Below are 288,358 nucleotides of genomic sequence, written 5' to 3'. Positions count from 1 at the left end.
GAGTTGTTTCTAACACAGGAAACCATTAGTGAGTGTTTCCATTGTACTAGGCACTGTACCGGTCGTTCTTCATAGCATAGTTTATTCCACAGCTGCCCTGTGAGGAAGGAGCTAGCCTTGTTTTACAGATGAGAAAACTTGGGTTTCAAGATGATAAAGACACATGGCTATTAAATAGGAGGGTCAGAATTTAAAACCCAGGCTTACTCACTACGAAATCCATCCTGTTTCTACTAGTAACCATTGTTTTTTTATTTGCTTCTGTGTTTTTGAAGAGAGAGGGTAGCACACAGGTAAGGTTTGGGCTTCTCTATCTTGTAAGTTGAACCAGCTCTGTAAGAGTTTGTTCAGAGCTTTTGTAGCTTTAAAAATGTTTGAAAACTCCTGTTCTAATAGGTGAAAGAAGGGATTGCATACCCTTCAGACGTGTCTTTTTGACTATCAAGCTTTAGATCATAGGTACAGAGAGCCCAAGAACGTGTTCTCTGTCAAGTGTGTATAGTATAGTTTTTTGAATTGCTGTTTAAGAGGAGATCTGCATTATTCACCTGAACCCTTAAAAGGAGAAAATTGGTATTCTCTTTCAGAAATTGGGAAATGCTGCACAAGGCAGTCCAGAGAGGTACTTTTCAAATGTCCCTGAAGTTTGAAGTAAGATTTTGTGTTCACATTTAAAATTTTTTTGCCATGATGGTGTGAGAATGTTGCAAGTAAGTTTATTGTTGTTGGGAACTCACTGAATTGGAGTTTTCATCTGTGAATTCTGTGGGAAGAACAGATGATTTTAAAGAATAGACCGTATCATTTGAAACCAGAGCACTTTCCCTACATTAAGTTAGAAATGGTGAGTTAAGTGCATTTATCTCTTTTCTCTTATTTGAAGGATTTTTTTTTTTGACGAATGTTGATAATTTTTTCCAGTGGTGATCTGCAAGTGCTTGCAATGTTAACATTTTACAAATGATACTTTTAATCAGGACAGCTGGCCTATAAGAGGCTATGAGGTGGTAGATGCCTTCCTATGTATCATCTTAATCTTAGCTTGTAGAAGGTGGTGGTTGACTGGTAGACCAGTTCTGTTTGCTTTTCTTTGTGTGGAAATGGGTTCACCCTTCTAGTTTTCTTGGGACTATTAGAATGAATTTTTTTTAAAGTCAGTGAGATTTGTGAGGATATATAAAATAGAATTTAGGAAAGCCTTCCTAGGATCTTAATGAATGTCATAAACAGTACACTCAGAAAATTCAAGGCTAGAATTTTCAATCTTCTCCCGATTGTAATAAGACTTCAGCTAGGAATGAGGCTTGGTTCTGGAATACAGTTATGACATAAACCTGGTAAGTGAGAGCACAGGTCTCATTTGAAACCTGGGAGGTAACATTTTTCTTCCTCAGTTATTAACTAAGGAAAGCTCCCCAAATGTTATAAATCTGAGATTCCTTTCTGATGAGGTAGGGGTAATGTCTCCTCACAACTGCATTTGGTTCTAAAAGCTCATATTAGGGCCTGGTGAAGATTTTCTGCAACCAAACTTGTTTAAGGTTTGCTTTGTGAGTGCCACTTAGTTCTTACTAACTGTACCTGAACCTGCCTAATCCTACCTGGATGGACCCTGAATGTGGTATATTCCAATTTATAAAGGTCCTCTGCTTCCCCCAAAATACAGACCCCTTAACATGGGCCATCTAGTAGACCGGCAGTTCTTTATCCTAGTTCAAATCATTTCTGTTTTCTGGGGCTATAGTGTGCAACGAATTAATCTTTTCCTTGTACCTTTCTCTTTGAAAGAGAGGGTGACAGGCCAGTGAGTTATAGAGAGGATAACTATTATATATGTCATTCAGCTTGAGTGGCTGTTTTCCTTAAGAAGGTGGAAGAAGGTTTAGGGAAATTTCCTTTCTTGGTTGCTCCTAAAAAGTTTAAGTTACGATTGTAAAGTAGTGTAAGTTGTAAACATGATACCCTTCAGTATGTTGCCTCATCCTCCCCGTTCACCCAAATCATCGTGAAATGGGAAAGCCAAATTATGCACATGCACCACTGCATGAATTTTCAGACTCCCTGTTTGGGGGAGAGGGGAAGTATGTGTGATTAGGTTCAACCTACCTCACATTGAGGCAGTGAATATTTTAGCTGATTGCCGGAAAGGTTTTTGGAAATCTTCTTGGGATTGCCTTTAGAACCTGTGGCACATTTCAGGTCATAGACAGACTCTCTACTATCAAGAATCTGACAGTTTCATTAATGTGAAGAATTGTAATTTATTGCCATGTGATAATTGCTACAATAGGGTTTTTGTTAATATCCTCAGTCATGGCAAGTGTTTGTTTTTGAGAGTGAAAACAGCAGCTGTTTGTAGCCAACTCCGTAGAATAAGCAGCTTAGTCAAGTTGAATACCATAATTTTGAATAATAAACAGTAACAAGATAGAAATTTTTTTAAATTAATTTATTTATTTTGTGGCTGTGTTGGGTCTTCGTTGCGGTGCGCGGGCTTCTCATTGCAGTGGCTTCTCGTTGCAGAGTACAGGCTCTAGGTGCGCAGGCTCAGTAGTTGTGGTGCACGGGCTTAGTTGCTCCGCAGCATGTGGGATCTTCCTGGACCAGGGCTCGAACCCGTGTCCCCTGCATTGGCAGGCGGATTCTTAACCACTGCGCCACAAGGGAAGTCTTAGAAATGTTTTAAATAATGTCAGCTTACTGGAATTAGTGTGTAGCCCTGCAGTGTAACTGTTAATGAAGGGAACAATATTAATTTGAAGGTATAACTTACAGCATTTAAAAAATTTGAAATTTGCTCATTACTCCATAGTTATCCCATAAGTTTTTTTTATGATTATAAATGTAGGCATTGTCCTTTCTAGTAGTATAGCCCTATTTACCAGCTGATCAGAGTTATTTTATTTTCTCTGTAGCAAAGTGCATTGATCACTACACCAAACAGTGTGTGGAAAATGCAGATTTGCCTGAAGGAGAAAAAAAACCAATTGACCAGAGATTGGAAGGCATTGTGAATAAAATGTTTCAACGATGTCTAGATGATCACAAGTATAAGCAAGCTATCGGCATTGCTCTGGAGACACGAAGACTGGACATCTTTGAGAAGACTATACTTGAGTCGGTAGGTAGATGATGGGATTTTAGAGATTGCTACTGATGAAGAATCAGCAGAGCAAATAATTAAAACTGAAAATTGCATGGATAGTGAAAAGAACATCTAACTTAGATATAATAAGGTGCTCTTTTGCGAAAATTTTTATTTTTATATTTATAAAATATAAGATATATGTATTTTATATTTATATTTATGTTTATAAATGAACCTTGGCTGTGTTTTGTGTTTGTCGAATAGTTGCTTTTATCTTACCACATTTATTCCTTTGAGATCTTGCATGGGGAAGTTGTCTTAATTACCCTGCTCTTTTTAAGAAGACTATATTGGTAAACTACTATTGTAATGCATTTATCATGGTTAAAACTATAAGCTACATTCCCGGTTTGGGGATGTTTTGCAATAATTATGACAGTTGTAAGTCACCAACCAAAGTGGTCAGAGAGGTGCAAGACTGAGTTAAATGGACATTGATCTGCATGCCCACTTTGCCTGCCTCACTACCTATTCTTTTCCACAAGCTAGCTCTTTGCACTCCAGCCATTTTGACCTTGTCTCTTCTGCTAGATGTACCATACCCCATTCCCCTTGCCAAAAGTATTGCCCCTGCCAAAAACATCCTTTTCCTTTTCTTTCTTTACCTGTTGTATTCCTGTTCAAGATTCACGGTTCAGCTCAACTGTCATTTGTTTACAGATCCTTCTGTCAGTCCCTGCCAGCCATACCCTCCTCAACCCTTAGGTCCAGCTAGGTCCACCAGATTATAACCTCCTTAAGGATAGGTACTTTCACCACTGGGTCCCCAAAGCCTAAGGCAGTGTTTAGCAGCAGTGGTAAGATTAGTTTAAATGAGTAAATGAATGAATGACCCAGTGTCATAGAACGGCCCTTATTTTGCTCTGTTTGATTTTTGTGCAGTTGTAGCTTCTCCTTGTCTTCAGGTGAATAGAACTAAAATATTTGTTTTTATTCATTCAACAAATATTTTTTGAGTGTGTATTATGTCTCAGACACTGTTCTAGACATTGGAGATACAGTGGCAAACAAGACCAACAAAGTTCCTGCCCAAATGGAATAATCCACTGGGGGAACAGGCAGTGAAGCTTTATTTCCTATAAGGTAAAGGGGTGATAAATTTTTTTAAAAAGAATAAAGCAGAGTAAGAAATGCGTCTTACTTTACATCCCAGTGCACATATACATATAGATGTAATTTAGGATGAAATAATACCTACTTTTTCTACTTACGATGTAATCCTGATATTTTTAAATTGTATTTCATTTTTTAAAAAATGCTAGTCCCATTAAGTTGATTTCATAATGTATACGCTGATAGGTCACAACTTGCTTTAAAAAAATTTTTTTTTTTAATCATTGAACAAAGCTATCTTTAAATTTTATAGTGCTTTACAGTTTTCAAAAGTTTCACACACATGGTTTCATATAATCCTATAATAACCCTTTTTTATCCCCTACTCCTATATTACCCTTCCCCCTTCCCTGTCCCCACTGATAACTTGTAGTTTGTTCTATCTGTGAGTCTGCTTTTATTTTTTGTTTTATTCACTAGTTTGTTGTATTTTTCAGATTCCACATATAAGTGATATCATGCAGTATTTGTCTTTCTCTGTCTGACTTATTTCACTTAGCATAATGCCCTCCAAGTCCATCCATGTTGCTGCAAATGGCAAAATCTCATTCTTTTTTGTGGCTGAGTAGTATTCCATTGTGTATATACATTTGTGTGTGTGTGACACCCCACATCTTTATCCATTCATCTGTTGATGGACACTTAAGTTGCTTCCATATCTTGGCTATTGTAAATAACACTGCTATTGGGGTGTGTATGTCTTTTCAAATTAGTGAATTTTGCGAATTTTTAATTTCTCCACTCGCTTTTTGAGAAGTACTCCTGTAGCTCTTCAGCATGCTTATTTATGCTGAAGGACTTTTATAGGTTAGTATCTCAAATATTGGGTATGCTTATTTATGTTGAAGGACTTTTTTAGGTTAGTATCTCAAATATTGGGTACGCTTTGAAGAACCACAAGGTAAACATAAATAATCTGGAGGGGCTTCCCTGCTGGCGCAGTGGTTAAGAATCTGCCTGCCGATGCTGGGGACATGGGTTTGAGCCCTCGTCCGGGAAGATCCCACGTGCCGCAGAGCACTAAGCCACAGTAGTTGTGCGCCACAACCACTGAAGCCCGTGCTCCGCAACAAGAGAAGCCACCGCAGTGAGAAGCCCGCGTGCCGCAACGAAGAATAGCCCCCGCTCACCACAACTAGAGAAAGCCCGCGCGCAGTAGTGAAGACCCAATGCAGCCAAAGATAAATAAATAAAATAAACATAAATTTATAAAATGAATAAATACGTAAATAATCTGGAGTCAGAGTTTCCTCGGGAGAGCCCCAGCTAGATGTGACAGCACTCACAGCTTGAGTCACTCAGAGCTGGAGCAGAGTTCTGTCACGTCGTGTTCCTGGCCAGTGAGTACAGGCGGTAAGTCATGAGGGTTCGCAAGACTAGAGGCAGGCACAACTGAAACGCGTAGCCACTTGGTATATGTACAGCTGTGTAGATCTTTTGATAATAACCAACAGCACCACCACAGGTATAGTAAACTACGGTCATGTAGTCATGATCCTGGATGATCACTAAATAGTTAATTGTTTTCAACCTATTGTTGTGTCGTGAAGACAGGGAAATAGGTAATTTTCTCGTAAGATTTCCATCTAAAATGCTTAAAAATTTTAAGCTTTATTGTTTAAGTAGCAAGTAAATCTTTAGCTGCCTAGAATGACTAAAGAATATCGATTAAAATAATTTGATTTCTAAATAAACATGCTTCAGTAACCAGATAATCATGTCTCTTCAAATTACCTCTTTCAGAATGATGTCCCAGGAATGCTGGCTTATAGCCTCAAGCTCTGCATGTCTTTAATGCAGAATAAACAGTTTCGGAATAAAGTACTGAGAGTTCTAGTTAAAATCTACATGAACTTGGAGAAACCTGATTTCATCAATGTTTGTCAGGTAATAACATTGCATTACATTACGCTGTACTGCTGAGCCATGCCTCACTACATTACATTATATGACATCCCATCACTATAATTTCATACATGTATCTCAATTGATCTTTACAACAGCCTTGTGAAGATACTTTATGCGTTTATATTCCATTTTACTGATAAGAAACTGAATCTCTCAAAACTAAAAAGCTGTTTTGTTTTAGTATGTTATTTCTATGTATTCTTTTTTTCATTTTGAAAATAATCCAGGCATTTAAGGAAATTTTTGAAAGGGAGGTTAAGAAAAAAAAAGGTAGAAGCAAAGATAAAAACGGTACCTATGTTATGTCATTCTAGAAAGAATTTCAGCTATCAAAATTATCTTTGGTTTCATTCCCCAAACACTGGCCAAGACCTTTGGGTATATTTTCTTTACCTCTTTTCATGTATGGACTTGCTTGCACACTTTAAAAAAAATTAAGACACTATAGAAAATATATAAAATGAAAAGTGTATCTTTCCCTTTCCATTGGCCTTTTCCCAATTAAAAGATTCATAACTGTTTTTCCTCCACCCACTAGCACGTGTGGAGCTACCTCAGTCCTTTCAACGGTAGATTATGTTTTATTGACAGATTGTTGTATTCTGCTTAGAGCACAGCAGTTTATCATGCATTTGGTTTGTTATTGTTTCATTATAATGTGTTCTCAATATATGTTTCTATCCTCTATGCATATTTAAAATTTAGATGAATGCATCCTTTTTTTCAATGCTTTTTTAAAAAATTGAGTATAGTTGATTTACAGTATTATGTTAGTTTTAGATGTACAGCAAAGTGATTCAGGTTTTTATTTTTTTCCAAATTATTTTCCGTTATAGGTTATTACAAGATACTGAATATAGTTCTCTGTGCTGTACAGTAAATCCTTGTTGCTTACCTATTTTATATATAGTTTTTGATGCTTTTTAAACCACGTGTGAAACAGAAAAAGCTGGAAGAAAAATATCCACCTTTATGTCACCCGAAGTCTGCCTAACATTTTAGTATATTTCCTTTCACTTTTCTCTGTATAGGTTTTTGGGGTTTTGTTTGCTTCTAAATAGTTTTTAATAGTTTTTCAAATAGTTTTTTAAAACTTACATGAAAAACAGTAGTCCTTTGCCTTCTTCCTCTGTGTATTTCAGTTTTATTCCTCAGAAGTAATTTTATTTCTTTTAGCTGTTTTATTCCTTGTCCCTGTAAAATTTTTTAAATTTATTTTACATTTTTTTTTTACATTTTTAAAATACATTTTTGAACAGATAATATTACATTCACATGATTCAAAATTCGTGAAGAATCAAAGGATATACAGCAAAAAGTCTTCTTGACACTTCTTTCCTTTGGCTCCCAATTTCCCTTCCCTGGAAGCAAACAGTATCAATTATATATTTCCTTCAGTTTAACATTTTTTCATGTTTTGACGTTTCACAAATTCTTGTACAAACTCTTCCTTGATTGTGCAGTAGTCATTCAGTGGATATACTTTGCCTTTCTTAACCAGTCTACTGGTTTGGTCATTTATTTTGTTTCCATAATTTCCTATTCTTAATTTATAATAACTTTGGTTAATGTGTTCATTTTGAAATTGAGCTATTTGCTGCTTAAGGGAAAAAGAAAATTTAAATTGAATTCTTAAAAGAAAAATCCTAAATTTATTGGGTGGTTTTTGTTAAAACATGTGGCAAATCCTAAGAGTAGTAAGAGAAATGCTTCAAAATGGTCATTTTAAAATGTGCCTCTTGTCCTGGCCCAGCACAATCTAATGTGTTAAAATGAATGAACGACTCCTACAATTTATGGTAAAGCAGAAAATAAGTTACAGAGCACTGGATAGCGATGTATGGAGAAGATTTAAAGAAGCCAAGATTCATTCACCAGCCGGTTATTGAATATTGCTGATTGCCAGGCACAGTGTTAGGAGCTGTGAATATAAGTTGTATGGATTTTCTTATGGAAGGCAGATTCCATTTTCAGGAAAACTTTGGTGCCAGGATCAGAAATAGAATGCTAGACTAGATAGTTAGTCTGCCCCAGTTTACCTTTACTTACATTTGTTGACTATCATTTTCTAAGTATGTTGTAGACAAATTCTTCAATTATTATGTAATTGTTCTTTATTTGCATTTCAGTGCTTAATTTTCTTAGATGATCCTCAGGCCGTGAGTGATATCTTAGAAAAACTGGTAAAGGAAGACAACCTCCTGATGGCTTATCAGATTTGTTTTGATTTGTATGAAAGCGCTAGCCAGCAGTTTTTGTCATCTGTAATCCAGAATCTTCGAACTGTTGGCACCCCTATTGCTTCTGTGCCTGGATCCACCAATACGGGTACTGTTCCAGGATCAGAGAAAGACAGGTATAAGTATCTTTTTCTCTATCAGAACTAATTCAACAATCTTTATTTCATTTTGGGAATAGATATCTATAGACAACATAATCTAAGAATAAATTTCACCATTAGCTTTCATAGATTAGCCTCTTACTAAAGCTATTGCTCTGTTTTGCACTCTGCTGCATACATTAAGGAAAACCAAAGAAATGGACCCTTATGGAAAGAAATGGAAGTGGTTGTCTGATGGGGAGGGTGCCTGCCAGACAGCATGTGTGCTATTTAATCAAGTAAATTAAAAATCTCAGATAGGGCTTCCCTGGTGGCACAGTGGTTAGGAATCCGCCTCCCAATGCAGGGAACATGGGTACGAGCCCTGGTCTGGGAAGATCCCACATGCCGCGGAGCAGCTGAGCTTGTCTGCCACAACTACTGAGCCTATGCTCTAGAGCCCGCGAGCCACTACTACTGAAGACCATTGTGCCTACAGCCCCTGCTCCGCAACAGGAGAGGCCGCCGCAGTGAGAAGCCCACGCACCGCAGCGAGGAGTGGCCCCCGCTCGCTGCAGCTAGAGGAAGCCCGCACATGGCAACAAAGATGCAACGCAGTCAAAAATAAAATAAATAAATTAAAAAAAAAATCTCAGATGGGGTAGGTTGGGCTAGATTTTAGGCATTTGGGTTAGATATTTGTACAGTTAGAAACATTCTCAGCTTTTTTTTTTTTTTTTTTTTCTAAAACAAGGATGTTTCCTCTCACTAGTCCTTTTTTTTTTTTTAATTTATTTATTTTTATTATTTTTGGTTGTGTTGGGTCTTCATTGCTGTGCCCGGGCTTTCTCTAGTTGCAGCCAGCGGGGGCTTCTCACTGCGGTGCCTCCTCCTGTTGCGGAGCACGGGCTCTAGGTGCACGGGCTCAGTAGTCGTGGCTCACGGGCTCTAGAGCACATGCTCAGTAGTTGTGGCACACGGCCTTAGTTGCTCCGCAGCATGTGGGATCTTCCCGGACCAGGGCTCGAACCCGTGTCCCCTGCATTGGCAGGCGGATTCTTAACCACTGGACCACTAGGGAAGTCCCCATACTCGGCTTTTTTAACACTTTTATTAGAACTAATAAAAATTACTGTAAGTCAGTAATCTTGTAATCTTCATTTATTTAGGTTTTCTTTCATTTCTCTCAACAGTATTTTTGTAGATTTTAGTACAGGAGTTTTGTACGTTTTTCCCTAAATTTATTCCTAAGTGTATTAGGTCTTTTAATGCTGCTGTAAGTGGTACGTTTAAATTTCAATTTCCAATTGTTTGTTGCTAATATATAGAATTGCAATTGATTTTTCTATATTAATGTTGAAGCCCACAACCTTGCTTAAGTCACTTATTAGGTCTAGTAAATTTTTTTTATAGATCCCTTTATAGAGTTTTCTACATAGGAATCATGTCATCTGTGAACAGAGACAATTTTACTTCTTCCTTTATAACTTTCATATCTTTTCCCCCCTTATTTTTTTCTGCATTGGTTAGGAAATCCAAACATTCTTCCTTTGTTCCTAATCGTGGGGTAATAGCATTTAATTTATTTCTTTTTGATTTTAAAATTTTCTTTCTCCTTACCCTCTCCTATTCTTGTGTTGTGTTTATTTGCTTTCATGTTCTTTCTGAGTTGATCTTAATTTCTGAAGTAATTATCCTGTTTCTTCCATTCCCAGTTTTTCCCTAGTTATATTATTTCATTTCTGATATATATATAATTTTCTTTTATATCTTATAAAAGTTTTCTTCATATCTTTGACCTCTTTTCAAATAATTTTTTCTTATAATAGTGAATGGGATTTTACTTTGATTCTTTTCTGTGGTTTATCTTTACTGAAATTAGTTTTCCTAAATATTTACAAAGGAGGATAGTTTTTCTAATTTCCCTGTTCTCTAGAACTTCCTCTTTTATTGTGTTTGTGGAGTTTTAAACAAAATGATGTCTTATGTTCTGAGATCTTCTGGCTCTGTTTCCTTTCTCACTTTTATTTCAGCCTTCTTTTTCCCTCATTTCTGCCACCTTAATTTGGATTCTGTGCCCAGCATTTTCTCCTCAGTGTAGTGCTTTGACCTAGAAGGGGGTGTCGGCTGGTTCGTTTAAGAGTTGTTGAGGCTCCAGCTGCTTTGCTTCAGACTGGTCTTTGTGTCTCGTAGTGGTGTATCTTTACCTGACCATGTTTTGGGAATCTGGGAGATACTTTGTCACCTGGTTTTGTTGTCCATATATTTTGCTAACATAGTTAGTTGCTTTGCGTGTTTTTATGAATGTATTTGGTGGAAATCCAGTAACTGGGTTGCCTCCATCTTATTTTACAATCTTTTTCGTTTCCTAATGGCAGTACTTAAGAAGTAATTAACTGTTTTTTCCTTGCAAAATATTTAATTTGGACATGGTTCAGACCTTCAGTTTGATTAAAAGAAAAAAAAAGCCACCCACACATACTATTCAGAAAAGATTTATCACATTAGTAACTCTTGGTTCTCTTCTTCTTAGTGACTCAATGGAAACAGAAGAAAAGACAGGTAGTGTACTTGTAGGAAAGACACCAGAAGCGGTAAGTGTGCTTTTTGAAGTTGAGGTTGCCATTTAAACACATATTTCCACACTATATTGTAAACTATTTAAAAGTATTTCATATCTGCTTTTATGGAGGTTTATTATTAAGTTTGATACCGAAGTTATTTTATAAAAATGGATTTTCTGTAAAAAGTAAAATTTTAAAGATTCATCCCAGGGAATTCCCTGGTAGTCCAGTGGTTAGGACTCGGCGCTTTCACTGCTGACAGGGCCTGGGTTCAATCCTTGGTCAGGGGACTAAGATCCCACAAGCCACACAGCACGGTCAAAAAAGAAAAAAGATCAATCCCAGAAAGCACTTGACTTAGAAGAAGTCAAATCCTCAGATCCTTATCAAAGAATGAACTCTGTCCAGAATAACTGAATTACCTGTCACAGGGTGAGGAAAAAAAAGTATGGCTTCTAACAAATAAATGGCAACTTATCATAGAGGGGGAGGGGGTAGTTTAGTTGTCTTTATTTTTAGTATTCATGGTGTGTGGAGAGTGGGGCAAGGATTAGAGCAGTGGTCTGTTGGATGTAACTGTTTCCTGTATCAGGATTTTTGGTTTCTGGTTATCAGGTATATAAATTTCAACTCTTGTTCACATGGTTGGAGAGTTGTGTTGATGGCTTGGTAGTTCATGAGATCATATATATGTGTTGGTTAAAGGTGCTTTTTCTCAATTTGGAGGAGGGAGTTTCTCACCTAAACTATAAGTTGGCTGTGTATAAAATAGTTCTCCTTGCATATCACCAGTAATTAGTTACTCTTTTACAGTTTTTTTAATACTAAAATATTTTATATTGGAAGCGAGTTTGGAATGAATTGCGTTCTTCCATCAAGCTGGTATCATATCTCAATGGCATCTAATAAAGAAATAAATTACTTTCTCTCAAATAAATGATACATGAGTTTTCTAGATCTTACTGTTAAAATATGGGTTTTGTTGTGTGTATGACTGTGAATTTCACTGGTTTAGGGCTGTTAAAGTTAGCTTACTGGATTTCAGTAATACAATAATTTTCATTCTTGTTTGTTCGGCAGAGTCCAGAGCCCAAGGACCAGACTTTGAAAATGATTAAAATTCTAAGTGGTGAAATGGCTATTGAGTTACATCTGCAGTTTTTAATACGAAACAATAACACAGATCTCATGATTCTAAAAAACACAAAGGTAGGAAACTCATCTGTAATGGAGGCCTTTTTCTTATATTTATTTCTTTGTTGAATAAGTACTTATATTTATTTCTTACTGAATAATTTGTTGCATTTTATTCCTGATCAAGGAAATAAGTATTTTTAAAAAAATAACAATGGGAGAAATGCTTGATCTTGTTGAAGAAGAAAGGGAATTAATATTGATTGAGCTCCTGTTTTTTGTGTTAGTCTCTCATTGGGAAGTTTAGTGGCTTTTTTTTTTTTAAGTTAGCTTTTATTTGAATGTATACATGTGGCTTTTGGACAAATACCACAATCAGAACATCAATACAGGTTATTTGTGTGTTTGTTTTTTCCCACTGAACTGCAAACTCCTTGAGAATAGGGGTTCTTACCTTGATATTGTAACCTTTGTTGAGATATTGATCCTAACAATTATTAATTTTAATTTTCGAACAGATAATCTATTCATCTGGTTCAAAGAATGTTTTAATATAAAAAGATACATAGTACAAAACATCTTCCTGCCTTGCCTGTGTTATTTACCCAGTATCCTTTCCCAAAGTCATTTATTCATTTTTTATTGCTATATACTATTCCATTACTAAGCAGTTGTTTGATTGAGGCATATGTAATCATGCTTCTCCAGACTTCCAAAATAATTTTTACAGATGGCAAAAAGAATAATGTAATTTGCATTTATGACCCTTTTCTGATGTTTATCTTTATAACGCAGTCTCGTTAAAAATAAACAAACTAACTTTGGTGCTTGCCAGAGTTACAGTGCCAGAAGAGGTGCAGCATTGCTCCTCAGGTTACCCCAGTACTTTGGAGACCTTGAGCAAGACACTGAAGAGAAATGACGAACCATTCGGAAACCAAAAATTAGAAAATCTGCTGCGTAAATTCCTACCTAAAAGCTACTACTGACCTCAAGTTAGGACCACAAATAAAACTTTGTTTGACTGGCTTGTTTTTTATAAGCTAGCTATTTACTGTTTATAAAAGAAATACCCAAGATTCATATGTTAAATACCAGTTCAGTTTATTCATGTTTTCACCACAAAACAGGGCCTCTTACTGTGTGTTCACGTGCAAGCTTGCGTTTGTATGAATACTTTGCTAATAATAAAAATCTGTATTTGTTTTTGTAGGATGCAGTAAGGAACTCTGTGTGTCACACAGCAACTGTTATAGCAAACTCTTTTATGCACTGTGGGACTACCAGTGACCAGTTTCTTAGGTAAATATGCTTGTAGCTTCCCACTTTGGTTGAAAATTGTCTGTGACAGAGACTCTGTTGACATTGTCACATGGATGTGGGGAACTTTCCCTGCCTGACAGTCCTGAATTTTAAATTCTAATTTTCTATTTTATAAATTTTTTTAATTGCATATGCCTGCTTGTTTTGAAGTAAAATTAATTTTCTTTATTAGTTTCCTTGAATATAGGTTTTTGAATGAAATACGTTAAGCTTAGAAATTTGATACAGTTTTGCTTTTGTTCATAGTGGAATTACATGTCATTCATTTTTTAAAAGTCCTCAAAATATTAAGAACAACTTAGGAGGTAAAATGGAATCATCAGTAACTTGAGATCCATAAAGTAAAATGATTTGTAACAGTTCAAGGTGAACATTTTAATGCTTTGACGTTAGTGTTATAAAAAGCTTTATGGAATTCATTTCAGTTGTGTTGCTGAATTTCCTTTTCTTACAGAGATAACTTGGAATGGTTAGCCAGAGCCACTAACTGGGCAAAATTTACAGCCACGGCCAGTTTGGGTGTAATTCATAAGGTAATATATACCAATCACTGTGAGCAGGCATCAGAACAGAAGCAATTTTCCTGGAGTTAAGAAAAAAACTAAAGTTTACTATAATTCATTGACAGGTACATTTTGTTAAATTGGGTCAGTCCTCATACAGGGAAGGATAAAGTAAAGAAGAAATGTGTTTGTTTTTTTTATAAAAAGTGGAAATCTTTTTCCTGTGAAGACTAGCTTAGACATTTCTCAAAATGAATTGAAATAAGTTATTTGCATTGTCTAAGATGAATTTGGGGAACTGTTATAAAACAAGGAGGGGGTGGGAATTGCAGCATTTGTTTCTAACCAGGATGTGACTGGGTCATTTAAAGGCTGTCTTCTTGTGTGAGTGATAAAGTTGCTTAGGAGAGAGCCCCACTTCCCCCTTCACTCTGGAGAAAAAGCAATAATCATAGAAAATGTTACATCTTCTTTTCTCTAACCTTCTTTTACTGACACCTTTGTGGTGGCTCAAATTTACAGGGTCATGAGAAGGAAGCATTACAGTTAATGGCAACATATCTTCCCAAGGACACCTCTCCAGGATCAGCCTATCAAGAAGGTGGAGGTCTCTATGCACTAGGTCTCATTCATGCCAATCATGGTGGTGATATAATTGACTATCTGCTTAACCAGCTTAAGAATGCCAGCAATGATGTAAGTATTAGAATGGAAAAATAAATTCCCATTACTTAAGAGTCCAGGGAAACAGTATATTTGCCAAATTATTTTAGTGAATAGAAATTTTGTAGGATTCTCAAACCAGTACTGTGCTCATTGAATCTTTTCTTTCTTTCTTTCTTTGGTTGCGTGGGTCTTAGTTGTGGCAGGTGGGCTCCTTAGTTGTGGCTCGAGGACTCCTTAGTTATGGCTGGCCAGCTCCTTAGTTGCAGCACATGGGCTCCTTAGTTGCGGCATGCATGTGGGATCTAGTTCCCTGACCAGGGATCGAACCCAGGCCCCCTGCATTGGGAGCATGGAGTCTTAACCACTACACCACCAGGGAAGTCCCTAGAATCTTTTCTTTTGAAGGTAATTTCCTCTCCTTCTCTATAAGCTAAAATTGTGCTTCTCAGTCCTTAAACCTTGTGTGTGAGGAGCAAAATAAAGTACCAGATATTTATATTGATAAAATACGTGTTGTATTCCCACACTTCAGGGTCTTGTTATGTTATATAAATGACCTTAGTGATCGTTTAGCCTAATTGTATTATTTTTCAGGAAACTAAAGCCCAAAGAAATTGCATGTACTCTTTTGGGAATCAGAATTCTTGCTTGTTTGATCTTTGATGATTTTTTAAATGTAACTCTTTTGGAAAAACTTACTAAGCAGCCCTGTTCTTTTTTTAAGGAACCTTGACACATAGGATTTTAGACTTTAACTTTTATGTTAGTCTCTTTTAGAAGGCTATTGGGAGAGTAGCTAAGTGAGCCAGAAAATTCTGTCCTACTTCAGGGAAAAGACTGAGGCCAGTAGGAAGGTCTTTCTCAGCTAATAAACCCCCTATCCACAAATCATATAGTTTATACATATCTCCACCTCATTTCCTCTGTTGGTCTCAGGTAAAAATTTTCTTGTCAGATAAAACTTCTTGGTTATCAGCAATAAAACCCTCTGCTTAAACAAGGAGTTTATTGGAAGTAGCTTATTTAATTAAAGGAAAAGCTGATGAACCAGTTCTCACAAAGGTTAAGTGCAGGGCAATTCTAGGAATCTAGATAACAGGAACTAATGGGATCATCTCTTCAGGGCACGACTGTCAGGATGAATGAACTTGAAACGTTTTGGGTCCTTGGGTCATTCCACCTAAGAAAGATTAAAATTCCAGAAGAGCATCTTGACTGGCCTGTCTTGGGTCACAGGCCCACACTTCCGCTAGGGGAATATGGGAGCTTATTTTAAGTGATGGTTCCACCAAGGCTCGAACCAGTGGGGAGGAGTATTCCCCCAGCAGGAATGGGGTGCTGCCGCCAATAAAAGGATTCTGTACATTCAAAAGCAACAGATCACCACAAGAGTGTTCTTCAAATAAAGACTAACGTTTGGTCTTGACACCATTTTCTCCCACTTTCTTCATAACCATGAAGTTATGAAGAAACTTTTTTCTCCTCTGTCTTCAGTTTCCTTCTATGCTGCCTCTCTCAGTCCACAAGCATCTTCAGGTCTCACCTATCCTAAAAAATTCTTTCCTCACCATTTGCTTCTCCCTTTTAGTTGTTGTCATCTTTCTCCTCCCTTTCTCATGTAAATTTATTAAATGAGAGCTGTACTGTCTCCACTTTCATTTTTTTCATTTCCTTCTCAACTCACTATTATTTTGCATCAGCAAGCAGCATTCTTTTGAAACTGAAATTGGTGAGGTTACCACTGGCCCTCTGTATCCTTTGATCATACTTTCTAGGCCAGCTGCTTTCCATGCTTAATATCACAACGTATTTTGAAATTAGAATGAAAGCTTGGATTTTAAGTGCAGTGTACCAAATAAATGGAGCCCATCCTTTTTCTCTAGATTGTTCGACATGGTGGTAGTCTGGGCCTTGGTTTGGCTGCCATGGGGACTGCACGCCAGGATGTGTATGATTTGCTAAAAACAAACCTTTATCAGGATGATGCTGTGACAGGTAAGTGATTCTTTCCAAAGGTGACAAACTCTAGGATTAATTAATGTAACTGTAATACTTGTTTTCTACCTATATTTTGTGGTCTCTTAGAATTAAATCTAATGGATTTCTCTATTTGTAGAGAATCCTTTTTAGGAAGTATAGGAATAGATTTCTCTATTTGCCTCATTTATCAAACTCATAAAAATATGTTTTGTGATATATAGGCTTTTTAAAATGGTATATCTTGTGTGTATGTCTATATAACTGACTTTTGCAAATAGAAGTTTATTAGAGTGATCCGCTTGTATCCTGGGGCTGTCTATACTGCTTGGTGATAATGTAGAAAAGTATTGCATAATGTCTCCTTTGAAATCACTGTAGGATTTGGTAGTATATCCTATCAAGATTTAAAAGGAAAATAGCTGTAAATATATGGATGTACTTCCACATAAACTATTCCTTATATCTGATGACTTGAAAAAATGCTCTCAGAAGCTAATGGTTGTTTTGATAGTTGATGCTAATAGTTAGCACTTCCAATAGGATATGTTTTATTTACTTTACATACATAACTCTTATTCTTCAATGTTTTGCTTTTCACTCACTAGGGGAAGCAGCTGGCCTGGCCCTAGGTTTGGTTATGTTGGGCTCTAAAAATGCCCAGGCTATTGAGGACATGGTTGGCTATGCACAGGAAACTCAACATGAGAAGATTCTACGTGGTCTTGCAGTTGGCATAGCATTAGTGATGTACGGGAGGATGGAAGAGGCTGATGCTCTCATTGAATCTCTCTGCCGTGATAAGGTGAGATCACATATTATTCATCCTTTTTTTCCCTGCATTTCCTCACCCTCTGGTTATTATATCCAGCATTTACAGAAACACTTAACCTTTACTGGAAATTATCTCTGTTCCTATCAGAACTCTTAGGGACATTTGTTGATAAAACTTCTCAAAAGATATATAAAGCCTAATAGCATTTAGGAAAGAAAAACACTGAGTAAAAGAGGTAAGCAGGGCTAATTCGAGAATTTTAAATTTAATCAAGACTTCAGTGATTTTTCAAATAAGCAGATTTGAAAAAGTTCTTTAGAAATACATAAGTTGATTTCCTTTAGAAATAATGTTTTGGGGATGATTTCATAATCTAATAAGATATAAAGTTTACTTCATTGTTTTTTCATCAGAAAACAGTGCCAATCTCTATACTTATTTATTTGGGTGAGATTTTTTTCCTTTGCCTTTTGTTTTGTTTTTACAATGGTATTGTATATGGTAGGTAGTCAGTGGTAAACAGTACTGTCCTCTGTAATCTGATAAAAACATCCACTGCTATAGTTTATTCATAAAACTACTAATTATTTTGCTCACCTATCAGACTCTGTATCTCTTCCACTCAATGCTCAGTGCCCAAGAATTAAGTGGTAAGGTAAAAGCAAGTTAGAATGTAGAATTAGAAGCAAGCTTCTTTGTTGTTTGACAAATGGAAGCTGAGAATCATAGGGCAGTGAGTGTTGGTATTGGGCTTGAGTTTATACTTCATAAAAAGTGTGAGGCAGTATAGGCATGTTGCACAGAATATTGGGAATTAGAAGCAGTTAACTACTACCATATTAGAGTCTTTTAATTCTCCATTTGTTTAGAGAACTGCCAACCACAAAATGGTGCTCCTTGAGTTCATTTCTTACCTAAAACCAACTCCCCTGATGGATGAAACTAAGCCTGTAGAAGTTACTATCTGAAATAAGTTGATGATTGACATTGAATTATTTCTTAGGATCCAATTCTTCGACGATCTGGAATGTATACTGTGGCCATGGCTTATTGTGGTTCAGGTAACAACAAAGCTATTCGCCGCCTGCTACACGTTGCTGTAAGTACTCTGACCTTTCTTGGATAGACGTGGAAGAGAAGGTTTGCAGACGGCCACTAAATGTGCTGATGACTGCACACCCATACCATATAACTACCACCAGCGGCCCCAGGTTCAGATTCTCATTCATGGAGCACAGTCAACCGTAACCTAGCGCCAGGTTCACTTAGCTTTTCAGAAGGATACAGGAAAGGATAACAGTGTGTCTATTTGAATGAAAGTCCTTGAAGTCATTTAGGGGCAACTTCTGAAACTCTGTTCCAAGGGGCACCCTCATTTATAAGGGACAAGACCGTGTGAATGGATCCAGGAACTTGGACATGCACTAGAACACAGCAGGGAATGACACGGAGTCTTCGGCATCATTGAGCTTACAGTATTGTGGGGAATACAGATGCCAGAACAAATTAATACAAGTGTAATGAGAGTTACAACACAGAAAACTCAAACTGCATATCAGCTGCTCCCTTTAAGGAACATGATATGTCTTCCCGTCTGCAAATAAATTGTAAACCATTCGTCTAGGACTTCAACACACCTCAGGAGAATTGTTCCTGGGTAATTCATATTTATTGTTATGATTGTATGGAATTTTCCTCCCATTACATTTTCTGCCAGGTTATTATCGGTGTAAAACAAAAGCTATTGATTTTTTTAGATTTATTTTGTAAACTGGACACCTTATTAAACTCTTTTATTGTGTTTAAAAAAAAAGACCATGTGAATGTGTGCAGCCACCCCAGGGTAGGGAAATCTAATGAACAACAGGAACGACTTCTTTTTACAGCCTGTGAAGTTAGCTTCCAGGTACCCCTAAGGGACATGCTCTGTGACAAGAGACACGTTGCACAGGAAAGCCAATGCCCATGTTTTCCAACAGGCTTTTTCCACTCAGAGTCACCCAATCCAGGTACAGTTTTTCAGTGATAAATAATGCCTGATAACACAGTGGACGTTCCATATGTCTTAACCCAGTAGGTTCCTACCATCTTGGTGCTGAGAGATGGTAGACCCAAGGTCATCTTCCCATACAGAAAGGGTTTAGAGCTATTATTATTTCTTTCTTCCTAGAGATATTCACATGACACAGTATTTATTAATAATTTATTATTTATCAGTGCAGCATGTGGTATGTTATAGATGGTTGTATTTTGCTTGAGTTTTGGACATATGGTTTTGAAAACAACATTGAAGGAATGGTGAGATTTTCAACGTGGCCCACAAAAGCTATGGTAGAGCTGAAATAGTCTTTAGAAGTAGCCCTGCATCTTAAACTTCACCAAACTATAAAGGCTTTTCTAAGCCTTGAAATGAAATTCTCAGATGAATTTTTCTTAATTGGGGTAAGACATTCTAATAGAGGAATACAGTAGTCCCCCCTTACCCACGGGGTATATGTTCCAAGACCCCCAGGGGATGCCTGAAACCACGGATAGTACATATACTATGTTTTTTCATATACATACATACATACATACCTGTAATAAAGTTTAACTTATAAATTAGGCACAGTAAGAGAATACCTGAATTGCAGGATCACTACGCCTGTGCTTTGCGGCCATTATTAGGTAAAATAAAGGTTATTTGAATATAAGCACTGCAATACCGCATCAGTCTGATAACTGAGAGGGCTACTATGTGACTAGCGTGTGGATAGACTGTACAACTTGGATACACCGAACAAAGGGATGATTTACATCCCAGGCGGGACAGAGTGGGATGGCGTGAGATTCATTACAATACTCAGAATGACATGCAATTTAAAACTTATGAATTATTTATTTCTGGAATTTTCCATTTAATAAATATTCAGACCACAGTTGACTGTGGGTAACTGAAACTGCTGAAAGTGAAACCATGAATTAGGGAGGTGGCTATGGTAATATGCTAATGAGATCTAGTTTACATTTTAATGATGTGGGCCTCTCATATCAATTTATTCTAGTAATGTAATGAATGTAGTACTAGGATGCATGTAGTATAATGTAATTATCCTTGCAATTTTTTCCTAGGTAAGTGATGTTAATGACGATGTCAGGAGGGCGGCAGTAGAATCACTTGGGTTCATTCTCTTCAGGTAATAATTTCTAACTTCTGATTCTATTTACATTCCATTTCTATACGTAGTTAGTAATTAAACAGAAGCTAAATATCTGAGGAAGTATGTCTAGGTTCAGAGTGAGGACCATATAACAATAAAGTTAGTACTGTTCCTCTGAAACAGAGGCCAGTGTGTTTTGAGGGTCTGAGATGCTCTTTGAGAAGCAGTCGTCCGCTTCCCAGGTATATTGGTAATTCAGAAGGGATGCTGTCTGTCACACAGACTTGTATGAGTTCTTGAAGCTCTTTAGTGAGAGTGAAAGGTATTAGGCTTTGTTTAAATGCAAAAGAGTGAAACATTTGGAGGTGCCCTTGGCATTGTAGTATGGTTGTGATTTAGAGGACACACTCTGAAACCAATCTGCCAGGATTGAATCTTGGCCTTGTCATTGACTAGCTGAGTGACTTTGGGCTTGTTACTTAGCGTCTTTGAACTTCGCATTCCTAAGGGTATAGTAACAGTACCTAAGACTATTTTTTGACAGTTAAGTGAATTAATATGTCTAAAGCCCTTCGAACTGTATCTGGCACTAGTAAGTGCTATTCAAGTGTGTATGAGTAGTGGCGGTTGTAATAGTTAGTGGTGGTAGATGCAGTAGTACTTCTTAGAGTAGTTCTCCTCTCCAATCTCATATACACTGTTTCTTTTCGCTAAGGTGCTTTATCTTAAAATGCAACATAGGAACATTACAAGTATTTCTTTCAGCTCGTTTCTGGGCGCTGCTTATTAGAGTTTACTTGTGAAATTACAGTAAAATAAGTTCTGAAGGTGCATGTAAGATGAGTTTCATGTACTTTTAATCTTTGGTATAGATATGTATATATATTTTTTCCAACAAGTATTTACTCAACATCCACTGTGAACTGGTTAGAGGACCTTCTCTAAGATGCAAGATAGGAAGTTAACCATTTACTGCAGGCACTAAATATTTTTTTCCTATTGTGGATAAAAATGTTGAATAAAAGAGCAAAGCACACATCCATATAGCATGTTAATAGGTTTCTCCTTACACCAGTCAGTTTTGTTGAAGGAGGTTGTTCAACAAAATACTAATTTCCTTTACTGTATTATCTCTAACCCTCATTTGTCTAACTTGTTCACCAAGACACTACAGAACTTTCATTAAATCCTAAAGACGTAGTATTTATACAGATCGACTAGTCTGGTACCTCTAAAACAGATTATGTGGTTAATTGGTGATTACTGTTTTTAGTAAATTCATAGAAGTATCACGTGTTCATTGATTCCTTTTCTGAGATCTGATAAAACCTATTTGTGTTAAGCTATTCCACATTTTTTCAAAAGATCTACAGCAGACTCCATAGTTTAAATTTCTTGAGTCCTATCTCTTTTTGAACGTTGGAATATTTAGCCACGTACAGTCCTTTTGTATCTTTGCCATTTTCTGTTTTTGCTCAGATTTGTCAACAGTGGTTCTACAATTATATTCACAAGTTCTGTTTCAGGGAAGTGATTCATTTAGCTTAGAGACTTGAACTCATTTAAGGCACCAGTCTCTTCACCTGTTTTGCATTTTGATCAGTCTTTACAACATTACTTTCTATCTTTCTGGTCTAAAAAGCATTCTCCTGAGACAAAAGATGGAAGCAAAATAGAAGTTGAATAGTCCTGTTTCCTTCCTGTCGTCTTTGGCATATCATTCTAGCCAACCTGTGATGCTAGCCTTTCCTTATTTTTGTTCTAGAGTTTAGACACAGTTGAAAACCAAAAACAAATGGTTTTATTATTGCTATTCAGGGAGGGGTTTTTTTTAATTCTTACTGGAAAACTAGGTAATTTGTATATGGAAAATATATTCTTCTAGATGTACCCTTAGTAACTATTGGCCTGTATAAAGAATCCTACTCACGATGGTCTCTTCCTTTGTTTTATCTATTCATTGTCGGCTACTAACTGTTCCTGTTAGTCACTTTATATTTTATATAAATCAGCCACCTAGGAAGTTGAGCTTTCGTGAAAACTGTTTTTCTTCCATTTTTAACCTGACAGTGCTTTGCTCTCTAATTATCAAAATTCATTTCTGCCCTTGTATTTACTGTAGCTTACACATGTGCTCAATTCCCAGTTTCAGCAGCAGATGTCTTCCATGAGCTGCTTTTAGGCTTTGCTAAGATCTCTACTACCTAGGATACTCAGATCCAGCTAATGAGTTGTTTTTGTGCTCATTATTTCTAAGGGACCATTCAGAGTTCTGTTGCTGCTGTTTTCTTTTTTCTTCATAATATGATTCTTATAAGAAGTAGAAACTGGAAAAGACTTTAGAGGTAACTTTGTCTAAAACTTCATGGATGAAGAAAATTAAATGTAATCAACTTGTCTAAGGAGTTGCAGTTAAAACCAAGTTCTCTAATTTTAGACTGTTGTCAATTCCCTGGAGTGATAATATTTAAAGGTGAAAAAAACCTTAGAAATAAAACAGTATTCCCATTTTTTTTAAAGAGAAGAAAATTGAATTCCAAAATCGTTAACAAAACTTCCTGTTGTCATAGAGCTGAATGGTAGAACAGAAATTCAAAACAGGTCTCAGGATAGACCAATGCTTTCTCTACCATGCCTTTCCTTCAGAGCGCCTTCTTTCTGAGTGGCTGTGATAGAACATTTTTAATCTCAAATTTCCTTATTAAGTTTAATATTTGGAAAGTTTCTGTCCTGTATCCTAAGAATTAGTAAGTGTTTTCTGATGTGTCATTGGTTGCTTTCTTAGTGTGCTCCATTTTATCATTTCTTCCCTTTTAAATGTCACTTTTAAAATAACCACAGACATTTGGCCCCCTTGAATCGTGTTTTAAGGATTTATTTCTTCTTAATTTTTAAAACTGCTTTTAAAGTGTACTTATTGGACACAAATACTGAAAACATATCAGTAAACACGTATTTGTACTTCAGCAACTAAGGTGAAATTGTCTTTGTAGGAAACTAAAAATTTTCATGTATATTATCTCCTTTATTCTTAGGATAGTCCAGGGAGTTGTAGTATTTTCACTGTTTCTTTCTCCTGGTATTTGTGGGTTATATGTTCATAATCTATATGATAAGAATAGAAAATTAAATTGAAAAACATCCTTGCCAAGTTGAAATGAACCTAGTGTATTTTTAACCCAGTAAATAGGTGATTCGTGGGTCCATTGTTATTAGTCTAGTCAGCAGATTTATTATCACAACTCTGTACAGTACTGTGCTTGGCATTGACTGAAAACTCAGTTGGAATTGAACAGCATCTGAATTATTTCATCTTCACATCGGAAAGGAAAATGAAGAAAGAGGCTAATAGAAGTATTAGTTTTTATATACTTGTTAAAATTAAGTTGCTATAATGGTGAACAAGTTGATGATCTGATATAGACCTTTCTTAAAATTAGATAATCTTTGATATCCGCGATCATCTTTGCTGTGACTTAAGCTTACAATATAACACTAAATATTTCTCAATTTATACATTAATTTACTTGCAGATATGGATGGATCTCACAAGATCAGAGGGAGATTCTTGGTGCAGATATTTTTTAGACCACAAAACATGGTTTCTTGAATAGAAATATGTTGCATCATCATAGATCCTTAGCATTTGAAGGAACCCTAGCAGTCAAATAGTTACCACCAAATGCATAAATTACCTTTACAATATCTCCATTCACAATTTTATATCAATTTGATACATATTCTCTATGTGCTGTTTTCTGTTTCTCCTCAGTGTCTGGATGCTGTAACTTCCTTTAGTTTTGTTTTTTTAATTCTTCCTTCTATCTTCTGTCTGCATCTTTGTTTTCCCCTCGCATTCAATTAACAATAAATATGGAATAGAGTGAAGAAAATTGTTTTCAAAATTATTCTTCTAAATAGGTACAATCTATTCCTTTTCTTTGAAGGTAGGACTATAAAAGAGAGGCTCTTTGTTGCCATAGTGGTGGTTAACTTCAAGATTTGCTTTTAAATATAGATTTCCTTAAAATGTTTTAGAATAGAAATATCAGTTATGTATCAAAATGCTAAAAATTTTGTGCTGTATTGTACTTTTTCAGGAATAGTTTATATTGGAGTTGTATTTCTTTTTTCTAGAATCTTCTGGACATACTAGAATGATCTCTCATTAACTAGCTCTCAGCTAACTGTAAGCAAGGAATTTTTCTTCAGGAATTGAAGCTGAACAGCTTAAAGGTCTTATAGTTAATTCTGTGGGTATGCATATGTTTAAGCACATACACAAATTTGAAGTCAGTATAGAGCATGTGGGAAGATATTCCTTCTAATCTAGATTGTCTAGGGATAGAGCTTTGCCAGTGAGATTGCCATCTCTAGTATTTAAATTTTCTGAAACAATTTTATATGCCATCAGATACCTAAGACACAGTTTGGAATACTGTTGGAGTGATATCTGAAAACTTAATCTCTGACTTGGCAAGAATGTAAATCTTAACATATGCCAAACACTTCATATTAGAGACTGGAACCAAAATAGGCAGGAATTTTTTTTTTTTTTTTTAAGGAGCGTAAATTATTTTGCCTCTTATTCGAGATAACCCATCCTTTTTTTTTTTTTTTAACATCTTTATTGCAGTACAATTGCTTTACAGTGTTGTGTTAGTCTCTGCTGTATAACAAAGTGAATCAGCTATACATATACATATATCCCCATATATCCTCCCTCTTTTGTCTCCCTCCCACCCTCCCTATCCCACCCCTCTAGGTGGACACAAAACACCGAGCTGATCTCCCTGTGCTATGTGGCTGCTTCCCACTAGCTATCTATTTTACATTTGGTAGTGTACATATATGTCCATGCCGCTCTCTCACTTCATCCCAGCTTACCCTTCCCCCTTCCTGTGTCCTCAAGTCCATTCTCTATGTCTGCGTCTTTATTCCTGTCCTGCCCCTAGGACAGGAATTTTTTTTTTTTTAGATTCCATATATATGTGTTAGCATATGGTATTTGTTTTTCTCTTTCTGAGTTACTTCACTCTGCGCGACAGTCTCTAGGTCCATCCACCTCACTACAAATAACTCAATTTTGTTTCCTTTTATGGCTGAGTAATATTCCATTGTATATATGTACCACATCTTCTTTATCCATTCATCTGTCGATGGACACTTAGGTTGCTTCCATGTCCTGGCTATTGTAAATAGAGCTGCAATGAACATTGTGGTACATGACTCCTTTTGAATTATGGTTTTCTCAGGGTATATGCCCAGTAGTCAGATTGCTGGGTGGTATGGTAGTTCTACTTTTAGTTTTCTAAGGAACCTCCATACTGTTCTCCATAGTGGCTGTATCAATTTACATTCTCACCAACAGTGCAAGAGGGTTCCCTTTTCTCCACATCCTCTCCAGCATTTATTGTTTGTAGTTTGTTTTGTTTTGTTTTGTTTTTTTGTGGTACGCGGGCCTCTCACTGTTGTGGCTGCTCCTGTTGTGGAGCACAGGCTCCGGACGCACAGGCTCAGTGGCCATGGCTCACGGGCCTAGCCGCTCCGTGGCATATGGGATCTTCCCGGACCGGGGCACGAACCCGTGTCCTCTGCATCGGCAGGCGGACTCTCAACCACTGCGCCACCAGGGAAGCCCTGTAGTTTTTTTGATGATGGCCATTCTGACCGGTGTGAGGTGATACCTCATTGTAGTTTTGATTTGTATTTCTCTAATGATTAGTGATGTTAAGCATCCTTTCACGTGGAGATAATCCACCCTTAACACTGCTGAAGAAAGAGTTGTGGCAAAAATGCCTAAAGTTTTAATGATTTAGGTGTTAAATATGTACGGTATACTCTTTCTGGCAGATAACGTAGAGCCCATAAGGTCTGTAATAGAACCATGTTCTAGGAAAGGATTCTGCCATTTGAATTTTATATACCTGGTTCCCTTATGCTGAGTGAGCTTCTCCATAGCCAGCATATTTCTTGTGATAATTTTGTTAAACTGTGTTGCCTGGAAGGGATCAAGGATGGAGCAATAGGTTGAGGCATAAGAATGGGTCAACCTGAAAAGGAAAGGTTAAGACATGGGCCGTCCTCACTACAGATTCCGTCAGCCTAAATTTATTCACCATTTATGTGAGTAGCATAAAAATAAAATATCACAGGCTTCCCTGGTGGCGCAGTGGTTAAGAATCCGCCTGCCAACGCAGGGGACACGGGTTCGAGCCCTGGTCCAGGAAGATCCCACATGCCGCGGAGCAGCTAAGCCCATGCACCACAACTACTGAGCCTGCGCTCTGGAGCCCACAAGACACAACTACTGAGCCCACGTGCCACAACTACTGAAGCCCACATGCCTAGAGCCCGTGCTCCGCAACAAGAGAAGCCACTGCAGTGAGAAGCCTGCACACCGCGATGAGGAGTAGCCCCCGCTCGCCACAACTAGAGAAAGCCCGCGCGCAGCAACGAAGACCCAACGCCGCCAAAAATAATTTAAAAATTAAAATATCAAAGTAAATAGAATTGGCTACCATTTACAGAGTACCCACATGAACTCATTCTCATAAGAAGCCTATGAAACGTAGATGAGGAAACTGAGAAATCAAGTATTTTTGTAAATTCAATCAGTTAGTAAACGGCATAGATTGGATTTATTCCAGATCTAGTAGGGCAAAGTAAAGTAACAAAAGGATGAATAAAAAATTTTGTACCAGAAGTTCAACCAAGTCTTTGGGGAAGCTTAGGCAGCCGTGATCTCATTTATAAGATCATTAAAATGTAGGTCCCTGGATTAATAAGGTCCCATGCCTTATTGCATGCTCTTTGAGAAACATAATGCACAGGCTCTTTGAGAAACATAATGAGGTTTAGGTACCCAAGACTGGTTTCATTTGCTTTCTCCTCCTCCTCCAGTAGACCCACCTCTGCTGAGTAGATGCCTGGTGTGAGCCATCTAACAAACAGCTCTAGTTCTAAGACCGTGTCACTTTGTGTGATATCCAACTACTCTCCCTACCCCTTCCATCAAGACAGTTTCCTGATCCATGCAAAATTGTGACTACATTTAACTAAGCCAGACTGTGAATGGCAATCTCAGCTCACCTTCAGATGTGATCATTATTTTATGCACTTATTTTTAGTCCTCTGTTCCTGTCACTGTTGTTCTGTGTTATACCTTATGTCTTTAATGCCTTGAAGACAAGGTTAATACTTGTCTTGTTTATTTCATTCTTAGCATAGCTTTGCATCCAATTAGGAACTAAATAAATTCTTATGGTGACATTGTTTTTTTGTAAGCCAGAAGTTTATTGATTTATTTAATTTTATTTCATTTGACTATCTTAACATTTAACTAGTGTACTGGATTGTTTTAATTTACAACTATACAAAAATGATTTTTTTCGTTAGAATAATTTTGCCCAAATAAAGAAAATTGGATAATCTTAATACATAATTCTTAATTTAAAGAGATGGCTTTTGATACATGATATAAAGTTCTTCTTTATGTAATTCTTGGTATATTTATATCTTCTTTATCTTACTCATCATTATATTAGTTACATAAAAACTGTGCCATTACTCTATACATAACTGATTTGCTCTTCAGTTTTGTCACCTTCATTTTCGGTGAGAAGTGTATCTAGTGAAATGATTGATGAAGACTGAATGGTTGAACTTCGGAGACTCATTGGGCTCTGGTACATGGCAGGATTAATGCCATTTTGCATGCTATGTTTCATAAAAAATTTAGAGTTCTCTGCCATTGGATTCTGGAAGTACACATTACTGGAGCATTTTCTGAGAGTTTTTACTGATTTTGTGGCCCGGTAATTGCAGGTGATGTACCGGCCAAATGCATCCCGAAATGTCTTGTTGAAGAGGGTGTAGACCAGAGGATTCACCCCTGAGGAAACATAGCCTATCCACACAAATATCTCCAGGAGCATTTTGAGAGTAGTCTGGTTGCAGGAATCACATAAAGCTAAAGTTACATTTGTAATAAAAAAGGGGCACCACATAAGCAAAAAGAGGAAAAACACAATCCCTAGAACCTTTGAGGCTCTCTGTTCATTGGAAATGGTCTGTACTGACTTTTTTCCTACTGTGGACGTTCTTCGCATAAGTATGTCATCACTTGCATTGGGCAGGGTTTTGTCCTTGTGAGAACCATCCAGCATTGCCACTTTTTCTGGTGATGAGCAAGGTGTTTCATCCCTTTGGAAAACTGTGGACACAGTCAACCACATTAGGCGTTGCGGTGGCTTGTTTTTGACCAAGTGAACTTTCTTCTGTAAAGCATGGATAGTGAGAAAGTAGGTGACAATCATGATCGCCAGAGGTGTAAAGAAGGAAGCCAATGAGCCAAAGAGCATGAAATTGCCAAAACGATCCTTTGTCAGCCCACAAGTGATGTTGTTTGAGTTACCCACATCAGTGTCTATACCTTTAATAGGGACTGGAATGGCAATGCCTAAGGAAGAAGAAACGAGATAAATTGAGTTACTTTATGACCTTTGACTCTTAGATTAGGTCCTTTTAAAGTTTATCTTACTGACTTTACCCTATTAGTGTATTGTAATTCCTGGTACCCACAATGCAGAATCTGTCAAGCAATAAATCAATGGAAGATTTGACAAATAGAACCTAAGTAAGCAAACCTGCTGTTTTTAAAGAGATTGGTTAGTGGTTTTAGTTTTATAATTAAAGCTTCCCTAAAACCATAGTGTATACATGAAATAGTAGAGAATGTCTTCATTTATTCTCCATTTCTCATTATCTGTTTTTGTTCGTTGATCTATCCCAAGTTAAGGAAAAGAATTCAGAATAGAAGTTGCTTTTATCTTAACATCCAGTGTAGCTGAGCTAAAGAGACTTAAGAATACATTCATGCAGTGTCTTAATTCTGAGTAGATACCTATTTTATAATGTTTGAGGTTACACAGTTTCATTTAACAGACAGTTTTATCTTTTGATATTTGTGAATGTCTGTTAACCTTTTCTTTCTGACTTCTTAGGGAAGACTCAGGGTTCATTGTTTAGTTTCAAGTGCTGCTTAAAAATGTGAGAGCGAGTGGATCATGATATTTGCTTGCTTTTTTTAAAATTAATTAATTTATTTTTGGCTGTGTTGGGTCTTTGTTGCTGCGCGCGGGCTTTCTCTAGTTGCAGTGAGCAGGGGCTACTCTTCATCGTGGTGCGCGGGCTTCTCATTGCGGTGGCTTCTCTTGTTGCAGAGCATGCGCTCTAAGCACGTGAGCTTCAGTAGTTGTAACACTTGGGCCCGGTAGTTGTGGCTTGCGGGTTCTAGAGCGCAGGCTCAGTAGTTGTGGCGCACGGGCTTAGTTGCTCCGCATCATGTGGGATCTTCCCCGACCAGGGCTCGAACCCGTGTCCCCTGTATTGACAGGCGGATTCTTAACCACTGCGCCACCAGGGAAGCCATGAAATTTATTTTCAAGATTGAAGGTTCCTCTATAAAAATGAAAGAAATGTACCTCATGCTAATTTTATTATACTTTAAATACCGTGAAGTAGGTATTTAAATATGACCTTGTTTATTAGTGAAGTAGCTTATTAGCAAGACAGCACAAGGGTTAACCCTAATCCTTTCCCTTTGAAACAGCAAATACTTTAAAATAAGTCTGAATTAATTGATCTTTAGACACCTCTAGGAAGTATCATGAAAGAATTCACTTTTATGAATCTAAAAGTACTCCTATCATCTGCATAGCCTTTTTATGGTAGCAAAGAGACCTTGACAAGAATATATTCCTCAAACCCTTTCTAATGGAGGCCACTGCTTTTTCTACTTTTCCTCAGGTATAACACCAGAAAGAGGATTCTGTATACTTTCTTTTCTACACTAGGTGTCAGCAAACTATAGCCCAAGGGCCAAATCTGGCCTGCCTTCTGTTTTTGTAAATAAAACTTTATTGGAACACAGCCACACCCATTTGTTAATGTATTATATATGGCTGCTTTTGTTCTGCTGCAGAGTTGAGTAGTTCTGACAGAACCATATAGCTTCTGTAAGACCAAAATATTTACTGTCTTGCCCTTTATAGAAAAACTTGGCTGGCTCCTCCTCTACCCTGTTACTTCCAGGTAATCATTACACTGTTCTTTCCCCACCCCAAAGCACTTCCCTTTTCAAGTCTATTTAAGCTACTTATACCACTCTATTCTCCATCCAGATCATCTACCAACCTCCAGGATATATGTCTGTCTTCCTTAATGGTTTCAGCCCCTTGCTCTAGCTTTCTATCCACTGTTAACCTTGCTATCATCTTCCATGACTTCATCCCATTTATTACTCTTCTAACACCTAATTTTATATTTGTTGAACTCTTCAACTCCAATGCACTCCTGAAGCCATGCATCCATAAGTCCACTTAAAACTACCCCATAGGGACTTCCCTAGTGGTGCAGTGGTTAAGAATCTGCCTGCCAGTGCGGGGGACACGGGTTCGAGCCCTGGTCCAGGAAGATCCCACATGCTGTGAAGCAGCTAGGCCTGTGCACCACAACTACTGAGCCCGTGCTCTAGAGCCCGTGAGCCACAACTACTGAGCCCGTGTGCCACAACTACTGAAGCTTGTGTGCCTAGATGCTCCGCAACAAGAGAAGCCACTGCATGAGAAGTCTGCACACCACAACGAACAGCAGCCCTCGCTCACCACAGCTAGAGAAAGCCCGCATGCAGCAACAAAGACCCAACACAGCCAAAAATAAATAAATTAAAAACAAAAAAACTGGCCCATATCGAAAATCATGAACTCTGATATTTCCCTTTCTTGTCCTGCTAATCTTCATTACTTCTCTTTGCAATTATCTTGACGTCTAGTGCATCCTTCCTTCTCTTTTTTCACATTCCATTAACTCCCATCAAGGCTCAGGTTACCTTCCCAACCAGCTTGTTGGTCAATGACATTTAAGTTTTCACTAGTATTTTTTATACCTTACCCTCTTATTCTCCTTTCGCCTTACTGTTGTCAGATGTTACCTAGGATAACTGTAAATCCAGAAGAAGAAAGTGAGCTCTTTTTTTTTTTTTTTTTTTAGCACTTTGCAGAATTTAAAAACTGAACTAACCTCGCCTTTTCTTTTACAAAGTCACTAAATTGTCATTGGTTCTACAACACAAAGTGTGATGAAATGAAAATGGCCTTTATCTTGGCCTTTGTGCTAAAAAGCTGTTAAGTCTTTAAGCCAACTGTTTAAAACCTTTAGGTTTCTTTTCTCATCTGTAAAAGGAAAAAGTAGATTTGTGAGATCCTTCTGAGCTGTAAATTTGGGGTCATCTTTTTATTCTTTTCTTCCTGTATACATATCACTTAGTATTAGTCCATCTTCCTGAATGCAAAGATTCTTTTTCTTATTTATCTTTATATTCTTAGTACCTAACATATCATAGGTACTCTATAAATTTGATCAATTTATAAATTCATGTCATCCAGCCTTGATTGAGTTACCAACAGGCTGTTTATTGGCTTGATTATATTTCAATTTCAATGTTTTAATTCTCTTAAGGAGCCATTTCTCCTATTTTCCCTCTACCTTTGCCCTATTCTCTCCCCCTGCCCACCCCCCACCTCCACCCTACCCCAACACACACCGTTTCCCTGTCCTTCTCCCTTATCACACTGAGCTTACCAAAAAGGTATGGGTTGTTTGACATGAACTACTTTAGTTTTCCTTCTCTCCACTCTAAATTTTGGCAGTTGTCACCCATCCATGCCCTTTCCGTAGCTTCTTTTTTAGGGGCCTCTTCTATCAATCAGGCTCTGTCTCCAAAGCTAGCCTTTTCTCTCTACTTGCAGATATCTCCATTCTGAGTAGACTTTTCCTTGACCCTAATTTCTTCCCAAGCCAGACTAGTAACAGTCCTTAGTTTTACCTCCAAACTTTTCAAAAGAGGGTTGGCCTTGGTATCTTTATTCCAGGAATATAAAGGTCATTTTCAAAGTCTTGGATTCTTGTTTTTTTCCCCCAGTGTTCTTTTTTCTGATTAGGGAGAGAAGTCACATCTTTTTCTTGCTTTCCTTTTAGCATTTTCAGGTCTCTCTTGATTTTTTTTCTTCTTTGAATTTTTCCTTACTAGGAGAAAGTGAATCTGCTGGCAAACTGTTAGTGATCATAGTAACCGTTGTGAATCTGTTTGTTTTTCTGATACTAACTTACTTAAAAGATTTGAGTTATCATTTATGCTGCACTTCATGCTAAGTTACTCTAATATAGCAGCTATCTTTGAGTATTAAACATGGGCACAGGGGCATAAAACAGTTTAGAAGAAATATGATTTCTCCCAAAAATTATTTCTGAACATCGTTTGTATCTCTCTTAAAACTTGAAATTAAACATGTTCAAAACACTTAAACAGTAATGCCTTTAGTCTGCGTACATATTGGTTTCCAAGGCGAATATATGAACTCTGATACCTGCATACAAGAAGTTTGGGTTCTTTTTGTTTTTGTTTTTTTTTCCTCTTTTCCTATTTATCTTCTTAGGTGTGATTTAAGTTGCATTTCTTTTTTTTTTTAATTGTTGTTACTTTAATAAAATTTCAAGATTCTGCATGCTACCCAGACCTTAATGACCAGTTGACAAATATGAAAACTGTTTTCAGATTTAGTCTTCCTGCATGTCAAAATCAAGCCTTGAACTTTTCTGCTTTTTCACACTTCTTGCTGATAGTGTGCTTTAGAAGCTATATGATGAATGTAATGTTGTGAGGGGCTTGTGTTGGTGTAACAGTGTCTACCAGGCCTGGTAATCTCCTAGCCAAATGGAACCAAAGGCTATATACACCACCCCACACCCTGACATTCCCCACATACCTATTGAAATTAACCACACCACTGTAATCTTGATGAATGCTGTAGCTCGTGAGTTATATTGATTGGCCTGGATTGGCTTTTTGATGGCTATGTAACGATCCACTGAAATGGCGCAGAGATGCATGATGGATGCAGTAGAAAAAAGAACGTCAAGAAATAACCAGGCAGGGCATAGGACGAGTGGGAGGGGCCACATAGCCTCTGAAAGAAAGAAAAACAAAACAAAAACATATTCTCGTCAAAATGGCAACCTTTAATTAAGTGATACATATTTTTTAACCTTTTCCTGAATTCATCTGAAATTGTATGACTTAAGCTCCAAGGTAATGTTTGACTTCAGATAATGGAGTCCAGTAATATTAAATACATTTCTGTAGATGGTACCCTTTAAATACATTTTCTGTTTTGTATAATAATTACAGCTCTTCTCCTAAATCAGTTTAGCATTTTTAGCATTATTTTGACCTTTGCTCTTTTGTGTATTCCTTTTGTGATCTTTTAAAAATGTATACAGTGTTGCAACTGGAACTTAACCTTACTATTCAGATAAAATTTATTTTTAAGCTGCTATTGTATTTAAAAAAATACATTTATCAAATAGAGGAAGCAATATAATGTGGCAAAAATAATATTAGCATGGCAGTCTTAGTGAGGCCTGGGATTTTGGCTCACTTCTAGCATTAACTAGCAGTATGATCCTTGTTTATAGCAAACTCTAATTTGGTGAAATAATTAAGTGGAATGACTTGAGTTTTCCTTTTGACAGAAATAGTTCTTAAATAAAGTTTGCAAAAGGAATGGCTTCAGGTTATTCCAAAGAAAAGTGGGTTGTTACCCTTCCAATATAGTGCATCCTTCACTCCAAGCAAGGAGATGTAATAAGCAGTACAGACTTTGGTTTAAAAAGAAAATCTCATTATTAAGCATAGTACTTTATTTAATAAATTCTTATTTAAAAAGCATTTATTCTCTACCTCATACAGTCTGAAACACTTTAGAAATATTAACTTTTTAAAAAATTTCAGGTTTGGGTTATGATAGTTTTCCAATAAATTTACTTAGATGAGTATTCATACATATATGAATGTGATACACTATGCATTATACCTATACTCACTACTAAATTTTGCAGTCTTAAAACAACTAAAATTTGTTATAGCGTTTGTCCTAGAGTATTTCAGTTAGAATCCATTTTACAAACACACACAGATTTTAGAACTTGCTATAAAAGCAAATTCCTCCTGTATAGAACAAATGTCATACATATGAGATTGTATAAACCCTTTTTATGGTTTAATTGTATGTCCACTGACATGTAAACTACTTTTCTTTTCCTGGTTTTTGCGAGTATATCTGACTTTGACAGGTATAAAATGATTGAGATAATTGAAGGGGGGAACCAAGATAACTATCTCAGGATTTCAGAGTACCAAGAGACCCTTTAGTTGTAAACTGTTTAAATTCAGGAAGCCTGGGGGGATGGAGAAAGGTTAGTATCCCAGACCAAAAAAGGACCATAATTTAGGGAAAGAGGTTTTAGATAGACTTGAATATGTCTTTTTCAAGACTCAAGTAGGATCTCAGTGAAAAATATTTGGACACTTCACAAGAAAAGGTAGGTAGCAAGGCTGACAAATGCACCTTTTGGTGCCTTCTGTTTCCAGAGTTGGTATGTGGCATTCTTAATAGGAATATTAAAATATTTCTTTTTAAAACAAAATCAGGGGCTTCCCTGGTGGCGCAGTGGTTGAGTCCGCCTGCCGATGCTAGCGGACACGGGTTCGTGCCCCGGTCCGGGAAGATCCCACATGCTGTGGAGTGGCTGGGCCTGTGAGCCATGGCTGCTGAGCCTGCGTGTCTGGAGCCTGTGCTCCGCAACGGGAGAGGCCACGACAGTGAGAGGCCCTGCGTACCGCAAAAAAAAAAAAAAAAAAAAAAAATTCAGTATGAATTTTTTATTGAAAAAGGATAAATGATTCCTTGGTACTTGGTTCCATGTTCAGCAGATTCTTTCAAAAGGATTTAAAGCATTAGGTGAAAGGAGTAATTCAAACTTTTAAGTAAATTACTTTAATCAGACTTTTCCTACTTCACTGAATTGGGGGTGGGGATAAGGGACAGAGATGATAAATTATAGTCATTGAGCTGGAAGAGACCTTAGAGATTGTATCATTGATTTTGCAGATGAGTAAATTCTGGTACAATTAAGTCTTTGAATATGAGAGGGAGCATTTATTTATCAAAATTTAAATGTTAATTGAAAGTGTTCTTTGGGACCTTGCTACTCAAGGTGTGCTCTTCAGATCAGCAAGGATCAGCATCACCTAGGAACTAGTTAGAACTGCAGGCTCTTGGGCCTCATCCCTTAGGTACTGAATCATACTGCAGTTGAAGGAAATACCCAGGTGATCTGTATGCAGATTAGTGTTTGAGAAGCACTGCTTTCTTGAAAAGGTTGTGTATTGAGTTTGCTGGCGTAGGATAGGCACTCTGTTCCTCATAGAAACGAACTTATGGAAGACGGCTCAAAATAAACAAATAAAGTATGGCAGAGAAACTTGTGTTTAGAATGAATCTAATCAATCAGACTTTCTCCCTCTTAGCCGCAGTGTTCAGTTTTCCTGTTAACTAGTGGAAAAGGACCTTGAACAAAGGCAGCAATGTACTCTTTGACCTGAGCTTAAGCAAACTTATGGTCTAGAGTGGAAAGAATCATATATGACAGATAGTTTTGCAGTGGAAGCTACTTGAAGTGAGGCTTCATCTTAAACTATCCTGAAGTTCAGATTTAGAACTGAGTAGGAAGTAGAAAAATACTCAGGCCTAGAGCTACAACCAGAGATGTTAATCATAGTTAAGGATTTTAAAAGGCAGATAATTAATGTCTTATATCTTAGGCTTCCTTTTTTTAAATGCATGCTCTCCATCATCTTTTAAAGTGGGTTGCTAATAAATTTAAACTTGCCTATTTAGCTGTTCTAATTATGGATTATATTTTTTTTAATTAAGGTCTGGAAAATTCTAGTCATAAATCTAGTAGCCCTGACTAGAAAACCACAATAGAATTCTCATATGAAAAGTACATGTCTTTGGAATTGAACTGCCTGACCCACATACTTCTCATTGTGAGCTAAGAGGGAAAGCTCTTTAGTGCTGGTTTTAGTTAAACCTGTGAAACCTTGTTAGCCTCCTTTTCCAACATAATGAATTTATTTTATAAACTCCAATTTTGGAACAGAAAGTGGCTATTAAAATTAATGCAGATCATTAAAATTTTATTACTTGAGTGCTTTCTTAATTGATAACAGTAGAGATGTTGAAACATGATAGAGAAACTTCTTTAAGAAAGAAAGAGACTGAGGTTTAGAATTAAGAGTGATGGATCTTTTTGATTAACCTTTATGATTCCAAGTTTCATGAAATACTAGTGAATAGACTGTTTTTATGAAACTAATATAAAAGTAACAGATGACTGCATTAAATAGAAATCTTTCATACAAAGCTAAAATAATTGCCTAAGTAGAAATCACATAATGCAATAATTTATACAAGTTAAAAACAGTTCTAGACATTCTCAGTTTATAAAAGGACTTTTTCTAGTCCACATATTTTCATTCTAAATAGTATTAATTTGATAGGCTCAAGGTCAGAAAGATTTTTTACTATTCAGAGTAACTGAAAAAGGTTAACTTGGTATGGTGAGATAGGTTAGCTATTCAAAAACTTATATGTTATTTTTATTAGGAGTTTTAATTTGTTTTAAGGATTTATAATTTCATTTATTTGTTATAACGTATTATGTCTAACTTATTTCCACAAGAATGTAATGTATTATTTTAAATGGAACATAAAAAGAAAGAAAGAATCTAAGGGAAATAAGTTATCAGGTACTTAAACTAAGTTAATTACTGCTGGGGCTCTAAATTAGACTTTTTTTTAATAAAAGCTAATACAGAAAGGGGAAGACATTTAAATTATATAGTATTTGTTGTCCCACAAAAAGAGCGCACACAAAATTTCTCTGAAAAACAAATCCCGTTTCCCACCTCGTTGCCCTATCCACTTCATTAAACTCAAAGAGGAATTTACTTCCAATAATGTTTGAATAATGGCATTTCCTTGGGTGCCTAAACTAATTACAAATTGATAATTATAGGATCAAAACAAGTCTTAAATGAGTCTTGGATCATGGACAGTTCGTTATTTACCTAAAAATATTAGTAGCACAAATACCTTGTTTAAAATGAAGACTTGTGTGCTGTAAGTACCGTCATACATAAGGGGTGGTAGAATTGCCGTTCAGTTACCTACGTTCTATTTGTCTCCCAGGGAGGGTTCAGTAACTTCTTAGACCTGTGTCTTATATCTTCCTCAGAAAAGATGTCTGGCAGTCATTTCAAGGATTCATGCAAGTATTGGTTAAGACCCACGTATTCTGTATCATTTAACATGAAATATAAGCTTAAAAAAATATTGGGTTCTGCCTTGTCCCTAGAGAAAATCCTATGGCCCTCCTGTTAGATCGAGTTATTCAAGATATAAATGTTGTCTTTGCCAAATATTATAGTTTTGGTTGATATAATTTCTCATTTCATTTAAGAAAGCAGAGTAACAGAGGTTAAGAGTGTGAATTCTAGAATCAGTTCTCCTAGGTTCAAATTGTATCTCTGCCACTTACTTATTTCTGTGTCCTCTCTTGTAAAATGGGGATGATAATAATAATGATTTTATAGAGTTGCTTTGAGGATTAAATGCAATAATACATGTAAAGTGTTTAGAACAATATCTAGCATAGAGAAAGCACTCAATAAATGTTAGTTCTTATTACTATTATTGTTTGACAGAAACTAGCCAACTAGCCCAATCATTAAAACACTCCCACTTAGAAACAATGAGCCATATCATCAGTATAAAACCTGGTATGTTTGTCTTCCTGCCTGCTGTAGCAAGAGTGCGTGCATCCAATTAAACTTAAAACTGCACTTCAAAAAAAGGGCATGAGAACATGTTTAACTGTTCAACTTTTAATTAAATTTGTCATGAAAGTATGCCTTTTACTAAAGTTGAATTTTAACTATGGCAAAGAAGCATAAGTAACCTATGTGCATTGCCAAACATTGCCATGCCTTTTTGTTTGTTTTTTGTTTTTTTGTTTTGGAAAGTAATTGACATTAATCTCTGAATCTGGCACATAAAAGATTTCCCTTTTGAGGATTTAAAGGCTATTTTTAAAGCCATTCCAAGAGCACTATGTTCGTTGAGGTAAATAGTTCATGAATGTATTGGAGCAGGACAAATCCTAAATGGCTCTAATGTCCAAAAAGGACTTAGTTTTCAAGTACACGTTTTTTTTAATCTCAGAAATTCTTATGTTTCTATATTTATCTTCTGGAAAAGACAGACCTAGATCAGTGCTTAAATTTTTATTACGAAGCTTCTGCTTTGTTTTTGTTATTCTTGTTTTTTCATTACATTTGAGCATATGAGATATCCTGGGGTTAGATGTCCAATATAGTATTTTAAGCATTTCGAGTGATTTAATACTTATGAAAATTTTTCCTTGGTTTTTTAAAATTTCCACTTTCCAAAAAGAAGTACCTTTAATTTCTTTGCTCCCTCATTTAAGAATTAGGTAGAGCAGCATTTCACTGCATAAATGAATAACTGATTTTTTTTTCTTTTACTGCTATACATTTATCTCATCTCTGGTGAAACTCACATTCAAACTAAATCTTCTATTTAAGTATATAAACCCTTTGCATGTTGTACTGATACTTGCCAATTATTAGTGCCTAAAACGTGCTGGGACCTACTTGACAATTTCACAGGATATTGGCAATGGAAGATGTAGCATAACCATTTTACAGACAAGGTGATTGAACTCTGATATGTTGTTAAGTGACTTGCCTAAGCCAATACAAGAGAACCAGGATTCAAAGCCTAGGGTATCTTGCTTCAAACCCCCATCTTTCAGCCATTTTATACACCCTCTTTCAACTGTACCACAGATACTGTTTCAACTTACAGATCATGAGACATGGATTAAAACTTGTTGTAAATAAGCTAGTAATGACCAATGAATGACCAAATGCTATATTTGCTCCCTTTACATTTTTAATCATTTATTTCATGAGAGAAGGCAAAGTTCAGAGACGTTCTTAAACTGTGAATAATCTGTCTTTTTTATATTGGCATATGATGTTCTGTTTTCCTTTGTGTCCTACTCAAGTATTTCTAACCTAGGCAACTTCAAGCCTTATGTTATAAGCTACTAATTTGTGATCATGATTTTTAAGAATTATAGACAAGACAGTAAAAAACTGGAAAGTAAAGGTTAAGTCCAATGCTCCCAAAGAGGAAGAAGTGACAGAAAAGTTGATGTAGCACAATTTGAAAGACCATGTTATGCCTGCCAGTTGTAATAATCTTGGAAAAATAGAAATTCAAATAATATATAATCAAATATTATACAAATTATTGGTTGAATAAAATGTTTCTCAGTGGAAAAGCCACTTTAAATTTTTCAGTGCTCTCCTTTTTTTTTTAAACTACATTTTATTAGAATATAAAGTTTCAGTGTTACTTTCATTGAATTTCCCTGAGATAACTAAAATAACTTATGTCATTCATAGTGTAATTAGTTTGTTTATGTTTACAGAGCCAGGGACACTTTTGTTTGTACTGACTTCAGAAGTTCTGAAGATTATCCCTATAATGAGAGAAAAATACACAAAATCTACTCCTGCATTTTAAGATTACAGAAATTCTTATAAATGCATTAATTTAGAAAGTCTTAGTATTTGTTAACACATGAAAGGCTATCAAAAAATCTTAGTATTTGAAGTCAGGTCCCCATCTATAATATGTGCAGTTCCCAATTTATGAATGCATCCTTTTGAAGCTTTTTAGAGGGCAACATGCATTTTCTCATACATTTTCTCATAGAAATAGAATAATGTTTTCAATAATGAATTAATGCAGTAATATTTTAAATAGTGGTTAAGTTCCCAGGTTAGTTTATTTTTAAAAATCTACTAACCTTTCTATATAGTTTAATTACTGATAGTAGAAGTGTTTCAGTATATGAAAGAGTTTATTTTGTAATTAAAAATTTACATTTGAAAGAAGGAAATGAGGTTAAAAATGTAATAATTATTTCAGACATAGGAAGACATTCTGCATATTTTGTGTTAAAATATGTTGGATTTTCTGCTGACTCTTATAGCTAAGAATATCTTGGGCCCCAAATATTTAAATATAAACTTAGTTTTCAGCTGCTATATACCTACTGTTTTCCTGTGGAATACATGGGATTATCACTGTTGTCTGCTTTCGTGTTTTGTTTGTCAGCTTACTTTAATGCCATGAAACTTTGCCTTTTAGGATTCCTTAACTGTTTAGCTGTTGATTTAAGTATCTACCACAGTATGTTTGATGGACTCATGGATTTTAAAGTTAAAATTCACTTTAATTTCATTTATTCAACATAACGTCAATTAAATTTTGTGGTAGTATGAGACGAGCATTTTAACATTTTTTGTACGCCTAGCAAAGCACAATTTAAAGAGTGATTTGACACATTAAACTATTGTGTGCATGGAGATAAGAGTTTGAATCAATGCCTATACAGTCTTTACCATATATGCATAAATGTTCCTGCATAATCCTCATTTATTTCTTTTAAACTTTATTCAGAATTAAGATTGTTTAGGTTCTCCTTTAGAGTAAGATTTCCTAATTATTTTCCATGGTTATGTATAGCACTAGAATATTCAAAAGGTTGCAAATTTGTAGAAGGGAGGAGTATAGACAGGCAATATTAATGATTAGAGAGTCTTCTAAAGCAGAAGACCTTATTCATTACTGCATGTCCTGCCACAGAATTTAAAGCCTGGATAAGTATTGATTTAGAATGGGAAGTTTTAGCCCGTCACCATCTGATTATATATGGGGGATCAAGTACTTACTTTTAGATATCTTTCTGTACTTACTTATAAAAAAGTAACATTTAAACCTGAATACAATAGTTTGAATGGCAGTTTTTCTTCACCTTCTAATATATATTCTAGTTAATAAATTTTACTTCTATAACCTGAAATATTTTTATCTTCACCATATAAGCAATTCCAAGAAGCCCTATCTGCTACAAATAATAATTTTTCTTAAGCAGTTAATGAATGGAATATCAATTAATGTCAAGCATTAAATAAGTTAAATATTCTCTTAATGCTGATTCTTAAGAGCCCTCATAATTCATCATCAGAATTATTTGTTTTCACCCAGATTCTCTAACTAGAGATGATATGCATGAATAGGAAACTACTTATATCATTTTAATATCGTTATCTTTTTTATCGATATTACAACTAAGATTTTAGTTCTAATTATATTTTAAATTATTGTAATAACTCAGGTTTTGATCCCTTATTTTAGTAACTTAGAGGTCTGATTCCTCTAACATATATCAAGGACACAGATGGTCAGAAATCATAAAAATTAAACAGATGGATCATCTCTTGAGATGCTCTGAGCCAGACCATTCCTTCAGCAACTAAACACAGTTTTTTGTTAACAAGACACATGTGTAAGACTTGTGTTTAAGTCTTAAGTACACAAACTATAAAGAGATATAACAAAACTTTTTAGAACAATTCCAATTTAAATTGGGGTTTAGAGATTTATATTGGAATTTAGTGATTCAGAGACCTTATTATTAATAATTAATCCAGCACATTAACTGTCACAGCAGTGTCCTAGATATTGCTTTATCAAGAAAAAAAAAAAGTACCAGTAATGGGGTAAAGTATAGGTCTGTTCTTCACAATAATTTTTAGGTAATATATGCAGAATATATGAATATTGCTAACTTGGATGACTTTTTAAATGATTTTGTTAGGTGGCTGAGGAGGGAATGGAATTGTTTCCAAGAAATTATTTTTCGCCCTTTAAAAATGATTATCAACTATGGAAAATGATGAAAAATGAAGGACTGTTTACTCACTGTACCTTTAAATAGTCCAAGTCCATATTTAAAGATTAAATGAGTATCCATTTCTCTAATAGTATACCATAGTTCGGTGGTTTGATGGCAGGAACAAAGTGAAATACTTACCAAACATTATTGTCAAGAGGGCAATCGGCATCACAAACAATCCAACCAGCAAATCAGCCACTGCCAGGGACATTAGGAAATAATTGGTAGCATACTGTAACTTTTTCTCCAGTGCAACAGCCAGAATAACGAGGATGTTTCCACCAATTGTGGGTATTATCACCATGAGTATCAGAAGAGCTGCCCAGCGCAGCTTATTTCCCTGTTCCTCAACAATCTGTTTCATTTCGTCTGGTATCGATTCTGTCTGTAATCCAGACCAGTTAGAAGATATTAAATGGTCAAATGAGCTCTGCAAAATGTGCTCAGGAATTGTGCGTTGTTCGAATATTCTATAAGAGAGAGCCATTCGTTGTTTTTCTTTAATTTGTTCTGATTCCAGACAGTGGTCAGCATGGTCAGTAGCTAAGCTAGTCATCTGCGTTGTTAAGCCTTTGTACCCATGCCAAACACTCAAGGCCAAAGTTGACTCCTTCCTTAAAAAAAGAATTTCAAGTTCTATAAAATGAGAGCATACATACATTTGTCCATGTCTGTAGGTAAGGCCCGAGTGTTTAATATTCTGCAGAGGTTCCGGTTTCAGAAGGCTTAGTGAAAGAAACTGATAGCTGTGAAAAAAAGACTATATTTTTGGTTTCTCTCTCTCCCTCTTTTTTTTTCTTGTAGTGATGGAGTCGAGTTTGAATTTGAATGCCAGAGAGTTCCCCCTAGATATAAAATATGTCAATTGCATTATTTTATTTCTTTATTTTCAAAACCCAGTTTAAAAAAACAGTTGAATTTATTAGTAGCCCCACCCTTCTCAATAGGTCTCTTGTGCATTTGTGACAATGCAGCCAATCCTCATAAACGTATGCCTGGTATGCTCCAATTAATGAAACGAAATATATTAATTTTTTCAGTGGTATAATAAAAACCTAGATGTTTCCTGATCCTTGAATGTCTTTTTACCTTTACTTTAGAATATGTACAGAAGATTAGAAACATCAGAGCACCAAATAGTTCTGAATAGAACTTTTCATACACACTGGCCATCTACCTAGAAACACTCCAAGCCCCCCTAACGTATAAATAAATGATTTACCAGCTAGGAATCCTTATTTGTAATTGGATTTTGTCTGAGCAGGCTTATTTTAATACTGATATAAATGCCATTTTTGTAAAACATTTTAGAACTCCTTTAGTTTGAAAGAAGGGGAGAAAATAAGTATTACTAGAATCCTGATAATTGTTTTTACTTATTTCATCTTTCAAAGAAAGCATGTTTCTGCAACAAATATTTTCCAAATTTATCACTTTATGTTTATCGCTTTATGCCAAATTTGAACCAGTTCTTTTTTGCTTTTAAGTAGTAATTTTTTTCTTAACCTTCCCAGTTTCCGAAGGAAGGAGGGGAAGCTGAGAGGAAGATTAAATCATTTATTCATAAAATCTACAAATCCCACATTAAAAATCTCCCCTTTAACATTTGTAAATTTTTCATTTTGGTTTTTTTAACCACTGAATAGAAATAAAAGATTATGGTAGCAGAGTTTGTGAAGAAAGAAAAAAAAGAAAACTCTTTAGATCAACTCTATATTTATTTGTTAAATACTTACCTCTTGCTTGCTCTTTACTCTCCCAAGCATGTCATCTTATCCGCTCAGTAGACCTGCTTGCTGCTGTGACTGGAGTCCTCCTCCCATTGACTTATTCTGAGCCTCCAGCACTGGTGCTTGAAAGCAATGAAACAAATGTGTTGTATAGCTGTAAGCGTGCCAGGGAGGTTATTTCATCTTTGATACATTCATTTTTACAGAGTAGCAGCGTTCATTATAATTCATAAAACCACTAGTTAAGTATGTTGAACCAGTTCATGACCCTTATTCAAGTTATATTCTTAAGAGCTCTCTTTAATATTGGGGGGACTGTAATAAACTCTGTCATTTTAGCTTAACGGTAGTTTTGTTTTAGATTAACCCTAGGCTGTTTTTCCCATTTGAGAAAGAATAAGATACAATCTAGAGATACTAGAGCTTTAATTCTGTGAAGGTTCTGCCCAGTGAACCTCAGAGTGATTTCCAGAGCTCTAATTTCTACCAGTGAAACAAGATTCTTATCCAGCTTTTATGCCTTTGTTGTGAAACACAATTAATTTGCTCTGGTTACAACCTTATATAGAAGAACACAGAAAGGTTTGAATTCTACATGCTTACATAAGTTTTAGAAGAGACTTTTTCATTGCTTGCTTTTAAAAAGATGGCCTCTGGATTTGGGAGTTGGTTCATTGGCAGTTTTTTTTTTTCACAGATACATTGGGGAAAGTATGTGATATATAATGAAAATATATTTCTGCCTTATTTCAGAAAATTAGTGTAAAAGTCTTATCAGCTATTCTATCTGAGTTTTCCTTAAACTGTAAGACTAGCTTAGTACTAGAACTTCAGCATTCTCAAGGTTTCCTTTTGAAAGATCATCATAGGGGACTTCCCTGGCGGTCCAGTGGTTAAGACTCTGCGCATCCATTGCAGGGGGGCGCGTGTTCGATCCCTTGTCAGGGAACTAAGATCCCGCATGCCGTGTGGCAAAAAATAAATAAAAATCATCATAGATTGCTCATATTTTTAAATTATTTAATTACTTCTACATTGGCAACCACATTTATGCCCTGTTTCAAATTTATATTCCTTACCTTGTGTGAAAGTTATTGGAAAATATTTTGTTCATTTCAGTTCTACTGAGCACTTCAGATTTTACTCAATATTTGCTGTTTTATTTTAACTCAAAATTCAATATTTTGGAAGAAATATTTACTAAGAATTTTGGGTGAAAACGAATAAAATAACCCTCAAGAACAATCAGATGGATTTTAATGTGCCAGAATTTCTCTTCAGGACTATGAAAATATCTTAAAATACTGCTTTATTCTGAACCACAATTTGACCCCTATGCTCATGCAGGCAGATAGGTATCTGCAAAACAAGTAATGTCACATTGAAAATAGCGTCATTATATTTAATGAAAAGACTTGTATGAAAGAAACCTTCGTTGGTTTGTGTTTACAGATAAATTTATTAAAATATTCATTGAGTATATTATAAAAATACCAAACATTATTATTTTATAATACTGTGCCAATACTGACCCTTCTCACCCACATTCACTCACTTTCTTCTTTTTTTAAAAAATATTTATTTATTTATTTTATTTTTGGCTGCATAGGGTCTTAGTTGCAGCACGCGGGATCTTGGTTGCAGCACGTGGGATCTTTTCGTTGTGGCGTGCAGGCTCCAGAGCACGCGGGCTCTCTAGTTGTGGCTCTCACGCTCAGTAGTTGAGGCGCATGGGCTTAGTTTCCCCACGGCATGTGGGATCTTAGTTCCCCTGCCAGGGATCGAACCTGCGTCCCCTGCATTGGAAGGTGGATTCTTAACCACTGCATGACCAGGGAAGTCCCTCACTTTTTTTTTTAAACCTTAACTAAAAGTAGTTAAAATTGGTTCTTGGAATGTTTTTATTTTATTTTTGTATTTTTAATTAGTTTAATGGCTAAAGGACATAACTAGCTAGAACAACTACTTATTTGGCAACCTTGAGTTATTAGAAGCATAGCTGATAATCAGAGAGAAAGCAAAATAATAATAATAAAAGCGTAGATGAATCTCTCAGTTGGCAAATAACTAAACCTGTGCTCTAAAACCTCATGCGCATTAGGCAGAAGGCTGTCTATAAGTCCCCACTCCAAATCTTTTTGCTCTAAACACACTCACAAAAACTTCTCTGTCCCATCTTTAATGAAAACAAACATTTGCACATGGTGGTAAATCTAAATCGTACAAAAGAATATCCATTGATAAATTCACTCTTGAGACGGTTTTTTTTTGTTGTTGTTGTTTTAATATTTGAGACAGTTTTAACAAACACGTTTCCCTCCCTTCTCCAGAGTAGAGTAACAAATTAAGAGGTGGACAAGCACTTTGGTAATAGCAAACAGGACCAATTATAAAAACAGGGATTAGGGGCTTCCCCGGTGGCGCAGTGGTTGAGAGTCTGCCTGCCGATGCAGGGGACACGGGTTTGTGCCCCGGTCCGGGAGGATCCCACATGCCGCGGAGTGGCTGGGCCCGTGAGCCATGGCCGCTGAGCCTGCACGTCCGGAGCCTGTGCTCCGCAACGGGAGAGGCCACAACTGTGAGAGGCCCGCATACCGAAAAAAAAACAAAAAAACAAAAAAAAAAACCAGGAATTAAAAAGTGTAGGCGTGTAGGTCTACTCAGAATAGAGACTTGTAGTTCTTATAACTCAGCTGTCCACAACTCTGTGGTATAATAATTGATATCATAGTGTTGACTACCATATATTTAATAAAGGTTAAATCATCTTTATTCAGCTCTGTTTTGGATGACAGGAGTACATGAAATGCATTTTTTAAAATTTTCATCCAAAATGACAAAAAATATAAAAGTATGATTCTAAATGGTAGAATGAGATTTCAAATATCTGAAAACTTTATTTGTGTAGAATATCTCATTTACCAAGAACTCCAGATAAATTAATTCTTACTAAAGTAGCTTAAAGGTCAGACTCAAACTCTAATCTGACCATAACCAAAACACCTAATTGGTGCCTTTTTTTCTAAAATACTTATTTTTATCCCTGATGCCTTTAAATTTATTGAACAGATTCTGTCTTCTACTTAAAGGGACAGTCTAGTATCTCTTATAAGTTTAGGAAGACAACTTAAATATCAGTCAAAGATATTTTTTATCTCTCAGTCATAGTATCTTTCAAACACTAACACACTAAGGAATTTTTGACAATATGTGGATTGTGTCCACTACATATTCATTCATTTGCGAAGTATTCACTGAGTTCCGTTAGCTTGTGGAGATACAGTAATGAACAAGATAAACATTTTCTGCCTTTATATCAATATAATTTGAAATTTTATGAGGGGTGCAAACGCATATGCTGATAATTATAATATAGATATGGTACAGCTAAGACTAACTCACTTCACCAGGGCCCTCGGTGCAGCTCAAATATTTCTTGGCTTTTTTTTTTTTTTTTAATTCTTTTCTTGTTCACTCTCTTTGATGAGATCAGTGAAAGAGCTAAAACTTCGCTCATTCTTCCCTGATGACTGACTTTACCTCTTATTATTATTTTTTAATTAATTTATTTATTTTTGGCTGTGTTGGGTCTTGGTTGCTGCGCACAGGCTTTTTCTGGTTGTGACGAGTGGGGGCTACTCTTCCTTGTGGTGCGCAGGCTTCTCATTACGGTAGCTACTCTTGTTGCGGAGCACGGGCTCTAGGTGCTTGGACTTCAGTAGTTGTGGCACTCAGGCTTCAGTAGTTGTGGCACGTGGGCTTAGTTGCTCCACGGCATGTGGGATCTTCCCAGACCAGGGCTTGAACCCATGTCCCCTGCATTGGCAGGCAGATTCTTAACCACTGCACCACCAGGGAAGTCCCTTACGTCTTATTTTAATGAAAGACTTAGACCCATCTGAAAGCTCTGTCACCTTTCAACTTCTTAAAATGTCTTTCTTTTCATCCATCCTATCGTTTGGGATCATGTTGTCATTCGTCTTTACCATAACTAACTTCTACTTAAATCCTTAGTCCCAACTCTTTATGGTAATTCTTTGCAGTCTTGCTGAATAAAGTATCTTCTTTTTCACACATAGAATCCATGCCTTGAATATTCATTTCCTCAGCTTTAACTTCTTTCTTGCAGACATGCTCAGGTTTACAGTTAATGAAAAATAAAACCTTTCATTATCCCTTAAGTCTCTTTCCTTCATCATTTGACTTCTTTAGAGAATTGCCTATCTTTTTCCTTCTTACTACACACCCAATCTATAACCCTTGTAATCAGATTTTTATCCCCCAACGTTCTATTAAAATAACTCTTAGAAAGTCACTAATTAACACCAATTGTTGATTTTGTGCAGTATTCATCACTATTGACTGAGCATTTCTCTTTAAAACTTGTATCTTTTTTTTTACTTCAAAGACGCCCTATCCTGGGTTCTTTGTCTTTCTTACAGAATCTTTTTTAAGTCTTATTCCACCCTCTTAATATGTAGATTTTCGAAGGTTCCTATCCTGTTAACTTTTCTCCCTCTTCATTTTCTCCTTCCAATTCACTCTTATGGTTTTCCATTGACTTGTTGAAAAAAACTCCTAAAACTCTGTTTCCAGCCCAATGACTGTGATCTTGTGGTCATGACATGAGACAAGCAGCGTACTTAAGGGTTAGGAGACCTCAGACAAACCAATTTCTCTGAGCTTTAATTTCTACATTTGTAAAAAGGAGGTGATGTAACCTGCTCTGCCTACTTCACAGCAGCATTTGACCCAGTTGATCATTTCCCCTTCCCCTTCCTTAAAATAGTTTCTTTGCTTGGCTTCCACTAGACCACACTGTTGGATTTTCTCCTACCTCATTACTACTCCTTTGTAGTCTCCTTTACTTGTTCTCTTTTATCTCAACCTCTTTAATACTGGGGCTCCTCTGGGACTCATTTCTGGATCTCCTCTCCCCTCACACTTGGTGATCTCAGACACACTTAAGGCTTTGAATACTACCTATATACTAAAACTCCCAAATTTGTATCTCTAGCCTAGACCTTTCCTTCAAACTCCAGACTGTTACATTTAATTACCTACTCAGTATTTCCCTTAGATGTCTAAAAACATCTCAAACTCAAAATGTCCAAAATTGAACTTTTGCTCTTTCCCTCCAAATCTGTTCTATCTGTTGGTTTCTTTATCTCAGTTAAAGGCAGTTGCATTCTTCCAGTCTCTTTTTTTTCACGTCTTACCATCAGGAAATCTTGTTTATTCTACTTCAGTATATGTACCAAATTTCAAACTTTTTCCCCCATGTTCATGACTACCACCAAGTCACAGTTATATCTTAACCAGATTCCTGAGATAGCCTCTTAACTCATCTTCTTTCTTCTACCTTTGCCCTCTGGTCTCAGTAGAGCAGCCAAAATTACCATTTTTAAACAAGTCAGATCATATCATTCCTTTGCTTAGAATCCTGATTGCCCTTCACTTCACTCATAGTAAAAACCAAGTTTCCTATAGTCTGGCCCTGTTTTCAACTACTCTTCCCCTCTTCACTACACTCGAACTACTGGCCTCTTTGCCACTCCTCAAACATGCTAGGCGTCATCCCCCCACAGGGCCCTTGCATGAGCTGTTTCCTCTACCTAATATACTCCTTCTCTGGATAGCCACTTGGCTCACTTCCTCACTGCCTTCTTTTCTTTGCTTAAATATCACCTATCATTGAAGCCTGCCTTGACTACTCTAATGAATACTGCAAAATGCCCCCTTCTCTTGGCTCTTCCAATACACCTTACCTTGATTTACTTTTTTGGTTCTCCTTAGAACTTCACCTTTTTACTTACTTTATCACTTATTCTTTATTGTCTTTCTCCTACTAGAATGTAGTCTTTGTCTTTTTTGTTCACTGTTCTCTTTGAGTTTATCCTGCTTGGAGTTTGTTAAGCTTCTAGTCTCTCATCAAAATTTGGGAAGTTTTTGGCCATTATTTCTTCAAGAGTTCTTTCAGCCTTCTCTTTCTCTTCTCCCATTGGGACTCCCATTATGCATATGTTGGTATATTTTGTGTCACCCACAGGTCTCTTAGGCTCTCCTGTTCATTTTGCTTCATTCTTTTTCTGCTCCTCAGATTGGATAATCTCAACTAAGCTAGCTTCAATTCTCAATTAACCTAACTTAATATTATCAGTTAACCTTATTTGATTCTTTTTTCTGCCTGCTTAATTCTGCTGTTGAGCCCCCTCTAGAGAATTTTTCATTTCTTAGTTTGATGATTTGAAGGGCAGGGGGAAACATGCTGATAATGCTGTAACTTTCTGAATGTTACATATTTCTCTAGGTTCAGGAATGCAGTCTGAGATTTTTAAGAGCCATGTTTCTTATTATGGTGAAATAGCAATTTCTTTATATAAACCTTTTCAATCTACTTTCTTCTCACCTATTTGAGATATTTTCACTCCATTTTGGCAGCACCTGAAAGAAATTAATCTGTTTGGAAACATACCAAAAGCTTGTCTAAAACTATAATTATTTTTAGCTTTCTGAAGTCCAATAAGATGTTAAAAAAGAAATATTAAAGATTGCACTAAATTTGTAAGGTTTGGGGCAAGATCTGTGTGGTTTTGTTTTCCTTGTGGTACTTTACATGTAGTAGATAGATAATTCAGTAAATACTAAATTGATGGTAAAAAAAAAAAAAAACTACCATAAAAACTGTAGTAAAGGGGCTTCCCTGGTGGCGCAGTGGTTGAGAGTCCGCCTGCCGATGCAGGGAACATGGGTTCGTGCCCCGGTCCGGGAAGATCCCACACGCCACAGAGTGGCTAGGCCCGCGAGCCATGGCAGCTGAGCCTGTGCATCCGGAGCCTGTGCTCCGCAACGGGAGAGGCCACAACAGTAAGAGGCCCACGAACCGCAAAAAAAAAAAAAAAAAAAAAACTGTAGTAAAAAACTACAAATAGCAGTAGCTTAGGATACAGAGTTTCATGGGACAGAAGTGTTTTTGGGAAATGAAACTGTTTTCTTCTTTTTCAGTTATTTTTGTGATAATATTTTATGTATGTTTTATATTGTGATGAAAACAAACTTCAAAATGTTTAATATCTCCCCTCTTTTAATGGTATTCACTTTTTAAATTTTTATAAACTAGCCAAGAAATAAAGAGAGCAAGAAATGTTGCTAGTGGGCTTCCCTGGTGGCGCAGTGGTTGAGAGTGCGCCTGCCAATGCAGGAGACATGGGTTCGTGCCCTGGTCCGGGAAGATCCCACATGCCGCGGAGCGGCTGGGCCCGTGAGCCATGGCCGCTGAGCCTGCGCGTCCGGAGCCTGTGCTCCGCAACGAGAGAGGCCACAACAGTGAGAGGCCCGTGTACCGCAAAAAAAAAAAAAAAAAAAAAAAAGAAATGCTGCTAGAATTCCCACATGTAGCTCCATTGTTGAGAACAAATGCAGCTAGCAAATTTGTAATTGTCTGAGTAAATATACTTTTAAATTTAACATATCAAAATGTAAATATGAGGAAAAGCTAAGTCATAGGTAACATTTTGTGCTAATCAAAGTGTTGAATTCCTTGCTCTCTATCCCCAGCCAATATAACAAAATCCACTATTTTTCCTGTGACTTGAACATCTCTAGACATTTATTTTTCTAAATATGTTCACAGAGACATAGAAATGAACTTGTATTGCTGACCAGGGATTAGTCATTTAAATACTTAGTTTTAAATGCTGATCCAAAGCCATTAAAACAAACTACAGGAATTATTTTGTGACATTATCTTAAAGAGATAAATGTTTACATAGAAAAGCTAACATTCAAGGAGAGTCAGAATTATCTAAAATAACTGAAAAAAAGCCTTATGAATTGTTATTAAAGAGTTAGTGTATTTTCTATTAATTTGTAGGTTCTTTCTCCTTCCCTTGCCTTGCCCCCCTCTTTCTCAGTTGGATCCCTGTGTGTAATATAATGTGTTTTTTGGTCTTCTATATTTCCTGTAAATTGATAGCTAGATCTAGAGGCTTGGTCACATTCAGGTTCAATTTTTCACTCTTTCTCTTCTCCTTCTCCTTCTCCTCCCCCTCTTCCTTCCTCCCTCTCCTCCTTTTTTATTAAGAAGGGGCTGGCAGTGAACATAAGGTGTAAGGTCTAGTTGTTTCTCTTTTCATGATGTTAGCGTCTTTGATAATGATGCTGTTGTCCATTAATTCATTACCAGTTTCAAAATGGTGATGCTATAAATTTTATCATTTATTAGCTTAGTTTAAAAAATTATATATATATATACCAACATGTATGTATGTATTTGGATAAAGAATGTAAGTTTTGCTTTCAGTGAATGTTTGCATTGCGATCATTACTTAGAAAAATTCTTTTGTCCTTTTAGAGCTGCCTGTTGAAAAATTAAAATAAACCTAGAATATTATGATTTTATTGTACTCTTGAAGAGGTTGAATGTCTAAGCTAATTAAAGAATTTGTCGTTCCTTGTCTTAACAAATTTTCTGAAGAAGGTGTCAGAGTTGGAACTATTATTAGACCGAGAAACATAAAAGAATTTTTTATGTGCTTTTGAGTTTATAGCCCTCACAACCTATCTCCGTCTTTTATGGTAATCAACTAGGTAAAGCTCTCTGCGTTAGGCTCCCAGGCAAAGCTCTGTATTTATGTTCGCAGGCAAAATTTTTTTCTAAACCTCATGAAATTGTTAATGCCCTATTCTAAGTATAATACTTTTTAACAAGTGGGAGATCATAAAATAAATGAAGTTTTAAGATACGTTTAGGATAAGCTCTTTGTGAGTCACTTTTCCCTGGAATGTCCTGTCCTTGCTGCAGCTGAGGGGCAAGGTAGGTAAAGTGTTCTCTGGGCCATTAGCTCCCTAAAAAGTTGGTGAGGAAATCTGGAGGTCAGAACACTGAATATAACCAGCTTTCTAGATTTAATATCCAACTTGTTTTACATTGTTTTGAATGAACTTTTGGGTATGAGTTGCCTTACCTTTCTTAAAAAATAAGAGCCCAAACTACAGCATACTAGTAACCAAATTCCTGGTTCTGACCCAAAGGCAATTTCTGGTTATGCATTTAGATTTTAGTAATTATAGTATAGTATTCTACTCTACCACACCACTGACTCCCCAGCATAAATTTCTGGTTATGCATTTAGATTTTAGTAATTATAGTATAGTATTCTACTCTACCACACCACTAACTCCCCAGCATAAATAAGGTGGAGCAGATATCATTTTACGCATGAAGCAGTTAAGGCTCAGAGAGACTTAGTGATTGCCATTCTATTAATAAATGGCTGCACTAGAATTAGAATCCAGGATTTTCAAATTCCAAGCCCACGTTCTCTCTACCACAGCATGTTGAAAACGAAAGGGAGAGGAAGAAGAGAGAGATCGTTTAAGGAATCACTGTATTATTTCAAGTGAGAGATGATCAGGGTCTAAAACAAGCAGTGCAAAAACAGAAACAAGATTTAAAGGTTTCACTTGATTGGGCAGATTAGATGTGGGGAATGAGCGAATAGAATGAAAATGTGAGTTTTCTTGGTGTACAGATGAATAGTCATGGTGGAAAGAGAAGCAGTTTAGGGGAGGGGTGCCCTTTATTCCTCTTTCTGTACAGAATTCTGTGTATTGACTGAGGTATTTGTGGACTCTTTAGTTAAAGACGTTCAACAGGCACTTCAAAATTCAGGATGCTGCTCAGATTATTTGGAGTCTGTTGGTAGGGAGTACAAGGGAATTAAGCAGAGGGAATACTCTTAATTCCTGTGTCATTATGTTAATCCTGTGGCACTTACCTAATGAAAATATAAATTCATAACTCTACCAAGGGACTACCATGAGGTTTATGTCCTCACCAAATTCCCACTGCGATGGACCAAACCCACGTGCTTAGAACAGTGTTTCTGCCTATATACGTATAGTGCTATATTTTTTCCTCTTCTAGGGAAGATAGATTAGAAAAAACACATATTCTTGAAAGCATTTTGATTTATTAATACAATTTAATATTGAGGTTGTACAAAATATTCAATAAACAGTAGTTAATAGTATGTTTAAAAAAAAGGAATTCATATGTGCACTTTATGGTTAGATAATATGGTATGGTAGTGACTTGTGCATATGACCTTGCACAATTCCTGCTCTCTGGAAGATTGTACAAATAGTAAGTTGGTAAGATGACTGTTAGCTACAAACCAAGAAATTTTATTGAAACAACAAATCAGAACTTAGTTACCTGTTTCAGTGTTTTACTTTTTAAAGTAGGCCTTCCCTAGCCCTTTATGTGGTCTCCCTACTGGGAACTTCAAAGCACATAAAATTAAAAGATACTCAATTAGCCCTTATGAAGTAACTCAGAGGTACTTGTTAACTCTCTCTTTTTTGATTATCTAGCTGAGTTAAAAACTTACATGAGGAGGGGAACAAGAAGGGCCTGATATTTTTCCCAGTGATTAACCCTTAGGACTTGAACCTAATAGGAAATACTTGTTGGTCAAGTCTCTAAATATATATTTAGTTTGGCTCCCTTTGTCTTTTATTAAGTAATAAAAATTATTTTATCTTTAGTACCTAGCACTGTGCCGCTAATTTAAGTACAGAAGACACAGTCTCTATCCTTGACCCTTGAGACATGTGCAGTCTTGAGTGGTTTTATTTATAATTTGTTATAATTTGTTATGTGATAAGATGTTTGAGTTTGTCAGAGGATTTGAGTATCAAAGTATGGACAGAACTGGGCTTCCCTGGTGGCCCAGTGGTTATGAATCCGCCCTGCCAATGCAGGGGACACAGGTTTGAGCTCTGGTCCAGGAAGATCCCACATGCTGCAGAGCAACTAAGCCTGTGCGCCACAACTGCTGAGCCCGCGCACCTAGAGCCCGTGAGCCACAACTACTAAGCCTGCACACCTAGAGCCCGTGCTCCACAGCAAGAGAAACCACTGCGTTGAGAAGCCCGTGCACTGCAATGAAGAGTAGCCCCCGCTCGCCACAACTAGAGAAAGCCCGCACACAGCAGTGAAGACCCAATGCAGCCAATAATTAATTAATTAATTAATTGGGAAAAAATAGTTAAACAACGATGCTGTCAACTATTCTCCAGCAACCTCTTTGGTATGATACCGCCTTTAAAATTTTCTTTTTTTTTTTTTTTTTTTTTTTTGCGGTACATGGGCCTCTCACTGTTGTGGCCTCTCCCGTTGCGGAGCACAGGCTCCGAAAGCGCAGGCTCATTTGCCGTGGCTCACGGGCCCAGCTGCTGTGCGGCATGTGGGATCTTCCCGGACCGGGATACGAACCCCGTGTCCCCTGCATCGGCAGGCGGACTCTCAACCACTGCACCACCAAGGAAGCCCTCATTTTTATTTCATAGGAATATTTCTCATTGATGAAATGTCCTGTAATAATGAACACTGATTTGAAACCTTTGATGATTGATTCATTTTTAAAAGCCATAGAATTGTAAAGTGGAACAGACCTTATGGAACTTTTAGTCCAATTCCTTCTTTTTCCGATGTGAAAAGGGACCCCAGAGTGTATGGTTAATTGAACCTTGTCTAAAATTATCCCAGCTATTTAGAGGCAAAACAGGAACTAGAACATGGGTTTTTTACTTCTTATATAACTTACTGTTATTTACCTAAGTACTCATTAACTGAAAGCATATGTGTATTTGCTCATTTGTTTTTATATTATTCCTGCATGATAGTCAAGAAATATTATCTAGTTACAGAAAAGAAAATTTAAATGAATTGCCTAATGTCATGTACTAAGAAATTAACAAAACTAAGACTAGAACCCAGATCTTCTGTTTCCTAGTACATTGCTTTCTTTATACTGTTCTTCTGTATTGTTGCCACTAGATTGTTTACAGATTTTTTGTACTAGGAACTAGCTTCATCAAACTGAGAAAGAACATTTTCAAGAAAGAGTGATAGCAGAGTTCTACCTTTTTTTCTTTTTTGAGGTATGGTTGATATATAATATATAAGTTTCAGATGTACAGCATAGTGATTCACAATTTTAAAAGATTATGTTCCATATATAGTTACCATAAAATATGGGCTGTATTCCCTGTATTGTACAGTATATCCTTGTAGCTTATTTATTTTATACGTAGTAGTTTGTACTCTTAATCCCCTACCCCTATCTTGCCCCTCCCCCGAAATCCCACCTTTATAGACAGTTTGCATAAACTTGGCTCTACCCCATTTGAAATCTGAATTTACCATTCACTGGAGGTTGAGGCTAGAGGACAATTTCAACAGAATTATAGATTTAAATTGGTCTGTAGGTAATAACTGCTTTCATTCACAACAGGATACTTTTTAAAAAAAACGTTCTATTGAAATGTAATATATTAATAGTCTCTTTTTTAAGTTTTTATTGAAGTGTAATATACATCTAAAAACATCATAATTAGCCTACAGCTTGATGAATTTTCACAACTGAACACACCTGTGTAACCAGCACCTAGTTCAACATCAGTGCCAGCCTTCCCGAAACTCCCCTTACACTCTCTTCTAGTTACTACACCCATCCTGCTGCCGCCTCAGGAGTGACCACTACGACAGGATAGTCCTTCCAAGATGAGATCAGATACTTCATTTGTCAAGGTTGTCCTCTCTTCTGTATTTGCTGCAAATAGGAAGAAGATGAGAAAAGAACAATTTCTCTGTTCTTATCAACACAAAAATAATTGCTGAAAACAAAAAAAAAATCAGAATCTTTTCATACCAAGTCTTATTTAACAATTTAATATTCAATCAGAGTAATACTGGGAGATTTAAATCTTTTGTGCAGCTTTGGAAACATCTTGGAGTCTCTGTAAGTGACTTTTGTCTTCTGAAACAAGACACAGAGTAAGCAGGAGTTACAAGAATGGACGTAGGGCAGCGTTCCCCGTCCCCATTACCCCCACCCCCCACCCCGCCTCGTCTTCCATGGCTGTTCCCCACCCTGGAGAAGACACAAGGGAACGAGTAATGCTGTGATGCAGAGCTGTGGTTGAGGGATCACTGATATGTTCCTCTTTCTTGGCATATATTCTCTGAATGTTGACGATAGCTTTCTAATATCAATAATTAGAATTCTGTTGGAGATTTTTAATTCTGCAACTTCTGTGTTAAATATAACTCTGTTGCTTCCCATAACTTTCAAAAAATTGTTTAAAATTCTTCCATCTTGATTTAAAATATGTTATCTATAACACTGTCTTCACTTTCTCTGTTTCTCATCAGGACCCCTGAACAGTGCCCCAGTGTCGTTTCATTGTTGTCAGAGAGTTACAATCCTCATGTGCGTTATGGAGCTGCAATGGCCCTGGGCATCTGCTGTGCTGGTACAGGAAACAAGGTAAAGGCCAAAGCCAATGCGGTCAGTTCTTTTCTGGCGCCAGACTGTTTTCCCTAGCCGAAAAGTTTATGTAACAGTTGTAAAAATACAAGTGTGGTGTGATCTGTAAGACTTAACTTGCCTCACAAGTTAAGCTTCCCAGAACTTCCTCACTTAACTATGCTGGATTGCTCAAAGCCGTTTAAGAACAAACCACCACATTACATGGATGGCTCTAATGAAAACAATGCTGTTGAATTTTTTATGAAAGCATTGATTTCTTTAAAAAGAAGAAATAGTATTTTTTCTTTGAAAAGCTACTCTGGCCATTTTACATTGTTATTTTACATGTTTAATTTGCATAATAAGTATTGTGGAAATCAAAGTTCTTATTTGAGGCCACCACAGTCAACTCAGTTTGATTTTTTTTGTGTGTTTGTTTTAAGTTTATATTTAACTGCTGTTTGCCTGTTTTCTCCTCAAGAACATAATAGATAACCTGGTATTTGTTAAGCCCACAAAAGTGACAAAATAAAGACTGGGGTTAGGTACATTGATGATTTGAAAACAGTTTGTCGTGAGAGTCATAAAGAAATGCACCAATGCTTTAATAACAAGTATTCTTGATTCACAGCAATAACATAAATCACCACATTTTGCCTTTCATAGAGCACATGAACACACCTTGGCCAGTTCCCCAAAAGGTGCACTTTTCTTTTAATAGCACACAGGCATGTGTGTGTGTGTGTGTGTGTGAGAGAGACAGAGAGAGAGAGAGAGAGAGAACAAGAACATGGTTATATTCCCAGTGTCTTTACATCAGAAAGGAGCTACTTTTTAAAAATCATCTCTTGTCCAAACTAAAGTAAAGCAAAGCATAATTATTAGTTTATTGATTGATTCCAGGAATTAGATTTTAACTTGTGTGACTTTTTCTCTAAAAAAGAGTATTAGTATTGGATACAAATAATTTTTTTCTAGTCATATAAAACATTATTGAAGCTAGGAATTAAAATAGGCATTTTCACTATATGTGGCAAGAATTGTATAAAAATGTATAGACATGCCCTTCCAGTATTCTCATTCTGTCTCCTTACCCTGCTTTATTTTTCTTCATAGCACTTATCACCACCTGACATATTTTTACACCTATTTATTTATTGTCTGTCTTCTCTCCACTGAAATGTAAGGTCCCTGAGAACATGTTGAATGTTCACTGCTAAAACCTAAAGTCAGACAGACCTGGCACATAGTAGAGTTTCAGTAAATATTTGTCAAATGAATGATGAAGGGAAGATCATTTTAAGGATATGATGATGAGCAAGGTGGACATGGTCTCTGTCCTCACAGTTTTTCTTTTTAAATGTTTTCATTTCTTTTGGAAGAGAATTTCTTACATGAGAATGTATCTTCAGTGTTATTAGAAAAGTCATTGTGTCTATAAAATACAGTTTATAGAAATAGGCCTTCATTTTTTTCTAGGACACATCTGTTCTATAAACAAAGGAAAAATATAGATGGATGTTTTACTAAGTATTTTCTCCCTCCGGTGTTTAGTAGACATTTATGTCAGACCTCATAAGTTAAATGTAAATTAGATTTTTGTCTTTCCAGATTATTCTAAACTTAATATGGTATCTAGGAGCAAATGTTCTTTGAGACACAGTATCTGACAAGTTAATTCAATGAATATTCTTCATTACTCATACTAAACAAGTCTGCTTTATTTCTAGATAGTTTGTATGATCTACGTATCAATACCTATCTGTCTGAAGCTTGGCACATTAATTTTGTTTCTTAAAAGCCTGAAACACCTATTTATTCTAAAATGTATCTTTGAGGTCATATCACATACCTCAAAGGCCAAGTTAGTGTCTTTTTTTTTTTTTTCTTCTTTTTTGTGGTATACGGGCCTCTCACTGTTGTGGCCTCTCCCACTGCGGAGCACAGGCTCCGGATGCGCAGGCTCAGTGGCCATGGCTCACGGGCCCAGACGCTCCGCGGCATGTGGGATCTTCCTGGACCGGGGCACGAACCCTCGTCCCCTGCATCAGCAGGCGGATTCTCAACCACTGCACCACCAGGGAAGCCCCAAGTTAGTGTCTTTTAACTTACAAGTTGGAAATTTTCTTATATTTTTATCATGAATACTTCATAAACAATATTGACAATATGAGTAACGTTTGCAAAACTTTCTCTTCTAAACAACAGCACTACATTTTTCAGGGAAGTGAGGAGAAAGAATACATTTATATGGTATTTGTATTATCTATTAATCGCTCTGATTTTTCTTTTTTGAATTTTTGAATTTTATTTTATTTTTTTATACAGCAGGTTCTTATTAGTTATCTATTTTTTACATATTGGTGTATATATGTCAATCCCAATCTCCCAATTCATCACACCACCACCACCACCATCCCTCCGCCACTTTCCCCCCTTAGTGTCCATATGTTTCTTCTCTACATCTGTGTCTCTATTTCTGCCCTACAAACCGGTACATCTGTACCGTTTTTCTAGGTTCCACATATATGTGTTAATATACGGTATTTGTTTTTCTTTCTGACTTACTTCACTCTGTATGACAGTCTCTAGGTCCATCTACGTCTCTACAAATGACCCAATTTCGTTCCTTTTTTTGGCTGAGTAATATTCCATTGTATATATGTACCACATCTTCTTTATCCATTCGTCTGTTGATGGGCATTTAGGTGGCTTCCATGACCTGACTATTGTAAACAGTGCAACAATGAACATTGGGGTGCATGTGTCTTTTTGAATTACAGTTTTCTCTGGGTAAATGCCCAGTAGTGGGATTGCTGGGTCATATGGTAATTCTATTTTTAGTTTTTTAAGGAGCCTCCATACTGTTCTCCATAGTGGCTATATCAGTTTACATTCCCACCAACAGTGCAAGAGGGTTCACTTTTCTCCACACCCTCTCCAGCATTTGTTGTTTCTAGATTTTCTGACGATGCCCATTCTAACTGGTGTGAGGTGATACCTCATTGTAGTTTTGATTTGCATTTCCCTAATAATTAGTGATGTTGAGCAGCTTTTCATGTGCTTCTTGGCCATCTGTATGTCTTCTTTGGAGAAATGTCTATTTAGGTCTTCTGCCCATTTTTTGATTGGGTTGTTTGTGTTTTTAATATTGAGCTGCATGAGCAGTTTATATATTTTGGAGATTAATCCTTTGTCCATTGATTCGTTTGCAAATATTTTCTCCCATTATGAGGGTTGTCTTTTCGTCCTGTTTGTAGTTTCCTTTGCTTTGCAAAAGCTTTTAAGTTTCATTAGGTCCCATTTGTTTATTTTTGTTTTTATTTCCATTACTCTAAGAGGTAGATCAAAATATCTCTTGCTGTGATTTATGTCAAAGAGTGTTCTTCCTATGTTTTCCTCTAAGAGTTTTATAGTGTCTGTCCTTAGATTTAGGTCTCTAATCCATTTTGAGTTTATTTTTGTGTATGGAGTTAGGGAGTGTTCTAATTTCATTCTTTTACATGTAACTGTCCAGTTTCCCCAGCACCACTTACCGAAGAGACTGTCTTTTCTCCATTGTATATCCTTGCCTCCTTTGTCATAGATTAGTTGACCCTAGGTGCGTGGGTTTATCTTTGGGCTTTCTATCCTGTTCCATTGATCTATATTTCTCTTTTTCTACCAGTACCATATTGTCTTGGTTACTGTAGCTCTGTAGTATAGTCTGAAGTTACAGAGTCTGATTCCTCCAGCTCCATTTTTTTCCCTCAAGACTGCTTTAGCTATTCAGGGTCTTTTGTGTCTCCATACAAATGTTTAGACTTTTTTGTTCTAATTCTGTAAAAAATGCCATTGGTAATTTGATAGGGATTGCATTGAATCTGTAGATTGCTTTAGGTAGTATAGTCAGTTTCACAATATTGATTCCTCCAATCCAAGAATATGGTATATCTCTCGATCTGTTTGTATCATCTTTAATTTCTTTCATCGGTGTCTTAATAGTTTTCTGTATACAGGTCTTTTGTCTCCCTAGGTAGGTTTATTCCTAGGTATTTTATTCTTTTTGTTGCAGTGGTAAATGGGAGTGTTTCCTGAATTTGTCTTTCAGATTTTTCATCATTAGTGTATAGGAACGCAAGAGATTTCTGTGCATTAATTTTGTATCCTGCAACTTTACCAAATTCATTGATTGGCTCTAGTAGTTTTCTGGTAGCATCTTTAGGATTCTCTATGTATAGTATCATGTTACCTGCAAACAGTGACAGTTTTACTTCTTCTTTTCCAATTTGGATTCCTTTTGTTTCTCTGTCTTCTCTGACTGCCATGGCTAGGACTTCCAAAACTATGTTGAATAATAGTGGCGAGAGTGGACATTCTTGTCTTGTTCCTGATCTTAGAGGGAATGCTTTCAGTTTTTCACCATTGAGAATGATGTTTGCTGTAGGTTTGTCATATATGGTCTTTATTATGTTGAGGTAGTTTCCCTCTATGCCCACTTTCTTAAGAGTTTTTACCATAAATGGGTGTTGAATTTTGTCATAAGCTTTTTCTGCATCTATTGAGATGATCATATGGTTTTTATTCTTCATTTTGTTAATATGGTGTATCATATTGATTGATTTGTGTATATTGAAGAATCTTTGCATATCCAGGATAAATCCCACTTGATCATGGTGTATGATCCTTTTAATGTGTTGTTGGATTCTGTTTGCTAGTATTTTGTTGAGGAATTTTGCATCTATATTCATCAGTGATATTGGTCTGTAATTTTCTTTTTTTGTCATATCTTTGGTTTTCGTATCAGGGTGATGGTGGCCTCATAGAATGAGTTTGTGAGTGTTCCTTCCTCTGCAATTTTCTGGAAGAGTTTGAGAAGGATGAGCGTTAGCTCTTCTCTACATGTTTGATAGAATTCACCTGTGAAGTGATCTGGTCCTGGACTTTTGTTTGTTGGAAGATTTTTAATCACAGTTTCAATTTCATTACTTGTGATTTGTCTGTTCGTATTTTCTATTTCTTCCTGGTTCAGTCTTGGAAGGTTATACCTTTCTACGAATTTGTCCATTTCTTCCAGGTTGTCCATTTTGTTGGCATAGAGTTGCTTGTTGTAGTCTCTCAGGATGCTTTGTATTTCTGCGGTGTCTGTTGTAACTTCTTTTTCATTTCTAATTTTATTGATTTGAGTCCTCTCCCTCTTTTTCTTGATGAGTCTGGCTAATGGTTTATCAATTTTGTTTATCTTCTCAAAGAACCAGCTTTTAGTTTTATTGATCTTTTCTGTTGTTTTCTTTGTTTCTATTTCATTTATTTCTGATCTGATCTTTATAATTTCTTTCCTTCTGCTAACTTTGGGTTTTGTTTGTTCTTCTTTCTCTAGTTCCTTCAGGTGTAAGGTTAGATTGTTTATTTGAGATTTTTCTTGTTTCTTGAGGTAGGCTTGTATAGCTATAAATTTCCCTCTGAGAACTGCTTTTGCTGCATCCCATAGGTTTTGGATTGTCATATTTGTCTCTAGGTATGTTTTGATTTCCTCTTTGATTTCTTCAGTGATCTCTTGCTTATTTAGTAACGTATTATTTAGCCTCCATGTGTTTGTGTTTTTTACGTTTTTTCCCCTGTAATTGATTTCTAATCTCATAGTGTTGTGGTCAGAAAAGCTGCTTGATATGATTTCAATTTTCTTAAATTTACTGAGGCTTGTTTTGTGACCCAAGATGTGATCTGTCCTGGAGAATGTTCTGTGTGCACTTGAGAAGAAAGTGTAAACTGCTGTTTTGGGATGGAATGTCCTATAAATATCAATTAAATCTATCTGGTCTATTGTGTCATTTAAAGCTTGTGTTTCCTTATTAATTTTCTGTTTGGATGATCTGTCCATTGGTGTAAGTGAGGTGTTAAAGTCCCCCACTATTATTGTGTTACTGTCAATTTCCTCTTTTATAGCTGTTAGCAGTCGCCTTATGTATTGAGGTGCTCCTATGTTGGGTGCATATATATTTATAATTGTTATATCTTCTTCTTGGATTGATCCCTTGATCATTATATAGTGTCCTTCCTTGTCTCTTGTAACACTCTTTATTTTAAAGTCTATTTTGTCTGATATGAGTATTGCTACTCCAGCTTTCTTTTGATTTCCATTTGCATGGAACATCTTTTTCCATCCCCTCACTTTCAGTCTGTATGTGTACCTAGGTCTGAAGTGGGTCTCCTGTAGACAGCATATATATGGGTCTTGTTTTGTATGCATTCAACTAGCCTGTGTCTTTTGGTTGGAGCATTTAATCCATTCACGTTTAAGGTAATTATCGATATGTATGATCCTGTTACCATTTTCTTAATTGTTTGGGGTTTGTTTTTGTAGGTCCTTTTCTTCTCTTGTGTCTCCCACTTAAAGAAGTTCTTTTAGCATTTGTTGTAGAGCTGGTTTGGTGGTGCTGAACTCTTTTAGCTTTTGCTTGTCTTTAAACTATTGATTTCTCCATCGAATCTGAATGAGATCCTTGCTGGGTAGCATAATCTTGGTTGTAGGTTCTTCCCTTTCATCACTTGAAATATATCATGCCACTCCCTTCTGGCCTGTAGAGTTTCTGCTGAGAAATCAGCTGTTAACCTTATGGGAGTTCCCTTGCATGTTATTTGTCATTTTTCCCTTGTTGCTTTCAGTAATTTTTCTGTCTTTAATTTTTGTTGGTTTGATTACTGTGTGTCTCGCCATGTTTCTCCTTGGGTTTATCATGCCCGGGACTCTCTGTGCTTCCTGGGCTTGGGTGGCTATTTCCTTTGCCATGTTAGGGAAGTTTTCGACTATAATCTCTTCAAATATTTTCTCAGGTCCTTTCTCTCTCTCTTCTCCTTCTAGGACCCCTATAATGCTAATGTGGTTGCATTTAATGTTGTCCCAGAGGTCTCTTAGGCTGTCTTCATTTCGTTTCATTCTTTTTTCTTTATTCTGTTCCACAGCAGTGAATTCCACCATTCTGTCTTCCAGGTCACTTATCCATTCTTCTGCCTCAGTTATTCTGCTATTGATTCCTTCTAGTGTATTTTTCATTTCAGTTATTGTATTGTGCATCTCTGTTTGTTTGTTCTTTAATTCTTCTAGGTCTTTGTTAAACATTTCTTGCATCTTCTCGATCTTTGCCTCCGTTGTTTTTCTGAGGTCCTGGATCATCTTTACTATCATTATTCTGAGTTCTTCTTCTGGAAGGTTTCCTATCTCCACTTCATTTAGTTGTTTTTCTGGGGTTTTATCTTGTTCCTTCATCTAGTACATAGCCTTCTGCCTTTTCATCTTGTCTCTCTTTCTGTGAATGTGTTTTTTGTTCCACAGCCTTCAGGACTGTAGTTCTTCTTGCTTCTGCTGTCTGCCCTCTGGTGGATGAGGCTGTCTAAGAGGCTTGTGCAAGTTTCCTGATGGGAGGGACTGGTGGTGGGCAGAGCTTAGTAAAACTTTAATCCTCTTGTCTGCTGATGGAGGGGCTGGGTTCCCTCCCTGTTGGTTTTTTGGCCTGAGGCGACCCAACACTGGATCCTACCTGGCTCTTTGGTGGGGCTAATGGCAGACTCTGGGAGGGCTCACCCAAGGAGTACTTCCCAGAACTTCTGCTGCCAGTGTCCTTGTCCTTATGGTGAGACACAGCCACCCCCTGCCTCTGCAGGAGACCCTCCAACACAAGCAGGTAGGTCTGGTTCAGTCTCCTATGGGGTCACTGCTCCTTCCCCTGAGTCCCAGTGCACACACTACTTTTTGTGTTCCCTCCACGTGTGGAGTCTCTGTTTCCCCCAGTCCTGTTGAAGTCCTGCAGTCAGATCCCGCTAGCCTTCAAAGTCTGATTCTCTAGGAATTCCTCCTCCCATTGCCGGACCCCCAGGTTGGGAAGCCTGACGTGGGGCTCAGAACCTTCACTCCAGTGGGTGGACTTTTGTGGTATAAGTGTTCTCCAGTCTGTGAGTCACCCACCCAGCAGTTATGGAATTTGATTTTACTGTGATTGCCCCCCTCCTACCATCTCACTGTGGTTTCTCCTTTGTCTTTGGATGTGGGGTATCTTTTTTGGTGAGTTCCAGTGTCTTCCTGTCAATGATCGTTCAGTAGTTAGTTGTGATTCCAGTGGTCTCTCAAGAGGAAGTGAGTGCACGTCCTTCTTGCGCACTCCACTATCTTGAACCAGTCTCTTGCTCTGATTTTTCTTAAGTAAATAAATCGACGTAAAAGGAAATCTGAAGTCATTCCCCCCATGCCCCCCCCCAAAAGGATTCAATTTATTCTTCCTTTACTTGGCTTTGGAACAAAGGACATTTGAGAAATGACATACTGTATTAAAATAAGTTTGATAATCATATAAACTAATTGCTTTGTTCCTCCAAATTTATACCTACCTAAGGATCTTGTAAGGGGCACTGAACAAAGGTCCTGCAGGGTGTGTAATAGAAGTTATATGGAGCAAAAGAGTTCTTGGTCAAATACAATGAACAGATGCTGGGCTATGCAAAGGTCTAGTAGTTTCTTTAGTAAGGTTTCTTGAACCTTTTGTTATGATATGTACACTCCTGGAGCCCTTGGTGTGCTAGATACATTTTTGAATCAGAAGAGGGGGTGATATACAGTATGCAGGAGCTCCCAAACTTATTTAATCAAGGAATCCTGTTTTCTAGAACTGGTATTCTGAAGAATATGATATTGGGGATATCCTGGTAAACATTTTGGAAAATCCCACCGTATGTGGGAAGTGTAACCATGGAATCATTTCTAGTCGTATTTGACTTAATTTGTGTTGCCATTCTCCTAGCAGGTAAAATCTTTTTTGTTTTGGGAGTTTTGTTTCTCTTTGTTTTTTGTTTGTTTCAATTTACATTCGATTTATTTAATTTTTTAAATTAGATTTTGTAAAATCATCTTAAGATATTATCTTACCCTAGTATTTGAAGGAAGTTGGATACTTAGAGTCAGACTGGCCTGAGTTTGCTACATTTATGTGATTTTTGGCAATTTACTTTACCTGTCTCACTCTGTTTCTTTGTTTATAAAGATTGTTTTGTATTGCTGTTATTGTTGTTTTAGGATGAAGAGGATTAAATGGATAATATATATAAAATATCTCCCACTGCACCTGGAAAACAATAGGTGTTTATCAAACATTAATCTCATTTTTCTGCTTTTTCTTTTTTATCTCTTTTACCCCAAGACAGGAGCACTTGTGTTGTAAGCTTCCTTTTCACTTACCATCAATTATATTGAAACTTAAAGCATACTCAGTTCTGACTGTTGCATCCAAGTAGTCTTAAATTAACTTGTGATTACGATGTTGGATGAAAATATTGACTTAGAAAGACAGTAACTAATCTGAAAATTTAGCTATATAAACTTTATTAAAAGTTTTTTTTTTAATGCTTTCAGGAAGCAATTAATTTGCTAGAACCAATGACAAATGACCCTGTGAACTATGTGAGGCAAGGAGCTCTCATAGCTTCGGCTCTCATCATGATCCAGCAGACTGAAATCACTTGTCCCAAGGTGAGCAAACAAAAAAAATCTCTAGAAGAGAGCTGGTTCAGGCTTTTCTTTGATAGCTTATCTTCTTTTGAGGACATTTCTACCTCAAATATGGTGTACACTGAACTCACAGAAAGTAAAGAGGTAGGAGAATAGGAAAACTTTAAGTATATAATACTCTTTGATTGCATTTTTTATAAATTTATGGTCACTTTGTTAATTCAGTTATATAGCCATACTTGAAAAATTAGAACTCATGGGTTGACAAAATCATAAAAATCAACTTGAATTTTTGCCTCCTGCTGTCCTTTTAAAATTTATTCAGTAGGATAACTTGTTCCTGTGATACAAGATACAAACTAAGTGGTCTGTGATTTTTTTTGATCCATCCTTCTGAGGTAATAAAAACTTTATATAGTATATACAATCTCAGTTTAGAAATGAGTACATCCAGATTCTCTGTTAGAATGTCATTGCCCTCATTGGACATCACTTGGGCAGGGTTTCAAATGGCTCCAGGAAGGCTTTCTTTCTTCCAGTGACCACTGATCATACTAGGCTCACCACATGCTCACCACATGGTCTCCCTGAAGCCCATCTCTAGGCTTAGAGTTAGTGGGAAAGACATAAAGCCCAGTTTTCCCCGTAGAGAAATCCTTTTCACATATCCTTCTATTGATACAATCAAGTCCTCATACATACCGTGTCAATGACCCCAGAACAGATTTTGAGGCATCTGTTTTAAAATTTCCTCATGATAGTCTCTCAGACCTCATTTCAGACTTTGGTATCTAATGTATCTTGGCACCTCACCCAGAACTTCTCATTTTGTTGAGAAACAGAAATTGCATAAATCTTATTACATATACTAAAAATTACCATGTTTAACATGTTTAATAGATGTATATAGCTTATGAAGAAATTTCAGATCTTTAATTCTTTTTTTTTTTTTTTTTTTTTTTTTCCTTTTTTTTTGCGGTATGCGGGCCTCTCACTGTTGTGGCCTCTCCCGTTGCGGAGCACAGGCTCCGGACGCGCAGGCCCAGCGGCCATGGCTCACGGGCCCAGCCGCTCCGCGGCATATGGGATCCTCCCAGACCGGGGCACGAACCCGTATCCCCTGCATCGGCAGGCGGACTCTCAACCACTGCGCCACCAGGGAGGCCCAGATCTTTAATTCTTAATTTAAAGTTAGGGCATTTAACAACCTTGTTTAATTCTGCTCCTATATAAGAAACAGTGAAAGAAATTGACAACAGAAAAAGCCACTGGTATACTGTCTTCTGCCTCATTAAGCAGATTCACTTTTAGCAAAGTATCAATAGATAGACTAGGGGGGAGGAGAAAAAAAATTTCAGAACTCATTGATTATTCTGTGGAACTTTAATAATTTCCTTTTCTGAACAGTTGCTATCATTTTTGTTGCTGTCTTTTTTTTTTTTTTTTTTTTTTTTTTTAATCTAGTCCTACTCTCTCCTAAAATCACTTTTTGTGTGTGTGTGTGTGTGGTATGCGAGCCTCTCACTGTTGTGGCCTCTCCTGTTGCGGAGCACAGGCTTCGGACGCGCAGGCTCAGCGGCCATGGCTCACAGGCCCAGCCGCTCTGTGGCATGTGGGATCTTCCCGGACCAGGGCACGAACCCATGTCCCCTGCATCGGCAGGTGGACTGTCAACCACTGCGCCACCAGGGAAGCCCTAAAATCACTTTTAAGACTTATAAAAATTGGGTTATTGCAAAAATAGAATCAAACTTCTCATCCTCTTTTAATACTTAATTACTTACTTAATATATTGTATCTTCTAGAATATAAACATCTTTTCAAGCAGACCACATTTCTTTTTGGTTTTTGTTTTTAAATAGAGCAGTTATGAGTAGTTTTTGCATCTTTTATTTCTACTTTTGATCTTCTGTGGAGCTTTATCAGCTGGAGGTTATCCAACTGAGTAATGTCATTAAAGAAGGAAGTTTGGACATGGAATGCACGTCCCCTAACAGTAATATATAGATACTTATTCACTTTGACCTCACATGTTGCTTTCTTGTTCTGTGTATTGTGAACATGACAAATGTTTTGCCATCTTCCCATCCTCTGCTGTAGGATTTCATTGATTTTATAACCATAAGCTCTGCACCAACAATGGCAGAGTACTTTGTAATGGGGTGGGGTTAGGTTAGGGTAGGCTGTATAGTTTCAAAAACCTTTCAGCTATTTATTCTAATAAATATTCCCTGGCGGTCCAGTGGTTGGGACTTTGCACGTCCACTGCAGGGGGCACGGGTTCAATCCCTGCTCCAGGAACTAAGATCCTGCAAGCCACGTGGCGTGGCCAAAATTTAAAAAATTGATATTCTTTTGGGGGGGTGTGATATTGCTGAAAAGAAAAAGCTGTTAACAAGCTTGAAGAGAAAAGTAAGTTCTCAAGGCTACAGAGTCCTAGTCACGAGGTTACAAACCAGTCCATGAAAATGCCTTGAAATTAAAGATCAAGTGTTAATTTCATCAAGACTATAACCCCCTCCTCAAAGGAATACAGAAGGGACATTTCTTAGATATTTTGTGAGATTCTTAATGGAAATTTCCAAAGGAAATGTTTTTTATGCAGTCATGATCTACCTCACATCCTTTTACAGAATGCTGTCTTAACACTAAGCTCTACACATTGTGGTCTTAGTTTAACTAACTCCAGTACATCTTTGCTTTTCTTCTGCCAGTTTCTTGCTCACTCACTCTCACAAACATAGACCCCAGAACACGCATACACCCTTGGGTGATTACAAACCCAATTTAGAAGGCTCTTAGACCAGAGGTTCAGAACCATTTAACTAGAATACTGTTCTTTTATAGGTCCTTGGAGTTACTTTGTCTCCAGAACCCAACTCTTTATGAAGGATCTATCTTCTGTTTTTCTTATTAAATGAACTCCACTGTTAGCAGTTATTTGAACATGTATATAACAAGTATCATATATAGAATCAGATAAAAATATTAAAGTGTAAGAATGGGATCCTGTGCTCCTCCTTGCCTAATATCATCTAGCCTGAGGCCTGTTACAGGGAAGCTTCTCCCACCACTGACATGTACCCTTTTTGGAAGTAGGATCATATTTGGCCAAGTTTGATCAGCTTTTGCAGTTTTAAAATAAATCAGCATGAACTTTTATATTATAAGGTTTTATTTTACAGCATAACACATTTTTAAATAGTAATTTGTACTACCATACTGTTGCCTTAAGTAAGACAGGAATTTGGACCCTAAAAGTGTTGGTGGTAATATAAAGAAAAGGCACAACCAACTACCATGAACAAAATAATACTAATAAGATTGAGGAGGGAGCTGAAAACATCACTTGGGTTATTGATAGTGGGGAAATCATGATAGCATTGCCAGGAATCTTGAAAAAGAATAAAGATAATTTTCACATTAGGCATGTTAAGTTTGAGATTATAGCAAGTCAGTTGGAGATAAGATGAGAGCATAGGAAAAAAATCAGAACTAAAGAAAGAGATAGGAGCTAGCCCAGATAAATTATATAAGTTCATGGCCCTTTATCTGCAATGCCAATTTACAGAAAGGTCTGAAAACTAAGAGTTTTGTCTGTCTTTAAGGACTCGTTTGGCTGTAAAATCTGAGCCAGTATGAACTCATTTATAGCCTTTATCCCATTTAGTAAATACTCATTTTTGCTGCTTCAGAAACATTAATTTGGTTGATTACGGGATATTACCCCCACGCTCCACTGAGGATATTGCATAATTTATGGTGTGTGCACCTTGTCACCTTTCTAAATTCTGAATTCCAAAATTCATCGGGCCTCAGTGAGTTCGTGGAAGGAATTATATACCTAGTTGAAGTCATAAGAGCTAATGTAATGTCATAGAAAGAGAAAAGGGAAAAAAAAAAACTCTAAAACTGATCCCTGATGTACAGCTTCATTTCTATATCCAGGAAAACAGGAAAAAAAAAAAAACAAAAAAAAAAACAGGAAGAGACATACCTAGGTGATAAGTAACCACAGAAAAGACGTTTACAGAACTTTATGCCCTTCTCCCATCCTTTATTTTTCTCTCTGACATAGAATTATGGGTTTTGTTTTTTTCCAACAGTATGAGGTGTATAGAGTTAAAAACATGATGAGTGTTTTAAATGCAGGATTTGGAGAAGGTAGATTTTAGATAATCAGGCACAGCAGAAGGCATGGGTCACAGCATTGTCTGAAATTTAATTGTCTTTTCTGTGAGATTATCATAATATAAAATGGGAAATTAATATGATTTTCTCGTACAAATTCTGATTTGTTTTATGTGGGGGCCATACTATTCATAGCGATGAAATTGAGTCAGAAAATCATGATCCTTAGCCATGACTGCAATAAATTGTTTGTGATCACAAGTGAGCCAGTCTTTTTACCTATCTTGGTTCCATTTTTCACATCTGTAAATTAGGCAGAGTAGACCAGATGGGCTCAAAGTCGCCTTCCAAATGTAAGATACTATACTAACCTACTAATATAATTCTTTATGAAGAATCGTTATAATGAAAATTAAGTTACTGCTGCATAAGTAATAAAATGAGAGGAAAAATTTTTAAGTGATGAACAAAAACTAGCTTTTATAAAGTACTAGTCTACTTAATATTGATTGGATAAACCCATTATGTATTTGCATTGATTTTTTTTTATTCCATCTTTCAGTTTCACCAAATGTCCTGTTGTTTGGGGTGTGGTTTTATATTTAAGTTCTTCCTTATAATGTACATACAGTGCTTTGTCCAGCGTTTCTTTTTGTAAGTTCATGAACTATTTTGTAAACTGTTAGCACATAAAATTTCCATCCTATATAAGGTAATGTAAGTGTTCATCTAAAATAAGTTAAGAATCAAAGGAATTTGACTTGTTGAACCAGAGTAAAAGCATCAAACCTTAGGATTTTTAAAACTAGAAGGGAATTTTGTGATGATCTCATCGTGCAGGGTTTTATAGCTAGAGAAAGTAAGATGTAAAGAAGTGAGTGGCTTGCTAATGGTCATATGCTGGGTAGTGGCAGAGTTAGTTCATTGTTTTCCCTATCACATTCTGTTGTTGCCTATGAATAAATAAGTGAGAACCATTTTAAGGAATATCATTTTGATAACAGTATTTAGGTTGCAGAGAGGATAGTCATGGAGGACTGGTAGGACTCTGCTCTGATATGGTAAGACAGCCATGCTTACTGAATCATAAAATGCCTTTTACACATTACTTTACATATGTATTACTTCATATAGTCCTTACAACAGCCGTGTAGGTGTTGTAATCCCTGTAGAGACAAAGAAACTGAGACTCAGAAAAGCCAAGTAACTTACCCAAACAGCCTATTAGAGCAGAGGTATTTATAAGCCAGTGTTGTCTGACCCTATGTTACTCTGCACTGTATCACAGTGTGGCCTCCTGGACCAAGATAAATGAAAAGGGCAAGAGATTCTGAAAGAATATGTAATGCAGATAAAATCATTATATTGGGAAACTCAAATTCAATATTTTCTGCCTTTGGCAGATTTGGGGAGCTCTGTGATCGTGTGCTTCTTGAACAAGCCGACTTCTTTCTGGGTGCTTACCACTTGAAAAGCACTTGGTGGGAAAATAGAGAAGTGTAAGACATGGAGGAAGCATAAAATATTTCCCTTATTGTCACCCCAAAATCAGATATTTTGATGAGAACATACATTTTATAAATATTTTCTAATTATAAAAGTAATATATGTTAATTTTAGAAAATACAGAAAATAATGAAGAAGCAAACAAAAATTACCAGTAATCCCTCCCTGAATGAGTCAGCATGTATTCCATTTTGGTGTGTTCTTTTTTTTTTTTTTAAGATTTTTTTTTTCCCTTTTTGTTTTTAATTAATTTTATTTTTGGCTGCATTGGGTCTTCGTTGCTGCACGCGGGCTTTCTCTAGTTGCGGCGAGTGGGGGCTACTCTTTGTTGGTGTGCACAGGCTTCTCACTGCAGTGGCTTCTCTTGTTGCAGAGCACGGGCTGTAGGTGCCTGGGCTTCAGTAGTTGTCACACCAGCCTCAGTAGTTGTGGCTCGCAGGCTCTAGAGCACAGGCTCAGTAGTTGAGATGCACAGGCTTAGTTGCTCCACGGCATGCGGGATCTTCTTGGACCAGGGATCCAACCCGTGTCCCCGGCATTGGCAGGCGGATTCTTAAACACTGCACCACCAGGGAAGTCCCTTGATGTATTCTTTTGGTAAGAGTAATTATTGTGATGTGTCCTCTGAAAATTAATGTGTAAGCATAATGAAAATCTTTATTGTATATGTGAATATAAATCCAAAATATACCTCACACAGCTGCAGTGAAAGGTAGTTTGTTGTAAGGTAGAATTGAAGGACTGTGCCCATTAGGAAACCTGTAGGTTGATGGTGAGCAGAAGAGGTGTAATTCAGAGTTCACTGGAAGCCTTAGTGTTCACTTGAACTGTTTAAGCTTGCTGACTAAGAGTGGTGCAAGATGAAATCACACTCAGCATTCCCTTGAGTCTGAATCATCCACTGTGGAATGAGGATTGAAAACAGAGCTGGTGCTCCCATACCAGAAAAGTCATGACATCCATGATTTCAACCATGGGACTGTTCTGCCTTCAAATCCGGTCCGGATCCCTCTCTTTTTGAATGTTGTGAATCAGAACTCAGGTTTCATTGCCATTTGAGCAATCATTTTCCCCACTCGAAAATGACACAGCAAGTGAATAGAACTAGACTATAATTGTTTTTCTTTTTCCTTCAGGTGAATCAGTTCAGACAGCTGTATTCAAAAGTCATCAATGATAAACATGATGATGTCATGGCCAAGTTTGGCGCTATTCTGGCCCAGGGCATACTGGATGCAGGTAAATGTTTATAAATCTTCCAGATTAATTTGTCTGTTTAAACTAAATCTAATGAAATATCTGTTCTACCTATATGACAAAGTAGAAATTGAGTCTGGGACAACTTACTCCTGGAGAAAATTTGGAGCCTGCAGTTCATAATAACTTAGTAGAGTTAAGACTGCAGACTATTACGGTTTGAATCCCAGTCCCTTTACAGTACTAGCTATATTTCCCCTCTTTATGTCTGTTTTCTTGTTTCGTAAGGTCTACCTCATAGTGTTGGGAGGATTAAAAGTATATGTAAAGCAACTAAAACAGTCCCAGTCACTTAGTAAAGTGCTCAGTGAGTGTCGGCTGATTTCTTTTCCTTTAATTTTCTTAGTATATATCAGTTTTAAACAAGTTGACATTGGAAATTCTTTGAGGAAAATATTAGGTTTTAGACAAATTCTAGTAGCTAAATCATCCTAAAATAAGATACATGGAGGGCTTCCCTGGTGGCGCAGTGGTTAAGAGTCCGCCTGCTGATGCAGGGGACACGGGTTCGTGCCCCAGTCCGGGAAGATCCCACATGCCGCAGAGCAGCTGGGCCCGTGAGCCATGGCCACTGAGCCTGCGCGTCCGGAGCCTGTGCTCCGCAACGGGAGAGTCCGCAACAGTGAGAGGCCCATGTACCGCAAAAAAAAAAAAAAAAAAAAAAAAAAAAAAAAGATACATGGAATATTTCCCTAGTAAATGCATAGCACACTGTACCAACTGGCTCCTGAATTCACATTCTTCACCACTACACTATGGTTTATTTAGAAAGAGATGGGCTACCCTTTCAAGATAGAATGGTGTGCTTTAGTACCTTGGACTTGGGGTTCATTCAACCTATTCTTTAACTGTTATTACTGGTGATATCTCACTCAGTAGGGTAGAAGGGAGTAAGCATAACTATTTCATTCAAGTGTGAGATTCTTTTTCTAACTGTACCCTAGGCATGTAGAATATAATCTTTTTCATTAATCTTTGCTAATTTGGAAGGTAAAACGATAGTATCTCAAGGTTTTCATAGTAATTCTATTACTAGATGAGCTTTTCTAAAACTTATTGGTTATCTTAATTTCTTCTAATAAAAACTGTTAGCCATATTTATTGCAACCATTCTTTTATTGGTCAACTAGAAATGTGTTTATATTTCTAGTGAAGGAAATCAGAGAAAGAAGCTGAAGTTTTTAATATCGTAAGTTTTTTTGTTAACCTTGTCAGGTTTTGTACTTAGAGTATTTTTTAGTGATATTAAGATTTTCAGCGTCCTTATTTTTTAATTTTAGGTAATCTCCCTTATATATAAGGCTTTTTAAAAAATCTGTCTCCTTTCTAATTTGATTATATTATCTTTTTCTTAATTAGATTTGCTAGAGATTTCTCTTTTTGTTTATATGCTGTTGTTAGTCTTTTTTTCCCCTAAATTCTTTATTTTTGCTTGACTCTTATTTGCTTTTTCTTTCTTTTTTAGAATGTTGGTGCTGTTTTCTAAAATTTTTTCTTTTTTTTTTTTTGTGGTACGTGGGCCTCTCATTGTTGTGGCCTCTCCCGTTGCGGAGCACAGGCTGCGGACGCGCAGGCTCAGCGGCCATGGCTCACGGGCCCAGCCGCTCCGCGGCATGTGGGATCTTCCCGGACTGGGGCACGAACCCGCGTTCTCTGCATCGGCAGGCGGACTCTCAACCACTGCGCCACCAGGGAAGCCCCTAAATTTTTTTTTAATTAATTAGTTTATTTATTTTGGCTGATCTGGGTCTTAGTTGCAGCACGCAGGATCTTCATTGCAGCATGTGGGATCTTTAGTTCTGGCATGTGAACTCTTAGTTCTGGCATGCATGTGGGATCTAGTTCCCTGACCAGGGATTGAACCCGGGCCCCCTGCATTGGGAGCAGAGTCTTAGCCACTGGACCACCAGGGAAGTCCTTGTTTTCTAAATTTTTGAGGCAAATACCCTTCTCTTTTAATCCATTTGTCTAGTAAAGTTTGTTTTGTTTTAATTTTCCAAGAAGTTGAGAGTTTTCTGCTTAAATTTTTAGTGTTTATCGTACAATTTATATTTTTCTCTTTTTAACTTAAAGATAGGTCGTTGCAGCTGTATATAAATAAGGACAGTATTCTATAGATACTTTAGATGAAGTAAACCATTTCAGTTCTTGATGGTATTGATTCTCTCCCATGTATAAGTGATACAGACATTGACATGCCATAGTTTCTCCCTTCTCATTCTTTGCCACCTTCCAAAATTTTTATATTATGTTTACATTGTCATAACTCGTAACATTTACATACTCTTGTGAAATCATAATTCTCACAGTTTAGTCTTAGTTTCATATTTAAAGGGATTCAGTGCTCACCACCATTTCTTTTATTGCTGCTTCTTTTTCCAAGGTATCTATACTAAGACTTGACACTTAACTGACTGGATTTTGTCAGTCTCTAGTTTACATTCGGGTTCACTCTCTATGGGTTTTGATAGATGCGTAATGATATGTATCCACCTTTACAGTATCATACAGAATACTTTCACTGCCTTAAAAATCCTCTGTGCTCTACCTTTTCATCCCTCCCTCCCTCCCCACTCCCGCACCCCCAATCCTCGGGCAACCACTGATCTTTCTGCTGTCTCTATAGCTTTAGTTTTTCCTTTTCCAGAATGTTATATAGTTGGAATCATACAGTATGTAACCTTTTCAGATTGGCTACTTTAGGTAACTGGTTTTTCAATAGGATTTAGAAGTAACATTTTACTACCCCATAATATTTTATGTTTTCTTTTAGCTGCTAGTTTTTGAAGTTTGTGGTTTTAGGCTTCAACCCTTTACTCATTCGTTCAGTACTACTAAATTAGAGCCATTTGTTAAGAAATTGGGGAGAGAATAATTCTTTGTTTTAGCTTTATTCTGCCATCTTTACTAGAAGTCCTCTCTCTGTTTTCCCCTCCTTCCTCTTTGAGCCCTTCTCTCCTTCCATCTTTTTTTTTGTGAGTGTCTGTTTGATCTGTGATGAATCAATCAAGTTTTGGTGCTTCTTTCCATTTCTCTTTTTAGTGTTAAGTACATAAAAGTTGTGTACTGCCATATTTTCTATTAGGAGTATAAGATTATTTTCTTACCCTTTTTCACTTTGCTAATATCCTTTCTTCCTGGACAACATTTCTGCAGCTGCATTAGAAAAAATTTTAGTCCTGTAATTTATCTCTCAGAAGTTAATGGTAGTAGAAAAAATCTGGAGAGGGCAACTTCAAAGGAATGAGTGAAGTTTATGAGAATTCACTCAATGATTTGGTTTCTTCAAGGAGAAAAGCTGAAGATTAAGAAAGTTGATGGTGAAGTTTGTAAAACTGTGTAAACACTATCAATAGAATAAACTTGCCCTTGTTTCATATTAAATCTCAAACTATTAGAACTAAAGGCTAGTTTAGTTTCTAAGTCTGAGGAAGATAGGTTTCATTGAAATAAAAGAAAATTCAGCTTCAAAACTTAGATCAAATATCACATTCTCTAGGAAGCCCTTCCCCCCTCTTTTTCTAGTGTATTCAGCCTCCACCATGTAGGTGGGCCTAGTACCCAGTTATACCTATCATAATACTTTTATGCCTTATTTTAATTATCTAATTATCTGTCTTCACTAGATTGGAGGCTCCTTGGAATCTTTTTCAGTATTTCAAAATTCTTAATATATAGGAAGTATTCTGTGAATGTAGGGTTTAGAATAGGGAAGAATATAAGCAGACAGTAAAAGTATAACTCATTCCTATTGGAAAAACACAATTAAAGTATACCTGATTTATCTCTAGGTAAAATCTTAAATGAAATATCTGTAGAGGGAGTATTAGGAAAATCTAGGTTATTTGGTTGAACAGTAGAACCCTGATTCTTATAAAAAATGCTTTTTGGCTTAGTAAAGTTAGTACTCACTTCCTAACTCCAAGCAAAACATGAAGGCAGGACATCCCTGGTGGTGCAGTGGTTAAGAATCGGCCCACCAATGCAGGGGACATGGGTTCAAGCCCTGGTCCGGGAAAATCCCACATGCCACGGAGCAACTAAGCCCGTGAGCCACACTGCTGAGCCCACGTGTGACAACTACTGAAGCCCGTGCACCTAGAGCCCGTGCTCTGCAACAAGAGAAGCCACCGCAATGAGAAGCCCGCACACCACAACAAAGAGTAGCCCCTGCTCACCGCAACTAGAGAAAGCCCTTGCATAGCAACAAAGACCCAATACAGCCATAAGTAAATACATAAAATACATGAAGGTGTCTGTGTGATACTGAGATGAAGAGAAGTGAAACGTGAGCAATGGAGATCCAGAATTGGAATTCACATTAGGATGGTGACTAGGCACAAACAAGCCTTATTTTTATGGGCTATATTATATAAGCTAAAAGATTCGTGTCTCAAAGTTCTGGGGTCCAACACTAACACTGTTACTATAGGCCAGAGGCTGCAACACAACAGCCTGTGGGCCATACCTGCCTTAAACACGTTTTTGCCTGCCTAGCAAAATTTGCAAAATTTTGTCCGAAATCCAGATTCAAGTGTACTTTTAAAAACAAAATTACATAGTGACCCTGGATCTAACACCCCTAGTAACATGTCCTCTTTAAATATGACATGAACTTTTTTTTTTTTTTTGCGATACACGGGCTTCTCACCGTTGTGGCCTCTCCCGTTGCGGAGCACAGGCTCCGGACGCGCAGGCTGAGCAGCCATGGCTCACGGGCCCAGCTGCTCCACGGCATGTGGGATCTTCCCGGACCGGGGCACGAACCCGTGTCCCCTGCATTGGCAGGCGGACTCTCAACCACTGCGCCACCAGGAAAGCCCGACATGAACTTTTCAGTTTGCTTCAATCCACACTGCTTTCAGTCCAACTTTTCTCATTTGTTTACCTGACCAGTTCCTAAAGACATTCAAGTTTGCAACACCTAAAGCCTCCTAGAATCTCAGCCTTATGAGGTCCCAGTAGAGATCTTAGCTAACTAATACTTGGATCTTAGTTCTTGTTCACTAGCTTTCAAACTGTGTTTCTCTGCACTCCCTCAAGGGAAAGTCTAGGGGACGTGGAAAGAGGTAGATTAACAGGTCAGATTCAAGCCCAAAATCTCTTCTGATTTAACAGAATTAGCTCTGATTTCATTGTTTTACATATTGTGCTTCCTCAAAAAAATTTTTCAGTTGAATCAAGAATTGGATATTTTGTTAGTGGTAGTGCTCTAATTCAAATGCTCAAGTTCAAACTCTCATTTTGCCAATGGGAAAAAAAACTTCTAGAGGTAAAGTGATTTGCCCAAGATCACAAGGCTAGTTAATCTTGGAGCTGCCTGCATTCAGACACGACTAAAGCAGAAAGAATAAAAATAAGCAAACAGTATCTACCTCTTGTCTCTTTGCCATTGTTTACAAATACGATGTGTACTAAAATTTTACTTTTTGTTTGCATATTAAAAGCCAATGTACAATATAGATTAATATTTAATTAAGCATACAAGTTCTGATATCCTTCAGGCTTAGTTTTTGAAAAATGCCTACCTATATAGAAAGAAGTTCTAAATTACGCTTAGTCCAGTATTTCCAATTTTGGAGACCCTAGATAGCTCATTGGCTAACTAATTCCAGTGACTTCATATTAGATTTTAGAACTATACTCTCAAAATAATCACCAAGTTTTTCCCTAGTGTAGTACTTAGAAATCTTTATTATTGCTCAACTAGATTCATGTTTATGATTTCTCTCCTTTTCTACAGGTGGACATAATGTCACAATCTCCTTGCAGTCCAGAACTGGGCACACCCATATGCCTTCTGTGGTTGGCGTCCTTGTCTTTACCCAGTTCTGGTTCTGGTTTCCTCTTTCACACTTCCTGTCATTGGCTTATACCCCTACCTGTGTCATTGGCCTTAACAAGGACTTAAAGGTATGTTTGTGAGACCTCAGTTTTACATTGTATCTTCACCATATTCTATTTGCCACCCACTCACAAGGATTTTCATAAAATTTTAAAGAGTAGTTAGCACCTTATTAATAAAGTATTTTCCCTTCAGACTGAGTCATCACCTTATTGAGAGGAGTGTGTTGGTGGAAGTTTTGAAAATCAAGTCTTTTTACTAACTGCGTAACCTTGGGTAAATCAATTGAGAGGGATTGGTAAGAGGGGGGCAAAATATAAAAATATGAAAAGGCTTTATAATCACTGATGAATTTTATTTAATATTGAAGGTCTGTGAGAGCTGTTGTAGGATTTCATGCAGATAAATGACATGATGAGATTTGCATTTTAGAAACATTCTGATATCAGTGGAAATTTGTTACAATGCTATTGCAGTAATCTGGGCAAGGAAGACCTAAACTAAATCTTACTAAGGAAGGAAGGTTTGAGACAGGGATATGTTTCAGTGTTATGTGATGCTAGAGCATTTGATAGAAGAAAGGATTGTTGCTAAAGGGAAAACAAGATAGGAGGATGTCCCTTTGGTAGTGGCAGAAAGCAAGACCAGCAGTGAGGAGCCAGGGACACTGACAGAAAGAAACTAGTCACTTAAGTCAAAGACTTAAGGTGATACATTCCCTGTCATCACACTATCCTTTTTTTTTTTTTTTTTTTTTTTTTAAACGAGGTTTTTGCTTATTTCTTTTTTCTCAGTCCTATGGCCTGATGACTCACTTTCTTGGTCTTGCATCCTCTCAGAGGCTTTTTGATCTTTAAATAACTCTTACATTAGGTCATCGCCATTGTTAAAACATTCTGTTAAGTTTTCAGAGTGGAAAAATTTTAGGCGAAAAAATGGCTGGTAAAGATTGAGTATTACATTGAATTGATTTTTTTCAGTATAGCTGTATAGCCAATTAATTATCCTCTAAGTGTTTCAGTATTAAACTACTCACATTTGTAAATATTGAGCAGTTTTATCTCTCAGAGCAAAAATCTTTTGTTTTCCCAATCCCTAACATTTAACATTGTGGTTAAACATACTGTATAATCTTTAGGGACTTCTTCCTCTGGCACACAATTTTATGATCTCTGTTTCCATTCCTTACAGTGAAAATGGGATGGAAAAGACAAGATTGCTTGTCCTAGTAAATGTGATGCTTATTACCATTCTCTTGGGTAAATAGAGAAAAATTCATACTAGAGAACTTTAAACCTAGTCAATAAGTAATGCAAAGCCAACTTTTCCATTAGGCTCATGCTAGACTCTTGTAAGGTGTGATTATATGGTGTAGAAACTGTATATGGACGTGTATAGGTTGTTACTGTGGTACAAGGAAGGGACATGAAAGTTAGGAATGCAGGTTAGATAATCAGATGACACTTTACAAAGAAGGTAACAGTTGATCTGACGCTCATACCGTGAGTGGGACTTAACGCTCTGAAGCAGGGTGTGTGGTCAGTAAAAATGAAAGGCGGTTCAAAGGCACAGAGCTTCAAGAAAGTATAGGGAACCACAGTAGTTCTGTAAAGCACCTCAAAACTAATTCAGTGAAAGAAGAGAGATGCCTTTAAGGGAGGAGTGGTAACATAATTGAATAACTGTGTAATTTAGCCAGGATTGAAACTTCTGGCACCCCTTGGCATCTGTATGCTTGTTAAGAGCATAGAATACTTAAATCTTGGTTTTGGTTATTTTAATAGAGGGGGGGAATTCTCTTATTTCTTCAGATGCCAAAAGTTCAGTATAAATCAAACTGTAAACCATCAACATTTGCATATCCTGCCCCTCTGGAAGTACCAAAAGAAAAAGAAAAGGAAAAGGTAGGTTTTTTGCTACTTTGAGCACCATTTGTACCTATATAGGAGCTGCTTAGTGTTTTACTTGGGTTTGTTTTAAATATTGTTATGTTTTAAAGTAGGTATTTTTAAAGTAATACTTCTCATAGTAAAATCCAACGTTACACAGGAATATAAAGTGAAAGCCCTTTTCTCTCCTGGTCGTCCAAGTCCCGTGTTGCAGGAATCACAACTTGTGAATCCCTCCAAATGTTTTTTCTGCACATAGATATACTTTTTATACCACAAATCGAATTATTCTCTGTGTGCTGTTCTGTATCTTATTGTTTTCACTTTAACAATTTTTTTAAAAAAACTTTCAATGTGTATTGATCTCTTTTTTTCCAAAGCTGCAGAGCAATCCCTTTATGTATATATATCATTGTCTTACCAGTTCTTTATCTGATAGACATTTAAGGTTATTTCTGATTTGTCACTGTTACAAATGGGACTGGAATAGAGTTTTTATACATGTATATTTGTGCACTTGTACAAGTATATCTATAGGTTAGGATCTCAGATATGGAATTGCTTGATCAAAAGTAATGCACATGAGGGGCTTCCCTGGTGGCGCAGTGGTTGAGAATCCGCCTGCCGATGCAGGGGACACGGGTTCGTGCCCCGGTCCGGGAAGATCCCACATGCCGCGGAGCGGCTGGGCCCGTGAGCCATGGCCGCTGAGCCTGCGCGTCCGGAGCCTGTGCTCCACAACGGGAGAGGCCACGACAGTGAGAGGCCCGCATACCACTAAAAAAGAAAAGTAATGCACATTATTTATTTTTATAAGTGTCAACTAAATTTCTTTTCAAAATGGATATAACCAATTTATACTCCTCCCCACAAGCATGAAGACACTCATTGATACGTGTTAAGTTAAAGTATGGTGAAATTGAGAGCTGTGCTTGCCCCTGTAGTTTTCTCAGTAAAATTACCCTTTACGACACTTGAGGTTTAGGAAAATGATTTTTTCCCTCAAGAGAACGTTCCATATTAGCCAGTTGACTAGTTGCTGTAAATGTTATAGTTAAGTAGGGATAATTATATAACTGACCAAATTGTGGGTGGTAGGTGATGATATCCTTTGACAACAGTATCTTGTTCATCAGCTGTGTTTCAGGGCCCCCTCCCTTTTGAGTCTAAAACAAAGGCAGCTTTACACCATTACTGCCCAGCCTTTCGAAGTACCTGTTTCACCTTTGATTTCAGTGAGACCCATCAAGGAGGATAATTCCAGGTTAACGACTCACCCACTGTGGATTACCATTGTAGGGCATCTAGTCCAGTGAGAGATCTTTACGACCAGATTTGGAGAAAATTTTTGTTTTCCAGTGCTTTCCCTATGAAGTAAAAAAGGATGTGGCACCCAAATCTCTATCTTAGAAACTTATCATAGCAAATTCACATCCAAGGTATACTACAGATCAAAAAAAATTAGAGTTATATTGGACACAGGCCTCTAGGAACTAAAGATTTACCTGATGACTGTAACAGTAAGTTATCTTTATATTCCCAGATTATTTTGTTCTTTATGATACTTACTACAAGGAAACAGAATAGTACTGTAGAACTGAATTCTCATTGGGCTTGTACATTTGTGTGTAAGTAAGGGATTACAATGATTTACCCTGTTCACTCCTCTAGGTTTCCACTGCTGTGTTATCTATAACTGCCAAGGCTAAAAAGAAGGAAAAAGAAAAGGAAAAAAAGGAGGAGGAGAAAATGGAAGTGGTAGGTATAACTTGGTGGTCATATGGGTTGATGTAGCTTTCTCTGCCATGGTCCAGATTCTTCCTTAGTTGAACATTGTTATACCTTGCTCTTGGCTTCCTTTAAATAATTATCCTGTTCCAAGCATGAAGACTCAAAATTTTAATTGGAAGAGACTTTAGAAATTATACCCATTCATGGGAAGAATAGAAGGGTACAAATCAAAAATGAGTTCTTGGAGGAAATGACAACCAAAATGAGTTTTGAAGGGCAGAGTAGGATTTTCATCAGACAGTGAGATGATGGTGGTAGAGAGAAAAGCCCTTTCAGGCAAAGGGAACATCATTTATTTTTGAATATCTTTGATGATAGAAAAACCTTCTCACTCTTTACAACTAAGTTAAATATCATTCTCACCCCCAAGCAGAGTTACCATCTCTCTTGTCTGAGTCTGGTATCACTTTACTTCTACTTCCGTTATGTCTAATCCTAACTACCTTTTACACCTAATAGTTGCTCAGTAAATTTATTAAACATTATTCAGTGATGTAGAACAGAAGTGAACCTTTATGGGGCTATTTTTTCCCCCCTAGGATGAGGCAGAGAAAAAGGAAGAAAAAGAGAAGAAAAAAGAACCTGAGCCAAACTTCCAGTTATTGGATAACCCAGCCCGAGTTATGCCTGCCCAACTTAAGGTCCTAAGCATGCCAGAGACCTGCAGATACCAGCCTTTCAAACCAGTAAGTCACCAATGCCCCTTAACTATATACCAGTAGGATGTTAATCTGTAGGGCAATGGAATCTTTATAGAGAAGGATAAATCTCCAAAGTATTGGGAAAAACTCTGTAGTACTAATAAATCTCTTAGCAAAGGAGAACATTCCTTTGCATTCCATATAGATTTGGGGAGACTTTTCTTTGTGTGACCCTACAAACATCCTTCATCTACCAAAGGCTTACATCATGGACGTTTCTAATACAGCATAGTGATTTGGACTACAGACTCTGGAGCCAGACATCCTGAGTTTGAATCCTGATTCTACCACTTTCAACCTATGAGACCTTAGGCCAAGTACTAATCCTCTCTTCCTCGGTTTTCACTACTCTAAAATAAGAATTATCATCCTTAACTCATAGGAATGTGATTGAACAAGGTAATACAGTTAATACGTAAGCACTTAGAGTGTTCTATTTTACAATTAGAAAAGGATCTTCATGCCATTTAATTTATTCTAGGGCAGAATGTTGCATGTTAGAAACAAATGCTGATCAGAAATTTGAGCAGTGATAATGTCTTTATTTTCTAGGTTCTTGTATCTCGAAAACTAGAGAACCATTAGTAGACATATTTAATACATTCAAATCCTGGACCTGTCTAAAATGTCATAGACAAGATTTCTAGATCCTTATAGAAAAGTAAACCCATTCTCATCATCTTGAAGGTGGTCCCTGATGGTGGTGACAACTCTTACCCACAATTGTGAGTCAAGCTCTTACCTGACTAGATTATCAGCTAGAGGAGACAAGGGCAAAGGATGGAAGATATTTAGTGGAAGAACTAGAATTGGGCGGAACTGAGTTTATATTGCAGATCTGCCGTTTCTTAGCTGTGTAACTGAGACAAGTCAGTTGATTGCTTCGTGTTTCAGTTTCTTCATCTAATAGTTGGGATGGTGATACTACCTACCACCTAGGAATATTGTAAAGATTAAATAGGTTGTTATATGTGAAACACTTAAAACAACATGTGGAACATGGTAAATCCTGTCAGTGAATATTACTTGGTGGTGGTGACAAGTCATCAGCCATCTGTGGGCAGCAGGCAATCAGGCCAGGAAAGACGGAATAGCTTGCAGGTCTTTTCCCATCTCCTATTAATTTTGCATTACTAAGACCTAATACTGCTTGGTCTGCAGTGTCGAATGAATGAATTAATAGAACCACTAATGGACACATTAAATGTAGTCGCTATCTAATCTGCAACCCAGCTCGCTAAAGTGACATGTTTCCAGAGAATATATTCTAACAGCATCCTTTCAAAACTGCTCGTGCCAGAACAGGTATATTAGTACACAACTAGTGAATACTTTAAGCACACAAAGCACCTAGTGATTTTGACAATTATGAAGAACTAAAGAGAGCAAAGTATATGTTCAGTGTCATGAGGCCATATGAGGAGGCTGATTTTCCTCAGCTGGAACTTAAATGATTGTTAAGCCTTTGCTCAAAATAAATACAAGGAAGCTGTAACAGTTGTTCATTTACAAGCGAAAAGATTTCTTCTGTCTGTGCCTGGCTGACTGTTGAAGGTGTGCCCCAATCACACACATAGCCCCTCAGCAAAGACTCGGAGACTTACTGTTCCAGGTGTTTAAGGAAATCCCTGGCTAGTCATTAGCTGTCCAATCAGGTAACTGAGAGGAGACTTCAGTGGTCACATACAACAGAAAATACTTTATAGAAAAGTCACAAAACAGACAACAGCAGCAAACCCTGGGGAGAGGTGAGAATCTGATTTCCAGAGTTGCCACATTATATTATTTAAATGTCCAGTTTTCAACAGAAAATTACAAGACATACAAAGCAATAAAACATGACTCATACACAGGAAAAAAGCAGTTAATAAAACTGTCTCTGAGGAAGCCTAGATGTACATAATAGACAGACTAAATCAACTAAAATACGTTCAAAGAACTAAAGGAACTATGTCTAAAGAACTAAAGGAAAGTATAAGAATGTTGTCTTAACAAATCATGAATATCAGTAAAGAGATAGAAATTGTAAAAAATAATCAAATAGACATTCTGGATTTGAAAAATACAATAACTGAAATGAAAAATTTGCTAGAGGAGCTCAACAGCTGATTCAGGAAGACTTGAGCAAACTTGAAAATAGGTCATTTGAGGAACAAAAAAAGGGTGAAGAAAAAAAGAACAGACCTGTTAAAAGCCAAGCATACCAACATACACAGAAATGGGATAATGGGAGTCCCAAAAAGAGAAAAGTATAGAAGAATATTTGAAGAAATAATGACTGAAAACTTCCATAATTTTATGAATAACATTGATCTACATATCCAGGATGCTCAGTGAATCCAAGTAAGATAAAGAGATCCACACCTAGACACATCATAATCACACTGTTGAAAGACAAAGAAGGATTCTTTTCTTCTTTTTCTTCTTTTTTTTAACTGAGGTAACATTGGTTTATAACAAATGTAAGTTTTGTGTATACAACATTATAATTCACCTTCTGTATACACAGCAGTATGCTCACCACCGAAACTCTAGTTTCCATCCATCACCATACAATTGACCCCCCTTTCTCCATTTCACCCCCCAGAAGTTACTGTTTTCTCTATGTTTTTTTTTTTTTGCTTTGTTTTGTTTTGCTTGTTCATTACTTTTTTTGTTTTAGTCCATATATGAGTGAAATCATGGTATTTGTCTTTTTCCATCTAACTTATTTCACTTAGCATAATACCCTCAAGGTGTATCCATGTTATTGCAGATGGCAAGATTTCATCCTTTTTTTATGGCTGAGTCGTAAGTATTTCATTGTGTGTGTGTGTGTGTGTGTATGTGTATCACATCTTTTTTATCCATCCTCCTATCAGTGGGCACTTAGGTTGTGTCCATATCTTGGCTGTTATAAATAATGCTGCTATGAACATAGGGGTACATATATCTTTTCAAATTAGTGTTTTCAGACTCCCAGAAATAGAATAGCTGGATCATTCTTTGAGGAATCTGCATACTGTTTTCCACAATGGCTACATCAATTTACATTTCGACCAACAGTGTACCAGGGTTTCCTTTTCTCCACATACTCTCCAACCCTTGTTATTTTTTGCCTTTTTGATAATAGCCATTCTATTGGGTATGAGGTGATATCTCATGGTTTTGGTTGATTTGCATTTACTTAATAATTAGCAGTGTTGAACATCTTTTCATGTGCCTGTTGGCCACCTGTATCTTCTTTGGAAAAATATCTATTCAACTCCTTTGCCTTTTTTTAAATTTAGTCATTTGTTTTTTTTGTTGGTCAGTTGTGAAAGTTCTTTATATATTTTGGATATGAACCTCTTGTATGATGGATATATGATTTGCAAATATCTTCTCCCATTTGGTAGGTTTTCTTTTCATTGATGGTTTCCTTTGCTGTGGAGAAACCTTTGGTTTGAAGTAGTCCCATTTGTTCATTGTTGCTTTTGTTTCCCTTGTCTGAGGAAACATATCCAGACAGATACTGCTAAAACCAATGTCAGAAAGCATACTGCCTATGTTTTCTTCTAGGAGTCTTATGGTTTCAGGTCTTACATTCAAGTCTTTAATAAATTTTGAGTTAATTTTTGTGTATGCTATAAAAGAGTGGTCTGGTTTCATTCTTTTGCATTTGGCTGTCCAGTTAATTTTTGTGTATGTTGTAAGAGAGTGGTCTGGTTTCATTCTTTTGCATTTGGCTGTCCAGTTTTCACAACACGGTTTATTGAAGAGACTTTACTTTCTCTACTGTATGCTCTTGGCTCCTTTGTCGTAAATTAGTTGTCTGTATTTGTGGGTTTATTTCTGAATGTTCAGTTCTGTTCCATTGATCTGTGTGTCTGTTGTGTCTATTTTTCTGCCGATAATATGCTGCTTTGATTACTACAGCTTTGTAGTATAATTTGAAATCAGGGAGTGTGACACCTCCAGCTTGGTTCTTTTTTCTCAGGATTTCTTTGGCTATTCCAGGTCTTCTGTATTTATGTTTTAAAATTTAGGATTTTTTTGGTTCTATTTCCGTAAAAACAAATGTCATTGGGATTGTGATAGGGATTGCATTGAATCTATAGATTGCTTTAGGTATATGGACATTTTAATATTGTTAATTTTTCTAATTTATGAGCATGAAATGTCTTTCCATTTCTTTGTATTTTCAGTTTCGTTCAACAATGGCTTATTCAGTTATCAGTATATAGGTCTTTCTCCTCCTTGATTAAACTTACTACTAGGTATTTTATTCTTTTTGTTGCAATTGTAAACAGGATTGTTTTCTTAGTTTCTCTTTCTGCTAGTTCATTGTTATTGTATAGAAACGCAACAGATTTGACAGAGAATCTTGAGAGCAGCAAGAGAAACACAACTCCTCCTCATGTACCCAGAGCCACAATAAGACCAACAGCTGATTTGTCATTAGAAACTATGGAGGCCAGAAGTCAGAATGTTGATATAGTCAAAGTGCTCAAAGAAAAGTCTCAACCAAGAATGCCATATCCAACAAAACTATCCTTCAAAAATGAAGGCAAAATTAAGACATTCACAGATGAAAACTAAGAGAATTTGTTGCTAGCCAGCCTGCCATACAAGAAGTACTAAAGTGAACCTTTCAGGATGAAGTGAAGACATAGTAACTTGAATCCACATGAAAACATACAGAGCACTGGTAAACATAATTATATAGGTAAATATAAAAGATAGTATAAGTGTATTTTTGTTTGTAACTCTTTTTTTCCTGTTTTTTCTCCATTAATTTTTTTAATTGAGGTATAGTTGATTTACAATATTATGTAAGTTTCAGGTTACAACATAGTGATTCACAATTTTTCAAGGTTATACTCCATTTCTAGTTATTATAAAATATTGGCTATGTTCTCTGTGCTGTACAATATATCCTTGTAGTTTATTTTATACATAGTAGTTTGTACCTCTTAATCCCCTGCCCCATCTCGTCCCTCCCCCTTCCCTCTCCCCACTGTAATCACTAGTTTGTTCTCCATATCTGTGAGTCTCTTTCTTTTTTGTTATATTCACTAGTTTGTTTTATATTTTAGGTTCCACATATAAGTGATATCATACAGTATTTGACTTATTTCACTGAGCATAATACCCTCCAAGTCCATCTGTGTTGTTGCAAATGGCACAATTTCATTCTTTTTTATGGCTGAGGAGTAGTCCATTTATTCTTTTTTATTCATTCACCTGTTTATGGACACTTACATTGCTTCCATATCTTGGCTATTGTAAACAGTGTTGCTATGAATATTGCAGTGCATATATCTTTTCAAATTAATGTTCATTTTCTTCAAATACTACCCAGGAGTAGAATTGCTAGATCATCTGGTAGTTCTAGTTTTAGTTTTTTGAGGAACCTCCATACTGTTGTCCATAGTGGCTGAACCAATTTACATTCCCACCAACAGTGCACAAGGGTTCCCTTTTCTCCACATCCTTGCCAATATTTGTTATTTGTGGTCTTCAGTAATTCTTAAGATTATGAAGGGATCCAGAAAAATTCTTTATCAGATGAGTTGGAGTTCAGAAAATGTGGTCACAGAACTCTACACCAGAGGGACCCCACCCTGTGGCCGGAGTCTGCTCTCACCCTGTCCCCAGGGTGTCCAGCTCACCACCCACTCCTTGGTCTTTTTTCCTCTTATCTGATTTAAAAGACAGCTGTACAGTGCAATCATAAATTGGTGTTGATGTGTACACACTGTATAAAAATGTAATTTGCATTGAAGTATGTCTTAGTCTGTTCTGGCTGCTATAGCAAATTGCCACCTACTGTTTAAGACTGGATGGCTTAAACAACAAATCTTTCTTTCTCACAGTTCTGAGACTAGATGTCCAAGAACAGGGTGCCAGCATGAGCAAGTTCTTGGTAAAGGCCATCATCCCAGCTTATAGACAGCCCTCTTCTCATTGTATCCTCACATAGAAGAGAAAGAGAAAGCAAACTCTCTTCATGTTTCTTCTTACAAGGGCATGAATTTCATTCCTAAGGGCTTTGCCTTCATGACCTAATTGCATCCTAAAGACCCACCTTCTCATACCATTACACTTTGTGGGGGTGGGGTAGGATTTCATCATATGAATTGGGGGAGGGGACACAACATATAGGTATGTTTGGCACATACGTGAGCCATACAGAACCATGTCTGGCACACAGTACGTGTATACTAAAGTTGGATATTGTTATGATTATTCTTATTATATATGGCAAATAAATTTCTATCTGTTTAATAAAAAAAGGGGGAAAGGGACTTCCCTGGGGGCGCAGTGGTTGAGAGTCTGCCTGCCGATGCAGGGGACACGGGTTCGTGCCCCGGTCTGGAAAGATCCTACATGCCGCGGAGCGGCTAGGCCCGTGAACCATGGCCGCTGAGCCTGTGCTCCTCAGCGGGAGAGGCCACAACAGTGAGAGGCCCGCATACCGCAAAAAAAAAAAAAAAAAAAAAAAAGCCAAAAAAAAGGGGAAAGACTCAAATTACTAAAATCAGGAAACAAAGAAGGGACATTACTTACTATCAGCCTTACACATTACTACCAACCTTACAAAAATAAAAGGATTATGAGAGTATACTGTGAATAACTATATGTCAACAAATTAGGTAATTTAGATGAAATTGACAAAGTCCTAGAAAGACAAACTACTACAACTGACTCAAGAAGAAATAGTAAATCTGAATAGATATATAACAAGTAAAGAGATTGAATTAATAATCAGAAAGCAATAAAGAAAAGCCCAGGGCCAGATGGCTTCACTGGTTAAGTCCATCAAATGTTTAAAGAAAAAATAGCATCAATCCTTTACAAACTGCTCTAAAAAAATACAAGAGGAGGAAACACTGCCAAACTTATTCTTTGTGGCCAGTATTACTCTGTAGTAAAACCAGGCAAAGACATTACAAGGAAAAAAACTACAGAGCCAATAATTAATGTTCACAAATTGGAAGATTTAGTATTACTCAAGATGGCAGTACTCCCCAATTTGATCTATAGATTCAACACAGTCCTTATCAAAATCCCAGCTGACTTTTTTTGCAGAAATATACAAACTGATCCTAAAATTCATATGGAAATACAGGGGACCCAGAATAGCCAAAACAGTCTTGAGAAAGAAGAGCAAAGTTGGAAGAATCGCACTTCCCAATTTCAAAACTTACTACAAAGCTACAGTAATCAAAACTGGTATTGGCATAAGGATAGACATCCAGATAAATGAATTTAAATTGAGAGTCCAAAAATTTATGGTCAATTTGACTTTTTTTATAATTGAAGTATAGTTGATTTACAATGTTGTATTAGTTTCAGGTATACATACAGCAAAGTGATTCAGTTATACATTTATGTATATATCTACTCTTTTTCAGATTCTTTTCCATTATAGGTTATTATAAGGTATTGGATATAGTTCCCATGTGCTATACAGTAGGTCCTTGTTGTTTATCTCTTTTATATATAGTAGTGTGTATCTGTTAATCCCAGACTCCTAATTTATCCCCCCCCCCACCCTTTCCCCTTTGGTAACCGTAAGTTTGCTTTCTACAGTATTATCTGAATAAATTTGTAGCGTTTTTTAGATTCCACAGATAAGTGATATGATATTATATTTGTCTTTGTCTCTCTGACTTTCTTCACTGAGTATATGATAATCTCTTGGTCCATCCCTGTTGCTGCAAATGGCATTATTTCATTCTTTTTTATGGCTGAGTAATATTCCTCTGTGTGTGTGTGTGTGTGTGTGTGTGTGTGTACATATATATACCACATCTTTATCCATTCATCTGTCAGTGGGCATTTAGGTTGCTTCCATGTCCTGGCTATTGTAAGTAGAGCTGCTGTGAGCATTGGGGTACATATATTTTTCTGAATTAGTTTTTGTCTTTTCCAGATACATGCCCAGGAGTGGGGTTACTGGATTATATAGTAACTCTGTTTTTAGTTTTTTAAGGAGCCTCCATAGTGTTCTCCATAGTGGCTGCACCAATTTATATTCCCACCAACAGTGTAGGAAGAAGGTTCCCTTTTCTCCACACTCTCTCCAGCATGTATTATTTGTAGTTTTTTTGATGATGGCCATTCTCACCTGTGTGAGGTGATAGCTCATTATGGTTTTGATTTACATTTCTCTAATAATTAGTGATGCTGAGCATCTTTTCATGTGCCTGTTGGCCATCTGTATGTCTTCTTTGGAGAAATGTCTATTTACGTTCTCTGCCCGTTTTTTGAGTGGATTGTTTGCTTTTTTGATATTGAGCTGTATAAGCTGTTTATATATTTTAGAAATTAATGCCTTGTCAGTCACATTGTTTGCAAATATTTTCTCCTATTTTGTATGCTGTCTTTTTGTTTTATAGTTTCCTTTGCTGTGCAAAAGCTTTTAAGTTTAATTAGGTCCCATTTGTGTATTTTTGCTTTTGTTTCCATTACTCTAGGAGATGGATCTAAAAAAAAATTTGTTGCGATTTCTGTCAAAGAGTGTTCTGCCTGTGTTTTCCTCTAGAAGTTTTATAGTATCTGGTCTTACATTTAGGTTTTTTTTGTTTTTGTTTTTGTTTTTTTTTTTAAACACCCAGTACTAGGATGAGAGATAAACCTGAATGGTGAGGGCCATGTAACTTCCTATTATTTTTTTATAATTTTTTAAAATTTATTTATTTTATTTTATGGGTGTGTTTGGTCTTCATTTCTGTGAGAGGGCTTTCTCTAGTTGTGGCAAGAGGGGGCCACTCTTCATCGCGGTGCGCGGGCCTCTCAATATCGCGGCCTCTCTTGTAGTGGAGCTCAGGCTCCAGACGCGCAGGCTCAGTAATTGTGGCTCACGGGCCTAGTTGCTCTGCGGCATGTGGGATCTTCCCAGACAAGGGCTCGAACCTGTGTCCCCTGCATTGGCAGGCAAATTCTCAACCACTGCGCCACCAGGGAAGCCCTACATTTAGGTCTTTAATCCATTTTATGGTCGATTGATTTTCTTCAATGGGGAAAGAATAATATTTTTAAGACATGGTGCTTAAGACAACTGGCTATCCATATGCAAAAGAATTAAATTGGATCCCTACCTTACAGCATATATAAAAATTAATTGAAAATGGATCAAAGACTTAAATGTACGAGCTAACACTATATAAACCCTATCTGTAAATCTTTATGATCTTGGATTAGGCAGTGTTTTCTCATATGTGACATCTAAAGCAGAAGCAACCCCCAAAAAAGATAAATTGGACTTAATCAAGTTAAAAACTTTTGTGTTACAAAAGACACTATCAAGAAAGTGGAAAAAAAACCCAGAGAATAGAAAATATTTTCAAATCACATACCTGATGAGAGACTTATATCCAAATACATTTTTTTAAACTCTTAAAACTCAATGATTTAAAAAAATATATTTTTTAACTGGGCAAAGGATTTGAATAGACATTTCTCCAAAGAAGATTTACAAATGGCCAAAAGCACATGAAAAGATGCTCAACATCATTCATCATTAGGGAAATGGAAATCAGAACCACAAGGAGATACTTCATAATACCCTAGGATGGCTATAATCAAAAAGATAATAGGGGCTTCCCTGGTGGCGCAGTGGTTGAGAGTCCGCCTGCCGGTGCGGGGGACACGGGTTCGTGCCCCGGTCCAGGAGGATCCCACATGCCGTGGAGCGGCTGGGCCTGTGAGCCATGGCCGCTGAGCCTGGGCGTCTGGAGCCTGTGCTCCGCTACAGGGAGGGGCCACAGCAGTGAGAGGCCCGCATACCGCAAAAAAAAAAAGAAAAAGAAAAAGACAATAGGTTTGTAGGTTAAAGTTAGCAAGGATATGGAGAAATTGGAAGCCGCATATAGTACTGGTAGGAATGTAAAGTGTTGCAGCCTCTATGGAAACCAGTTTGGCAGTTCCTCGAAAAGTTAAATGTAGACTTATATGACCCAGCAATTCCACTCCTTAGTATGTGCCCAAGAGAATGAAAACTATGTCCACACAAACACTTGTACACTAATGTTTATATCAGCTTTATATATAATAGCCAGAAGGTAGAAACAACTCAAATGTCCATCAAGTGGTGGATGGATAAACAAAATGTGATATGCACAATGCAGTATTATTCAGCTGAAAGAAATGACATACTGACATATACTCCACCGTGTTTGAAACTTAAAAACCTTATCCTAAGTGAAAAAAGCCAGACGCAGAAGTCCACATAATGTATGGTTCTGTTTATTTGAGATGTCCAGAATAGACAAATCCATACAGACAGAAGTTGCTTTAGCGGTTGTAGGAGCTGGGAGTGGGGGATGGAGAATGACGGCTAGCAGGTGCAGAGTTTCTTTTACGTTGATGAATGTGTTCTTGAATTAGATAGTGGAGGTGGCTGCACAACTTTGTATCCTAAAAAAAAAAATCACTGAATTGTATACTTTAAAAGAGATCATTTATGTTATGTGAATTATATCTCAATTTTTTTAAAAAGGAAGAAAAGACTGCCTCTGTGTGTGTGCAGTGAAGAAAGGGGTGCCCCCTGACTCATTCCCTCCAGAACCCTCAATGGCAGGGTCATCAGATCCTTCCTCAGACATTGCATTTGAAAGAGGCAACTTCAGGGTTTTTTTTTTTTTAATATTTATTTATTTTGTTTTTTGGCTATGTTGTGTCTTAGTTGTGGCACACGGGATCTTCTTTGTGGCATGCGGGATTTTTCGTTGTGGTGCGCGGGCTGTTCTCTAGTTGTGGTGTGCGGACTCCAGAGCACGCAGGCTCTTCATTGTGGTGTGCGGGCTTCTCTCTAGTTGCGGCGCGTGGGCTCTGTAGTTGTGGCATGTGGGCTCCAGAGTGCATGGGCTCTGTAGTTTGTGGCACGTGGGCTCAGTAGGTGCGGTGCATGGGCTTAGTTGCCCCACAGCACGTGGGATCTTAGTTCCCCAACCAGGGATCAAACCCGCGTCCCCTGCGTTGGAAGGCAGATTCTTAACCACTGGACCACCAGGGAAATCCCAGCAGCTTTAGTTTTGAAAATGGATGGCATTCCTACTCTGTTTCCTGTCCATCTTAAAAGATGTCTTATAGAGAGTGTGGAACATTTGGCAGCCGGAAGTGTCCCATTACCTCTGTCTTCCGTTGTCACTAGCCTTGTCAGAAAACAGAATGTCATATATCTTATTCTCTGCTTAGAGAGTGTGAACTTTCTCTCTAACATATAAGGCATTAATAAATCTAAACCATGTAGCTATAAAAAGCTCTTCCCATATGTTGATTATATTGCAGGATTTGGGCTGGAGCATTCCAGTTAAGCATGAAATAGTACCACTGTAATCTGCAGCCATATATTTCCAAATTGCAGGAAGTCCTTTGGTGAACATGGATATTTTCTGCTGAGTAAAAGATTGATCTCCATTTGGTCCTTTAGAAGGTTCAAATAGACTTTTAGACCATGGAGTATTAGGATAGTGGCCATGTTACTCTGTTCTTGGATGAATATTGGTATTAAAGGAAGAGTCCATTCATAAAATGGCTTTTCTTCAAGGAAAGCCAGCTTTTTAAGTGAAAGGGTTATAGATTAATGTGTATGAATGTGTATGTATTGAGAGAAGGGAAATAGTTCAGAAATTCATGAAGGCACACCCGTTGTACAGCGTGGCAGAGCAGAGTTCTGATGAGTAAAAATTAGATTAGGTTGGACTGCAGAGATGCTTATACATACATGAATCATTTGCCTAACGTGCTTGGGCTTCTTTTCCTTCCCAGTAATGTGCTTTGGTAGAAATATGTTTTTGCCAGATGTTCCCTTCACTGTTGACTGATTTAATTACAGAGAGCAGCTTTCCATTTCCTTTGACACAGGCAAGCAAATAGAATAAGATTAGCACACCAGAGATGGGCAGACAGTTTTGAGTTTTGAATTTACCTTTCGCTAATATGTTTGGGAGAGGGCTTAATAGAATTGCTTCTACACTCTACTTCCCTTTTGTTTCCAGTCTAGTTTTTCACTGTCTCGCATCACAAGGATTTGTAGATTATAGTGAAAAACACTCAGATATTTGTGATACTTATATTGCTCTATCATTCTGAAATTGCTGGAGAAAAATTGGCTTTTCATTCGTAGATTGTCTCTTGTGTCCAAAATGATGGTTTTCTCACAAATGATAAAGTATCTGTTAGACTAGTGTGCGCCTCAAACTTTAACATGCATATAAATCACCTGAGGATCTTGTTAAAATACAAATTCAGAGATCTAAAGCGGGGCCAAGTTTTCTGCATTTCTAACAAGCTCTGAGATAATGAGGATGCTACTGGTCCAGGACCACACACTGAGTAGCAAGGCATTAGAATACCGTCTTTGGATAGTAAACATTCTCCCTGCAGTCCAGCTGAGGCTAGTGCAGTACTGAGAAATACTTCTTAAATTGGGATGCATCATCCAAACAGCAACACCACATGTTCTACCATCCAGAGCCACTGGGTTAAATTTACAGGTACTCGTATAGATTACAGTTATCTTTATCCTTTCTTATGCACATTGGCAATGATGTCCTCATTCAGTCCTCAGACTAACCTGAAGGAATAGATCAGGAAGATTTTATTAGCCCCTTCTTACGTTTGAACAGTTTAGTTAAGTCACTAGTGTAGCATCACATAGGCACAAATGCCTAGGTTTCCTGACTCATCTAGGAAAGTGTAGTTCCATCCCAGTTCTTTATTTCCAAATCATTCTAGTAGCCTTGAGGTACCATTTAACAAATATGCACTCAAGATTCTGGAGCGGGCTTCCCTGGTGGCGCAGTGGTTGAGAGTCCACCTGCCAATGCAGGGGACATGGGTTCGTGCCCTGGTCCGGGAAGATCCCACATGCCGCGGAGCGGCTAGGCCCGTGAGCCATGGCCGCTGAGCCTGCGCATCCGGAGCCTGTGCTCCGCAACGGGAGAGACCACAACAGTGAGAGGCCCGCGTACCGAAAAAACAAAAAAAGATTCTGGAGCATTCTGGAAATATGAGTGGAGCTTGTGCTTCTTCATTCCTTGCTCTGTTTAATAGCTGTCCATTGGAGGCATCATCATTCTGAAGGATACCAGTGAAGACATTGAAGAGCTGGTGGAACCTGTGGCAGCCCATGGCCCGAAAATTGAGGAAGAGGAACAAGAGCCAGAACCCCCAGAACCATTTGAGTATATTGATGACTAAGGACCAGAGGTGTGTGTGGAACAAAATTGTATATCAAGGGAAATCTCTTAGTCGGTTCTTCACAAATGTTTTATACAGAGACATGGTCTCACTTTTTCCCTTTTGTACTTAACCCCTGTTTACCTAAACGGTATTAAAATTTACCCTTCTTTGACCTCTTCGTGAATACGGAATATACCAATTCCTTTTTCCTTCTTTGACTCTCTACCCTCTAGTGTTCTACCAGTGCTATTCAAAGTGGCTGGACTGCAAACTGATTTCATAGGTCCATGACGAAGTAGGGAGCTTGCTCCAGAATGTAACTCAATGCTCCTCTCATCAAAAAAGCCTTGCTACCCACTAACCCCAAAAAGTCAGCTGAGAACTGACTGTCAGCTCAGTGACGGAGGTGATTTCCATTTTGATGTAAGCTCCTTGTTGTGGATCAGTTATAGTTTGTGGACGGGCACTGGTCCGTAGATCACACTTTGAGTAGCACAGGTCTAAATTCCTCACTGATTCTTCTCTCTCTCCCTTTCCTTTGGCAATACTTTTGGCACTAAAAGCCTTACCATTCATTATTCGAGAAGCTATTGAACATCTAATATGTATAAGACATAGTGCTTATAGGTACTTTGGGGTCAGTTAGACTGTAACACAAAGCTTTGTCCAGTTGAAAAAGATTATTATTATGCCAGTGTCCTAACAATGTTGAAGGGGGTTTTTAGATGCAAAAGATTGCAATTTCACGAAATTGTCATTCTGTTTCCTCCAGTTTTTTTTGAATGGTCATCACGTATCTGAAGATGCATATAAACTGTATAATCAAGGTTCTCTAATTCCACCCTACTACAAGTACGTTGTCAAACAAATATGAATTTATTCTACTTTTTAAACAAAGTAAGATCAGTATCATTTATTACATTAGGACAAAAGAAAAATACATTTGAAATGTCAAGTTGCAAATCTAGCGCTGTGTTACACACTAAGTAGCAATTAATGAAAGCTTTTATAGAAACCTCAGATAAATGTTAAGGCAGAAACCCTGCTATTAGTAGAAAAATATATTCAAGCCTCCAAGAGACAGTTTGGAGATTTATAACTTCCCTTCCTGCTTTTGAAAATTGTCTTTCAGCTCTTGATGGTTTCCTAAGCTTTACCCAACCAGCACATGACAATATTAATACCCTGAGCTCTCAGTCTGTGTGCAGAACTGAACTCACAGTAGCCCTCTTCAGCCTTTCACAATACCTTACTGAAAACCCCCTGATTAAGTCTTTCAAGACAGTTAACTACAAAATGGCTTAGAAGTTTTCAGTTGGAAATCGGATTCTTGTTAGGTTTTTTTTTTCGTATTTATTTATTTATCTATTTACTTTTGTATTTATTTATTTAGTGTGCGCCGGGTCTTAGTTGCAGCACGTGGAATTTTAGTTGCGGCACGCGGATTTTAATTGCAGCATGCAGGATCTTTTAGTTGCAGCATGCGGACTTCTTAGTTGCAGCATGCGGACTCTTAGTTGCGGTATGCATGCAGGATCTAGTCCCCGACCAGGGATCGAACCCTGGCCCCCTGCATTGGGAGCGTGGAGTCTTACCCACTGGATGACCAGGGAAGTTCCCCTTGTTAGTTTTTAAAAGGGTAAGATATCCAGTCAAATGAGAATTTGGAAACTATAGTCTGTCTTAGCACAAACTGTCATATTAGGACTGCATCAGCAGGGTTAGGGGCTAGTTTGTTTTTTGTTTGTTTGTTTGTTGTTTTGGTTTTTTATCTTGGGTGTTTTTTTGTTTTTTGTTTTTTTGCCGCACTGTGCAACATGTGGGATTCTAGTTCTCCAACCAGGGATTGAACCCATTACCCCTGCAGTGGAAGCGTGGAGTCTTAACCACTGGACCACCATGGAAGTCTATAGGCTAGTTTTAGACTTCAACATCTAGTAGTTTGTTTTGGGTTTTTTTAATGTTTTTTAAATAAAGAATAACCCTAGCTTCTCCCTCTCCCGCCTTCCCCAGGATTTTATTGCTCACCTGAAGAAGATTGTCCAGGCTCATATTGGAAACGCCTGTGAGGAAGTTCATGCTGAGACCTGCTATTCACTGCATGTATCATTGCCTCTGTGCTGACCTTGTGTCCAAGTCTTTGGTTGAAGAGATGGTATATGACTATCTAGTGTTCTCTTTCACACAACTTGGTTTTCAAATAAATATATTAAGATCTTCAGATGGACAAGGACTTCTTGTTTGTTTTTCAGCCTGGATTTTAAATAAATGGATCTAGTACTCTTTCCTCCCACCATGAAACGCCTAAACCCAAAGAGCTAAATCTTTGATTGCTGGGATGAGTATGCATGACTTTAATATTGGTGAAAGAGTTAAACTATTTTATAGATTATTTGAAAAATAATGGAAAAAATAAGAGAGAAAACCACCCTTGTTTATTACTCCAAGAATTCTCTGCATTTTTATTAATGGGATTCAGGGTGTAGGGTGGCATCACTTACTGAGGAAGTCCCTTTAATGATCCAAGGGAAATGTAGTCTGTTTAGGCAGCTCAGAAGCTTTTTTTTTTTTAAATAAGCTTTGCTTATTGTTTCCTGCTTTTGATCCTGTTAAGGACAATAGATATAAATTATTTCTATTTAGCCACAAGATCTAATAATGTACCCTTTTTTTCTCCTTTTCTGACTTCTTTTTTCATGGTTTTTTTTTATTGAGGTATAATTTAAAGGTAGTAAAAAATGCAGACATTTGGTTATGTAGGGTCTTTTGTGCCTTGGCCTTCAATTATTAAAGTAAAAGTAGGTAGTTTCCAACATTTATACACGAATAGTTCTTTATTCCAACCTTGATTCTTTCACTTCTTAATTTAAGATATAGCCTTCTGAGTCTGGAAAAAAATTTTTAAAACCTATTTTTAGAGGAAACAAACTCCTGGGTAGATCAGCTCTATCCATTCATCTACCACAGCTTTGTTGTTAGGTCCAGGTCTAAAGGTTACTGATCCCAAAGGATGGCTCCACTCATTGGTTAATTTCATTGTATCCCCTCCTTTGTAAATTCCTTGTTTCCTCAATATCAGATGATTCTCTAAAAGAGATTATCTCATTTCCTAGCCTCTCATTAGCTATGTCCTTCCTGTTCAACCTCTTAACATTGCTTGCATTTCAGACACAGTTATCTCTAACATTTCCCTTAATATATGAAATGTTTAAAAAACAGAAGTCTGTCAATGATGTCACTGTCCAAAATTGAGTAGTCTGGGAGAAGTGGTACATTCATGGGTCTCTGGCCAAAGTTAATAAATTCTTTCTAAAATAGTGCATTGAACTTCAGGGAGCAGTCAACACTAGTTCCTGGTAAGAAGTGCAATTTAGAATTTGTATCTTGGTCTTAAATCTTAAGGTTATAGCTTTTAAAAATGCAAGCTATTAAAGTAAAATGGCCACTTGGGTCAGATTATGATGAGATTGTATCTCTTTTCCTGACTTTTTTTTCCTAGAAGGTTTCCTATGGTACCCCTAACACCGAGATAACTAAGGTGCAAAGAAATCTAAAGTGATATATGAAATAAAGTCACGCATGAAAACAGGACAGGAGCTAGAATTGACACATTCAGTAGAAGAAACAGAAGGGAAAATGGCAGCAATTACTGCCAGTGTTGTCATTGGGGCACACTGTTTCAGAGTTGAAGGCAAGAGGGCTGCACATCCAGCCACTCCCTGGGCATCCCTATTTGGGCTGCCTCACAGGCACTTAAAACCATATAAGCAAAGCACGTCCAGCCTCTTCTGCTCCCCCTTGAGGCTAATTACAACCCCTTGATGTGGTGATCCAACCAGAGATCCAGAAAGCCTTCACCCTGGACTCAGTTTAGCCTCTCAAGCATCTCTCCAGTTCATCCACCCATCTTCCCCACTGTTCACTACCCCTAGTTTAAGTACTCGACTGTCTGCCTCCAGACTTGGCCCACTCTAGTCCATTCTCCAAACTGATCTTTCTAAATTGCAAACCATATTAGTCTCCTGCTTAAAATCTCTCAGTGGTTCTTTGTTGAATAATGTGCAAATCCTTTTCTATGTGTACAAAGTTATGCAAGGCATTAGCTGCTACTCACCTCTCCAGCCTCCCATCTCTTCACTCTTCTCCCACCTCACACTCAGAACCACTTTCACTTCCTTCAAAGATCCATTGAAGGGATTTGCTGTGGAAAGCCGAAGTGTTGTCTCATTTATGATGAAGATAATAAGGGGGCTGGGGAGAGGACTGAGACAAAGCCACAGAAGCTTCTTTGCCCAAGCTCAACTTCTCATCATCTCATGCCAGCTAGAGATAACTGGCTTCTGCACGTACTATTCCTTCTGCCTGAAATACCCTTCTCTCCCTCAAGGTCTGGTGAATCTACTAGTTACTTCTTTTTTTTTTCTTTTTTTTATTGGAGTATAATTGCTTTACAATGTTGTGTTAGTTTCTGCTGTACAGTGAAGTGAATTAGCTATATGTATACATTCTACTAGTTAGTTCTTTAGATCTCAATTTAAAGAGACTTCTTCTAAGAAACCCTCCCCAATTTCCCCCACCAGAGCTGGACTAGGTCCTCTTTGCTTCCCCAGTGCCCAGTATTGCCCCCGTTGTCCTTATCACACCATATTATCATTCATTGCCCAGTTGACTTGCCTATCTTCCCCCACTTTTGTCTTGCTCACCATTATAACCCTAGTGCACAGTGTATGATCCTATATTCTTGGACTCTGTACTGTTGAGAATGGTGAGAGCCACAACTGAGCACTAATAGAACAACTGGGACAGAATCCATGAGGACATATGAGGAGATTAATTCAGATGTCTTCTCATTTATCTCCTGCAGTGATTAAACAATCCTTCTCAGGACTGTTTTTCAATTGGTTTTGCTCTTGGAGAACCTTGGCTTTGTGTATGTATATGTGCAAGATGGTGTGTCTGAAATCTCTAGCTGGCATGAGATGATGAGAAGAAGTTGAGCTTGGGCAAAGAAGCTTCTGTGGCTTTGTCTCAGTCCTCTCCCCAGCCTCCTTAGTATCTTCATCGTAAATGAGACAACACTTAGGCTTTGCACTGCAGATCCCTTAGAAGTTGCTTAGCTTGATTGTTTCTAGAGCTCAAGTTCCTTTTCTACCCTCTCATTTTTTACAATTAAGAACTGGAAGGGAGGGCCCTTCTAAACCGAACTGCATAATGGGAAGGTCATAGACTCTGGCTTCAGACTTTGGTTCAGATCCTGATCTTGTCCCTTAGTGGTTTCCTCATTTGTACAGGGGAAATAATGTTTACCTCAAGGTTGGGGGATTAAATGATAATGGCTAATTATTACATGCTTACTACATGCTAGATACTAAGAATCACACGTATTGACTTATTCCTCACGACAACCCTGTGAGCTAGATGCTGTTATCTTGAGATAATCTATCTAGGTTAAAGAACCTAGCACTAACGTATTCACTAAATTTTAGTTGAATCAGAACGGTATGGTCTAACCCCTCATTTTACACATGAAGGCACTTATAAGAGTGAAGTGACTGGTTGACATTAAGCACCATTTTTACAGTTGTGTTTCCAGTTCATCTTTCCACAGAGCTGGTCTCTAGCCTATTCGTTTTCTGGGCATGTTTGATCCAAAGGGCAACAGACCTCCAAATAGCCATTTTTCTGGCTATTCTACTTCCATCCTCTGCTCCAGGTTTGTGTCTTCTTCCTCCATACTCTTAAGCCAGTACACCTTTTCAGAAAGGGATTGTCAATAAAAGCATTATTTCCAAACACCCGTTGCCTCTACAACACAGCCCATTGCTGATGGGCATTTCCCATCTGTTTGCTGGGATCTGGGCAGTTCCTTTGGTGCATGCACTCAGTGATTGCCAAATCAGTGAGTTATTTATTTATAATAAAATTGCATCCGGCAGACAATTACCTTCAGAGATCTTGGGCATTACACAGATCTGGGACTTGGCAAATAGTTGGACAGAGATAAAGAGTTTCCCTTCAAGTTGTATTCCCACGACCTGGTGTGAGCAGCCTCTGACTCGTGCCATGATCTCTTCTCAGAAGCCCTGATTCATGTTCTAAAGATTTAAGAGGTTTATAAGCATACAAGGCTTTCTGCTTATGCTGGGTATGAGCTAGCCTCTCCAAAATAAGGAGTAAGCATACCCCTTCCTTTGTTCCTGGATTAGAAGCCTGGTGGGGGTATTCAATCAATCTTTCCTCTGAGCAACTCCCAGGCGTGTATGATACATGGTTGGCAGGTGATTCGTTGTTCTCCAGTGATTTCCTGTGTGCATGGGATTTTTATCCCCCAGCCAGTTTATAAATAAGCTCCTTAAGAGCAAGCCCCAACATATCCCCCGAAGTCCCTGTCACAGTGTTTGAGACATAATACCTATTGGCTCCAGGTTAAATAATTGGGGAGTCTGGTGATACACTTGATCCTGGTTTATTTTTCTCCATGGCACCTAGAACCACCTTGCATATCATATGTTCCTTTATTGTCTGTATCCCCCGCTTAGTGTGTAAACTCCCTGAGGACAAGGAGTTTGGTTTTGATGATTGATATATTCCTAGTGCCTAGAGCAGTTCCTGGCTCATCCTAGGCTCCCAGTAAGTATTAGATAGACAGACAGATGGTCAGACAGATGGCTGGACCGATGATAGTGCCAAGCATGTATTTAGCTTCTGTGTGCTGGGCACTCCGTTCGGCACTTTATTCACATTACCATTTTCAATCCTCACAGTTCTATTGTGAGCTAGATATTCCTATCCCGTTTTACACAAAATGGGACTTAGGATGAGGGTACAGAGTAAGTTATGAAACTGGAATTCAAACCCAGGTCTGACTACAAAACCTGATTCTTTTGCTTCTGCTTATTTTAGCCACCATGGCAGTGACTTGACAGACCTGGAGTCCAACTCAGAAATCAGCCAGTTTAGCTGGCACTCAGGTGATCCTGAGACCACACTGAGAAACAGTGTCCTACACAAAGCTGCCTCTAGACTTGGGTCCCCTTGGCGTTTAGATGGGGTATGGATACGGGGGTAGTGAGGACCCCAGAACCCCTCCAACAGCACAGCCATCAGCAAAAGCCCTCCGTATAAGACAGATGTCTCCAGCAGCAATGCAGGATATACCTGGAGGCAGAATTATTCCCCAAAGGAAAGGTCCCCAGAAACCAGATCAGTGGACCAAGTGGCAGGAAGTGAGAATGCTGTCCTGCTGGGGCCCCTTGGGCAGGTCTCACTTGTAGTACATGTGATACACGGCACCAGGCCTGCTGGCTTCCCTAACTCCAGGCTCGCCTACACTCACCATGGCTATTGCTGCTCACCAGCAAGAAGGACTTTGGGTTTGTCTAACTCTGGTAACAGCCCATTTAATGAGATGCTTCGCTCTCTCCCCCAGAGCCCTGCGGTGGGCATACTGAGGAGCAGGGGTGGCCACGATGCACTGCTTCCCCTGGGAAGTGCCCCACCGGAGCCCCCAGCCTGAGACCTTCTGCGGCTTGCAGTGACCAGGGAGATGCAAGCACATCGACTTGCCCAAGCAGACAGTGCCTGTGAGCGGATGCCAAACAGTCCTTGCCCTGGAAACTCCAGGCCCCAAGCCAGCCCCACAGAGGCCTGGACACAGGTGTCTCAGCCTTTCTTCTCGTCAGGGTTCTCAGGGGGGCTGTGTTCACGTAGTCCAGTAACACCTCAGCCGGCAGCGGGCTCAAGCAGGGCTGGCAGGGCTAAATTCCCCATCAGCAGGCAAAAGTGCATGCTGGAGCCAGCAGGGTAGAAGCCCAGGAAGAAATAATTTCATTTTTCTTAAAATAATTTGATCAACATATATTTGCAATTAAAATAGTCTTTATGGGGAATATGAACACGTTGTTAGACCTCCTTACACTTATTTTGTGGCTTAGAAATGTTTTTATTTTTAATGGGGGCAACGGGGCAGGGGGGAGGCACCATAATCTTTTCAGTGCTTAGAGTCTTTAAAGGTCCTAATCTATCCTGAACAGGGACATGTTATCTGTGCTTAGTCCCTCAACATTCTCAAGCCACTGACTGGTTCAAGACAAAGTCACGCTCTGGCAGTGAAGCTGATACTAATAAGGAATATGGAAAAGCATCACATCTGAGGGGAAAGCCAGTGTGACTAAACCAAACTGTGGAAATTAAATCCATAGATGACTGGCCTTAGCTCACATTCCTGTACCACGTTAGAGAAGGTCTAGGGAGCTCATTCACTCATGTATTCACCCATTCTCCAGTGAGCCTCTGTAACGTTTGCAAACCAGCCACCATGTGCATTCCTTCTGGGAACTGATGTCTGTGCCTTCATTTTTCCCTGAGGGAACTGCTGACCTCCTAGCTCAGCCCAGCTGCCAGTCAGCACACCCCACCCGCAGGCCTCGGTGACGGGTTCAGGGAAGAGCACACAGCCCATCAGGCCAGTTCTGGGACCTGTGTTCCAACTACTGGGAACCACTCTCTCTTCTACTTTTGACACGCCCTAAAGCTGAGCCTTGCTCCGCAAAGAGCCTGAACATGATGTGAACCCAGAGGAACCCGAGCTCAGAGGCGGATCCAAACAGCATCACACAAGCTCTGAATCCAGCTGTGTCTCTACCTCCAGACTATGAAGTTCCATGAGTGACAAGTTCTCTTTTTTTAAGCAAAACACAAGGCACTTAGAGTTGAATTTCTGGCATTTGATACCAAAAGACTACTTCAAGAAGAACCATTAAAGAGGGGTGCTACGGGCTAAACTGTGTCCTCTCAAAGTTCATATAGTGAAGTCCTAACCTCCAGTACCTTAAAATATGACTGTATATGGAGATAGGGCCTGTCAAGAGGTAGTTAGTGTCCTTACTAGTGTCCTTACAAGACAGACAACACACAGACCAAGGGGCAACCACGTAAGGACAGAGCAAGAGGGAGGCCATCTGCAAGCTGCAGAGAGAGGCCTCAGAAGAAACCAAACCTGCCAGCACTTCATCTTGGGTTTCCAGCCTCCAGAACTGTCATAAAGTGAAATTCTGCTGTTTAAGCCACCCAGTGTCTAGTATTTTGTATGGCAGCCCCAGCAAATTAACACAGAGGGTGTACTAGGGGACAGATGAGGTGATTGAATTGGTGGCGGGGGTGGGGGGAGTCAGAGGAAACCACTGCAGTCTTCCACCAGGGAGATGAGGCTTGAGCGAAGCAGGAGGCAGAAGCAATAAAGAGAAGAACATGGATCTGAGAGAAATTTTAGGCCAAATTGAACAACTTGGTCACTGACGATGACGAAGTGAGGGTAGGGATATCAAGCTTTTTGCTGGAGCCTGATGGTGTCATGTCCTCCAGCAGAGGGAGCGAAGTCAGAGACACCAAGTGGTGACCGTAAACTATACCTGTGTCTGTCCTCACTGTGTCCCTTACCTCTCCCCACACAGGGTTATTAGCTCCTGGTCTGGGCTTGGTGGATTCACGTTCATCTCCCCTCCACCCTCACAGCCTGAAGCTGCAGTTCTCAGGAGTGAGGCATAACTGCCCCTGGAAGGGAGGCATTTCCCACATCGGGGGGTGGAGGCATTTTTAGTTCCCACAACGACTGGGGAACCCAACGGGTGTTCCTGGTGGGAGCCCACCATGCTGGACGTCTTGCCATGCATGGCTCGGTCTGGTCCAGAACTTTACTAAGAGCTGCTCATCCTTTTGAACTACCCAGTCGCCACCATCACACCCCTGCGCCAGTCTGCATGGCAGCAACTGCCTGAGGCCACATGCGTCAGACTGCTTTCTGTCTTCCCATGTAGTCGGCCCAAGTGCTTACATATGGAAAAATACATTATATTTTAATAAATTGCATTATCACGATTATTTTAAAATCAGGTAGGTGAGGAGGTTATATTAGCTGGGAATTTCATTTTAGGATAGGAAAGAGGATATTACAAAGCATGTGATGGAAGGGGGAGCCTGAGAAGGTGGAGACTCAACACCCAGGGCGGCGGCGCAGCCTCCATGGAGAGCGACCCTGAGGCCTCCCCGCCTGCTCTTCCCAGCGGGCCAGGCCTCTGCGCAGCCTCTACCCTATAAGGCCATGTGAGGGCTGAGCAGGCAGAGGAAATAAATGGGCTCCCCTAGCAGGGTCCTGCAGCTCTCACAGCTTCCTGGAGGGGAGGTGGCTCCCAGAGCCCCACACCGCCCCCCGAGAGGGCTTGGGCTGCCCCGTGCCCCCTGCCCCCGAGAGCCCCAATTAGAGGATCCGGACTGAGCCAGACTTTCAAGGGCAAGTAAAGAACGTTACCTGTCTACAGCCCCTGTTACTTCCTCCAGACAGGTACACACACATTTCCATAGGACAGATGGTTCTAGAAAATGGGAGGCAGGCATACCAGGGTCCTGAGGGCTCTTGGGGCCAGGACGATAGAAAACTGTCCCTTGTCTTGGCTCCTTCCCCACACCTGTGTTCTAGGCTCGGCACTGCTGGGGGGAATGGCAAAAGGCCTGCCTGCACGATTGTGTGGCCACAGCTGGCCTGGCCCGAGACCTGGCTTTGCAAAGACCTGGAAAGCTTAGATGCAAGGGCTTTGGGGTTCAAAGCAAGGCCTGGACACTGGGGAGCAGGGCCACCATGGTGCACCACCATCAAGGGTGCTCCCTAGAGGCAGCGGTGGGTTAGCCAGCACCCCGGGGCTAGCACCCAGCCCCCTTGGAAGGCGGAGCACTGAGACCTTGGGTTCTCCTCTGCTCCTCACCCACTCGTACCCCAAAGGATTCATCCACATACTTCTTCCAAACAAATCCAGTGCGCAGCCTACGAGAAAATCTGGAGAAAGAAATTTCCTTCATACGTTCCTTCATACAAACGGCACCCGTCACCCTCCCAGCCTCGCCTTGATGGTTGGGCTTCACCACTCACAGCCCAGCTGGGAAACCTTCAAACAGAGCGTCTCCTGCTCTGCCCCCACCGGCCAGCAGGCCCAGAGCAAAGGTGCTGCTACGTCTAAGTGGCTCTGGCTTCCCAGCCCGGGAGCTCGAAGGGGTGGATGGAGACTCACCTCGCAGCAGGAGGTCCCCCTCCCATGGACTTCTCTCACTCTCCAGAGTTTTCTCATGTGATCCCTATGGTCACATAGGGCCTATGGCCCTATATGGCCTATGGTCACTGCACTCCCAAAGGTCTGTGACTCTGAGATCGGACCCTGCTGCTAAGAGCTGGCCAGCTGGCCAAGCCTCAGATGGTTGCGGAGTTTGATGATACTGCCCCTCCCGTTCCTTCCTGGATGTGCTCAGCTCCTGCAGGCTGACCTCCACCCCTGCGGTTGACCTCCATCAGGACTATCCCGGGATCTCAGCTGGGCCATATTTGCCTGAACCCCAGGGATGGACAGAGTTCATATCATTTTTCCTGGACAGCTTCTCAGCCAGTCCTCCAAGCAAATACTCGGGGCGGGGGTTGCCTTAGCCCCATTTACCAGAAACTTCTGAGCCTGGACAAGACGCTGCCACACTGTAGCTGCTCCAACATCTCTGCCTACTTCAGCACCTCCCCCAAGGATCTTGGCAGGCCCTGCTGGGACCCATACAGAGGAGGACGAGGCCACTCCCCTGTCCCAGCAGGAGGGAGGAGGAGGTCACCGAGCTGGACGCTGGGGCAGTGTCTGTGTCCCCTCTCCCCTCCTCCATGCTAGGGAGCTCCGCCTCACGCCCACGGGCAGGGAGGCTGGGAGGCAGCCAGCCCTGCCCAGGGAGCCTGTGGGAGTCCAGACTCTTCCTTGTGGGTAATCAACTCGAACATGCTCAGCACAGAAGCAGCCTTCATCTTATACACACAAAGCCATTTTAAAGAGTCAAGGACAGGGTGCAGCCAGGCCTCAGGAGCGAGGGGAACCAGACCCTTGGGCCCCAGTCTCCAGGGAGAGAGCTCCCACAGGACTTCGCGCGTTCTCCCTGCCTCTCCGCCCAGGCCGCCGCTCGCTGCTCCCGGGCCCAGGTCGCAGGCCCGGCCACGGGGAGAGCTGGCTTCCAGTCCCCGCCCCACACAGAGCCCGTGGCAGAGCCCAGAGGAGAGAGACAGAAGCCGAGAACTGAAGGCACTGCTGGGGTCCTCCTTCCCGCTCTGCCTGAGGGAGGCGGGCCGCGCCTGACTTCCCTGTGACGGGAGCCAGGAAAAGTCGCTTTTGGCTGAAGCTGTTTCAAGACAGGTTTCTGTCACTGGACGTGAAGGAGTCCTCTGCGTCTCTGGCGCGACTTTGTAAGGAGTTGAGGCCGAGAGGAAAAGGGACAGGGCCAGAGAGCTTGTAATGAGGGAAGGCGGGGTTGGCCTGGGCTGCTGTGCCCCGGGCCGCTCCAGTGTCTTTGCCCCGACTTCCTTCCCAGGGTCAGGGCTGGGGGCCGGTCGTGGGAGGAAAACAGTGATGGCCGGGCCGCCCGGGTGGGGGCTGTCTCCGCTCCAGAGCGCCTGTGATTTCTGGGAACCGCTCTGCACTCTGACCGCCGGGCTGGCACAGCCAGAGTCCAGGTTCCTGGAAATGCCCGCGGGAGAAGGCGCGGGTGCGCCTGGGGCCCGGCAGGAGCCGAACTTCCGCCGGGGCGGAGCCCAGGTCAGGTCCGACGGCTGCTGTCTTAAGCTCTACCCAGGCCCCGCGCTGACCCCATCCTTCCCAGGCCCGAGGGCACTGCAGTGACGCCCCCCACCCAAGATTAGGGTCACTGGGTGAAAACGCCATGGGCGCCTTGCTTGCTTCCTCTCGGGGCGGAGCGGCTGCGTTGGTGACCGCGGCTCCACCTGGTCCCCGCGCGCCAGCCAGGCGGACGCGCGGGCGGGCGGCGTCTGTGCGGCTTCCAGGGCGGGGCGGGCGGCGGGCGCAGATCCAGCCTCGCAGAGCCCAGCTCCCCGCGCCGCGCCGGGGCCCGGGGGATGCTCGCTCCCGCTCCCGCCCAGAGCCCGCGCAACCCGAGACCTTCAAGTCCAAGGGCTCCCACACTTGGAGTGCCCATCAGTCCCAATCGACTAGATTGCTGGGCCCCACCCAGAGTTTCTGATTCGGCAGGTCTGGGTGGGGCCTGAGAATGTGCATTTCTAACAAGCTCCCAGATGCTGCTGCGGCAGCTGATCTGGGGACCACACATGGGAAAGCCAGTGGGCCATCCTCCCAAATTCTCTCCTCATCTGCCGTAGTTTCACTTTTGGCTTCAGATGTCTATTAGCAGTAAAAGGCTTCATCCAGGGGCAGCAAGGAGTTCTACGTCTTACCCTTGACCTCAGGTTCAACTGAGCTCATGGGACATTCATTATAGGTGGGGAGAAGGGTGAAAAGGGAGATTCAGCGTTACTATGTGCATCTTCTATCATCAGTAATTATTCTTTTCATTGTCACGATTAACCAACTATTTATTTAGTAGCCCAGCTGTCCCTGTCTCCCACACACCCTCTCAAGTCCATATGTAGGTCTCACCGTGAAAGCAGTGGTCATAATGTAAAGTTGGTTTGGGGCAAGTGGATCGGTGCTTAGGCTGAGACAACAATGAGGCCAGGAAGTGCTTAATGACAGGGTTGGCGATACAGCTAAAGAGGTTCCTTGTGAGCCATGCCTTGCTGGTCCTCAAGATGTGTCAACCTGCGAGAAAACCACCAAATTCGATATCTGTAGCATCTACTCTTCAGTTCAAACCAACATACTGCCCTCTATGCTTGCCCTTTGGGAAGGCCATTTTAAGGTCTGGATCTTTTTGCCAACCTCATCCAGGCCACAGAACTACTGGGCGCTGTGATGTGACTTACATCCCTGGAAATAAACTTAAATTGTCTAACAAGAAACCAATTTTTTTTTTTTTTTTTTTTTGCGGTATGCGGGCCTCTCACTGTTGTGGCCTCTCCCGTTGCGGAGCACAGGCTCCGGATGCGCAGGCCCAGCGGCCATGGCTCACGGGCCCAGCCGCTCCGCGGCATATGGGATCCTCCCACACCGGGGCACGAACCCGTATCCCCTGCATCGGCAGGCGGACTCTCAACCACTGCGCCACCAGGGAGGCCCAAGAAACCAATTTTTAAGCCATTTTCAGTTGATATAACATATAGAAATTACGTCTGTAATAGTCAGACTTCTTTTGGTTGCAAGTGACAGAAACTCAATTTGAACCAGTTTAAATGAAAACGATGGTTGATTGGAAGAATGCTGGGGTTGGGGGGGAGCAGTGCTTATGCAATGGATGGAGTGAGGGCTGCTCCAGGGAACTCAAGAGTCTGGAACCAAGGATCTGATGCCCCCAACATGCTCTGTTTGCATCGCTCTAGGTAACAGCTTCATTTTCTCAGGCCTTCCCATGTGATGAAGAACACGGCAGTAGTCTGCTCTGGAGTCTCATTTTACAATGAACTGACCACACTTCAACAGAAAAATCCCAGGGAAAGACTTTCATTGGATCAGCTTGGATCACATGCCTATCCTGGACCAGTCACTTGTCAGAAGGATGGGGCAATATTGGTCCAGATTGGGCTGTAATGCCCATCCCTGTGGTCAGGGGTGGGGGTGTGGGGTGCATTTCTAGAAGGGAAGGGATGCTGGTCAAATCCTGCTCATCAGGCAAATGCACTTGTAAGTGACCAATCCTGATCGTGAGGCAAATGCACTTGTAAGAAAAAGTAAAGCAGGAGTGGTTTTTTTGTTTGTTTTTTTCTTTGGCAGTGTTGCGCAGCATGTGGGATCTTAGTTCCCTGACCAGGGATTGAAACCCATATCCCCTGCAGTGGAAGGGCAGAGTCCTAACCACTGGACCACCAGGGAATTCCCTGGAGTGGTTTTTATTGTAGTGAAGAGCCTAGGGATCAAAGGCACATGGTCTTGTGTTCAGTTCTGGTTCTACCACTCCCTAGCTATGTGAATTTGGAGGAATTTCTTAACCTCTTTGTGTTATTCATCTTGTCAAAGACAAAACCTGGACAAGGAGGTTGATTTTATTCAGGCTATTGCAATAGGTAGAGCACACCAGGTCAGACATCACAGTGTCTCCACAGGGTGGTTTTACCTTGGACTCGTAGAGGGAGGGCTAGACAGGTTACAAGTAGGATGATTTACAGTTGGGATGATTTTGCCATCAGGGGAAATCTCAGTCAATTAGCTGAACAGGACATGCTTATCTCTGTATCTAACTAGTTTGGGGGGGGGCACGAACAGTTCTTATCTCAGCTAATCAACCACGAGACAAAGAATAGGAATTTGGAAGGTCTGTGTCTGGCCTGGTGAGCAGGTTCAAGCAAAAGGGGAAAGGTCTATGTTTGGCCTTGTCACAGGTAAACAAGGGCATCATCCATAAATCTTATACGAGTCAAGAAGAAGAGTGGGGCCTCCCTGGTGGCACAGTGGTTGAGAGTCCACCTGCCGATGCAGGGGACACGGGTTCGTGCCCCGGTCTGGGAAGATCCCACATGCCGCGGAGCGGCTGGGCCCGTGAGCCATGGCTGCTGAGCCTGCGCGTCTGGAGCCTGGGCTCCGCAACAGGAGAGGCCACAACAGTGAGAGGCCCGCATGCCACAAAAAAAAAAAAAAAAAAAAGAAGAAGAATGCATGATGAGCCTTATCTAAGTCACAAGAGGAAGGGTAGTTCTTTTTGGTAAGCCCCTTCCCAGAACACAGAAGGGTGGGGGGATTTCTTAACCATCACTGTTTCCCAGGAGCAGGGGGCTCAGGTAAGGTACAACACTGTTAATCTGTAAACCCCCGAAAATATTACCCATCTCATAGATGTGGTGTGAGGATTACATACAAGTGGGCACTCATAGGGTTGCCATATTTAGCAAATAAAAATACAGGAAATATAATGTCCTATATGCACAATAAAATAAGGCAATATTTGGGATATACTTATACTGAAAACTTATCTGAAATTAAAACTTAATTGGTTGTCCTGTATTTTGTCTGGCAATCCCTGGCACACAGTGAGTTGACAATAGATGTGCACTTTTATCATTATGAACGGCGAGGTTTATTTTCAATTCATATTACCTGGACAGGGTGTCTCTTCCTGCTAAATACAACCTTTCTTTGAAAACACTCTCAGATCTCAAAAGAGCACTGGCAGGCCTGGGGCCTGGGGAGATGGCCACAGACCATCTTAGGGTTTCTTCAAAGGCAAGCATATCTACCTTCTCCATGCACTCTTCCCTGTCTCTGGCCTTGGTGGTCTCCACCTTCTTGGAAGCATGGAGATCTGGTCCTCAATGCCGGGTGGGGAGAGATTTTCTCCATCTCTAGCCAACTCCCCAGCCTCCAGCCCAGAGTTGGACGACTCGCAGGTGCTCTTTCAGTGCTGGTGAACTTCAGTTCAAAAGCACCACGCGCAAGGAGAGGGATGATTTGTGCTCCTGTTTTACTTTTAAAAACCCACATTTCACGTGGGGAAAAAAAAGTTTCTCTAAAATCCCTGGAAACTGCTACAGTGGAGTGTAACCCTGGTGCCTGGAGCTTTAAGGCAGATCTTGGGCTACATTGTTGGTTCTAAACTGACCCTGGGTCGCTCCTGTAAAATGGGAATAACGACGCCTATCTTTTTCCGCGCACACCACACTGTAATCTCTTGATGGTTTTGTTTCCAGCCTGGTCGGGCTCATCCCCAGAGCCAGGCACAACGCCAGGCGCAATATTTGTGGAAATGAACCAATGGGAAGTTGTGGAGAGGAGGACGGGTGACGCCACCCAGCATCGTGCAACCCGCAGCGGAGTCTAAACTGCGAGCCGCGACTTCACTTCCGCCGCCTGGAAGCCCCGGGGCTTAGCCCCCTAGGCTCCGCCGTTTGTCCCAGGATGCTCCGCGCAGGTCGCGTCCGGTGATTGGCTACGCTGCTCCACGTGGTGCCAGGCAGGCGGCGGCGGTTGCCGGGGCGACGGCTGGACAAGGGGCAGCCGGGCAGGGTAGGCGCGTGTGCCCGCGTCAGAGCAGCAGGTAAGCTCGTCCCCCGACGCGGCCGGGCCACCCCCGAGCCCGCCGTCCCCGGGCGGGGAGGAGTGGTGATGGGCCAGAGGGCCGAGGCTCTGCTGAGCCCTCTCCCCAGAGGAAAACCCCGACGCGCCAACTCAGCAGCCGCTGCCGGATGACCCCACTTTTCGACTGCTGTCCTGGACTTTGTGGGCCCGAGGCGGCTGCCTGGATATCCCGAGGACAGGCCCAGCTGCTTCCCACAAGTAGTCCCTGATCTTTGCTTCAGTGAGCCAAGCTTGAAGGGGGCTCCATGTCGTCCAGCTGGGGAGTGGCGGCACGAGTGGGTGGCCTGGGGCTTTTAGATCCATCCCTTCCGTTATCTCCATCAGCTAACTGCTCTCCCCAGGCACCCAGGTTGAGTCCAGACTTCATCCAATCTAAGAAAAACGAGGATGCTTCCTATTCAAATTCGTCTTCCAGACAAATCCCATAGTCTTCCCCTTATTCAACCAGCTCGTAGGCCCTAAATCCCTATTATATAGAAATCAGAAGCTGCCACTGCAATCCTCAAGAGTGATTGAAGAAGTTTTCTCTAGTTTTTGCATAAAGTAAAGCCGTGGTTCTCAAACTTGAACGTGCATAATAGTCATCGGGAGAGATTGTGTAAAACAATTTCTGGGCATTGTGTTCAGTAAGTTCAGAGTGATGCTAGGAATTTTCATTTTCGCAAGCATCCCAGGTGATTCTGATTGAGTGGTCCAAACTTTGGGGTAATACTGTGTAGTGGTTAATATCAGTCTGGATTTAAAGTCCCACTTTGTTACTTACTAGTTGAGTTATTGGGAGCACCTTAACCTCCCTGAGCCTCAGCTGCCTCATCTGTAAAAGGAGAATACAAATCATATTCATCGTTCAGGTTTATTGTGAAAATTAAATGCAAAGCGTTTTGCATGGCATACAATAAGCCCTCAATAAGTGAACTTATTATGATATAAAAGTGTACAGAAAATTCTGTAATTTTTAAGAATGTCAGAGTAATAGAATACCCAATGATGGCTCACATTCACTGACAGATGATCATAGCAGAATCTTATTCAAAAGATGGTCATGAAGAATTTCTCTGACGAAGTGATGTTTATAAGCACAGGGCTTAGCCAGGTGAAGAAAGAGAGGGGATGAGTGTTGCAGGCAGACAGAACAATGTGTGCAAAGGCCCTGAGGTAGAAAGGAGCTTGAGTTCTCAAGACAACAAAGTTTTCTTGTTCCAGGGCCTTCAAAATGCTTTTCCCTCTGCTTGGGCTTCATTTATTTATCACGTGTCTTGGGTGCCTACCAGGCACTCTGCTAGGTTCTAGAGATACAATTTAAATACAGCTGCCTGCCTTTTTAAATAGGGTAATAAGTATAACAGACGTAAATGTAGGATATAGAGGTACCCCAGAGGAGAGAGAATTGCCTTCATGGGGAAGGAAGGAGAGGGGTTCCTGGAAGACTTCGTGAAGGAGGTCAAGCCCTGACTATGATGTGTCAAATTTGCCCACGAGGTGAAGAAGAGTACATCCAAGGGCGTAGAATCATGAAAGAGCATTTTGTAAGGAGGAATGGCCGGGAGTTCAGTATTACTGGGGCCTCATATGGGGAAGTAAGAATGGAGCCGGGATGGGAACAGGGACTGGGGGTGGTGGTTGGTCCAGAGGAAGGCTGGAGAGGTGGGTGGTCCTCAGACAGTAGCTGTCTTTCTCCTCACACCATGTGTAACTGGCAGGCAGGGGGTCCTGCTTGCTCCTCATTGCTACTTCCCCGTCACCCCCTACCCCCCCACCTTTGAAGTCCATGCCATGGGCTTTACCACGGTTGTTTCCCTTGAAGACTGCAGCGCCTGGCTTGCCGTCTACGTCTCCACCTGCTCTGCTTCATTTTGAGGGGTTTCTGAATTCTGGCTGCACACGTTTCTTCGTCCTCCTTACTTATAGGCATCTTTTTCCTCCATCCTCCTCATTTGCCCACTTCTGTGGTCATGAGCTTTTTATTACTGCACCACCTTCAAAATCTTGATTTGAACTATTCATCCCGCTCTCTGAGCACCACCTTCTATCTTTCAAGCTCACTTTGATGTGCCTCTGAAGTAGGTCTTTGACCCATTACTTTTTCACTGCCTTACAACCCCCTTATGCACCTTCCCTCCCCCCATATATATATATATATATATATATATATATATTTTTTTTTTTTTTTTTTTTTTTTTTTTTGCGGTACGCGGACCTCTCACTGCTGCGGCCTCTCCCGTTGCAGAGCACAGTTTCCGGACGCGCAGGCCCAGCGGCCATGGCTCACAGGCCTAGCCGCTCCGTGGCACGTGGGACCTTCCCGGACCGGGGCACGAACCCGTGTCCCCTGCTTCGGCAGGCGGACTCTCAACCACTGCGCCACCAGGGAAGCCCTCCCCCCCATCTTTAACGTGGCTTAACTTCAATGCTCCATCGCTGTTATGTTTGTTTTCTCTTTCCCCTCTCCTGCAAAAGCCTCACCCTGTTAACCTAACTCAGACAGCTGAAAGTGGCTGGAGAAAAGTGCAAAATGGTGCAGACTGGTTCTGTTTGGGATTCAAGTCCATGTATCTTTTTTTGTTTTTTTACTATTATTTATCTATCTATTTGGCTGTGTCGGGTCTTAGTTGTGGCACACAGGATCTTTGTTGCGGCATGGGTGGTGGTGGGGGTCCTTCTTTGTGGCGCGCAGGCTCCAGACTGCGCGGGCTCAGTAGTTGCAGAGGGTGGGCTTAGTTGTCCCACAGCAAGTCCCCAACCTTTTTGGCACCAGGGACCGGGTCCGTGGAAGACAGTTTTTCCATGGACGGGGTGGGGGATGGTTCAGGCGGTAATGCACGCAATGGGGAGCCGTGGGAAACAGCAGATGAAGCTTCGCTCACTCGCCTGCCGCTCACCTGCTGCTGTGCAGCCCGATTCCTAACAGGACACGGACTGGTACCGGTCTGAGGCCTGGGGGCTGCGGACCCCTGCCCCACAGCATGTGGGATCTTATTTCCCCGACCAGGAATCAAACCCATGTCCCCTGCATTGGAAGGCGGATTCTTAACTACTGGACCACCAAGGAAGTCCCTCGAGACCATGTATCTTAAGCAGACTCTCAATACTGGAAATCCTGCCGGGTTTCCATAGTTGATTTGGTTCCCACCTTCCCTTCTCTTCAAACTACCAACTTGCTTCTTGCTCTCAGCTGATGACCTTGTTTCTTGTTTTGCTTCTCATCACTAAATCTGTCCATTTCTTTGGTCACTACCCATATCCTCTGCCATCCCTCTGTCAGGAGATGTCCTGTCCCCATCCCTGTGTGAGGCCCAGCCCTCACTGGACACTGGCCGCATCAAGGACATTGCTTCCTTAACCATCTCCTCTCTCTCCTGCCTCACCCACTTTTCCTTCTCTAACTGGGTCACTCCTATCAACGTACAAACACGCTGCTTACAACATCTTCCTTCTTAAAAAAAACCTCCCATCTCTTTCCAGCCGCCATGCCACCTCTCCTGCCCTTTTTGTCTCTCCTTCCTTACTTCCCTTTCTCTCTTTAACCCTTTCCAGTCAGGCACATGTCCTCACTGCTCTTATCAAGGTCACAGCCAAGCTCCATTTTGCCAAATCCAGGGATTAGTTCTCCTGTCCTGATGTCCCTTGACCACGCGCAGGCGCAGTCGACGTGGGAAGCACCTTCACTGGGCTTCCAGAGTGTCCCAGTGTCCTGGTCGTGTCTCCCAGCAAGTCTCTGTTCTTGCTTAGTCTGCCCTCTCGCTGACGCCGCAGTACCGAGGGCCCCAGGGCTCAGCCTGGGCCTGTCCTCCTCTCCAGCTGCACTTTCTGCCCGGGGCGGGGGTGCTCATCCGCCGAACGGCTATCTTTGCGCGGACGACTTCCGAACGTCCTCCCCGGCTCCCGCTGCTGCCTGCGCTCCGTCAGCCTTCTCAGCGCCCCCACGTGAATGTCGGCTCCGCATCTCAGATTTAGGGCCGGAACAGAGCTCTTGATTTAGCTCTCAGACCGTCCCTCCCCAGTTTCCCCAGATCAGTGAGTGGCTGACCCTTCACCCAACTGCTCAGGCCCCAGGTGTCGTCCTTCACCTGTCGCCTCACATGCCACACCCAGTCCAGCAGCAGCCGGCCACCTCTGCCTTTACGCCTTTACACCTGGAACCAGAGCACCTCACACGGTTCCTGTCGCTCGTCCGAACTCCCCTCACCGCCCGTTTCCTCTCATGGGGCCCTGCAGTCTCTTCTTGGCCCGGCAGACATGGCGCTCCCTACAAGACGTGAGCCAGGTTGGGTCAGCCCCCTCCCGGCCTCCCGTTGTGCCCGGCTAACGGCCCGGCTAGTCCCCTACACGAGTCCTACTGGACTGGGCCCTGGCACCTCGTTGCCTCCACAGCGTGCCTGCTCTTCTGCCCTAGCGGCACCCCTACCCCAGCACCCGCAGCCTTAGCACTTGCAAATCTGTCTGCACAGGTCTGGGAAGTGCCTGCTCTCTCACATCGCTGCTCACCACTCCTGTTCCCAGGGAGGCCTCCTCCGACCACCCTTTCCTCTTTTTTTCTTTTTCTATTTTTGCTGCATTGGGTCTTCGTTGCTGCATGTGTTGCTGCGCGCGGGCTTTCTCTAGTTGCGGCGAGCAGGGGCTACTCCTCGTTGCGGTGCGCGGGCTTCTCATTGCAGTGCCTTCTCTTGTTGCGGAGCACGGGCTCTAGGCACGCGGTCTTCATTAGTTGCAGCGTGTGGGCTTCAGTAGTTGTGGCACGCGGGCTCAGTAGTTGTGGTTTGCTGGCTCTAGAGCGCAGGCTCGGCAGTTGTGGCGCACGGGCTTAGTTGCTCCGTGGCATGTGGGATCTTCCCTGACCAGGGATCGAACCCACCTCCCCGGCATTGTTAGATTCTTTACCACTGGACCACCAGGGAAGTCCCCCGACCACCCTTTCTAAAATGTCCCCAGACCCCCTCCTCCGCTGTCTGTCTCCTTCCTTGCCGTATTTTCTTCATATCTGAAATTCTTTCCATTGGCTCAGTAAGTAATTTTGAGCACCCACAGTGTGCCAGGCACTGGTCCAGGCACTGGGGATGCCAAGTGAACGTGTGTCTTCCTCATGGAATCTGTACCCCGGGGTGGGAGCGACAGTGAGCAGATATGTTAATGGAAGGATGTTCCTGTCAGGGGGTGCTTAGTGCTGCTGAGAAACGTAAAGCAGCAGAAGGGGTAGGAAGTGACCGGGGGCTGGCTCCTTAGGGAGGGTGGTCAGGGCAAGGCTCTGAGGGGGTGACTTTGAAGCAGAGACCTGAGTGGGAAGTGGATGCCTGGAGGAGGGGCCACGAGGCAGAGGGGGCAGTGAAAGCAGAGCCCTCAGGGAGGGCAGGCATGTGCAGGGCGGGTCCAGCGGGTGTGCACTGGAACTGCCCGGTGGCCCACGTGGCTCAAGCCTATGGAGCAAAAGGAAGAGTGTTGGAGGCCAAGTGGTGTAGACTTTGAGATGAGAGTTGGGCCGAAGGAGCCTGGCCTTCATCTAGAGGTGGAACCACGGGAGGGTCGAAAACAGGAGGGGAAAGATCACTTGTTGTAGCTTAGACATTGGAGTGAGGTGGAGAGGGAGGTGATGGGAGGTGGTGTGGAGGGACCTTGGGAGAGACGAAGGCACGAGACAGTGACGGGGAGACAGAGAGAATGAAAAGGGGGAGATTTCTAAATTTTGTCTTCTGGACTTGTGTTCAAATATTTCAAACTAAATGCACTGTTATGGGCAGAAAAATGTAAGGCTACAGAATCATGCATTCTTTTTTTTAAATATTTATTTATTTATTTGGTTGCACTGGCTCTTAGTTGCGGCTCAAGGGCTCCTTAGTTGTGGCACGTGAACTTAGTCTCTTAGTTGCAACATGCACGTGGGATCTAGTCCCCTGATCAGGGATTGAACCTGGGCCCCCTGCATTGGGAGCGTGGAGTCTTAACCACTGGACCCCCAGGGAAGTGCCAAATCATGCATTCTTAGAACTAGAAGAGATCTGATAAATTCTCCATTTTATTTTACAGATAGAAACAGGTTCCAGTGATTTGCCCCAGAACAGGTGCCAGTGAATGGCAGAGTTAGCATTAGAGCCCAGGCTTTGTAATTCCTCTGAGGTTATGGGCAAGCAGCCCGGGGGAGGAGACTGGGAGTGGGGTCCAGGGAATGGCTGCTTTGGGTACACCTTGGGGAGGGGTGGCAGGAAGAGAAGAAAGAATTACTTTAAAAAAGTTCATGACGTTTTATTTATTTAAGTGTTTTGAAAATATAAAAGATGTTGGGCATTCTTGCACTTAATTTTTAAAAAACTGACCTAATAAATTCTCTGGTGTATGAACCTTGTGTTAACACTTGTGTAAATGCACACCACCTCCTCTTCCGATAGCGTAAGGCTGAATGATTACGGACTTCGGGTGACATTAAAGATTTCTTTTAAGCAGTACCTGATATCTTTTTGTGACTGTTTAATTTTTTTTTTGCATTTTTTAGAAACTTTTTATTTTGTATTTTTTTATTGGAGTATAGTTGATTTACAGTGTTGTGTTAGTTTCAGGCGTACAGCAAAGTGAATCAGTTATAGATATGCATGTATCCACTCTTTTTTAAGATTCTTTTCCCATATAAGTCATTACAGAGTATTGAGTAGAGTTCCCTGTGCTATTCAGTAGATCCTTATTAGTTATCTATTTTATATATAGTAGTGTGTATATGTCAATCCCAGTCTTCCAATTTATCCCTCCCCCCACTTTCCCTCCTGGTAACCATAAGTTTGTTTTCTACATCTGTGACTCTATTTCTGGGTTTAATGTTTTTTACTTGGAAGCAGAACGAGGGATTAGTGACTCTGTGTTTTTTCCATCAGACTAATTCTAGTGTGTATCCTTTCTTAAAGTAAATGAATTGACTTTATCATTACACTCTATTTTGTTCTAAATACACTTTATGCTCTTGACTGTTTGAATTACACATACCACATGATAGCATGTTAGAAAACTCTAAATAAGAAAAATAATCTTCCTCACTCTCACCAGCAATCCTTGACTGTCTCATTTATACCACCCTCCAGTCCTTGATCACATTCATTTTAAGTAGTTGTCATAGAAGAGAGAGAATTACTTTTGACTTTAACCACTGTATTTCCTAGTGCTACTGTAATAAATTACCATAAATTTAGTGGCTTAAAACAACACAGATTTATTGTCTTACAGTTCTGGAGGTCAGAAGGCTGAAATGGGTCTCACTGGACTAAACTCAAGGTGTTGGCAGGGCTTGTTCTTCTCTGGATGCTCCAGAGGAGAATCAGTTTATTACCTTTCCCAGGTTCTAGAAGCCGCCTGCATTCCTTGGCTCCCGGCCCTTCCTCCATCTTCAAGGCCAGCAACGGCGGGTTGAGTCTTTCTCCCACTGCATCACTCTGACGCTAACCTTCTTGCTTCCCTCTTTCCCTGATGAGGACCCCTGTGATTATGTTGGGTCCACCAGATAATCCAGGCTACTCTCCCTATTTTAAGGTCAGCTAATCAGCAACCGTAATTCCATCTGTAGCCTTAATCCACCCCTTCTATGCAACCTAATATTTTCATAGGTTCTGGGGATTAGGACACGGGAGCCATTATTCTGCCCACTACAGCTATATTTTTGTTATTTTACAGGTAGTTGGAATGATAGCCTTTGTCTTATGTTTTTGCCTTGTAGAGATTTTTGCTGTGAGAATTAACAGTAACGGTTCAATATGGGGGATCTTCTGGCTCATGAATCAGAATTACTTGGACTAGTGAAAGAGGTATGTTTTACAAAACACAGGTCACAGAAAAAGGTCTTGAAAACTTGTAAAGCTTGTATTTTACAATGCAGGAAATTCTGTAATGCCTTGTAATGTTTCTATCATTACATTACAGTTATCTGTTTTCCTTTTTATAATTTTCCATGTATTTATATTTTGTTTTCATAACTAAACTGAAATTGTAAAGCTGCTTTTTAGAATTCCTTTAAAGAAAGTTATAAAGGCAACACATGCTCATGGTAACAGATTCAAACAGTATAGAGGTATAAACAGTGAATTTCCCTCCTGCAGTGACCACTGTTAATGGCTTAGTCTATTACCTTTCCAGAATTTTTTCTATGAGTGTTCAAAATATATTCACACGCCTATAGTTTGTTTTACAAGATGTGATGATACCACACACACTGTTTTCCTCTATCAACAGTAGTGCATCATGAACCTCTTCCCGTGATCTGCCTCATACCTCTGAATGCTGTAGAGTATTTCACTGAGAGGCTGCATCATCATCTATTTAACTTGTTGCCTATTAATGGACATTTAGGTGTCCTACACTGAAAGCTTTCGAAGGATAAGACCCACGCCTTATGCTTTTTGGTATTCTCTACTGCCTTTAGCAGGGGCTGGCATAGAGTTGGTGCCAAAGAAATGGTTGCTGCTGTTTTACTGTGTGGTTAAACTGTCCATCAGGCGTTGAGAGACATGGCCGTGGAGCAAGGATACGGCATCCACCCTGGGAATGCAACTTTGGAATTTGGTGTGATCATGAATAAATTTTCAAAGCTGTCACAGCAGAGGATTGTGGATAGGGCCTGGAGAAATAGCCACAGTTAGAGGAGGTGGAAACAGAAAGTTACGACGGACACAAACAGCAAAGAAGGGCAGAGAAGTGTGGAGAGCAGCAGTGGAAGTAGTGCATGTCACTAACACAAGGCAGAGGGGCGCTTCAGGACGGGGTGGGGCGGGGATCATTAGTGCTGGAAGGTGGCTGATGACATTGCCCATCTTTTTTTTTTTTTTTGCGGTACGCGGGCCTCTCACCGTTGTGGCCTCTCCCGTTGCGGAGCACAGGCTCCGGACGCGCAGGCTCAGCGGCCATGGCTCACGGGCCCAGCCGCTCCGCGGCATGTGGGATCCTCCCAGACCGGGGCACGAACCCGTGTCCCCTGCATCGGCAGGCGGACTCCCAACCACTGCGCCACCAGGGAAGCCCGACATGGCCCATCTTTTAATGACTTACCTTTTGTTCTTAGGGGCAGGCATTACCTCTAATCCCTCTGTTTCAAGTAACAAATTCCCAGAGACCTACTAGACCCAAAGCCATCAGGTCCTTTGATCACTTTTGCCTTTTTCAGGCTGCTGCACATATCATCTTATTTTCTATTAATAATTATAATAAGGGAATTCCCTGGTGGCCCAGTGGTTAAGACTCTGCACTTTCACTGCCGAGGGCATGGGTTCGATCCCTGGTCGGGGAACTAAGATCCTGCAAGCCGTGCGACGGGGCCAAAATTAAAAAATAAAAAAATAAATGATAATGCAGCTCACATTTTCCTTCTAAAAACAAATTTATTTTCTGTAAATAAATGTTTTCTATGATACTGTCTTTCTAGTTTTTTAGTGTGTATATCAATAAGTAAATTCTAAGCTGAATCCCAAATTACTTCTCCCAAAGATGACAGTTCATTAACCCCATTATAAATTTTGTGGTAATATTGAGCTGGTACAATTACATCAAAGATGGTTACTTTGTTGATGTTAAAACAGAGAAATATATATACATTTATGTGCTCTTTTAAATAGTATTTAGATTTTGCCGAATTTGAAGACACCTTGAAAACATTTTCAAAAGAATGCAAAATAAAAGGAAAACCGTTATCTAAATCAGCATGTGGCTCTTTAAGGGACTCCAAATCATCGATAATCCAGGTAACATTTTACTTTTTTTGATTTCTGTAGATAAACAAGATGCTCCAAATTTGTAAGAAATGCTGCCATTAGAGAATGTTGGAATATTTCTGGGACCTGGGCACAGTGACTGTTAGACTGTGCAGATGTTTATGGATAAATAAGTAATGTCATTTTCAAATCCCTGTATCCTAGGAAATGGGTGGCGACATAAGATCTTTCACATACATTTCTTGGCAAGAAGGAAAAGAAGAAACCATGCAATGCTTAGAAACTAAGACAAATGTGGTCCCCATTCTGAGGAGTTTTAGGTTATTAATTCCAGGTACTGGAGACACAGCAGTGAACAAAACAAAACAAAATCTCTGCCCTCATGGTGCTTGCCTTCTAGTTTGGGGAGGTCGGAGCGGGCAGGGAGCGAGGGCCATATGCAAGGCAGCATCCTTTCAAAGGAAGGCCTGGGCAGCTGTGAGCCTGTCGCAGGGGGCTGCAAAGGGCAGATATTACATGGTCCTCAACTCTCAGGGTTAGACAGGATCTTAAAAGTCCTCATTTCAACCATTATTTGATGCTCCATCCCATTTGTAACATTCTAGGTAAGTGATTGATTCACCATGAATACATCCAGTGACAAGAGAACATACCGTTTCCTGAGGCAGCGTATTTCAGCTTTTCATGATTTTATTATTTTAATAAATTTATTTGTTTCAATAGACATACTTCTAAGAAAAATATGAGACTCTGTTTGAGAGTCCCACTGAGTAGCTGGAGGTCAGGCCACAGCCCGACTCCCCAGTGGCCTGGCACGGGGTACCATTGAGCGGGGGCACCGTCGCAATGGCCCCCGACCCAGTGCCCCTCCAGTCCTCACGCACCTGGATTCTGAGCTGCCACCACTTCAGACACAGGCTCTTCTGTCATTGATGCATCGGGCAGCCTGATGACACCTCCCAACCCTGGAGCAAACTTTTCAGAACATGAAACAAGAATCTAGTCATTATTAGACATGGAAACAGAGGCTGTACTTAACTTGAAAGACCTTGAAACTTTCTGATTGTGAGAAGCCTGTCTTTTCTGCTCATTCAGTAAACAGCTGTGTCCTGCCATTGCACATTTCCCAAACAAAAATCCCTGGAGCAGTGACTTAGGGACATTTGTTAAGTTGGCACTCAACAAAGGGAGAGTTTCCCTAAGCACAGTTCTGTAAGAATGTGTGTGTGTGTGTGTGTGTGTTTATAGGTGATTATTGGTGGTGTGTAAATTTTCTAATCTTCATAATGCTGGCTGTGATCATGGTTTATATTTGAGAAGTTAATATTTTGTGACCCTATGAGTTGTAACACTGGATTGCTTTATGTGTAGATATTATTTTAAATGCAGGGACTATTTCCAGGTACAGAATATGATTCATAAATTGGGAGTATTATGGCACAGTAAAGGTTTGTAGTCCCAGGTCTACAAATGTAGAGTTTAGAATAAAGTGTAGATGGGCCATTTGACACATAGACTTCCTTTGCCAAGCCATGTTAAGAAAGTACCTTGACTCCAAGCTTTAAAATACCCACGAGAGTCTGTGGTCACCTCATTCACACAGTCACTGGACCTCTTGCAGGACAGTCCTCCCCAGAGTGGCTCGCAGGGTTCGCTCAGAGCTCAGCAGAGGTGAGCCTGGGGCGGGGCCGGGCCCCAGCAGCACACCCTTGGGAGGCTCCCCTCCACCTTTGCATCGGTCAGTGACAAGAAAAGGGGATCCTCTGGCCAGGTTCCCCCAGTTTCTTCCAGAGGTGGCGGTGCTTAGCTGCTTCTGCTTTACTTTGGTACCCGCCCTGCCTGCAATTGCTGACCAGGTGTCCTTCACTGTTTCCAGGGCTGAGAGACAGAAAGAGGCCAGTTTTGAAGAGGTAGAATTTCATTGTAGGGCTTATTTTGAAAAATTCTGAGTTTCTTTCAAATGTATGCCAATCCCTTCCAGACTAAGGTAATATTCAGAGACAGTTGTTCTCGGTCACGTGACGTAGAGAACATTTTTGTAAGATTCACAGTGGAAGATTCCTTATCAGTGAATGTCTTTGACTTAAGGATGACCAAACAATGTAACATTGTTCTCTGTACATTTCCATTTTATAATGTTAAAAAGTTTGATTATAAACAAATAGAATATGTAACCTTAAAAAAAAGACAGTTTTACAGAAAAAATGTAAAACCATTAAAAAAAGTATAAAACAACAATGACCAAATAATGGTGGTAAATAATGGTGGTGATGGGTTGGGAAACTGGTGATTCTATAGAAAATGCACTCCAAGAAAAGCTTTTGCAGTTGAGCACAAAATGTAGGTCTGAGGATCTTGGGCATTTGATACAAAAAGGAAAATAATATGAGTCACAGGAAGTTCTTTTGATTCTGCCTTATACCTAAATCTGCAAAATTATGCAGCAGGTATTTGTGATGGATCAGTTATCATTTTTCCTGTGAGACAGGTGACATGGGAACTGCCACCACCTTTCTCCAGAATTCTCTGTTTCAGCTATTGCATGGCGAGTCAGGAAGCTGCCTCTGCCCCACATAGTCAGACTGGCACAGCTCCGAGGTCGGGTTGGTGCCGGGCCTGTGCACCCTCCTCCATCTCCAGCCCAGGCTTCCTTGTTCCTGGAAGGGGAGGGCCCGGGCAGTCACTACCTGCGTGTGTTGGGCTCTGTGGTTGCTTCCCACACTGCCCTCTCTGCCAGACATGTTTCTAGCAACAGAGGGCACGTGACAACACCCACCTCCCAGGCCTGGGATCGACTGTTCCGTGTGGCTGAGCTCCCAGGCGCTCAGGGACTTGGCAGTTGTGGTGTCAGCAACTTTCCATAGGTATGAGGTTGTTCCACTGAGGTCTGGCTGGGCTCTAGGTCTGGCCTGTTCTCATCAGTTGCATGCAGTGGGTCAGCAAGTCCAAAGGGCGACCTCAATGTATTCATTTGCCTATGAGTCTCTGGGCTCAATCTTTGGCCTATGCCTGATTCCTTCCATTTCAGAGACCTTAAATGTTGTATCTGTTCTTTAGAATGCTCAGATGTGATGTTGCAGAGCAGTGGAAAACCAGGGTAGGTCTGTAGGAATCTCAGCCTAGGCAGTCTGAAGCCCTCTGGATCTCTATTTCCTATCCCTTACCTCTGAAAAGGAGACTTAATTTTGCTCACACTGAAACGATGGAGTATATCGGTATCCAAGGTAGTGGGAGGGTGTGAGGATTCGGGGTGTTGAGAGAAGGGGCATCCCTATGACCAGGCTTCACTCTGATGTCTTTTCCACAGAAGGACCTCCTTGCTGCGTTTGACAGTGGAGACCAGAAGGTGTTCTTCGATTTGTGGGAGGGGCACATTCCCTGTTCCATCCGGGCTGGCGACTCCCTCGCCCAGAAATTGGAATTCTACCTACACATCCATTTTGCCATCTATCTTCTGAAACACTCCACGGGGAGACCTGTAGGTTCACCTTATGGCGTGGGTTGGTCCAAATGGTGTGTTAAAGGAGAATGTTAGCTGTTATGTTTTGCAAATGAGGATTAATTTAGTTTTGTGGCCATTTTATCATATTGCTTCTAAGGAGTAGGTGTCTTACATCCTGATGAATGATTTTCTATCTCATTCCCAGCAGTTTATTTTCTAATTTGCATGGAAAGTTAATCACTTCTGTAATGAAAGCTACATCATTTTCCTGAATACCTCAAGACATGTATGTCTAAGAGAATACATGTTTAGACCACGTTTTTGACCATATATTAGAAGATAAATTTAAGCTTAAACAGTGGAAAAATGGTATGTCCGTCTGTGAAAGTTCATTTGAGTGATAAGTTGAATTTAGCTTCTGCAGTCTTTTCCTGCAGGTGTGGGACTGTAGCTGTGAAGGGGAGAGGGGAGCAGCCGCAAACTGCTCTGCGGGTGAACCTTGGGACACAAAGGGAATGACAGAAGGGGAGCAGGCCAGGCTGACATCGGACCACGCACATTTGTTTCGTGGCTTCTCCACGCCTTGGCTACTGCCCCCAGGACCTGTGTTAACTTATTAAATGTCAGGGGGCCACAGGAAGGCCCAGTGGTAGGGGGAGCAGCTTTACAGCACATTGTGGGAGCCATTCTTGGAAGGCTGTTCCTTAAGATAGGACTCCTGTGGGTGCCGTTGTGGGAGACTTTTCATTTTCTTTGTATTTATTTTTATTTTCTAATTTTTCCATTTTTCTGTAAGATAAAAAGATCAATAAATTTTTTAAGTCCGGTGGGCTTCACGGTGTAGGTGAAGTGAGATGCACTGATGAGAATTGGCCTGTGTATGAGGCCTTGAGGGACGTAACAGGCGAGGCCAGGGTGGACCTTCTCGTTGAGGCCCAGGAGGAAATGGAAACCCTTGGCGGGGGTGGGGGGGGGACTTGCCTGGGATTACACCTGGAAGCAATGAAGCAGGCAAGATCACCTCTTAGTTAGCCTAATAAAGGAAAGGAATAATGATATGGAAAACTTCCGTTTCTAAAAACTATTCACCTTTAAGTGCTCTCTTCGGCAGCACATATACTAAAAAAAAAAAAATTGGAACGACACAGAGAAGATTAGCATGGCCCCTGCGCAAGGATGACATGCAAATTCGTGAAGCGTTCCATGTTAAAAACAGTAACTGTTCACCCTTAAAAACCTCTCGTAAGGAAATCACAGGAATGCAGACAAATAGTTATTTCTGATATCTGAACTATGAAAACAATGTACATATCTAATAATGGGGGAATTGGTTAAATAAATTATGATAGACCCACAAGATGAGGTTTTGTCCTCCCATTAAGAATGATGTTTATGAAGAATTTTAAGGATATGAGAAAATGGTAACTATAGATTGAGAAGGCAGCATTTGAACTGTGTGTATCATATATCTAGTTCTCTGATATTCCTGACAGTTTCACGAAGGGGCGAAATAGGGGTGATGTTAGGATGACTGGTGACAGCACGCAGGCTGGGCCAGACGGGGAGGATGCCAGCGACGTGGCTGGAACTGAAGGAGCCTCGGAGAGAGGACAGGTGAACAGGTGAGCCGGCGTCAAGCAGGAGATCTCAAACGAGCATCCTCCCTTCCTCGCAGGACAAAGAGGAAATGGATGAAAGGATTTCTTACTTCAAAACCTACCTGGAGACCAAAGGGGCAGTGCTGAGCCAGACCACGGAGTTTCTCCCTTTCTATGCCCTGCCTTTTGTTCCCAATCCCATGGTACACCCCTCATTTAAAGAGCTTTTCCAGGTAAGTGACCACCTCCGAATCTTATCTCAGATCCTGGGCAGCATGGCAGTTTCACCTTGTATACACTGGTGGTTTCTGAATGATGCTGTAAAAAGGCTAAAATTTGCTTGTGTTATGTTGTATTTTAAAAGAATGTACAGGTAATTTGCTTTAACAAACTTTTCTTGTGCTATAAAATGTGCTTTTTTGTGGTTGCACCAAGACTTGTTAACCCAGACTGACAAAATATTTTAAAATATACTAACCTCTTAAATCATTCTGTGTATACTTCTGCAGTATTGAAACAATAACTTATTCAATTACAATGAAAATTAGTAGCCTGAAAAAAAACTAGGCTACTTTACACAATCACTGGCCATGTATATTTTGATATGTGTTAAAATTCTCACTTGCTCGGTATATATTTGGTTACTTGATTGTGTACTATATTACCATCAGACTATTTGCCTATAGATCTTTTAATTGTTATACTTCAACTTGTTGACATTTTAGAATAATATTTATGAATAAGATTTACCTATTAAGGTAATTTTTGTTGACTTACTAAAATTAATATGTCCCACTGAGAGGTTTATTGAAAAGTATTTAGAGACAAATATTTTGATATAACTAGATACTTTTTCTAAAGCTCTCACACTGTTTCCAAGAATTTGTATGGTGCTTACTCCCCTGCCATTGAACAATGGATGCGGCTCTTCCAAGCTCAGTACATTTCAGTTCCTGCTATAATTCAGTAAAACAGATTTCATTACTCCTGAATAGCAGCTGCTAAACTGAAGGTCAGGTAGTTGACTGAGCTCATCAAAGCCCGATTGTTGTATAGTAGCACAGTTGAATTCTGTGCTTGTTCTTTTGGTCAGTCCAAATTTAGTTTTACCGTCTTCTCCTAGAAGGTTGAAAATATAAAACGGTTAGAAAGTTGTGAAACTTCTCACAGTCAAGGCTTCTGTTTATGAGAATTATGACATGGCAGTGTGGCTACAGCTTAGATCACGGTGAGGAGGAGCTGGCAGCGTCAGGGAAGGGTCCCTCCAAGGCCTCAGCAGGTCTGATGTTCCAAGGCAGAGGTCAGGTTCTTCTTCAGAGTTCAGGAGTTTAGAGACCATCAGTGTTCATGGAGAGTCATTTTATTCCATTTTTTTTCCTTTTTCCACTCTCTATTATTATTATTATTATTTTTTTTTGCGGTACGTGGGCCTCTCACTGTTGTGGCCTCTCCCGTTGCAGAGCACGGGCTCCGGACGCACAGGCTCAGCAGCCATGGCTCACGGGCCCAGCCGCTCCGCGGCATGTGGGATCTTCCCGGACCGGGGCACAAACCTGTGTCCCCTGCACCGGCAGGCGGACTCTCAACCACTGCGCCACCAGGGAAGCCCTACTCTCTAAATATATTCTTGGAGTGGTCATCACAGATACTTCAGTGTACATAATAAAATCTAAAGTTAATGTCTTTATTCTCTTCCTGACCATTACAAGGACCTTAGAATGCATTAACCTCATTTATCTCCTTCCCAACTTACGTGCTATTATCATCAAATATTTTAGTTATATACTTTAACCCCACAAGTTTGAGATTTTTATTATTTTATGCAGTCAGTATGTGTATAGATTTACCTTTAGGTTTACCAGTATGTTTGCTTACTACTCCATCTTGTGCTGAGGACCTTCCATCTGGGATCATTTTCTCCTCTACCTTAAGTACATTCCTTTAAAATCTCCTTTAGTTGAGGATCCCTTCTTTCACTTCTTGTCTGTCTGAAAACATCTTTATTGCTTTCTCAGATAGGGTTAAAATAGTAGGTTTACAGTTCTTTTCTTTTTTTTTTTTTTTCGGCCACGCGGCATGTGGGACCTTAATTCCCTGACCAGGGATCGAACATGTGCCCCTTGCAGTGGGAGTGCGGAGTCTTAACCACTGGACTGCCAGGAAGTCCCAACAGTTATTTTCTTTTGGGACATTGAAGGTATTTTTATTTCGTCTCCTGGCTCCCACTGTTGCAATTTTGAAGTTGACTGTCAGTCTAATTGCTGTTCCTTTCTACGTGGTCTGTCTTTTTTCTCTGGCCTTTAAGATTGTATAATTTCACTGTAGTGTGTCTAGGGATACCCAAATATTTTATTTTGTTCTGTTTTTTAAGATGTCTTCGTTTACATTGGCCAATCTAGCAGTCCTTTCCTGAGATTCTTTTCTATATGGTTGAGCACAGAGAGCCTTGAGCTGGAGCACACTATTAGTTTCCTGCAGCTACTATAACAAAGGACCACAGACCGGGTGGTTTAAAACAGAAATTTATTGTCTCACAGTTTAGGAGGCCAGAAGTCTGAAATCAGGGTATTGGCAGGGGCATGCTCTCTAAGAAGTTTCTAGGGGAAGATCCTTCCTTGCCTTTTCCAGCTTCCGGTAGCCTCAGGTGTCTATTGCCTTGTGGTTGCATAATTCCAGATCTCTGCTCTGTCTTTACGTGGCCATCTTCTCTCTGTGTCTGTGTCTAAATTCCCTTCTTCTTATAAGGACAGCAGTCATATTGGATTAAGAGTTTACACTAATAGCTAATTCCATCTGCAATGTCCCCGTTCCCCTGGCCTCACATTCTGAGGAGATTAGGGCTTCAACATGTCTTTTTAGGGGACACAGTTCAACCCACAACAGACACAGTAGAAATGAAGTCATCATGCTGTGTCGGGAAATTACAAAATCTTTAAAAAATATCAGACTTTTCTGCTTTTCTGGCAGTATTTTTTCTGCCAGACAACAAAGGGGTTGTTCTGCCAGACAAAGGGTCAGACAACGCACTGGATAGACTTGATGGGGTGGGGTGGGAGGCGTGGATGAGGATTAGAGCTGGGGGGAGAAATGGGGAAGGATGGGCAGATCTGGGGGAGGTGGGACAGGATCTCAGAGGTAAGTGGACATGAATTTTTAGTGACAGAGCTTCTTTTTAGTGGAACTTCTTGGTTTAGGTGGTGGATATTTTTGTCTGAAGACTCAGAAAAATTGTCCTGAGAGAGGTCATTGCTTGTGACACTTATTCTTTTACTACGTGAGTCATTGTTTTTTCCTTCTCAGTGAGCATTATTTGAGATAAATAATTTATTTTTAAGGAACAAATCAAACTAGATGTATGTCATAATGCTGGACATGATGGAGTATTTGAGGCAGATAACAGCTTCTTTCTGTTTCTCTTGTCTGGATGAGGTTTATGGAAATGAGTCTCCTTCTGGAGACTCTCAGTAAGACTCTTAGAGATAATTGTGTATTCCTGCCAGTGCCACGTCGGTCTAAACCGTACTGCATTCTTTTTGCTATTCAACATAATAAGGTTACTTATCATGCTTGTGTTTAAATCACATGAAAAATTCAAATCACGTACAGGGTTATTTTTTGTCTGTATATGAAAGTACTCTCTTCTTTCCTCCTGCTGTGGGCTCTCGAATCTTCTATAAGTGAATTGGTGAAATGTCCTAAAACGTGTTTTTTACAGCATCACACCACTGGCAAGACATCTTGCTTCTGATTTCAGTAACTGTGGCGGAGTTATTTAACCCTAAAAGCCACAACTTGACAATGTTTGTTGGCATTTAATGACCTAGTGCTTTTCTTTTTTTTCCTTGTTTTTTTTTTTCCTTTCCTTCAGGATCCTTGGACTCCAGAATTAAAGTTGAAGTTGGAAAAGTTTCTGGCTTTAATTTTTAAAGCCAGTAGCACGCCGAAGCTTTTAACATTATATGTATCCTTTTGAAGCGTACGGAGGCCACCTATGGTGTTAGAGCAGCTCACTGGCCCAGATGTCCTCAAATAGGGATAGTTGTGGTGGTGCTGCCTTCATACTTAAGAGCGAATTAAGCGTCAATGGGAGCGCGTGCCAACCAGTCCGCGGCCTGTTAGGAACCGGGCTGCACAGCGGGAGGTGAGCGGTGGGCGAGTGAGCGAAGCTTTATCGCCGCTCCCCGTCGCTCGCATCACCACCCGAACCATCGCCCTCACCATCCGTGGAAAAATTGTCTTCCACGAAACTGTCCCTGCTGCCAAAACGGTTGGGGACCGCTGCTGTAAAGGATTGAATTCTATGGCGTTGGGTCTCTGAGACGTGGCGAGGGTCCTATTTTCATGTCATGTGCCGAGAAGCTGTCTGAGTGGGAAAAAAAAAAAATGTCTGTATTCCTGAAAAATAACTCTTTGGAAGAATTGTCCTTCGCAGAAGATCAGCTGGTCACTTTTAAGGCCTTGAGGCCATGGCGTATGGACAAGTCATATATAACTTGTCACTCAAATTAGGACTTTTTTTTTTTTTTTTTTTGCGGTATGTGGGCCTCTCACTGTTGTGGCCTCTCCCATTGCGGAGCACAGGCTCCAGACGCACAGGCTCAGCGGCCATGGCTCACAGGCCCAGCCGCTCCGCGGCATGTGGGATCCTCCCGGACAGGGGCATGAACCCGTGTCCCCTGCATCGGCAGGCGGACTCTCAACCACTGCGCCACCAGGGAAGCCCTCAAATTAGGACTTTTAAAAAACAATTTTATTGGGACTTCTTTGGTGGTCCAGTGGTTAAGACTCCGTACTCCCAATGCAGGGGACCCGGGTTCGATCACTGGTCAGGGAACTAGATCCCACATGCCGCAACTAAAAATCCCTAGTGCCACAACTAAGACCCGGCACAGCCAAATAAATAAATAAATATGTAAAAAATAAATAAATAAAAACAACTTTGCTGAGGTATAATTTACACACTACGAAATTTACCCATGGTAAGTGCATTATTTAATGATTTTTAGCAAATGGATAGAGTTGTGCAGCCATCACCACAATCCAATTTAAATAGGGACACTTTTGAGAGTAAAAAGGGAACACTGACCAGACAGAGGACCAGGCAGCAGGTGTAAATGGAGCTTGTCCAGGGAAGAATGTCACGTATCGCCCCGCCCGTGGGAGGCTGATTTCCCAAAGCTCGTGGGTCTCTAAGGACGTTCATCTCCTTTTATTCTGAACAAGAATGTATCAAAAGTTATCTCATAACAAAAATATAGCATTTTGAATTGTAAAGTTGGTGTCTGTTTTGTTTAATTTAATAAAACATTTAGGCCACTGTGCTGCATAATACCTTCTGCTTCCGTTCTAACTCCAAAGCACTGGACTCTCTTTTCCTAATTGAACTCTTTGAATTGAAATCCCTGGGGTTTCATGGCATGTTTCTCCTGCTTCAGCCTCCTGAGCCTCCAGTGGCTCCCTGTGGCCTGTACTCAAGTCCTCAGCCTCGCCTTGAGACCGCCCACCATCGGGCTGAGTACAGCTCTCCTCTCTGCTTTTATATCCTTTAAGGTTTTGTTCCAATACTACCCTCTGCCCACATACCATTATGTTTGCATACCCAATTCTTTTCCCTCTTAGAGTTCCATATAAAAGGACGGTTTTCCGTGAAATTAGGACTTTTCCAACTTGGTTTATGATTACTTTAATACACTTTAAAAAAGCGTTTCTCCTTAAAAAGGTAATGGGAATTATGTAAAGATTCTAAAAGAAATTTTGTACATAGTAAATCATATTAGTTACATTGATAATAGCACCCATTTCATTGGAATAATATGAGGATTGAGTTAATACATGAAAATCTTGCTTAAAACAGCCCAACACATGGAAGCGCTTGTCTTACTGACCGTTAGCTGTTAGTATTATAGTTTGCAAATAGTTGTTACCTTTTATCCTGTTCAACATGCTTTGAAGCAAATACACTGAAGTCTAGCAGGTAACTGTAAATATTATTCCTTTGTTTTCCTTGTTATGTGGAAATATTTGGAGTTCAGTTCAACGCATATATTAGGTTGAATATTGTGCTAGGAATTAGGGACACAAAGAAAAGGCCAAGACATAGTTGTCTCGGGCAAGTTGGAGTTTTGAACAGTAAAATGGGAGTCTGTGAGGCAGACAGAATGAGGGACAGGAGTTCCAGGTAGAGGGAACAGCTCGTGCAAAAGCCCTGAGCCTGTATGTTTGGGAAACTATGAAGCATTCAGTATTGCTGGAGCAGAAGGGTTGAGAGAGAGAGTCAGAGATTAGGCAGGCCCAGGGCACGAAGGTTCATATGAGGTCCCGTGAGTAATGAGGAGCCTTTGAACCATTTTAAGAAGAAGAATAACATGGTTATGTTTACATTTCTAAACAAACAAACAAACAAAACACTCTTTTTATTCCTGATTATAAAATTGATCATATTCCTTATAGAAAATTTGGAAAGCCCAGAAATGCATTTGCGTACATACATACACCCCAAAGTATGTAATGTTTACAATAAATGAGGATAGACAGCTATATGTATGTGTATTTTAAAATATTTTTTATCAAGTGAAGAGAGAATTTCCTCATATCATTAAATATTCTTCAAAAATAGGTTGTCTCCTCAAAGTTTAAACATAGAGATTACCTACGTCCCAGCAGTCCCACTCCTAGCTGTGTACTCAAGAGAAATGAGAACATATGTCTACACAGCAACTTGTACATGAATGTTCACAGCAGCATTATTTGAAATAGCTAAGAAGTGCCAACAACCCAGATGTCCATCGACTGATGAATGGATAAACCAAATGTGGTCTGTCCATATAACGGAATATTATGTGGCAATAAAAGTGAGTGAATTACTGATCTGTGCTACAACATGGATGAATCTTGAAAGCATGATGCCAAATGAAAGAAGCCAGACCCAAAAGGCTGCATATTGTATGATTCCATTTGTATGAAGGGGCCAGAGGGGGCAAATCTACAGAGAGAGTAGACAGTGGTTGCCTAGGGCTGGGGAGGGTGGTGACTGCTGACGGGCACAGGGTTTCCTTTTTGGGGGATGAAAATGTTCCACAGCCGATTGTAGTGATGGTTGCACAACTCAGTGAATGTACTGAAAACCACTGAAATGTACACTTTGAATGGGTGAATTATATAATACGTGAATTACATCTCAATAAAGCTGTTACCAGAAAAATTAAGAAAACCCAGGGACTTCCCTGGTGGCACAGTGGTTAAGAATCCGTCTGCCAGAATGACATAAATCACAGCAAGATCCTTTTGGACCCACCTCCTAGAGAAATGGAAATAAAAACAAAGATAAACAAATGGGACCTAATAAAACTTAAAACCTTTTGCACAGCAAAGGAAACCATGAACAAGACAAAAAGACAACCCTCAGAATGGGAGAAAATATTTGCAAATGAAGCAACTGACAAAGGATTAATCTCCAAAATTTGTAAGCAGCTCATGCAGCTCAATAACAAAACAACAAACAACCCAATCCAAAAATGGGCAGAAGACCTAAAGAGACATTTCTCCACAGAAGATATACAGACTGCCAACAAACACATGAAAGGATGCTCAACATCTTTACTCATTAGAGAAATGCAAATCAAAACTACAATGAGATATCATCTCACACCAGTCAGAATGGCCATCATCAAAAAATATAGAAACAATAAATGCTGGAGAGGGTGTGGAAAAAAGGGAACCCTCTTGCACTGCTGGTGGGAATGTGAATTGGTACAGCCACTATGGAGAACGGTATGGAGGTTCCTTAAAAAACTACAAATAGAATTACCATATGACCCAGCAATCCCACTACTGGGCATATACCCTGAGAAAACCATAATTCAAAAAGAGACATGTACCAAAATGTTCATAGCAGCCCTATTTACAATAGCCTGGAGATGGAAACAACCTAGGTGTCCATCATCGGATGAATGGATAAAGAAGATGTGGCACATATATACAATGGAATATTACTCAGCCATAAAAAGAAATGAAATTGAGCTATTTGTAATGAGGTGGATGGACCTAGAGTCTGTCATAAGAGTGAAGTAAGTCAGAAAGAGAAAGACAAATACTGTATGCTGACACATATATATGGAATTTAAGAAAAAAAAATGTCATGAAGAACATAGGGGTAAGACAGGAATACAGACACAGACCTACTAGAGAATGGACTTGAGGATATGGGGAGGGAGAAGGGTAAGCTGTGACAAAGTGAAAGAGCGGCATGGACATATATACACTACCAAACGTAAGGTAGATAGCTAGTGGGAAGCAGCCGCATAGCACAGGGAGATCAGCTCGGTGCTTTGTGACCGCCTGCAGCGGTGGGATAGGGAGGGTGGGAGGGAGACGCAAAAGGGAGGGGATATGGGAACATATGTATATGTATAACTGATTAAATTTGTTATAAAGCAAAAATTAAAAAAATAAATTAAAAAAAAAAAAGAATCTGTCTGCCAATGCAGGGGACACGGGTTCGAGCCCTGGTCTGGGAAGATCCCACATGCCGCAGAGCAACTAATCCCGTGCACCACAACTACTGAGCCTGCGCTCTAGAGCCCACGAGCCACAACTATTGAAACCCACATGCCACAGCTACTGAAGCCCGCACACCTAGAGCCCAAGCTCCGCAACAAGAGAAGCCACCACAATGAGAAGCCCGTGCAGCGCAACCAAGAGCAGCCTCCGCTCGCTGCAACTACAGAAAGCCCGCGTGCAGCGACGAAGACCCAACACAGCCATAAATAAATAAATAAATAAATAAATATTTAAATTAAGAAAACCCAAATAAAACAGGTAAATACCTTGCCATCAGACATGCAGCCAGATGTGTGGAAGCTGAGATTTAAACCCAGGAGGCAGTCTGGTGCCAGAGTCTGTGGTTGTAGTTACCGTGCCATGCTCTTCATCCCATTCTCAATTTCCTTAGGCTAATGCTTTAGCACTGAAGTTACAGCGTTAAAGGGTATGAATTCAGATTTGCACTTTTAGTCAAATATTTTGGTAACTGTGGGGAAGGTTTTTAAAGGGGGAAGGAGGCCAGTTAGGGGCTGTTGGACTCACAGAGTGGTTCTTGAGGTGCATAGAGGAGGATTTATCTGTGAGTCATGAGTCACCCAAGAATCGAGAAGTTGGTAACTGTCTTAGTTATTTATAGTAATGTTAAGAAGCGCCCTTCCCTGTCCTGAGATTTCTTTTTTACCACACTGGGGCTCTTTCTCAGATTGGCCAACACAATGTGAGATACCCTGAGTTCTGCCTCCTGAATTCCTGTTTTCCTAAACTTCTTTCATCCCAGAAGGAGAATGGACAAAGCAACAAAGGTAAATCATCTAGATAAAAAATTTTAAATCACAACTTTGCCAACTCGAGTTTTAAGTAATGAAATGGAGAGAATCCCGCGGACTTGGCAAACGAAGTCTTTAAAAATCTAAATATTTATGAAGTGCTTTGTAGTCCTTTTTATCTGCATTCCTCGAGACCCACTTTTCAGGGTGGCTGGTATGGTTAGCTTTGTCTTGTATGTCAGATAACTAAGTCATGGAGAAACAATGAGAATCCAAGCAAGTGCCAGAGGGACATAAGTGCAGCAGCACAGTTAGAAGACGCAGTACAGCATGGGTTGGGAAAGAGTTACTTCAGTACCTTTCACTTTTACCTTAAACTACTTTAACAGGGTCTTATCTCTGCAGCAATATGGAGTTCTCGTTCTTACAAATCATTTCCATTTTTTGCATTCAAAGTAGGAATTCCAGTCTTACACCTTTAGCATAACATGATGGTTTTCCAAGATTAGTAATTTTTACCAGACCTGTCCATTTTCCAGAAAGGTGAGAAAAATTTTAGTTAACATGAAATTGGTGGCCACAGTTGGGGTTCTTTGCCGGAGTTTTGTCTTTGATACAACATTATGAAAACTGCTTAAATTATTCTGTTGGAAAGGGTTATATGATGTGCTTCATGCCTTTGATAAGTATTGAGGGCATAATCCTCAATTCCCAGCAGGTGGAGTTTTACTACGTGAAATAACACATTTGCCCTGTTCACAGCAGTCACCTTAGAGAGGATTGCAAAATTTCCTGCCACTGTTTGTCTCTTTCCTTTTAGAGAGTTAAAGTTTTCTAAAGAAAAGAAGCATTAGTAACTTATTTAGCTCTTGGTGTCCCAGGGAACCGAGTGATGAGCAGGCCTGCAGGTTTGATTCCCACGCGTGCTTCAGTGGCTTCAGGTGGGAAGCGCTTGGGTGTTGCTTCTCGCCCTCGGTGGCCTCGCGGGCCTCCACCCCAGCGGTTCTAATTGTGCCGCTGGTTCTGCACCTGGGCCTCCCCTCCTGGAACTCAGAGGGACCTGCGTGGAGGAGCGGCAGGTCGCAGGATTCATGCCCTTGGTCCAGGCCTGAACACAGAGGAGCAGTGGGGACCGCTCCGAGGGTCACAGGCTGCAGCCTCGAGCTCCCGGAGGTGGCGTTGCCCCCAGCATGGTTACACGGAGGACACGTACCCGAGGTCTCTCTCTGCGGCTGCCCAGTCCTGGTCCCTACTGGGTTAGTGCAACTCCGGGCCTTGGCCTGGGCGGGTCCAGGCCGGTTGTCTCCCGTTTAGCACAGCTGGAGCCCCTCAGTTGGGACAGGCGCTGCAACCCCCAGAAATGCTTCTTTGCCTCACTACTTCTCTTCCTCTTGCTGCCCAGCAAGCTGCCTCAGACTCAGTGGCATAAAACAACCATGTCCATTTATTATTCTTATTGCTATCATCTTATGTGATCTGGGAGTTGTGGGCTCAGTCAGTTTTCCCTCGGGGTGTCTCCCGGGTGTAGACGAGGCCGGGTAGAGCCGTCTCCAAGGCTTCCACATGCACAGGTCTGGTGGCTGATGCTGGCTGTTGGCTGAACTCTCAGCAGAGGCCCTGGACTAGAACGCCCACGTGGACTCTTCATGTGGCCTGAGCCCTCAGGGCCTGGTGGCCGGGTTCCCACCAAGGGTGAATGTCCCCAGAGGGGGCTGGATGGAAGCTGTGTCACCTTTTCTAACCCAGTCTCTGAAGTAACTCAGTGTTGTTTCTGGTGGTGTGTTCTATTCATTAGAAGCAAATTCCTAAAGCCAGCCCACATTCAAAGGAAGGAGACTTACATTCCACCTCTTGATGGGAAGGAACTGTCAAAGACCCTGCAGTCATATTTTAAAACCACCACCCAACCTGCGTCCTTTGGGTCCCAGAGAACTGCCTTAGTTCTTTTTTTTTCTTTTTTTAATTAATTTAATTAATTTATTTTTGGCTGCATTGGAACTTCGTTGCTGCGCGTGGGCTTTCTCTAGTTGTGGCGAGCGGGGGCTACTCTTCACTGTGGTGCGCGGGCTTCTCATTGCGGTGGATTCTCTTGTTGCGGAGCACGGGATCTAGTCTCGCGGGCTTTGTTGCTCCGTGGCATGTGGGATCTTCCCGGACCAGGGCTCGAACCCTTGTCCCCTGCATTGGCAGGTGGATTCTTAACCACTGCACCACCAGGGAAGCCCAGTTCTTGGCTGAGTCTGTTTAGTCCTTGTTCAGAGTCGGTCTTTGGACTCCTAGGCATTGGGGACAGGAAGGTGGTGAGAAACTTCTCCTGGATTCCCGAGTTTCTGCCACCTCCTGTCACCCAGCATTCCCTGCAGTTTGGGGGGATAGCTTCTTGCCGGCAACCAGTTATGTCTCTGATAAGTGGCCCAATTTTGCAGACGAAATAAACATGGGTGGGGGAGTGCAAGTAGAAGAGACTGTATTTTTCTACAGACCTTTCATTTGGTATTTCAGCAAGGAGAACAGGTTTTTCGAGCCTTCTTTAAGTCTGATTTTAATTGAGTTTTCTGAGGAGAGCTAAGCAGGATGTCTGTGGAATTGAGTCTGGCAGGCACAATGTGTGTCTGTGGCAGAATAACCCCCAAATGCAGTATTGCCATGGAGATGAGAGATTAGCACCACAGGGTACTTGTACCAGGGACTCTGGCCCAGGCCCAGTGTCACCATAGCTAGTTGTCACCACTGTGTCTTCTGTGCCTTGTGGTCATTGCTAAGGCTGCAGTGACCACAAGGCACAGACAAGCCCCCAATTCAATTCTAGTCCCAGGTGTTGTTTTTTATTTTTATTTCTTTTTTTAAAAAATTATCTATTTTTGGCTGCGTTGGGCCTTTGTTGCCGTGCGCAGGCTTTCTCTAGTTGCGGCGAGCGGGGGCTCCTCTTCGTTGCAGTGCGCGGCTTCTCATTGCGGTGGCTTCTCCTGTTGCGGAGCACAGGCTGTAGGCGCGCGGGCTTCAATAGTTGTGGCTCACGGGCTCTAGAGCGCAGGCTCAGCAGTTGTAGCGCATGGGCTTAGTTGCTCCCTGGCATGTGGGATCTTCCCGGACCAGGGCTCGAACCCATGTCCCCTGCACTAGCAGGAGGATTCTTAACCACTGCGCCACCAGGGAAGCCCAGGTGTTGTTTTTTAAATGGAATGGTTGGATAATATCATTATGTGTCTTGATAGGAAGGTTTCATGGGCAGAGTGAGATTTCCAGAAGCTTTTGAAGAAGGTGAGAAAAGTGCTTGGAGTGGAAAAGTCTCTCAGAAGGAATTATATTAAAAATGGCATTAAGAATAAAAACTTAGGTTGGCAATATAGCATATTGGATTATTATTTTCACCTAGCCATCTTAAAAGGATACAGAAATAGTATCTTTTAGCATTTCTGGCATTATGCATTTGGCCCCTTCAGACAATGGGCAACTGATCATTTTCCTAGAGTTCAGAGCTATTATTTTTGAAATAGATGATCTATATTCCCAGTTATAAGCCTTAACTTTCTTCTTCCAGTATTTGTGGGTTAGCAGAATATCAAAGAGCCGATTTATATCTAAATACAAAGAAAAAATTGTTTGATATTATAAAAATAGAGTGATTGGTTTTAGTTTTTTACATTAGGTTAGAAAAAAAACCCATATTTTAAAACGTATCATCTTGAGCAGCCAAGATGTCTCTAAAACCAAATCTCATCTTTTTATTTTAATTAATTAATTAATTTTTGGCTGCGTTGGGTCTTTGTTGCTGCACTCAGGCTTTCTCTAGTTGCGGCGAGCGGGGACTACTCTTCATTGCGGTGCGCAGGCTTCTCACTGCGGTGGCTTCTCTTGTTGTGGAGCAATGGGCTCTGGCGCATGGGCTTCAGCAGTTGTAGCTCCCAGGCTCTAGAGTGCAGGCTCAGTAGTTGTGGTGCATGGGCTTAGCTGCTCCGCGGCATGTGGGATCTTCCGGACCAGGGCTTGAACCCGTGTCCCCTGCATTGGCAGGTGGATTCTTAACCACTGCTCCACCAGGGAAGCCCCTCATCTACTCTTAAAAAAAAAAAAATGCATCTAAATGAAGTAGAAATGTCAACAAGGGAAAGCTTGACTGCTTTATTGTAGGATCACTTTTGTTATTAATTCATTTCATGCTCGAATTATAGGAAATATAGAAAATTATATAATACAGGAAATTATAGGAAATATAAGGTCACTCTTTGTGACCTTAACTGGCATTCTTTTGGTTGTATATATCTTTTGTTTAAAGCTTGGGATGCAATTCTTTGGACTTTTGCACAAATTATGTCAGTGGCTTTGAAATATAAAGAGTCTCAATAAATTTTGCTGGCATGATTACGACAGTTTCATTCAAATAATATGGACCAAGACATCTCCATTAAAAGTTGAGATCTTGCATGGCAAGGCATCTTAGCTTAGTTGTCTTTGTCTCATAAAACTTTTTTTGTTACTGAGTCCAAGCTCGCTTTGCTCGCCACATGACAGGCCAATGAATCGGAGACAAGGTCTTGAGGCAAGGCAGACCGGTGTCTCTGAAAAACCATCTTATCTGGGTCTGGATGCCAGTTTCATTTATAGAATCAGAGAGGGAGAGGTGGTGAGGAAGTAAAGTAAAAGGGCCATCAGTCTTGCAAAGCATCTTCTGGAATGATCAGACTCGGTGAGGGGATGTGTTAGTTTCTTCTTTCTTGCAGCCATCCACAGGCGGGCAGGGTTCCCTGAGGCAGGCCATTATGTATGTTTATAATAACAAAAGCAATGAAAAGCAAAGGTTAAAGTCTAAGAAACCGATCGGAACATGGAGTCTGATTTAGCTCTTCCCTGTCACAATTTGACAGGGAAAAAAAGAGTCAAAGTTCTCTTTAACGCTCAAAAATAAAGTTGATATTTTGAGCTGTAACCCAAATAGCTTACAGTAATGGTCAGGTCCTGTTTGTAGCCAGTTAAGGTGTCTGCAAGGTGATATCTCTGGATAGCAGACTCTTTTTGCTAAATGGTGTATTTGAAAGGGTTATGAATGTTTCAGCCCAGTTGCCTACTTCTCTCTTTCCCATAGGCTGCTGGCAGTTAAGGCTCTTTTGCCTCAGGTTACCATACTTTGAAACTGTCATAAATTCCAATTCTGGGTTCCCAAGGCAAAAGTTCCACAAATAGTCCCTCATACAATGAGTTTATGAGGGGAAGTTTATGTTTTTTGCTACAGTCCCCTTTCGAGAGGGACTACTTTGATGACATTAACACAGATAATTTGACCCAGCTAATGGGATTTGGTATTTCATTCATCTGCCGCTTGGTACACGTTGAGAAAAATGTCACAGATACTCTTTAATATTTATTCCCATAAAATGGGACTATGAATAATCTAAAATTTTCATCCTTGGAAGTTCTTGTTTATGTAATTTTGAGTCTGGGATGTATGAAAAAGCTTAAATGATACTTAGTGTAGGAGGAAGGTAGTGACTCCTTCCCAGTATTATATCAGGAGAAGGTTGATAAATGATTTCTAGGAATGTTCTCCAGAGGTTCAAGTACTGGATGTAGATTTGTGTCAGATGACTTTTTAAAGTTATCTTTCAATACTGAGATTTGATGGGTATTAAATAATAATAATAATAATTCATTATGTGATATTTTGGATTTTAGTAGTTAAAATATTTTACTTCTGCACATCAACTATTGTGACACATAAAAGTTTTTGAAATACAGTTTGAATGTGGGTGATCCTCATAGCTGTTTAGGACACAAATTAGGAGGAAAACATAATTTAGGACAGTGTTTCTCAAACTTGTGGTCTGTGTCAGAGCCGGGAGTTTGTTGACAGCATAGATACTCAGCCCCTACCCAATATCCACAAAATCAGAGTCTCTGAAGGTAAAGCTTGATCATCTTTATTTTTGGATGATTCTGATATATTTCAAAGTTTGCACACCACTGCTTTAGGACGTAACCTTTCTGCCACTTTTTCAAGTTATCTACTTGCATAGAAATATATTTAGAAAATCTTCGACCCCTTTCCATGAAAGGCAGTAATAATAATAGCTGCCATGTATGGGCAGCTGCTATGGGCCAGCAGTGTGCTTGGCACTTTGAGTATATGTGTTCTTTAATCCTCACAATAACCCTTCAAGATCATTATCATTTTCCCCATTTTATAGGTTAAGAAATGAGAAGCAGAGACATTAAGTGTCTTGCCCCAGGTTACCCAGCAAGAAATTGGTAGGGTAGAGATTTGAACCCAGGTCTTTAACTGAATTATAGTTGATTTACAATATTATATTAGTTTCAGGTATACAACATAAGTGATTCAATATTTTTATAGATTATACTCCATTAAAGTTATTGTAAAATAATGGCTATATTTGGTCTTTATAATTTTAAAGGCTCTCTCTGTATACATGAAATGTGTTCTAAAATGAAGACTTTAAGTATTATACAGTGCCTGGATCGGGGCAATAGTGAGTTAACGTGGGTTTGGGGGCAGCAACATGTCCTTCCATCCAAAACATAGCCTTCCAGGAAAGGGAAAAAAGTAGGATAGGGCCAATGAGTACTGACACCAAAGAAGATTTGCATAGTCAAGCTGTGCCCAGGGTGGCTTGGCCATCAAGTGCTGCCATGGGGTACGGGGACAGGGTGGGGGGGATTCCAAGAAGACAACCCTAGAACCTTCCAAGGCTGCCGCTCTAAGACTTATGCTTCATCGAACTGGCAGAATGAACACCTGGAATCTTACCAAATTCTAGATTTGAGTTTTCTCAGCACCTGTCAAGCAGCCCTAACCTTTACTTAAAATGAAGGACTTTCTTGTGGTTATGAGTTATCCCCCAGACAACCTCACGGGGCACAAACAGAAAAAAACTCAGTTTTGGTTCAACCATTTTGTGAGCTGATTCTAGAAAGAAACATTGAGTTTGTTTCTTGTACACAGAGAGAGGAACTAAAAGAAGTTGCATGGGGTTCAGACAAGGAAATAGATTTTGTTAGGAAAGCCAGTGATGACTCAGTTGAACTACCAGGGATAAGAAATGAAAAACATCAGTGGTTACAAAGCACTTTGTAATTAAAAGTGGCACGAGACAGAAGTGTAAAACACAACTACGAGTGGCAAGCTCATTGTTATAGTAAGATATTCTGACAGTAGGCATGGTATTCCCTTGAGAAGAATATAATTATTTTTTATTGTGTAGGAGTCTTTTAAATTGTTGCTCTTTTGTTTTGTTTTAATATAAATATATATTGTCTTCCTAGAAACGTTGCAGCAGTTCCACCAGCAGCTGGTAGAAGCTGAGCGTAGGTCAATGACGTACTTGAAACGGTACAGTAAGCTCCAGGCGGACTACCACAATCTCATCGGAGTCACAGCAGAGCTGGTGGATTCTCTGGAGGCCACAGTCAGTGGCAAGATGGTAAGGAAGGTCCCCCATTGTTCACGTGTCTTTTCTGAGATAAAGATGTGTCATGACACACCTGTTGACAAAAAAGAAGGCATGTACATAGAAAATTCAGGGACTTCCTTGGCCGTCCGGTGATTAAGACACCGCTCTTCCACTGCAGGGGGCACGGGTTCGATCCCTGGTCGGGGAACTAAGATCCCGCATGCCGCACAGCGAGGCCAAAAAATAGAAAAAAGAAAGAAAGGAAGAAAATTCAAACAGTACAGAAATAAATAAAAAGAAAGTGTGTGTTTTCCTTTTGCCTTCTCTCCTCTTAAAACGTAACTGCCATCATTCCTGGTGTGCTTCCTACAGCCAGGGTCGACGTGACGCCAGGTGTGGCATGCGGGCCACAGATGGGCACGTGAGCTCTTACAACTGGAGTGTGCAAGCAGAGGCCTGCAGACCACCAGGCAGGGGTTGGAAGGGCCTCCACTATCAAAACAGGGAGAGATGGGGTTGGGGGGAACACTGGAATCTTAACTAGCTTGTTCCTCATGTAAAAGAAATACGTGCTCTTGGTAAAAGATTGAAACAATTCAGAGGAGTATATAGTTAGGAGCAAAAGGCCCCTTCCACACACAATTCCTAAGTCTCATTTTCTTACTGACATTCAAGATTAACACTTTCTTGTGTATTATTTCAGAACACTTCTATGCGTGTGCATGTGTGTGCACGTGTGTGCGTGTGCATACGGTATGCACATACTTGGGATCTTGTGACCCATTACTCTTCTCAAACTTGCTATTTCACTTTCAATATATCTTCGAGATCTTTCCACATGACCACACACCTACTTCATTCTTTTTGATGCTTGTACATTATTATTCCACTGCAAGGGTGAACCGTAATTCATCAGATCTCTGATGAGGAACATTTAGATTTTTTTGTTTGCTATAACAAAAACTGTTATAATGAACATCCTTGTATATACTGTATACCTTTGAATATAGGTAAGATAAGAGCCTAAGAATGGAATTGCTAGGTCAAAGGTCATGGGCATTAAAATTTTGAGAGATGTTTTGCCAAATTATTTCTACAAAGATTTCAACAATGTGTACCCACCCCCCACCCCCAGTAGCGTATCAGAGCATCTATTTCTCCACACACTTGCCAACACTGGACATGATTATACGTTGAAATTTTTGCCAGTTTGGTAAGTAAAACTTGGTATTCTGAATGTTTCAATTTACATTTCTTTAATTATGTATGAGGCTGAATATATTTTCATATGTTTTTTGGCCATTTATATATTTGTCTTTTAGTCAACTGTTTATTCATGTCCTTTTCTCACTCACTTGTTTTAAGCAAGAGAGTGACAGAACCAGATTTCCTTGTTAAAGGGATCAGTTCCGGTATCAGCCAAAAGAGGAAACAGTTTCAGGAGCAAGAGGTTGATCCAAAGTCTCAAAAATCACAGAAAACTCTAGAAGTCCAGACTGAAAAGTGTCCAATGTTTCTGACACTTAGAAGGTCATTGGTGGTGGCCTTTGCCATGAGTTTCCTTGGGGTAATTCAGATGGGGCTCGACTGTGGTGTGTTGAAAGGTACAGGGAAGGGGAGGCGGCAGATGTTGGCAGTTCTTTCAAGGACCTTGGCTGTGAAGGAAGAACACTGAGAGGGTGGTTGATAGATGAGGGCCTAGGGAGGAGAAAGGGGAAGGTATTTTTAAAATATTAAATATATTTGGACATGTTTCTAGGTTGTAGGGAAGGAACGGGTTTACAAGGAAAGGTTAAATATACGGGATGAAAAAGGAATGATTAAATTTTGATACTGTGGGAATTCATAGGAAATGGGCTCAGGATAATGTAGGAGGTGCAGCCTTGACATGGGGCCCTTCTTTGTCTGAGTCGCTTATAGCTGAGTGTCGAGGGATGACCAGAGACATCTGGCATAGAGGGGCAGTCCTTCTGGTGCCGAAGCAGACCAGATGTTTCAGGGGGACAGACAGGAGGACCATAGGGAGACAAAAGGGTCTAGCCCAGCATTCTGGCTCTTTCCAACTCACCAACCAGTTGAGTTGTCTTCCTCTTGTGGGGACGAATGAGTGAGGGGTAGGAAGAGAGCCAGTTACATTACCATATGGAAGTTCAGCACATGGAATCATGAGGCTGGGGAAAAGGAGCTTCCCTCTCACAATCAGGCACAGGAAAAAGTCCGGAAGGGGGTAAAATTGTTAAGAGTAGTAACCTCCAGGGATTGGCTTGTGGGGTGGGGCTGGGGAGAGGTTGTGTTACCTTTTAAATGAGCACATGTTACCCCTATAGAAAGAAAAGGCATAAGATGAAAAGAAAACGTTTCAGAGATGACCACCTTAGATGCTGGATGTCCATCCTGAATCATGGTAGCTAATGAGAGAGGGATGAGAGATGCTGAAGGAAGAGGCCATGACGCAGTGGCATTGATGCAGCAGTAGCCCAGCCTCCTGTTGCCTAGCGCTGGGGGGTGTATACAGTGTCGCCGTCACTCGTTCAGTAAGCGTTTACTGAGCCATCTGTCCTGTGCTAGGCTCTCCCTAGATCCCATTTACCCCCCTCCCCGTGACGCAGAGCCGACAGGTCAGGAAAGCAGGCGGCAGAGCCGTTGGTTTTCTCGAGTCCACTGCTTGAGCCCAGATCTTCAGATTTTCAGTCCGGCTTTCTTTCCACCACATTATGGCCACCCAGTGACTTTGTTGCTTGAATTAACAAAAAATGGTTGAAAATCGGTTTATTTTATGGGAAATCCCTGGCGGTCCAGTGGTTAGGACTCTGCCGTTTCACTGCTGAGGGCACGGGTTCAATCCCTGGTCAGGGAACTGAGATCCCACAAGCCGCCCTGTGCAGCCAAAAGAAAAAAGAAAAGTCAGTTTATTCTACATGACAGCAGGAGTACGTTAAGTGGAGTCCTGTAACTTAAAGTATGCTATCCCGTGACCACACCAGTAGTGTGTTAGTTTTTGCGTCAGGCTCAGTGCTTCAACTCCCTGGGGCTGCGATGTTAAAGCAAAAGCTCACCTTTGTGCCCTCGGAGAGGCTGTTGAGAGTCAGCTCCGACACTGGCTAGGGCGCCTCTCACGGCTCCGGGGATGTCTCACCCCTTTCACCCGCCGTCCATCCTCTGTCCTCCGGCAGATCACCCCCGAGTACCTGCAGAGCGTCTGCGTCCGCCTCTTCAGCAACCAGATGCGGCAGAGCCTGGCGCGCAGCGTGGACTTCACGAGGCCCGGCACGGTGAGGCTCTGCGCCCCGGTCTGCCCCCAGGTGTCAAAATCCCGTAACTTTAAAAAATGGGAGAACAGGAGAAAATAACACATTCGGAGTCTGCATCTCAGCGGGCTTCGGAGGTCTGTGCGTTCCCAGAAGGAAGAGTGGCTTTGGGCCGCTGGGAGGCGGCCCCCTGGGGGCGGGGGGCGGGGAAGGCGCGTTTGTCTCTTCCAGGCGGAGCTGCTTGTTGGGTCCCAGGGCCGCTAATGGCAGTAAGGCAGTAGGAAACGAAGGAAACCTCGTCCTGTTTGAAAAATCACTGCCGTGTTGGGGTTGTGCGGTGTCAGACGGGCTTTCCTTTTATCTTTTTAAACTTTATACTTAGAATCATTGCAAACGTACAGAAAAGCTGCAAAAACTGCCCGAAGGACACTTGTATACCCTTTACCCATATTCACCACCTGCTAGCGTTTTGCTCATTTGTTTGTTTACTTTCTCTCCACACACACCCATACACACACAATATGTTTTCTGAACCATCTGAGGATAAATTACATATGTTTATGGCCCTTTGCTCCTAAAACTGGAGTGCAGGGTGCATTTCTTAACAGCAGTGTTCTCTTATATAACCATGTGATTGTCAACTTCAGTAAAGTTAATATCGAGGCAGTATTTTTACCTGACTAACCTACAGTGCACGTCCCAGTTTGGCCAGCGGAGCCATTAACGACCTCTACAGCAGCCCTTCCCCGTGCCCGGAGTGTGGGCTCAGGTGTTACGTTGATTTGTCGTGTCTCTTTAGCCTCCTTTCAGCTTCAACACTCCCCCCCCCACCCCACCCCTGTCTTTCTTTCTTTGAATTTCATGACATCGACATTTTAAAAGAAGACAGTCCTTCCCCTTCTTTAAAAATAGAACATTTCTCCTTTTGTGGTTGATGTTTCCTTGTGGTCAGATTCAGGCCAAGACATTGCGTTACAGGCCAAGACATTACGTAGGTGATGTGTCCTTCCTAGGAGAGCTCACCTGGAGGCATGTGGAGCTGAGTCACGTTCTTAACCAGGGGCACGAGTATAGCTGTGTCTCCGTGAACCCATGTCCCGGGAGCGCACACCAACCTGCCTCCTGGTCCGGAGGCTGTGTGTGTGGAGCCGGGCAATTAGGAAGGAAGCACCGGGTGATCCTGAGGCAACCCCGAGGGTCAGAGCCCCAGCTTTTAATTAAGTGTTTGCACATTAATACTAGAGTCTTCATAAACAAGGCCTTTTTCAGCATTAAAATAATCTACCTGATTCTCAAGTAGATTTGAAGCAGCTTATTATGAGAAAACACAAATATGAGAAATGAAAAAATAGAAAATAAAAATAAAGAAAGAAATTTTGGTTAGAATTCATAGAAACTGAAAGTAGATTGGTGGTCGCCAGGGAGTGGGGGAGACGAGGGGATGTTGGTCAAAGGGTACAGACATCTGGCTTTAAAATGAATAGGTCTGGGGATGTAATGTGCAGCCTGATGACTACAGTTAACAATACTGTATTGTGTACTTGAAGGTTTCTAAGAGAGTAGATCTTAAATGTTCTTACAACAGCAAAAGGTAATTATGTGAGGTGACAGCTGTGTTAACTGACCTTATTGTGGTAATCATTTCAAAATATATACATTTATTAGATTATCACACTGTATGCCTGAAACTCACACAATGTTGTATGTCAGTTATATCTCAGTAATGCTGGGGGAAAAAAAGAAATTGTGCTTAAAGGAAAATGAGGGTAGGAAGAATAAAAGTAAGCCAGGGCTTAGGCTAGTATAAAAAAATGCATGTCCTAAGTTACTGTACCCCTGGGAGCGAGACCCAGATTTGGCTGTGGGCTTCCTAGTAGCCTGTGCAAAAAACAGTTACATGACTTATTTCTAAAGGAAGAGAGGGTGATATTCACTGCATCTAAAACGGCATTTGTGCTACACGTGTAGCCCGTGAAGCACAGCAGTAAAATGAACGCCTACGAGCCCATCACACATGCCCACAATAGACCATTTCAATGCCACCAACGTCCCCTATGTGCCCTTTAGACCGTGAACTTTTTCCAAGTAGGTATATTACTCTTACAATTTAAAAACAAGTCTAAGTACATTTTTTTTTGAGGACTGGAAGGTCAAAAAACTGCTGCACAGGGTTTTTCTGGTGCTAAGACCTGAGGAGAGTTCCTCTCTTGCATCTTGGTAGAAAGGACACGGTAACGTGGTGAAGAGCCAGCGTCCTTGACTGTGTCCTCGGGGTGCACGTGGAAGTGCACCGCCAGGCTATCGCTGTGTCGGCTGTGCCACACATGGACAGGAGCTGCGGAGTCCATGCTTTAGTATGTGGGTGCAGTGATGTCAGCATACAGGAATCTTAGCGAATCGACCATTTTTAAAATGTCAGTAAAGCACACACAGACATCTGAGTTTCGAAAAAGTAACTCCCTCATGGGCCCTCTAGGATGAGGGGCTTCAAGCCACATCCTTGTGGCCTGGCTGAGTTGACCCTCTGTGTCCAGTGTATGGTTAGCTATAAGTCATCAACCTAAGGTAACATTAAGGATAGAGTGTGTTCACCAAAAATGATGGCTTTCTAGCAGTAATTAGCATAGCATGATCTGTGTCTAATAAGACCACTTCTTCCCCCCCCTTCCATTTATGTGTTAATTCAGTAAATACTTAGTGTTCTTCAGGTTTGTTTATAAAATCCCACCCTGTCTTGCATATACAAGAATCCTGTCTGTTGGCAGAGTGCTGCATCCAGCATATTTAAAACTGATGCTGGGACTTCCCTGGCAGTCCAGTGGTTAAGACTCCACGCTTCCACTGCAGGGGGCACGGGTTCAGTCCCTGGTCAGGGAACTAAGATCCCACGGGCCACGTGAACAAAACTGATGTCATGTTTAAAAGGAGTGGTATAAAAGGGAATGGGGGAACAACGTATCTGATATTTCATCCCATTAGAAGTTACCTTCATTTGTCCAGAGACTGGTGCTACCATCCTTTCCTGTTATGGTGGCACTAAGGTATGGAGTGTAAGCCTCCGAAACCACGGGAGAGAGGGTGTGCTCTGTTTGCCTTATCTCGTAACCGTTTTTTTTTTCCCCACTTGAGTTATTGACTTAGTAACAGGCCATAAAAACTGCAAACAATTTTTTATTGTTCCTAATGTATTTTTCTTAGAATGTGATAAAAAGTGGGTGAGGGGTCATTATGGAAGTGTAAAAGAATATTGTAGTTGACTAGGCATGCCTAATGTCAATGTATGATATCAGATTTATAACGCATGAAGAGGAAATTAGGATACAATTTAGATCGGATGTCTGGTGACTGAGCCAATAGGATCTAGGAGTTGGACGAAGATTGCTTTTTTATTCGTTTAAGGGAATATAGTCTACCCTAAGTCCAAACAGGATGCCATCAATTTCAAGATAAGTAGGTAGGCACAGACCAGCCTTCCTTCTAGCCTGGTCCTTGATCAGCTTCTCCCCGGGCTTGAGCATTTCAATTCACTGTACTTGACAAGAGCCTGGCGGAGGCCCATCAGAAAATGGCTGGTACTACGACGTTTAGTGCCTTTGATACTGGTTTTTAAGTCTGGCTGTTAAGAGTCTGGCCGTCTGCAACCTCATTCACTGTTGAGAGTTCAGAAGGGCTCAGTAAATAAGACCCTTCTTCCCCCTGGGTTCCGAACCAATCGAAAACTACAACCATAGCTTGAAGGAAAAAGGAGCTGAAGATATTGCCACTGATTCTGACAAAGCTTATATTGGAGAATGTGGATTTTTTTTTTTTTTGGTAGGCAGGTGGGTAAGCTACTTTTGAGCCCTGGAATTAAAGAACCGTTCTCCCCCCGTCATGGACAGCTATGGCCCAGCCCCTGCCCTGCACCCCCTCCACCCATACCACTGGGGCTGTGCTCTCTGTGCAGCCTCACTGCCCAGAGGAGGGGGGTGTAGGGCGGTGCAAATCCAGTAAGTCACCCCCTCTGGGGGGTATGTGTGAAGACTGTGTATGTGTGGAGGCCGAGGACCCCACTGAGGAGATAAGAAGTGTGTTTCCACCCTACCTCCTTCCCGCCCAGGTAACTGTGTCCGGAAGTCTGATGCATTATCAGAGCTGGCCGTCAAATCCATGTGCTCCCAGGGTTGATAATGATGGATTAAATCTTGAGAAGAGAGCTCTCCTGGGTGGCCTCTTGCAGCTTGACTGCTTGTCACCACCCTAACCCCAGGTTTGTCGTGCCGTGGTCCTTACCAAATCAGGCTCCAAACCCTGGGGCCCATTATTTGCTGGGATTTGAGATGAATCTGATTTTATATTATCAGGAATCTAGTGATAAGTAGTAAAAGGAAAAACTTCTTCCTCAGAGCACAAGAGGGAGAGTTTTTTTTGTGTTCTAAGGTTATACAAGGGATACAAGAATATGTGTTAGCTGGAAAATACACAACAATTTAGCAGTAAATGGAGCAAAGCAGAAACCCCTCCCCTCCCTCACACTCACCCCATCCTGCCTTCCTCCACAGATAAGTGTTGACTATGTTTCATATGCATCTTCTAGACCTTTAAAAATTGTATATAATTGAGATTTTATTACACATCATTCTGCAGCTGTCTCCTTTCACTTAACTACATTTTTGAAAGTCTTTCATGTCCCTTTCGCATACTTGTATTTCCCTTATCTTTCAGAATTTTAATTTGAGAATATGGTACATTTAACCATTCCTCTGGCAGACATTGTCGGGTTTTTGCTCTTTCTAATGATGCAGCATCCATCTTGGTGTGCTGCAAATAGCATTTAAAAGTGCTTTGGCATGCCTTTCTCTTCTTAGCCCCCTGTTTGCAGTGAGCAAGCATGAATGCAGAGACACTCTCAAGGTGGAAATCTGAGCACAGCCCCCGGTTGGGTCCCAAGTCCCACCGTGTGACGCCTCTAGGTCTGTGATTCATCGGATGGGAAAGTTTCCATTTAAACCCATCCTTATTGGAAAAATGGCTCTTTGGGGAATTAACCCTCCCTTTCTTCCACGACTCCAGGTAGGCCGCACTGGAAATACAAGTTACAGTACTTCCCGGTGTGATAGCATTAAATATATTAAGGGTCCAGGACATGTGAATCTTAGGAGGCATCTACTTCCAAAATCAACCATCTTTGTTAGCAGTGAAAACCTGCAGGGGTGGGGCGGGGGGCGGTGGTGGCGGTGACCCTTTTGGGAGGTGGCCTCGTGCAGTTGTTCAGAAGCCTTGCTGTGGCACTATTCTGCTAAGGAGGGTACTTCCCGAAGCTTCCCGCTGCGTGGACTGTGGCTCTGCAAATGAAGTCCAGCATCTTCAGCCTTGGCGTTCTCCCTTAGGTGGCTTGCTTAAGTCTTGGCAGGACGCCTGCCCTTTCCCCCTGTTGCCACTGCATTTCGAGGCAGCCTTTCTGGGCCCAGTGCTCTGTGTATCGAGGAGGAGGAGTTGCACACCTGGTTCCCCTCTCGCTACCACACCTCACACGCCCGTGCCTGTCACGTACCTGAACGGACCCTGGTGATGTGAGGATTGAATACCTTCGGTCTCATCAGTCGGTAGGACCGTGATTGGCAGAGGGTAACCATGCCATTAGCCCAGACCTTTTCCCCGACCTCCAAACCCAGACTTACCGGCCTTCTCCCCGTGAATGTCTGACAGGCACGTCACACTTTCCGTGTCCCAACCCAGGCTCATCTTTTCCTCCACACAGGTGATTTCCCTCCTGTGTTTCTGTCTCAGCAAATGGCACTCCAGGGAACCCCGGGAGTCACCCTTTCCTCTGCCCTGTGCTCAGGTGGCCGTGGGGATCTGGGCGGGCTTCCTCCCTCCTGCCCTGCCTCTGTTGCTTTGTGTCCGTTCAGGCTCTCCCTCTTTCTGTCCTGGCTTAGAGCAACATTTCCTGCCTGGTCTCAGTCTCAAAACTCGTAGATTTCTGATGGCTCATTCACACGGGAGCTGGAGTGACCTTTCTGGTTGTGTCTTATTTATTTACTTATGCCCTCAGGCTTCAGGAAGGATTTAGGTACATACAGGAACCCCATCTCGTTACTTCTGGTCCAATGTGCTCAGCATGGAGTCCCCAGCCCTCCACGATCTCATGCACATCTGTCTCTCCCGGCCTGACTTGGGTCTCAGAAACCCCAAGAAGCCCCAGCCCCTGGCACCTCCCCAGGTGTGCCGTTGCTGCGCACCTTGCCCGGCCCCAGGCTCTCAGACGCCTTCAGGCTGCGGGGTGGTGAGGCAAGGCCAAGGGCTCAGACACCGGGCACTCCCACGCCGCACGCACGCAGAAACAGCGCCGCTTCCAGGTCGCATTTGCACAGTTTTCCATTCCAGTGCTCCCCTTCTGCGGTCACAACCCTGCGTTTTCGAGTTGTGTCCGTACCCCTTCCTGTTACAGAGTTGGCCATAGCAGCCTCCCTTGTCCATGTGGCGCGGATGCCCCTCTGGGTCCCCGGCTCCTGTTGCCTCTCTGTCACGTGGCCAACACACATTTCCTCAGGTTTCCCTCGGTGGTGACTTAACCTCTCCTGGTGACCATTCCCCGTGAGGTCGCCTGACAAGGGTCCTGCCTTTGTCCTGCACCGCACAGGCGGCACCTGGGTTCAGCGTTAGTCCCACGTGGGCGGGGCCAGGGAAGAAAGGCTGGCAGCGGGCCAGCCTGGTCCGAGGAGGTTTCTGGCTCCAGACGGGGCCTTCCTGTCGCCCTGGGGCTCGCAGCTGCTGCTGGTGTCGTCGAGGCTCCTTCTTTCTGACCCTCCCTGGGCTGCGCACGCCCGCTGCCGTCCTATGGAGCAGCAGTTCCCGAAGTGTGTGCCTCGAAGCCAGTCCCACGGGATGTCCCCGTCCCCAAGCAAACTGTTGATGTCACAAGTTTGAGACACGCTGGGTACTGAGATTCACAACCGTCAGCCGTACACCAAACTCCCCGGAGAAGTCCCACAGTGACAGGCCCCCGCCAACCCAGTCCACCTCCAGTCGCTGGTGACCCAGGGACACTCTCGCCACGTCACACCTCCTCCCGGTTTCTCTAAGCACGCTTCCTGACGTCATGCGTCATTAGCAAAGCCCCTCATCCCGCTGTTGTCACCAAGAGTGGTCCCAGGCTCGTGTGGCCCCAGTAACGCCCTCGCCCACACCATGACCCCGAGGGCCGGGCTCCGCTTCCTTGCCTGCAGCTGGGAGGGGGTGGGGCCGTAGTTCTGCGCGTTCACTCTCGGCTTAGGTAGCAGTTCAGTTCTCCCACGTCCAAGCTTTGCAGAGAGCCCTGCCCTGAGCCCGGCACGGCACAGGCGCTCAGCGACTGACTGACAGGTGCATACGTTCCTCGTTCCGCTGGCCTCTACCTGTGCCCGGAAAGGGCTGCCGCACGTTCACACTGTGCTTGCCCAATGGAAAGCGCCACCCATCTGTGCCCACATCCGCCGTGGCCGGGGCGCCGGCCTCCTCCTGGTGCCCCAGGCCTTGGGGGCCTTACTCTGAGTGCCCAGCGTAGAATCCCGGAGCTCACACAGCACCCACTGGGGCTGCGGTCAGGGCCTCCTTAGCGAGGGGATGCTCCCTGGGCTTGTGGTCCATACGCAAAATCCAGAGTTACCTTGAGAGGGAAATTATTCCAACTGATGATGATTCTGGGGCCTCTCCCAGCTTTCTCTTCCTGGGGCTTTTCTTCCTTAGCCAGACTGTCGTAGCTGTGTCCACCCCGCCTACACGCAGAGCAGCGCCCGCAGCTGGTGGCAGTGACCTTTAGAAATCCAATCCAAAGTAAAGGTTAGTCAACAGATCAGAGCAGCCCCCTCAGTGTTCGAGTATTCTTATTAACGCCTCCACCTTAGAAGGAAGTGGTAGCCGTCGCCCTCTGTGAGTTCTCCATTCCGTGGGCAAGTTTATACTTGGGTGTCAATGTTAAGGTCAACTTCTACTTCATAACTTACGCCCAGTACCTCTCAGCTCTAGCATCCCCGTCAGCACTGGGAGCTCAGCGTGGACAGGCAGAAAAGAGGGGAAGCCATGCTGACTTCCATGCGCTCTTGTTGGCATCTGCACCCACTGGTATAGCACTGCCACCATCTTGCAGGTGAGGCACGGAGAGTTATTTGATCATTGATTCTGCCCATTGGATTGCAAGCTCTCTGAGAAGAGGGCTTTTGCCTTGCTCACCGATATCAGCGGTGCCTAGCAGAGGCCTGTTAGATGGTGGGCAGTCAGCACTTACTGAATGAAATACCACAACTTCCTCCCTTGTTAGGAGCAGGCTGGGCCATTCTCCCCTCGGCTCATTGCCAGCTTTAAAAGAAAAAATTTTTTTACTTGATTGAATAGTAAAGTCTCAATACTGTTTAACATACTGGCTCTTCTCATGAAAGGGTCAGTTATTACTGCTTTTCAATTAATTTCTTCACAGGGCAAATAGAATGATACAGAATTTAGAAAAAGAAAAAAATCAGTGTTTTAAAAGATAGAGAACATTTTCTTAATTATGAAAAATGGGGGGGGCTTCCCTGGTGGCGCAGTGGTTGAGAGTCCACCTGCCGATGCAGGGGACACGGGTTCGTGCCCCGGTCCGGGAAGATCCCACATGCCACGGAGTGGCTGGGCCCGTGAGCCATGGCCGCTGAGCCTGCGTGTCCAGAGCCTGTGCTCCGCAACGGGAGAGGCCACAACAGTGAGAGGCCTGCGTACCGGAAAAAAAAAAAAGAAAAAAAAATGAAAAAAGGGGGGGTGTATGTAAATGAATTTTATTTGTGGAAATATGAAGTAGCCAATATCACTAATTTTAAAATATTTTTCTGTGGTGTATATATTATGCTAGTGTTTTACTATGGCTGTGTCCTTCGTTGACCACATTACTGGCTCCTTGATCCCCTTAGTGTGTTAGACAAGTCATGTAGATGACATTTCAAACAATGTTCTGAGTTCCTTGCTGTTTAAGCCAATAACAGGAATAACAGGTAATTAATTTTTAAAAAGTCAAGGATTTAAAAAAAAAAAGAAAGAAAAGGGAATTCCCTGGCAGTCCAGTAGTTAGGACGCCGAGCTCTGACTGCCGAGGGCCTGGGTTCAGTCCCTCGTCGGGGAACTAAGATCCCACAAGCTGCACGGTGTGGCCAAAAAAGAAAAGGAAAAGTCAAAGGTTAAAAGTTACAAGAACATACATGGGTTTAAAAGCAGGGTTTTCGGTCTTCAAGGTGAGAATATGGGGATCTGTAAATACTGCAAAGGGAAGCAGTCGAGAACGGGGCCGATTTATTACATTTAGTTATTAAATCAGTCAAGGATTCCAGAGTGCCCACTTTTGGAAGTCAGTCTTCATTCATGCATTCAACAAATAAATGTTGATTGAGTGCCTCTGTGGTCCAGGTACTGTGCCAGGTGCTGGGGACATGCAGGTGCTATATCTGCAGCCCTTGTGAAACTCCGTGTCTGCTAAAGGAGAAGGGCACAGAAATGGCTGCAAAATGATCACAGTTCCATATGATCAGCGTGGATAATGTTCCGTTCGACGGTTGTGGTGACATAGAGGGAACGGAGTACTACTGCCTGCCCCTTCGGGAAGGGCTCCACAGACGGCTGAGACTTCCTCTCTTCGCCTCTACTTACTTTTTTCCCCTAGAGTTCTTTTAGACAAATTCCAAACATTCCATCATTTTACCTATAAATAATTCAATATACATCTCTAACAGATAAGGGCTTCAAAAAACGAAAAACGTAACCACAGTGCCATATATAATTAATACTAATTCCTTAGTATCATGTAATACCAGTGCAGTCCATTTTCACATTTCCCGTGTTTTCTCAAAATGTCTTTTACAGTTGGTTTGAGTCCATCCAAACAAGTGCCATTCACAGCATTTGGTGGTTTCTCTATTTTAGTACATGCTTAATACCACATTGCTGTAGTAGCAAAAGCAAAACAAAAAAACAATAAATGGGACGTGCCCATAAAGTAGGCAATGATTTGGCCTATAGGCAGGATTAAAAGGGGGTAGGGTGGGAGGGGAATTGTGAATTTTTTCCATAAACACCTCTAGAGCGACTTGTTGCCAAGTGCATGTTATTTTTATACTCAAAGGTAAAATCTTAATAAAGAAGAAAACCAGGATAATAAACTGATTTTCATTGCTTTTGTTCTTTATGATGTCTTTGACTAGGCAGCTTTAAGTTCCTCTGGGAGCTTGGTCAGGGCGAACCCACCCGTTTTCTTATAGACTGCTGCTTGGAGTGGAGTAGCAACAAGCCAAAGGTGGTGGCTTGGGAAATGCGTCAGTAGGGTGTTACTAAACTTGGACTTGGGCTAATTTTTAAATCATATACGATTATGATTGGAGAATCCTGGTGGATGAAAAACTGTGCAAATCTGTTGGTTCTGTGCCGTTACAGTGATTTGGGATTAATGCATTGCTGTCAATGTTTAACACGATCTATTTCCTTCTCTCCCCTTTCCCCTCAGGCTTCAACCATGTTAAGAGCCTCCTTGGCACCCGTGTAAGTAATTGCTCTTAGGAATTGTTATTAAGGAGAATAGCTATGGATAAAACTGAAATTCAAAACAGTTGTAATAAATGCTCTTAACCACCTAGCTTAGACGAATTCCTTTGATTAAGCTGGAGCTACATGTGGGTGTTAAAGGAAATACCAGTAATCATAAGTAATACTTATAAAATACTTATAAAAGTATCTTTTAAAGTCAATTCTATTTACGTTGGCGAGGTAGCATCCAATGGAAAAAATTGTTGAATTGTTCCTATAATATTCTATAGAAATCAGTTTAATCCACTGTCATAGGGCAGTCAACAGAACGTTGCAGTGTCTAAATTTTATGTTCTCTCCTGAGTCACATTGTGACCAGGGCCACAGGATAGCTCTGTGTGTGCTGGAGCATTCTTATCCGTCAGTTAGGCTGTCCCCCATGGGGGTATCTGATGCACGGGGGCTTCACCAGGCATGTGTGTTGCACTAGCTGGGAAGTTGAGAACCTTTGGCATGGACACGAGGACTAGGGTGGGTTCTGGTGACCCTCTGAGCCAGCCTTGGGTGGTGGTGGGGATTGGAGGGGTGGGTGCTATGATATTACCAAGACACCTGCGGTCGATACAACATTCCTCCTTCCCTCGGTCCTGCCCGAGTCTGACATTAACCCTGCACTCTGTTCACTTCAGATGGTGGCTGTAGAATGCAGACTGCCAGGGTTAAAACCCCCCTCTGCCACCGGCTCTGTGACCTTGGACCACTTTTATAACCTGTCTGTACCTCAGTTTCCTCATGGACTGTGGGAGAGTGGCTGGACCACAGAAATGGGGGATAGCTGAGCAACTTAGTAATATTGCCATTATTGGCAAGTAGATATGGCCCAAATATATATGACCGTTTTTCCTCCTTTGAGTAGAAGTTCCCCAGCTATAGAACATTATCAAACTTGGCTTTACAAATGGAACTTTTTTTGTCTAGAAAAAGAGCCTGTTTGCATTTTAAATTAAAACTTTTTTTCACTTTGAAATAATTTCAGAGTTGCAAAAATAGAACAAAGAATTCCCATATACCCTTCACTCAGATTCCCCAGTGTTAATATTTTACACAAGCCCAGTGCAGTTATCAAAATCAGAAAATTAATGCTGAAAAAGTACTGTCCTCTAGTCTGCAGGGCTTATTCATATTTTATCAGTTGTTCCATCATGTCCTTTCTCTGGTCTGAGGTTCAACCCAGGATCGCACGTTAGTCTTGTCATGTCTTAGTTTCCTTTAATTTGAAATCATTCTTCAGTCTTTGTTTTTCGAGGCCCTTGACACTTTTGAAGAATACTGACCAGTTATTTATAAATGGAATTTTTTAAAGTATTTGTATTAATTTTTAAACTCACAATAGTATCTGCCTCTGGAAAAAAATCAAAATAATCAATGTGCCATGTACGGAGGTTTACCATTTGCTATATATTTTTTTTAATCTTTTTTTTTTTTTTTTTTTGCCGTACGCAGGCCTCTCACCATTGTGGCCTCTCCCGTTGCGGAGCACAGGCTCCGGATGCGCAGGCTCAGCGGTCATGGCTCACGGGCCCAGCCGCTCCACGGCATGCGGGATCCTCCCAGACCGGGGCACGAACCCGTGTCCCCTGCATCAGCAGGCGGACTCTCAACCACTGCGCCACCAGGGAAGCCCCATTTGCTATATTAAATAGAAGATGCTGACGCTCCTCCCCAGGAGTGTTAACTGAGACACCATTCGATGCCCTCTTTTCTGGCTTTTTTCTTCCAGGCCCTATAAGAGGATCTCATTTTTTCTTTTAAAAACTAACCTTAAGGGAATACCCTGGTGGTCCAGTGGTTAGGACTGTGCGCTTTCACTGCTGAGTGCACGGGTTCGATCCATGGTCTTGGGGAACTAAGATCCTGCAAGCTGCGTGGCGTAGCCAAAAAAAAAAAAAAAAAAAACAAAAACTAGCATGTAATTTTTTCCTATAATGTAAGTAATACATGCTCATTATAGAAAATGTGAGTCTATAGAAACATGAAGAAGAAAATTTAAAGAACCCCAAATCCTACCTCCCAGAGGTATTAGCTCAGTTTTTACTCCACCCTTAAAAACAAATGAAACCCTACAGCTTTAGTCTTTTCACTCAATTCTTCATGAATTCTCATTTAATATTAATAGTCTCTGCACAGTATTAGAAGAATCATATTTTGTTTTGTTCTTAGTTTTTTTATTTTGAAATAATTATAGATTCATAGGAAGCTGAGTCCCTCAGTGTCTCAGATAAGGTGGTGACATCTTATCTGACTGTAGTACAACAGCAAAACGAGGAAATTAACATGGAGACAGTGCAGACCTCACTCAGTTTTCAATTTTTCTATACACTCCAATCTTCTATTCAACAAAACAAAATGTGAAGATACTTGTTTTAGTGACAAGGTATCTGAGGTGGTCCCTTTTGTTTCTGGCCAGCCAGATGCAGGTGTTGGGTCATCTGCACCGTGTAGATCTCTGAACAGCGATCTCTCTTAGTTGAAACCTGCCTTTGCCTGAGGTCTGACTCGGAGTCCTCTTGAGGAGGGTTTGCAAATTGCCCTACTTACCACCTGCCTCACTGGCACGTCCCCACTGCCGCTTCCTGGCCACACCCTCCTACCTCCTGGAGGGTCAGCTGTGCACCTCCTCTTCACAGTTGTTTTCTGACCCCTGTTCTGTCCTTCACTTCCCCCCAAGCCAGTCCCTCAGGCTTGAGAGGGACAGTGGCTTCAGGTTTTTAGGAAGGACCCTAGGGGCCTGCTGAAACTAATAGGCTTTGGACTTGGCTCAGGATTCTAAATAGAACTCAGGATTCTATGATGCCTCCAAGATGATTTCATCCCCATGGTGTGGAGCCCTGGGCTATTGTGAATATGATGGTTTCTAGTCCCATTAGGCAGAGACTCCTTGTTTTAGGAAAAGTGTTTTATAGACCCCAGTACATGCAACAGAAGAGACGGAGCTGAGCCCGTTGAAGCTGGGGTGGGGGGCCTGGAATCCAGCCCTCTTGGTGGAGGCCTGGAGTTAACGCCAGGAGCACAGAGAGCAAGTGGGCCACTGCCCATACAGTGTGTCAGAGCAGCTCTAGATGAGACTGTCATGATACTCAGGAGGCGTAATGAACATGCCCTTTTGCACTGTTCTTTCTCTTTGAACTTGTGTTGCTGAGTAGGAAATTGAAGGATGTCCCATTACTGCCCTCCTTGGATTATGAGAAACTGAAGAAGGATTTGATTTTGGGGAGTGACCGCTTGAAAGCCTTCTTGTTGCAGGCTCTGCGCTGGGTAAGTACCTTTTTCTTGAAGTTAAAATAAAAAGGGGGGCTTCCCTGGTGGCGCAATGGTTGAGAGTCCACCTGCCGATGCAGGGGACATGGGTTCGTGCCCCTGTCCGGGAAGATCCCACATGCTGCGGAGCGGCTGGGCCCGTGAGCCATGGCCGCGGAGCCTGTGCTCCGCAATGGGAGAGGCCACAACAGTGGGAGGCCCAGGTACCGAAAAAAAAAAAAAAGGCCATGCTGGTTTTCTTGGCTGGCTGCCTTGCCTGTATCTTTTAACCCATCTTCTCAAAATCTTTCTTCATGCTTCCTGCTGACACCAAGAGCGAAAATGAAAAGCAGCTTCCGAAGATCGCTGTGGTTTCTTTTTAAAAACCCCTATGTTGACGTCACAGCTGCCATTGCCCTCACTCGATGATTTGGTACATGATGATTTGGTACATGTAGTTTCAAGGCCCCGGAGATGTCCTGGCAGCTGGCCCTTCCCCGGTCCTGAGCCAGACTCACAGCTGGTGGCGTCGGTGTGTTAGAGCACGAGTCCCGCTCACACTGACCCCCGCAGAGACCTCTGGATTTAGGTATTCCTGCGCAGCCACACGAGCAGACATCAAGGGTGAAAACATATTAACAAGTCTTTAAGGAAAATAGAGTGTCATCTAAGTAGTTGCTTTTCTGGGAATTCCCTGGTGGTCCAGTGGTTAGGACCCCACGCTTCCCCAGCAGGGGGCACAGGTTCGATCCCTGGTCAGGGAACTAAGATCCCGCAAGCCACGCGGCGCAGCCAAAAAAAAAGAAAAAAGAAAAAAAAGCCTTCGTTTAAATAAATAAATGGTTGCTTTTCTCGCCAATTTTCAGATTGATCACAGTTAAGGCAGTGGTTCTCAAGCTTTCTAGTCCCAGACCTCTTGACACTGTCAAAAATTACTGAGGAACCCAAAGAGCTTTTGTTTATGTGAATTTTATCTACCAAAGTTGACAGTATTAGAAGTTAAAGCTGAGAAAACGTAAAACATATATTTATTAATTCATTTGAGATGAACAATAATAAACCGAGGACATAACAGAAATAACATATTTTGTGTGAAAAATAACTATTTTCCAAACTAAAAAAAAATTAGTGAGAAGACTGACATTGTTTTACACTTTTATAAATTTCTTTAATGTCTGGCTTAATGGAGGGCAGCTGGATCCTCATCTCTGCTTCTACATTCAGTTTGTCACAGTATCTATCACGCTTCATATGACCTCTGAGAGGTTGATCATTAAAAAGACAAAACATGCCTTAGTAGTATTATGAAAATAGTTGTGACCTTCTAGACTACCCTGAAGGGACTCTCCTGAAGGGAACTCTCCCTGAAGGGAACCCCTTCTAGATTCCCGGGGTTCCCCAGACTACATTTTGAGAACTGCTGGCCTAAGCCAACACTGGTTCACTCTTTTTTTTTTTTTAATTTTTATTGGAGTACAGTTTATTTATTTATTTACTTATATAAATTTATTTACTTATTTATTTATTTTTGGCTACATTGGGTCTTCGTTGCTGCTCTTGGGCTTTCTCTAGTTGTGGCAAGCAGGGGCTACCCTTCACTGTGGTGCGTGGGCTTCTCATTGCGGTGGCTTCTCTTGCTGCAGAGCACGGGCTGTAGGTGCGTGGGCTTCAGTAGTTGTGGCATGCAGCTCTAGCGCGCAGGCTCAGTAGTTGTGGCACACAGGCTCAGTAGTTGTGGCGCACGGGCTTAGTTGCTCTGCGGCATGTGGGATCTTCCCGGACCAGGGCTCGAACTCGTGTCCCCTGCATCAGCAGGTGGATTCTTAACCCCTGGGCCACCAGGAAAGTCCCTGGTTCACTCTTTAACTGAACAATCTATTCTAATTCACCTCGCAATAGCGTCAAACCCCTTCATGGATCCCCAAATTTCAGGTTATCTTGACATCCAAATGCCTCTGAGTGATTTCCCCATCTCTCTGGATAACAAAAACTCTCCTCACTTGCACTCTGATGGTTGGCAGTGCTTCCTGGAATATGGTCTGGAGGAGCACTCTGAGGACGCATCCAGGATCAGCAGGAAGATTCCTGTGGCCAGTGTGTCTGCTCTGGTTTTGTTGACTAGAGTGGGTGGGGTGACATGAGTAACTGCTAGTGGCTGTCCCTGCCCGGAGTTTTGCCGCTGCTCCAGTTACCAGCCTCCCTTTGGCTCTTCAATTATCCGCCAGGCACTTGCTATCGGTCCATGCTATTGAGCCTCTTGGTGAGACAGGATATTGCTTGCTGAATGAATGTCATAGAACAAGCAGGAAAAATAAAAAGATCCTTGTAATTCTGTCTGAGACCCCTCCAGCCCCTCACCCCTGCACCCCAGCCCAGCAGTAGCCTCCGAACTCACCAGAAGGGCGGCAGCCCCTGTGACCGTGTAAAGCCCACGGGTGAGAAGGCGGGAAGAGCAGCAGACTGTCCGGAACCCAAAGGTGGAGGTCCTGAGAGGCCGGGGTCCCGGAGACGTGGGACCCACTGCGGCCAAGGAGGGAGGCCCTGGGGGGAGGGAGGACCATATGCAAGGAGGGCGGTGCCAGGGGTGCCACACACGCGCACGCACACGCACATGCACACACAGTATCCGCAGTGCTGCTGTACCAGCCCCTGTGGGATGGGTCTGCTCTGTGCGCCTGGTGCTCATTCATGCCCCCCCCCGTCGGGCACCATGCAAAGGCACCCTGTGTGTTCACACCGCCCTCAGCTGGACCACACGTCCCAGCCCCCACTGTGCTCACATCCCCCCGTGCTGCCCAATAGTCTGCTCGTCCTTCGGGTACCAACTCTTGAGCCACTTACGGCAAAAAAAAAAAAAAAAAAAAAAAAAGCCCTCTCCAGGCATTGGTGCACTGTCTCTTATCTGCTCCCTTACAATCCAGTCTGACACAATCCTTCACTGCTCTGGAGGCTACACGTGTAAGTTGACTCCTGCATCGCCCATTCGGAAGTACGCTGTAATTTTTTGTTAACTGACTTGTTGGCTGGTTGGCCAGCCGGCTGGGTATTACTCATCCTGTTTGGTGAAATGCATAGTTACTGGTGCTGCCAGCTGTGGGAACAGTTTCCTCCACGTCGACACCTGGGTCCTGTTGCTCTTGTTTTTCTTCATTCTAGCGCTTGACCACATCGCACCCTGGAGAGCAGAGGGAGACGGTTCTGCAGGCCTACATCAGCAACGACCTCTTGGACTGTCACAGCCGTAGCCAGGTGGGTGAGAGAGGGGCCAGCGTCCAGCCAGGCCCTGCATTTCTGGGAAGGATCTTAGAAGGAGGAGGCTTTCATTTCTATGCATATCTTCAGCGTAGTGACTGTATGTCAGCCTGGGGCTTCTGTTAGCTTCCGAAATCTGCTGTCCACCCTGGACACTGTCCCACTTCTCACTTCTAATGCAGAGTCCGAAACAAGTTAGTACTGCTTGATTCAACTCTGGAGCTCCTTTCTGCCATTTTTCCTTTTCTCAAATTCCCCGCTCTTTCCCTCACCCCACTGCTTACCGTGAGTCCTGAAAACTCAGCATGACTTACAATGGGCAAGGCAGGTAAGCAGATTCAAACTGTTTTCATCTGGGCCCGACTTAAAAAGTGTCTTCAACACTCTTTGTATATAGCTTTGGACCAGATAGGTCTAATGGTGCAGTGGGAAAAGTATGGGGTTTAGAGGGAGATAAACTGGTTTCAAATCTCTGCCCCACCGACTATTGGCCAGACACCCTTAAGCAAATTTCTCAGTCTCAGGGAGCTTTCCACCACCAAGAAGGGGCCATCACCTGCCTCGTGAGGTTGTTGGGAAGGCTGCGTGTGGTCACGTGTGGGAAGAACTTAACCCAGGGCCCAGCTCGGAGGAGTCCTCCTCCCCCCTCCTCATCCCTCTTCCCTGTTCTCAGCACCTGGTATCCTACCGAAGGAGGAACGACAGCTTGAACATGCCCTATGCAGAGGAGATACTGCATCTCATTATTTCAGTTTCATCGTTATCCAAAATGCTCTAAAAACTTCATCTCCCTCCTGTTAGGCTTCACAGTGTGCGCCCTGAGTGCAGTATCAATACCTCTTAGGATCGCTGATGAAACAGCCCTGGAGAAAGCTTGTTGCGTGTAATCTGTTGTGTGCACAGGTGACAACATTTAAGGGTTTTGAGTTTCTTCTTTGTACACAATCGTATTGTTCCCATGAAACAGTTAAGTATGAAAAATAATCCCTCAAATTCTTATTTTCTTTTCCTTTTTTTTTTCTGTTGGTATTTGTAATGGCACAGAAACCAGCCTATAAGACACAAAGCAGCTGAATAATATACTGTCATGACTTACGAACTCAAATTCAAAGAGTGAATCCAATACTGATTCTGTCTGAACTGCGATATTTCATTGAATCTAAGATGTAATTTCTCCCCGCATTTTAGCATCTCCGAAACTGGGGTGTATCTAATAGCCGATGGCCTGTTACAGTTTAACTTGCAGTGCTTTTTTCTTTCTTGGATATATATAAAAAAATAATATGTCCTCCTATGAAAGGTGTCTTAGGTTTTGTGATATATGATATTTGTCAAAATGCCGAAATCTTTATAGTCACTGAAGATGTCATGTCTTCCTCAGGTCATTATTTTTAATTGCTATGGCTTATTTATTTTTTTAAATAAGGAATGAGCTGGAGTTATCTTAAGATGTCAGAGAATCTGCAGAGCAGGAGAACTCCTTGGGAAATATGGGTGCCGTGTCACCATGACACCAAAATAAATTGGGATATATATATATATATATATATATATATATATAATCTCCCACGTTTTGTTTATCCATTGATCAACAGACACTTGAGTTACCTCTGCCGTTTCGCTGTTGTAAATAATGCTGCATTGAACAGGAGTGTGCACACTCTCACTTTTGTCTCAATCAGTTCCTTGCTTTTCTTCGTAGTGTCCACATTTGCATATGTACCCTGAATAATATAGTGTTTGATTTGGGGTTTGCTGAGTAGCAAGCACAGACCTTGCTCTGCAAGGAAAGGGCACTGTTCCCATGTTAGATGAAGGCACCTAGGGGAAGATGACATGAATAAAATTGCTGGATTATAATCAGGCGTAGCTTCCCTGGGCTCTTAATGGTCCCCTCTGGGGACATTGGTAATCAAAGTCAGGAGAGAGTCCCAGGAAGCACAGGGCCTCTGGCAGGGCTGAAAGGTAGGCCAGGTACTGGTTATCCAGCAGCATTATGTATGGCCAAGGGGAATGGTGAGCCGCTCTGTAATTTTGGTTTTTAAGCTTGCCTCGTCTACTTCTAGTTCTCAGGAGCTGATCACATGAGGACACTTCTGTGGGGATGAAAAGACTTTGATCCACACAGCAGGGTGTGAATGGGGGAGCTGGAGCTTCATCAGAACAAGGGCAGGGGTATCCAAGTGTGGATGAGTCTGGGCTCACCTTACCCAGGTAGTTTGCACTCTATTTGAAAATATGTTACATGGTGCACTACTTTGGATCCCTGGCCATATTTACTAAAACCGCATAGTCTGTGTCCTAGCAAAACCACTCCTAAGTATAACCCCAACAGAAATGTGTCCATATGTTCAACTAAAAGATGTGTAAGAATGCTCATAGCAGCACTATTTATAAGAATCAAAACTCTAGCTATAACCCAAATGTCCCATCAAGAGTAGAATGGATAAATCACCTGGGATATATTTGTAAAATGGGATATATTGAGCAATAAGAAGGAGTACACAGCATACAACATGGATGAATCTCACAAACATAAAACTGAATGAAAACGTCAGATATAAAAGAATGCATACTGCATGACTTTATTTATTTAAAAAATTTAAAAACAGACAGAACTAACCTACGCTATAAGAAGCCAGGAGAGATATTGCCCTTGATTTGGAAAGGGACCCCAGAAGGGTGTCTGGGGCTTTGGTAATGTTCTGTTTCTTGATTTGACTACCAGTTACCCGTGTGTCATCAAGCCGCACACTCATGATCTGGGCAATATTCTGTATGGATGTTATATTTCAATAAAAATTTTACCTAAATGAAGACGGTACAGTGGCAGTAGGCATCTTGGGGATGACAGCCTTTGGTATGTCACTCTCTTGAGTCAGTTATTCAGCCTGTACTGGTGGCCCTCCACATCTGGGGCATAGCTGCCTTCCAGAAATCTCTTTTCACCAAACGTATGTTGATTCCTTGTAGCCCTTTCCTGAATTGGATCTCTGTTTCCAATATCCCGTATTGTTTTCTTGGTGAAGCACAGCCTTTAGTTAATAGCTTCTAGAAAAAGGATGGATGGGGAGTATATTTTTCAAGACTGTGTATGTCTGAAAATATCGTTATTCTTTGTATAGAACTCTGGGTTGTAAATAATTATCCTTCAGAATTTTGAAGATATTGCTTCGTTGTCTTTTAGGTTCCAGTGTTGCTGTTGAAAAGTCCCAAGCCATTCTAATTCCTGACCCTTTGTATGTGACCTGTTTTCTTCTCTCTAGAAACGTGTTGAATCTTTTCTTTTTCACCAGTGTTAATGAACTTCCCATTGATGCCTTTCATGATGTGTATTTGATTCACTGTTTTGAGCACTTTGTGAGTCCTTTCAATCTGACAACTTTAGTTCTGGGAACTTTTCTTGAGTCGTTTTGTTGATGATTTCCTCTCTTGTTTTCTCTGCTCATGCTTTCTGAATGTTGGGCCTCTTGAACTGGTTCTCTAATTCTTTTTTTTCTCATATTTTCCATGTTTTTCTTTTTGTTTCACTTTCTGGGAGATTTCCACATCTTTATTTTCCAACCCTGCTGTAGAGTTTTTCATTTCCCTTTTTTGTGTTTTTTTGTTTTTTGGTAGCATTCTGTTGTTGCATGGATACAGTTATATCTCTGAGGATATTAATGACAAATTTTTGTCTATTTTTAGTTTTCTTCTCCCTGCAGTCTCATTTCCTCGAAGTTGCTTCTCTCCCCTGCCCCATTTGTTTTGGCCTTATTTTCCATGTTAGAAACTTTCCTTGAGTTCCTGGTAGACCTTGGTTATCTCCTAATGTTTAGAGTGGAGGGACTGAAAAGCTGACTGGCGGTTCTGAAGGTGAGGATCAGGCCTGTAGGCCTAGAGCTCCACTGAGGGTGACCCTGGTGGGCCATCTATTGGGAACCTCTGATTTCAGGAACTTTAGTTCTTTCCCTGTTTTCAGGGCTGGTCATTCTCCTCCAGGAAGTGTCTTCTAATCTGCCTAAAAGGTAACAGTCTGGTTGGCAGTGTTCCGAGAGCCAGGTAGGGGAAGAGGACGGGGGTGGCTCTCTGTCGAGCATTTATCCTGCTTTTAGGCACCACCCCTGCTCCATTTTGGTGTGGCAGCCCTGCTCACCTGTGCCTGCTGTCCTCCGTCCAGAGACCTTTTGTGTTGCCCTCAAAAGAGAGCGCCCCCAGATGTGTGATGGGAGGTGCATGGGAGGACAGCTGTGCAGGAGCAGCGCGGGTGGGACCTAGCTGCTGCTTCCACAGCTTTCATTCCTTCTTCTTGATTCCCCCCCCCCCAGTTCTTGAGACTTTTGAGGATTACGTGACATAAGCTGGGTGATTCCTCATTGCCCGCTTGGCGTTCCTGGGTCTGCTAAGTTTGTTACCATCCTGCATTCCTGATTCCAATATAGTGTTGTTATGGTTTCTTGTGCTGTCCTCTCTGTCCTTGAGGATTTGTCTCCTTAAAAAATCCATTTACTATAGTTTTATGGTGGTTTTGGAGGGAGCGAAGTTAGACGAGTGTTGGATCAATCGTTCTACCTGGAAAAACATCAGCAACAGTCATAGCAAATAGTATTGCTTACTTGGTGTCAGTCACCATTCTAAGTGCTTTGAATCATTAATTCTTCTAAATTTGGAAGTCTGAAAAACTTATATTTTTTTGCCAACTCTCGGAAAAAAAATCAGTTGGAAATCAAGACTGAATCACGTCTAATAAGTTCACTCAGAGGAAGAGAACAGCAGACCTGCAGAGGAGACCTATGCTTCTCTCTCACTTTTCTTTCACTTCATTACTTTTCCTCTTTAATATATATATCTTTTTCTTTTCTTTTCCTCCCACAGAGGAGTGTACTGCAGCTGCTACACTCAAAGAGCGAGGTGGTACGGCAGTACATGGCCAGGCTCATCAACGCTTTTGCATCCCTGGCAGAAGGTGAGACGGCAGCTCTCCTTGCCGACTGAGGGAAAAAAATGAAAAGCTGAGAATTATGTTTTATTTGGTGGACAAAACTGAAGACTTAAGCCCGGATGCAGCATCTTACATAGCTCGGAGGGACTGCTCCGGAGAGGCAAGGGGGGAGCAGGGGTATATAGGAGTTTTTGCAAAGATGAGGTAGACAGAGCATCAAAAGATCACTGTTAAAGAAAACCAGACATCTCAAGTTAAGGAATTCAGCACTTTTCTGTGTACGGGAAGGTGCAAGAGTCTGGGCTCACTGAAATCATTCCTTTGACAGGCACCTCAGTGATCTAGGGCCATATCCTGTGCTTTCCCATCCTGAACCTCTTCAGGGTGCACCGCTGGGGGTGGCTGCAGAGGCTGAGGGCTTGGCAGTGGGCAGCCCGTTGGTCTCCATCCTGAGTTCCCTCAGGGCTCACCGTCCAGAGTGGCTGTAGTGGCTTGATGTCTGCAACATCCTTTGCTTACTGATACGGCAGGCAACATTTTTTTTTTCATTGATACCTTCAAAGAGAAGAGCTAGGTCTTGTGGATGTGTTTTTCCCTGTGAAAACACATTCTTCCCCAAGTTTCTTAGCAATGACGTGATTCCTCAGTTTATTACTGTTTAATGCATCTAAGGTCTTTTGAAAAACTTAGTTGTTGTCATATTGCTGTAATTTATGTCAGAGCAAATTTTGATGGTTTTGGAGTTTATTTTGTTAGCCTTTGGTTTTATTTTGTAAGCTTTCTCGTATTGTAATGTAGTACTTTTTAGATTGCTCTCAAGATAGCAGGTAATGCATTTTTTATCATTTTCTACTTAAGGCCAAATAAGGTTGGTGAAATAAAGTGATCCCAATAAGCACTATACCATGTCTTTCAAAACACTAATCCTTTTAAATCAAGAGGATTTGAAAATTCCCAAAATAACATGCCACCATAATTTAATTCAAAATGGTTTTACAAAATGCCATTACCTCCCATAAATTCTAATTTGTTTGAGCTCTTTTTTTTTTTTTTTCGGTACGCGGGCCTCTCCCGTTGCGGAGCACAGGCTCTGGACGCACAGGCTCAGCGGCCATGGCTCACGGGCCCAGCCGCTCCGCAGCATGTGGGATCTTCCCAGACCGGGGCACGAACCCGTGTCCCCTGCATCAGCAGGCAGACTCTCAACCACTGTGCCACCAGGGAAGCCCCTGTTTGAGCTCTTTTTAACATGAATAATGGGAGTTTTAAATTGTGACTGTATGACACTCCAAAAGTTTTTTCATTCATTTGTTTGTTCTTCCAGCCATTTAACAAACATTTTATGATAAGCCAGAGTATGTGCCAGGGACCATTCATATAATACAGTTGAACTTTATGTCTGAAATTAATGTCATCTGTATCAAGATACAAGTTCACAACAGGCTAGTGATAGGGTTCCAGGTATGGTTCCTAACTTCTTCTCCAGGCCATGGGTGTGTCCAGAAAGCACTACTGGGCTGCCTCTATTGTTAAGACTAAGGGGTTCATAACACACAGATTCATCACCCCATTTTTCCTTGTGATCTGACTTTTGGGTTCAAGATGTTGGGTAGGGACTTCCCTGGCGGTCCAGTGGTTGGGACTTTGCCTTCCAGTGCAGGGAGTGTGGGTTCGATCCCTGGTCGGGGAGCTAAGATCCCACATGCCTCACAGCCAAAAAACCAAAACACAGAACAGAAGCAGTATAGTAACAAATTCAATAAAGACTTTAAAAACAAAAAATGGCCCACATCAAAAAAAATCTTTAAAAAAAGAAAAAAAGATTTGGGGTAAATAAAAGACAGTGCTCCGCACAAGAACACAGTGGTGAATCATGTTTAGATGACAGGAAAAGTGGTTTTCCATTCATTAGATAGTTGATTGAGTAAAACCAACTTGCAGTTGAAATATGCTTTAATAAGTTTTCTAGAACATAAAATTACCCAAACTCTACGTGTGTTATATGCAAAGTTTTCATAGAAAGTGGTTTTGGAGCATGAACTTAACACAAGATAAATTCTCTCCCTTGATCATCTCTGGTTATATTATTAGGTCGCCGCTACCTTGCCCAGAGCACAAAGGTGCTGCGGATGCTGGAAGAAAGGCTGAAGGAGGAAGACAAGGACGTCATCACCCGGGAGAACGTTCTCGGGGCCTTGCAGAAGTTCAGCCTCAGGTGCTGACCGTGCAGTAGGTCATGGTGGTGCCTGTGAAATCAACTTGGGGGTTTCTTAGCCACTGTTTTGTGCTTATTTGGTCCCAGTGACAATCCAAGATGCAGGTGATATTTTTCAGGGAATGCTTAGAAGAGGTTGGGTGACTTTCTGAAGAGGAGCTGGAAAGCGTATCTTGGATCCACTAAACCGTCCTGCTCCTACACTTTAAAGCACTGTTACATTCTCCAATGACCATTATCTCGTGCTGACCAGGTGCTAGATGCTAGATTGTGTCTCAAGCCATGTGCAAGGTTTGGAGATGAGCACACGAATGCACCCCGATAGAGCCTCCACCTGCAAGTGCTCAGAATTCACTGTGGGAGAGGCACGTGTAAATGCACAGTCACAGTCGGTGGGGTAGATTGCTCTGTGGAAGTCAGGGGTGGAGCCTCCTGGTTCCTGGTCCACCCATCTCAGCCACCTGCCCTGTAGTCTCAGCCTGGACCTGGTCATGACTTGGGAGTGCTCCACATTAGAGATTTAAATCTCAGACACCTCTTCTTGAAGCAGATCTGATGTCCTCCCAGAGGCTTTTTTTTCTAAATTGGCAGCATTATTAAGGTGTATTTTACATGCCACAAAATTTACCCATTTTAAGTGTACAATTCAATGATTTTTGGTATATATACCGAGTTGTACAACCATCACCACAGTCTAATTTTAGAACATTTCCATCACCACAGAAAGAAACTTCATGCCTATTTGCAGTCACTTTTCATTCTTATCCCTCGCCCCAGGTAACCACCACTCTGTTTTCTGTAGATTTACCTGTACTGCTGTGGTCTTTTGTGACTGGCTTCTTTCACTTGGCATAATGTTTTTGAGGTTCATACAAGTCGCATGTGTCAGTACTTTGTTCCTTTGTGTTGCCGAATAACATTGCATTACGTGGACAGACCACATTTTGTGTATTCATTCATCAGTTGATGATATCTTGGTTGTTTTTACTTTTTGGCTATTACACATAATGCTGCTATGAACATTTGCATACAAGTCTTTGTGTAGATGCCTGTTTTCTTTTCTCCTGGGTAGGTATCTAGGAGTGGAATTGCTGGGTCATATGCTAATTCTTCCAGAATCCATATTCCCTGATGACCACCTGACTTTCTCATTGACTACTAAGAATTTTAGTACCTTGAGTCCCTAACTTTTTCTGTCAGTCCCTAACTTTTTCTTCCCACCAGATGTGGTTAACATCTGACTGACTCTCACTAATAACCTAAAACCTGAAAAAGAACATATTCTAAGTGTGTATATATTTTGTGGGGGGAAAGCTGTAGGTATGTAGTTCCTACTATTTGCCATGTCTCTGCTGATGAAAATTTCTTGTTCTACCTATATGAATTGAAAGAACTATAAATAATCTCCAGAGTTATTGCTTCCTCAGATCATAGGAACATGTTTCTGTTTGTTTATAAAGATGATTTAGCTTGATGTTGACTGTATTTGAAAAATTTTTAGAAATTTAATAACTGTAGTTATTATAGTGCTTAGTCCTGTCAGTTCTTAAGGTTGACATGATAACATCCACTGTAACACATTATGATGAGGCATTGGATTTTGTAAGATTTTACACCTGGACCTTGGGTAGAAAATAATTCCATATAAACTGTATTACCCAGGTTACTAAACTACCCTTACTCTATAGAGATCTGAATCAAAGTAGTATATGAGCTGGTCTTCTTTTTTGTGTTTCTTTACTTTTACATAGCTCAGAGTGCCTGAACTACATTATATAGACTAGACTTCAGGTAAAAATCTGTTTGTCAGTGAACCATTTCTATGACTCTGTTTCCTGGGTTAAGTAGACCAAAAGCTATCAATAAATATTTATTCAGTATTTGAAGTAATACGCTGCTAATTCTAAATATTGAAAAGGAAACTTTCAGAGTAGGAAGTCTCCTTACTGCCTTATTTTTCTTTAAACCTTTAATAATATACCTGAAAGGTAAAGAATTTATTGTTGTAGTTTCCGTTGTACAGGTCTAACAGTAAGATATTCGCCAGGGTCCGTAACTTCTGTAAAGTTTCTTTTCTGATAGGCATTCACACTACTATGTACTGTCGCATGAAAGGCTTCTTGCTAACTCCCTGCAGGCTGTTTCATCCTAGGCGCCCACTGCAGACAGCGATGATTCAAGATGGCCTCATCTTCTGGCTGATTGACGTCTTGGAGGAGCCTGACTGCCTGTCAGACTACACGCTCGAGTACTCGGTGGCCCTGCTCATGAACCTCTGCCTCCGGAGCACAGGTCTCACTTGCCGTCCCCCTGCCCCCAGGCTCTGGAGTACCCACGAGCCTGATGTGGTCTGCCTTTCGTTTCCCTTCCAGAAAACTCAAAACAGAAAAAGAGTGTGAAGCATGTCCAGCTAGGTATAAAGCTATTGAATCCCTAAAGCCAAAATACCACTCTGGCCTTGGAAAGAATAATTTATATATATATATGTATGTATGTATGTATATATATATATATATATATATATATGCGCAGTAGCCACATTAAGAGGAGATGGAATTCCATTACGTTTTTCTTCATTTTCATTGCATTATTCAGAGGTAGGAAGTGAAGAACTATGATCTGTTTTATCTGAAGACAGAGAAGTATGTGCCAAGCATTCTACAGGATTAAGTTGGTGACAGAGCAGGGACATTAAACCAGGCTTCCTGCTCTTAATCACAGTCGCCTTCCCCACTCCACCTCGTACAGACAGCGATTCCCATGTGACATCTCGGGTCATTTATGTCTTGATCAATAAAGGGAGTGATTTTAGCTTTCCTGCAGGTTCCATCCCACTTAAGTGATCTGTTCCCTGGGATGGAAGAAGCTTCGTTGGAGAGGTGCCACGTCCAGCCCATGGCTGACCTCTGTCTGAGAAGGTGTTGGGAGAAGGTTACCTGGATAAATAGCTCAGGCGTATTGGTTAGAAGCTCCTTCACCCTCAGACGCCTTGGAATCTGAACCACCTAACTGTGTGTTGTTGACTGACTGACTTCTATCTTCTCTTTTAAAAAAATAACATATGCAAATTTCCTAGCTTTAAAACATTTATCAGATTATAATCGGCTTTTCTTAAATATCATCAGTTTATTTGCAGTGATTGTCATGATGATGTTTGGAATTCCTGAAATAGCTGGAGGATTTTTTAAATTTTTTTATTTTTTTATTTTTGCTGTGTTGGGTCTTCGTTTCTGTGCAAGGGCTTTCTCTAGTTGTGGCAAGCGGGGGCCACTCTTCATCGCCGTGCGCGGGCCTCTCACTATCACGGCCTCTCTTGTTGCGGAGCACAGGCTCCAGACGTGCTGGCTCAGTAGATGTGGCTCACGGGCCCAGTTGCTCCGCGGCACATGGGATCTTCCCAGACCAGGGCTCGAACCTGTGTCCCCTGCATTGGCAGGCAGATTCCTAACCACTGCACCACCAGGGAAGCCCCAGCTGGAGGATTTTTAAGTGATGGCGTGTGCACTTGGGAGGAGAGCATGGCCCTTTGACTCATCATGCTTTCAGTGTAGTGAACAGCTCTGACCTCCTGAATAATAAGAACCGCCGCCACTTACTGAGCACTGGGAGTGTGCTGCCCTATACTGAGCTGCCGGGACTTCCCTGGCAGTCCAGTGTTTAAGACTCCGCGCTTCCAACGTAGGGGGCGCAGGTTCGATCCCTGGTCGGGGAACTAAGGTCCCACATGCCATGGCGCTCGGCCAAAAAAAATACAAAAAACAAAAAACTGATGCTCTCTTTCTGTCTCATGCTCCTGTCTCCTTTTCTCATATTGCTTTGGGAAACTTTAGTGTTCACATGCTACTTAATTCTACATAGCCCTTTGAGGTGGACATTATAATCCCCAAGGGACCCCAGAGGACGAAATTGGGCCCCAAGTCGGTGAAGTGACTCACCCAAGGTCACACAGCTCACAGGCAGAGGAGCCAAGGTTCATATTCAAGTCTGCCTGACCTGAAACTGTGCCTCTGAGTTTAGACATGTCCTGTTTTTGTTTTTTTGGGGGTTTTTTTGTTTTTTTGTTTTTGTGGTACGCGGGCCTCTCACTGTTGTGGCCTCTCCCATTGCGGAGCACAGGCTCTGGACGCGCAGGCTCAGCGGCCATGGCTCACGGGCCCAGCCGCTCCGTGGCATGTGGGATCTTCCCGGACCGGGGCACAAACCCGTGTCCCCTGCATCTGCAGGCGGACTCTCAACCACTGCGCCACCAGGGAAGCCCTAGACATGTCCTGTTTTGTTTCTCTCTTTTTCTCCTAAAGGGAAGAACATGTGTGCCAAGGTGGCAGGCCTCGTGCTGAAAGTTCTTTCGGATCTGCTCGGCCATGAAAACCGCGAGGTATCCATTCAGCGCCGTAAGCCCCGGGCTTGGGGGAGGGTGGCCCGGGGTACTTACTGCACTTGCCCTCTTCCAAGTATTTGTATAAGCTACGTCAGAGCTTTTATCATTTTTAAATTCTGGAACCCAGAGCAGGAGGCTGTTCCCTGGCTTCCCGTTTGTGAGCACAACTGCCGTTCGCTGGCCTGTGCTGCTCCCTCCTGGGGGTTATTTTTTCCTCCTGGTCATCTCCCCCTGCTTCACTCCTCCTACCATGTTGACACTCCTCTGCTGGGTTTAATATATGTCCATGGACATGTATGTAACCTGAAAGTATATTTAATATTATGGGTGTGTTCAATTTGTGTAAATAACATTGCCCTCTAAATCTCATCCTTTTCTTCCATTTTCACTGTGTCTTTAGGACCTTTCTCTGGTGCTTTCTGTACGCCTAGGTCCTTAACTCTCGCTTGTTGGCAGCCCCTTGTTGGCAGCCCCTTGTTGGCAGCCCTCCCGTTTCACTTATCCAGTCCCCCAGGGGTGCCCCGTTTGCTTGCCTTCACCCCTCTGTGCCACAGCCGTCCTCGGCGGACGTGGCCGCACTTCCCCCTCGAGGGCCCAAGCCGGAGCTTCCCTGGGGCCTAGGCACCCATCACTGCTGGCTCACCCCATGTGTCAGTTGGGTCAGAGTCCTGCAGAACTGTCCGCAGGATGGCCGTCCTGGCTTCTGCTCTCATCCATGCGGTGTTCTAGCCAATGGGAGGCAAGCCCTTTTTACATAAAATAGAGGCCGTCCCTTAAGTGGAATCTGTGTAGTGTGAATTCCAAGTGGCAGGCAGGACGGAGCAGAGGAAGATGATATAGAGGCCAGACCTTGAAGGGCCCTGTGTCCTGTAGTAAGGAGTCAGGACTTTCCAGGTCGTTTCTACGGAAGGTTCCCGAGGTCGGGGGAGGGATGATTTGGCCCATGCTGTAGAATCTTGGCAATGATATGTTGGTTGGGTTAAAGGGTGAACATAGAAGGCAGAGAGACCCTTTTGGAGATCTCATGTAGCCTAGGTCATGGACGATGATGTCTGAACAAGGACTGTAGCTGCACCTATGGAAAAGAAGGGTTCCCACTAAAGATGGCTTGGAGACCCAACACTGGAGGGTAAGAAGAGAGAGGAATCAGTGACACCTCCAAAGGTTCTAACCTGAGTCATCAGGATGACATTAATTCAGCAATGACATGTAACGGGAGTAAACTTTGGGAGAGAATGATGCCCTTGGTTTTGAACTCTTCGTTTTAGCTGTTGCCCTGGGGCGTGCCAGTGGAGGTGTCTGTCACTTGGAGACCTGCCTCCTGGAGTCAGGGAGCTGTGAAGGTGGCAGGGCTCGCCTTCCTCGCTAGCCAGGCTGTTCTCAAGGCTAGTGTGTGACGTTTGGGTTGTATGGTATTTGAGAACCTGAAAATGACTGTTTTTTCTCCCCTTAAAGATACAGCCATATGTGAATGGAGCGCTGTACAGCATCCTTTCTATTCCATCCATTCGTGAAGAAGCAAGAGCAATGGTAAGAAAACGTGCTGTGGGATTGGTCAGCTTCTGTCAGTGCCACGTTCAGAGGCTATTAGAACAAGGGGTTCCTGACGGGACCCCAGGGAAGGGCTTCAGATAGCTTCTGAACTCCCTGAAACTGTATCCCAAATACATATTTGCAGTTTTCTGGGGAGAGAGTTTGTCGTTTTTATCAGATTCTCAAGGGATCCCAGCCGACAGGATTAAGAACCACAGCGTCAGAAGTTCCTAGAAGGTTTATTTTTTGGAAAGTTGTAGACATTTTTAAAAATTTAAGTGACTCATTTTACTTGGGGGCTTTGGGAATGCTTATGGATTTCATAGTAGGAGAAACTTAGCAAGAAAATGATGAAATGGAGAAAATCATCACCCAAATTCACCTCCAGGCTTCCTGGAGGAATTGTGGCAGTGAGACCTGGGGCAATCAAAACACTCCTCTAACCTGCAGGCATTCTGATAGCAATCAGGTGGAACAGATAAAACTGATAAAACTCTCTGGTTGGAAAAGAGTTAACTGAATATTTAATGTGTTTACTTTAGTGTTTATATTGGAAGCATAAAACAAACCTCAGGTGATTAGCATCTTCTTTTGAGATGACAAACGTTTCTAGATCTAATCAAAACCACTGGAGTTTTGTCCTTTTTCCTTATGACATGTGAAACCGTGTGTGCGTATTAAATGCTTAGAATGAAGGGATTAAATATATTTCCATCGTCAGAACGCAGGCTAAATTCAGTTTGAGACCAGTGAGGCATGTTCTTCCACTTGGCTTTGCTTACTTAGAAGAATTACTAAATCTTCTAATGGGTCATCTACAGTTACATCGGCGGTTATGCCAGAGACAAAAACTTATTTAAGATCCATTCTGTGTGGTCACGGTAAACAATGAAACTTAATTGCCTACTGCTTTTAAAGAAAAAAAGAAATCTGCTTTTTCAATATAGAACAGGGGAAGATAAACTTGATTAAATTCTGCATTATGGTCATTCAGGTCAAAGGGAGGAATTGTCAACCAAGGCAGAGAACAAGGAAAAAAACATGTAGGTTGAAGAAAAAGAAAGAACAGAGGTGACATGGAGTCCAAAGCATGTGGAGAAGGCGGACTTAAGGGCAGGAAAGGGACAGGCACCAAGTGGGGAAAAGAGACTCACTGTTGTCGGACACGAGAGGGGTGGCCCTTAGAGATCATCCAGGCCAGAGAGAAAAGAGATGGAAGAATGGGACAGCCTCAGAGCCCTGTGCAGCAATATCCAGAGGTCTCACACGTCTGTCATTGGAGCCCCAGAAGGAGAGGGGAGAGAGGTAATGGGCAGAAAAAGGGTTGAATAAATAATAATGAAAAACATAAACATAATATAATAAGGCATCTAGGAAATCCCCAAATGTTTGGAAATTAAACAGTACAATTGAATTAGTTTTCTATTGCTGCATAAAAAATTACCCCAAAGTTTAATAGTTTAAAAAAAAGTACCGCCTCACAGTTTCTATAGGACAGACGCTGGGGAGCAGATTAGCTGCGTGGTGCTGGCCAAGAGTCTCTCCTTTGATTTTAGTGAAGACTTCAGCCGGGGAGCCGAGGGCACAAGGATCTGCTTCCAAGCTCGCTCTCGTGCTGGCTGTTGTCTGGGGACCTCGTTTCCTGGCCAGGGGACTGCTGCATAGGGCTTCTCTCCACATGGCAGCTGGCTTCTCCCTGAGGGATCCTAGAGAGTCAGAGAGTGAGCAAGACAGCAGCCACAGTCTCCTTTATGACCCAATCCGAGAAGTGGCCACAGGACCGGCTCGGGTGCAGTGTGGGAGGGACGGCCCGGGAACATGCAGTCCAGGAGGGGGGTTCGTCTTGGAGCCTGGCTGCCACTCACTTCTAAGTTGCCTCTGGATCAAAGAAGTCGCAAGGGAAATTAGGGCTATTAATCTTTTGACGTATATCACAAATGTTTCCCCAATTTTTCATTGGTCTTTTACTTATGGGGTTTTGGTTATATGACAGCTTTAATTATAGTTAAATCCATTAATATCTTCTTTTATAGTTTCTGACATGTTTCTAGACAGCCTCTGAATTGTTGACTTTGAAAAGAAAACGTAGACCACTTAGATAGAGGTGTAAGTAGCATACGCTTCCCTCTGGCATTTTAACAGGGATCAAAGTCATAAGCAAATGGAGGAAGCTTTTGGACACTTCACCTAAGTAGTTACCTATTTATTTGTAAGAGGGGCCTCTAAAGGAGGATATGGCTTCAACAGAGTTTTTCTAAAACCCTGAGATTTCCTCTCATTTCACTCTTACCCTTGAAGAGGTTTTTAGATTGATAGAGGGTATTACATCCTTTTCCTTTATCATATAACAGTAATAAAGGAAACCAGACAGTGAGGAGAACATCATCCATATTCTCACCACCCTAACATCTGCTCACACGCAAAGCCAGGGAAGAACTGATGTTCAGACTGTGCCGGGTGTGTGTCAGCGCAGTCCTTTTGGAAAGAAGTCCAGCAGTGTATGTGAAAAATTATGAAAACCTACATATTTTGGATTCATTCCTTTTCCTCTGGTTATTGATGCAGAGGAGAAGAGCTCTGTGCATGACGAGGCTCATTTCAATATTTTTATAATAATGAAAAACCAGAACATAAATGTCTGGTAACAGAGGAATTGCTGATGAAATTGTGGTTCTTTTGCTCACAGTATTAGTAGCTATTGAAGATGGTAATTAAGAAAAGCAGTATGAGACAGTATGGGAACTTTATTGTGTAATGAGGGATAAAAGCAGGATATGACATTATAATAACTCTGTGTTTGCAACTGTGTAAAACATTTGTGTGCTTGTGGAAAATGAGAAAGAATACATAAAACTTAGATTAGTACCAAATGCCACTATGGTGGTCTTAAAGTAATACAAAAAAAAAAAAAAAAGGAGAAAAAGATACATGCGTGCCCTGAGGCCCGTTTGAACTTTAAGAGAACACCAAGGTCTGGGGCCGGAGAGCAGATGCGATCAAGAGGGCCACCCTAATGCTACCCCAAGGCCTCCTGCACCCAGGGCTGGAGTAATTGTTGGCCAGGAGCTCTTCCCTGGGATCGAAACCCCAGCCAAACATTGCGCCCTGGGCTAGAGCAGACCAGATGCTCTGTCAAGGCTCTCAAGAGTCTCTGGGAGAACCAGGGAACTGGGCTCAGAAGCCACAAAGCAGGGAGAAATGCCCACACACTCCCCGGGGCTGCTCCAGGGATATCCCCCCGTGCCTTGCACCAATGCCCCGGGCCCAGGCTCACGCTGCAGTGCCAGAAACTCTGCTCTGCTGTCCCTGAAGGGCGGGATGCCGCCTGCCCAACTGTCACAAGGACGTGTGTTCCCCGTGTGCCTGATTCTTCACACTGCCCACTTCTGAATCAGTCTCACATGGGTGCAGTTGATTGGCAGGACCTGGGTCATCTGCCTGCACCCTGGCTGCAGGGAGCCTGGGAATGCTAATATTCTGGCTGCGGCCTTGGGAAATGAACACATTGTAGAGAAGCTCTTTTAAAAGTGTTCATCAGGGCTTCCCTGGTGGCGCAGTGGTTGAGAGTCCGCTTGCCGATGCAGGGGACACGGGTTCGTGCCCTGGTCCGGGAAGATCCCATATGCCGCGGAGCGGCTAGGCCCGTGAGCCATGGCCACTGAGCCTACGCGTCTGGAGCCTGCGCTCTGCAGCGGGAGAGGCCACAACAGTGAGAGGCCATCAGCTACAAATATAACAGTTGTCCATTACAGTTGGTAAGCCTGTTTGCTGTATTCCATGGCATCCATTATGTGTGGGCCTTTCAAAATTAGTGTGGAGGGCTTCCCTGGTGGCGCAGTGGTTAAGAATCCGCCTGCCAATTCAGGGGGACACGGGTTCGAGCCCTGGTGCAGGAAGATCCCACGTGCCGCGGAGCAACTGGGGCCGTGTGCCACAACTACTGAGCCTGCGCTCTAGAGCCCGTGCTCTGTAACAAGAGAAGCCGCCGCAGTGAGAAACCCGTGCACCACAACGAAGAGTAGCCCCCGCTTGGCGCAACTAAAGAAAGACTGCATGCAGTAACAAAGACCCAACACAGCCAGAAATAAATAAATTTATTGAAAAAAAAATTAGTGTGGAAATCTTACTAAGAGGATAAATCGATATGGCATTTTTAGAAAGCAATTTGACAATATGTATAAGAGTCCTCAAAAATATTAGTATTCTTTGCCCAGTAATTCCACTTCTGAAGCTCCATACAAAAACGTGAACAAAGATTCATGTATCAGAATATTCATCACAGCATTACTGATCATAGTGGAAAACAGGAAACAACCTAAAGGTTCTCCAAGGTTCTGTCTTAACCCTCTTCTCTTCTCACTCTGGGGCCACCAGGAACCTTGTTTGCTCCCTTGCTTCAGCTACCAGCTCTCTCTTCTGAGCCAGAAACCCCTACCAGACACAGCAAGCACAGTTTCAACCGTTTATTAAACATCTCCTATGTGCCAGTCTTCAGATTAGATGCTTTTTTTTTTTTTTTTTTTTTAGGTATAATTATGAACAGTGAAATGCACAAGCCTTACATATACAGTTCAATGCATTTTGACAAATATACATATTTACATAACCAACACCCAATTATATCCTTTAAAAATCTCGTGTTAACTTGAGTTGCCATCCTTATTTTATAGTTGAGGAAAAAGGCTGGGAAGAGTTAAATAATTTGACCAAGGTCACACAGCTAGTTTATGGGGAAATGATAATTACAGTCCAGATTTAACCTTTCTAGAAGGTAATGCTCTGCTTTAGATCATGGGAACTCACCATGTTCAACACTGCACTTGGCACTTCTTCTTTGATTCGGTTAGAGCTGTTGATTCCAAACTGGCCTACCTAAACAGGAGCTTACTGGCTCAGGTAACTGAAAAGTCCAGGCATAAGCTTCAGGCACAAGCTTCAGGCACAGCTTGATCAGGATTCACACGTCACTTGATCCGTTTCTCTACCAGCACCTCTGTATTCTGCTCCCTCTGCTTTGGGTTCAATATCAGATACACTTTCCCCTTGTGGGGGTAAGAAGGCCTCATCAGCTCCAACCATACATTCAAGTCCCACAGAAAAGAGGAAGGAGGGGAAATAGACATTTATGGTCAAATCAGTATCTTACCTCTACATGTCCCTGGAATTCTGTTAGTCAGAATTGACAATTCTGATGTCAGTGTTTTGTAGTAAATAATACACACTGTAATGACTTTGTAATTATTTTGATAGAAAAAGAATGATGGCTGTTTAAAAAGAGGTTCTATTTCTTCTTTTACTTCTCTGAACATGTGGTTTTACTTTTCAAAGACCATTTTTGGCCCTAAAATCCAGAAGGCAGTGTATAACTACAGGGAAAACATGGGAGAGAAACCACCTCCCCAAACGACATACTGCCAAAGCTAAAAGGAAGACTTACACAGTAAAATTTTACAATAGCTTTTTAAAAAATAAATGTGTTATAATTAGGTCAGATAGCCAACCAAGAATAAAATAATTTCCTTGTGAATTGTAAAAACAACAAAAAGAATGTTTAGAACTGAGCAGAGGATTTTTATTGTGCATATCCCTTCCTCCTGAAAAAAAAAAGTTTTTTTGTTTTTTGGGGTTTTTTTGTTGTTGTTTAAATTTATTTATTTACTTTTGGCTGCATTGGGTCTTCGTTGGGTTGCGCGGGCTTCTCATTGCAGTGGCTTCTCTTGTTGTGGAGCACGGGCTCTAGGCTTGAGGGCTTTAGTAGTTGTGGCTCTCGGGCTCTAGAGCACAGGCTCAGTTGTAGCACACGGGCTTAGTTACTCCCCGGCATGTAGGATCTTCCCGGACCAGGGCTTGAGCCCGTGTCCCCCGCATTGGCAGGCAGATTCTTAACCACTGCGCCACCTGGGAAGCCCTGGGTTTTTTTTGATTAGGTGAAACTACTCCATTGAAAAGTAGTTTCCCCCCAAAACTGAAATGTTAACTCTTACTCTCGCCAATCCTTCTAGGGAATGGAAGACATCCTTTGCTGCTTCATCAAAGAAGGCAATGCTGAAATGATCCGCCAGATTGAATTTATCATCAAGCAGCTTAATTCAGGTCTGTTTAATGCAAGAATCTGTTATGTATCTTTTGAATCTTTCACATATGCTAGAAAGACACATGGGCTTTCTTAGAGGGGCTTGTCATGTCTTAGAGTTCATTCAAGAGGCCTTAAGGGAGGTGAGACCCAAGTGAACCCACAAATGGAAGTTCAGCCAGGTAACCAAGGCCACTTTGTCCCATGATCAATAGTCTCTCATCACACTTTTGGCTTATAGTCAACAAAGAGAGTTCAAAAGCAGTTGCAGAAACCCTTTTCTAACTGGAAGTTCTCTTTATGTGGACCTCCCCCTCCTAATTATTTCCCCCAGACCACTAGGGCGGCTGTCCCCGGGTCCGAGGGTCAGATAATGAAAACAGATGCCAATCTTTCTGGCACCACCATGGAAAAGGCCCTCGTCCTCCCACATTCATTCACTCCAGAAGAATTCATGTTGCCAACCAGCAACGTGGGAGGATATGATCCCCTTTCTTCCATTACTGTGACCACCCACATCCCATAATAAGCAGGAAAGGAAGGTAAAGGAAGCCTTGGATGGGACCAGGTGGTGGGGACGCTCTTAGCTCTTTCTGTGGGCCCCTGATGCCTTGATCCTGACTTGTACACAAGCCAGAGGCACCTGGCACTGCCAGCATCCAGGGTCAAGTTTGTCACTTACGTCTCTCTGCATGCCCTTGTCCACATCACTGAAAGTCCAAGTGCACAGATTCTGTTCCTCACACGAACGCAGGTAAAAAATGAATCTCCTGATCTCTAATTCCAAGGCAGCAGCTTGACCAAGGCCAAGCAAAAGGGAAATGCCTGAAGCCCTTCACTGGAGGAAGCCCACAGGTGGCTCTCCCAGCTCCTGGTTCACAGCTGGGGCTGCACAGGGCAGTCACCTGGGGAGATTTGAAAACCCCCAAGGTAGCACCCCATGCCAATTAAATCAGAATCTCTGGAGGAGCCCCAGGTACGAATAGTGTTTAAACCAGTGTGCAGCCCTACCTCGGGGGAACACAGAAATGGAGAGGCAGAAGGCGGGGGTTAGAGGGCTCCCCATCAACAGGAGGTGGCCAGGAGAGCAGCCGGTGAGGTTAAGCCTTGGCTGCCTTCAGGCTGGGGGCCCATTTCCACTTGAATGTCCTCCCCTTTGGTTTTTATGGAGCAAGTATAATTCATCCCAGATTCAGGTGGGGAAGGAACAGATTTGTATTTTCTGCAGCAACTGCATTTCTGACTTTGCACTTCCATTCTGCTAGGCGGGCATATTGAAAAAAATAATAAAAGGAAATAAAACCTAACCTTAGTCCTGGCCGAGGTTACTCCCTAACCGTCTCTATGTAGACCACAGTTTGGGAAGGCAGGGGAATGCTGGGAAAAGTTGTCGCCTATCTGCTCTGAGGTCACTAGCTATGCCGAGACCTCCCTCCCAGGCCAGGAGTCCTCTGCAGCGTCAGGGTCAGGTTTGGGTTGGGAACCTTCTTCAAGGCTGACTCTGTTTCAGTCAGTCTGTCAAGACACACTCACCTCTATTTCCTTGTCAGTCTTCCCTCCTCCCAGGCAGCCAGAAAGCAGTGTGCCTTGTCTCTCTGGCCAAGAAAACATCTCTTCCTCTTACATAAAGCTGGCCCTTGGACCAGCACACTAACGAATGTGAGGACGAGGAGTCAGTCTACGTTTCTGTAAGGGATGTGCTTTAGCAAGAAGTTGTCCTGCACAGAGCCAAAGCCTTACAACCTTGTGTATTCAGGACAGACTTGGGCTCCACCTGCTCAGCTCCGGAAGTTCCAGTTTAAATGGAGTGCCTACAGTAGTTGTTTTTCATTTCAAGCACAGAAGCTGTTCTGTATCCATAGGACGGTGGCAGGACTCCAGAGACGATTACCCAGGAGTTGGCTCCTTGGAAGCAAAATTAGAAAGTCATTGAATATTTAGGTGGAGGACCAGATACATACACATAAATACCTTAGGATACCTGTCAACAGCCATCAAGTCAAAATGAATCTACACGCATCATGCTTAAACCTAGAGGAGGGAGAGCTGGAGAGTTTCCATCCAGTCCAGTCTTCATCCTCAAGGGGAAATTGATAGCCGAGTGTGCGTTATGAGTCATTTACTAGTTCAAGATAGGTGAATCTTAAACTAGTAAATCTAGTTTTAGATTTTACAATCTTTTTTTTAGAGTATCGACTTTCTTGTTTTATTTTAGTGAACATGAAAACATGTACATGGGTTTTCATAATTCAAGTCCATCTCAATCCTCTAGCACCCTTTTTCTAGTGGAGTTTTAAGGTCCTCAAGTACAAAAATTCCCATGTATTTTAGAACTCTAACCCCGCAGGAGGGGAAGGACTGCTCTGGCGAAGCCTAAGGGGAACTCCCGGCCTGGTGATGTGACAAGTGGAAGTGAATGGCCAGCAGCAGCAGGGAGTTTTGTCCGTGACTCCAGCGCTCAGCAACGGGGACCGGCAGCTACCAGCCGGTCACCAAAGAGAGGACAGGGCGACCTGACTGGTCACTGGGCAGAGCAAGGTGGAGCCGGCTTCCCTGGAGGGCCCTCAGGAAAGAAGGGATGCTGGTAACTCAAGCGCCCTGTTGTTGGGCCCACAGCCCAGGGAGCAGTGTGGGAAGCAGGGCTCGTGTCCCCGTCCTCCCTGAGAGGAAGAGCTGAGGCTTGTAAGGGACTTGAGTTCACAGGACTGCACATTGTTCCTAAAGTAGGTTGAGTCTGAGCCCCAGGCTCAGGCTCAGGGGCAGTGTGGCTAGACTAGCCTGTGGCCTCATGAAATATCTGAGATTCAAAAAAAAAAAAAAAAAAAAAAAGGCCTTTCCATATTTGAAGAAGAAAGTTGGTAAATATAGCAGCCTCCCCACTGTGAAAGCCACATAGCGAAGGTGGGAAGGAGCAGGGGCTGGGAGGGCATAGAAGTTGGGTAATCAAGCTCCCACCCAGATGCAGGTGACACAACAGCCTCCAGTATGCAAAGTAGCTTCCGGGACAACGGCACAGCCCACGGTAGGCATGCGAGCCCTGTGAATGTCCTGCTGGCTTCGGTCCAGCCGGGTCAGTGGAGTCCTTCCCTTCAGCATGGGGGCTGCGTCGAGGACAACGGGAGTCCTGGCGTTTCTCCGGATTCCCTTCTAGGAAATGGTTTTGGGGTTTGGTTAAGTCTAGGTGCACCTACCGCCTTCCTAAGTGTGCTGGACAGTCTCTTCAGCGCCTTTGTTTCCTTCTGGCCTCCTATTTCCTGTTGGATTTCCTTTCCTCTTCTCTCCGGCTTTCTTTACTTCCATGCCGTCTGTTCAAGAAATGAGTGGTAATAAGGAAGGTGCTGAGTAGGTCAGCTGCTCTGGCCCCGGGGACTCACAGGCTTCGTTTACCTGTCTCTGCAGCGGCTAAAGGATTTTGTTGACCAAGGCTCCCAACTGTGGTTGCAGTATTCATTGATTTTTTTCTTTGTAGAAGAGCTACTGGACGGTGTTCTTGAATCTGATGATGACGAAGATGAAGATGATGAAGTAAGTTGGAGGCTCTTGACACCACATTGAAAACTCGGGCCAACTATTCTGAGTCTCTTCCTTGCCTTGGAAAGTTAGTCCAGAAACGGAGCTTTCAGTCCCTGCTACGTTACTTCTCACAATTCTGTGGGTCGGCTAGAGCTCAGCTGGGTGGTTTCCTGCTGGTCTCTCTTGGGGTGTCAGTGACTCTTCTCCACGTCTGAGCTGGCATCGCGTCCGCCACAGCCCCTCTCCACGTGGCCTCTAATCACTCAGCGGTCCATCCCGGACTGCCTTATTGGTTGGGGGCCGGGCTCCAAGGGGAAAGAAGTGAAAGCTTCCTCAGCACATCACTTACGCTGTGTTCTGCTCGGGGCATGTGCCAAGACCAGCCCAGACCGGGGGCAGGGGGCGGGGGGCAGTTAGACTCCACCCACACGCGGCTGCAGGGTGGGAGGACTTGCGGGTGGCATGTCTGGAGACTGTCGGCCGCACCTCGGTGGGCTTGGTGCAGCCAGCATGGAGAGGCCACACTCGGCGGCGCTTGGGTTGATGGGAGGCTGAAAGATGACAGGTCTTCAGCTGAGTCTTTTGCTCTGAAGGGGTGCGAGCCTCCCCTGTCTTCCTCGTGGGTGTGAACGTTGGGCCTGGAGGCTTCCTGGGAGAATCTCCAGGGTGGGAGTCCGGGGCGTGGTTCAGAGCTGGCAGAACCTACCACTTTACCCTGTCATTTGCATTCCTGTGGTGTGGGTTGCCTCAGCTGTGAAAAATCTGCTTACCTGGTTTTTAAGAGCGTGAAGGTTCAGAAGGAGGGCGTCTGAGTGAGTCCTGTGAGGTAGGTGGTGTAGAGAATGGTGACTCATGGGCTGTAAACGGATTTTCACATGACAAGCTATTTCATTATTTTTCCTTCAGACCTAAAAAACCCATACATGGCTGTCCTCTCTTGTTCTCTGTGGTCATAAGTGATTTACATTCCCTCTATTTTGTGGGGAGCATTTATTCCTGAAGTGAACGCTGGAAGATCAGTTGTTCTTTGGAGTTGTGGTCTGTCCATGTAAAAGGTGTGTAGAAGCCAGGTTTTTGTTCATTGATGGCATCAGTTAGGGGAGACAGTTCATTTAAGAGCCCTCCACCAACGAGGACGGCTCCACCAATGAGGACAGATCTGTGAGTGATGGTCCCTCTGCAGACGGCCTCCCGCCTGCCATTTTCCTAATGGGCTGTAGGTGGCGCCAGCGGGTACCCCTGCTCCCTGCAGCTCTGGACTTCCAGAACTGGCCAGCACCTTCTCCAGGCCCCTTCCTCTACAAAGGTGGATCCAGAGAAGGGAGGAGGCCAGCCTAAGGTCACACAGAGCTGATGGCAGTAAAATCTGGTTTAGAACAGGGATCAGCAGACTTTTTCTATAAAGAGGAAGCTAGTAAATATTTTAGGCTTTGCCGGCCACACCGTCAGTTTCATCCACCCAGATCCACCCGTTGTAACACAAGGTAGCCATGGACAATACATGAATGGTTGAACGTGGCTGTGTTGCCATAAACCTTTTTTTCTTTTTAATGTGTCCTGAAGTTTGAATTTCATATGATTTTTATGTGTCATTAAAATTTTTTTTCAAACATTTAAAAATGTGAAAATCCTTCTTAGATTACTGGCCTAACGGCCACAGGCCATTGTTTGCCAGCCCTGGAAAGAACCCAGCTCCCTGACTCACTGGCCTTCTCAGGACTGTGAAAAGACACCGCCTGTGTGTCTCGCCCTTCAGCACTGTTTTATATTATACTTTGAGTTAATATCTTAATTATTTAATTCCAATAACTTTTTGTCCAAAAAAAGCTCCCCTCATGATCTGTTTTTCCCCCCTATCCGTTATCACTGTGGGGTGGTTTTATTTTATTGCGATTAACCCCTTTGTTTTTGTGCTGCAAGGGAAAATTCATCTGGTTCAGCTGTTAATGATGGGAATTCAACTTCTGGAAATTTCCCTGTGGAAGTTATAGTCGACTCTAACTACAGTTATAGTCTATGGTAAATGAAGGAATATAGACATCTTTTAATTTTCTGGACTTTTTGCTACTCTATGCAGATTTTTATTTTAAGAAGCTAGTGTTTGAAAATATTTGTTGTGATAACTAGAATTTTCAGAAGATTCTTGAAAGGGTTTAGCTGGAAAATTATAAGGAAAGGACCTGTCATTTGGAGCCAAAACTTGACTCTCTGTGATGAGCTCAGGTCGGCAGGTTCTGGGCTCTCCCTCTGTCATGGTCCTGACGCGTACTGTGGAGGACTAGCCAGGACGACCTGGGAAGGAGCCAGCAGGTCTCTACTTTACTCAGCTTTCCCCAAGGCCAGGTGTTACCTTTTGAACTGGGGGCGGGAGTGGGGGGAGGTATGGGTGTGGGGAGAAAGTGAAAGATGCTTAGACTACAGGAAAATCTCCAAAAATCAGTTGTGCAAGTCACACTGTTGTTGGAATGTGGCTGTCACTTCCCAAGGTGACAACTTTGAAGGAGACAGCAAAATTATTTAAACCCAAAACGCAGATAACGAAGCCACTGTTTGCAGTTAGCTGCTTAGTGCCACTAAAGGTAAAATGGCTCTAGGAGGGGCCAGAGGCCAGGGTAAATTATGGCTGCCTTGCCTTACACTGAGCTGAAATCTGTGCCCTTGCAACTTCGGCCACTGGTCCTGCTCCGCTGGAGACTCTCAAGGATCCCCAGATGCAAAATCTGATTTTTCCCTCTAATTTGTAAAAATGTAATGACTTGTCCTGATGTATTAACACTTATTTAGTTATGCCTGAATATATATACATACACATACCAACATAAAAAGTTAACTAGAGTTAGTTTTTTTCTGACTTGTAGGCTGTCTAAGATATAACGTCAGATGGAAAAAGGAAATTGCAAAGTAACATGAGCAGTATGACTCAATTTCAAAAAACAAACTTATAAACACACATCCTGATGAATTATATACCTGCTTATATATACATAGCAGAAAGGTGTGGAAAGTTACACCCTCTTAGTTGACACCGGAAATTCCCTGGGTGAAGTCTGGGGATGAGGAAGTGTGGCTGAGAGGTGAAGAAAGGCCTGGATCTGCAGGGCCCAGAGCTGCAGACTCACCACGTGAGGCGAGAAGTAAGAAGGGCACGCTGGATTTAGTGGACGGAGGTTGGCTGCTGAGCATTTTTGAAGACTAATGAGGCAAAAGCCAAACTGAGTAGTTGAGGAGCAGGTGGGAAGTAAGAGAATGGAGCTAATAAGTACATACAGCTCTTCCCACAGATTTGGCTATGAGCAGGGGAAGAGAGTTGGATGGTGGCTAAATGGGGCATTTTTGTTTTGTTTTCATTTGGGAGATACCTAAGCATGTTAAAATGCTGTTTGGGAAGGATCCAGTTGGGCGGGAAAGGTTGAACATTCAAAGCAGGAGGAGAGAGAGAGGATGGCATCTCAGAAGGACAGGTGTTTTCATTATTTTCTAAATTGCTTCTTATACTCTTCTTGGACCATCTAAAGCTCCAGAGGAAAAAAAAACTATCACTAGATAAGCTTGGACAGTACCTAGGAGAGAATGGACAAATGACAACAACAATTTAAGGGTTCCAACGCATCTCACCTAGTGCTTTGAAGAAATGTGTTATTATCTAATACAGTTTATTTTTATATTAAACGTAGATAATATGTTCCCAAAGGGTCAATGGTGAATCACAAGGAGTCCTGATTCCAGTATTCTCACCACCAATAGCTCACGTTTTCTTACAGTTTGAGGCGAGTTCCTTGTGTCTAGCTCATAAGTGCCTTTGTAAGTGGAAATGAAAGGCCTTTCTGTGCTATTCCAGAAGATTGATTTTAAGACAAATATTCTCCCCTCTTAACAAAATAGGTTTAAAGGCTGGGTTAGATCAGCGATGGACATTTACTCACTGGTGGCCATAAAAGTGACAATCATGTGCTCGGCAGTTCCTTTCTCCATAGACTTCTGAAATCTAAGAGCCATTCACTTGCTTATTCAACAAATATTTGAGGACCTTAAAATAACATTATTCTAGGAAATAATGGGGAAGGGATCCAAAAGAAATTTAAGAGTATCTATGGTTTAAAATGACTCTAAGAGTTTAAAATCTAGATAGGTGAGGTAATAAAGACCCTGATAAGAGCTTGTGTAGCATCACCACGTGCCAGGCACTGTTCTAGGCACCTTACATGTACTATTTATCCATTTATTCCTCACAAGAACCCGGTGATAGTGCTGTTATTGTTCCATTTCACAGACAGGGAAACAGAGAAAATATGTCACTTGCCGAGTTCACGCAGCTGATAATTAAGTGATGCAGCCAGGAACCAAACCCAGGTGGTCTGACTTGTCCACACTGTTAACCACTACATGATTTTTTTGTCTCTTGTGAGACATATATAAACACATATACAAACAGTTAGCAAATAATAGAAAATAAACATGCGCTCATAGGTCCGTGAATGTGATAGAAACAAGAAGTGCTGCAGAAATTCCGAGTACTCAGAGAAAACTGGAAAGTGGCTGTTTTGACAGCACTTTGCCTCACCGAGGGTGAAAGGTGAGTGGATTGGATTGCTGAAAGAAGGATGTGGTCAGGAAAGCAGGAAAGGCATCTTCTAGAGGAGGCAGCATGAGCTTTGTCCTTTGCTTCTCCCCGACCCACAGTGATGCCCCCACGAAACCCATATTAACAACCTAGCATGCGTATGTGCTTTCATACTTTTCTTATAAGGTACACAAACATATGTACCATAGTCCTGGATGTTTTTGTCAGTATTTGTTTTACAAAATAACACACAGATGCAAACACACACATCCTCAGTGTTGCCTTTTACCCCTCTTAATATCTTCTGGAAATCCCTCTGAATCAACCAGCATAGCAGTTGGGATTCCTTTTAATGCTGTGCATGTGCAGTTTTCCCAATTTTTGCTACTTCAGACAATGCTGCAGTAAACATCTTTGCAAATACATCCTTATTTAGTGGTGCTTTTACTAACATGGGCTTTTGTTGCTGGGTTGAAGTGTATGTGTGTTTTAATGTTAATACATTTTTCTAGACTGCTTTTTAGAAAGGCTGTAACAATTCAGATTTCACTAGCAGAGCAGGAGAGGAGCCTTTCCCTCCATCTCCACCAGCGATAGGTGTCATTACTCTTTTGATTTTTGCCAATCTAATGGTGGTAAAGTGGATCTCATTGTTATTTTAATTTTGCATCTCCATTGAGTAGTGAGTTTGAGTGTCTTTATTTGATTGGATATTTGGATTTGCTATGCTGTAATTTCACATTCCTATCCTTTCTCTATTTTTAAAATTGCATTTGTCTTTCCATGTCGGTTCATATGAATTCTCTGTATATTATAGATATTGATCCTTTTTCACCTTAATTGCAACTATTTTAAAGATGCATCTTTTATTTACTGACATATTTTTATAACTTCTTTTGTCATAATTTTTTTTTTATTATTTTTTTTTTTTTTGCGGTACGCGGGCCTCTCACTGTTGTGACCTCTCCCGTTGCGGAGCACAGGCTCCGGATGCGCAGGCTCAGCGGCCATGGCTCACGGGCCCAGCCGCTCCTCGGCATGTGGGATCCTCCCGGACCGGGGCACGAACCCGTGTCCCCTGCATCGGCAGGTGGGCTCTCAACCACTGTGCCACCAGGGAAGCCCTGTCATAAATCTTTTTAAAAAATTTTAAAAACAAATATCTTGGCTTTTCTTTTGTACCCTTTGGGTTTTCTATCCTGATTAAGGTTTCCCTTAACGCTAAATTTTACATGTAGTCTCACCTAGATTTTCTTCTAAGATTTCATTTTTTCATTTAAAATTTGATTATTAAATATTTTATACATGTAAAAGAAAAAATATATGTTTATGTAGGTTTGAAATAACTGTCCTCAAATTTTTGGTTGTAGAACACTTTTATACTCTTAAAATTATTGAATATTGCGAAGAGCTTTTGTTTATGTGTATTTTGCCTGTTAATGTTTGCTAAATTAGAATATAAAACTGATAAAATGTACTTATTAATTTTAAAATGACAATAATAGGGAATTCCCTGGTGGTCCAGTGGTTAGGACTTGGCACTTTCACTGCCAGGGCCAGGGCCCGGGTTCAATCCGTGGTCAGGGAACTAAGATCCCACAAGCCTCGAGGTGCAGCCAGAAAAATAAAAATAAAATAAAATGACAGTAATAAACCCATTACATGTCAATGTAAATAAAATATTTTTTTAAAGAATTATTTTCCAAAACAAAACAAAACAAAAAGCTATTAAGAAGAGTAGCATTGTATTTTATTTTTACAAATCTCTTTAATATCTGGATTAGAAAAGAGTTGGGTTCTCAAGTCCGCCTCTGGGTTCTATCTGTTGCAATATGTTGTTTTGATTGAAGGATATAAAGAAAATCTAGCCTCATACATTTATGTAGTTGAAATTGTTGGAGTATTTTAATAGCCTTTTGGGATAGAAATATTTTTCTTTGATACTACTTCAAAACTGGACAAGTGATAGCTTATTAAAGGTTAGTTGCAATGTGGAATCAGAAACTATATCAATAAACCTTTTTTATTCTGTTAATTAAAATCTATTCATCTATTTTTCATTTTGTTTATCTTATTTCCTGATTGCTCAGTGCTAGTGTATAGAAATACAATTGACTTTAGTATTCTGATCTTGTATCCTATAACCTTACTGAACTCATTTATTAGCTCTAACAGTTTTTGTTTCTTTGTTTTGTTTTGTGATGGATTCCTTTGGATTTTCTGTATACACCACCATGTCATCTGCGAATAGAGATATTTTCACTTCTTCCTTTCCAATCTAGATGTCTTTTATATCCTTTTCTTGTTTAATTGCCCTGGCTAGAAGTTCCAGTACAGTGTTGAATAGAATTGGTGAGAGTGGACCCTTTGTCTTTTCCTGATCTTAGGGGGAATGTTTGTCTTTCCAGTATGTCCAGTACCTTGTTATGATGTTAGCTGTCCAGTAGGATGTTAGCTGAGGGTTCTTTGTAGATGCTCATTATCAGTTTGAGAAAGTTCCCTTCTTTTCCAGCTTTGTTAAGTGTTGAATTTTGTCAAATGCCTTTTCTACATCAATTAAGATGATCATGTGTGTGTGTGGGGGGGGGGGGTGTCTTTCATTCTATTAATATGGTGTATTACACTGACTGCTTTTCATATGGTAAACCACCCTTGAACTTCTGAGATAAATCCTGCTTCTTCATGATTTGTAATCCCTTTCATATGTTGCTGGATTTGGTTTGCTAGTATCTCTTTGAGGTTTTATGTATCTATATTCATAATAGATAGCAGTCTGTCGTTTGACTTCTCTTGTGATATCCTTGTCTAGTTTTGATATCAGGGTAATACTGACCTCATAATATGAGTTGGGAAGTGTCCCCGCCTCTTCCATCTTTGGAAGAGTTTGTGAAGGGTTGTTGTTAATTCTTCTTTAAACATTTGGTAGAACTTACCAGTGCTGCCTTCTGGACCTGGGCTTTTCTTTGTGGGAAGTTTTGTTTTGTTTTTGTTTTTGTTTTTACTAACTTGATCTCTTTACTTATTATATGTCTGTCTATTCATATTTTTTATTTCTTCTTGAGCCAGTTTTTGTAATTTGTGTCCTTCTAGGAATTTGTCCATTTCATCTAAGACATCAAATTGTTGGTGTACAGTTATTCATAGTATTTTCTTACGGTTTCATTTCTGTAAGGGCAGTAGTATTCCACCTTTCATTCCTGATTTTACTAATCTGAGTCTTATCTCTTCTTCTTAGTCAGTGCTATGGACTGAACTGTGTTCCCTCTAATTCATATGTTGAAGCCCTAACCCTCGGTGTGGCTGTATTTGGAGACAGGGCCTACAAGGAGGTAATTAAGGTTAAATGAAATCATGAGTGTGGGACCCTGATCTGATAGAATTAGTATACTTATAAGAAGGGACACTACAGAGTACTCTGTCTCTCTCGCCACCATGTGAGGACACAGAGAAGGTGGCTGTCTGCAAGCCAAGAGAAGAACCCTCATCAGGAAGTGAATCAGCCTGCACCTTGATCTTGGACTTCTCAGCCTCCAGAACTATGAGAAATAAATTTCTTTTGGTTAAGCCACTCAGTCTGTGGTATTTTATGATGGCGGCCCAAGCTGACTAACACAATCAGTCCAGCTAAAGTTTTGTCAGTTTTGTTGATCTCTACAAGAACCAACTTTTGTTTTTGTTGATTTTTCTCTATTGTTTCTCTATTCTCTATTTCATTTATCTCTACTCTAATTTCATTATTTCCTTCCTTCTGCTCTTCTTTTTCTGGTTTCTTAAGGTATAAAGTTAGCTTATTGATTTGAGATCTTTCTTCTTTTTTAATGTAGGCATTAAATACATTAAATATATACAGCTATAAATTTCCCTCTGAGTACTGCTTTTACTACACCTCATAAGTTTTGGAAGGTTGTGTCTTCATTTTCATCCATCTCAAAGTATTTTTTACTTTTTCTTGTGATTTCTTCACCCACTGATTATTTAAGAGTGTGTTTTCAACAAAGCCTATGAGTTGACCCCAAGTAAACTAGTGGGTTAAATAAAGACAAATTCTATGAGAGGGTTTTCCAGGAAATTGCCAGACAGGTCAAAACATGACCGTTTTCTGAGAATGAGGCCTTTAGGGTGCCTACAGCCTGTCTGCTCACTCCAGTGACTGCTTGGATGCTGGTTTTCACTTTGATTGCAGAGCTGGTGGTTTTCAGGCGCCTAGGGAGAGAGTGAGAGGAGCAGGGCAAGTTTAAATGCCACAACATTTGCTGTTCTTACTGAGAGCCAGGTTTTTTCTTGAATAAACACTCCTCAGATTGTTGCAGCCTTTGGTTAATTTTCAAAGTCCTGAAGAAATTGATTTTGACAATTTTTGCCAGTGTTCTTGCTTTTATGGAGAATGGATTTTCAAAAGTGCTTACTTCACAATTCCTGCTGGCATCCTGCCTGTTTTGCACTTTCAATTGCTCTTTCACCCTTTCAATTGCTCTTTCACCCACATGTGATTTTGTATTTTCATGCATTGATAGCTGGGGAAATAATGGTTTTGCACTTTTGCAGTTCTTCCAGCCGTATTTTATTATAAAACATCCTTCCAAATTGCGTTTGTTAATATCACCACTGATCTCATCAGAAAAGTCTTTAGGTGTTGGGAAGCTATCAAGCTCACAGTAGTAGGTACAAGTTCTTTGAAATTCTTGTTTTCTCTTGAGAGTTCAAATTTTATTATTGATAACAAATACTATCAGTTGTTTTCCTTGAAGTGACAGGCTCACCTCATCAATTTTTGAGAAAATGTCTGCCAAATACCCAAGTCTGCATAACATAGTTCTTATGTCATTCTTTTGAGTAAAAGTGATGCTTCTCGAAAAAAAAGTGCCTAATTCAGCTTGCAAATCAAATAACCCCACAGATGCTTTCTTCAAGATAACTATCATGTACATCCTCTCGCACAGAATGCTAAAAAGACAGGCCACGAGAATCAAGATTTAATAACATTAATTCCTGCTGCTTCACTGAGGACTTCTTAAATGAAACTCTATCATCTTTCATCTATCTATCTACCTACCTATCTACCTATCCTTTTTCTATTATTCATCTATAAGTCTATCTATCTATCTAGCTATCTGTGGTGGCAATGGAGAATACAGTGACTACTACTAGAGCTTCTTAGCAATGCCCTGATTGATGCTATGGAACTAGTGGTTTTACCCTCCTTTGCTTTTGCACCATATGTTCAGGTATCAGGTTAAACCATGAAAGTCAATAAAGGTATTCCATGCGGTATTTCAGCTAGTGTCACTTGTGTTTTGCTGCCAAGTATTTACATAAAAGGTCTTTAATGACTAGTTACTGTTGATACTGGATGAATACAAGCCAAACAGCAGGTCCAGGCGTACCTCTGCAGATGAGATATTAACTCAGCATTCATGTTTGCAGCTTAATCTTTAATTCGGCAAGCTACTGTTTCATTGAGAAGGAGCATGCTGTAATTTCTTTTGCTAACTTTCCGTCCAGCCGGCATTCAGTAGTATTGGCTCTACAAGGCTGTTGTGTATTTTTCTTGGACCAACACAATATAATAACGTACACTTTAAGGTCTTCAGTGTCTTTGTTTTTTAAATAATTGGGCTTGGGTGTGGGGATAATTTTAGATTTACAGAAAAAGAAAAAGAATACACAGTTCCTGTATGCCCATAACGCAGCTTCAGTGGCTTTTTAATTTCTAGTCTGAAAAGTTATAACAAACAAATTTTCAGTTTTTGACTTTTAAAGAACTCAGTCACATCTATGTTTAAAATATTTAAATTCTTTTTCTTTGGACTCTGAATGATTGGTCTCAAAATTATACCTTAACTGGCTTTATAATACTATTCAAATGTTTATATAAGGTAAATTATTGACATCTATAAAACTGAGGGAAAGATAACTTCCATCATAATTTTGTTTTTTATTTGCAGTTTCACCCAGCTTTCCTGGAATAGATTCCTCCCTTCCATGAGTCAGCGACCTTTCTGATAAGTTGGTTTCATTTTTTTCAGCATTTTTTCATATAAATGGTGCAGCTGTGGGTTGAGAAATTGAGTCCTCTGATCATTCTTTTGTATGTGTGTGTGTGTGTGTTTACGTCTTTATTGAAGCATAATTGCTTTCCAATGGTGTGTTAGTTTTTGCTTTATAACAAATGATCATTATTTTTTTTTTTTTTTTTTTTTTTTTTGCGGTACGCGGGCCTCTCACTGCTGTGGCCTCTCCCGTTGCGGAGCACAGGCTCCGGACACTCAGGCTCAGCGGCCATGGCTCACGGGCCTAGCCGCTCCGCGGCATGCGGGATCCTCCCGGACCGGGGCACGAACCCGTGTCTCCTGCATCTGCAGGCGGACTCTCAACCACTGCACCACCAGGGAAGCCCTGATCATTCTTTTTTAAGCCCATGATCCATCCTTAAAGTATAAGAAAAAGACTTTATAAAAAAATTTTTTTTATCTTAAAATAAATGATTCTTAAATTTTAACAGTTCTAGAAATTTTGTTTGTTTCTTTGTTTTTTGTTTTTTGTGGTACACGGGCCTCTCACTGTTGTGGCCTCTCCCGTTGCGGAGCACAGGCTCCGGACGCACAGCCTCCGCGGCATGTGGGATCTTCCCGGACTGGGGCACAAATCCATGTCCACTGTACTGGCAGGCGGACTCTCAACCGCTGCGCCACCAGGGAAGCCCTAGAGAGAAATTTTTAAATTAGAAAAGCTTTTCTATAATTTTTCATTATAAAAATAACTGTTGCAACATAAAACAATAAGTGTACTGCTAGTCTGTTACTGCATAGGAGCAAGGAAAACGTCATGATTTCAAAATAAAGATTTATTGGTTGATAATGAAGTTATATCAGTTATAGTAAATGTAACCAAAGATTGCTAATAAAAGCACAGTAGAAGTACTGAGAACAAACTTAGTTATGAAAATGCACATATCTATACCCCAAACCTTAGAAATTTCTAGAAAACATAAGAATAAATAAAACATACATTTATTAACTATCAGAGTGATATCATCATGTGTCATGTAGCCTCCAGAAAACTTCACTGTATCATGAGAGAATGAGTGAAAAAGGCAAATATTATTACTATTAAAATAATTGTGTATTGTTTTACATTTTATAAATGATAATAAATATATAAGTATATTTTATGTGATATATAATAATATTATATTATGAACATAGTATAGACTTTATAAACCTCCTGAAAGGACCTTGAGGCCTCTGAAGCTTCCCCAGACCACACTTTGAGAACCACTGGTTTACAGTTTAGTTTTGTACAATCTTTATGAGTTTGGTTATTAAAATTTACTCTGGCTTCATAAAATAGATCAGGAGGATTTTTATCTTGTCCTGGGGGCTGTAATTAGTTTTGTTTTTTTTTATTTTGTCTTACCATTTCTTTTGCACCCCCCCAATCCCACCTGACCCGTGGTGTACATACATATTCTCATGAGGAAGTGAAGCCGGTCAGTCTGGTACAGGAAGTGGGGGGGGGGATGGGTCCGAGGTTAACCGCCCCCCAGGCTGCTGCCGTAAACTCAGACCCAGTGACCATCTCGTGTGGTTGATGTGACGTGGGAAGGCTAGGCTTTTTCTTTTCGTTTTCTTTTTAAATCATATTTCCTAAAGCATCGAAGTAGAAAGCAGAAAACTAGGTCTTATTCCTTAAAAAAAAATTTTTTATATCACTAATTTTTCAAGTGATACTCTCTTTAGATGCATTTTACCAATACAAGGCCCTGGGTAGAAACATCAAAGAAAGGCCAGGCTCAGGCAGTAGAGCTGAATCAGTGGCTTTTATAAAATCCCAGTATGTTCTGACGTCACTAAGGAATCACATCAAAGCACTTGGCACAGTTCCTGGGACACCGTAAGCCCTTGGTGAATGTCGGTTCCCATGGTGATGATGGTCATGGTTATGATCCTCAGTATCACCACTGTTGTCAACTTCAGGCCCACCACACCTGGCTGTAGAGAACATATTATGTACTGGTGTTTCTGCACCTGGTGTCCCATTGTACTCTGGCTCAGCTGGAAGCATGGGTGCCATAGAGGAGCCTTAGATAAGGATATGGCCTCAGGTGTTTTAAAATATAGTGTATTAATAGAAAATGTGAGCTTCAGTTAGGCTAACAGATCAGAAAAAATAGTTACACCCAGTTCTCAAGAGGTTGGGGCACATCACATCCTGGGGGGTACATGTCAGGGGAGAGGAGGCACCGAGGTCAGGAGGCTGAGGGAGAGAAAGGAAGTGTGGCCAAGAGCCTTTGTTGTGGTTTCCAAGGAAGGAATGAATGGTCGGGGCAAAGTAAGATTCGCTGGTTTGAATAATTTCACGGGGCTTTGTGGTCTAGGGGCTGTCCTGAGTTGCCTGGTACCGGGCCAGACAGGTGATTAGGGCAGGTGGATAATGGCCCAGAGTATGAGGGCCCAATACAGGAGGTGACTGGGGCGTGGACTCTGGATTGGTTAGTTTGCATTTGAAAGGTGTGCTCCCAAGTGAGTTGTTTAATATCTCCAGGAACTGGCTACTTCTAGGAGAGGCAGTCCTTCCATGGGCAGCAAGACCCCAGATGTCAAAGCATCAGAATAGAGAAAATAAAAGGCATGATTAATACACTAGGCTTCCACAGCCTGGCCCCACCAGACTTTCTAGCCTCATCTCCCTCTTCTCCCTGACACTGACTCTTGAAGTAAGCAGGAGCTCCAGGGACCCTGCGTGGTCTCAAACCTTCCCTGCTGTTTTCCCCACTGTTGCTGCTGCCTGGGTTCCAGGGCTGGGACAATTACTGCCATCATCATATTTGGTAATCTGGTCATAAGAGTCACATTGATCCCTTAAATATTCACCCCAACTGGTAAAGACGAAACTCTTTCAAAAGGAACTTTTATTTATTTAAAAACTAGAGGAAGAGGGACTTCCCTGGTGGCGCAGTGGTTAAGAATCCGCCTGCCAATGCAGGAGACATGGGTTCGAGCCCTGGTCCGGGAAGGTCCCACATGCCGTGGAGCAACTAAACCCATGCGCCACCACTACTGAGCCTGCGCTCTAGAGCCCGTGAGCCACAACTACTGAACCTGCACACCTAGAGCCCGTGCTCTGCAACAAGAGAAGCCACCGCAGTGAGAAGCCCGCACACCGCAATGAGAAGCCCGCACACCGCAACGAAGGGTAGCCCCCGCTCGCTGCAACTAGAGAAAGCCCGTGTGCAGCAAAGAAGACCCAGTGCAGCCAAAAATTAAATAAATTAATTAAGTTTAGAAAAAAAAAAAAAACTAGAGAAAGAAAGCGAGTAAAAGAGGTGTTACAGCTGTTAGATTCAAATCAGCTTCAGAGAAGGTGGGCATCCAAGCTGAGGAATGACATGAGTCAAGAGCATAGGCTGGACACCAGCCAAGGATGGTTCACTTTGGCCTCAGCTTGGAGTATGCAAAGGAGAAGGGTGGGAGACCAAGCTGGAAAGATGGTTTGGAGCCAGGCTACAGAAAATGGAATATCTGTGAAGCTCTGAATATTTATCTGTGAGCCTGGGAGGGATGTGAACAGAGCTGTGCTATAGGATGGTTGATCTGGCGTCAGTGTTCAAATTAACAAGAGATCAAGAAAGCTTAGAATTACTGAAGAGCCAGTATCTTCTGAATGCTTACTGTGTGCAGGCCAAGAGCTTTGCGAGCTTTCTTCTATTTATTCCTTGTACCCCCTCTGTCAAATAGGTACTATTATTAGCCCTATTTCTTGGATGAGAAAGCCAGAGTTTAGAGAGGTTCAGAAACTTGCGCAAGGTTACACGGGCAGTAATTGATGGAACTAAGATTTAAACCCAGGCTGGTGTGAGAGTCTCTGTGCCCGCCCTCCCTCTGCTGCATGCTTCAGTGGGGATGATGCTGAACTTGGCCGCCAGCTGGGAGATATTCTGCAGGGGGTGCTCCTGGAGGTGGAAGTGGCAGGAGTTAGTCACTAACAGGGCATGTCATTAGGAACTGAAGGCCGGGAACCTTGACCCCAGATAGCAGGGAGGGTGGTGATGCCTTTAACAAAAATGGGCAACACAGGCTTGGCGGTGGGGGAAGCCTATCGTGTATTAGGGGAAACTTGATTTTATGTGGGAGGCACATACCATTATCTGGCTAGAACAGAAAGTGGGTGGGGCCTAGATCCAGTCAGTTTCCGACCGGGCTTCCTTCAAGCGACCATGCATTCCACAGACAGAGAGGTGTTGAGTGCTTGGGCCATGACCTCCTTTCTCTTTGGCCACCTTTATACACAACCTGTGAGATGGTTGATCCACCTGAAACTGCTTCAGAGTACACGTCCAAAGAACCAACTCCTCTCTGTGAAGCACCTCTGATGGGTCACCTCCTGTGGTCTGCTTCCTTGGTATGGTGCGGATATGAGTTTAATTCCCTGTTACCTAATTAGCAAAGAAACATCTGTTTATGTCTGTGTTACTTGCAGCGCCTTTCCATTATTTAATCAAGTCAATAAAGAAACCAGTGTTTCCCAATTACGATTTTTGCTTTTTCTGGTTCTAAACTCGCTTATTTCTATAACACAGCTCCTATGCTCTCATACCTTGGCGGGGACGAACCACCCAACAGGCTGACTCATGGCTACTGCCCTCGTTTCCACTCTGGTTTCTATGGAAATAGACATCAGATGGCTCAAAACAAGGTGAGGGCTCGGAGACACCTCCAGATTCTGAGGCATTTACAGACCCTATTTGTCCAACATCTGTTTCCATGGAAACAGATGCAGAAAAGGTCAACCAGTACTCTGCAATAAACTTTTTTTTCTCTTATCTAATTTTTTACAAATACCACAGCAGTGCAGCGCTTTTTCCCATTATCATAGATTTTTGGAATAATAGCACCTTTTATGTAGTGAGACATGTATATTTCTAATTTTGACCTATTTGATAAATCCTTATACTTAAGTGCATTCTGCATTATTTTAAAATTTTTATTAAATAAACTTGTTTCTACTTACCTAATCAAATCACTATCACTTGGCATTCAGAGATGAAACACTTAGTGTCTTAGGCCTGGGAATGTGAGTGGAGAAAAAATAGTGCATGCCCTGCCATCCCTTCCAACTTAAAAATTCAAGACATTGGTGCTCCAGGTAGTAACTAAGGCCCTTGCTTGTATCACTGTCATTTGGCTGTAAGGGCTCAGGGTCTGTTTGACTCAAATTGAGCCAGTTTGTGTCTAAATTCTGTGTGCCACATGAGATATATAAAATATTGAATATGTCTGTTATATAAAATATAGAAATAGAAGCAATTTTCTGTTAGTAGTGAGCGAAATGAGCAATGCACCGTATTCAATTTTGCAGAATGACAAGAACAACGAAATGGAGGATACTCATTAAGCTGTTGTTAGGCGTGGTGTAGTCAACTTAAACCAAGATCTGCTGCTAAGAGCAGACAGATGTAAGTCAGATCTTTAAAGGGAAAAGCAGAGCAAGCTCACTTGAAAGAGAGAAAACCAGAAGCAAAGTGAAAGTTAACGTTGCTATGTGGTATGTGGGAGGAACACAACAGGGAATGCAACTCATAGTCATGCAACTCATGTTGCTGCAAACTGTGTGCTCCTTTTGGGCATTTATTTTGATATTACCTTTCACGACGGATTCATCTTTTTTTGTTGTTGTTTTTTTGTGTGTGGTACGCGGGCCTCTCACTGCTGTGGCCTCTCCCGTTGCGGAGCACAGGCTCCGGACGCGCAGGCTCAGCGGCCATGGCTCACGGGCCCAGCCGCTCCGCGGTACGTGGGATCCTCCCAGACCGGAGCACGAACCCGTGTCCCCTGCATCGGCAGGCGGACTCCCACCACTGCGCCACCAGGGAAGCCTGGATTCATCGTTTTTTAGATGCTATTTGTTCGCACTGCCTTTTATTCTCCACTAGTGAACTGTAAGTGCCACTAGGGCGGGGACAGTGTCAGCTTTGCTCTCCAGAGCACCCCCAGCACCTAGCACGGCACGTGGCACACACTGGTTGTTGGGTGGGGATACTGGTTGGGTAGATGCTCACAGGAGCTCTGATGGTTTCTCTCTGCAGAGAATTCCCCCAGAAAAGTGGATGCAGGCAGATTCACCCGATCCCAATGCACACACCTGTGTAACCACCATCCGACTCATTAGCGTCTGCATCTCAGAAGCCCCACCTTGAGTTCTCGCTCTGTTGTTGACATTTATGTAAATGGAATCCTACAGCATGATGCACTCTGAGTTTGGCTTGTTTGCTCAATGTTTTATTTGTGACAGTACCAGTGCCTTTGCTAACTGATAAAACCACCCCAAATCTTAGTGGCTTAAAAGAAGCAACAGTCTTTTCCTCCCGATTCTGTGGGTTGACTGGGCAGGGCCTGCCCTCCTCCTCCAGTGAATTTGCTGGGCATCTTCACAACATAGTCGTTGCCAGGCTCTCAGAAGGCGAAGGCCAAAGCCACTAGGCCTCTTGTGAAGGAGTGTGCTTGCTGTCACGGGAGGAGTTGCTGTCTGTGTAACAGTCCACCATAGTGAGATTCATCTCAGAATAAACCATTTTAGGACTTCCCTGGTGGCGCAGTGGTTAAGAATCCGCCTGCCAGTGCAGGAGACACGAGCCCTGCAATGTTCAAGTCCTGGTCCGGGAAGATCCCACATGCCACGGAGCAACTAAGCCCGTGCGCCACAACTACTGAGCCTGCACTCTAGAGCGCGCAAGCCACAACGACTGAAGCCCGCGGGCCTAGAGCCCGTGCTCCACAACAAGAGAAGCCACCGCAGTGAGAAGCCCGCACACCGCAACGAAGAGTAGCCCCCGCTCGCGGCAACGAAGACCCGACGCAGCCAAAAATGAATAAATAAATTTAAAAAAAAACATTTTAAGATAGCTTTCATATACAAAAAAAAACTTTGTTTACACACACAAGAATTGACAATAAACTAAGAAAGAAGTTCTTTCCAATTAAAGTTAGAGTTTTAGCGATCTAAATTGACATTTGTTACCGTCTAAACCTTACCAAGTGGGAAAAGACAACTGCCTTTTTCATTCTGAATCTTCTACTATACTCGCCTTACCAGGGTTTACCTTCAGCTCTTAATTTCAGAAACCTTGTGTCTGTTTTTTTTTTAACCAACCAGACAAGTAGTGTTGTACGCGGTAATCGGAATATCTGTGCCAAGTCTGAGCAGAGGGCCTGATGTGTATCGTCTGTGTTCAGTCGGTGGTAGCTTGTTGTGTTCTCCTGCTTCCCCCAAGTTGATCAGGCTTTGGGAATCTTACAAAAAAACTGACTTAGTGAGAATTCATCTAGTTAACAGGTATTTATCAAGCACCTGTTTTATGCCAGGGACTAGTCTATGTCCTTACTGATCTTTCTGTCTACTTGTGCTACCAGTTACTGAGAGAGGAATATAGAAATCTCCGATTTTAATTGTAGACTTGCCTGTTTTTCCTTTCAGTTCTGTCAGTTTTGCTTCATCTATTTTGGAGTTCTTTTGTTTGAATCATATATATTTGTAATTGTTGTAATATATCATCCCAGTGTTGACCCCTTTAATCATTATGAAACGTCCTCTTTGTCTCTAGTAATGTGCCCAGCATGTTTTGTCTGTCTGGTTTGTTTGTTTGTTTTAAATATTTATTTATTTATTTTATTTTGGCTGCACCAGGTTTTAGTTGTGGGATGTGGACTTCTTAGTTGCAACATGCATGCAGGATCTAGTTCCCCAACCAGAGATCGAACCCGGGCCCCCTGCATTGGGTGCACGTAGTCTTTCCCACTGGACTGCCAGGGAAGTCCCCTGTCTGTCTGATATTAATACAGCCATTCCAGCTCTCTTGTGCTTACTGATCACATGGTATATCTTTTTCCATTCCTTTACTTTCAACCTGTGTCTTGGAATTTCAAGTGCTTCTCTTGTAGGCAGGATATAGCTAGGTTCTGCTTTTTTATCCAGTCTGACAATCTCTGCCTTTGATTGGAGTGTTTATTTAGGGCATTCTTTTTTTTTTTTTTTTGTGGTACACGGGCCTCTCACTGCTGTGGCCTCTCCCGCTGCGGAGCACAGGCTCCGGACGCACAGCCTCCGCGGCCATGGCTCACGGGCCCAGCTGCTCCGCAGCATGCGGGATCTTCCCAGTCTGGGGCACGAACCCGTGTCCCCTGCATCGGCAGGCGGACTCTCAACCACTGTGTCACCAGGGAAGCCCGAGCATCTTTTTATGTGCTTGCTAGATGCATTAGTTTCCTAGGGCTGCTGTAACAAAGTACTACAAACTGGCTGGCTTAAAACAACAGAAGTGTATTGTCTCACAGTTCTGGAAGCTAGGAGTCCAAACTTAGGGTGTCAGCAGGGCCACACTCTCTCCAGGTTCTGGGGGAGAATCGGTTCCATGCCTTCTTCTTAGCTCCAAGTGTTGCTGGAGATCCTCTGTGTTCCTTGGCTTGCAGGTGCATTTCTCACCTGTGTGTCTTCACATCATCTTCTTGTAAGGACACCAGTCACATTGGATTAAGGGCCCACCCTACTCCGGTATGACCTCATCTTAACTAATTACATCTGCAACAACCCTATTTCCAATTAAGGTCACATTCTGAGGTATTGGGGGTAGGATTTCAACATCTCTTTTGGGGATACACAGTTCAACCCTAGCCATTTGCATGTCTTCTTTGGTGAAATATCTATTCAAATAGTTTTACCATCTTTAAAATTGGGTTGTTTGTCTTTTTATTATTGAGTTGTGAGAGTTCTTTATATATTCTGGATACAAGTCCTTTTTCTGATATGTGACTTGCAAATATATTTTCCCAGTGTGTGGCTTGTCTTTTCATTTTCTTAATGGCGTTTTTTGAAGTACAAGAATTTTTTGTTTTTTCTTTCATGGTTTGTGCTTCTGTTGTTGTACCTAAGAACTCTTTGCCCAACCCACCGTTTGTCAACCTTGGACGCTGTTGACATTTGGGGCCAGAACATTCTTTGTTGTGGGGACTGTTCCACGTGTTGTGGGCTGTTTAACAGCGTTTCCGACCTCTACCCATGGGTGCCAGGATTATTCACCCCACTCCAAAGTTGTGACAACCAAAAATGTTTGCCGACATTGCTAAATGTCCCCTAGGAGGCAAAAGCACCTCCACTTGAAAACCATTGGCCTAAACCAATATTGCAAAGATCTTCTGGGACTTCCCTGGAGGTCCAGTGATTAAGACTCCACACTTCCAATGCAGGGGACATGGGTTCAATTCCTGGTTGGGGAACTAAGGTCCCACATGCCATGGTGTGGCCAAAAAAAGCCCAGATTTTCTCCTATGTTTCCCTAAGAGTTTTATAACTTTAGCTCTTACATTTAGATCTAGGACCATTTGTAGTTATCTTTTGTTTATGGTGTAAGGTAAAGATCTAAATTTATCTTTCTGCATGTGAATATCCAGTTGCCCCAATACAATTTGTTGAAAAGACTGTGTTTTGACCCATTGAACGACTGTCAAATTGAACCTCTGTAAAAAAATTGACCGTAAATGTAAGCATTTATTTCTGGATTCTCGTTTCTGTTCACTTGTGCTAGTACCACAGGATCTTAATTATTGTAGCTCTGTAATAGGTTTTGAAAATGAGCCCTCCAACTTTGTTCTTTTTCAAAATTGTTTTGTTTGATATTTATTCACATTTAATGTAATTATTGGTATGGTTGGGTTTAATTCTGCTATTTGCTGTTTTCTATTTATGTGATCTCTTCCTGGTTTTCCTGCCTTCCTTTGTATTAAACAAATACATGTATTACCCTATTTTGTATTAAACAGATATTGTTTAGTATACCATTTTATTTACTGTTAGTTTTTTTTTTTTTTAATTATGTTAACCCCTATGTTCTTTTTTTTTTTTTTTTTTTTTTTTATTTTTGGCTGTGTTGGGTCTTCGTTTGTGCGCGAGGGCTTTCTCTAGTTGTGGCAAGTGGGGGCCACTCTTCATCGCGGTGCGCAGGCCTCTCACTATCGTGGCCTCTCTTGTTGCGGAGCACAGGCTCCAGACGCGCAGGCTCAGTAGCTGCGGCTCACGGGGCTAATTGCTCCGCGGCATGTGGGCTCTTCCCAGACCAGGGCTCGAACCCGTGTCCTCTGCATTGGCAGGCAGATTCTCAACCACTGCGCCACCAGGGAAGCCCCTTACTGTTAGTTTTTTAGCTGTTATTTCCCTTTTTCTTCTTGAGTGGGTTCTAGGGATTACAATATGCGTCTTTACAGTCTTCTTCGAGTTAATACTGATTTGTCTCTTGTAAATAGAAGCTGCACCAGTACGGCTCCGTTTCTGTTTCTCTTCTGTGCTCTGGTTGCCATATGTACTACATCTATATTTATTACCAACCCAGTATTGTAAATCTTTGCTTTAAATAGTCATAAATCTTTTAAAGCAATTCGGGGAAAGTGTGTGTCTATGTATCCACCCACGTATTTATCATTTTCAGTGCCCTCATGCCTTCCTGTGAGGTCACCACCTGACACCATTTCCCTCTTGTTTGAAGCACTGCCTTTAGCATTTCTAGTAATTCAGGTCTGTTAACAACAAATTCTCTCAGTTTTTAAAATCTGGAATTGTCTTTAAGTATTTATTTATTTATTTGGCTGCACTGGGTCTTAGTTGCAGCACGCAGGATCTTCGTTTCAGCGTGCAGACTCTTAGTTGCGGCATGCAGGATCTAGTCCCCTGACCAGGGATGGAACCCCGGGCCCCCTGAATTGGGAGTGTGGAGTCTTAACCACTGGACCACCAGGAATTGTCCTTATTTCACCTTCATTTTTGAAGGACAGTTACACTGGGTATAGACCTCTTGATCAACAGGTTTTTCTCTCTCACTTTGAATATGTCATTGTCTCCTGGCTCCCATTGTTTCTGATGAGAAGCCTGCTATTAATTTTATCTTTTATCATTCTTTCCCTGGATGTGGTGAGTTGTTGTGCCCTTGCTGCTACTTAAGATTTTTATGTTCAATTTTGGCTCTCGGCAATTTGATTATGATGTGTTTGGGTGTAGTTTTCTTTGTATGTATCCTTTTTAGGACTCACTGATCTTCTTGAGTCTATAAGTTACAATTTCCCACCAAATTTGGGAAGTGTTCAGCCATTATTTATTCAAGTATATATTCTGCCCCTTTCTTCTCTCCTCTCCTCCTAGAAATCCAATTACACATATATTAGAATCCTTGATCTTATCTGACAGATCTCTGAGGCTTTCTTCATTTTCTTCAGTGTTTTTTCTCTCTGTTCTTTAAGCCAGATGCTTTGTGTTGATCCATCTTCCAATTGACTGATACTTCTGCCAGTTTATATATATCTGCTATTGAGCCCATCCACTGAATTTTTCATTTCAGTTATTAATCCTTTTCAGCTCTAGAATTCCCATCTGGTTCCTTTTTATAGTGTCCATTTCCCTGTCAAGATTTCCTGTTTTTCACTCATTTTTAGTATATTTTTCTTTAACTCTTAAGCACGTTTTCCTTTAATTCTTTAAACATTTTCATAATAGCTGTTTTGAAGTCTGTGTCTACTAAATCCAACATCTGGGCCCACTCTAAGTGAGTTCTTGGCTTCTTGATATTTCCTGAGTGCAGGTCACATTCTTTTGTTTCTTGGGCCACGTCTAAGTAATGCCTTTGTTTGAAAACTAGGCGTTGCAGATAATATGTTGCAATGATTCTGGATTATGTTTTGTTCTCCTGAGTGTTGTTTAGTAAGTTGTTAACTTGCCTGGTCTCTAACTGTGAAATCTCTCCCCTCTGTGGGACACAGCCAGTGGTGTCTCTGCTTATTACTTCCCCTGCATAGTTTAACAGTCAGTCAGAGATTTGGGCAAAGGTTATGTTGACACACCTCAAGTGACCATCTTCTGCCACTTGAATTATGTGTAGGTTGAGGAATGTGTTTAAAAGCACAGAAAATTTGCAAGTTTCCCCAAGCTTTTAAATTTCTCTGAGCTCCCTGGGGTTTTCTGCGTGTATCTGTAGTTTAGCAGTCGGTTGGGGATGCTTGGAGATTTTATTACTTCAGTCCTTCTATGGCTCCCTTGCTTCCGGGTATCCCCCTTCAACTAGCTGCTCTGCTACTTGCCCTCTACCAAGTCCACACCTTCAGCTGATAAAGCTGTGGGTTTTCACTGCCTGAAATAGATAGGAACTCCCCCAGCCAGTGCACCATTCTTGCCCCAAGTGCAGTAGCACTTCCCCAGTGAGCAGTTGTGGCCTGCAGCTGGTCATTTTCCAGTGTCCTGAAATGATTGTTTTTAATAAATTTGTCACATTTTGTGCTTGATCTGTGTAAAGGGGAATTGCCTGACCTACTCATATTCCATTACCGGAAGCCATCAGGGCGTGGCAGTAAGCGAAACAGATACTCTATCGGGAGAAAAGCAGACCTTAAACAAATAAGAAAATAGAAATGTAATATGTCAAATGGTGGTAGGTGCCTTAAAGAACAATAAAAGTAGGAAGGGCTTGAGGGAGAAGCCCCGTGGTGGACACTGGGAATAGCAAATGTCAAGGCCCTGAGGTAGAAGCCTATTTGGGGAGCCACAAGTAATGGGGAGGGAATAGGATACGGGGTCAGAGGAGGTAGCTAAGGTCAGATCACCTGGAGCCTTGAGAAAGACATTAGCTCTTATTCTGAGAGAGGAGGGAAGCTGTTGGAAGGTATTAAGTGAAAAGTGACATTATCACTCGTCTTGCCTTAAGGGATCACTCAGAATGCCCGTTGACCTCATCACAATGAGAACTACAACTGCCAAGTGAATTCAGAAAGTCATTGACAGGGCTTGGCATCCCTGTACTTGAACTGAGCTTTGAGGCACTGGGACCAGGGAGCCTGTGGACCTCGTGAACTTCTAGGCTGAAGAGACATCTGGGCTTAGCCGAACATCATTCATCTTAGAATCAGGGACCCTTGTTGGGGTCCTGACTCTGCCATGTACAAGACTCAGTTTCTCTAAATAAGCCAACTATCCAGTGTCTAACACATGTGATATACAGTCAATAATTGGCTCTAACTCAAATATGGACGTTAACAAAAACTGAGGTTCCTAACTTGCCTGCTTGTCCAGGGACCCATGCTCTTTCAACAGCTCAGTGACCTGTGGTTGTTCCTTCTCCCTTGTACTTTGTCATCATCCTCCAGACACAGTGGTTCATCGTTCTGAAAGTCACTTTCATCCACCCCGTCATTTCCTTTCCTGTTCCACATCCTGGCTTAAGCCTCAGTCTCTTCCCTTCCCAGCCTGTCCTGCATGTGGCCACCAGACCATCTTTCTAGAGCCGGGCTTGGATCAATCATGCAGGGACATGATCTCTTCACTTTTAAATTGGGGGACATTTTAAACTTTCCAGAAAGTCCAGAACATAACATGACAGCAGTGGAGCTATCCTTTCATCCCTCTCCTCTCCCACCTTCCCCAGAATTAGCCACCATCCTGAAGCTGGTGTATAACATTCCATGAGCATTCTGTGCTTCTATAATATCTTTATGTTTCCATTAACAATATACAATATTGTTTTATGGTTTTTAAATGTACATAAATGGCGTAATACTCTGTGAATCATTTACCAGCTTGCTTTTTCCATTCAACGTTACATGTTAGAGATTTACTGACAGCAATACGTGCTGCCTTAGTTCACCCTCTTAACTGCTGTGCGAAGGTCTCACCTTTATTAGATGCTGCAAATTGCTCTTCAAGGTGGCTGAATCCATTTACGCTTTCACTTGATTCCGTCTTAAAAACATTCCCATGGGGGCTTCCCTGGTGGCGCAGTGGTTGAGATTTCGCCTGCCAATGCAGGGGACACAGGTTCGTGCCCCGGTCCGGGAGGATCCCACATGCCGCGGAGCGGCTGGGCCCATGAGCCATGGCCGCTGAGCCTGCGCGTCCGGAGCCTGTGCTCCGCAACAGGAGAGGCCACAGCAGTGAGAGGCCCGCGTACCGCAAAAAAAAAAAAAAAAAAAAAAAAAAAAATTCCCATGCCCCCTATCACCTAATAAAATTAAGTTGCTAATGGTGGTATTCAAAGGCCCACTCTATTGAGACCCCAGTCTACTTTTATATTTTCTTTCACATTACTTGCTTTGTTTCTTCATCTATAAAGATAAAGATAATTACTACCGAATTGTTGTGAGATCAGTGAGTTCATCTGTGGCACATAATGGACACACAAAAAAATGATAGTTTCCGTTCCTTCCTTTGTATCTATATAGTACACACCTGCTCCTTCTGGAGCTGTGTGGAAAGAGTCTAATCCAGAAAAGTTGGGGGGTGAGCAGGGGGGCCTGTTAAAGCCAAGACTAGGATGCTCTCTTCATCTCCTGATATCTTATTGTTGCAGCTCACTGGGGTCTTGGATCACATTCTTGTCTCCTCTCATGGGTGCATTTGATCATGTGTACTGTCCGTGTCTTCATTCCAAGTCCAAGGTGACAGGGGCCAAGCACAGAAGCCTCTCTGTACCCCGGAACAGACCCTGAAAATGACAAATACATGCTGAATGTTAGAACAGCGAGTGTTTGAATCTAAATACAGAGAAAGTGGTTCAGTAATCAGACTGCCTGGGTCTGAGTCCTGCCCCATCTCTTAACAGCCATGTGGCCTGGGGCAAGTTGGTTAACCACTCCAGGCCTCAGTGTTCTCATCTGTAAAGTGCAACTATAAATACCCATTTCTTCAGGTGGTTGTGAGGATCAAATGAAATCATCCCCATAAAGTGCTAGCACAGACGCAGTGCATGTCAGCCAGTTTTGACGTTACTGTTTCATCATGATCTACAGGCAGACTAGACTGATGCAAATGAAGGTCTGCTAGAGTGGAGGTTCCTCGTGTGGTACCCAGCCAGAGCTGGAGCCAAGGTTGGTGGGTGGCCAGGATGGAGCTGGGGGTGGAGAGCGGGGGAAGGGGGCCATTGGACGCCCTCAGTGGGTAAAAGGAGGAGAGGGAGGCTGTTCCCAGCACAAACTTCCGGTAACAGCCTGCTTGTGAGGTTTTTCCTAAAAAAACAAATTCAGATTCCTAATCAATCCCCGCGAACGCATTTTCCCCACCGCAGGGAGCTTGAGAAACACTGACAAATCCTTACTTTTCAAATCTCCTTCATCTAGATTCTTTGAGGATTTTGAAGTTCATCTAAACATTATTTCAGAACTTATGTGGTTTATTGAATAATAATTTTTCCTTATGACATTCTTGCTGATGTGTAAGCGTGTACCCTCATTGTGTCAGGGGCATTTCCAGGTCTGTGGTGGTTTCTGGCTTGTCAGCTAGCCGCCCCCCTCACTCCCCACCCAGCCTTGGGGTCTTTTGTTTCCCCGGAGTGCCGCGCTGCCCACCCCTCCCATCTCTTGAGCACACTCAGTGACTCTTTTTTTTTTTTTTTTTTTAGTTTCTGCTTTATAACAAAGTGAATCAGTTATACATAGACATCTGTTCCCATATCCCTTCCCTCTTGTGTCTCCCTCCCTCCCACCCTCCCTATCCCACCCCTCCAGGCGGTCACAAAGCACCGAGCTGATCTCCCTGTGCTATGCGGCTGCTTCCCACTAGCTATCTACCTTACGTTTGGTGGTGTATATATGTCCATGCATCTCTTTCGCTTTGTCACAGCTTACCCTTCCCCCTCCCCATATCCTCAAGTCCATTCTCAAGTAGGTCTGTGTCTTTATTCCTGTTTTACCTGTAGGTTCTTCATAACATTTTTTTTCTTAAATTCCATATATATGTGTTAGCATATGGTATTTGTCTTTCTCTTTCTGACTTACTTCACTCTGTATGACAGACTCTAGGTCTATCCACCTCATTACAAATAGCTCAATTTTGTTTCTTTTTATGGCTGAGTAATATTCCATTGTATATCAGAAGGAACCACAGCGCGGGTTACCCGAGTCGTCCTGTCTGCATCCCGCTCAGTGTCTGGACGCTGCTATGATGTCGGCTTCCTCCCTCTGTGCCACCAAAGCTTTCTACTGTCTTTCAGTTCCAGTCCTGTTCAGCCTCCAAGTCTCCTCTGATTCTGTGTGTTCCATATTTTAATACGCTCAGCTTCTCTCAGGGCAACACTGCCGTCGTCTCCATGTGTCTTGCTATTTTCACCTAGACTTCAGGTGAAGTTTAAGCAAGCACACTGAGCAGCGAAAACAATGGCTTAGAGGAATCAGGGAAGTGAAGGGTGTTGGAGTTTGTCTGGTTTCTATTCGGGGGTTAGTTAATGAACTGAGCTGGTTGTTAAACCAGCTGTCATTACCCCCAGGAATGTCATTTTGTGGGTAGGGAAGTTGCCATCTAGAGCAACGCAGCATCGCGACAAGTCCTCCAGGATTCAGAACCTGCTTCCATCCGCAGTCCTGGCACACACTCAAAGAAAGCTGCAAAAATGGAAAAGGTCCATTCCGCTAGGGGAAATATGTTGATTACACTACCTGCCTGGTCACCTTGGTCCACCCTTTCTCTCCCATGTGGAGTGTTTTTTCCTTATTTTTACAAAGAGTGAGATTTCCAATTCAGTGTTCTGAGAAGGTGTCTCAAATTTAAACTGCTGGTAGAAGTCTTATAATTATTTCAAGTGGAAAACACACTCGATACTTTCACTTGTCATATGTAAAACCACTTGAATACATTCTGCTCTCTGCATTATATCTGTAAGGATCTGAGTTTTCAAATGCATTTAGTGGTCAACCTTAGTTTTGTTTTCAGGCCAATTGCTTAGAATCTGGTTTGTCTGGAGTATTATGTATCGAAAGCCTCCAGTTAAGAATCTGGGAGTGTCATAAGATCACGAGCCGCTATGGGGAAGCTTCGTATTAGAACATCTAAATTCATCTCAGCTCAAGTGCCTTTTTTAGGAGGCATTCTGAATTTCTTGAAGTAATCAGTTATCCCTGGGCTCTCCCTTCAGTAATCTGATGCATTCTGCCGAAGTACATAAAGACCAGTAATTTTAGTAAAATTCCTCCCAGCAATGGCATTTAAAACCCACCCTAATGAGACATGTACTCTTGAAGCATTTCCTTATCCATCACCTGCTTACTTCACAGAGTAGATTGCACAGTATGTTTCATTTGGAAATTCCCAGGCAGCTCGGAAAAGCTGGCAGTGAAGCTGGCGCTGGTTTTACACGCTGTGTTCTGCACCTGGGCGCTACCGCATTCAGCTGCTCACACACACTTAAGTGAGGCAAGTGACATTCTTCCCACTTAAATTGGGGGAAACTAGTGGAAGTAGTCTCCTCTCTCCCAGAGAGAAGGCTGAAGCTGTAAAATTATCACTGAATGTCTCCTAGGTTTGCCCATTTCAAAACGTTCTGACACATCCTCAGTCGTTTCCACCCCCTTGGCCCCAACTGAAGAAGTGGACCCAGTGCCCTGCTATCAGCAGGCATCGGTTTTACAGCCTCTCTCCTTTCGTTTCCCACCACACCTAGTGGTTTCCTCTGCCTTCCCGAAGCTCCCTCTGCGTCTAGTTTCCCAAGTGTTGCTGGAAACAGATTGAATAGTATTGAATTAAGCTCTTGCTTCTCTTTGCTAAGTTGCACTCACCAGCTCATCGAGTACAGCTCATTTTCCTTCTGCTCTTTACATTTCAGGGGTCCTAACGATGCCTCCGTTTCCTTTTTGCTGATATCAGTGTTTCTTAGAAAAACTATGACAGTGACTTGTTTGTGTCTATACAGTATATGGCTTTTCAAAATCAGAGAACTTAAGAAATTTCCTTAATCAGTAAGGCATGATTTTAAAAGGGACAGGATTTTAAATGATCTCATTTGCCAGATGGAGAAACTCAGGCATTGACAAGAATCACATCTAATCAGAGAATCACGTCTAATCAGAGCCTCACTACAAACTTTCTTAACCAGGAGCTATCAGTTTAATAATGATTTTCACATCCATTTTCTTACATTTATGCATCTTACGTCAACGTAATATTCTTGAAAGCACCAAGAGCATTTGCCTGCGTGTTGTCAGTAGAGAAACTGTGGCAGCGGAAGCAAATTCCCCAGGTGGCAAGCAGATCGGCTGAGATGCCTTGCTTCTTCCTCTGGCCCTACACTTGCCTATGACACTGTGGCTTAAGTTAACTTTTATTACAGGGTCGTATATATTAGGGACCAAATGTAGAAACTGGCCTGTGTTTTATGAAGGTTATCAATTACCAATGAATTTAGCTATGAAGTTTTTTTTTTTTTACATCTTTATTGGAGTATAGTTGCTTTACAATGGTTTCTGCTTTATAACGTAATGAATCAGTTATACATATACATATGTTTCCATATCCCCTCCCTCTTGCGTCTCCCTCCCACCCTCCCTATCCCACCCCTCCAGGCGGTCACAAAGCACCGAGCTGATCTCCCTGTGGAATTTAGCTATGAAGTATTTTTAATAAAAAACAGCTTCAACTTGCTTTAAATTTTTAAAAACTTGAATAATATTTCAGTGAATCTCTTACTAACTTGTTTTTGAACAAGTTAATAAATCAAGCTTTAACTTATGATGGAGAATACGTTCGCTGGTTTGTATATTTGCAAGTGAATGTCTTACATATGTACTCGTTGTCCAGAGTAAAGAAGTATTTTTGTGAGCGTTGACTAAGGTTAGCCACTGACCTTTTATTTTTCATTGAAATGGAATGTGGGCATTTGTTTTGTTTCTTAAGGTTTCATATCTCATCCTGGCAGGGAAGTGGTGTATGACCAATACCTCTGTGAAACTGTGATCCATATGCCCATTTCCAGCTGGTGCCTCCAAAGCTTGGTTCCCTAGGAAAGAGATGAAACACTACCCCACTGCCCAGAGCGCTTGGCTACTCACTCTGACCACACAGCCCAATGCTTTTGTCCACAAAAAGCAGTCATTTTCCTAAATTAATCATATAATGTACACACTATTTGATCACTAAGATGCTGATATTGTAGTAAGCTAAACTCTAAGCCAAGGCAGCAGCATAAATCTTACCTGGCTGTCCCAGACCTGACCTCAGGTAGGGCCTCATATAGCATTACCTTTAAGGAACCCCGAGTGAAATTTCAGGATGGCGTGCTCACACGTGCTCGACAGAGCTGCCAACTCAGGTGAAGCAGCAGGAGAAGAAGGCAGCAGCCCTTGCATGGAGAATGAGTCAGGACTAGAGGCTGGACGACCATGAACCTGGTGTTCCAGGTAGGACAAGAGCGGATTCTCCGTCGGTGATTAGATGGGACAGGAAGAGAGAGGACAAGACAGGGGAGTCCAGAACGGTGCCGCGGCCCTCCTCTCCCCTCTCTCTGCCCCGTTGAGCTCAACCTCCACCAGGCACTGAGGAACCTCGGGCCTCAGAGGACCCGGTCAGTCCAGCCTGTGCCTCCTCAGAGACTGGCTTCTCTGAGGGTCCCCAGGTGGCTGAGTCAGAAAGATCTGGGCAGAAGAGGGCTGGCCCAAGGTTAAAGTCCAGACTCCTGCCTCCAGGCCAGGCTCTCACTGTGGACCTGTCACTTCTGTCCAGCTCAGTTTCCACATCAGACAAAGTAGGTGTAATCAAAGGAACCCACGCGGAGTCACCGTGAGAATTAAGGTGAAGTGCTGTGGAAATGTAAGGTGGATTCCTCCATGGTTCTGTGGTCACAGAGCATCAATTAAGTGCTCAAATGTAAGCTGGAGGGAGCAGTGTCTCCACAGCAGCCCCTGCCGCGGATAAGACAGCACGGAGGGTTAGGAAAACCTGTGGGTTGGACTGGAACATGCCTCTCAGTCTGCTGGTTCTGGTCTGCTTCAGGGGCCACCTAGAATAAGTCGAATCCCCTTTTCCTAAGAAAGCCCATCCTGGGGTGACAGTGTCTAGTGGTGGCAGATGGCACTGACTGGGTGGTGAAGAAAGCCCGGGAGACAGGACTGCGCCCTGGAACAGCCCTACCCAGAGGCAGTCCTCACGGGAATTTGGGCCTTCGCATCCCTTGGAAACCGACGCAGATAAACCAAATTCACAAAAGACTGGGGCATCCAAAATGGCTGGAAGTTTGTTTGAAAACAAGGACAGGCACTTAACGTTTGCTTTCTCTTCCTGTTGGCAAGTTTAGAGGAAGCAAATCACATGTGGTTGAGTGGGTGAGGAATCAGGAGAAGGATTGGTTAGATAATCTCAGGGACTCTTGTCACCCAGGCGTGCAGGCCTGGGGCACCCCCTCCGCCCTGAGACTGGACGGGCATGGGATGGGCATCTCCTCCAGGGCCCCTCCTTCCTGCCATCTCACTTCACAGCAGGCCAGCTCCCTTCACACGGACACATTCTTTCCTTAGTTTCTACCTCAGTCAGGTGACGGTCTGGTCTGTTTTGTATTGATCTTTATAATTTAACCTGCAAAGGACAGTGTAATCTCTGAAGTCCTAGCAGGGAGTGGGAAAGAGTACCGCAGCTTCCCCGGTACCATGTACGTCGTTCAGCTGGCATTTGATTAGACACAGACTCGAGACAGCTCATATATGCTATTATTTTGTTTTTAACTCCTCTCTTTTTGTGTATTTGAAAACTTTTTATTTTGAGATAATTATAGATTGACATAACAATAGAGAAAAACCTTGTGTACCCTTTACCCAATTCCATCCACTGGTAGCATCTTGCAAAGCTACAGCATAACAACAACCAGGGTATTAACACTGATGCATTCAAGAGCCAGAAGATTTCCATTACCACGGGGTCCCTTTACAGCCACAACTCCCATTTCCTCCTTAAAATCTGGCAACCACTAATCTGTTCTCCATTTCCATAGTTTTAGCATTTCAAGAACGTTGTATAAGTGGAATGATATAGTATGTAACCACTGAGGATTGGCTTTTTTCACACAGCGTATTTCACTGGAGATTCATCCAGGCCCCCGTGTGTCAATAGTTCATGGTGTGGGGCTTCCCTGGTGGTGCAGTAGTTAAGAATCCACCTGCCAGTGCAGGGGACATGGGTTCGAGCCCTGGTCCAGGAAGATCCCACATGCCGCGGGGCAACTAAGCCCATGCGCCACAACTACTGAGCCTGCGCTCAGAGCCCGCGAGCCACAACTGCTGAGCCCGAGCACCTAGAGCCTGTGTTCCGCAACAAGAGAAGCCACCGCAACGAGAAGCCCACGCACCGCAGGGAAGAGTAGCCCCCACTCGCCGCAACTAAAGAAAGCCTGCGCACAGCAACAAAGACCCAACGCAGCTAAAAATAAATTAATTAAATAAATTAATTAAAAAAAATAGTTCATGGTGTGGTTAGACCACAGTTTGTTTAACATTCTCCTGTGGAAGGACATCTGTTGTTCCCAGTTTTTGGTTATTACAAATAAAGCTGCCATGAACATTCATGTACAGATTTTTGTGTGACAATGTTTCCATTTCTCTGGGATAAATGCCTAAGAGCATAATTGTTGGGTCATATGTAGTTCCACGTTTAGCTTTTTAAGAAACTGCCAAGCTGTTTTCCAGAGTGGCTGTACCAGTTCTGTGTTCCCACTAGCAACGTATGTGTGATCTACTTTCTCTGCATCCTCACCAGCATTTGATGTTATTACTGTTTTTAACTTAGCCATTCTGATAGGTGTGGAGTGACTCACTGTGGTTTTAATTTGCATTTTCCTAATGCTAGTGATGTTGAACATTTTAATGTGCTTATTTGTCATCCACATGTCCTCTTTAGTGAAATGTCTCTTCATATTTTTGCCCATTTTCTAACTGGATTGTTTGGGGGTTTTACTGTTGAGTTTTGAGTATTCTTTCTATATTTTATATATTTAGATACTAGTCCTTTGTCAGATATGTGGTTTCCAAATGTTTTCTGCCAGTCTATAGCTTTTCTTTTTGTCCTCTTAACAGGGTCTTTCACAGAGCAAAAGTTTTTAAATTTTCAATAAAAATCCAATTTGTCAAGTTTTCCTTTTTATGGATTGTACTCTTGGTATCAAGTATAAGAACGCTTTGCCTTGCCATGGGTCCTGAAGATTTTCTCCTATTTTTTTCTAACAATTTGATAGCTTTACATTTAAGCCCATGGTCCATTCTGAGTTAATTTTTATATAAGATGTGAGAATTAAAGTAAGGTTCTTTTTTCTTCCCATGCATGTCCAGTTGCTCCGGCACCACTTGTTTTTTTTGTTTGTTTGTTTGAATAACAATGGCTGGCATTTATTGGTCATTTACAGTGTATCTGGCACTTTTCTAATGTACAGTTTTCAGAAGCGTCCTGTGAGTTAGATCCTGTTATTACCATGATTTTACATATAAGGAAACTGAAAGGTAGATGGAATAAACTGTACAAAGTCCAATGGCAGATGATCATCAGAGCCCATGTTTCTAGCCTATGTGCTCTACTATTTCCCATATAGAATATTTTACCTTCTCTAGTATTAAGATATTTTATGATAATTTTAGATTTTAAAAGTTTCCCCAGTGATAATTTACTTTTTCACACCAAGAGATCTGTTCCAGGGCTTCCCTGTTGGCGCAGTGGTTGAGAGTCCGCCTGCCGATGGGAGGGGCACGGGTTTGTGCCCCGGTCCGGGAGGGTCCCGCATGCCGTGGAGCGGCTGGGCCCGTGAGCCATGGCCGCTGGGCCTGCGTGTCCGGAACCTGTGCTCTGCAACGGGAGAGGCCACAGCGGTGAGAGGCCCGCGTACAGCAAAAAAAAAAAAAAAAAAAAAAAAAGAGATCTGTTCCAGTTTGCAGCAATCTAGTCAATAATTCAAAATTTTCATTATTGAATCTTGGGGCAGCACCACTTGTTGAAAAGACTGTCCTTCCTCTGTTGAAATGCTGTCTGCACCTTTGTCAAAAATCAGTTGGGCGTATTTGTGTAGGTCTGTTTTGAGGTTCTCTGTTCTGTCCAGTTGATCTATATCTCTCTCCCTCTGCCAATACCACACAGTCTTGATTCTGGTTGCTATATAATGTCAACTGGGGAAAAAGTGCACAACCTAAAAGTTGAGAGTTATGTTTTATTCAGGGGCTTTACTGAAGACTGTAGCCTGGGAGACAGCCTCTCAGACAGCTCTGAGGGACTGTTCCAAAGAGGTAAGGGAGGCACTGGATATAATAGGAGCTTTTGCTGGGGAGGAGAATGTAGTCGAACATCAAAAGATTACTACTAATCACAAAAAAACAAAAAAACGGACATCTCAAGTTAATGATTTTAGTGCTTTTCAGTGTATGGGAAGATGCAAGAGCCTGGGCTCATTGAAATTACCGTTTTGATATTCATCTTAACTATCTAGGGCCAGCACCCTGGTTTTTTCCATCCTGAATTCCCCTCAGCGTGCGCCAGCAGGGGTGGCTGCAGTGGCTGATGACTTTATGGCCACAGCATCCTTTGTTTGCTGAAATGGCAGATGACATTCTTTGCCTACAATAATAAGTCTTGAAATCAGGTGGACTGATTCCTCCCACTTTATTCTTCTTTTTCAAAATTGTCTTAGCTATTCTAGTTCCTTTGCCCCTTCCATATAAATTTTAGAGTAGTCTTGTACCCATCTACAGAAAAATCTTGCTGGGATTTTTATAGAAATTACATTAAACTTGTATATCAACTTGGGGAGAATTGACATTTTAACTATGTAGGATTTCTAATTCATGAACAAGTTAATGTCCTTCCGTTTATTTAGACCTCCTTTGATTTCTTTCTTTAGTGCTTTGTAGTTCTCAGCATACAAGTCCTATACATGTTTTGTTAGATTTACACCTAAGTATTTCTTATTTTATTTTTCTTGTGTGTGTATAAGCAATTGTAAATTATATTGTATTTTTAATCAGAGTCTTAATTTAAGACTAGTATGTAGAATTTGATTTTTGTATGTTTATCTTATATCCTGTGACCTTGCTGAACTCACTTATTAGTTCTTCGAGTTTTGGGAGGTCAATTCCTTGGGATTTTCTACATAGACAATCATGTCATCTGCAAGTAAAGACAATTCTATTTCTTCCTCTCTGATCTGTACGCTTCCTATTACCTTTTTTGCCTTCTTGCTCTGTCTAGAACTTATAACACTAAGAATGGTGAGAGTAGAAATCTTTCCCTTGTTCCCAGTCTTAGGGGGAAGGCATCCGGTCTTTCACCATTAAGTATAATGTTAAATACAGGTTTTCTATAGATGTTCTTTATCAAGTACCCCCCATTCCTATTCTTCTGAGTTTTTGGTCATGAATGGATATTGAATTTTGCCATGCTTTTTCTTCATCCATTAATATGATCATGTGATTTTTTTTTCTTCGTAAGCCTGTTAATCTTGTGGATTACAATGACTAAATTTTAAATACTGAACCAGACTTGCATCACTAGAACAAACCCCACTTGGTCATTGTATATAATTTTTTTAGCATATTGATCTGTTGGTCTATTCTATCTGCCTATATTTTGTTAAGGATTTTTTTTTTCATTTTCCTTTAACTTGGTTGTTAAGGATTTTTGCATCTTTATTTATGATGGATATTTGTATTCTTTTTATAAAAGTACTATCATTGTCTGGTTTCGGTACCAGGGTAATACCAGCTTCATAAAATGAATTAGGAATTATTTCTTCCTCTTCCGTTTTTGGAGAACATTGTGTAGAATTGGTGTTAACTTTTTTAAACGTTTGGTAGAATTCTCCAGTGAAACCCTGTGGGCCTGGAGACTTATTTGGGGGAATTGTTAAATTAGGAATTCAATTTTCTTAATAATTATAGGATTATTCAAGTCATCTGAGAGGCTTTGTGTTTTGTTTTGTTTTTTTTCTGCGATACGCGGGCCTCTCACTGTTGTGGCCTCTCCCGTTGCGGAGCACAGGCTCCGGACGCGCAGGCTCAGCGGCCATGGCTCATGGGCCCAGCCGCTCTGCGGCATGTGGGATCTTCCCAGACCGGGGCACGAACCCGCGTCCCCTGCATCGGCAGGCGGACTCTCAACCACTGCGCCACCAGGGAAGCCCCAGCTTTGTGTTTTTTATCTAAGTTGTCAAATTTATGTACAGTTGCTCATAGTAATCCCTCTTATCCTTTTTTTTTCATTTTTTAAAAACCTTTTATTTATATAAGTGTGAACTCTACCTGTGTGGATTTCTACCTGATAATCCATTAATAATCCACATTTATTTTCATGCTCACATTGTCCCCATTTGGCCAGTGGAAGCCCCACCAAGTTAGCTCTCATGCATTATATAATTTAATTGTGCATTATTTGTTACAAAAAAATTGAACTAATATATCTTTTCAAACAGTGAAAAAGAACAAAAAGTGACAAGGGCCTAAGAGAAGACAGTGGCAAGTAGAAAAGAAATTTAGAAGTATATAGGTGGCAAAAGTGTGATGATTAACTTGGTATGGGCCTATTATCCTTTTGATGTCTGCAGGTCTGTAGTGATATCTCCTGTTTCATTCCTGACGTCGGTAATTTGTGTCTTCTTTTTCTTTGTCAGTCTTGCTACAGGTTTGACAATTTCATTAATCTTTTCAAAGAATCAGCTTTTAGTTTTACCAGTTTTCTCTGTTGTTTTTCTGTTTTCCTTTTCATCGATATCTGCTCTTCTCTTTATTATTGCCTTCCTTTTGTTTGCTTTAGGTTTACTTTTCTATGTTCTTGAGACTTCCTGTTTTTTTAATTTGTTTCAAGAATGTTTGTGATTGCTCATTGAAGCCTTTTTATGATGGTCGCTTTAAAATTTTTTCAGACAATTCTAGCATCTCTGTGTCTTGATGTTGGCATCTCTTGATTGTCTCTTAATTCAGTTTGAGAGCACGCTGGTTCCTGGTATGATGAATGATTTTTTATTTAAACCCAGATATTTTGGATACTATGTTATGAAACTTTTGTCTCATTTTAAACCTTCTCTTTTACCTGGCTGCTTCTGACACTGCTGTGGCAGAGGAGCTGGGGCTCCTCCTCATTACTGTTCCGTGTGGGTGGAAGTCCAGGGTCTGCAGTTGGCCTCTGTTGACACCCCGGGGAGTGGGAGAGGAGACTCCTTGTTACTGCAGGACAGGGGTGGGAGTTCTCCATCCCTGCTAGGCCGCCACTAACACCTCCCTGACTGGAAGAGGTGGTAGGAATGCCTTGTTACTGCCCCCCACATGGCCTCCCCGACACCACAGGAACGTGGTGAAACGTGGCAGTGGTGAACGTCTTGAGTCTCCACCAGGCCTCCTCTGACAGCGTCCCTGGTTGGGGGGCAGGGACATCTCATTACTGCAGAGTCAGGGTGGACGTCCAGCTTCTCCACCTGGTCTCTACTCTCCCCTCCGGGTAGGGGGGCTTCATTACCGCCCAGCAAGGACAAAACTCCCCCTCCCTACGTGTCCCTCTGTGATATCACCCCGGTGGGGGTTACTGGGGTGCCTCGTCACAGCCTGGTAGGGGAAGAAGTCTCAGCGCCCTGATGCCCTTGCTGGTGTGGTTGTGGGTGGGATGACAGTGTTTGCTTCGGTGTTTGGTTAGTGTCTAAAAGTTCCATCATGCTGGGCTCCCCGTTTCCTGGTTCTTTGGCTAGACGGAGTAGGCTTTGGGGGACTTTTTTTGTCTTCACCATGCTCGTTTCTGGGACGCTGGCTTCTTCAGCGCCAAGTCGGGAATCTCTAAGGCAAAAAGTAAACCCAGGGGACTCACCACCTTTTATTCCTTGTGTTTCAGGATACCCAGCCAGTGTGCCCCCTCCTCTCCGCCTCTCAGGGTCTCATATTTATTTTGTACGTAATGTCCAGTGTTTTGGGTTGTACTTGGTGGGAAGAACAGGGAAAAATATGTCCACTCCATCTTCCCAGAAGCAAAACAGTTTTTCTCTTTTTGCTGAGTCCTCTTATTGACTGTAAACTGCGTAAGACGAGCAAGCCTATAACATACAGTTTTGTATCCTCTGTAAGGCCTGTGCACATGGAGGTGCTTAGTAGTATTTGTAGACTGGCTGATTTGGCTGTTCACGTGGCACCTTGACCTCACAGAGGAAAACATTTTGAGGACTGTAACTAGGAGAGACCATTCAACAGCACCTTGTTGAACCCCTTCCCACCTGTGGCCGTGGAAGTGTTCATTAGCCGCCCAGCTTCCTAAAGAGGTGGGTTGGCATTTTCCCTTTCATCTTCGCGGAGGTTGTGAGCAGAGGGCACACGGCCCTGGAGAACCTTTGAAATGCAAACCCATGAGCCACTGCTGTTGGGCTAAGGTCTTCCCATTTCATGAGGTGCCCACTTGGGGAGCCGCCCTCTGGGAACTTGCAGCGAGGGAGGGGTCCAGAGCGCTCACCCCGTGTCTCCTTTGAAACAGGAGGACCATGACACTATGGAAGCCGAGCTGGACAAAGATGAACTGATCCAGCCCCAGCTTGGAGAGCTCTCAGGCGAGAAGCTTCTGACCACGGAGTACTTGGGAGTAAGTACCGTGTGAAGGGTGTGGGGACCCCGAAATAGAAAGGAGAGATGGACCATTGATGGACTTAGCATTTGCAGTAACACATAAGGATTTGGTTTGGTCTGTTATGATACTGTGTTTATAAGATATGCGTCATCCAGCTTGCTTCCAGGGGCCCTGAAGTGCACAGCGGCCCTAGTTACTATCCTAAACAGGCCCGCTGGTGGACAGAAGGCAGTTAGAGTATAACTAAAAGGCACACCCCAGAGCCTTCGTGACATCTGAGGGTAAGCCCGTCCTTAGTAGTAATCATCTACCCGTCCAGCGTCTTGGTTTTCTTGTGCCTTATCCGTGAGAAGGGAAGACTGCTGCAGGTTTGTCAGCACACAGGTGATGGCCGAAGCCATCCGAGCAGGTGAGGTCGCCCACTGAGGGAGGTGGAGGGTGGAGAGGGAGGGAGGGCGGGGCTGAGGGCAGGGGGTGAACCAGCATGTCAGGCGCAGGAGAAGGAAGACGGGCCCCTGAGAAGGACAGAAAGTGAACAGTCAGAGAGGCTTGAGGAGAACCAGGAGAAAGCAGTGCCACGGAAACCAGGAGGGAGGGGTGTTTCCGGATGGGCTGAGCGGTCAGTCAAAGCACCAAGAGGCCTGTGGAGTCACACGTCTGTGAGGGGCCACAATCTGAACTCCCCGACGACCCCGATGCTCTGGGAACGCCTTGCTACCACCCACCAGCTCGATAGGGAAGAGTGTGAGTCAGGGGAGCTGCCCACCGGCTGGGAGAGGATGGCGGCGTCGAGGGCCCAGGTGCCTCGTGGAACCTTGATCAGAGAACACATGGGTGAGCAGGTGGGATGCCGCAGGGTAAGGTGTCTGAAGGGAGCAGCAACTGCACAGGATGAGGCCAGTTCAGACCGAAGCCCCGTGACAGATGGCTGAGCACATAGGAGTGAAGGCCATTGGTATTAAAAGGAGCTCCTGGAATTTTGAAGCTGGTGGTTGACCGGGTCGGTTACATGGACCCTGAAATCTCCTCAGATTGGGCAGGTCGGTGTTGGAGCTGGGAGCCAGATGCTCAACAATCGAAGCAAGGACAGTGACATGGGAAGGAAACAGGTGGCGGGTACAGGTGGCGTGAGCCTTTCCAGGGGCAGAAAGCACCTGTCCATTCCCATTGCTGCCCTGTCCAGGCCCTCATCACCTCACCCTGGGCACTGGTCTCCCTGGTCACCTGGGCCTGGTCTTCCTCTTTGTTCAAGGAGTTTCCAGGGGCCCCAGGCTGGAGTCAGTATATGCTGGCAGAACTTGAAGTTGGAGGACAGCCAAGGGCCCAGTCATGGGGACACTGTCGGCGAGGGTTTTGGAGTTTGCTCTGCATGAGCTGGGAAGTTGTTGGAGGGCGCACAGCAGGGGAGGACTCAGTTTGACTTACGTTTTACTATATTAACTTCTATTGTCACTCTGGCTGCTTTGTGGAGAATAGACCGTATGGGGCAAGAGTTAAAGAAGGGAGGTGACTTAGGAGGCTGGGTGACCACCGGCCCCCAGTCATGGACAAGTGCCTATAGCCCGCCACTGTCCCTAGAAACAACTCAGGGATCAAAGGAACCTAACTGACTGCGGAGACTCCATTACGTTAAGTCAAGTGGGGAGGTAGGTGCTTGAGAAGGGACGGAAGTGAGGCCATCCGGGTTCCGAACTGCTGATGGAAGTCTTGAGCCCTGACTAGGCCTTTGCTTCCCTTTGGAAGAACACTGGCTTTGTCAGGGAAGGACTGAGCTCCATTTGACAGGACATGCATTTTTTTTTCAATTTATTTATTTTTTATTTTATTTACTTTTGTCTGTGTTGGGTCTTCGTTGCTGCACGCCAGCTTTCTCTAGTTGTGGCGAGCGGGGGTGACTCTTCCTTGTGGTGCGCGGGCTTCTCACCGCGGTGGCTTCTCTTGTTGCGGAGCACGGGCTCTAGGCGTGTGGGCTTCAGTAATTGTGGCATGCGGGCTCAGTAGTTGTGGCTCATGGGCTCTAGAGCGCAGGCTCAGTAGTTGTGGCACACAGGCTTAGTTGCTCCGCGGCGTGTGGGATCTTCCTGGACCAGGGCTCGAACCCATGTCCCCTGCACTGGCAGGCGGATTCTTAACCACTGTGCCACCAGCGAAGCCCTGGATGTGCATTTTTAAAAGGAAGATTCTCATGCTTCGTGGGCAGGTGGTGAGGAAAACAGAAGGCAAGTTGGTGGGGCTTCTCTGGAGGATGGTGGCGAAGCTGTCGAGAACTCAGCCCTGAGATGCTGGGACTTCCCCACAGACACCACTGCACAAGCACGTGAGGGTCAGCAAGGATGTTCAGACAGAAACCCCAGTACAGCCCCTCCGCTAAATAGCTTTTAGCACCTCTGCGCAGTGAAATACCGTGGGTGAGATCTTATGTTGATACGGTGAAGATTTTTAACAGCAACAACGAAAACAAGACACCGAACGTGCTGAAACTACCCGTTTAATCTTGCGGTTTGGTGAGGCACAAAGGGACAGAGCTTTCAAATCAACCAATAATCCAGCTTCATGGCATCCAGAAATGGTGTCATTTTACCCTAGCCTGCAGTTCTAAATCCCCTTAATGCATAGGTGCTGTTCTTTTACCAGAAGGAAGTATTTAGAAACGTTCTACACATGCTTGTTTATCTCATTGGCGTCAGTTACTTTTCGGTGGCGATGTGAGTGGTAAGAATGAAGTACAGAAAGCATTCGTTATAGGGACGTGAAGACCAAGGTTATTCGTTTCCTAGGGCTGCAGTAACAAATTACCATAAACTGGATGGCTTAAAACCACAGAAATGTGTTCTCTCACCACTCTGGAGGCCAGAAATCCACAATCAAGTTATCAGCACAGCCACACTCCCTCCGAAGGCTCTAGGGGAGAATCTTTCTTGGTCTTGCACCTTCTGGCGGCTCCAGACCCTCCTTGGCTTGTGGCTGTGGAACTCCAGACTCCGCCTCCTTCTCCTCTTCTCTTTGTGTTCTCTTATCTCTTATGACACCCTTCACTGGATTTAGGATAATCTAGGATGATCTCTTCATGTCAAGATCCCTAATGTAACTACAGCTGCAAAGACTGTTTATCCAAATCAGGCCATGTTCACAGGTTCCCGGGGTTAGTACATGGACAGATCTCTTGGGGGCCACCATTCGACCCACTAGACCAGGTCACCATAGGATCTCATGTGGAAACCCTTTAAAGTTTTATTAGAGAGCTTACTGTTGAGCAGTAAGCGCTGAGGTTATAGGCGTACCGCCCATTTTGCTGTCTTTGTTTGTTAGACTCCTCAGCTGCCCTCAGTCACCCAGTCTTGATTTGAAATTGACAGCCGGCCAGCGCTGTGAGCTCACCTCACCTGCCCACCTTTGGCTCTGGTGGTTCACATGGGGGTTGTGCACTCACACCTGCTAACTGCTTGTGTCAAACGAGGGAACCTGCCAGAGATAGAAGGTGTTGCATTTCACTAGGGAATGTGCACCCCAGATATCACAATTCACGCCTCCCATTCTGGTGTACTAGGTAGATTGTAGATTTTTCAAGATCAGTGGAAAGCTGTTGACTTTTAGAAACTTGTATTCAAAAATTTTTCATTGAACCTGTGCCATTTGCCTAACACACAACAGAATGCTGGCAACGTTTCTCAAGCTGTTATCTTCCAGACGTTTACAGGTGACACAGAGCAGATAAAACTGTGCTGTTGATGAGGGATGGAGGGTCAGGGGGTTGACGGGTATCGTCCTGTGACGTCAGAGCTGGCCGTCGAAGGTGGATTAAAGTAGAGTCTAGGCCCCAGCCCAGACCTCCTTACCATCATCCCGGGAGCGGTAATTGTACACACCAGTGACTTACAAACTATAATACTAGTTAGGGCGTGAGGGGGGAGGTGCAGTGAGGGAAGCCTGCCAGGGTGTCGAGGGGATGGAAGGGAGCCCTTCCCAGGATGCCTGGACCCATGGCTCCCCGCTTGCTGGGCATTGATGGCCACCCCGCGCCCTGCAAGGCCACACTAGCTGCCTGTCCTCACTCCCCCAGGTTCAAGCAGGTAGCGCCTGCGCACTGCAGAGCCCGGGCCATGAAGAAGCTGACGACCACAGGGAACTCAGGGAAGGCTTGAGCAGAACAAGCCACTTTTCCTGGGCTTGCTTGAGAGTGGTGGTGGTCACATCAAATGTATCCGTTCGGGCTTCCCTGGTGGCGCAGTGGTTGAGAGTCCACCTGCCGATGCAGGGGACACGGGTTCGTGCCCCCGTCCGGGAAGATCCCACATGCCGTGGAGCGGCTGGGCCCGTGAGCCATGGCCGCTGAGCCTGCGCATCCGGAGCCTGTTCTCCTCAACGGGAGAGGCCACAACAGTGAGAGGCCCGTGTACGCAAAAAAAAAAAAAAAAAAAAAAAAAAAAAAAAAATGTATCCGTTCACTCATAATTCTGGTGAAAAACAGCACCCTTTTGTGTTTCTTCTTCAGGCCGTGGTCAGCAGCAGGTCAAGATTGATGACTTGCCAGCTTCTCCTTGCTTGGTTATTTCTAAAGTATTTAGAATCATCCATATCATGCCAAATAATCACTTAGTTCTTCCTAAAAAGAGTGCCCTGATTTAAATACCTTCAGTACCCTGGGTAAAGGAGTGTAGATATTTATCATAGGATCTCAGTTTTTTTGTTTTTATTTTGAAGTTTAAACTTATTGTTCAGTTACCTTTAACAGTCATAGGCGTGCCTTAAATTAGTTGGGCTCACGTCCTGGGCCAGGCCCTGTGCTGATTGCCTCACACATCTGATTCCATTTATTTAATCCTTCCAACAAAGGATGGGGTAAATTCTGCTCGTATTGCGTGTCATAGATGAGGAAGCTAAGGCTGGGAGCGTTGAGGAGCATTCTCAGGTGTTACCTGAGCCTGCTTGCTGTTTACCACTAAGCTCTGCTGCCTTCTGGGAGAACTGTTGATTTTCCAGTGAATTCTGTTCCATATTTGAAAGTTTAGAGTCTCCAACTGTGTGAAATATTCAGAATTACTCTATGGTCCAATTTTTAAGCATAGACTCAGTTTGGAGGGGGAATGCCTGGTGTCAATGCTAGTCACTCCCTTTCCACACTTTCTTTTCTGCCAAGTTGGTTTGGAGATCTCTTAAAGGGCTGGTTAAAGCAGGGGTCCTGACCCAATCTTCAGACAGTCTGTGTGTGGGGACCTGGCCCCAGGAATCTGCATCTTTATTACAACCCTCAGTGGTTCTAAAGCCAGCATCTGGGCCATGGAAACATTGCCACGTGGGCAGACCTCAAGGTTAACGGGGCCTCAGCAGGGGAAATGAGTGCAGCGGCCAGGGGGCAGGACCAGCCCGCCGGAGACAGGGAAGAAGCTTGGGCGCCTGCGGCTGGCCCTGTTTTACTCACAGTGAAAACCAAAACCGGAGAAGGAAGGGCCTCAGTTTCCAGTTTTTCCTTTTTTTCTTCAAATTTGTCTCCACTTTGGGGTTTTTTTCTAATCACTTTTCAACCAATTATTCCTGCTCTGCCTGACTCTGATGATTGAAAAGTCACTTGGAACTAACTAAAAAGTCCATATTCCTATGTGTGAAAACACAACCAAACAAGCAGGGGAAGAATCCCCAACCCCCAAAGATTCTAAATCCTTTTCTTTTTCAGTTTGTTTCTGGGGTTCTTTTTTCTGATTGCAAAAGAAATACATGCTTATTACTGAAAAGTCAAAAGTAAGTACAGCATAAACAACCACCATAATAATTCTGTCCACCCAGAGATAACCACTGTTCCCTCTATTTTCCTTTCATTTATCTCTGCATCTCATCTTTCCTTTGTCAGTTGGTATTGAGCTCATCTGCAAGTAGCAGGGAATCCAGCCTTATCAGACCCCAGGCTCATCTCTTGCCTTCTTTCACCCAGCCCGTCAGAAGGGAAGATCCAGGTTTTGTGGGCCCTCCAGTTTACAGGGTTTTGCAGGCCTTCTTTAAAACAACGGAATACAAGGTTTAGGTATGAAAGTGAATAATTAGAATGAGACTAAGAAAAATAAATCACAGTCAAAGTCAAATTTTAAGAACTGACAGATCGATAACCAATAAGGACCTACTGTATAACACAGGGAACTATACTCAATATCTTGTAATAACCTATAATGGAAAAGAATCTAAAAGAGAATAGATATATGTATAACTGAATCACTTTGCTGTATACCTGAAACTAACACAACATGGTAAATCAACTATAGTTCAATTTTTTTTTTTTTAAGTAGGTAAAGGGAAAAAAGAAAGAACTGACAGGTATCACAAACAGAAAAATAATGTTTTATTAACTAGCTGCTTGCCACGTGCTTCATAGTTTTCTTTCCGGATATTTTTTGTTTTATAGTCTTTGATTGCCTCTACATATGTTGCAATGAGTTTGTAATATTTTCTACAGAGAAAGAAAAGAAAATTAGTCCTTCCTGTAATGTATTTGATCAGCTTTGTTTCTTTTTTTTTTTTTTGCGGCACGCGGGCCTCTCACTGCTGTGGCCTCTCCCATTGCAGAGCACAGGCTCCGGACGCGCAGGCTCAGCGGCCATGGCTCACAGGCCTAGCCACTCCGCGGCATGTGGGATCTTTCCAGACCGGGGCACGAACCCGTGTCCCCTGCATCAGCAGGCGAACTCTCAACCACTGTGCCACCAGGGAAGCCCCAGCTTTGTTTCTTATTATTGATAGAGTTGAAAATTTTCTTTTGGCCTCACATTTAGTTTTATGGTAATGCTGTGTAAATTTTTAGGATTGTTGTTAAATTTGAGAAAACCATCCTCAAACTTCTTTCATAAAGAAACTGGAAGATTTGGGGGCATTTCAAGTTTTCCTGTGCACTGACTCTTCATAAATTCTCTGATGATGTGTGGAATTCCTAGAAGCCACTTCCACACCAGGACAGCTAGCGATGGTTTGGCTATGCACAGAAGTGACTGGGAATCATATTTCCCACTAAACTCAAATTAAAGGTCACCCGGATTCAACGTCCTTTTGGCTAAGTTCTAAATTGCCTTTGGCCATTCCAACACCATGAGGGGGAGTATGGCAAGGGAAGTGAGAGTAGAAAGAAACAGCAGTTTTAAGTGACTGCAATTGAAACATGCTACTTCTGCAAATTTTACAAAAACCATATGAGCACATTGCCAGGGCTCTTTCTGGGTCTGTGAAGCTTTGGTTTCATTAGCTCCACGGGAGCTCTGCCTGGTGCATTGACCCTTCGTTCACATGCTTGTTGCCTCTTGGTCATAAGACGATGGATGCAGCTCCTGGCACAAATCATGATAAAGTCAGGAGGAAGTCAAGAGTGCAGTCCAGCCAAATCCACCCTCTCTACAGTGCTTTTCCCAAAGCTACTTCTGGCGTCCCCCACTTACTTTTTTTTTTTTTTTTTTTGGAGTATAATTGCTTTACAATGGTGTGTTAGTTTCTGCTTTATAACAAAGTGAATCAGCTATACATATACGTATATCACCATATCTCCTCCCTCTTGTGTCTTCCTCCCACCCTCCTCCCCACTTACTTCTTACTGGTCAGAACTGGGCCACATGGCCCCTAGCTGCAAGGGAGTCTGGAAAGGTGTTTTTAAGTAGACGCATTTCTGGGTCCACAAAATCAGAGGGCTGTTGGTCAAGAAAGAGAGAATGAGTATTAGGTGGCCAGCTAGCAGTGTCTCCTTCAGCTTCCAGGTTGTTTTCCATGTCTATAGATGGACATATTGTGGGCCTGTATTTTCTTACAAAAATTCATACTGCTCTATAGCATGTCATAATTGCTTTAAGTGATTCACCAATACTCAAAAACTAGTAAATGGGAAATTTTTAACCTAAATTGACATGTTGACCATCTTTTACTACAGAATAAATTACGTTCAGCTAAATCACATGCTGCATTTTTTTCTAATTGTGGTTAAACATGCTGTATTTTTTTAGTAGCAGAACCTTTTTTCAAGCAGCATCTCCATCCGTAACACAGATGGAAGCTGAGTTCCTTTGATGAGTAGTGTGGTTGTCAGGAACCCTTTCTCTTCTCTCCCAACAACACCTGAAGCATTTCTGTGGAAAGAGCACGTTGTTGGTAGTTACACTTTAAGACCTTTTCAGCCCAAAAAGGCTCCTTTGCAAACTGAGGTGCCCAGAGAGGGCCCTGGAGCCCTTGTGGGCCCCTCTGCGGCTCCCCACCTGCACAGTGGCTTGTGAGGTGAACAGGAAACAAGCCCTCTGGAAAGAGCTGCTCTGAGACACCGAGCGCCTAACACAGTCGTCCTGGGCCCTCACACCAACCCTGCTCACCAGAGACCTTTCCTCAGGCCTTCTGACGACACACCGGATGGTTCTGCCCACAGGCCTGACCCAGTTTCCTCATCCACTGGAGAGGACAAATACCACCCACCTTAGATTGTTTCTTAGGCCTGTGAAGTTTTAGGGAGATGGTGTGGCCGACGGGGTTTTCCAAAGGCTGAAACACTCTCAGATATGTGCCGTGTTCTCTCTCCTCTAGGAAGGAGCTGGGAGGGGTGAGCTGGGCGGGACAGTGAAACAGGGAGGAGGCAGGGGGCGTGGGGGGCTGGCAGCCCACACACTCGCTGTCTCCCTCTCCAGCGCCTAAGACTGAGCCTTCCTATCCTAGCCCTCTGTGGAAGGACCCGGGTGTCTGACTGGCATAATGGAGGGGGAAAGAGAAGCCCTGGGTGGTCCTAAGGTACTGTTGAATATTGGCCTGAAGGAACCTGCTCTGGTGATGGGGGCGGACATGTGAATTTGACCCTAGGTACTAGACGGGGACAGCGGGACAGAAGAGAAGTCGGAGGGGAAGCAGACAGCAGGAGTGAGTGATGGCAGTTAAAATAGCCTTCTTTTGCAAATTTCACAAGAGATATTAAGAGAAATGAAACTGCATATTAGTTCTTATTTGGGAGGCTTAATTATGTTCCATTTCCTCCAAGAGGGTAGGGGCCCCCCCGCCCCTCTCTCCTGCCTTTCTCCCCTTCACACCCCCTTCCCTCTCCCCCCACCCACTGACCAACCCCTCCAGCTGGTAGCTGTCCCCCACAGCACAGGTGAGGCCTAGCGATGCTCTCCCAGAGGAATTGGGCCTTTTTTTTCTTCTTCCTACCTCAAATACTAGATAAGCCCAAATAACTTTAAAGTAAAATCAGGAAATCAAAGACGTAATTCCAATTAAAAATTTTTCTTTAACTTTTTATTTGGAAATAATTACAGATTCATGGGAAGTGGAAAAAGTAGTACAGAGAGGTCCCGTGCATCCTTTACCTGGCATCCTCAGTGGTGGCTGTAGCATGTATTGAACCAGGAGATTGATGTTGGTACAGTCCACAGACTTCATTCAGATTTCACCAATTTTACAGTGATTTCTTTTTTAAACAGTTTTTCTTAATTATTAACATAATATAACCATATTACAGAAAACTCAGAAAATAGAGAGGAAAAAAATTTTTCTTGGTTCACTGTCCTATGTAGCCACTATAATCATTTTAGTGTTCATTTCCTTCCAGTCTTTTTGTGTACTTTTAGCATAATGGAAAGCATCATTTATGTACAATATTATAACCTGACTTAACAATGTTTTAAATGAACATTTTTCTTCATAACCTAGTCTTTATCATTGTACATGGCCATGTAATATTTCAAATGAATATGCCATATTTTACTTAATTATTCCCCTATTACTAGACAGTTAGATTGTTCCAGGTTTACTGTGTAATGATTTTGTTACATACAGCTTTATTTAACATCTTCCATATTTTGGATTCTCTCTCTAGGGTTTAACACCCAAGGATATGAACATTTTAATGACTCTTGATATAAAATGCCAAATTACTTTCCAAAAGAGCTGTCTCAAATTTCCATGCCACTGACATTTTAAACTATTGTCAGAAGTGGATGGGGTCATTTCTTTAACTGTCACTCACTTAATAATTGGAGAATGATACATTTTTTGTAAAATTGTAGTTTCTAGTTACTTATAAAGTTGATCATTTTTTCTTCTCTTTACTGGTGATACTTTTTATTTTGTGACTTGGCTGTTTGAATTCTTTGCCCAGTCATCTACTTAGTGTTTTACTTACTGATTTGTAAGAACTCTTTATCTAATGAAAATCTTAAGCTTTCATCTGTTATACATGCTGCAAATATTTCTTCCCAGTTCATTGTTTACCTGTTAATTTGGTTTATCATTAAATTACTGTGTATGTGGAAATGTTAATTTTTTATGAAACCAAATCTGTCTGTCTTTTTTCCCTTCTTACTTTCAAAAGTCAGTCCTCTCCAGGGATGTGATAAGTTACTATATGCAATTCTTTTCTTCTCCTTTTTCCATGGTTTGATTTTGTTTTTTTAATTTACACTGCTAAATGGTATAATATGAAAACCTAAGCAGATTTTCCCCAAAATTTTCTGTTTAGCTGAATGATCCATGTCATGATCCTTCCTCACTTATTTGCAAATCCTCTTATTACTATAGATTATTAAATGTAGTGAGTTAGCATGTCTAGGTCAGCTCTCAACTAGATGATTTCTCCAGCCCTGTTTCCTCTTTGCTTCCACCAGATCATGACCAACACGGGGAAGGCGAGGCGGAAGGGGGCGGCCGGCATGCAGTGGGGCGGCCCCGAGCCCCTGCGCCGGCCCATCACTCCCGGCGGCCACAGGACCGGGTACCCAGCGTAAGTCCGGGTACTAAAGGAGGCGGGGATTTACTTTCTTAAGCTTTGTTTTGATTAACTGCAGTGTAAGATGTACGTATTTTAAAAATTCAAAATAAAATTTCATATCAAAAGCATTTATCTCCTTATTATTTATCTTTTGGGGATTTTTTGAAAGGAAAGAGGTTGAGTCTCCCTCTTCCCCCCATGTCTCTCAGGGTCTCCAAGCCACTTAACAGCCTTTATCCAGGAGAAGGCTGGTGTTGGCCAATGTGATTCTGAAGGAAAGGACCAAAAGGAGTGGCGGGTCTACCCAGGAAGGACTCCTGTTCTTCTCTGCAGCCTCTCACCGTAGCACCAGGCCCTTTGCTGGGATGGAGTGTCACAGTTTAAGATGCCGTCAGCTTATTTCTAGATGACTCTGTAAAGCACCGATATGAATTTTTGGCTGCCAAGCCTTATTCCTTCTTCATAGCCTTGCTCCTACCCTGTTTATATAAACAAAACTAGTCTGGTTATCCAGAGCCTCTGGTCTCCCTGGGGACCTGAGGACCTGACCCCTAGGGGCTCTGGGGGAGCCCCAGGCCAGGCAGTCCAGCTTGGTCTGGACGAAGCCTCTTCCGTGGTCTGGGTGGCCTCTTCTCCTGTCCGGAGAGAACGCTGGAGAGAAACAGGTGCAAATAAGGGGATTATAGAGAGCAGGCGAAAAACCTACATTTATTCATACAACAAATAGTGGCCATAAGATATTTCAAATGAATATGACGTATTTTACTTAGTTATCCCCTACAGCGGGGCGGTTTGCTTATTTCCAGGTTTGCTCTATAGTAATCTGTAATGAACAACTCGGCACCGGGGATACAGCAACAAACAAAACACAGAAATGCCTGCCCTTGTAGATCTCTGTGCATGGATGCTGAGGACTCTGGAGCCCCAGCACCTGCTCTGGTGGAGTTTGGTTGCCCATCCAGGACCTGACCTGTAAATATTTCAGGGCCCATGCTGTGGATGGTGCTCTGAGATGTTTGATTTGATTTCAAAACTAGTTATCATGTGCTTCATATTTCAAGGTTTTTATTTTTAATTATTAATGTATAAGCTAATATCATGCCTTTTTCTCTTAAACCTACAACCAGTATTTTTTAACCTACAGAAAAGTTGGAAGAATTATTACAATGAAGAGCTTCCAGCTGTTAGCGTTCTGACACATATGTGCTGTCTCTCTCTCTCTCTCTCTCTCTCTCTCTCTCTCTCTCTCTCTGGGCATAATATATAATTTACACAAATACATATTTTTTTGCTGAACTGTTTGAAAGGAGGTAGCATAGTTTCAGCGCACATCTCCTAAGAATAAGAACATCCTTTTACCTAACCACATTATCACACCTGAGAAAGTTAACGTTAATTTAATAATATAGCATATAAATATTCCCTAATCGTCCCCAAAATGTCATTTATATCTGAGGGGTTTCGTGTTCATGTTTTGGATCCAGAACATAGCCAACTGTCAACTACTAGTAAATCCAGTTTATAAATGTAATATCTTTTTGAATGGAAGTAGTAAGAGGAATTAATAAAATTCATCTTGCTTAAGATGGGAAAGAGGACACTGAATCATCTTTTAAAAAAATTATTTTAAAATTATTTTTTAAAGTTATTAAAACCCCGGCTTCACAGAGAGGCAACAATAAGATAAGCATATTTAATCAGGAATATGGGCAAAGGGAATCTAATAAATACAAGATATAACCAATGGGCACAGTTAATTCTTAGGGGAAATGTTCTACCTCAAGGAGAGAAAAAGAGGACATTTTTCCATGCCTGGGGAGCACATGTGGCTGTCCCCTGACTTGTGGAAGTGGTCCCTGCTAGGAATGAGGGAACCTCATTTTCCTGAAATGATGGACCTTCCCACTCTTAACGAAGCAATCGCCCCATCACCAGCTCTGTCCGTCAGGCCAATTTAACAAACATTTATAACACATCTGTCTGCCAGTTGCTAGGGGTGCAAAAATAAGCGATGTGCTTCCTGCCCTCAGGAGCACACAGAGCAAGCCACCTAGTAGGGGAGAAAGACAGCGGCGGTTACGCGGTAAGTAGGTGATGACAGAGTGTAGGGGTTCCCCGCAGGCTGGCAGCACAAAGTTAACACTCAGCATCTCAGGTCAACTTCTTTAAAAAGGTTACATGACGCTCCATGCACACCCAACGCCCTCTGATAACCCAGTGATGCCGGATGTGTAGATAAATCAAGAATCTCAGTGATCTCGGGGACACTCTGACAATATGCATTACACACATTCCAGACACTAGTACTTTCGGAGTCAGTAATCCCACTCCAAGGATTTATACTGAGAAGTAATCAGATATTGACAGATACACACACACACACACACACACACACACACAAACACAAGAGTATTTATTGAAGCATTACTTATATAATGAGAAATAATCTAAATGCCCAAAGTAGGAAGTGGGTTAAATTATTAGCCACATAAAATAGTATTGAAAGTAACATTTCAGAAGAATATTTAATTCATAGAAAGAGCCTCCCAAGACGTTGCTAAGTGAAAAAGCAAACTATAAAATAGTGTGGATCTAGCCTGCTGGCCACATACAGTGATCCCAAGTTGTTTTTTAAAGTATATATTTGCATTTTAAAAAGAGTGAAAGATGTCAAATGTTAATAGGGGTTGTGTCTAGCAGGATATTCTGTATTTTCTATATATTTTCCTAATTTTTCATGATAAACACTGGTTTTAAAATCAAGAAAAGAAAGGTTGAAAATAACGAATACAGTCGCCCCTGTGTAATGCAGGACCCTCCATCACCCAGCATCCCTCCCACCTCCCCTCGGCCAGACCTCACCCTCTGTGGCCCCTAGATCCCCTCTCCCCCGGCACTGCCCAAACGTTGCAACCTCATTTAGCACCTCTTTTGCTCCATCTTCCACCTCCCTCGCTGCTTTCTTTCCCGAGGCCTTTCACCAGGCTCCATGTCTCCAGGCCTCCCTCGCCCTCTCGCCCTCTGGTTCCTTCCCTGCCCATCCTCCTCTCCCTTCACAGCCCACGTGGTCTGGCGGTGACGTCTGCAAATTAGTTTTTCCACCGCCCCAGGTGACCTCCCAGTTTCCAAGCCCGGAGGACACTCTGGCAGTTGCCCCACTGACCACCCCGGGGAGTTCTCCCACCTCCATCCCACGGCCGCTGTGGGCTGGTCCCCCGACTCTCAACCCTCTTCCTCCTAAAATACTGTGCCCTGCAGGTCCCTATTAAAGATCCCATCCCATCCTCCTGGTTCTCTGGTTTCCCTTACATGCTGCTGACACCCAAGTCTCTCCCTCCAGCCCAGACTTGCCCCCCACCCCCGTGCTAGATGTGTCCTCACACCACCCCCAGTTCAGCCTTTTCCGGATGAACACCACAGTCTTCTGAGCCCCCTGCTTCAGGGAGCGGCATTAATACCCCCAGACAAGCGAACAGGATCCCACCCCGGGTGCCCAGCCCTCCCCTCCCACCTGCTCTCCTGGCTCCGGCCCCTCCTCTCTGCCTTCCTGAGCAATTTCTTCCTCCCCGGGCTGGGCGCAGCGTCCAGGCCATGCTGCCTGCCACGGTGCACGCTCCACGACCACAGACACAGTGCTCCTTCTGCTACATCGTTGTGGAATCTCACTGCTGTGACTCCTGTTTCCCTTAGGGACCAAATCTAATCAAACCCTGGCCAACCAGGTCCTTCTTAATTGACACCCCCCAACCTCAGCCCTCGAAGCCCCACGTTCCCCAGGACACTGTGTGCATTTTGAGTGCACTAAATCTCTCTGTAACAAAGCAGCGCACATATATGCTTTTTCCTGCCCTGCCCGTTCATGGTGCTTGCTACCTCTGCCGGGAAATGTTCCGTCTTCGGGCCCCTGACAAACCCAAGCTCAGAGTTCAAGACCGGCTGAGTCTGTCTGTCTGCCTTTCTCTTACACACACATGCACACCACACACACACACACACACACACACACACAGAGGTTTTTCTGCCCCGCATGGCAGTTAGGTGTCTGCTTGTCTTTGCTGCTGGAACTGACATTCAAGAACAGCCGTTTCATGGGGTACAACCCTAGACAGAGGGGGGACAAGCCTGCCGTGCTGTGTCCCCACTAAGCCCTTGCTGGAGCAGGTGGCTGGTATCTCCTCGTTGAAGGGGAGTGAGTTCTGTGCTGCTGTGCGCACACTGCAGAACCTTCCTGGGGATCTGCTGTGAAGGCTGACGGGAGATGCCACCCCACATCCTACTTACCTCTCTGTGATGTGCTTGCCCAGGCCCCCTGTCTCTTGCAGGCGCCCACTGCATGTCTGCTGGGCCAATGAGTCTCCATCGACCCAGGTGCCAGCGGTAGGCGCTGCACACACCATTGATAGTGTTCCAGAGAGCAAGCTCTTCCCCAGTCCTGTTCCGGCCTAACTCTTGTTGTCACGGCTGACATGTGTCACGTCTTTTCTGATGGAATTCATCCCTTGGCTAATCTGCTTCATCCTTGGAAGAAAGCCCAGAAGATTGATACTTTAAATTGTTTGGTTGAAATGTCATGCTCCCGTGTCACCCAAAGCCAAAAGGTCTAACTCTGTGTTAGAAAAATAATAGCCATGTTTCACTGTAAATTTATAAGAGCTAACAAGAGTGAGGTAAGGGCACTTCCTATTTCTTAAAGAGATTCAATATCTGCTAATATCAGTTTAACAAAAGACTTCCAGGTACTTCCACTTCCTGTATTTTTTTGTGATGCTACACAGTAGTCAGCAGTCAAATATCTCCTATCTGTATTTATTGCTGTTTTCTTTTTTTCCTCCAGGCTGGAAGACCATCCCATCTCTCCCCAGATGGCCACACATGCCAGAAACAGCTGCCTCCCATCTCTGCCAAATGCCCACCTTCCAGTCTGCAAGGGGGTCATGCCTGGTGCTCCTGAGCCTTGCACTTCCTCTTCATGTAAGCATACTGGCAGCATGTGGGGGGCAGCTTTGGGCCTGGGGGCAGCTCTGGGCCTGGGGGCAACACTGGGACTGGGGGCAGCACTGGGCCTGGGGGCAGCACTGGGACTGGGGGCAGCTCTGGGCCTGAGTGCAGCTCTGGGCCTGGGGGCAGCTCTGGGCCTGGGGGCAGCACTGGGCCTGGGGGCAGCACTGGGACTGGGGGCAGCTCTGGGACTGGTGATGCCTGGACTCTTATGAAGCAGCTGCAGTTACAGACCCAGAAAGGCCTTGGCCTCCCACCTGGTCCTGAGAAGCCCCCTGAGCTCAGCCAGTGCCCCGTGTCGTAGAGGCCCACAGGCTTGCGACCACACAGCCAGACATGACCGTGGGCTTTTCCTTTAGACCCCCTTCTCTCAGAGCGCTGTGTCCAGTGCTCACATGTGCAAGCTTCTGAGCAAGATTTCTGACTGGGGAAGCTGTGTTTAATGTGAGATTTTTAAGTAGGAATCTCAGAACGATGTAGATCTTTGACCAAAACTTTGGTGCCCCAAACTCTTGTGCTGAGGTGGTCAGCCACGTGTTAGAAAGGCTGAATTGAGTCAGAAATGTGTGGCTAGGAGCAAAAACTACTGTGGGATCCAAACACATTTTGAAGTATCCAGTTGAGTTCATCAGAGACTGATGGGGGATAAATGTAGTTTTTAGATGCCAGAAAAAATATATGTGCTTTGAATTCGAAATGTACAAAGTTTTTTTTTTAATTTTCAAGAGGAAATTAAAAAGATATGAACAGATCAGATAAGACTGTAATATCCATTCAAATAGAAAAACAACAGAGGAGCAGGTCAGATTCCAGTGTGAGAAACATCTGCGAGCTTTTATCATCTGCTCACAGTTGGATTCAACTGCTCCTGATCCCCGATTCAGAGCAATAGATCTGTCGCAGCGCCAGAAGAAAGCCAGGTTATTTGGTTACCCCAGGAGAGGAGATCTCTTGATTATAAGTGGTTTTAGAGGTTTTGCCAGCTTTGATCATCTGTTATTTTACATGTGTTTTGTTAGAGCTGCAGACATTGCAGGCGTTAATATGCCTTCTCTAAAAGACGATTAGCTCAATAATTTATCCAGAGATCTCTGCTGCCGGGGTGGAAGTTTTAGGTGGTCTAACAATTTTTGCCAGTTTGACCTAATGCCACTGAGTTTTAAATGATTTCAAGTTCTATAGGCCTGGACTTCCAAAAAGTTGCATTTAGGCTAAACTTATTCAGCAGTAACATCCTTGTTTGACCCAAATGACCACCAGGGTGACCCTCTGTCTTGCACCGATTATAAGTGTGGTCCTGTCTTTTGGAACGATTTGTCATGGTATTATTACCTGTAGGGTGGAGGCACTTGAGGTTGTCAGGGACAGAGGTGGCTGAGTGGCAGCTGGCGATGTAGACGTTCTTGTTCGTTTCAAGCACAATTGCCTTTGGCCCTGGCAGGGTCTGGTTCCTTGCAGGAAAACAATGGGCACCCATCCCTGTGATCATCAGCCGTTCCCAGTGCCTCTCCCTGCGGAGGCAGCAACTGCTCATCAGCCCCTCCAGACGGGCCCAGTCACGCTGTCGGGTGCACCCATGAGCCTGCTGTGAACACCGAGGCCGTATTTTTCGGGTCCCATCCTCCACCTGCTCCTGTTCGCTCAGGTCTGGCTGGGAGCCCATCTACTGCCCTCCTGCCTCGGTGGACTCCGCTACACTGACCCCTAGTCCACCCTCACTCCCCCTGCAGACACCAGGCATATTAATCTCTCCACCCACCCCCAGGCCGTGTCTCCACCTCAGGCCAGCACCCGTAGTTCTCCTTTACAATCCTTTTCCTTGACAAAAGTTCTCCTCTTGGAGAAGCCAAGCGTCCGGGTCATCGGCTTTCCCGGGGTCATTTACTGAGCGTGGATTCCGTCTCCGGTGTAGATTCTGTGCTTCCTTCCTTTTGCCCAGCTGCAGCCACCCTGGCCCTCGCCTCACCCGTGGACCAGTGCCAGCTCCCCATCCTGTCTCGCCACCGCCACCTCTTCCTCTTCTCAGCCTCCACGTGAGGTTGCGTGCAAACAGGCTTCAGCCAAGGTGCTTGGAATGCTGCGTTTAGACTGGTTCTGAGGCTGCATCTGGGACTGAGTGCCACGGTTGAGGGAAGGAAAGGACAGCGGTGGGCAGTGGGGCCATCCTGACCCTCACCGTCTCTGGTTTCACTCCTTCCCTGACAAAAGCCGATCTGACTTCCTCTTGACCCTACCGTCCATGCAGTCCTGCTCCTCCAGCCCTTTCTTGCCCGTCTCTTCTCCTGCTCACCTTGTCCCCCCCCATCCCAGTCTGGCCTCGCCTGGCCACTCCCCACAGGTCCCCTCACACATGACTTACTACTGAGACTGGCTACACTCATGCCGGGAATTAACACCTCGAGGCCCGTGGGAACCCAGCACCACGGCCCACACGTCAGGTTTGTTCAGGACACCCCTTCACCCCTGTGCATTCAGTCAACACTGAAGGCAGGACTCAGGACGAGGAACCTGCGGGACCCTCAAACGGCTTGATCAGTTGAATGCGGGCCCAGAAAGGACATTATTTTTAAGCAAAGGACTCAGCCCCACGGAGCCAAAAGGAAATAGTTTCCAAGAAAAATAAGCCAAGAATGTGACTTAGAGTGTTGCATGATATTGGCCTGAGGCAAGTTATTCTCATTTCCCCGTCAACCAAAACTGGGGTATCAAACTCCCATGCCTTGTCAGTGGACCGTGGAGGGACAATGCCAGCCCCGTCTGAAATGGATTAACAGGTAGGAAAGCAGTGGTTGTCCCAGGAGGCCTCACGCGCTGCTCTCCTCCCAGATCCCAGCTCTTTCAGTGGAGCTGGTTTTCTTGCGGGTGGGGGGGGTTGCCGCAGGGGGTGCTCTGAAAGTCTGCAGTGTGGCCTAAGCAGAGCGAATAGGCAAGGACGGAGGGGTGGCTACTGCTTGGTGACTGAACCGAGAAGACCTCAGAGGGTCTTCGGAGAGCCCAGCTTGGCGCCTCCTCCCTCCTGCCAGAGGGCTTTGCCAGCTGTCTCCCCCCCGACCAGCAGCCGGGGAAAGCTCCTGATCCTGGAGGGCTGCCTACCCCCGGGCACCATCTTGTAACACCATTAACTCTCATGGGATTTTCTGTGTGTAGCTCAGCACTCGTGTGCTTCCACTCAACTATTGTTTCATACACCCAAATCTGGTCCCCTGGGCTTTATTAAACAGTTAAGTCTCCTACATAGGAATGAGTTCTGTTCTGAGATGACGTTCTTAAGTCCAATTTGTTCATAAATCCAACGAAGCTAGCCTAGGTACCCAGCTAACTAATAGGATACTAATAACTAATATAACTAATATAATCAGCTATACAGTACTGTACTGTAATAGGTTTATAATACGTTTCGCACAAATAATACATAAAAAACAAACAAAAAATAAAGAAAACATCTTTAATCTTACAGTACGGTATCTTGAAAAGTACAGCAGTCCAGTACAACAGCTGGCATCCAGGGGCTGGCATCGAGTGAACAGGCAAGAAGAGTTACTGACTGGAGGAGGGAGAGGAGGTGGGAGACGGTAGAGCTGAAGGGTCATCAGCAATAGGAGACGGAGGGCAAGCTGCACTTTCACTCACCCCTGACGTTGATGGCACAGGTTCTGGTTCCTTGCTGGATTCACTTCTGTCTACTCTCTTGAGAAAACGATCCAGTGACGTCTGGGTCATAGCTCTTTTTTCTAGTCATCGATGACCCGGTAGCACCGGATCGCGTTCTGAACGGCTGCTGCAACCACTTGTAGAGGATGCACACACATGGCAGTGTATGCCAGAGACGTGAACTAACTTACGTGACTGGACATGCGAATGCACGTTCACATCTTTGAACGTTCACAACTTGAAGGTTCCTATGTAGGGGACTCACTGTAAGCCCATTGAGTAGAGAGCACAGACAAGCAGACCAGTTGTCCATTGAAGAGCAGATCAGAGAAGGCTGAAATTCTAGTTCTAGTCCCAGTTCTGGGTGGAGACTGTCCAATGTGGACTGTAGATAAAGCCACCCATTGGGTTCCATACCAGAAACAGAGTCCTTGTCTGGGTCAAAAGAGAGTTATCTGGAAGTCAAAGCTGTGCCCCCTTGCTATGGATTTGAGGAAACCTGCAGGGAAGATTTTTTTTTTTAATTGAAGTATAGTTGATTTACAATGTTGTATTAATTTCTGCTCTACAGCAAAGTGATTTAGTTACACATATATGTACATTCTTTTTTATATTCTTTTCCATTATGGTTTATCACAGAATATTGAATATCGTTCCCTGTGCTATACAATAGGACCTTGTTTACCCATTCTATATATACTAGTTTGCACCTGCTAACCCCAAACTCCCAATCCATCCCTCCCCCACTCCCTTCCCCCTTGGCAACCACAAATCTGTTCTCTATGTCTGGGAGTCTGTTTCTGTTTCTTAGATAAGTTCATTTGTGTCATATTTTAGATTCCACATATAAGTATGTGTTTTTGTACCATATAAGTATGGTATTTGTCTTTCTCTTTCTGACTTACTTCACCTAGTATGATCACCTCTAGGTCCATCCATGCTGCTGCAAATGGCATTATCTCATTCTTTTTTTTTTTTTTTTTTGCAGTACGTGGGCCTCTCACTGTTGTGGCCTCTCCCGCTGCAGAGCACAGGCTCTGGACACTCAGGCTCAGCGGCCATGGCTCACGGGCCCAGCCGCTCCGTGGCATGTGGGATCTTCCCAGACTGGGGCACGAACCCGTGTCCCCTGCATTGGCAGGTGGACTCTCAACCACTGCGCCACCAGGGAAGCCCTCTCATTCTTTTTTAAGGCTGAGTTGTATTCCATGGTATATATGTACCACATCTTCTTTATCCATTCATCTGTCAGTGGACATTTAGGTTGTTTCCGTGTCTTGGCTATTGTAAATAATGCTGCTATGAACATAGGGGTGCGTGTTTCTTTTTGAATTATAGTTTTGTCTGGATATATGCCCAGGAGTGGAATTGCTAGATCATATGGCAACTCTATTTTTAGTTTTTTTGAGGAAACTCCATTCGTTTTCCATAGTGGCTGCACCAACTTACATTCCCACCAACAGTGTAGGAGGGTTGCCTTTTCTCCACACCCTCTCCAGCATTTGTTAGAGACTTTTTAATGATGGCCATTCTGACCTGTTTGAAGTGGTATATCATTGTAGTTTTAATTTGCATTTGTCTAATAATTAGCGATGTTTAGCATCTTTTCATGTGCCTGTTGGCCATCTGTACGTCTTCTTTGGAGACATGTCTGTTTAGGTAGGGAAGATTCTTTATATTTAAGATAAAGCAGAGGCCACATTGCAAAGGTGCTAGAGAGACTTTTTTTTTTTTTTTTAATGAAAGAGCTGAAAGGAGCGTGGATTAAGGAAGCAGTGAATCCAGACTCTGTCACAGTGTTGCTCTGATGGTGACACGGACCCCCTTGGCTATAGAACAAGAAGAGGAGAAGCAGGGCTGGAGAAAGAGGGGTCCCCGTCATTTGAAATACAGAACAGGCCTGTCCCCAGACCCTTGGGAGGCATCCGCGGCAGTGTCATCTGGGACTTCTCCTATCACTCCCTGTGATCTTGGGGTGACCTAGGTGGCCTTGTCCTTGCTAGGTGGTATTATGGAGGCTTCTGCCCCTGGGGGAAGACAGGGATTCAGGCCTGAAGGATCCTGGGGCAGCACAGGGCAAAGAGAGCCCCACCTCGGGGGTTGCCAGATTTGGCAAATAAAAATACAGGACACCCAGGTGAACTTGAATTTCAAATAAACACGAAGAGTTTTTTCAGTGTGCCTCTGGGCCGCTGTGCATCAGAGCCAAGCAGGGGCCCAGGAGACAATTCTGGCTTTTGTTGGCTTTTCCCTGAGAGGCAGTGGGAGTGTGGAAGGCGACAGGGCCACTTGTCTGTCCTTCTCCGCTTCGTGTGCCCCAGCCAGAGCATGCCTGTTGCACCCTCAGGTTATAAGTACATCAAGTGGCCATCTGGAAAGGCCTCAAGCTGCACAAGTAAACAAGTCCCCATCCATAGGCGCCGGGGAGCCGTGAGGGACTGGCCCGGGGTGTGTGCTTTTCTCGACTTCAGGGCCCAGCCCAGTAAAGAGCATCCTCAAAGAGCTTCCAGAGCAGAATCAACTGAGCTCTCTCTCCTCCTCCACAGCCGCTATCGACGCCAAGTCGGGAGAGTGGTTGCCAGCAGGACGTCAGGGAGAGCCTCACCTGCCCCCAGCGGGAGGCCCGAGCCAGCCTAGGGAGGTGCCCTATGCCCTGGACAGTGGCGAGACCACCAGGTAGGGATGGCGAGGTATCCTGGGAAGGCTCCTCTGAGGCCCAGCCTCTGACGATGGAAGCAAAGGAGCGTTTCGCTGGGTCCTGAAGCGCGGTTCTGAGATCCTCAGGGGAGCGTGGTCACCATGCTTGATAACCTCAGAGCCCAAGGGGGAGGGACCTGCCGCCGGAGAATTATCAGTTGTCAGACTGGAAGGAGAGAAAAACTTACAAACATGCCCAAGAGACTAGTTTTAAGAACTGATAGGTAAACATGTTTGGGAGGGTTTGTGATTAGAATTAATTTGAGGTCCGTGTCCTATCTTAGCAGCTGGCTTTGGAGGGGAGAAAGATGAAGAACGAGACCAGTCAGATGGTTTGGCTCCGATGTCAGCTTCCTGAAACCGAAACTGGGCCTCCAAGGAGAAAATAAAAGTTATTTTCGCTCCCTCTGTACCAAACGAGCACAAACTGGCACTTGATGGGTTACCAGGGATTCTTTAGAATCTAGAAAGGACTGTTTTTCTTAATCTCTCACAGCCCCCTTTTTCAGGTCGGAGGAAGCCTGCTCAGGGGGAGGGGCCCGGCTCTGGATGCAGACCCAGCCTGTCTCCCGACTGCCGCCCACCACTTCCTCCTGGTCACAGGGCGCCCTGCTGGCTGAGCATGTCACCATAGACAAGCCAAGCTCCTGCACTAAAACCCTGGGCTAGAGTCATGGTGAACATGACTACGCCTTGCAGTCTCGGAAGTAAAGGGATCCTGCCACGGTGACTGGCCAGGCCTCCCGCGCCCCACCTTCCTGTAGAACAGGGAAGGACTTCCCTTACAGCGTCCGCAGGGTCACCCTAACCTCAGCTGTGGTCACGGCTGACTGGCCCGACAGCAGCGGGGCCTCGGGGAGCTGGGTGAGGCAGTGGGAGGGCCCGCATTCCAGGCCCCCGAGGCCTGAAGCCACCCCCTGCCTGCAGAAGTGGCCAGGGAGTCAGAGATGACCTGCAGAAGCCCTAGCAGAGCCAGCACCCACTGGTGGACCCAGCAGAGCGGCACCCACTGGGGCAGGCAGCGACCCTGCACCTTTCTTTCCTGCTGTGTGGGGATGAGCCGGAAGGACTTTGGGACCTGCACTGGGGAGGGGGGCGGTCCTGGATGTCTCTACTGGGCCGAGGGCGTAAAAGATGGTGAGCCCGAGGCTCACTGTGTGGTCTCGTGCTCCGTGACTGTCTCCCGCTCTCCTCAAAGACAGGGGCCACGAGCAGGGTGTTTGTCCCTGTGTTCCCACACCTGGCCCAGGGCAGGTGCTCAAAATAGGCGATGGATGGATCCTCAGGAGAAAGGGAGAGAGAGTGGCTCTCTGTCTGGCTTGACAACTCTCTCTCTCTCTCTCTCTCTCCTCTCTCTCTCTCTCTCTCTCTCTCTCTCTCTCTCTCTCTCTCTCTCTCGGTCTGTAGGGGGGAGGGCAGCCCCTGGCCCCAGAAGATGAGTCCGCTGGGTGGGCCCTCGCTTGCGGCAGAAGGAAGGCCCTGGAGCTCTGGGCGTGGGTCATTTGTAGACGGAATGATAGCCCTCAGTTGCCTAGCCCCAACTTTGAGGTGGTGTAAAGATGATTGCAGCCCCGTGGCTTCCAGCAACTGGTCTTGCTATGCAATTGCCTTCCAGAAAAAGCCAGGAGTAAAAATGTTCGGACTCCACCATCCCACACCTCCCCACAGCCAAGTTCTCCTTTTCTTTTTTCTATCCGCTTAGCTTTGAGTAGCTTTTAACCAGGCTATGAAAATGCATTTTTTTTTAAAAAGCATTTAATCCCAAGAAGAGCCAAGGCCCTCTCCCAGGAAATCTGTCGGTTCAGACCTGGAGGGGCTGACCCGCACCTTGGAACGTGCAGCGTTGCTTTCCAGCCGTCACCTCCGGGAAGGTGAGGGGCCTTGCTGCCCAGACTGTCACGTGGCCTTGCCGACCCATCGGCTGCCGGCCATCTGCGGATTATGACTCAGCAGCATTCCAAACACAAGTAAAGATTAAATATCTCCAGAAGCCTTTTCTTGCTACTCCGTTCCAACACAATGTTCCTATTGATAAGAGAGATAATATAAACAGGCCAGCCTTCTTTAATAAGTAATCGCCTACCTTGCAGGCCACCTACCAATTTACCAATATATTGAAGTTTACCTCCTACTAGGACCCAGCACCATGTGTTCCTGTAGCAGATCACGTTTTTCTAAATCATAGGTGACTGCCATCCATGTGCTTTTTCTGCTCTGCCCTCATCCGGTCCCATCTCCTGCCAGACCGTCACCCTTTCCTGGCTCTGGCTCCTAGCTGCCCAGACTGCTGAGCTCAACATTCTGGGGCGTTAGGGAGCTAGGGGCCACTCAGAGGCCAAGCTGACCCTTACCGACAGACAGCCATCCCCGCCTCCTACAGAGTCCTTTCCAGGGGGTCCTGATGCCATCATCCCTGCAGAGTTCAGTGACAGTGGCCAGCGCCCTCAGTCCACACCGCCGCTTCCTGCAGCCCCCCAGGTTGTTTGGGGAACCTCATGGGGTGGGGGGCACCTGCCAAGCCAAAGGGCGGCCCCCTGGTGTCTGCCAAAGGCCACTTTCTCCAATGCCAACGGGAGGAGCCAGCCGAGGGAGCCTCTGTCTGAGGGTGCTCTTTCCCCAGCAGCAATGCTGCCCTGGCCAAACAAAGGTCATGTCCCACGGCAGAGAGGAGGCTGCCTTTTAAGGTGTATTAGTCAGGATCCTCCAGAGAAATAGAACCAACAGGAAGTGTGTCTATACAGAGATTTCTTTTAAGGAATCGGCTCCCATAGTAGCAGAGGCCTGGCAAGTCCAAAATCTAAAAGTGATCAGATGAGACCCACCCACATTCTGGAGGGCAGTCTGCTTTACCCAAAGGCCACCTATGAGGAGTTCCCTGGCGGTCCAGTGGTTAGGACTCCGCATTCTCACTGCCAAGGGCCCGGGTTCAATCCGTGGTCGGGAAACTAAGATCCCACAAGCCGCACAGCACGGCAAAAAAAAAAAAAAGTCCACCTATTGAAATGTTCATCTCATCCAAAGAACACTTGCACAGAAATATCCAGAACAATATTTAATCAAATACCTGGGTGCCATGGCCCAGCAATGTTGACCCATAAAATTAACCTGCATGTTAGGATATTCATACATATTGCCAAATTGCTCTCCAAAAAGGATGGGACCCTTTCCTGGTTGCCCTGGGTTGGGAGGTTAGAGATTCCCAGCCCTGCTGCCCAGACTTTTTTCTCCCTTCACTTCTTGCCAACTCACCTCGGCTTCCTCTGACCCTGCAACTTGACCTTGCTGCTCACTGGCTCTAAGGCCCCACGGGGTGAAGCAGGCCAGCCGTCCTGGGCCTGCACGTCTAGCTCCTCCAAATCTGGCCACCCTGTTCCATGACCGTGTGATGGGACATCCCCAGGTAACCCAGGGCTGACCCTCTGCCGTTACCGTTGCCGGGAATAGCCCCAGTGCTCACCTGAGTAGTTTTCACTACTGTCTCTCAATTATTCCTTTTGAAAGTGTAATGGGGCTACATTTAAAAATGGTCAAGATTTTTATGTTATGTATATTTTACTGCAATAACAATGATAAAATATATCAAAATTAGGGAGTTCCCTGGTGGTCTGGTGGTTAGGATTCCGGGCTTTCACTGCCGTGGCCTGGGTTCAATCCCTGGTCAGGGAACTGAGATCCCACAAGCCACAAGGCCAAAAAAAGAAAAAATATATATCTATATATCAAAATTAGAACAGCAAAATGGAGAAAAAATCATCTGAACTAAATAATATTAAAGGAAAACCACCTCACTAGCCCGTATAAGAAGCTTCTTTGTATGTGGAAGAAGTGTCAGCAATGCATGCCTGTTTTCACACAATTGCAGTCAGACTTACATGCTACTCTGTATTGCTCTGTTTTCAGCCTTATTCCATTCTCTCTCATATGCCTGAGCAGCCCCCATCTTTATTATTTTTAATGATTGTGTGCTCTTTCATCTGATCTATATACCGGAATTTATGACGCCTTTGCCCTAACATTTTGCTTTTCTTTCATTCACTGGTAATGCACATGGTGCTCAGAAACTGTGCTGGACACTGAGGCTCAAAGGTCAACTAGACCAAATTGCTGCTCTTAGGGAGTTCACCTGTAGGGACAATATTAGGAGTGACATAAAAATAAATTTTGCTTTCTGAAGAAAAAAATTAAAGTTAAAAAAAAAAAGTAATAGGGCTAAATCTCCTCTATCCTTTTCAACCTGGTATGAAAGATTTCTTGTCTAAAGTATGGGCGGTTTTTATGCCAGCCTCTTTTTTTTTGCTTTATTGGAATATAGTTGATTTACAATGTTGTATTAGTTCCTGCTGTACAGCAAAGTGAATCAGTTATACGTATACATATATCCGCTCCTTTTTAGATTCTTTTCCCATATAGGCCATTACAGAGTATTGAGTAGAGTCCCCTGTGCTCTACAGTAGGCCCTTATTAGTTATCTATTTTATATATAATAGTGTATGCCAGTCTTTTTCTAAATTTGAATTTGGAGACTTTTCAGATATTTAAGTTTTATTTTTCTGATTATTAAAGTATTAGATTCTCAATGTAAAAAAAAAAGGAGGCATATAGAAATAATCCAAAAATTATGCAGTTTCCTCCCGAGTCTCACTCCCCAGAGTCGTAACCCCCATTTAGGGGGCACTTTACCACAACTGGGCCCGGAGCACAGCCACCCTATCTTCAGAGCTGTCCTATAGAAAACATTTTACAGGTGAGGAAACTGAGGCTCCCAAAGTGTCAGCAGACTTGCTCACTCTCGTCACCAGCTAGAGAGCAGCACAGTGGGACTGAGAACCCAGGCCCTTCAACTGAGCGCACCCTCTGGGCCCCCCACCCTCCTTCCCGGCCACTGGATCCTGCACTTCCCACAGTCCTCAGTTTCAACCCCCAGCACACACCACACACACACGCACATGCACACGCGCACACACACACACACTCCCCACTGCCCACTGGGAAGCCCAGCAGCCGGTCAGCCTCTCCCTGTCCCAGGGGATGCAGTGCGGGGACCCCCTCACTCGCCAAGCTCACAGTACCTGCCGTGCACCTGCTGTGTGCAGCCCGCAGACGGAGACACCCACTTATTGAAGGGAAGCTGGACTAGGAGCACCTGCCGCCTCTGCCGGGAGCGGAGCTGGCGCTGACATCAGCTCATTCAATGGTGACAACAACCCCGGATGACAGCCCGGGACTCCAGTCTTCAGAGTTATTGTCCAGAAAATGGGCGCATAGATAGCAAAGGCCCCAGAAGTCAAGGTGGGAAGAAGAGTTGAGCATGTATATAGCTCAATGACAGCCAGAGAGCAAAGGGCTAGGCCGGGAAATCACATCACCAACCCCAGCTGCGGTGGCTGCAGGTGCTGGAGGAAAGCTGGCCCCTGTCTCTGTGAAGCTGGTCCATTGGGATGGGGTCCTGAGGGTGTCTGGAGGATGGCTGGCTATAAGATCCCACTGGGTTCAGATCTTGGCCTCACTAACTGCTTGTTATGTGTGTGACCTTGGGAGAGTTTAAGAACTTAGAGCCTCAGTTTTAACATCTGAAAAATGGGGTAGTAATGCCTGCCTCACAGGATTGTTTGGGGGCTGAAAGTTACCTTCTCGCTGAGGCCTTTTCAGGCTACCCCATCTAAAATCACTTTCCAATTGCTATGATAAATTAGCACACATTTAGTTACCTGAACAAACACAAATTTATTATTTTACAGTTCCCTAGGTTAGAAGTCCTACACGGGTCTCAGTGGGCTGGAATCAAGGTATCCACTGGACAGGTTACACTCCGGAGGTCTAGGGAAGAATGTCTTTTCTGGCTTCTAGAGGCCTCATGCCCTCCTTGGCTCGTGGCCCCTTCCACCATCCTTCAAGCCAGCAGCGTTGCGTCTCTGTGCCTTTTTTCCGTGGCCATACCTGTTCCTCTGACTCTCTTCTGCCTCTCTCCCACTCTTAAGGACCCTTGTGATTACCTTGGGCCCACTCCAGTAATCCAGGATAATCTCACATCTGCAGCCTTAATTCCCTTTTGTCATGTAAGGTTCCAGGGAGTAGGACATGGACCTAACTGGGGACCATTACTCTGCCAGCCACAGCTTTCCTGGCCATTCGATCTCACAATTTAATACTCTCCCAAGTTCCCTATTCCCCTTCCTTGCTTCGTCTCCTCCTTAGCATTGATCCTTCTTTCATCGTCTCCCTCCTGCCCTAAAACGTGAGCTCCATGGGGCAATGATTTATGCCTCTGGGTGCCCTGCTCTCCCTCACCCCCGCCCCATGCCCAGGGCAATGCCACGCCTGGCATCTATTAGTGCCTGGAAAGGGGAGTCCTTCCTTTCTCCTGTGACTTCAGATTGCACATTTTGTTCCAGGGAGTTCACACCCGGCTTCACCTACAAGCCCCGGGCCCCCTGCAGCCCAGAGATCCTGGACCTGAACCCACCCAAGGCCAAGGCATCAGCTCCAGCCCCTCATTTCTCCTCGTGTGGCCCACAGCAGGCCAGCCGCCCCGGCTCCACGGCGTGCGCCACGAGGAGCCTGCAAAGTAAGTCAGCCTGCAGGGAACGGCGCTGGCCTTCCGCATCTGACTGGTGCCCCTTCCGTGCCCACCGGACCAAGGCCCACTTCCCCTCCCCGCAGGACCAGGGCCCTAGCCAGACGCTTCCTCTGCCCCAGGGACCGGTTCTTCACTCATCTTTCTGTTTATGAAATTGCCCTTGGTCTCAGCGGCTCATACACAAACGGGCGGAATGACACCCTCCAGGCAATGCCACTCGGAGACAAGATCCCCCTGCGTGGGGCTTGCAGGTCAACCCCAAAATCCGAACCGGCCTTCTGGTGGGAAGCAGCCAGCAGCAGCTCAGGGCGGCCTCGAAATCAGACAGAAGCAGGTGCTTCCTCGCAGGCTGGGCGGAGGGGCCGCCCGAGGGACTGGGGCGGGGTGGAGGGTGGGTCCAAGGTCCCCCCTCTGTCCCTGGGGCCCCCCTCTCGCCCTTTTGCTAGCGGTAAAGACCGCTTCTCCGTCCCCTGCCCGTCGGCTAGTTGACCACAGCGCTCCACTCCCCAGCTGAGCCCGTAACTTTCTAAAGGGCTTTACTAAAAATAAGGGAAAACAAAAGAGAAACCGAACAAAAGAACGTCAAGCGGCCCCAAATCAGCCTCTCTCAGGATGTATGCAGGCCTACGGGGCCCCTTCCGTTCCTGCCGCGGCCCTGGGCGCGTTGGCCAGCCAGGGAGCCGTTGGGCTGGGAGTGTGTAAATGGGCCGAGGCCGGGAAGCCCGCGGGGCCCTCCCCCTCCTTTCAGCGCCCCTCTGCTGGGAAACACACGCGCAGGGCCCCAGCCCGGCCTCCCCACCGCGGTGCTTCCGTACACAGGTCCGGAGGAAAAGCCGGCGAGTACCGGGGGGGGGTCGGGTGGGGCGCGGCCAGGAGAGGGGCAGGCAGGCCGCCCATCCCTGCCCGGCCTCCGGGCTGCAGCAGGCCGGGCGCCCCTGCTCTCGTCACCACGGTGGCAGCACCGGGCCGCGGACGGGCTGGGAAGCAGCAGATACGCGTCCCTCGGCCTCAACAGACGAGTCCCCGCACCGGGCAGCCTGCTTCCTGTAAGGAATGAGCGTGGCCGCCCGACTCAGGCCCTGGCCGCAGAGCAGGTGACCCGGGAGGGAAGGTTCCCGGCGCTCTGTTTGCGCAGAGCCTGTTGAAAGGAGGGCTTGTGTGGGACAGAGGGGGCTCTGTGCTGAGACCGGCCTGGTGCTGGCAGCTTGCCTGGATTTTCTTCTCTAGGCATCCAGTCTTCCAGGAAGTGAGGATGCGTTCTTCCCCGGTGTCACCATCCCGTTGCCCAGTGACCAGCCAACTTCCTGCCCTCGGCCAGCCAGCAGCTGCAGGTGACAGATGTGAAGAGACAGTTGTCACTGAGCCGCCAGGTGGCTTCAGGGGCTGAGGAGGACAGCCCTCCAGGCATCCAGGACCAGGCCCACCGCAGCCCATGCCCCAGGGTCCTGCCACCGCCCTTCCTGCCCGCCCTCCCCCTGGCACCCAGCTGGGGGGCAGCAGAGCCAAGTCCATGAGCCCGTCCATCTCGTCCATCCCGGGAGCTTCTGCGGAGGAGCCGGAGCCAGACAGCTCGGCCAGAGACGGGACCCTGGCCTCGGCGGAAACTGGCCCCCCTCACCCAGACCAAGTATGAGGAAACAGAAGGGACTGAGAATGACAGAAGCTCGTTCTCAAGCCCGCTGCCTGAGCAGCAGACTTAGTATTTTCTTCCTCTTTTAAAATCTGGTAAGGATGTGGTGTGTTCCCGTCTCTGGCTGGGAGTATGGCTATTCCAAAGCAGCCCTGTGCTTCTGCACGTGTGTTTTAAGGACCCAGAGCGTTGACCAGTTTAAAGCCATTTCCCTCCATTAAAACCATAAGCACAAATAGTACCGCTGGCGGTGTGACTGTCCCCCGCTGGTGGAGGCCTGTGCCCGCTCCTTGCCGGGGGTGCCCTCAGGGCCCACGTCTGAGGACAGAGGAAGAAGCTTCACTTCACTGCAGAGCCAGTCATGTTACTCAAGCTAGTCGCAGGGTCTGACCTCTCCTAAAGCAGAAATATTGAAATACAATTATCAGTATTTACATGGTACGTGTGTGTGTGTGCGTGTGAATAAAATCACATGCTGCCCCCCAGGCAGTCCGTCTGCCCTGGCCATGCCCATTAGTGGAGACATCACTGGGGCCCCACTGGACGTAAATAAAGGATAAGCGCTGCGTTTTTCAACGGCCTTCTGACTCCTCAGGAGAGCGGGCAGAGAGGTGAACAGGAGAATGTTGGAGCGGGCAAGAGGCCAGGTTACCCCTGCGATGACTGTAAACACATCATGGGCCAGGACCCCGGGTTAATCTCGCGAGGTCTTGGCAGTGGTGCCAGGCTGGGCACATTAGAACTCGGTGGTCGTGTCACTGGCCCATCTTGATTCTCTGGAAATGCGTGAGCCCCTCTCTGTACCTGGGGAAGAAGGCTGTGTGGAACACTGCCCTGCCTTCTTGGGAATGTCAGCCTCCAGGCCCTCTGAACTCCTGGCTTGACCTCTGGAGGAATAAAGAGAAAACACAAACACTTCTCTCAGTGTTGTCGATACGGACAAACAGAAGCAGAGACTGGGTCCCTGAAATGGAAGCGCTCCGCGGCGAAACGTTGAAAAGGCAGAGAGTGTTTGCAGATGAACAGCACAGGAGCACCATGGAAAAATCTCTCCCATTCTCTCTAGCACCGTCCACTCCCTTCAGATTCCTCAGATGCCACCAACTGGCACAGCCGTGCCCTGCCTTGGCGGGGGAGAAGCCCTGTCTCCAGAATCCAGAAGGAGTGGGCGGCTCATCTGTTACCACCCATAGCCTCCCTGATGCAAGGGGGACTTCTCTTTCTCCCTCAAGCCTGCGGATGAGCTCAAGTGTGATTTGTAAATGTCTGGCCATTGGGGTAAAAAAACAATGTGGGCAAACTACACTGAGGTCACCAGCAGTGGTCTGGGCGGTTCCCTGGGGACTAAACATGGCCTCGGCCTCTGGGAGAGCCCTCTTGCAGACACACACTTCCACACCCCAAGGCTGATGGCACAAAAGAGACTTTGTAAAATACCAGTGATTTATGTGTAAATATTCTAGCTCTCTGCTGGCCTAATGGGAGGTGGGTATGAACACTGTCTACAGGGTGCAGGGGGGAAATCAAATATACAAAACCGAAACCAGAACGTTTTCACGGGTCATCTGGAAACCGAATCATGCAGCTCTGAGGATTTGCCCATGAAACCTACTCAGGGAAGACGTGGAGAGGAGTCCATGGAACTATGGAGAAATGGGCCTTCAGGAAGAGTCCTTCGGCCCCTGAAAGCTGACCCCAGCTCTCTGGTTACTGGCCCCTTAATTTCTCCCGAGTAGGACTTGATCTCATTTGCTTCATTCACAACAAGTGTAAAAGTCTGGCAACAGCTTAAATTATGACCCTTGGTGGGAATATAATAGGCAGGTAGAGGTTTGAGATCTAGTCAGATACTAGGGCTCACGCGGTAAGCTGGAAAGGATTTGGCCCAAATCAAAGGAGCAAAAAAAAAAAAAAAAAAGCACAAATAAATAAGATTAACACATAAAATCCATGACAAAGTATCAAACTTTTAATAAAAACAGAATCTGGGACTTCCCTGTTGGAAAGGGACAGGGGTTCGAGCCCTGGTCCAGGAAGATCCCACATGCCGTGGAGCAACTAAGCCCGTGCGCCACAACTGCTGAGCCTGCGCTCTAGAGCCCACAAGCCACAACTACTGAGCCCACGTGCCATAACTACTGAAGCCTGCATGCCTAGAGCCCACGTACCGCAACGAAGAGAAGCCCCTGCTCACCGCAACTAGAGAGAGCCCGCGCACAGCACCGAAGATCCAACACAGCCAAAAATAAATAAATAAATAAATTTATTTAAAAGAACAAAACAAAAACATGATCTGACCACATGCTTCTGTGGCCCTACCTTGCTTGCAGAACCTTAATCCCAGCCCCAATTCCGATAAAGCTTTATTTTAAAAAATAGGCAGCCAGCCCACGAGGCATAGTTTGCTGAATTGCATTAAAATATCATGTATCTTGAATCTGGGGGCACCCCTTACATTTTGTGTGCGAGGTGAATGCTTCACTGGCCTCGCTCGGGATCTGGGGGGATCCTCCTGGGGCCTCCCAGGGTGCTCACAGTACAGCCTTGTGGCTGAGGGGTTGGGCCTGCCTGCCTGACCATCTTCAGCTCTCCAGACACTGTGGGGAGTTGTCCTAAGGAGTGATGCAGTTCACTTTTGCACATAACAAACTACCCCCAAAACGTAATGGCATAAAGCAACAATTTATTAGCTTCACAATTGTGTGGATCAGCAATGGAGGCTGGGCCCAGATGGGCAGCTCTCTCGGGCTTGGATGGACCCAGCTGATCAGAGGGCAGTCAAGGGCCTCACTCATGTCTGGCAGTTGGCTGCGGGCTGGGTCCTGGGTTTATCCTCCAGCAAGTTAGCTCAGGCTAGTTCACATGGTGGTCTCAGGGCAACAATTGCAGTGAGAGAGATCGAGCCCACTGTTCAGGTTTCTACTTGCATCACGTTTGCCGCTCTCCCATTGGCCAACACAGGTTACATGGCCAAGGCCAAGTCTGTGCAAGAGGGACCGACAAGGACCCAGAAACAAACCCGACAGGTCTGCGACAACCTACCATAGAGAGGGTGTTCAGAACTTACCTCACGCCTCAGAACCAAATCTTTCAGGATGGTTTTTCCACCGTGGCGTAAACTTCCCATTTTAATTCAGTTCAACAAACGTATCCTGTGGGGCTGCTCTGCACTGGGTTGTGGAGTGTTGTGATTTTGTTAAATGAACGTTGCTTAGGTGGAGCCCCGGTGAAGGGAAAGTGCAGCAGAGAAGCTTAGTACTCACAGTCCCGGGGGAGGTACACGGCTCTCCTGGGGTCGGGGGGGTGGGACACACAGGGAGGTCCTGGGAGGTGGGGGAGACTATATATCACTAGCCCTTGGGGAAGTCCTATCGGGAACTTACTCTTACCTCTGAGCTGCAGGCTGTTCCTGGGCCACGCACGAGCGACAGGGCTGGGGTCAGTTCAAAGCCTCTGCGGCCTCACTTAGCCACACAGCAGATGCTGCAGCAACATCACAGAGTAGTTTGGCTAAACTCGCAGCAGGAGACAAGGTTCCACTGGCCTGTGAGTTGCTATCCATCTTCTAGGAAGAAGTCCTGGCCTTTGCAGACGGCCACAGTTCAGGGCAGGGCACCAGCACCAGACTGAAGTGATGGACAGATTTCTAGGAGGAGCTTATAGAATTTGGAGAAAGTCAGGCCTAGAGAGACCTACACAGAGTCGTCTCTTTAAGGTGTCAGTTGAAGCCTGGGAATGGATGGGATCTCAGAGGACGGCACTGGAGAAATAAGAAACCTAGGGCAGAGCCAGGGGTGAGAGAAAGAAGAGGGGCTGGTGCAGGAGACAGTCTCCAGGGAGGAGCCAAGCTGGGAGCACATGCTCCAGACCCCGGGGAGGAAAGCAGTGCATGGAGGGTGCTCACCATGGTTACAGCTGGAGGAGGGTTGGGCTGCCTGAGGACACCTTCCAGAGAGCGGTGCTGAGCCAGAGGTCAGCCTGGCCCCGGGAAAAGCTGAGGCGACGAGTTGGATGCTAGAGGCTTTGAGGTCAGTGGGGTCTCCTGGGGAAGGACGAGGGGCCAAAGTGATGGCATGAGCTCTAAGAGGGGCAGCTGGAGCAAAGGCCATGGAGCAGTGATCTTGAGGAGTGCTGGGTCCAGGCCCTGGGCCCGGTCCACCTGGGCAGGAGGCAGTGGTGTCCTGCAGTCAGCTTGTGCCCGCTCGCTAAATGTCCAGGATTTCTATGAGCTGGTGCTGAACATAGCCATTTTCAAAGCTTAAATTTTATAAACTTAAAATTAAATAATTTCTATTAAAAACAAAGGTAGGGCTTCCCTGGTGGCGCAGTGGTTGAGAGGCCGCCTGCCGATGCAGGGGACACGGGTTCGTGCCCTGGTCCAGGGGGGTCCCACATGCCGCGGAGCGGCTGGGCCCGTGAGCCATGGCCGCTGAGCCTGTGCGTCTGGAGCCTGTGCTCCGCAACAGGAGAGGCCACAACAGTGAGAGACCCGCATAACGCAAAACAAAAAACAAAAAACAAAAAACAAAGGTAATAAATACTCAAAACTCATCCCTTCCTAGTTTTACTGTTTATATTGTCTACATCCTGGAGGATACATACACCTGTTGTATTTGTCGGAGGGAGATACACTATAATGCTGCCTACTATGCACCCCTTCACCAGTCTTGTGTTCAGTGACCTCACTTTGGTAGCTTGAAATTGGCTGTGATGGGGACACTTACACCACAGAAAGTGACAAACGCTACAAACCAGGGCTCCCCGGCCCCCCAGCAGCAGAGCCGGTTGTTAAGGTGTGTGCAAGGTGCAGCCTGGGGCGGAAGGTTGGGTGGGTCAGGGGCAAGTTGGAAGGATCAGGGCAGTGTGTGCCCCCTAGAATGGCAAAGCCCGAAGGGTGGCACGTGTGGGGACAGGTGGTGGCTACATCACTTCACTTCCAGGCCTTCGCCCTGCAGGAGCTAACATGGAGCCTTGCTCCTGGGTCACGTGATAACTGAGGGTGACATCTGGTCACCGTAGGTGCCCTTGAATACCTTCCCTCTTGACACACTGCTGCTGATTGCACTTGCGTTATCTCTGTGCCACCTGGAAACACAGCCGCCATGTGTGCTTAATGGTACGGTACTGCTGCTGCCTGCCAGTCACGGTGGCGGGCCGCCCTCCCAGAGAGTCAGGAGGGCTCCCCAGATACACTCCAAGGGCTTTGTGTTCTGATTCTGAAACACCCAGGTGGGAGCACTGACAGGGCCGAGGGGGAGATAAGTGTGGATGCCCTCCTCATGTCAGTGGGTTCCCAGGCAGCACTCAGGCCAGGCTTGAACCCAGGCAACAGCATCTTCAAGGGAGAAGCCAGGCTGAGGGTCCCAGTGACTTACAAGTGCAGAGGGGCAGGGTCTGGGCGTACTGGGGACCTGGCTGCACCGGCAGAAGGCAGGCATAGAGCCTAGATAAACTGCCTGAGCCAGAAGCAAAAAGAATGCAGGCAGAAGTGGCTGGGACGTGAACTGGGGGACACTAGTGCCAGGCCAAAGGCCAGTCTTCCAGGGCCCCCCTGGGAAGCAGCGTGACTGGAGGGCTTGGGGCCTCCTGGGCGCCCCGTGGCCCCGGGGCTTGAGGGTCGATTTATGTTTTGGTGTGGGGTTCCCAGCTGGACCATCTTCAGGGGGACCCAGTTTCTGAGCCCAAAGCCCCACAGATGAGGCCCCAGTTGCCCAGGGCAGAGGGCCCCAGAGACAGGGGGAGCGTTGAGCGTGGGCTCCAGGGCAGGGATACAGTGACCAGGACTTTCCATCCACAAAGGGCATGGAGTAGGGGGCAAGTGGAAAAACACAAAAATCAGGCAAAAGAGAAGGATTTCTGAGCTTTTGGGGGCCCCCAGGGAGGGACACCTGGAAATAGGGAGGTGGGAACCTGGCTATCACTGCACCACCTTGGAACCCCAAGGAGACCGACTCCCCCATCACCAGAAAGGGGGCCAAGCCAGGCCTGGCCAGACCCTCCTCTGAGCCACCAGGGAGCCTGCACCCAGGCAACTGCACCCTTGCTGTCCTGGTGACTGCAGAGTAGGGAAGAATGGAGGGAGTGACATTTCCATTACAATGACTTCAAGGAGGATCAAGTACTAAGAAAGGTGCAGGGGGGCAGCTGGCAAGGGGGAGCCTTGACCAGAGGCTGCAGAGGCACCACCAAAGCTGAGGTGTAGGGTGGCATCTCCCAACAGCGACATAGCTTTAAGGCGTCGTGACTCTCTGCCGCACCATCCGTGGGGCCGTCCCACCTGTGTCTGGTGTTCCTTGGTGATCAGAAACCCGGGTGCTGCCATGGGATGGATGCCTGAGCAGACCTTCCTCCAAGTGGGGGCCTCTCCTCATCCCGCCCTCACCCCATGGTCCAAATGGAGATCCCATTCTCTGCCTTGACCCTGGCCCCCCTGAAGTCATGCAAGGGGGGAGGTGGACTTGAGCCACGCCAGTCAGACCTGGGGGCCCCTTTCCCTCTGGATGGCGAAGCTGAGATGCCGGCCGCGTCCTCTCCCGCAGGAGGAGAGAAGGAGGCGCCACTGAGGAGGAAACAGAGGTGAGATCCCTGGACAGAGTCCTGCTTGCAGCCGTCACCAGCAACACCCTGATCCTTCCTGCTCATCTGGGCCAATTAATCACCGATAAATCCCTGCCTTTTTGATTGTTTGTTTAATGATTCTTCGTGTTGGGTGTCACTTACCAGCAAGCCTACGATTTGAAACAGTGACCTACCCGCTTAGACTCGGGGTGCTGGCGGGTTCTGCCGGCCACATCGCTCCCAACCTTCCTTCAAAACCCACCTTCTCTTAGCAGCTGGGGAAAAGCGTCGCTAACTCCGCTTCTGATTATTTTCATAGGCAGCTGCCCTCCCCCCCACCCACGTGCTCCCCGCTCTGGCCCACAGGAGGTGCGGCCCGACGCTGTGGCTCCTCCCCTTCCGCCTCAGGTCCCTTCAAGGAAACGTCGTTTGGCTGCGTCCCTTGTGATTCTTCAGCAACAAACACGCCCCTCACGAAGTTCCAAACCGCTCACCCTTCGTTCTTGAGAGAACAATTTTCCACCTGCGCTGTTTTTTCCAAATGGTGAGGGTCCCCTCTGTGATGTGTGTAAATGCAGGACTAGGAGGGGACAAGAGAGGTGACCATGAGGCCGGGTGCGGGGAATCAGCAAAGGGAGTAAAAGCGGGACCAAGGGGCTTCCCTGGTGGCGCAGTGGTTGAGAGTCCGCCTGCCGATGCAGGGGACACGGGCACATGAGTTCGTGCCCCGGTCCGGGAAGATCCCACATGCCGCGGAGTGGCTGGGCCCGTGAGCCATGGCCGCTGAGCCTGCGCGTCCGGAGCCTGTGCTCCGCAGCAGGAGAGGCCACAACAGTGAGAGGCTCGCGTACCGCAAAAAAAAAAAAAAAAAGCGGGACCAAGGGTGATGCTGCAGTGCCAAGCTCGCGGTCTGCTGGGGACTAGACTCCATAGCCTCGGTCGTAAGGGTCAGGGTTCCTACAAGGATCCGGAGGCCACCATAAGGCAGGAGCAGCAGCAGGCCAAACAAACTGGACCAAAAAGTCAAGGTCATAGTTGTGGTTAAATACATCTTCTCAGAAACTCAGTCTGGCTCAGGGACAAAACACACCGCCATCTTTTTCCTGCACGGTGGTGTGGCTAACAAAAAAAGTTTTCTGCCAGAAGGTAAGGTACCATGACTACTGCCTAGGGTGGGTCAGGCAGGCACTGAAATACCTTCACTGCTGTTTCTGGCCCCCTGGAACGGCTCTGGCCTTTTCCCCCTCTCTCTGTGCCCTGGAGCAGACCTCCCAGCGCTGGGCTCCAGGCTCAGACCCCCCGCCCTCACTCACGCCTCGTTGGTCAGCTTCTGCTGTTACAGCATCAGATCCTGGCTGGGTTTTCTTTTCTCCTTTGTTGGTTCTCCAACATCTATAATCAGTGGCTCCCCCGTACCTGCAGTGACCCTCCCACGTTAAGGAAAGATCTTGGGTCCCACTCTCCAGAATCATGGGGCCTCCGGCTCTGAAAATGCTTTTATCCACTCCTGCCCCTCACCCCACCCCTCACAGACCCGCTTCCTCCCAGCGCTTCTCAGGTCTCATCTTTCTGGGGCTCCTGCGAATCTTCCAGCCCCTGCTCCAGCCAGATGACAGTTCACGAAGATGGGAGGGCACCAGGGACTTCACCCAGCGACAAGAGGGTCTAAGCAGAAAGGAGCGGAGGGAACCTCCCCTCTGTCCCGGCGCCTCTGGCTCCATAAACTCTGAGAATCGAGATGGTATCCTGGGTCTAAGGTGAGCCTCAATCCAAGACCAAACCGATCCAGAACTGTGGTCCACGCACGACTGGGCCAAAATGGCTTGAACCACAAACCCCAGAGAGAGGAAGCTTCCAGTCAAAGAAGAAAGGATCCCGCCAGGGTCTCCCCTCCCCGTTTTGATGGGGAGAGCAGGATGGGGTGGGGAATGGGAAAAGAGCTGCCACTCAGAAGTGGGGGGTGGGAGGACCCCTGAAGACAAGGCGTCCCTTGGCCCCCTGGCTTCTCTGGAAGTGGATCAGCTCAGTCTTCCACAGCCAAAGGCTTTGCTCTCCTGCAGGGAGCCCGAGGCTGTTGAGAGGGATATCCGTCCATGGGGAATAGGGTGGGAAGGGGCGTTAAGCCCAGCCCTCCCAGTCCTGCTGGAAGCTTCCTTGGTCAAGCAGGACTGGGTGTGAGGTTTCACCTTCCCAAAGCAGCCTTAGCTGAAAGGGAGTGGGAAAAGTCAGCACGAAGGCAAGCCTCGCGGTTTCATTCCTTCCATGTCCGAAGCCCGAGGGGAAGGCCACACAGGCGGGCAGCTGCCTGCAGCCCAGACACCTTTGGCACACAATGTCACTGTGTCTCTGCCAACCTTGGACAGGATCACATCGTCCCCTTATCCCTGGCTGAGGGATGCTCTCCCACAGTGCCCGGAGCAGGCTGGGGTCTCCACTGGGGCAGGAGTCCAGGCCCCTGAAATGTGTATCACACCGCGTCTGTGTTATCACTTTCTAGGCAGAGTCCAGCTTCCTGAGACCCTGCCCTGTGCTGGGGGGAGGGAAGCGGGACCAGCAGCCAGGCGATGGAGGGGCTGAGCGGATCGCCGGCCCAGGCTGGGGTCAAGGGGCCCACACCATGAAGAAGGATGGCCCTGCGGGCTCCCAGGGAGCGGTTAGCCGCCAGGAGACACAGGGTTGGGCTGCTCCTTCCTCCCTCTCCCTGGCCGACAGCCCACGTGTGCCTGCCCTCCCCCACACACCCCCATTCCTCCTTGGGCCTCTGCTGGGACACCAGCTCCCAGGAGGCCTTTCTCACCCCTCCCCCTCCCCCCCACCCCCCCCGGGGGGTTTTGCCGGGAACTCTGGGAGGGCAGGGAGGGCCTCTCCCCAGTGTCCTGTGGGGTAAGCACAGCACACCTAAAGGTGCAGGAGTCACCGGCGCAGGGCCAGTGGCCTGGAGTCAGCATCCCGAGAGCACCGGGGCGCTGGCTCTCGATCCAGGGCTCCCCCGCTGAAGAGCCCTGACCTTGGAGCTACTCCTGGCTGGGCCTCAACTCTCCTGCCCGCAAACCACAAACCCCCTCAGGAAGCCCGTGTCTAGTACTGCCGCTGCTGCTTTTTAACGGTTTTATTGATGTGTCATTGACATAAAATCAACTGTAAATTGTCTAGTGTACAATGTGATCAATTCGGATGTGTGTAAACACCCATGAAACCATGCCACAAGCAGCAGCGTGAAGAGACCCGTCACCCCCAAAGGCTTCCTCCCGCCTCTTGGAACCTCTCCCGTCTCCTCCCCCCACCTCTAGGCGACTGATTTTTCTGTCATTAAAGGCAGGTTTGTATTTTCCCAACTTTTACATATACACTAGAATCATACAACAGGTATTCTTTCTGGTCTGGCTTCTTTCACTCAACATAATTTTGAGATCTAGCCCTGTTGTGGTGTGTATCAGGAATTTAGTCCTTTTTATTACTGAGAGGTAGCCCATTTTATAATACCACCATTGGTTTATTTAGCTACTAAAAATAAAGATGCCGTGAGCATTCATGTACAAGTGTTGGTAGGGACTGAGGATTGTTTCTCTTTGATAAATACTTAGGAGTGGAATGGCTGGGTCATCTGATAAGTATATGTTTAACTTATTAAGGAACCATCGAACTGTTTTCTGAAGGTGTTGCAACAATTGACATTCCCACCCCCAGTGGACGAGAGTTCCAGGGGCACCGCATCCTCAGTAACACTCGATGTGCTCAGACTTGGTAATTCAGACCTTCTAATACATTGTAAAAAGATCCCCCCTGCCCCGTCTAGTTAATTAACAGCCATCACCTCACAGAGTTATTTATTTATTTATTTATTTATTTGGTGAGAACATTTAAGTTCCACTCTCAGCAAATCACAAGTATACAATACAGTGTTATCAACTCTAGTCACCATGTTTCACCTCATATCCTTAGACCTTATTTATCGATTTTTTTTTTTTTTTTGCTGCACTGCACAGCTTGCAGGATTTTAGTCCCCTGACCAGGGATCGAACCCAGGCCCACAGCAGTGGAAGGGCGGAGTTCTAACCACTGGACCGCCACGGAATTCCCCTTATCCATCTTATAGCTGAAAGTTTGTACCCTTTTATCAACCTCTGCCTATTTCCCCCACCCCCAGCCCCTGGCAACCAATTTTCTGTTTTTATGTGTTTGACTTTTTTCTTAGATTCCACATATAAGTGATAACATGCAGTATTTATCTTTCTGTCTGGCTTTTTCACTTAGCATAATGCACTCAAGGTCCATCCATGTTGTCAAAAATGGCAAGATTTAGGCTTCCCTGGTGGGGCAGTGGTTGAGAGTCTGCCTGCCGATGCAGGGGACATGGGTTCGTGCCCCGGTCCAGGAAGATCCCACATGCCGCGGAGCGGCTGGGCCCGTGAGCCATGGCCACTGAGCCCGTGCGTCCAGAGCCTGTGCTCCGCAGCAGGAGAGGCCACAACAGTGAGAGGTCCGCGTACTGCAAAAAAAATTTAAAAATAATAAAAATGGCAAGATTTCCTTCATGGTTGAATAATATTCACGTGTGTGTGTGTGTGTGGTGTGTGTGTGTGTGTGTGTATATCTCACATCTTCTTTATCCATTCATCCATTGACAGCCACTTAGGTTGTTTCCATATCTTGGCTGTTGTGAATAATGTTGCAGTAAACATGGGCGTGCAAATATCTCTCTGAAACGCTTTTTTCATTCCCTTTGGATATATACCTAGAAGTGGGGTTGATGGATCATATGGTAGCTCCTTTTTTAATTGTTTGGAGGAAACTCCATATTATTTTCCATAGTAGCTACACCAATTTACATTCCCACCAAAAGCACCCAAGGGTTCCCTTTTCTCCACATTCTCACCAACACTTTTTATCTTTTCCTCTTTCCTATAAGAGCCATCCTAACAGGTATGAGGTGATATCTCATTGTGGTTTTGACTTGCATTTCCCTGATGATTAGCAATGTTGAGTACATTTTCATGTACCTGTTGACAATTTGGATGTCTTCTTTGAGAAAATGGCCATTTTAAAATCAGATTGTTTGTTTTTTGTTGAGTTGTTTGAGTTCATTATATATTTTGGATATTAACCCCTTATCAGATATATGATTTGCAAATATTTTCTCCTATTCCACAGGTTGCCATTTCATTTTGTTGATGGTTCCTTTTCTGTGCAGAAACTTTTTAGTTTCATGTAGTCCCACTTGTTTATTTTTGCTTTTGTTGCCTTTCCTTTGGTATCAAATCCAAAAAAATCCCAAAAGTTGCCAATACTCATGTCAAGGAGATTACCCACTATGTCTTTTTCTAGGAGTTTTATGGTTTCAGGTCATAATCCATACAAGTCTTTAATCCATTTTGAGTTGATTTGGGGTGTGGAATAAGAGAGGGGTCCAGTTTCACTCTTTTGCATGTTGCTAACCAGTTTTCCCAACAGCATTTATTGAAGAGACCATACTTCCCCATTGTATATTCTTGGCCTTGGCTCTTTTGTTGTAAGTTAATTGACTACATATACATGAATTTACTTCTGGGTTCATTATTTGGTTCCATTGATCTTTGTGTCTGTTTTTGTGCCAATACCATACTGTTTTGATTACTATAGCTTTGTATTATAATTTGAAACCACAAGTGTAATTCCTCCAACTTCGTTTATCTTTCTCAAGATTGCTTTGGTTATTTGATGCCTTTTGTGGTTTCATACAAGTTGTAGGGTTGTTTTTTCTATTTCTGTGAAAAATACCTTTGGAATTTTGATAGTAGAGTCCTGGGGGTATAGCCAGTTAAGAACTGTTTGTTTGTTTGGTATAGTCTGGCTTTCAGGGCTGGGTGTTTGGGGGAATCTTCCCTCGGGTGGCAGTTTTAGAATTTGGCACACTAGACTGGGGTCCAAACCCTCCATCCCTGAGAGAGAAGCTGGGAATTGTGAGTCCCCTCCTGGTACATGTCACTCTACCAGGGGTGGAGTATATGGCAAGAGTGTGTCTCAGCCTTTCCTATCCTTTCAAGGTAGGTTTTTTCCCCCATTTTCTCGATGTGTAGTTGTCACTCAGCTAGTTTCTGGGTTTCTTTCAGAAAGAACTGCTCCATGTGTCGACACAGATTTGGTGTGTTCCTGGGAGGAGGTGGGCTCAGGCACCTCCTATGTCACCACCTTGGACCACAACTCCCTATGTCTATTGACCCTGCCAACCTTCACAAGTTTTGACTAAGTCACCATAGAAAATTCTCAGACAAGTCACTTATCCCTGTCTCCCAGGCGCTGGACCTCTCCCCAGTGACCTTAGCCCTGCTGGGTGAGGAAGGGCCAGAGCTGGGCCACCTGAGCTTCTGGGCAAAGACCAGAGTCTTTGCTTGTGGGTGGGTGACAAAAGCCACCAACAAAAAATTATTGGCATCTGTAACCAAATCAGGGGAGGCAGGGTGGCACTAGTTCTCAGGCTCTATTTTATCTTCCTAATACTACAGTAACCGATTACCACAGATTTAGCAGCTCAAAATTTATTCTCTCACACGTCTGTAGGTCAGAAGCCCAGGGTGGCTCAGCTAGTTTCTCTGCTCAGAATTTTACAAGGTCAAAATCAAGGAGTTGGTGGGCTCTTATTGGGAGGCTCTGGGAAGAATATGCTTCTAAGCTCATTCACACTGTGGGCAGAATCCAGTTCCTTTTGGCTGCAGGACCGAGGTTCCCGAATCCTTGCTGGCTGTTAACTGGGGGCCACCTGCAGCTCCCAGGGGCCTCTCTTGTCTCTAGGCTCCAAGTGGGTCCCTATATTTCACAACCAGTAAAGGCACGTCAAATGCCTCTCACACCTGGAGTCTCTCTGGTGCTCCCTTCTGCTTCCAGCCAGAGAAGGTTCTCTGCTTTCAAGGCCTCTCATGATTAGATTGGGCCCACCTGGATAATCCAGGCTAAACACCCTATTTCCAGGTCTAGAACCTTAATTACATCTGGATCCTTTTTGCCTGTTTCCTAGTATGGTAACAGGTTCTGAGGGTCAGGCAGGGACAGCTTTGTGGGAGGGGCAACACTTTGCCAGGACCTCTAGATACAGGATTCCGGCCCTGTTCAGACTCCTGTTTCTCTGTTTGCTGTGCATGTTGTTTGTTGTTGTTGTTTGTGAGTGGGGCACGGGGTGCATGAGCACAACACTTCCCCAATATGTTCAGAGCCACACTCTCAAAAGCCTGGTGACCAGAGAGGAAAGGGGTGTCCCTCTCCCAGTTCCACTCCCCAGGGCAGAGCCCTGACTGGCCCAGTTTAGGTCACAGGCCCACCCTTGGACCAAGCATGCTGCCAGGGCAGGAGGGGGCATAAGGGACTGACTGGCCCAGCCTGGCTGAGAGCCCACCCTGAGACCAGAGGGAGGAGGTCTGTTACCAAAAGAAGGGAGGGGTGCTGGGTTCAAAGCCCAGAACAGATTTTGTGACCATTGTCACATGAAGCCCACTCTTGGACCTCTTCTCCAAGGCTCCTGGCTCAGCCCTTTACCATGCTCACTGCAGTTCTGCAAGGCCCATCATGTTTTTAACCCGTCTTTACCGAGACCCGGTCCCAGCTCTGCCATTCACCAGCAGGCTGACTTTTCTCTGGGCCTCAGTTGTTCCTTCGGTAAAATGGGAATAATGAAACCCCATGCCTGGCCAAGCTCTCTAGGGCTGCTAGGGAAGCAGGTGGGAGGGTATGTGTGTGAAGAAGAGTCTTTGTCAATGTGGAGAGGCCTTTGACCAGAGCCTAGGAGGGACTTTTGAGGCCCTGAGTCTCGGCCAGAGTCTCAATGGTCCCTCTGGCTCTGGCCCCTCTGTGGTAACAGCACCAAGGCCAACAGCTACCCGGTGGCCTGTGGTAGGAGCAGGGCTGCCCAGAATGCACCTGGCCAGGCTCTGGGCCATGAAAAGGCAGCCATTCAGGGCTTGGACAGGAGCCGGGTGACGAGAGACAGGGAGCCCTGTGCTGCGGAGAGGAGGGAGGCCTCCCCGTGAGGCTGAGCTGCCAGGCCGGGGAGGGCAGGCCGGCTCACAGCCGAGGGGGAGGCACCGGGGAAGGAAGACTAAGCTAGTGTGTTTGAGGCCGAGGGGCTGAAAGGAGGCTGTGTGTGTCCAAGCCGGCCGCCTGGCGGGCGGGGATGTGAGTCATTGATGGCCTGGGGGAGGGGGCACCCAGCTGTCCAGGATGAGAAGGCACAATGCCCACCCTCGTGTGAATGCGTGTCAGTGTGAATTTGAACGTGCGTGCTGGGGGTGGGGCTGGAGCCCTGAAGATCTATCTGGACCTCCCAAGGCTCCCTGGGGTGGGCACACCCCGTCATCCTCTGAATATGGCTGTGGCGAGACTAGCCTCGTCCCTGCCAGGGTCTCCTCCAGGCAGCCAATGCTGGCAACTCATGCCCTCCGTTATTCAGCCAACGGCATCGGTGCCTCCCCCACCCTGTGCTGCCGGGAGAACAGAAAGGCCTGCCCCTGCTCTTGGTTGTGGTGGGACAGGTGGAGGGGGGACAGACAGACAGACATGATGCCAGCCAAGAGAGGGAGCACCTACTCCAAGGAAGGGGACATTTGAGGTGGGTTTTGAAAGATGAGCAGAAGTTCACTCGATGCAGCAGGGGGGAGCGCATTTGAGCAGAAGGAAGCTGGAGTCTTGGTGAAAGAGAGAGGAAGGCCAGGGCAGCTGGAGTAGGGATGGGAGGTAGACTTGGGTGGTGCAAAGGGCCTGTGGTCAGTAGCTGGAGGTTTCTGGAGGTATGGGTGGGCTAGGCTTGAGGACCTGGAGGAGATCAGAAGAGGCCACTCAAGGATGCAGTAGGGAGCTGCCTGGTGCTGAGCCCATTCCCAAGGGCCTGCCAAGCAGGGTTTCACTGGTAGCAAATGAGCTGGTTGGGGGAAGCCCCTCCCACCTGGACTTGTGTGTGTGTATGTGTGTGTGAAGGTGTGTGTGCATGTGTGATGAGTATCTGGGTGTGTCTATGGGTGAGTCTAGGTGTGTGTATGTGCCTCTCTCTGTGGAAATGTGTGTCTCTATAGGTGTATGTGTATAAGTGTGTCTGCATGGATTTCTTACCAGGTGTGCATGTATCTCGTGTGTGTATGAGTGTGTATGACTATGACTGTCATGCCGAACATGCATGCTTCTGTGTGTGAATGTGTCTGTGTATGAGTGCTGTGTGTCTCTAAATACGTCCGTGTGTGCATGCCTGTCCCTGTGTGTGTGTGTGTGTGTGTGTGTGTGTGTGTCTGGGTCTGTCGCCTGCTTGCCTGCGTGGCTCTGTGTGTGTCTGCTGTGAGTGCCCACCACGCCCTGCCCACAGCAGCCTGGGGCTCAGCCCAGCAGGCCTGTGTCCAGGGCAGCATCCGGGGAGTGTGCCTCTCATTCCCGTCCAGCTTCTTCACAGGCCGCCCTGACCCTGCTCCTGGGCCTGTTTGCATTGTGGCTTCTCTCTCGTCTGACCAGCTCCACCCACATGTGACTGGCTCGCACCCCGACAAAGGCCAGGGTGGCTTCAGCTGCCCCCAGGCCAGCCAGTGGGGGCCCAGGCACAGGAAAGGGGAGGCCAGCCCCGCAAGGGGGCTGTGCCCCCCACCCCACCCCCCAGTGGCCAGCCTGGAGAGGAGGACTTGTCAGGAAAACATTTACAGACACTTCCCACACAGACACCACCCTTCTTCTTCCTTCTGGGGCCCTCAGGCTTAGGGCCTGTTTCTCAGGGCAGTTTGAGAGTCCAAGGGGGCGTGAGCAGGAGGACTGGCCTGGGCAGCTCTTCCCCTGCCTTCTTGAGAATAGCAGCCCCCTCACAGTCGTTCCCACTACAGCAGCGGACACGTGACCCAGGCCCAGTCGATCATGGCACCCCAACCCCCCCCGACACAATCACTGGCCCATCAAACAAGCTTGAGCTACTTTGAGTTGGGTGTCTGTCACTTGCAGCCAGCGGGGCCCCGGACAATCCTTGCCTCAGTCGCGGGTCTGAGTCTCCAGGGCGCACGGGACCACCCTTGCCTGGCGCTTACCTCTCCTCTGTCCCTCCCTGGCTTTCTCAGATCCCATACAAGGGCTGTGGCCACCCTTCCCTCCTCTTCTCAAGCTACTGACTCCACGGCCGCTTCCTCAACTGCCTCCTGCTTTGATGGGAAAGCGAACTCCTCAGCTCTTCCATCTTGGCCCTGATTTCCTCCACACCTGCCTCCCATTAGGTCTTTCCTGTCCCCAGGCTCACAGGAGGAACAGTCCCTCCGCTGGCCCTTGCCCACGGCTGACCAAAAGAGCTGGAATTGGAGGGTTCAACACCAGTGGCTCCCAAACCTTCCTGTGCATCAGAATCATCTAGGAAAGTGGAAAAATACAATTTCCCAGGTTCCATCAGATTCTCTGCAGGCAGGCCCTGGAATCATGATTTTAAAGCATCTTCACTGGTTATGGCAACATCACCTTCTTAGTTGTTGGGTCAGCCTTGGCTCCATCAGGATTTGGCCCTAGAAGGGCATCTTGGGCTTCCCTGGCAGCAATGGGGTTGCCTGTTGTGTTGCTCATATGGGGACCCTGCAATGAGCCCCTTTTACCTTCCTCCCATCTTCTCTCAAGCCCCTGTGATCTGGGCTTCTCTTTGGCCCAATCTTCCTTTGGGTGAGGTGACCTCTCAGACTCCAAACCAGACCACCCATGCTTCAAAACCCTGTCCCTCCTCCCTGCCCCCTCCCCGAGCACCCTCTTTCTTCCCCATCCCCCGACCTCTCTGCTCACTCCTTTTTGACCTCCTCCTCTTCCTCCCACTCTTTAAAGGGAGGGCCAACCCACAGGAAACATGTTCCCCTGGAAGACTGCAGGCGGGACAGTTTGCCTGCGGGGGGCTCCTCCAGTGCCAGTTTGTGCACTGCCCCCCTTGACCAGGCAGCCCCTCCCAGCATGCCCTGCAGGGTGGGTCAGATTTCTGCAGGGGATATGGGTGGCCTCTGAGGACCAGAGGTAGGTGAGGACAGTGGGCCTCACCCCACACCTCCTGGACAGGTGGTGTGTGACAGTGCAATCAATGCGGCCCCACTTAAAGCACGTATTGCGAGAAGCACAAAAGCAGGCCTCCTACCCCTGCCCAGAGCCCGAGGGAGTACCACTTTCCATCCCAGGGCAAATTCAAGGACATGCTCATGCTGACCAAGGACTGGCTAACCCTCCAGTCTGATCATTGTAGGTGGGGGGGGCACCCAAGACCAATTACAGAAAGTTCTGGGCCCAGGGCACTGCTCTGCTGGGTTATGGGGCTCATTCAGGATTGAACAGAGGGGCCTGTGCAGTTTCTTGCCAGGCACACATCTTCACCCAAGAGCAATGGCTTCTGACACTCCAGTGTGAATTAACAGACCCCATGGTGCAAGTGTCGATGGCCACCCTCAAAGCGCTGGCCGCGCGGCTGCCCCTGGGGCGTAGACTCCTACTTGGAGAGGATGTGAATTCACACGCTCACACATGCTGCACTTAAGGGACCACAGCCAGGGCCACTCTCCACCCTGCAGCCTCTGCCCAGCTCTGAGCTCCATCCCCTCTCTCCCAAGTGCCCAGAGCTCCTCACACCTTGGCCAGAGGCTGGCCCAGTGCACCCTCTGGTCCTGCAGAGGGCCCTCCACATCTGAGGGCTCAGCAGGCTCTGGGCCCCGGGCTTTCATCCCAGGGGAAACCAGCAGGGTCGGGATCCCAACCAATTCTGGAGGGGTGGTGGGGGCTGATGTGAAAGAAAGGGGGGAGGAGGAGGGGAAGGCGGGAGGGGAAGGGGGCTCTTGGGGATCTCCCAGGCAGGGCTCCCTGAGCTCTCTCTTTCAGGGCAGAACGTCAACCTGAGGGGAGCAGACGATGACCATGTGACAGGGACAGCTGACCCACTTCCACCATGCTTGGGACCCACGCCAGCCCCCGCCTAACCGGTTCCATTCCCCCACCCTCCCTCCAGGGCCCCCTCCACCTCCCGGATCAGTTTCTGCAGCTTCCCTCTGCCTTCAGCCACGGCTGTGGGGCAGGTGACAGATTCCATCTGCAGACTGACCTCTGCCTCCTCAGGGCCTCGCTCACCCACCCTGGTCAAGGCTTGAGGCATCAGCAGGAATCTGCTGCCGGGACTCTGCCCGAAGGGCAGGGGCCGGGACAGGTGGAGTGGGCCAGACTGGGTGAGTTCCGGCACTCCTGATAGGGACAGGCCCAAGCAGTCCCAGGGGAGCCGGTCAGACTGACGGTGCAAGCTGACCAGGGGCTGGCCTGGCTCCCATCCCAGAGTCAAGAACCGAGTATTTAACTGTCATCCATTTCCCAGGCTGAGTTTGACCGAGGCACAGATCAAATGAAACCATGATGACAAACTGTTCCTCTCAATGGACCAGATTCCACTGGCAAACACTCTGCTGCCTTTGGCGGCGGTCCTCCCATTACCACCTTTGAACCCTCCTGGGTTCTGGAACCTATGGATTGGCTCCCCACCTCGCAGGAGGCACTGATCAAGCTTCACATGCGTCATCTCTGTAATTCTGTGCTGCCAGGAAACTGAGGTCTCAGGGCAATAAGCCACCTGCTCCCGGTGACATGCAGGAAGTGCAGACCCACAGACCCAACACTGCCCCTCCAGTCCCTAACTCTGGGCTCAAAACCCCTTCCCAGAGATCACTGTGTCCACCCCTCATTAGGCTCCTAAAAAGACCCCGCAGCTTCCAGGTGAGAGGTCAGTGCTGAGGCAGGGAGGACTCTCCTCAGCCAGGCCAGCACAAGCCCTCCCTCAAGGCCATACTTGAAGGGCAAAGCAAGAGAACACAGAAGCCTGGGCAGTGAACTACCTGGTGCCCTGCGGGATGGGTGGCCAGTGGGACTGTGGGTGGTCCTCAACAGCAGGCTGCCAGGCCAAGGGGGGCTTTGGGCTGAAGGTCAGAACTTCCTTCTGCTCTGGTACTTGGGAGGGGCTGTTACTAAGGCGCTGGCCCCAGGGTTCTCCTCTGGAATTCTGCCCGAAAGGCCCTTCACAGTCCCTCCCTGAAGCTTGCAACATCCAGGAAGAATTCTATTGAGTGTTGGCTTTCTCCTCCCCCTCCAATGGGCCCTCGAGCCTTAAAGAAAGTGCCCCTCACCAGAGCCTCAGGGGCCTGGGGTCCAGTTGGGAAAGAGCAGCCTCCTTAGGCTTCCTACCACCTGCCTCTGACTGTACCTGGAGGCCTCCTGGCCTCCCTGGGTGCCCCTTGGCAGGAAGTTGCTCCCTGTCACTGCTTTCCCTGAGTGAAGGGCAAAAGGGCCTGCCTCCAGAGCCAGGCAGGCTTCCTGGGTTTGCTTACTATGAGACCTGACCCACTGGAGGCAGGCACCTCCATTTCCTCCTTTGTAAAGTGGTGATAATAATAGCCTCTAGGACTCAGTCATTTCACGAAGGGGCCTAGACCGTGCTTTGCATATTGCACTGCTTGATGAATGTTAGCTGTTATTTACTGGACTGTGAAAGGCTTCTGTTTCACTACTGTGGCCCCTTTTGAGGCCCTACTGTAAGCTCAGTGATGGGACCTCAACATGGAACAAGGCTAGGACAGACATTACCTGTTAGAGGATTCTGGAAGTCACCTGGATGGAACACCCACCACCCCAGACCCACCTGGGCCAAGAACGCCCCTGTGAGTTCTCTGTCTTTGTGCAGCCCACTCCCTAGGAGTCCCTGGGTGTGGCATACACAGACAGATTAATAGAGGCTTAGGGACAAAAAAGGTTTTGAGTGAAATACTTGTTGATGGATGAAAAGGAAGTTTGGGCCGGCAGATGGGCCTTTCCTTGGTGGTGAGGAGGGGCTTCCAGAGGCGAGAAGGACCCCAGAGGTGGAGAGGGCTACTGTCCGGGGACACAGGGAAGGTTTCAGGGCTGAGCTGCGGCCTGGGCCGGGGTCCCCACCCAGGCAACCCGGCCTCCCCCTGACCTCTGCTCGGGGTTCTGCTCTCCCAGCACCAGTCCCTCTCCTCCGTAGACCCAGCCTTAGGTAGCTAGGTGCGGGGGGGGGGGGGGGGGGGCGGGAGGGGGAAGGGGAGAGGGGGGAAAGGAAGCCCTGTATGCCTCTGCCTCCCCCACCCAGAAAAAGTCCGGACGGGGCCGGAGGGAAATGGCTGGGCCCCGCGCGCCTGGGGAGGTTGGAGGTGGGTGGGGTCCCGGTCCGCAAGAGTCCAGAGGGGCCGGCGACCCCAGGGAAGCCCCGCGGGGGAAACCGCGTCCCTGGGGGCGTGAGTGACCCTCGTGGGCTCCGAAGTCCTGACTCGGCCACTCACGCCCGGGCCGAGTGATCGTGGGCGGCTCCGGGCGCTCCCGGGGCTCAGGCGCCACCCCCGGGAAATGGGTAATTGCCGCTCTGCGCGGGGCTGAGGGCTCGGCGCGCGGCCGCGGGGATGGAGAGCCGGGGGCGCCGAAGGGGTTAAGGTACCTGGGCCGCCGCCTACCCTCCGGGCCCCTCCTCCGGCCGCGGGGAAGAGGAAAGCCTCGGCGGGGGCGCGGCCCGGCCTCCGCCCATGCCCGCCCCCGCCCGCCCCCGTCCCGGTCCCCATCCCGGTCCAGGTCCCCGCCCGCCGTCCCCGAGCCGCGGTGCCCAGAGCTGCGATCCGCGCGCCCCGCTCCGCCGCCGCCCTGGACCGGGCCGCCATGTCGCTGTGGTGAGTGGGGCCGTCGGGCCGGGGGACCCGGGCTGGGGGCGCGGGGAGGCATGCCGCGCTGGGTGTCCCGGGCTGGCCTCACTTTCCCGGGCACAGATGGGCTGGCACGGCGGTGGCCGGAGATGCCCGGCTGTGCGCGACGCCTGCACCGGCCGGTCGGCGACCGGGGACCGCGGGGCCCGTGCGCTCAGCCCTCCCCGGCGGCCCCTGTGCTCCCTTACGCCCGGGCACCGAGGCTCGCACAACCACTCCCGCACCCGGGGAGTTAGCGACGCAAGGTCTCGCCGGCAGCTGGGTCCCGTCCCCCATTCCCAGGGCCTCCTGCGTCCTAGGCGACACCCGTCCTCTACCCTCAGCCCCTGAGTGGCTCTCCTTCCTCCCGGGGAGCTCGTGCCTCCCGCCTGCCCACCTCTCCCCTTCTCCTCTCCTCCCGTTGGGGGCTTTTTTCCCACAAATGAAGTGGGGCGGTGCAAGTGGAACCAGCCTGGAGTGGAGGGGGATGACCCCCTCTGTACTTCCTCCGGTCCGGCCTCCCGACCTGGGGTGTGGAGGGCTTCGCCGAAACCCCCAGGGCAGGAAAGCCGGCCCCGGAGCACTCCGCTCCCACCCCCTGGGAAGATACGGTCTTGAGTCACACCCCTGTCCCAGCACCTGAGAGGATCCAGTCTTCCTCCAGGAAATCTTGGGACCCCATGGAAAATTGCCGCTCCATGGGGCTCAGCCTTCACTCGCCCCGGGTGCCTGCCACCTTTAATCAGCCGGTCCTGAGGCCACTCCAGGCTGCTCTACCTGGTTCCTGTCTCACCGCTGTACAGTCTGTCTCTCCTATATCTCCCCTCTTGGCACTCAGGGCCATCTCCCTGCTGGGCTGGCCCTGTGAGGCCACACTTTTCTGGCCTGCCCCCCACTCCTCGAGTCCCCAGCTCCTATGTCTCCACAGGAGAGAACATGGCAGGTGGCATGGCCACCCCCAGAGTGTGAGCTGAGGAGAGGGTGTCCTGGGGTCCAAGGGCTCAGGGTCCGGGGACTCAGGGCCCTGGCCCTGGCTCTGCAAGCACTCCTGGAAAAAAAAAAAACTGATTTCTGCTTCCAAAAGGGGTGTGGTGAGGTTAACTCGTTATGAGGGACCCTGGAGAGTGGGGATACAGCTGCGCCCTTCCCAAGGCAGCAGAGCCGGGTGACTTCACCTCTCCCAGTGGGGGTATGGGGGCAGTGGGCATGCTAGGAGATGCTCGCCCCATTTTCAGGCCTCTGTCGACCGTGAGAGCTGTTCTTTTTTGTTGGGTCACGTGGATGCAGGGGGACGGGGGAGGGACAGGCTTCTTCAGGTCCCAAGTTAGAGCCGGCTCCCCAGTGTCCCGCACACTTTTTGAGCAGGTGTACTCTCTGATGGTTCACCAGGCTTGCACAAAGCAAAGGGGGTGCCTGCGGGAGAGGTGGGGAGCAGGGCAGAGGTCATCCTCGGGGAATCACAGCATTCCCCTGACTCCATACCCACTGTGTGCCCAGCAGTGCGGCTAGCACTCCAATTGCATGTTATTCTCATTTCGGAAAAGAAGAAATCATGGCTCAGAGACGTTAAGGGAGACCCACTGGACCTCTCCATTCAGCTCGTAAGTAGCAGGACCAAAATCTGAATCCTAGCAGCCTGACTCCACAGTGTTTGTACTTAAGCTCTGTGCTGTGTGGCTCCCCTGGTCCTGGAGGAGGGAGGTCAGGATGAGAGAGGAAGCAGGACCCTCCTCTGACCGCTCAGGGGCCCAGGGACTTGAGTCTGTGTCCAGGGTCCACTTGCCCATCTGGAACTGCACCTCTGTACAAGGGGACTGACTCATCCTTTCTTCTCTCCTTTGTACCATTCTCTCCCCACCTCACTACTTCCCCCCCCACAGGAAGAGAACCATCTACAAGAGTGTGTGCCTGTCGCTGGCCCTGCTCGTGGCTGTAACAGTATTCCAGCGCAGTCTGACCCCCAGCCAGTTTCTGCAGGAGCCCCTGCTACCCACCTTCGGGTTACAGAAGGCCCAGAAACTGAGCGGACACCTGGTGAACCCTGACAGCTTCTGGAAGAACCCGAAGGATGCGGTCACCCTCACACCCATGGTTTCACGGGGGCCCCAGGCCTGGGATGTGACCACCACTAACTGCTCAGCCAATGTAAACTTGACCCACCAGCCCTGGTTCCAGGGCCTGGAGCCACACTTCCAGCAGTTTCTGTTCTATCGCCACTGCCGATACTTCCCCATGCTGCTGAACCATCCAGAGAAGTGCAGCGGCGACGTCTATCTGCTGGTGGTGGTCAAGTCCGTCATCACACAGCACGACCGCCGCGAGGCCATCCGCCAGACCTGGGGCCGCGAGCAGGAGTCGGCGGGCCAGGGCCGCGGCGCCGTGCACACCCTCTTCCTGCTGGGTACAGCCTCCAAACAGGAGGAGCGGGCCCACTACCAGCGGCTGCTGGCCTACGAGGACCGCATCTACGGGGACATCCTGCAGTGGGACTTTCTTGACAGCTTCTTCAACCTGACCCTCAAGGAGATCCACTTCCTCAAGTGGCTTGACATCTACTGCCCCAACGTCCACTTCATCTTCAAGGGCGACGATGACGTCTTCGTCAACCCCACCAACCTGCTGGAATTTCTGGCTGACCGGCGGCCCCAGGAAGACCTATTTGTGGGTGACGTCCTGCAGCACGCTCGGCCCATCCGCAGAAAGGATAACAAATACTACATCCCCGGGGCCCTGTACAGCCAGGCCAGCTACCCGCCGTACGCAGGCGGAGGGGGCTTCCTTATGGCGGGGGGCCTGGCCCGGCGCCTGCACCATGCTTGTGACACCCTGGAGCTTTACCCCATCGACGACGTCTTCCTGGGCATGTGCCTGGAGGTGCTGGGCGTGCGGCCCACGGCCCACGAGGGCTTCAAGACGTTCGGCATCTCGCGGAACCGCAACAGCCGCATGAACAAGGAGCCCTGCTTCTTCCGCTCCATGCTCGTCGTGCACAAGCTGCTGCCCGCTGAGCTGCTTGCCATGTGGGGTCTGGTGCACGGCAACCTTACCTGCTCCCGCAAGCTCCAGGTGCTCTGACACCGGGCGGGCCGCTAGGGTAGACTAGGGCGTGTGCCCTCGAGCCCCGGAAGGCATGAGGCTGCAAGTGCGAGGCCAGGGCACAGCCTTCGGTCCCCGCGGGGAGGCGGAGGGGTGGGCCTTACGTGTCCCCAGGTGTGGTGGGGTGCAGGTAGCCGGAGCTGAGGCCCGGGAATGTTTGCAACTGCCCAGACTGGAGACGGTTCTCTGGGGAGCGAGGCCACTGGCCCCTGGCAGCCCTCCTAACCTGGGTCTGTGGCCTGGCTCCCTCTGACCCGGTGGGAGGCCCCGGTGGCCTCTGAAGGAACCCTGTGCTCAGGTACCTGGGCTAGACCTGCCCCTGGATGGGTCTGCGGCTGCCCTCTCACCTTCACGGAGAAGATTCTCCTTCTCCTGTGAAATGCCTCAGTCTCCCCACGGGCCCAAGCAGCCCTTTCAGGAGAAGCTCAGCCCTGTGCAGGCACACAGGCCCTCTCACGCCCCTGGGTCTCCTGGAGACTGAGCCTCAGAAGGCCCTCAGCACACCCCCGCCCCCTGACCTACCTGGGCTTTGGCTGCCCAGTCTACTCCCAGTTGGCTTCACTCCTAGCTGCGTCCTGTGATGCTCCATCCGGCTCCCATCTGTCTGGAAGCATGACCGGCCACTCTGACTACCTCAGCGATCCTCAGAACCTCTGGATGGGCTGCAGCCCCACCTCACCCCCTGACGCAGGGCCAAGGAGCAGTGCTCCGGCCCCGGCAGTCAAGGTGCTGCCCAACCAGCCCAAGCCGAGGGCCCTCCTGCAGCCCCGTGAGGCCTGGCTCTCCAGCCGGAAACCAGCCGGTTCGACCCTGGAAGTGGACATTCCTTTATTAATGTGAAGTTTTATTTATGAAGAATTTGGAAGGAGAAGGTGCCAGGCCTCGGGAGAAGGTGGTGTTCGTCCCTCCGCTTCCCTCGTTTCAGCAAGACACGACCTGCCTCGGCCACTTTTCCACCCACAGCCACAACCCCGCCCCGGCACCCCCGTGCCCGTCCCAGCCCCGCTCCAGAACCCTGCCCGGCCTGCACGCCTACTTCTGCAGGGCCTAAGCAGACCAGCATTTGCCCCTGTGAAGGGATGGCGTGGCCCTCGTGGGCCGCCCCACTCAGGTTCAGGGGTCCTTGGGGGTGGCTGCAGAAGGATGCCACCTCGTATCAGGGTCGAGTCACCTGGGAAAAGATTGAGGGGTCGACTCTATTTTCTCAATAAAAGGGGACTGATTTTCTTTCTGGTGTGCAAGTTCCTGTCGCCATCTCCGTCGGGGGGCCTGTCTGGGGCCAAGGTTGCTGGAGATTTCTGAAGACACAGCTCGTTCCTTGTTCTTGGCTGGTGGGTACACAAGGACCCTTTGAAGGACCTTAGAGGGAGCTGAGTGCCAGGATGAAAGCAGAGTCAAGAAAGACGCCCCCTGGGTGGGAGCGGGGTGCAAGAGAGACCTGCCGCCCGCAGAGTGTTCCCAGCGAGCGCCAGGCCAGAGCCGCCCTGAGGCCGGCGCTGCAGCGGGTGGGGTTGGGTCGGGGGCGTGCAGGGCCTGGTGGGCTTCCTGACGTTCCTTCAGCCAGCCTGGAGCCTTGGTAAGGTTGACAAGTGGCACTAAAACAGTGGCTCTGTGGGGTCCAGTGTGAGCAGACTGTGCGGGGAACCTCGGCCTAAACTGCGTACTTCCAGGCTGGCGAGGGCAGCCACCCGCAGGAGAAGGGGCACGGGGGCTGTAGTGGGCAAGACAGCAGCTCCCTGCCTGCGCCCAGTGGCTCACATGCCCCGAGAGGGTCACTTACTTATTAATGCCCACGCTAGGACTCTCCTCCAGGTGAGTGAGAGGAATGGCTAGATCTTAACCTAACGCACCGTCTTAGAATGTTAAGAATTTCTCGATGGCACAGCAGAGAGTTAAACCAGGCACAGGGCCCTGCTGGGCCTTGTCACTGTACAGGTCGCTAGCCCTGTTTGTCTATCCCTCACCCTCTGAAGCCAAGGGCTGCAGAAAGCAGGGAGGGGCTCTGGGGTCTCTGCCTTCCCAGAGCTCAGTCCAGCGAGGCCGAGAGCCATGGAGGGGCATCCAGGAGACGGAGGCGGAAGGGCCACTGGACCCAGGGCCCCGGTGGGGGTCCAGAGGCAGCCTTTGTGTTCAGCTGCCACCTGAAGGATGCTGGGTAGGTGGAGGGGAGACAGGTGGGTGCACGCCGAAGCAGATAGGAGCTCCTCCACAGTGGGGGGGCGCTGCGGTGGGTGAGGCTGGGGGTGGTGGAGCAGGGCTGTGAGAGGGGAAGGCTGCTGGGGGTCTCAGGCCTTCTGGGTTGCAGGAGGGTGTTCAGACTCGATCCTGAGAGAGAGGGACGAGGAGGGAGCGGGGCGGGGGGCCCTGGCGGCACACCCCTTCCTCTGGGCGCACTCTTCCTCCAGCCGAGCCGCACACAGGGAGATCTCAGTGGGAGCAGCAAGTTCCCAGCATGGGAACTTCCTCAGGCTCTGCCCCATGGGGACCCTTGTTCCTGACCCCATTTCAAACCTCAGGGGCCCAGGCTGGGCTGGCAGAGAGGGCTGGGAGAGGGGTGGGGCGCCCACGTTAGCACCGCAGAAGGAAGGGAGGAAGGGCGGGGAGCCCACCTGAAGGGGCTGGTATAACAGGACCCCCAGCCCAGGGCGGGGAGCACCTGCATCTTGGAGGAGGAGTGGGCGCTTGCCTGTGGTGCAAGGGGAAGGAAGGAGGGTCCAGGCCGGGGACACGTGCAGCAGCCCAGAAGTGCAAAAACGTGGGGCATCGGGGCAGCCAGCTGCCCCGGGTGGGCAGTGCTGGAGATGGGAGGAGCTGGGCGGGGTGTCCCGGTGCTGCACCCCACAATACCTTTCTTCAGTCTTCAGCTGAAAATGGTATTTAAGGTGGTGGCTTGGGCCATTTTGGAGAGTTTTCCTGGGTACCCTCCATGCACATAAGAGGTATGCATGTTATTAAACTTCTGTTTGTTTTTCTCCTGTTAATCTGTCTTTTATTATAGGGAGGAGTCTCCGCCAACAACCTAGAAGGGTAGAGGGAAAATTATCTTTCCTCCCTACAAAATCCTACCTCTCCCTTTTGGAGCTCACTCACTCCTAAATCGTCTGGACCCTCAAGGACATCCTTAGTCCAAAGTGTGCTCCCTGGACAGTCTGAGCCACCTTCTTCAGCTGCTGCCTCTCCCCCGACACGGTGACACGGTGGAACACGGTCCCCCGCACCCCAGTCCCGTGCACTCTCAGGCGCTATCTTCCTGGCAGAGGCTGTAGCAGGGCGCACGCTTCAGACACAGAGTGATTCTCTTAATCACCCTCGCTAGCGCTGCCATCCTTCCCCAAAGAACAGAAGAAGCAAGCTAGGGGTGCTGGGTCCCAAGACTCCCAGTCGGTTACACAGTCTCCTGGGGAGCCCCACAAACGCACTCAGGTTCCCTTCGTCCCTGGGAAGCAACTTTCCAAGCCTTCCCTGACAGTAAATTTTAGTCACTCCTCAATCAGATCCTGGGGAACAGGTAGGGGTGGGGGGAGGTGGGTCTCAAACCCTTTCCTCCCCAAGGGCCCTGAGCTTCAAATGCAAGACACTTCCCCTCCTCCCCAGCCACCAGCCCTGCATTCCTAGGGGCCTTGGGAAGAGGTAGCTTTGTCAGGCCACAGAAGGTCCAGCCTGCTCTCCGCCGGGCAGTGGGTGCTCTCTTTGCCACATTTACATAACTAAAGAGACCACTCAAAGAAACCTCCCCTTAACAAAGAAAGCCTGTTCTGAGGTGACTTTGTCCACCTAAGCTAAGAAGCAGGGAAGGAAGCTTCTGGAACCCTGTTATATACAACGGTCAAGTGAAGAAATGGAGGCTCCCAAGAGTAGGGTCCCACAGGTATCGTGTGACAGGGCACTACTTGAACTCAGGTCTCTGCACCTAACCCCTCACCCACGAACTTCCATGTGTATTTGTGGGGTTTTGCCCAAAAGCCCCAAAAGTAGAAAAATGTGATGTCCCATGAGGGATTGGAAATTGGGTATTTTGGGTTTGGGGGAGCCCAGCAGTATTAGCACTGTAAGAAGTCTTTTTTCCAGGTAGTTTTTAAAAATATTGTGAAGAAAAACTTTTCTGTTTCAGCGAAACACTATGCATTGTTTAAAGCACAACCCCCAATCTGTCTGCTTCCAGCCCAGTTCATGGTCTTGGAGCTATTCTGCACCTTTTTTTAAACTCACAGGAAGTGGGGGAGGGATAAATTGGGAGTTTGGGATTAACATATACACACTACTATATATAAAATAGATAAACAACAAGGACAGCACAGGGAAGTATATTCAATTTCTTGTAATAACCTATAATGGAAAAGAATCTGAGAAAGAATATATCTATATATAGACACACACACACACAAAACGAAATCACTTCGCTGTACACCTAAAACTAACACAACTTTGTAAATCAACTATACTTCAATTTTAGATTTTTTTTAATAAAAAATTTTAAGAAATACATTGTAAATATAATAATTAAAAAATCGCAGGAAGCTAGAGCTTCCATCAACTTCTCTCCCCCCTATGGAAAAACCAGTTTTGCCTCGGTTTGCAATTCAATTCCTTCACTCCATATAAATTTGTGCTTTTTGACGTCTCCTGTGAACCAGTTATAGCATCCGCTTGCCCTCTTATGAATAAAATAAATCTTTACCTCGCGTTCACTTTTATACCTGTAGGAGTTAGGAGTTCCTTTTTCTGAAAAGTATCTTTTACATTTGCTTCTATATTAAAACGAATACAGACACGTTATGACGTAGAAAGCAATTTTTGCGTATATTTCTGATACAAAACTTGCATCTCGGAATAAATTTTACACCTTCCAGGTGAGCCTGGAGCTCAATCCTTTCTGGAGGGGCTCAGCCCCGCTGCTCATCTGAAAAGCAACCCCCCCCCGCGCCCTCCCCGCCCCCGGGAGCTTTGGAAAAACACTTGCGTCCAGGGCCCAACCCAGGCGGGTTACATCCGAACCTCGGGGGCGGGCGCTAGTCTAGGTGTTTTAAACAGTTGCCCAGGTGACTCCGGCGGGCGCCCGGGCGGGGATTACCTGACCCTGCAGAGCCGCAGGTGACGATCAGGAATCTTCTCGCGCTTTGTTTTTCTCTGGTGCCGAATCTAACAGGAATGCCCGGAATTCCTGCTCCCGCCCCAGGCTGGACAAAGGGTGTGGGCGTCGGAGGGCGGTCAGCCCAACCCGCGACCCAGAGGCCATCGCTGAACCACCTAGGCTTTAGTGGGGACAATCGCGCTCTGCCGTCGGAGGTGGGGGAGGCAGGGGTGGGTGGTGGCGGAATCCACCAGATCCCGGGGACCTGGTTAGGAGGTGGGGAGTGCGGCATCTCCCGGTGAGACCTACCTGCTGGCCCGTGACGCGGCCGTAGAGGGCCGAGGGGCGCACGGCTGCAGGTAGACCCCTCTGCGCCGGCTCCGCAGCAGCGGGCCGTGGGCGGGGCCCTGCGAAGATCCAGGGCGCGGGGCGGGGCCGGAGGGCTGGAGGCGTCCGCGGGGCCAGAACGATGCCAGGAGAGGGCGGGGAGCGCCCCCAGCCGACCACGTTGGACATCGTGACAATGAGGGGTGGGACGATTAGAGCTGTTCCGTGAAATTTGTAACTTGGAATACTTGTAGCCCAAATTATCCGCGGTACCTAAGGGCATGTGTGCCTCAAAAATGCCAGAAACCTCCACGCCAGACTGTACAATAGGAATTGTTTCCTGGTAGTGGGATTCCAGGGGGTTTATCCTTTTCTTTTAGCTTATCTGTATAAAGAAGGCTTTCTACCCTGAGCGTTTATCACTTAGTTGAGGGGTAAAGTTTAGGAGATACACGTAGGCCAATATTCGGACAGACACGGTAGCCTTGGAGGGAGGGAGATGGCTTTGAGATCCTCAGGGCCACCTCGAGGAATGATTCTTGTTTTACCCACCAAGGATGAGTGCAGCCTCTTGACAGAAATCGCCTTGGCCAGCCCACCCTCAGAGGCCTTCTGAGGTCAGAAGGAAGGCCTTAGATATCTGGCAACAGTTTGCTGTCCTTGTAATTGTTTACTACCTAAGCTCTCCTAGACAACTGATACAATAATCCATATGCTATAAAAGCTGATGTATAGCCAGCCTTGCTTAGGATAAATTTGATTGCAAATGACATAAAATTCAGCTCAAGCTGGTTGAAACTTCATTTTTTTTTTTAATTTATTTATTTGGCTGCATCGGGTCTTGGTTGCGGCACGCGGAATCCTCATTGCTGTGTGGGGGGTCTTCCTTGTGGCACGTGGGATCTTTTCAGTTGTGGCATGCATATGGGATCTAGTTCCCTGACCAGGGATCAAACCCAGGCCCCCTGCATTGTGAGTGTAGAGGCTTAGCCACCGGACCCCCAAGAAAGTCTCAAGCTGGTTGAAACTTTAAAAGCAATTTGCTGGCTCACATGAGTGAAAGGCCAAGGGCAGCCACCTTCAAGTTTGCTCTGATTCAGCTGCTCATCCAGGATAAAGGCACAGGGCAGCCTCCCCACTTGCCAGATCTGCACTCAGGTTGCAAAAGCTGCATGTTGACCACCATACTGAACCCAGGCAAATGGTCTGGAAAACTTTGAGGCAGGTCTGGAAACAGCTGACCATCCACCATTGCCACCTGCAGTTAGCTAAAACCAGCTGCTGGTTGAAAGGCCAGACTCAAATCAGGCAGCCCAGCACATCCAGACCTAGTCAAACGTTTCTTACTAGATTTGTTTTATGAACTTGAACCTATGTTCTTTGGCACTTAAAAAAATAGAGAGTTACTGATAAAAATGTGTTTTATAATGAAGACTTATGAGCCACTGTGAATCACAGTACACTCAGCATCCCCCAGTGATATCCTACCTGCTCCCAGGAACCTTCACATCTGATGAGGTATCACTCTTATAACTACAGTGCATTATATATCACAGTTGACCTTAAAATAGGGAGATTATCTGGGTGGGCCTGGTCTAATCCCATGAACCCTTAGAAGCAGAGAGCTTTCTCTTGCCAGCAGGAGAAATTGGAGAGATTCAAAGCAGGAAAAGGATTCCACATACAATAGCTGACTTGAAGATGGAGGTGGCCAAGTGACAAAAAGTGAGGGCAGCTTCTAGAAGCTGAGAGCAGGCCTTGGTTGGCAGCCAGCAAGGAAGTGGGACTGAATCAAAGATTCATATCAAACTCTGTACCATGCTCAGCACATACGTCCCCTCTGCACAAGAAACTTTTACTACATATGTATATTAGGAAGAAAACATCAAGGATCCCCCAAAGCAGGAATTGGACAGGCCAAACTCCATGTTCATGAGACAATAAACCAGAAATTACCCACAAAAGTAA

General features: G+C 44.0%; 4 protein-coding genes across 5 annotated transcripts in view; 3 read left to right on the top strand and 1 right to left on the bottom strand.

Moving 5' to 3' along the window:
* Positions 1-99,392, top strand: part of PSMD1 (proteasome 26S subunit, non-ATPase 1) — a 105,105-nt gene extending 5,713 nt beyond the window's left edge. Inside the window, exons 5-25 of the mRNA XM_082630016.1 lie at positions 2,916-3,121; positions 6,005-6,148; positions 8,299-8,525; positions 11,023-11,083; positions 12,134-12,262; positions 13,401-13,489; positions 13,965-14,043; positions 14,536-14,709; positions 16,563-16,674; positions 17,265-17,461; positions 18,435-18,530; positions 20,543-20,607; positions 57,325-57,439; positions 66,801-66,917; positions 73,670-73,772; positions 79,534-79,703; positions 81,447-81,539; positions 83,196-83,282; positions 83,855-84,001; positions 97,043-97,198; positions 99,185-99,392. Of these exons, the coding sequence (XP_082486142.1) occupies positions 2,916-3,121; positions 6,005-6,148; positions 8,299-8,525; positions 11,023-11,083; positions 12,134-12,262; positions 13,401-13,489; positions 13,965-14,043; positions 14,536-14,709; positions 16,563-16,674; positions 17,265-17,461; positions 18,435-18,530; positions 20,543-20,607; positions 57,325-57,439; positions 66,801-66,917; positions 73,670-73,772; positions 79,534-79,703; positions 81,447-81,539; positions 83,196-83,282; positions 83,855-84,001; positions 97,043-97,189 (2,558 nt within the window). The 3' untranslated portion in view covers positions 97,190-97,198; positions 99,185-99,392. The remainder of the gene's footprint in view (positions 1-2,915; positions 3,122-6,004; positions 6,149-8,298; positions 8,526-11,022; positions 11,084-12,133; positions 12,263-13,400; positions 13,490-13,964; positions 14,044-14,535; positions 14,710-16,562; positions 16,675-17,264; positions 17,462-18,434; positions 18,531-20,542; positions 20,608-57,324; positions 57,440-66,800; positions 66,918-73,669; positions 73,773-79,533; positions 79,704-81,446; positions 81,540-83,195; positions 83,283-83,854; positions 84,002-97,042; positions 97,199-99,184) is intronic.
* HTR2B (5-hydroxytryptamine receptor 2B) lies at positions 28,143-42,986 on the bottom strand (the record flags this gene model as incomplete). Its single annotated transcript, XM_082631564.1, has 3 exons — positions 42,511-42,986; positions 33,399-33,599; positions 28,143-29,032 (listed from the first exon to the last, which is right to left on the bottom strand). Exons 1-3 carry the CDS (start codon positions 42,926-42,928, stop codon positions 28,143-28,145), a joined length of 1,509 nt encoding a protein of 502 aa, XP_082487690.1. The 5' UTR covers positions 42,929-42,986.
* Positions 99,393-114,030: 14,638 nt separating the features above from the next.
* On the top strand, positions 114,031-257,483 carry ARMC9 (armadillo repeat containing 9). Of its 2 annotated transcripts, XM_082631085.1 has the most exons (25): positions 114,031-114,115; positions 121,844-121,931; positions 123,732-123,857; positions 127,135-127,305; positions 128,945-129,100; positions 132,736-132,828; positions 138,187-138,211; positions 145,451-145,608; positions 148,752-148,850; positions 159,307-159,341; positions 162,530-162,641; positions 165,780-165,872; positions 170,730-170,820; positions 172,888-173,011; positions 175,149-175,303; positions 177,310-177,386; positions 178,845-178,919; positions 184,925-185,015; positions 188,465-188,520; positions 226,322-226,426; positions 237,016-237,131; positions 241,954-242,090; positions 248,315-248,444; positions 254,858-255,030; positions 256,270-257,483. In XM_082631085.1, exons 2-25 carry the CDS (start codon positions 121,881-121,883, stop codon positions 256,290-256,292), a joined length of 2,472 nt encoding a protein of 823 aa, XP_082487211.1. In that variant the 5' UTR covers positions 114,031-114,115; positions 121,844-121,880; the 3' UTR covers positions 256,293-257,483. The 2 variants fall into 2 exon arrangements, with proteins under 2 accessions (XP_082487211.1, XP_082487210.1); XM_082631084.1 differs by lacking the exon at positions 256,270-257,483 and having other exon boundaries at positions 254,858-255,606.
* Positions 257,484-277,377: 19,894 nt separating this feature from the next.
* On the top strand, positions 277,378-282,219 carry B3GNT7 (UDP-GlcNAc:betaGal beta-1,3-N-acetylglucosaminyltransferase 7). Its single transcript, XM_082631326.1, has 2 exons — positions 277,378-277,884; positions 279,777-282,219. Exons 1-2 carry the CDS (start codon positions 277,874-277,876, stop codon positions 280,969-280,971), a joined length of 1,206 nt encoding a protein of 401 aa, XP_082487452.1. The 5' UTR covers positions 277,378-277,873; the 3' UTR covers positions 280,972-282,219.
* Positions 282,220-288,358: the final 6,139 nt, after the last annotated feature.

Source organism: Mesoplodon mirus (assembly GCF_964341445.2).
Source record: "Mesoplodon mirus genome assembly, chromosome: 8".
NCBI classification, from domain to species: Eukaryota; Metazoa; Chordata; class Mammalia; order Artiodactyla; family Ziphiidae; genus Mesoplodon; species Mesoplodon mirus.
This window is presented reverse-complemented; position numbering and strand designations above follow the sequence as displayed.

Excerpts from the sequence above, each read along its gene's own strand:
- ARMC9 (XM_082631084.1), top strand. The coding sequence starts at position 121,881 with ATGGGGGATCTTCTGGCTCATGAATCAGAATTACTTGGACTAGTGAAA. Across the intron at positions 145,609-148,751 it reads CCACAGTCAGTGGCAAGATG|ATCACCCCCGAGTACCTGCA; the intron begins GTAAGGAAGGTC and ends GTCCTCCGGCAG. Across the intron at positions 188,521-226,321 it reads ACGAAGATGAAGATGATGAA|GAGGACCATGACACTATGGA; the intron begins GTAAGTTGGAGG and ends CCTTTGAAACAG.